This window comes from Heteronotia binoei, chromosome 4 (genome assembly GCF_032191835.1).
Source record: "Heteronotia binoei isolate CCM8104 ecotype False Entrance Well chromosome 4, APGP_CSIRO_Hbin_v1, whole genome shotgun sequence".
Classification (NCBI taxonomy): Eukaryota; Metazoa; Chordata; class Lepidosauria; order Squamata; family Gekkonidae; genus Heteronotia; species Heteronotia binoei.
Genome location: NC_083226.1, coordinates 94,103,645 through 94,392,002, shown reverse-complemented (window position 1 = coordinate 94,392,002; position 288,358 = coordinate 94,103,645). Strand labels below are relative to the sequence as shown.

Below are 288,358 nucleotides of genomic sequence, written 5' to 3'. Positions count from 1 at the left end.
AAAAGAGCTGCACTGGCTGACTATTGTGTTCCGAGTGCGTTTCAAGGTGCTGTTTTTGACCTTTAAAGCCCTTTATATTCAGGGGCCTGCCTATCTACGGGACTGCCTTTCTCCACATGTTCCCCAAAGAGCACTGCGTTCAGAGACACAAAACCTATTATCCATCCCCAGAGCAAATGAAGCCAGGCTGTGTTCTACATGGGCTAGGGCCTTCTCGGTGGCAGCACCAGAAATGTGTAATGCCCTCCCAGAGGCCATAGGTGCCCTGTGGGCTCTTTCTCAATTCCGCAGGGCCTGTAAAACCAAATTGTTCCGACAGGCTTTCAACATCTAACTGGGAGAGAACTGCCACCTAACACTGCTGAGGAGCAACAAACATCATAGGATCACTAAGAGCAAAAAGAAAGAAAGAAAAAAAGATCCCGCCATATCAAAGTTGTACAGCACCACAAATTTTTTTAAATTGTATTTCATTGGTTTTAAATTGTGTTATAGAACTGATTGTTAGCTGCCCTGAGTCTGCTTGTGGAGAGGGCGGGATAGAAATTGAATGTTATAAATAAATATATAATAAATAAAACTGCTAGCAGTATTCAGTTCAGAATAAGGTTTAAAAGTATTGACGCAAAGCAATACATGAAAGCCTGCATTATTTCTAGCTGTTCTACAATGCATCTACAATATGTATATTATTTTTCTGCTACCAGTATTGTCAGCATTCTGCTACCATTTGAATTTTAGCAGCATTTGCCCATCTTTGAAGCATAAAACCAAGCAAAGAAAATCATGAAAAAGTATATAACAGGCATTTCATTCATAGGGAAATTAATTAAACTTACCTAGATAGGGAAGTATGTTTAAAGAGAAAAACATTAAAACATGACACACTTTAAAAGCCCAGTCAGTGAGGCCAAAGTAATACTTAGTACAGAGACACCCCATACCATGTACTATCAGTTTGACATTATATCATTTGCTAAGCTAACTGCATTATAAGAATTTACTTACTACAAAGCAAGTACAGTGATTACCTGGGCTACATTTGATAAATATACAATATATATTTGTGGGATTTGGATGCAGAATAACCAGAATAACTTAAACTATAATATAGAAGAAGAAGAAGAAGAAGAAGAAGAAGAAGAAGCAGAAGAAGAAGAAGAAGAAGAATTGCAGATTTATATCCTGCCCTTCTCCCTGAATCAGAGACTCAGAGCGGCTTACAATCTCCTATGTCTTCTCCCCTCACAACAGACACCCTGTGAGGTGGGTGGGGCTGGAGAGGGCTCTCACAGCAGCTGCCCTTTCAAGGACAACCTCTGCCAGAGCTATGGCTGACCCAAGGCCATTCCAGCAGGTGCAAGTGGAGAAGTGGGGAATCAAACCTGGTTCTCCCAGATAAGAGTCCGCACACTTAACCACTACACCAAACTGGCTCTTTGCTATATATATAGCAAAGAGAGTTAAAATTAGTTTAAAGGAAATGTGCTCTATGCATTATAATGATGCCACCAATTCCATCTGCATCTCCTGGAAGGAAGCAAGAATACACTATCCAAGATTTTAACAATGCCAAAAAACATGGTTTGATCTTAAACAGATGTGTATGGATTCTGCTTAGTATTTTCGGGTATTTTATTCCAGTGATTGCAGCGAAGTAATTAATGTTTTATAAAACAATACATGTGAAAACATAAGAAATACCCTGCTAGACCAAAAATCCATCTCATTAAGTACTTTGTTTCCAAGAGTAGCAAGTCAGATACCAGCTTAGAAACTCACAAACGGAGCACCAAGGAATCCAGTTTGCCCCCTTGTCAAATAAAAACTAGTTTATATTAAACTACAGTTTATGTTTACTTGAATGGTGTGTGTTATCATTATCAACCTTCACATCAATCATGGATGATTAGACATTATTACTGCCATTTTACAGATACTATGAGATACTGACTTGCCCCAATTCACTTAGTGAATTAATGACTTCCAGAGACCTCACAAAACCAGTGATTTTTTTTTTTTTAGAAAAATCCAATTTTACTCTTTAAAAATACAAAAGAGTTTCCAGAGCTGTGAGAGACAAAATATTTCATTATTTAACATTAAATCTCTCTTTGGATTTTGTATGCAATGTCTTGGCAAATAGCTACTAGGAAAAGCAATGAAGCACTGCATTCCACATAAATTTTTATTGTATTATTATGCACAATCTGGAAAGACAAAGGACCACTGGCAGTCTGATTGTTGAGAACATCTTTCAAAAAGCCTTCGACTGATGACCTCTGCAAGTGTTCCATATTTATGAAATTATTCTAGTATATAGCTCTCATTTCATTATAGCTACCTGTGCATATGAATGAGGGTTCTGGAATATTGAGTGGTTTCTGAGAATACAGGAATTGGCCATTCCTGCCCAATACACTAGAGTACCTACATGGTCATAATTGTGAAGACCTTTTTTTCAGCATTATTGTATTGTATAACTGTATACTGTACTACCCATACACAGAGTAGATAATATATACCAAGGTTCACAACTAAAATAGTCACATGGGTCTTAATTACTTAGCTGGAATTAAGTGGGCCATATGGTGAAAGTCAAGGCTTTTTTGGTAGAAAAAGCCCAGCGGGAACTCATTTGCATATTAGACCACAGCCCCTGATGTTACCATTGTTTCACATAGGGCTTTGCTGTAGAAAAAGCCCAGCAGGAATTCATTTGCATATTAGGCCACACCCCCTGACACCAAGCCAGTTGGAACTGCATTTATACTCATTGCAAAATGCAGGCATATGCAGGCTCAGTTTGCCTCAGGGTTATGCAAAGAAGAGATAGACCCATAGCTACAGTGGAGCCCCCAAGGTCCTGATCGCACCACTTACCACCCTGACTTCCAAGTTCCCCAGTGGTCCCAGGAGTAGGTCATTCCTTTACTATTGGGATATAGCTCCTCCTCTCTGTATGCAGGGGCTAGCTGAAAAAACTTGGATCTTAGAGGGGAGAGGCTTGTCCCTCTGGATTCCCAGTCTGTCTGGTGCTGACTCCAAGAAGGACATGTTGGCTGAGCTCTGTTGAGCTTGACGAGCTTGGTAGTGACAGAAGAAGAGGGTGGTAAACATTATGATGGCCTCTGGAAAGACGTCCACTAATAGGGTTTATAACACCACCTGGCATGTCTTTGAGTCTTGGTGCTCCAAGGATGCAGAGCCCTTGTCAACATCAGGGGCTGACATTTTGGCCTTTTTACAAACAGGTTTGGAGAAAGGACTCAGCACTAGTACCTGGAGGAGGCAGGAGGTCTCTTTTGTTACACCCATATATTAAACATTTTTTGGTGTGTGGAGACCTTCTTAATCCCCCTCAAACCCATTGTTTCCCTACATGGAACCTTGATGTAATATTTAATGCTCTCTGCAAGAAGCCTTTTGAACCTATGGTCTCCTGTGGCCTGAAAGAACTAACATTTAAAATTATCTTCCTGGTGGGTATTACCTCAGCCAGAAGGGCACTGGAACTCAGGGCCATATCCACAAATAAGGAATTGTGTGTGTTCCATAATTATAAGGTTTTGCTTAAGGGACTGAGTAAATTACCAGCAGGACAATGAGAGGAGACATTTTAGTCCTTCTAGAAGCATATATAACCTGTCCTTCAGAACTAAGGTTGCCAGTCCCCAGTTGGAAATATAGACCAGCAAACTATGCACAATGTTTCGCAATAACAGATCAAAATAACATACAAAAATTATCTTTAATCCATAACAAGTCACCAAAGGAGGGTAATAAAAACATTCCATCAATCCTTTCTAGTAAAAATAAATATAGGATATTTATTAGTAAAAATAAAAATAGAATAAAGAGTTTAGCTATTTTTTTATCACCATCTGTCTGCATAAAAAGTGCATTTGCTGTACATGTGGAACAATGTTCTGTGAGTTCTGAGATATGGCTGAGATGAACCCACATAAATTAACAGAAATTTTGTGATTAACTGGATGAGGAAATTTCTTTCCATATACTTGTCCTTTATGTGTACACCTTAAATAACCTTATCAAAAGAGCCACTTGCGATGTACTAACCTGTGCTAAATAAACAAAAGTGTCAGTATTTATTTAGAAGTAAACAAAACAGTTTCATCCACATCTATTCATACTACTCCAGCTGGAAATAAACTTCCCCTATATATGATCTGATCTGGCAAAGAAAGCATGTTTTGCTTTGTATGACAATTTTCTTAACCCTATCTGTTTTCAGAGTTTAAAAGGCTCCAGAGTAAGCTGCTTGTCTTCTCTAGATACTATTTCCCAAGCTGAATAGAGAAGCAAATAGCTTTGAAAAGCCTGAGAATCCACTTTTATTAAAACCTTGGGGATGGGGAATGTTGTAATTGATATCAGTGAGTGAGAGTGAGAGTTGCCAGATTATCCAATACCAGTTCCTATATGTGAAGAATATCTTAAGACACCAGTCTATAAAAAACTCATATATTAAAACTTTAAAATGTAATAATCACTTAATACTTCCATCAGGGGAAGGTTGCATGGTATAGCCCAGTCTTGTCAGATCTTGAAAGCAGAACCAGTACTTGTAAGGGAGAGAAGAGCCTCTGCAGAGGAAGACAATGGCAGACCACCTCTGCTTCTCACTTGGCTTGGAATCCCCTTGCTGGGCTTACCATAAGTGGACTGCGACTTGATGGTTCTTTACACACACAATCTCCCCATCTGGTTTGTTGCCAGTTTTAGTATGCTTCTTTGTCTGTAGAAGCAAACTTAAGCATTTATTTACAAAATTTCTATGCCACCTCCCCCAGAAAGCCTGCTTGAGGAGGCTTACAAAGTAAAACACAATAAAACATAAAAACACCACAACACTTTTAAATAATTAATAAACTATTAAAAACTCAGTTTTAAAAACCCTAGAATGCCTATAAAAACAGCACAAAACAATGAACAGCTTAAAATGAGTCTCATAAAAATAGTTCTCAAGCTAAAATACAGACAGTAACTTTGATGTTAAAAGATCAACTCTTTTGTTAAAAGTCTGGGTAAAAATAGTTTTTTTGGCTGGGCACCAAGAAGAAAGTAGCATAGGCACCAGCAAGCCTAAAGAGGAATGACATTCCACAGGCAAAGTGCCACTGCTGAAAAATACCTCACTTCTTTTTGCCAGCCACCTCACCTCTGCAAGTAGAGGCACAGAAAGCAGGACTTATGAAGATCTTAGCTGATGGGAAAAGGCAGTATGGAAGCAGGTGGTCCTTCAAGTACCCCGCCCTTTTGGGCTTTAAAGTTAAAAATCAACTCTCTGAATTGGGCGGAGAAGGTGCTGTTGGCACAAGGTGCCAGGTTCAAGCCCTGGCATCTCTAGTTAAAAGGATCAGATAGCAAGTAATATAAAAAACCTCTTCCTGAGATCTTGGTGAACTGCTGCCCAGTGTTTTTCCCCCACCCTGAAAACAAACAGGTATCTAGTAAGATCTTTTGGCCACAGTGTGTGTGTGTATATATAATTTTTTTTGCCACTGTGTGACACAGAGTGTTGGACTGGATGGGCCGTTGGCCTGATCCAACATGGGCTTCTCTTATGTTCTTATGTTCTTTTTAGCACAGATCTTTTAAGCACATGTTCATGAATTTGTGCTTTGAAACAAACAGGCAGCCAGTAAGATCTGTTAGCAACGGGGTGATACAAACCCTGTATCTCACACCTGATAGTACCCTGGCTGCCACATTTTGGACTAGCTGAAGTTTCCAGACAGCCAAAAATAATAAAAGGTATCAAATGCCACAGAACTGTATTAAGCCTCCATGCTTAGGCCAGGATCCAGCAGCAGCACCAAGTTATCTTCTGGAGGAGTGCAACCCCATCCAGGCAGGTTGACACCTCAATCCTCAAGCACCTTTATCATTGATCAACAGTGCCTCAGTCTAGTATGAATTGCATGGTAGATAAACACTAGGTGCATTCACACTACCCTAAATACTGTGTTTTGCAACTGGATTTTTGCTATTCTTACACATTCTTACACTGTCTTATTGCGGTATGAATTTTCATGGGTAAGAGCCTACAAATCAGACATTTTTGTTCAGTTCTAATCAAATATCCTCTTTGTACTTTGACCACTTGCCCTTGACCACTCTCCTTGATCTGTGGCTTCCCTATCTGCCATCTTCCTTTGTATCAGTACTACTTGATTATTTGCTCTGATGTCATAGTGTAGCCATTGCAGGAGAAGGAGATTCCTCTACTTTCCATTAATTTCATGGTTGGGATGTCACAGAGCATTTAGCCTAGAGCCATAAGTGAGAATCCTATTTTACCTGGGGGTAAAAAACCCTAATTCCTCTGCCACAGGATTGTCTTAAATTCACATACAAGTTACAGGCATGTATGGTAATAAAAAACATTTTTGTGTGTATCATGCAGTGAGGGGAGGTTAATAAGAAACCTGAGTCAGTTTAGTGTCATTATTCTCTAAACATACAGGCTTTCAGATGACACCTCGTTGATGTGGGTCAGTAGAGCTATGTCAGGATCTTTTAATGAAGAGATGCATTTATTTCTATTTTAAGTTATTAGATTTTAAAATTTCAGCTAAAGGTACTCATAAGCAGGGTCACTATTTATGTTATGTGGTATGGTTTTCTACAATATATCATAGGGATTAATACAATGTGTAGGCATTATACAGTGTTGAATCTGAGCCCTTTCAGCCTTACTGCCACAGATGAAATGGAATTGTGGTAGATAACAGAGGAAAGAAGGAAAAGAAGAGCCCCCTCTGTGAATGAAAGAGAGTGGGCACCTATAATGACTGGACTTTAGCTAGGGGAACCTGGGTACAGGCCCCTGCCATGGTCTTGAAGCTCCCTGTCTGATCATAGGCTGGTCATTTACTCCCAGGCTAATCAACATTGCAGGATTGTAAGGAGGGGGGAGCAGATCATCCCATTCAGGTGACCCACCCTGAGCTCCTTGGTGAGGGAAGGGTAGGAAATAAACGTGAAGAATGACTGAAGGACAGACTGAGGATTTACCGTCTTTCAACTGGAGGAAAACTGCTTTCTAGAGGCGTAATGAACATCACAGTGAACATACTGGTTTTGCCAACCATAATCACTTGTGAGCCAAGTGTCTGATCTTCTTGCCTCACTGCCATCCAACTTGAGCAGCTGCTGAACAGCTTTGCCTTTGCACAGTAGCTGTAATGCAGTTTCATTTCCTTCTGCAAGAGCTGCTTTTGAATTTGCACAGCAAGTGAAATCTATCCCACCCCCACCCCAGTCAAGTGATAAAATAATGGGGGAGGGGGAGTTGTAACTCACATAAAGACTGCAAAAATGAGCATGCACAAATAATATTAATATATGGACTTGCATGGTAGACAAGCACTGATTTAGTGCTTTACTCACTGTTTAAAATGATTGGCTTCTGATTGGCTTGCAGGGGAGACCAGAACTGCCATTGGGCTGTGAGAAAGCATATGCATGGAATGCTGCTTTTTACATTGCACTGTACTGTTTGTATATGCAGAAAGTAATCCACCAAATAGGCTTAAGCTGCTCACGAACAGCCAAACTGCTCAATGAAAAACTGACTCCCTGCTCCCTGTTCAAGCATCCTTGTGCCAGAGGAAAATTTCACTGTTAGCAGAATGGAAACTTTGGATCCAGTCCCATATTTCAGCACAAAGAAAAGTATGCTAAAACCCAACAATAATGGAGCTTTTAAGACCTTTCCTCTCCTTGTACAAAGGCAGTGTTATTGCAGCAGGACATAAGTAAAGAGCTGTAATGAACATTGTGTCCCAAAAGGGAAGTATGGCTGCCGCACGGGAGTGAACTGAGTTGAACTGTACTTTGCCACATGTAGACAACCACTGTGTGATTTTATTAATGACTGTCCCAGCCAGGAGAGTGTTTCACTTCTCCAGTGTGGCTGCCTATAGATTCTGTGGAGCCACTATGACGCTGATAAAAAAAAAAAAAATGTGCTCTCTCTCCTACCCCAGTACACTGCATTCAGTTGATATCCAGGGAAAAAGCTGTCTTGGACATTGGCCAGAACGTTCAATTCCTAACAGTTGAGACTGCTCTCAGACACCTCTGTCAAGTCTTGGGAGGGGGACCAAGTCCTTAAGTAGACACAGGCAATTTATCTGGTTAATCAGGGCTGGGTTATGCCTCCTGTGTTATGAAGCTGCCTTGGATTCCACAATGATGGACATAAGAACATAAGAAAAGCCATGTTGGATCAGGCCAATGGCCCATCCAGTCCAACACTCTATGTCACATAGTGGCCAAAAAAAATCACACACACACACAAACATATATATATATACACACACACATATGATGGACCTCTGCTCCATATTTTTATCTAACTCCCTCTTGAAGCTGGCTATGCTTGTAGCCGCCACCACCTCCTGCGGCAGTGAATTCCACATGTTAATCCCCCTTTGGGTGAAGAAATACTTCCTTTTATCCATTTTAACCTGACTGCTCAGCAATTTCATCGAATGCCCACGAGTTCTAGTATTGTGAGAAAGGGAGAAAAGGACTTCTTTCTCTACTTTCTCCATCCCATGCATTACCTTGTAAACCTCTATCATGTTACCCCGCAGTGGTATATATTTATCTGAGCTTCTAGGATTGTAGTTTTAAATAGCCTCCAAGCTTCCCCAAGGGTTTTGACTGTATTTACCTTTTTTTCCAGTTTCCTCTTCACATGCCTTCTCATCTCAGAGAATTTACCCATTTTAAAGTTAAACGTGGTTGTGCCGGTCTTTTGGGGCAACTCTCTATTTATACAAATGGTGAAATCAATAACGTTATGGTCACTGCTCCCAAGCGGTGCGATCACTTTTACATCTCTCACCCGGTCTTGGGTGTTACTTAGGACCAAATCCAGGATCGCCCCACCCCTAGTAGGTTCAGAGATCATCTGCTCCATAGCACAGTCATTGAGAGCATCAAGAAACTCAATCTCTTTCTCTCGACCAGAACACATATTGACCCAATCAATCTGCGGGTAGTTAAAATCACCTATTACGACACAGTTTTTACGTTTAGCTGCTATCTTTAATCTTTCCATCATATTATAGTCGTCCTCTATCTTTTGATTTGGTGGGCGATAACAAACTCCCAAAGTTAAATTTCCTTTTGGGCCCTCTATTTCAACCCAAAGCATTTTTAGAAGGGAATCTAATTCTCTCACCTCAGTCTTACTGGACAGTATACCTTCTCTGACATACAGAGCCACCCCACCTCCAACCATTCCCTCCCTATCCTTCCAATATAACTTATATCCAGGAATCACCGTGTCCCACTGATCCTCCTCATTCCACCAAGTTTCTGAAATTCCCACAATGTCTATGTTTTCTCCCAACACTAAACATTCCAACTCACCAATTTTACTTTGAACACTTCTAGCAATTGCATACAAACATCTATATTTTCCCAGGCAAGCTAGGCCCGCAACCTTCCTCCTGCTGCCTCGAGACTTTGGCAGACAGTCCATACTGTTTGTCACCATCTCAGTGGACAACTCTGGTCCATTACCCGGTAGAAAAGTAGCAGGTAATCCTTCATCTCTTTGAGATGAGTCCTCCCAAACTAGTGACATTTCATCTCCTCTCAGCTTTTTATTTTAAAAACTGCTCTGCCACCTTTTTGATTTTAAGTGCCAGCAGCCTGGTTCCATCTGGGGACAAGTGGAGACCGTCTCTTTTGTACAGCTCCCGCTTGTTCCAGAAAGCATCCCAGTGCCTAACAAACTTAAACCCTTCCTCCTTACACCATCGTCTTATCCACACATTGAGACTTCTAAATTGTGCCTGTCTCTCCAGCCCTGCACGTGGAACAGGTAGCACTTCTGAGAAGGCTACCTTGGAGGTCCTGGCCTTAAGTCTCCCGCCTAGCAGCCTAAATTTTTCCTCCAGGACCTCACGACTGCATTTCCCCACATCGTTGGTGCCAACATGCACCACGACCACTGGCTCCTCCCCAGCACTGTCTATCAGCCTATCTATTACACGTGTAATGTCCGCTACCTTTGCACCAGGCAGGCAAGTCACCATACGGTCAGTACACGGTTTTGCCACCCAGCTGTCTACTTGCCTAAGGGTCGAATCACCAACTACCAAGACCCCCCCCCCCCCTGCCCAGGGATGGTTCCTTGGCGCGAAAGGATTCCCGCTCACCAACTGAAGAAGAGGTCCCTTCTGAGGGTGCATTCCCCTTATCCTCAGCACAGTGCCCTGTTCCCTCTCGACCCTCATGCTCCCTGGCAGCAACAGGGCTGCCACGTTCAGAGCGGGGCTCATGTAATACGCCCCCGAGAGTTCCCCGAGTGCCTAACTGACTGACTGTTTCTGCAGCTCTCACCCTTCGGCTCGCGCCTCTGGCAAGGCACAGCTTAACATTGCAAATCAATCAGCAACAATCACCTTCACATTAAGGCCACTCAACCAAACAAACAGCAGTTTCCCAGCAACCACAACTCAGAATTTTCAGCAGTCACACAAACTCAGAAATTCTCAGCAACTTCCCCAGCTGTCTCAGCTTATCTCAGAGCTTCTCTGCTTTCTCTCAGAACTCTCTGAGCTTCATAGGATGTAATTGATGTTCTATGTTTCAGACCACTACATCCCTCAGAAGAACACAAATAAACCTGACACCTTGCCAGGGACTTTTTCTTCTTAGGTTTTAATCTACTATTTATTAGTAGAGAAAGAAGTACTTTTCTCCCTTTCTCACATTACAAGAACTCGTGGGCATTCGATGAAATTGCTGAGCAGACAGGTTAAAACGGATAAAAGGAAATACTTCTTCACCCAAAGAGTGATTAACATGTGGAATTCACTGCCACAGGAGGTGGTGGCGGCCACAAGCATAACCAGCTTCAAGAGGGGTTTAGATAAAAATATGGAGCAGAGGTCCATCAGTGGCTATTAGCCACAGTGTGTGTGTATATATAATTTTTTTTTGCCACTGTGTGACACAGAGTGTTGGACTGGATGGGCCATTGGCCTGATCGAACATGGCTTCTCTTAAGTTCTTAGTGTCGTCCTGAACACTAAGAGAGGGACTAGAACGGAGACAGGAAAAATGGCTAAATTCGAATCGAAAACAGAAGAAAAATGCTTGAAGAAGAATAAGGAGGGGGTAGTAAGAAAGAAAGGGATAGGAGAAAGATGGAAAGTATGTCAGAGGATAAAACACAGGAAAAGTGCAAAAACAGCAAGCATGAGAAAGGAAAGGGAGAGAACATGAATGCATGTCAAAGAAACCCAGAAGAACCCTGCGAAAGAAAGGGAAAAGTAAGAGAGGAAAGACAAGAGAGGGCAACAACGTGTGTCGGGGAAAGAAGCTGGGGGGGGGGGGGAGTGAGCGCTAGGCGAATGAGCAGGGGAGACAGGGAGCGCGTGGCCGGCGAGGGGCGGCTGGGGGAGGGGGCTTGACGGGGCTATTTGAGCACCAGGAGCTGTCTGGGTGGGGAAGCGTCAGACACGCTCCGTGCGGAGCAGCCCGCGCAGTCCACTTCGCAGCCGCCACCTCTTTGCCCTCCTCTCTCCGGCCTGCCTTTGAAGTCACGTGGCAACCCCCTCCCTTCTCCCAGCCCCCCGAATTCCCAGCGTGGGGAATGGTTTCGGCTTCATTGTGACGCAAGCAGCCTGGAAGCCGGCGCTCGCGTCCCCAAGCCCGCCCGGGCCGCGTTCTGCTGGAGCCAGACAGCAGCAGCAAAAGGAGGCGGGAGCCTGCAGCGCCGCGGCGAGGAGCAGAAACCCTCGGCAGGGTGAGTGCCAAGTTCCACCTGAGGGAAGAGGGACCTCGGCGGCGGGGGGTGGGTGGGGTGGGGGCTGCCACCACAAGTTTGCCTTCTGGGCTCTGTATTTGGGAAGGAGGCAGAAGAGGCGCCGAAACAAGCTGGCTGGTTGGGACTTTCCCCCCCTCACGGTCTGCGGGAGAGACTCGCCCTAATGAGGCAGGGCTGAGAGGCGATGTCTCTATAGTAACGCCGCAGCTGAGGGCTCTTTGAACAAGGGGAGGGCCCCACCAGCAACAGCTCCCAGCCGCCGGTCCCTCTTGTTGCTTGCGTCTCTTTTCGGCTGCGTTTCGCCCTTCTTCCTTTTCACCCTGCCCTTTCCTCTTCATGGTGCCTTCTGTTCGTGGAAGAGTTTCCTGCCAACAAGAAGGCTGTGAATAAAATTGGATACCCAACGTGGGACTGACACCACACGCAGCAGGAAAACCATGTGGAATAAAAGGGGATGGAGGGAGAAAGGCGCCTGAGAGAGAGAGAGAGAGAGAGATCAGCGAAGAATAAACCAGAGGAGGAAGTACTGCTTCCCACCTTACGTTTATAACTAATGACGCTAACATCTCTGAGAGCACCGTTTGTGCCTCTAAGAGCCTCTTGTGGTTCTTGCAGTCCTACGGAAATGTTTTACCTTTAAGTTTCCTCTCCTGGATATTTTTTTTTTGTGTCTCAAAAGTGGTGAGCAGGGAACGCACACAAAATGCCATGTTCTATTTATTTTGTTAAAAGCACAAAAACGGGGGATTTATGTTACTGGCAAAAAACCTAGTTTCCACAGGAAATTCAAACATTCTTTGCAGAACTCTGGTGTGCAGTGAATAAATGGTCTTCAGAAATAACCGCTGTTGACAGTTTTCAATGTTACTTATCAAAACTCTCAAATATAATTGATTTCCCCTGTTGAATGTTTTGCTTGCATGAGACTAACTGGTGAAGGAAATGCTGTATCTTTGCAACTGTTTTCTGCTTCCTAGGTTTTTAAAGTGAGCAACAAGAACCAGCCTGAATTTGACAGGTATCCATCAAAAAATAGGAGTGTGCAGAAGGGTAAAGAGTGAAAGAGTAAAAGGGAACCCTCTTCTTTATGCATATAAAGTGGAGCCAGACCATGCAATTTAGGCTAGATTTGGTTGGTTTTATTAGTCTTTAATCATACATATGATGTCAGATCTCTAAAGTGCCACTGTAAAATTCATTTCAGTTGAGTTTCTGTATGAAATATGAAGCCAGTGCAAACATCTTTCTGTTCTATTCTTAGCTAGACATGTCTTGTGGGAAAATGATGTTAAATGCTGTATATGTTCAGCCTACTTTTATCAGAATTTAAAAGAGAATTGGAGATGGGATTTCTTCTATCATTTCTGAAAAAATGTTAGTAGAAAACCTCCACTTTGGTCTGGTGTCAGTGCAGTGTTAGTGCAATACTACAATTATCTTACTTATTTTTGATCCCTGTTAAATTCAGGACTGCATGTTACTCATTCAGCTATTTCCATTTTGAGTAAAACATCTGAACACAATAAGGAATTAATAGTGAGTGTTCAAAGAAGACAGAATGATACTGTTACGTTACATTTTATATAGAGGAGATATATTGGCTGTGAGATATAAAGGCAGTTAATCAAGTTACCTTTAAAATATTAATTGCCACTTTACACATTTTCACCATCCAGTCAAGACCAAGGTTTTCCTGTGTGTATTTTGGGGAGCAGCAGGATTCTAACCTGTTACTGTCCCTATAGAATAAGAGGAAGATAATTATTCCAGATAATCCAGAATACATATTTTGATGTTAAATATATGCTTTTGTTTCCATAGAGTGGTTCATTCTTTGTTACCATAGAGGGGGCTGTTCCTTATATCTATGGCTGTAGACTCTAAATAACACCATATTTGGAGTTGGGAAAATTTTTCCTTTTCATCAATTTGTCTAGCAATCACTGGACTTTTCTGGCTTTCCTCCAACTGCATGCAGTTTGTCTCACTTATCAGAATAATCTAGATTATTTCACTAATCTTTTTTCTTTTTTAATCGCACAGTATATTCTGGATAATACGTAATATCTGTAAGCCAAAATGCCCTCAAAACGAGGTTGGGGAATTGTCAGGTGGGCACCTGGCTTAATCAGGATCTTTTACCTGTGTATACAGGATTCCACGTCCAGAAATTAATGTTTAAAAATATTAGTGACTCTAGTTAAATAAAACAATTAAAATTTATTCCAGAAAAATATAGGCTTCCATACAAGATAAAATACTCATAAAATCATACATACAGTCCTAAGAAAAATAGAGAGAGATATAGAGAAACACATGGGTAGACGAACAGGGTGATATCTCCAATGGCGACGAGCGAGGAAGTGGGAGAGGGGACCCGAAACTTGGCCTTAGAATCGGGGATGGATCTAGACAGCGGAATTGGGATACTGCTAGAAGCACACGTGGGGAGCTGTGTTACAAGTTATAAAGACTACCTTGAGCCCTTAGGGGATGGGAGGTACAGGGGTGGATGACAGGTCTGCAGTGACCATAAGGGCTGGACTTCTGCAGTAGCCAATAGCAAGTTAATTGGTGGCACCTAATTGGGTGCCTATGACTGACCAATGAACAAGCTTGGTCCAGGGGTACCTGGTTGGACTTTCAGGTTGCAATGGACCAGGGTGAGGCTCCAAAATGGGGAAAAGAATGGGGGAAATTACTGGGTGGAGGTGTGCTTGAGTTTACCAAACTTATCTAAAAAGGTGACAATAGATGGCCAAATTGCTACCTAAGGTAACACCCGGTTTACACAAAGGAACTTGGCTCTGGCTGAAGATGGTCTTCCTCTTGTTCAGTCTTCTTCTTGGCACCAGTCTTTGTCTTGAGTTCCGTTAGACAAAGGCTTAGGCAGTCTGGCAGGATCCACGCCTAAGATAAGCTTGATTGCCTTATGCAGAAGTTGAAGCAGCTGTTGGATATGGAGTCAGGAAAACCAGATGGATTCTGGTGGTGTTAGCCTTTGGTTCATGGAAACAGGCTGGAAACTGTTTGCCTGTACAGTTCATGGTGGCGTGGCTTCTTCCACTGCAGTGGCCAAGACTGGCCACACAAGGAGCAGCTGGAAGCTCATCTGTAGTTCTGGCTAACACCCATCTAGAGATGTAGAATGCTGCTGCAAAGCTGAGGCTTATAGTATCCACATAAGCCTTAGAAACTGTGGGCAAAGTCCACTTCTTAGAGCAGATGTGTGCGAGTGAAAACTCCAGGCACCCTGGCAACCATACTGGTGATCATGTGTATGAAAAGTAGGGGGCTTTTTCTTATAACATTCTTAGTTGTTTTCAGGGATTATGCTCAAATCACATTTTGTATTTTCCATTTGTGGGCTAGGAGGTAGAGAACCATGAGTAGGATATTATCATGCATTGGGATCATTCCACTTTCTCCCTATTGCTTCTTGCATCTCTTGAGGGTTGGAGAACCCTGTAGAATGGTTTGGGTTGTGGCACAGGAAATTACAGTTGAGGAAAGGGAATTGTATCAGAAATTGGAGTCAGCTACTTGGGCAGGTGGAATGCTGTTAAAGTGGAAAAAGCACTTTGAAACTGAAAAAATTTTAACATAAAAAAAATCCTACCTCACAGGGCTGTTACAAAGCTAAGCATTTTCTCTGGATTACTGTGAGAAAGAGCAAACTAAAAATGTAATGAATAAAATCCAAATGCTGCTTACTCTGTAGTTGGGGTGGAGAATCTTGCAGTAGGTGGGACCTATGAGCTATTCATTTCTTCCTATACCATGGCCACATACTTTTGTGTCTTAAAAAGGATTGGATTTGGACAATGGAATTCCTTTTACAGGTCCCTGTTCTGCTTTGTGCCATGTGACTTTGGGTATATCACAGTTGCGTTTTGCACCAGTTTGGCCAAATGGACAAAGCCAGACTTCTGTGGGATAGAGAGGTTGTCCCCTCCCCCCTCAGTCACAGGCTTCAGGTTCTTGATGCCACAGCTACACAGTATTTGTATACAGTAAGTCCCTTGTTGGTTCATTCAGTATACCCAGTCTTTGATTCTGTTTTTGAGGGATATGTATTATCTGAAACACGTGTGTATAGGAATCTATGTATGTGAACTATTTAGATGTAGCTGCAAATGTGTGAAGGCTAAGAGCAGGAGAACCTTATCTTGCTTGCTCCTTGCATTTGACTTTTTTTTTTTTGTTGCTAAACATGAATATAAAGATTATATCTTAGCCATACCTATATCATGGACATGTTTATAAAGATAGAATATTGTTCTTAGTTCCTTGTGGATATGGGGCAAGCCAGAAGATAACTAGTAAAAATAGTACTAATTCTTTAATAAGTATGATATGGACTATTCTGCACAATCCCAGATTATGCCCCACTCATGTTTTAGCCATTATACAACATTTCAGAAACCATGATAAAATTATGGCTCTGTGTGTAAGATGTAAGGGGATTGCATTGCTTTTGTTTTACAAGATTCAGTTAAATGCATTCTCATTCTTTTACACATGAGAGATGACTGTTGCATTTCATACTACGTATAGAAGCTGCTCCAATTACTTTTAAGATTAGAAGCTTCATATGACAGCTGCCGTTTGAGAGAATGAGACATGGAATCCCTCAGTACAGTAGATCCACATGTGCATTCTGCTTGGGTCCAGTGTCACACAAAAGCATTTCAGCAGCTTCCACACAGCCATAATAAAATAATCAACCTTAAGATATATAATTTGGAAGCTCATAATAGCATGGAATAATTTGCAGTTTAAAAATAAAACTAGAGAATAGCTTCTGCTAATGAATTGTGCAAATATACAATTTATTAAAAGGACAAAACCTCTACCCTTTTTCATGATTGAGCAGCTCATTAAATCTTACTGAGGAGGAAGGAGGAACTTTGTTGCAATATGTGTGTTACAAAGTAATTTTGCCTGATACAGCTGTTCTCAAAAGCAAAACAATAAAATAAAATAAAATAATACTATTAGTTTAAAAGTGATTTATAAAATTTGAAGAATAAGATTCTCAACAATAAAAAGAAAAAAATCAGCAGTAAAATGGAGTGGTAAATGTACTAGGTTGGACGAAGGAAGGAGGTTAAAATATCAAAAGTGGTTTAAAATATCTGCAACTCTAGGTGAAAAGAAATATTTTCACCTTGTTCTAACAGCAAATAAGGCAGGCACCAGGTGAGCTTCAGGGAGGAAGGAATTCCACAGTAGAAACCACTATTGAAAAAGCCTTTTCTCTGACCACTTGCCTCACTTCTGTGGGTGCATTGTTAGCCAGGCTTGTGATAGTGACCTTAATTGCCAGACAGGACATAAGAACATAAGAGAAGCCATATTGGATCATGCCACTGGCCCATCCAGTCCAACACTCAGTGGCCAAAAAAAAAAGAGGTTCACAAGTGGGGCTAGAAGCCCTTCCACTTTGTCCTGCCCCCCAAGTACCAAAAATACAGAGTATCACTGCCCCAGACAGTTCCAATAATGTGCTGTGGCTAATAGCCACTGATGGACCTCTGCTCCATATTTTATCCAAACCCCTCTTGAAACTGGCTTTGCTTGTAGCCGCCACCATGTCCTGTGGCAGTGAATTCCACATGTTAATCACCTTTTGGGTGAAGAAGTACTTCCTTTTATCCGTTCTAACCCTACTGCTCAGCAATTTAATTGAATGCCCATGAGTATTGTGAGAAAGGGAGAAAAGTTGAGTCCGACTCTTTGTGAATGAGACCGCACCATCGATTTATACAGGGACATGGACAGCGTTACTGATGTAACAAACATGAATTTGAACAGACTTTGGAGGATGGTGGAAGACAGGAGGGCTTGGCTTGACTTTGTTCATGGGGTGGCAAAGAGTCGGACTCGACTGTGCGATTGAACAACAGCATTATGATACTGGCTGATTTGTTTTCAGTTCCCTTCCTAATAATTCCCAGCATGGCGCTGGCCTTTTTTATTGCAATCGCACACTGTCTTGACATTTTCAGTGAGTTATCTACAACGACCCCAAGATCTCTCTCTTGGTCAGTCTCTGCCAGTTCATACCCCATCTACTTGTATTTGTAGCTGGGATTTTTGGCCCCAATTTGCATTACTTTGTACTTGTCTACATTGAACCTCATCTGCCACGTTGACATCCACTCACCCAGCCTCAACAGATCCCTTTGGAGTTCCTCACAATCCTCTCTGGTTCTCACCACCCTGAACAATTTAGTGTCATCTGCAAACTTAGCCACTTCACTGCTTATTCTCAACTCCAAATCATTAATGAACAAGTTAAAGAGCATGGGGCCCAGTACTGAGCCCAGTGGCACTCTGCTGCTTACCGTCCTCCACTGCGAAGACTGCCCATTTATACTCACTCTCTGCTTCCTATTAATTAGCCAGTTTTTTGATCCACAAGAGGACTTGTCCTTTTACTCCATGACTCTTGAGCTTACTAAGGAGCCTTTGATGAGAAACTTTATCAAAAGCTTTCTGGAAATCAAGGTAAACAACATCTATTGGGTCTGCTTTGTTCACATGTTTGTTTACCCCCTCAAAGAACTGTAAGGGTTAGTGAGGTAAGATCTTCCCTTAAAGAACTCATGCTGAGTCTTTCTCAATAACTTGTGTTCATCAATGTGCCTACTCATTCTGTCCTTGATAATGGTTTCTACCAACTTTCCCAGTATTGAAGTCAGACTGACTGGCCTGTAGTTTCCCGGCTCTCCTCTGGAACCCTTTTTAAAGATGGGGGTGACATTTGCTACCTTCCAGTCCTCAGGAACAGAGGCAGATTTCAAGACAGGATAAAGTAATTTTTCAGGTACCCAATAGTCCATCTTAGACCAAGGTTGCCAGGGCTTGGAAATGAAGCTGGGTCAGCCACAATCAATATCTGAATGGAAGCCTGCCAAGGAAGACTGGAGTTGCTACATAAGGAGGGCAATGACAAACCACCTTTGCTTGTGTCTTGCCTGGAATGCCCTGTGGATGGGTTGAGATTACCATGAGTTGGTGGTAACTCAACAGCCCCTTCTTCCAATCCCAAGCTGTTTAGAGCGTTAAAGGTTAGTGGTAGCACTTTGATTTATGTTATAAAGTATCCCCACATTCCACTAATAAATTCATTGTCTGTAAGAACTATAATATTTTCCAAGGAACAGAACTGATGTTCTGAAAATGCAGTAAACCACAGCACTATCAGCAAAAGCAGTATCAATCTCAAGCAGGGGTTATTTTGTAGAAAAAATAGATGGTGGAGCTCATCTAGGGATTGCTATGCAGCTGCACATACTATTCAATAGACAAGGAGGTGGAACTCTCAGAAGGAGGTGGTGGAATTCTCAGAAAGGTTCAGGAGCTGCACTCCTGTGAACTCCCACTGAATCTGAGACCTGATCTCAATGTGCAGTTGTGTACAGTTGTGTACAAAAATAAAAGGAAATAATGCTTCCCACTTCCCTAGGCTGTGGGAAGTTTAGGGGACTTTTGCAGACACTTTTTGTGCAGGTGCAGTTGGTGGTATATTTGTAATCTATGTATATTTTCAGTTGTACAGTCCCTGGCATGGATAGCCCAGGCCAGCCCAAAATCATCAGATCTTGAAAGCTAAGCAAGGTTGGCCCTGGTTAGTACTTGGATGGGGAACCACCAAGCAGGCCAGGGTTGCTACAGCAAGGCAGGCAATAGCACCCCCCCCCCCGAAAGTCTCTCACTTTGAAAACTCTGTGGGTTTGCTATGTGTAGGCAATGACTTAACACTTTCTATCACCCCTACTAAGTGTACAAGTTGAACAGGTAACAAACAAGTGTGAATTCTTTCTCTGTCGTATTTAGGACTAAGGTAGATAATATGCAAAGGATCCATGTTTAGGATCTTTAATCTGAATGAGACCTGGAAAAGGATTGTTTGGATGGATGGATTTGGATATACTTTTTTCTTTAATGAGCAACTTTACATGGCTACTTTGAATATTGAGAAAAAGGCACTTGGACGGTACTTTTAGGGAATGTATCCCTTTTTATTTTTATTTTAGTATATTTCTATTCTGTCCATTCCTCGTAGGGCTCAGGGTGGAGCACAACATATAACAAAACAATAAAATACAATAAAAACATTTTATGAATGGACAACTCAGCAGCACTCAGAAGCTGCAGTTAGCTCCATGGTAAAAAAAAAATGTATAGATGCTGGACATGAATTTTTCTCCCACAATACTAATTGTATCATATAGAAAGTATTCATATTGGAGAAATGGGAAAAGGGTTAAATTGGTATGTCCACAACATCATTCTCATCGTATTTAACTTAATTTGTTGACCTTCACTTTCCCATACTGACTTGGTGGGTAAAAACCAACATTTACATAAGTGGAAGAAAGAAACGGAAATACATTAGTGGGGGGGAAGCAAAAGACAACAGAAAAATTAAGTTAAATATGATAAGGATGGTATGAACATTTATTGGCTGTACAAATTCAATCCTAGATTGTCAAAAAGGAAGGAAATCTTGAGGATGGATTGTGAAATAGCCAGCTTTTGCTATTGCAGGTGAAATAACTTGTCTAGGAAACAGGTGCATGTGTACATTAGAACAAATTCAATATTTAGTTTTTCAAAAAGAACAAAGAATAAATACTTCAGCAGTAGAAGGAAATGACCAACTTTTTGTAGCCAAGTATGGAAAAGATTTCTGTCCAAACCCATTATATGGAAACTTGCATTTTATTAATGGTGTGTAGTGTTTTGCATAAAACAGGAACTAGACTATAAATGGAAAAACTGGGATATATTGAACATTATACCCAGTCTGTACAAATAACAGTGGCAGATGGCATGATAAATGGCTTGTCTAATACCCCAGGAGATAGAATGTATTGATAGCCTTTTATGAGGTATGGTATTCATTCTCTTTGTTTATAATAGCTCTTCTGCTCTTTCATTGCAAGGGTTAAGGGAGTCAATTATTCATCCATGTCTGTGCTCACAGTTTGTCCCTCATGGCCAGTTATTCCCAGAAGGAAATTAATGCCCATCAAGTGACAAACTATATAGACTAAAAGTTTGGGAAATCCCTGTTTTCTTGCTTTGTTATAGTATTGGTCAGATATTGGTGTGTTGATGTTAGCTTAGATTTAGTATAATTGATTCATCATTTTAATAACATTTCAGAATGAGCCAGCTATACTGGCTGAATCTTAATACAGGTGTTTTTCTCTGAAATACTTGGATTTCAGCCCTCCTGAGGGTAAAAATCCAAGACCACAGTAAAGTTGGTGTTAAGCTCTTTAAAGCAGGGGTGTCAAACATGCAGCCCGGAGACTGAATCAGGCCCCCGAGCAACTGGCTGTCATCTGCTTCCTTCTCCCTATCTCTTGCTTCCTTCTGAGTAACAGCTTGTTTTGCAAGGCTTACTGAATCACATAGGAGCTACAGAGCAAAACCTGTTTTCTCCATTGTCTGAGGCTCCTCCCTTGGGGAGGAAGAGGGGAATGCAGAGCTTGTTTTTCCAGATTCAATCACACAGCAGAGCTACTGAACCAAGCCCCTCTCTGTTCTGTTGACTGAGGCTCCTCCCTCCCCTGCCCCTTGGGGAGGAGAGATACAAAGAAAGCACCTTTAAGATCAATGAGTGCCAACATTTTAAACATGTTTTAAGTTTCCTTTTTTAAAAAAACTTTAATTGTGTTTGTCTGTGTCCTTTATAAAGTTTATCTCTCTGCTACCTAATCTTAAATAGGTACACATATGGCCTGGCCTAATATGGCCCGGCCCAACGAGGTCTCATGTCAGATCTGGCCCTCATAACAAATGAGTTTGACACCCTTGCTTTAAAGTTTTCTGGATTTCAGTTGGGATGCAAAGAATGTGCAGGTTCTCCATTTGAAATCAAGGGAATTTAGACCCAATTCCATTGTTTTAAGTTCTTCTATATAGAACAGCCCCATAGAAGCACCTCTGTAGAGAAAGGTGTATTTAACCCAGCAGTAAAATGAAACCCACCTCTGATTGATAATAAATGCAATCTGTGCTGATGGCTTTAGAATGTACTGCTCTGTTCACCCATATTACTATGAGTGTTTCTCATAATGAACATAAGAGAAGCCATGTTGGATCAGGCCAATGGCCCATCCAGTCCAACACTCTGTGTCACACAGTGGCCAAAAATTATACACACACACACATATATATAAACGCTGTGGCTAATAGCCACTGATGGACCTCTGCTCCATATTTTTATCTAACCCACTCTTGAAGCTGGCTATGCTTGTAGCCGCCACCACCTCCTGTGGCAGTGAATTCCACATGTTAATCACCCTTTGGGTGAAGAAGTACCTCTTTTTATCCATTCTAACCTGACTGCTCAGCAATTTCATCGAATGCCCACGAGTTCTTGTATTGTGAGAAAGGGAGAAAAGTACTTCTTTCTCTACCTTCTCCATCCCATGCATAATCTTGTAAACCTCTATCATGTCACCCCGCAGTCGACACTTCTCCAAGCTAAAGAGCCCCAAGCGTTTTAATCTTTCTTTATAGGGAAAGTGTTCCAAACCTTTAATCATTCTAGTTGCCCTTTTCTGCACTTTTTCCAATGCTATAATATCCTTTTTGAGGTGTGGTGACCAGAATTACACACAGTATTCCAAATGAGACCGCACCATCGATTTATACAGGTGCATTATGATACTGGCTGATTTGTTTTCAATTCCCTTCCTAATAATTCATAGCATGGTGTTAGCCTTATTGCAATCGCACACTGTCTTGACATTTTCTGTGAGTTATCTACCACGACCCCAAGATTTCTCTCTTGGTCAGTCTCTGCCAGTTCACACCACATCAACTTGTATTTGTAGCTGGGATTCTTGGCCCCAATGTGCATTACTTTGCACTTGGCCACATTGAACCTCATCTGCCACGTTGACACCCACTCACCCAGCCTCAACAGATCCCTTTGGAGTTCCTCACAATCCTCTCTGGTTCTCACCACCCAGAACAATTTAGTGTCATCTGCAAACTTTGCCACTTCACTGCTTACTCTCAACTTCAAATCATTTATGAACAAGTTAAGGAGCATGGGACCCAGTACTGAGCCCTGCGGCACTCCACTGCTTACCGTCCTCCACTGTGAAGACTGCCCATTTATACTCACTCTCTGCTTCCTATTAATTAGCCAGTTTTTGATCCACAAGAGGACCTGTCCTTTTACTCCATGACTCTCGAGCTTACTAAGGAGCCTTTGATGAGGAACCTTATCAAAAGCTTTCTGGAAGTCAAGGTAAACAATATTTATCGGGTCGCCTTTGTCCACATGTTTGTTCACCCCCTCAAAGAAATGTAACAGGTTAGTGAGGCAAGATCTTCCCTTACAGAATACATGCTGAGTCTTCCTCAATAACTCGTGTTCATCAGTGTGCCTACTCATTCTGTCCTTGCTAATGGTTTCTACCAACTTTCCCGGTATTGAAGTCAGACTGACTGGCCTGTAGTTTCCCGGATCTCCTCTAGAACCCTTTTAAAGATGGGGTGACATTTGCTACCTTCCAGTCCTCAGGAACGGAGGCAGGTTTCAATGAAAGATTACATATTTTTGTTAGAAGATCCACAAGTTCAGCTTTGAGTTCTTTCAGAACTCTTGGATGTATGCCATCCGGACCTGGTGAGTTATTAGTTTTTAATTCATCTATCAGTTGTAGGACCTCCTCTCTTGTCACCTCAATCTGACTCAGGTCTTTCAACACCCCTTCCAATATAAGTGGTCCTGGAGCAGGCAAACGCTTCTCATTTTTCACAGTGAAGATGGAGGCAAAAAATGCATTCAGCTTTTCAGCCATTTCCCTATCCTCCTCCAGTAATCCTTTTACCCATTGGTCATCCAAGGGCCCCACTGCCTCTCTGGCTGGTTTCCTGCTTCTAATATATTTGAAGAAATTTTTACTGTTGGTCTTTATGTTTTTTGCAATATGCTCCTCATAGTCCCTTTTTGCCTGCCTGATCACAGTCTTGCATTTGATTTGCCACTGCCTGTGTTCCCTTTTATTAATCTGACTTGGACTAGCTTTCCACCGCTTAAAGGAGTCCTTCTTACCTTTTACAGCTTCCATTACTTTGTTTGTTAACCATGCAGGCATTCTCTTCTACCTGTTTCTGCCTTTCCTAACTTGTGGTATATATTTTATCTGAGCTTCTAGGATTGTAGTTTTAAATAGCCTCCATGCTTCCCCAAGGGTTTTGACTGTATTTACCTTTCCTTTCAGTTTCCTCTTCACATGCCTCCTCATCTCAGAGAATTTACCCCTTTTAAAGTTAAACGTGGTTGTGCTGGTCTTTTGGGGCAACTCTCTATTTATACAAATGGTGAAATCAATAACGTTATGGTCACTGCTCCCAAGCAGTGCGATCACTTTTACATCTCTCACCATGTCTTGAGCATTACATAGGACCAAATCCAGGATCGCCCCACCCCTGATAAGTTCAGAGACCATCTGCTCCATAGCACAGTCATTGAGAGCATCAAGAAACTCAATCTCTTTCTCTCGACCATAAAACATATTGACCCACTCAATCTGCGGGAAGTTAAAATCAGCTATTATGACACAGTTTTAACGTCTAGCCACTATCTTTAAGCCTTCCATCATATTATAGTCGTTCTCTATCTTTTGATTTGGTGGGTGATAACAAACTCCTATAGTTAAATTTGCTTTTGGGCCCTCTATTTCAACCCAAAGCATTTTTAGAAGGGAATCTAATTCTCTGACCTCAGTCTGATTCTCCTTGTTCCACCAAGTTTCCACTGATTCTCCTTGTTCCACCAAGTTTCTGAAATTCCCACAATGTCTATGTTTTCTCCCAACACTAAACATTCCAACTCACCAATTTTACTTTGAACGCTTCTAGCATTGGTGAACAAACATCTATAATTTCCCAGGCAAATTCGGCCCGCCACCTTCCTCCTGCTGCCTCGAGACTCTGGCAGGCAGTCCATTCTGTTTGTCACCATCTCAGTGGACAATTCTGATCCATTACCCGGTAGAAAAGTAACAGCTAACCCTTCATCTCTTTGAGATGAGTCCTCTCGAACCAGAGACATTTCATCTCCTGTTGGCTTTCCCCAAGATTTAGTTTAAAAATGATTTGACACAGGTACAAAGGATACTTCATGCAGCTATGTGAACGGGAAGGGCTGTGGCTCAGTGGAAGAGCCTCTGCTTTGCATGCTGAAGGTTCCAGGTTAAGATTCCTGGCATCTCCTGTTAGAAAGACTGGACAGTAGATGATGTGAAAGACCTCTATACAAGATGCTGGAGGGCTGCTGCCACTCTGAGTAGACAATACTGACCTTGGTGGGCTGATTCAGTATAAGGCGGCATCATGTGTGCTAAAACTTCAAACTACAGCTCTAAAATTTAGTATGAAGATCATGTAAAAGAATACCAAATTTTAGAGCTGTCGTTTGAAGTTTTTAATTTGGACTGGAATGTGTTCTAACTGCTTAACTTTTCTTAACTTACAGCTACCTTTATATTAGAATGCACCTGTTCCATTGTAATTTTCCTTCTGATAAAGAACTCACTCATATTTTCCAGGCAAGCGTACACAAGTACACTTTCTCTAAAATATTGCTTACTGACGTGGAATTTGTTTGTTCTTTCCAAGCATGCATGACACATATAGTCATCATACAAAAGACTCTGTTTGTCCAATAATGTTAAGTAACTGGGTTTTTGATACCTGTGTATTATGTTCTATGCAATGGGTACTTTACTAATTCATTATTACAAAAAACCCTTGTTTGATGAAGAAGGAAAAAGTTTGCTAGCAGTTCTGCTGGTTGCTCACATGTCAAATGCTAGACTGTAATTACATCTACATCCCTAAATTAATAGTTTGACATAGAATGAATCCATGATATAGCTGCTCTGCTGTCAGGGGGAAAGGCTGGGTTGTTTGCTATTTGGCAGCTTCACCTGAAGATGAAATAGCAAGGTCTAGGAAAACTTCCATTAAATTAAACCCTTTTAGTATATAAGAAGTTGTTTATATGGACACAGCTACTTCTTATATTAGACTAGCTGGAAACCCAAGCTTTGCTATGGTTTTTAACTACCTTTAATTAAGTTATAATGCTGAATTCTGAGTTGTCTTCAGCCTTCATCTGGAGACTAGGTAACCAAAAAAGAGTCACATAGGATGGACTTTCGGGGCAGAAAAATGCTGAGCTGAGCTGCTTCTCATAAAGGGAGCAGGCTGGAACTTCTTTTCGGGATAGTGGAAGGCAAATTAATGCCTACTGCCTACTTTTCTCAGTCAGAGATTAGTCCAAGATATGCACAGAAAACTTTGAGGAGATTTACCTTGGCTAAAAGGGAGTTCCGGGGGGGAGGGGCTCCTTTGAGGCTTTGAGGGGTCTCCAGAGAAGAGTTGCATTTTCATCATCTGCAGAAGTTTCCAGAGTCATTTATTTGACATAAGCTCGACAGAATCCTAACCTTCTTGGACAATACTTAACATCTAAAGCTACACAAGACTGGTGTGGATCTGGATAACTTGTAGAAAAGGTAGAGATTACTATCTTTCATTCCGGGACTACTTAAAGTTTAACAGAATAAATTCAAAAGGTGGGAAATGGAAATCTAGAAAGCTTGGAAGAAGAAGGGATGAAGAGGTGAAATTTGGACTTTTTAAATTTAAAGGACAGTGCTAAAAAGTGAGAAGGAATTTATTGTTTGGTCTACTTGTGGTTTTGAAAAAAGAGCACCGTCGTCACAGACCTGCAGCATACACAGTCAACACAGGAAGTACGTCAAGTATCGTGAGATCTCTCTACCAGTGAAAACGGGATTTGGTGGCAAGTAAAGCAGGAAGCATTAGATGAAAAGCCTACTCTAGGACTATAATACCATAGAAATACATCGGCGGTCATTGCAGGGGGGTCAAAATTAAAATAATTTTAAGGTGTTCAGGACATTAATAATTGTTGGAAACAATTGAGATGGTGATGAAAAGATAAATACTATCGGACATTATTGTCAAGATTGGACTTTTTAAAGGGAAGCAGAAAGTTGCGACTGCCATTTTGAAAGAAATAAAATTTTTAAAAATTAATATCTCAGCCTAGGAGGCTCTGAGGATGGCGAAATTAGGCTTGTTGGAAAAAGCAAGCTCTAATCTTTTGAATTTGATAGTTGAATTTTAATTTGGTGAGAACAAAATTTTTAGTGTTTTTAAATGTCAGAGCATAAGCAAACCTGTACAAGGGCTACCACTCTGGAGAAAATGCAGGAACAATTAGAGGAAATGGAGGCTAGAATGAAAGACATGATAACTGCCTCTAAGAAAGAAATTATAGAAGAGATTAAAAAAGATATTGAGGATCTCAGAAATGAGACTGAGGAAACATCTAAGAAAGTGCAGGAGGTAGAAGGGAGACATGATTCCACCTTGTTGAAAATACAGGAAAAAGTGGCAATCCATGACTGCAAATTGATGGAAACTCAGATACGTCTGAGAGGAGTACCTGAAAAGGAAGAGAGTGACCTGAAAGAATATATAATAAAAATAATTGCAGAATTTTTGGAGGAAGATCCTGAAGAGTTCAAAAATATGTATGACTATATGTACAGAGTGAACTAATTCTATGCCAAAAAAAATAATTTACCAAGAGATATATGTCATAAGATATATGACAAAAGAAATGGTGGGAAAGATTATGAACAAAATTTTGAAAAGACATTGATTGTGGAAGGTAGCAGAGTAAGAATCATGAAAGAATTACCAAGGCAAGTGATAAATGACAGAAGAACATACAAAAAACTTACAGAGAAATTACGGGACAATGAAATGAGGTATAGATGGATAATACCTGAAGGTTTGAGTTTTGAACTTCAGGGAAAAAGAACCACAATTACAAATGAACAGGAACTGCGTAGATTTTATGAAGAACATGAAGAATTTGCACCATGATTGATTACAAATTATTATCTTGGAATGTAAATGGACTAAATTCACCACAGAAAAGAAGGGCAACATTTTATTGGATTAAAAAGCAAAATTGTAATATAGTTTGTCTCCAAGAAGTACTTATAAAACAAAAGGATTATAAATTTTTATGGAATAAACTATTGGGATTAGAATTTTTTTTCCCTGGCTGAGCGGAAGAAAAGGGGAGTGATTTTTTATGTTAAACAGGAATTGGATCCAAAATTAATATTTAAAGATAAAATGGAAGATTTGTAGCAGTAGAAATAAATTTGAATGGGAAAAAAAAGTTGTTATTGGGAGTGTACGTGCCAAATGGAGCGAAAGATGTGTTTTTTAAGGATATTACACAACAACTTGATGAATTGACGTATGATCAAGTTTTGATAATGGGGGACTTTAATGGAACAATTCAGAATGTATTGGATAGATCTGGACAAAAAATAATAAAGAAGGAAAATTGCCAAAATCTTTTTTTGAACTGGTTAAACAAGAAAATCTGGAAGATATATGGAGGAAATTTAATCCTGATGTACGGGACTATACATTCTTTTCAGCAAGACATAACTCTTTTTCTAGAATTGACATGTTGTGGGGCACTAAGGATTTGGGCCTTATAACAAAGAAAATTGAGATTTTGCCTAAAATAGGAGCTGATCATAACCTAATAATGTGGATTACAAATTCGTTGCAAAAATCAAGAAGATGGAGATTAAATAAAGATTTACTACAGAATAAAGAAATAGTGACATCTCTAGAAAATGAGACCAAAGCTTTCTTCCAAATAAATGATAGAGAAGATATTGAATTCCAGACGGTGTGGGATGCCTATAAGGCAGTAATGAGAGGAATATTGATAACACTGAACAACAAAGATAAGAGGGCAAAAGACAAACAGATGCTGGACATTCAAAATGAAATAAAGAAAAAAGAAGCTGAATTAAGGAAAAGGCCAGGGAAAAAGAAAATTGTGAGGGAGATCACAATATTATAAACACAAATGAGACATTTGTTAAATAAAGAATTGGAATGGAATTTGAAAAAATTACAGCAAAAGTCTTTTGAAGGAGCAGATAAACCTGGAAAGTACCTGGCCTGGCAATTGAAAAAAAAGAGAGAAAGTAAAATTATTAGTAAGATTGTGGTGGAAGGAAGAGAGATGCTGGATCAAGAAGGAATAAAAAGAGAATTTTTAAAATATTATGCTAAACTATTTTAAGGGTGTTAAAATAAAGAAAGAAAAGATGGAACTATATTTACAAAATATTAAAATAGCATCCTTAACAGAAAATATGAAAAAGGTTTTGAATGCGCCAATTGAAAGAATAGAGATTGAAGCAGCGATCAATGCAATGAAAATTGGAAAAGCTCCTGGGCCAGATCGATACACAGCTAAATTTTTAAAAACATTTATAGAGGAATTAATACTGAAGCTCCAAAAATTGATGAACATGATAAGATTAAAAGGTAAAATACCAAATACAGGAAGGAAGCAGTGATTTCATTAATTCCAAAAGAAGATAGAGATGTCACGAATGTAAAAAATTATAGACTGATTTCATTATTGAATAATGACTATAAAATATATACAAGAATACTGGCAGAACGACTTAAGCAATATTTGATAAACTTTATAAAGGAAGATCAAGCAATTCTCCCCAAAAGACAGATAAGAGACAATATTAGGATTGTTGTAAATATTGTAGAATATTACAAAAGACATCCAGAAAAGGAAGTAGCATTATTCTTTGCGGATGCAGAGAAAGCATTTGATAATCTAAACTGGACTTTATGTTTGCAGTAATGGAGAAAATGTAGTTGGGAGAAGAATGTATAAGGATGATAAAAGCAATATATACTGAACAACATGCAAGACTATGTATAAATGCAGACCTTATAGAAGATATGATAATTAGTAAAGGTACAAGACAAGGGTGCCCGCTCTCTCCACTGTTGTTTATAATGACACTTGAAGTTTTGTTGATGCAAAGACAAGGAAATAGAAGGATCAAGAAGACAAGGAAATAGAAGGATTAAAAATAAAAGGATTTACTTATAAATATAGAGCATTTGCAGATGATATAATGTTTATAAATGAAAATCCAACTCAAGTAACACCCTTGCTGTTAGCTAAAATACAAGGATATGGAGAATTGGCGGGATTTTATATAAATAAAGAAAAATAAAAAATTTTATGTAAGAATATGCATGTAAGTAAGCAAAAGGAGTTACAAAAGCTAACGGGTTGTGAAGTTACATCGAAGGTTAAATATTTGGGTGTGGAGATAACAATGAAGAATATTGATTTATTTAAAAATAATTATGAGAAGCTATGGTGTAAAATGGATGATAAACTTAATAAAATGGAATAAACTTAATTTATCATTGCTGGGAAGAATAGCTGCAATTAAAACGAACATTTTACCAAGAATAATATATCTATTTCAAACTATTCCGATTGTGAAGGACAGCAAACAGTTTAACAGATGGCAGAGGAAGATTTCAGAATTTGTGTGGGCAGGGAAGAAACCAAGGATCAAAATTAAAATTTTAACAGATGCAAAAGAGAGGAGGATTCCAATTACCAGATTTAAAACTACATCATGAAGCAGTCTGCTAAGTGTGGATAAAAGAATGGGTGATGCTACTAAACAGAAAACTTTTGGCGTTGGAAGGTCATGGAAATAAATTCGGCTGGCACGCTTATATGTACTATGGAAAAAAGAAGATGGATGGTATTTTCTCTCACCATTATATAAGAAATAATTTGTTGAAAACGTGGATGAAATATAAGAAATATGGTGATGAAAGGAAACCGTTATGGATAGTGCCAGCAGAAGTGATAAAAATAACAGCTGAAGTGGGTGAAGAAAAGTGGCTGTCATATCTCTCTCTCTCGGCTTGACTTCGCGAACGAAGATTTAAGAAGGGTGCAGTAGTCCACGTCTGCTGCAGGCTCGCTGGTGGCTGACAAGACCAATGCGGGACAGGCAGATCCGGCCGCAGTGGCTGCAGGGAAAAGTCTGATTTGGAGTTGGTGCTGTAGCAGTGCGATTCTTCCTCGATCTCCTTTTGTCCTCAAGACTAGCTATGCGTGCGTTCTCAAAGGAAGAGACAGCCTGGTGGATGGTGTGCCTCCATGCTTTGTGATCTAAGGCTAGGTCAGACCACTGGTGATGGTTGATGCGACAGGTGCCAAGGGATTTCTTCAAGGAGTCCTTGTACCTCTTCTTTGGTGCCCCTCTATTTCGATGGCCGGTGGAAAGTTCGCCATACAGAGCAATCTTGGGAAGGCGGTGGTTTTCCATCCTAGAAATATGCCCTGCCCAGCACAGCTGCGTCTTCAACAGCAGTGCCTCGATGCTTGTAATCTCCGCCATCTTGAGGACTTCAGTGTTGGTCACAAAGTCACTCCAGTGGATGTTGAGGATGGTGCAAAGGCAGCGCTGATGAAAGCGCTCAAGGAGTCGCAGGTGATGACGGTATAAAACCCACGTTTCGGAGCCGTAGATGAGGGTTGTCATCACAACCGCTTTGTAAACATTGATCTTTGTGCCTTTTTTCAGATGCTTGTTGCTCCACACTCTTTTGTGCAGTCGGCCAAATGCATGGTTTGCGTTTGCCAGCCTGTTGTCAATCTCCTTGTCGATCTTGGCATCTGAGGAGATGATGCACCCCAGGTAGCTGAACTGCTGGACCGTCTTCAGAACTGATTCACCCACAGTGATGCAGGGAGGGTGATAATCTTCCTGAGCTGCAGGCTGGTGGAGAACTTCTGTCTTCTTCAGACTAACTTCTAGGACGAATAGCTTGGCTGCCTCTGCAAAGCAGGACGTCATATGCTGCAGAGCTGATACCGAGTGGGAGACGAGTGCAGCATCATCAGCAAACAGTAGCTCGCGGATAAGTTTTTCCATTGTCTTGGAGTGAGCCTTTAGTCGCCTCAGGTTGAACAGGCTGCCATCGGTGCGATAGCGGATGTAGACACCATCGTCATCATCTAGATCTACTGCGGCTCTTTGAAGCATCATGCTAAAGAAGATCGTAAAGAGAGTTGGCGCAAGAACACAGCCTTGCTTTACACCTGTGCCTATTGGGAAGGGCTCCGAGAGGTCGTTGCAGTGTCTGACTTGGCCTCGCTGGTCTTCATGTAGCTGGATGATCATGCTGAGGAACCCTGGGGGACATCCTAAACGTTCCAAGATTTGCCACAGGCCTTTCCTGCTTACGGTATTGAAAGCTTTGGTAAGGTCGACAAAGGTCACATATAGACCCTTGTTCTGTTCCCTGCATTTCTCTTGGAGCTGCCTGAGAACAAATACCATGTCTGTGGTGCTCCTGTTAGCTCTGAAGCCGCACTGGCTCTCTGGGAGGAGTTCTTCTGCAATGGTGGGCACCAGTCTGTTCAGGAGTATTCTGGCAAGGATTTTGCCTGCGATGGAGAGCAGGGTTATCCCCCGGTAGTTGGAGCAGTCTGACTTTTCCCCTTTGTTCTTGTGTAGAGCGATGATGATTGCATCGTGAAAGTCCTGTGGTAGTTTGCCTTGTTCCCAGCAGGTGACAAGTACTTTGTGAAGTGTGCTATGTAGTACTGTGCCCCCATGCTTCCAGATCTCTGGTGGGATTCCATCAACTCCCGCTGCCTTGCCACTTTTCAGTTGTTTGATGGCTTTAACAGTCTCTTCTAGGGTGGGGATCTCATCCAACTCTGTTTTCACTGGTTGAAGTGGGGTGAGGTGGATTGCTGAATCTTGAACTACGCGGTTGGCACTGAAGAGAACCTGAAAATACTCCGACCACCGGTTCAGTATGGATGTCTGCGAGGAGCACTTGGCCGTCTGCACTACGCAAGGGACTCTGTGCCTGATATGATGGGCTCTATACTGCCTTCAGGGCTTCGTAGAACCCTCTTAAATCACCAGTGTCTGCACACAGCTGGGTTCTCTCTGCAAGCTTGGTCCACCACTCGTTCTGAATGTCTCGAAGCTTGCGCTGGAGGTTGCTACATGCAGCGCGAAAGATTGCTTTTCTCCGGGTACAGGAGGGCTGAGCAAGATGTGCTTGGTAGGCAGATCTCTTTTTCGCTAGTAATTCTTGGATCTCTTGATTGTTCTCGTCAAACCAGTCCTTGTTCTTCCTTGTGGAGAACCCGAGGACTTCTTCAGAGATCAACAGGATGGTAGTTTTTAGGTGTTCCCAAAGTGCTTCTGGAGAAGAGTCTGTGGGGCAACTGGAGTCCTCAATTCTTGACTGGAGTTTTGCCTGGAAGGCAGCTTTAACTTCAGCTGACTGAAGGCTGCCAACCTGAAGCTTCCTCCGAGGGATACCTCCTCTCCTGGGTGTGGGTTTAAATTGAAGACGGAGATTGCAGCGTACAAGACGATGATCCGTATGACATTACGCACTGGGCATTACTCGGGTGTGTAAGACATCTCGAAGGTCTCTCTGGCGCACCAGAATGTAGTCGATAAGGTGCCAGTGCTTGGACCGTGGGTGCATCCAGGTTGTCTTCAGGCTGCTGTTCTGCTGAAAGATAGTGTTGGTGATGGTGAGCTGATGCTCCGTGCAGAATTCTAGCAGGAGGCGCCCGTTATCATTGCAGTTGCCAATGCCGTGTTTGCCAAGTACTCCTTTCCAGGCTTCCGAGTCTTTACCTACTCTGGCATTGAAGTCACCAAGGATGATCACCTTGTCCTCTGTAGGGGTCTTCCGTACGAGGTTGCGTAGATCAGCATGGAACTTGTTCTTTTCTGCAGGATCTGCTTGAAGGGTTGGGGCATACACACTGAAGAGTGTTGCATGTTGCTTGTTTTGAAGTTGGAGGCGCATGGACATGATGCGATCTGAGTGACCTGTTGGCAGGTTTTCGAGTTTGGAGGCAATGGAGTTCCTGACCATGAAGCCAACGCCAGAAAGGCGGCTCTCAGCCTTTGACTTACCCGACCAGTAGAGGGTATAGCCAGCACCATGTTCTTGAATTCTACCTTCCTCAGGGAAACGGACCTCACTGAGAGCTGCTATGTCAATATTCAACCTGAGAAGTTCGTGGCAACTAGAGCAGAGCGTCATTCAGGGTGACCACTGTCTACTGTGTCAAGCATGGTTCTGATGTTCCACCATGCAAGCTTTAGTCTTTGCACACTTTGTGAGGCAGGTGCATGCCTTTCTTTGTTGTTATTTTTTGACCGCAAGTAAGGATGCCCGTTGACCGCGGCTAGCCAACTGGGGTGGGGGAGACGAGCTTTGTTTAGGCCACCTTTTCTAGGCCCCTCTCCGTGTGGAGCAAGGAGTGCTGTCCCTAGATAAGGCTGCTTGGTCGTTCAGGGTGCTGCCGAAAAATGCTTTCGTCTCCGGGTCAGCATCAGGCCACCAATACCCTGAACCGCCTACATGCAGGATCGGGACTGCGGCTTCCAGTAGCATCTTCCACCTGCCGTTTCGCCCCTTGCCCATCGCTGCAGGACTTGGTGTGTTGTGGGTTGTGGATGTGGATATGCCCTTCAGGCCTGCGCAGAGGAATTTTTAGGTGAAGCACAGTGTGCGCGGTAGTGGCCCCACCCTTTCACCTTGGGGTCATCTGCCATGGCCCAATAAACCGGGATGCTTGCAGCGAGTCTTCCAGGTGGTAGGTGTTACATTAACGATCTCTATCTGCCCGGGTTTGATGTTAGAGTTTTCCTTCTCTTGGCTGGCGAGGTTGGTGAGCCTAGCCTGCCCATCCGGTTATACCGCCGGACATTCGGTCGCACCATGACGTGGCAAACTCTGTGAGAAACGGGGGGGGCGGACCAGCGGGAAGGTGTTGCCACGGATGCAGTAATGCAGGAGAGGCCATTGCAGTGACCATCTGCCAGGCATAGCCGGACAGTGAGCACGCGGCATTCACTACACCGGGAGAGGAGAGGCTATGTATTGCGCATACACTTTCCCTGGGGGGGCAGGATACCCAAGAGGGAGCCCACCCCTCCCCCCCCCGGCTGTCAAATAATCAGCTATTAAAAATACAAGGCGGTAAAATAGAGCTGAAAACTGTGAAAGAATAGAATAATAAATATGATTGGTTTCAAATGCAACAAATAAAGAGTTTGGTGGAAAAAGCCATTAAAACTGAAGGAATAAGAAAAGAAGAAACAGAAATGGAAATAGTTCTGCTTGGAGATAATAAGAAATTAACTTCAAAACTATATAAATTGCTTTTGAAATGGTCTACAGAAGATGAAGTAGTGAAATCTCAAATGATTAAGTGGGCAATTAATGTAAATAAAGAAATACAGATGGAAAATTGGGAATATTTTTCAACATGTCAAAGTATTAAAGAGAGCTGTTTTAAAATGATGTATAGTTGGTATATAATCCTAAAAAGTTGGCAAAGATGAACAATAAGATGCCAGATAGATGTTGGAAGTGTAAAAAACTTGAAGGTTCTTTTTACCATATATGGTGGACTTGTGAAAGAGCAAAAAAGTACTGGCAGATGATTCAGCAAGAAATATCTAGGATCTTGGGATATGAAACCAAGAAAGTTGTAGAGACTTTTTGGGATTATATATGGAATAATTTCCAAAAGAAGATAGAACAATAATTTGGTACTTATTCTCAGCTGCTAGGACATTGTATGTGCAGTTGTGGAAGCAAGAAAGAATACCAGAGAAATGGGATTGGCTTATAAAAGTTACAACATGGAGTGAAATGGACAAATTGAGAAGAATTTTAAGAGACTATGATCTAGAAGCTTTTAAGTTGGAGTGGAAGAAGTTTAGAAGTTATATAGAAAAAGAGTGGAAAATAAAAGGACATTGGACAATTTTTGATAATGATTAAGTCTTAAAAGAAAGAAAAATAGGAATTTTTGTTTTATTAGTTAAGGGTACCCTTAAATATTAGAATTTTTTAAGTATATAACACCGGCGGGGGTCAAGTAACGGGGGGGAGGAGGGGTTAGAAAAGTAATATATGGGATAGTTAAAAAGAAGTAATTAATGATGCAAGAATTGATTGTTACCATATGTTACTGAATAAAATTGTTTTAAACCAAAGAGAATCACATAGGATGACTCATTTTTTTGAGTTTGGATCAATACAGAAGTCTATTACATATGGTGCTCATGCTTATTGGAGAATAAGCGTGTGCACCATATGGAATAGACTTCTGTATTGATCCAAACTCAAAAAAATGATTCAATTCAATAAAGTTTCCCAATATCAAAGTGTCTCAAGTATCTTCATTTATTAGGAAAAGTGTGACTACTGTCACCAAATACATGTGGACATTCAATTCATCATATGCACCATAAATCAATGAAGGATGACTGTAAGTGGATCCTCTTTCAACAGATTACAGCCTCCATCAAAACCAAAAGCTGACAGGCAAAACTAATCTAAGTCCCTGTTTTGCTGCAAGCTTTATCCAAGCCTTAACTTGTTCAATTATAACAATTCCTCTTCCACTCTCATAAACTGTATTTTTCTTGCACTTCCAACAATCATCCTTCATTGATTTATGGTGCATATGATGAATTGAATGTCCACACGTATTTGGTGACAGTAGTCACACTTTTCTAATAAATGAAGATACTTGAGACACTTTGATATTGGGAAACATTATTGAATTGCATCATTTTTTTGAGTTTGGATCAATATAGAAGTTTGTTCCATATGGTGCTCACGCTTGTTCTCCAGCTTCACCTGAAGACTGGCAACAATGGTTTCCGAAGAGGAAGTGGCTGGTTTGGAGGGCGGAATTCATGGCATAGTACCTGTCTGAAGGACCATCGCTTCTCAAACCCCATCCTCTCCAGACTCCACCCCTGAAATCCCCAGGAATTTCCCAACCTGGAGTTAGCAAGCTTATCTCCTTTCTAATAGCAGTAATAGCAATGTTATTACACAGGTCCAGGGGTTTGGGCTGGGCATTGATGAGTCAGTTAGGACACCTGTTCAACTGTCTTTTTGTTGTTCAGTCGCACAGTCGAGTCCAACTCTTTGCGACCCCATGGACAAAGTCAACTGTCTACAATCCTGTTAACTCAGAACACAGAGCTCTGCAGCTGACCAATCAGAGAGAGAAGTGTGGAAGCAGGCAGCAGCACATAGCACAGCTTTACCCCTTAGGGAAAACACATTTTACCCCTTTTCACCAAGTTAGCAGTCAAATTTCTAAAAATCCCTTCAGAGTGTGCACTTACATCATTTTCTACAAAATGACCCCTCCTTACTTTTATATATAGAGGTCACATTATTTTAAGTTAAATTGTAGTTTGTTCTTAGTAGAAATGTTGTAAACATTGTCATAATAAATATATTTTGAATCTGCCACCTTGGCGAAGCCTCATTGAAAAGATGACATAGCTCAGTGGTAGAGTACCTTGCAAGTACTTGGGTTTAGCTTGGGAAACTTCTGTAAAATTAGGGGTGTAACACCTTTTAAAATTTCCAGGCACTAGATGTGGTCTCTGGATGAATCAATATATGGTAGGCCTGGCATCCAGAGTTGGAGATGAGGTTTACTCCCACAGTTTGCAATGAGTGATAGATCTGGCATTCAAACTGGGGGCAGTTCTACCTCCATTATTAACAGTGAAAGTTTAGAGAACCACAACAGCATTGATACTGAGGCCCAGCTAGGGCATGCTCTCCCTTGCAGCTTCTTGTTGACAAATTGGTAAAATGTGGTTTGGATCTTATTACTGTTAAGTGGATCTGTAACTGTTTGACAGATTGCACCCATAGAGTGTTTGTGAATGGTTCCTCTTGAAGTGAAGTGACAAGTAGAGCGCCTCAAGAACCTGTCATAGGACCTGTTTTGTTTCACATCTTTTAAAATGATTTGGATGAAGGGATAGAGGGAATGCATTTTAAGTTTTCAGATGAAACTCAAATGGGAGCGATATTAAATACAGTAGAAGACAGAGTCATGATACAGGATGATCTTGACAGACTGGAAAACTGCGTTAAAACAAATAAAAGGATTTTAACAGGGATAAATGTAAAGTTCTGAATTTAGGTAGGAAAAATCCAATGCATAATTATAGACGGGTAGACTTGTCTTGGCAGCAGTATGTGCACAAAGGATCTAGGGGTCTTAGTAGACCATACACGAGTCAGCAGTGTGATGTGGTAGCTAAAAAGGCAAATGCTATTTTGGGCTGTATCAACTGAAGTATGGTGTCCAGGTCACGCAATGTGATGGTATTACTTTACTGTGCTCTGGTTAGACCTCATCTAGAGCATTGTGTTCAGTTTTGGGCACCACAATTTAAGAAGGATACGGACAGCTGGAACATGTCCAGAGGAGGGCAACAAAGATGGCGAGGGGTCTGGAGACCAAATTCTATGAGGAAAAGTTGAAGGAGCTGGTATGTTTAGCCTGGAGAGGAGATAACTGTGATATGATCACCATCTTCAAGTACTTGAAGGGCTATCATATAGAGGATGGTGCAGACCTGTTTTTTGTTGCCCCAGAAGATTGGATCAGAACCAGCAGGTTGAAATTAAATCCAAAGAGTTTTCCATTAAACATTAGGAAGAACAATTAGAGCAGTTCCTCAGTGGAATAGGCTTGCTTGGGAGGTGGTGGGCTCTCCTTCTTTGGAGGTTTTCATACAGAGACTAGATGGCCATGTGATGGCAATGCTGATTCTGTGAACTTAGGCAGATCATGAGAAGGAGGGCAGGAAGGGTTGTATCAGTACTTAGTTCTTGTGGCCCTTTCTTACATGTCCAGGGAAATGCTGTTCACCACTTTGGGTCAGTCAGCAATTTTTCTCTAGGCCACTTTGGCTGGAGATCCTGGAAGGGTTTTTTAGATCAACTTTTGGATGTGGAACGGGTGTCACTGTGTGTGTTGGGGAGAGGTATTTGTGAATTTCCTGCATTGTTCAGGGGGTTAGACTAGATCAGTGGTTCCCAACCTTTTTGGCACCAGGGATCGGTTTTGCGGAAAACAATTTTTCCATGGGGGGTGGGAGCGATGGTTTCAGGATGATACAACTGTGCACTTTATTTCTAGGAAAACCACAAAACAGACGTCCTTATCATTTAAACCAGCCCCTCTTGCACTGATTGCTTAAAACCGATATAGCTGAGATTTTTGAACATCTAGCTTGGGACAAGTATGCCTAATTGGTTTGTCCACACCATCCATGCTGCCTTAACTAATGTGAGCTGTGGCTTAATTGTCTTAATTTTAAACTGTTTTAATTGTTCTTAAACTGTTTTGATTGTTTATTATGTTGGAAACCACCCTGAGCCCACTATGGAAAAGGGTGGCCTATAAATATATGAAAATAAATAAATAGATAAAGAAATAAATAAATAAATATCCCCCCACACCCTTTTTATATTTTTACTTTAAATATAAACATAAAACATTAACACTCTTGCAATAATTTGTTGTTGATGCCCCAATGCTGCCTGGAGTGGGGGAGTCTACAAAACTAAACTGGAGTTGTTTGTCTACAGAACTATAGTCTTCCCCAGAAAAATAGCTACAACTCCTAAGAGGCAGTACAATAATAGAGAGACAGCCAGGTATAGTGGTCAGTATGAGCCTACTATTTGGGAGGCTTAAATTCAACCCCCCCCCCCCCCCAGTCTATAAAATGAAATGTGCTGGGTGAACTCGCTCTGGAGTCCGGACAAACACTCAGACAAACCGAGATACAGAGAGGGAAGCAAGGCACAACTCATACCTTGAAGAGGACTTCCTGGGTCTTAAGTGCCACTGGGCTGCAACTTTCCCTTGCAAAGTTGGGGTATGTGTGAGAGAGGAAAGGAAACAGATCTTAAGGACCATTGGGCTCCAACTTTCCCTTGCAAACAGAGATGGGGGGGGGGAGAGGAAAGGAAACAGATCTTAAGGGCAACAGGGCTCCAACTTTCCTTTGCAAACAGAGACTGGGGTGGGGAGGAAGGGAAACCCACTGGCTCCTGCCTTGAAAAGGGCGCTTCCGGGTTTTATGGCGGAGCGGAGCGGCAGCGTTTCGGACTGGCTCTGAAGCCTGTCGAATACCAGCCTTCTAGGGGGGCCTGTCTTAGGTCCGTACTCACTCTGTTGAAGAGCGAGAGTACATAGAAGGGGCGAGGGGAGAGGAGGAGCCGGGCTGGCTCTCCGTCAATCCCCCCTACCTTAATTTCCCGAAGGCTGAAAAGCGTCGGAAGACGAATTAGCTCCAGCCACCGGTCCACGGAGGCGGCTTGTGGAGGTCGGGTGACGAGAGGCACGATTTTTCTCATTTTCCCCTTGCTCGGGCACCTGGGTGGTGCCGGCTTAGACGGCTTCAATTGAAGGTGGGGTCCCCGCCGTCTAGCAAGTCCTCCCCGTCCCGTCTGTGAGGTGGAGGAGGAGGTGTTTTGATCTGCACGAAAACATCGGCAGCGGCGGCGGCTGTGACAGCGGGAAGGAAGGCGACCATGCAATGAATAAGTGGATGGCTTCTTCCCTTTCCCTTTTGTGGAGGAGAATTGTAAAGCTGTTGGTTTATTTGCGAAGTTAATTGGCGACCATTTGGTGTGAGACTTTCTGTGAAGTTTGGCTTGCTTTTGGACTTTGGGGCGTTGTCGGAAAGTGGAAGCTGGAGTAGAGACACGACGGTGGCTTAGAAGGGCCAATTTGAAATTGCGAACACGGTTAGGACAGCAATGGTTTGGGCTATATTGGAGCTGTTACTTTAAGGAGCAACGCAAACAGCCTGTGAAGTTGACTTATAGTAGAAAGGGAAAGAGAACTTATAAGCAGATAACGTGAGTTACAGCACTACAGTACTACAAAAGACGACGGACTATTGACTGGGTACTTACTGAAGATCAAAGTTTGTGAAAGTATAAGGAAGGAAGACTTACTATCTTTTCCTAGACTGTGATGTTCTCTGTGTTAGGTTATACTCCCTCTTGCGGTTAATTACATACCGCTCTGACTGTTAGGTGTTATATACGTATACGACCTAAGATAGTGAACGCTAATTAATGTTTGAGAATTGATAGTGTGTATACTGCTGACGATAAGGTAGAGTGAGACAATAAGGTTCAGTGGAACAAACTCTCTTATAAATTAAGGCTAGTGTGTGAATACAGGTCGGCAGGATGTCTCAACAAGGGAAATTTAAAGCTTCTCCAGGGCAGCCTAAAGCAGTTGGTGCTGCAATTGCACAGGAGTCAATTAAAGAAATACAGCAGAATTTTGCTGAGGCACTCAATCAATTGCAGGCTTCATTGTCCAAACAAATAGAAAGACTGGGTGATAAATTTGATGGTTTAGATAATAAATTCAGTGATACTAAAAAAGATGTATTAGAAGTGGTGAAGATAACTAAATCAATAGAATATAAATTGAAACAGACTGAAAGTAAAATGGGAGATCTTGAGCAAAAACAGGTTGAATTAAACAGTAAAATAGCCCAGATGGAAATGGGACAAGCTGAGTATGTGCTCAGATTTCTAAATGTACCAGAGGAAAAAAATGAGTGTGTATTGAAAACAATGGCGGAAGCACTAACGGAGATTATAGGAGCAGAGAACGAAGAAGTAGAGAAGGAGATTGATAGCATCTATAGAGTTAATACATTATACGCGAAAAAGAATGATCTCCCGCGGGAAATACATGTGAGGTTTGCCCGAAAGGTGATTAAAGAAAAGGTCTGGAGGGAAGTTAAAGATCGGCAGTTAATGATAAAAGGAGTTAAAATTAAAATTATGAAAGAAGTGCCCTGGTCAATTCGGAGCAGAAGAAAAGACTATTCAAAGTTAGCGGAGCTATTGCAGGGGAATGGCATAATGTATAGATGGTTAACTCCGGAAGGATTGTTATTTACTTACGCCAATTCCAGATTCAGAATAGATTCTGTTTTTAAGTTAGAGGAATTTATTAGTAAGTACACGAAAGACTGGCAAAGAAAGGTGTGGTCCAAAAACCCTAAAGAACAGGAGGAGAGAACTACACAGAATGAGTCGGTCCTATACTCAAAGGAAAGGGAGGAGGGAGAAGTAGGCCAAGAAGAAGAAAGTTCATATAGAGAAACCAGGTTACAGAAAAAGAAAAAATCTCAGTGGACAGAGTGAATAGAATATCGAAATAAATTATAATAAATAGAATGAAGATTATCTCAGCAAACATAAACGGTCTAAATTCCCCCCAGAAAAGGAAACGTGTTTTTCACCAACTTAAAAAATTTAGGGCAGACATCATCTGTATACAAGAAACCCATATAAAAAAGAAGGACGAATATTTATTAGTTAGTAAAGGTTTGGGGAAAGCTATATGTACCTCTGAGGAGGGGAAAAAAAAAAGAGGATTGGTAACATATATCCAAGGTGATATTCAAGCGGAGTTAATTTTTGAAGGGAAGGATGCACGCTTTCAGGGCATAGAAATTGTTAAACAGCATGAAAAATTTCTTTTAATAAATGTTTATGCACCCAATGATTCACAGGGTACATTTTACAGAGATCTATGTCATAAGGTGAGAAACTGTGAATATGAAAATATATGCATAATAGGGGATTTTAACGCAGTAAATGATCCACATTTGGATAGAAGTCCTGGGAACAGTGGCAGAAAGAAAGTTAAAGTGAAAGGAAGTAGTATTTTTCCTCAAAACTTTGTTAAATTGGTTGAAGATTATGGTTTGGTAGATATCTGGCGTATCTTAAACCCAAATAGACGGGATTATACGTATTTCTCAAACAGGCACAATTCTTGGTCAAGGATTGACATGATGTGGCTTTCAGTTGGTATGGTTAAAACAGTGCAGGAGGCAGAAATTCTCCCCTCAACTATTGCGGACCACTGTCCGGTAATGTGTGAAATGAAAAGTAATGAGAGAAAATCCGGATGGAGAATGTACCATAATTTGACCAAAAATGAGAAGTTTGTTGAATTTATACAGAAAGAAATGACTTTCTTTTTTCAAGTAAATACACAGGATGACCTATCGCACACGATAGTGTGGGAAACAAGTAAGGCGTACTTCAGAGGATTAGTTATAAATTTTTTAGCGAATAAGAGACGGGAAGATGCCAGAGTAAGGACAGAGTTGACCGACTTAATTAAAAACAAGGAATCTCAATTAAAGGCAAATCCCTTAGATAAGGCAATCAAAGAGGAAGTGCGGAATTTAAAACATAAACTCCACTTAGCCATGCTGGAGGAAATGGAAAGGAAAATAGCATACTCCAAGCAACAATATTTTGATAATGCAAATAAGCCAGGAAAGTGGCTAGCTCATAGAATTAGGAAGGAAAGGGAAAAAAAAATAATTAAAGTGTTAAAAGATAAAGAAGGAAGATCCAAATCCCGTTTGGAAGATTTAAAGACAATAATAAAAGATTTCTATTCAGATCTATATAAAAGGGCCGACATACGCAAGGAAGATCAGGAGGCTTATTTGAATAGAAAGTCTTTGAGGAAGATACCGGAAGATAAAATAAAAACCCTAAATGAACCAATTGCTATGTTTGAAATAGAAGAAGCCTGGTCTAAGCTAAAGAAGAACAAAGCGGCAGGCCCTGACGGTATCCCTGCAGAATACTATATTACCTTTAAAGATCTGCTAATTATGCAATTTAAAAATTTAATTCAGGAGGTTTGGTACTCTGCAAAACTACCTGATTCTTGGAGACACAGTAATGTGACGCTCATACCTAAAATGGACGGACAACCGAATGATATCAGATGTTACCGTCCAATATCATTATTGAACGTGGATTATAAAGTTTACTCCTTAATTCTGGCAAATAGGCTGAAAAAGATTTTAAATAGTATAATTCATCCAGATCAAACGGGCTTTCTACCATCTAGATACATACGAACAAACATTCGTATTTTGGCCAACATTATGGAGTATTTGGACTTATGCAGGGATAAGCAGGCTGCCTTTATTTTTATTGACGCAGAAAAAGCGTTTGACAATCTTGATTGGAACTTCCTGTTTGAAATTTTTAAGAAACTGGAGTGTGGAGGAGATTTCGTAAAAAATATTCAAGCGATCTATGATAAACAATCAGCTAGGATAGTGGTTAATGGAGACTTAACGGATGAGATAATTCTTGAGAAAGGCACGAGACAGGGTTGCCCGTTATCCCCTCTTTTATTTATATTATCTTTGGAAGTTCTGAATAATTCGATTAGGACAAATGCCAAAATTAAAGGAGTTAAAGCGAAAGGAGAGGAATATAAAGTTTTGACATATGCAGATGATATGGCTTTAATTCTTCTAGACCCTCTAGAGTCAGCTGAGGAGGCCTTAAAGGAATTAACTGAGTATGGTGAGGTAGCAGGTCTAAAAGTAAATAAACAGAAATCGAAAATTTTAACGAAAAATATGTCGGATTTAGCATCTCTTGAACTGGAGAATAAGATGGGCTGCAAATTAGAACAAAAAATAAAATATTTAGGTGTAATCTTATCAAATAGATGTAGTACCATTTATGAAAATAACTTTACACCACTTTTAAAAGAGACGGAAATACTGTTCAAAAAATGGAACAATTTAGGATTATCTTTTATGGGAAGGGCAGCCTTGATTAAGATGTGTATATTACCTAAGATTTTGTTCTTGCTACAAATGGTATGTTTTGCTGTTAGAAAGCCGTTTTTTGTTAAAATTACTCAGCAGTTCAGATCTTTTATTTGGCAGGGCAGGAAACCCAGAATCAGATGGAAAATTTTATTGGACAAGAAGCATAATGGAGGTTTGGCTCTTCCAGATCTAGAAGTATATCACATAGCTTGTGTGACTCTATGGCTAAAAGAATGGATACTTCTAGAGAATAAGCGTATACTAGCGATAGAAGGTTTTGACCTCCAAGCTGGTTGGCATGCTAACCTCTGGTATCTAAGGAAACCTCAGACGTACTTTAAAAACCATTTGATTCGGAAGTCTCTTTTAGCATGTTGGTTCAAGATCAAAAATAAGATTTATGGGGGAAAGACTCCCAGATGGATTTCACCTGAAGAAGCCTCTGTGCAGCCTCAACTATGGGAGACTACAAAACCAATCAGATATAGTGACCTCCTTGACGACATGGATAAATTAAAAAACAAGGAGGAGCTAGACATTCAGGGAATGAAGATAGATTGGTGGACATTGGTGTTGATTACGGCAAAATATAATAGAGATAAAATTGCAGGATTTACAAGGCAGAATTTTGATTTTGATAAATTGATAATGTCAGGCCCATATAAATTAATCAAGAGGGTATATAATTATGTCCTTCAAATGGAGCTAGAAGACGAAGTGGTCAAGGAGACAATGTTAAGGTTGGCTAAGAACTTGGAGAAAAATATTATGATAGATCAATGGGCCACCTTATGGAAAAACAACTATAAAATAATCAAACCGGTTAGTTTTAGAGAGAATTTCTTCAAAATGTTCCACAGGTGGTACTTCACCCCGTCCCGGTTGAGTAAAATCAAGTCTACGGTCTCGCCGAAGTGTTGGAAATGTGAAGTAAAGATAGGTACGTTCTTTCACTGTTGGTGGACATGTGACTTAACACAAAAATATTGGGTGATGGTTTATAATTTATTAAGGGAGATTCTAAATGTAAATATACAATTGAAAGCAGAGATGATGCTGTTGTCCTTGGTTAGAGATAACATCCCACGAGAAGACGAATATATCACAGTTCATATCCTAACGGCTGCTAGAATTTTATTTGCAAAAATGTGGAGACAGAAAGATATACCTCAAAGGGATGAGCTAATACAAAAAATTCTAAGTGTCGCTGAAATGGATATTCTGTCTAATATGATAAGAGGTTTATCTAGAACTGACGCAATTGAAAAATGGAGAAAATTTTATGATTGGCTTAATGAAGAGAGATAATGGAGGGAAGAGTTGCTAATAAGATAATAAAGCTATAGGAAATAATATTAAGATAATGTAATAAGGAATGCTTACGTTTGTATATTCCACAAGCAACCTCAATTTGTATAATGCACTTATGTTAAATGTTCTTGTGTAGACCTAAATAAAATGGTTAAAAATTAAAAAAGAAAAAAAAAAAAAGAAAAGGGCGCTTCCTGGGTCTTAAGTGCTGCTCGGCTCCAACTTTCCTTTGCAAATGGGGCAGGGAGGAAGGGAAATCCGCTAGCTCCTGGCTTGAAGAAGACTTCCTGGGTCTTAAGTGCCACTCTGTTCCAACTTTCCTTTGCAAACAGAAACACAGAGGGAGGGGAAGGGAAAACTGACCAGCTCTCCTGCGGCCTGGTTGCCAACAATCCGCGGACTGGTACCAATCCGTGGACCGGGAGTTGGGGACCTTTGGACTAGATGACCCTGGAGGTCCCCCAACTCTGATTCTGTTATTCCTGCTTCCTTTGCTGCCCTTTGAGGGCCAGTAAATTCTAAGAGGTTTTGAATTCAGGATAGGCACAGTACTGGCATGTTTGAAACCATACACTTAAATGTTTTGAGCTAAAATTGCTGCAAAAAAAAAAGGGCCTGCTTGACATTAAAATTAATTATAAAGAAAATAAGAGCAAATGGCCATCTAAAGAACAGCTTGCTGAATATATTCATAGAGGGCTATAGGCCAGCAAACTCCAGAAGGCTTGAGTATCTGGTTAAATGAATCGGTTTGAACTGGCTCTAGCTCCTATATGAAAAATGTACGCACTTAAGTGTCTTGGAGTGATTGAGAGAAAAGATGTGGTAAGAAGAATCATGAACATTGGTCAGTAATAGTGGTTGTTACACCTGGAAAAAACATAGAAAGGCATTACTCCTGAGGAAGTCTACTGATGAAATGGACCTATATACAGGTGCTCATAGACTTTTTTTGCAATATGAAAATGTTAATATTGGACCTCTGTTACAACATGAAGTATACAGAATTTACAATATGAAATATATGAATGGATATTTAAATTGGATTTTTATTATAACATTAAGTATGTAAAATTTAAAATGTGGGGCATTAAAATATATGAAGGTTTTTAAATGGTTACTATAAACTTTGTTTATCATCACAGTGGTTGTTTAACTTCCATTGCCTGTCCCATTAACTGTGATTCCTTTTTCTTGTTACATTGTCCTCTGAGGGCCAGCAGAATATTGTATTGTTGTTTGGACTTGAAGGCCAGCAGGACTCCCACGTGTTGATTTCAGTGACTATTCATTTATGTCATCAATTCCAGAGGCCATGTCTACTGCTCAGAAACTTTAAAGGTTAGAATGGCATAGCCGGGGCTCATCCTGTCTTTCTCTTTCTGCATTGCTCCTGCTGCCTTTGGGTGGGGGGTTATCAGTGTGTACAATGGTAAAAACTATGCTTTAATTGGAGGGGATGATTTGGGAGAATGTTTTTTTAAAAAATAATTATTGGGTGCTCATATTCCTGAACCTGAAAAATGTCCCAGAATGGGTATGGGGTTTACATAATGTTGGAGGGGGGGGGCTATTGTTGGGTGCAGAGGGAGGAGTTGGCTGTTGGTGGGAAGGAGGATGATTTGTTATAGCTATAGTTTTTACAGCTATAGGCAGTATCCTGTGCACCACCAGGGCTTTAGAGTGAAACTGCTCCTCTGAAGGGGTGCTTGGCCTGTCCCATTGTAATAGGCTATGCACATTTTTTGGAAGTATAACTTAGGCTGGTGGGGGGCATCTTGAAATGTTTTCAACAATGTTTTCAAGGCATCTCAAAAGGATGCTCACAATGGTGCAGATTGAGAACAAGTCTCTTCATGGTTTATTTGTGCTGGGCTTGTTCATGGGTGATAGTGGTTTCTGGGCCTGCCAGATCCCTAGCTGGATTTATTTATTTATTTACTTCTATTTTTATCCTACTTGCCCCACAAGTGGCTCATGTTCATCTTCAAGTGGGCTTTATATCAAGGTTCCAAGAGTTCTACTTTATAATACATGCTTGGCCATGAAAGATTGCTGTACAATTCTAAAAAGAATTACCGGTACATCCTTCTAAAACTCCAATGCATGGTTATAGGATGGGGGAGACTTGTCTTAGCAGTAGTATGTGCAAAAAGGATCTAGGGGTCTTAGTGGATCATACGCTGAACATGAGTCAATAATGTGATGTGGTTTCTAAAAAGGCAAATGCAATTTTGGGCTGTATCAACAGAAGTATAGTGTCCAGATCACGTGATGCACACTTGGGCCAAGAATCCCAGCTACAAATACAAGTTGATGTGGTGTGAACTGGCAGAGACTGGCAGAGACTGACCAAGAGAGAGATCTTGGGGTCGCTGTAGATAACTCACTGAAAATGTCAAGACAGTGTGCGATTGCAATAAAAAAGGCCAACGCCATGCTGGGAATGATTAGGAAGGGAATTGAAAACAAGTCAGCCAGTATCATAATGCCCCTGTATAAATCAATGGTGCGGTCTCATTTGGAATACTGTGTGCAATTCTGGTCACCGCACCTCTAAAAGGATATTATAGCATTGGAAAAAGTGCAGAAAAGGGCAACTAGAATGATTAAAGGTTTGGAACACTTTCCCTATGAAGAAAGGTTAAAGTGCTTGGGGCTTTTTAGCTTGAAACATCGACTGCGGGGTGACATGATAGATAATAATATAATAATAATAATAAATTTTATTTATATCCCGCCCTCCCCGCCTAGGCAGGCTCAGGGCGGCTAACAACGGTTCAATAAAATTATACAATATACAATATAAGGTGATTTAAAACATTTAAATTATACATTAATTTAAAACAACAATCTAAAACCAGTTCCAAATGTCTAGGTCATTCCATAGTTTAAACGGCGGTGATCTTCCTGATGTTATTCTGAACACTTATATTATGGCAGGAGTCACTAGATAAATCGTTGGTGGATTAAACAGCCATCCTATCAACGTCTACAAAAGCCTGTTTGAAAAGGATGGTCTTACAGGCCCTGCGGAATTGGTCCAAATTCCGCAGGACCCGTACCTCCTCCGGAAGTTGATTCCAAAGGCACGGGGCTATAACAGAGAAGGCCCGTGCCCGTGTACTCTGTAATTTTGCCTCCTTTGGCCCAGGGATAGTCAGTGTGTTCTTCCCTGCTGACCTCAGTGCTCTTTGGGGCTCATATGGGGAGAGACGGTCCCTCAGGTAGGCAGGTCCTCGGCCATATAGGGCTTTAAAGGTGATGACCAGCACTTTGTATCGGACCCGGTATGTAACTGGCAGCCAGTGCAGTTCACGCAGCCCCGGCTGTATATGCTCCCATTTCGGGAGTCCTAATAACAGCCTGGCCGCTGCGTTCTGCACTAGCTGCAGCTTCCGGGTTCAACACAAAGGCAGCCCCATGTAGAGGGCATTGCAGTAATCTAGTCTTGAGGTGACCGTCGCATGGATCACTGTTGCCAGGTCCCGGCGCTCCAGGAAAGGAGCCAGCTGCCTTGCCCGCTTCAGGTGGAAAAATGCCGACTTGGCAGTGGCCGCTACCTGGGCCTCCATTGATAGTGAAGGCTCCAGTAGGACTCCCAGGCTCTTGACCCGGCCTGCCGCTTTCAGCGGCGCACCGTCAAAAACCGGGAGAGGTATTTCCCTTCCCAGAGCGCTGCGCCCTACGCAAAGGACCTCTGTCTTCGTCGGGTTCAGCTTCAACCCACTCAGCCTAAGCCAAGTTGCCACAGCCTGCAGTGCCCGGTCTAAATTCACTGGGACGCAGTCAGGCCGGCCATCCATTAGCAGATAGAGCTGGGTGTCATCCGCATATTGATGACAACCCAGTCCAAAACTCCGGGCAATCTGGGCAAGGGGGCGCATGTAGATGTTAAATAACATCGGGGAGAGAACTGCTCCCTGAGGCACCCCACAATCTAGTGTGCGCCTCTGGGAGAGCTCACCCCCGATTGCCACCCTTTGTCCCCGACCTTTGAGGAAGGAGGAAAGCCATTGTAAGGCCAGCCCCCTGACCCCTACGTCGGCGAGGCGGCGGGTCAGTAGCCGATGGTCGACTGTGTCGAACGCTGCCGACAGGTCTAACAACATCAGCACCGCCACGCCACCTCGATCCAGTTGCCGCTGGAGGTCATCTGCCAAGGCGACCAGCACTGTCTCCGTCCCGTGGCCCGGGCGAAAGCCGGACTGGCAAGGGTCTAGGACGGAAGCGTCATCCAGAAAACCCTGTAGTTGCAGCGCCACTGCCCTCTCAATAATTTTACCTAAAAACAGTAAATTAGAAACCGGTCGGTAATTTGCCAATTCGGCCGGATTTGCTGTACATTTTTTCAGGAGGGGGCGGACCAAAGCCTCTTTTAAAGGTGATGGAAAACGCCCCTCCGAGAGGGATCTATTTATTATGTCCCGTAAAGGACATCTAAGTTCCCTCTGGCAAGCTTTAATCAACCAGGAGGGGCAAGGGTCCAAATCGCAAGTTGTTGGGCGCGCAACAGAGAGAATTCCGTCGACTTCCTCCAGGCTGAGCGGGTCAAACCGACCCAACTCCAAACCCGAAGACAGGCGCGGAGCCTCAAGTTCCCGTACTGCATCCAATGTGATAGGCAGGTCTTGGTGGAGCGACGTGATTTTATCTGCAAAATATTTCGCAAAAGCCTCACAGCCAATCTCTTAATTCCCTAACATTTGGTTTGCCTTGAGGCAATGTAGTAAGGTCTCCAATTATTCTAAATAATTGTGCCGGGCGCGAATTTGCAGATGCAATCTTGGCTGCAAAGTAATCTTTCTTTGCAGCCTTGACTGCCATCTCATAAGACTTCATAAACGTTCTATAAGATGTTCTCGTCGCTTCGTCCTGAGTATGCCGCCACTGCCTCTCTAGTCGTCTGAGCCCCTGTTTCAGCCGGCGTAGCTCCGGGGTATACCATGGAGCCAGCCTCCTGCGAGGGCGCAGAGGACGTCGGGGTTCGATCTCGTCGATGGCCCTGGTTAGCCGGCCTTGCCAGGCCTCCACCAGGTCATCGAGGGAATCGCCAGGGGGCCAGGGATCCCCCAGTGCCATTTGGAACCGTTCCGGGTCCATCAGGCTCCGGGGGCGAGCCAAAATAGGCTCTCCGCCCATACAGGGTTGGGGTGGCATCCCCACATGGGCCTTGAGGGCTAGGTGATCCGACCATGGTACCGCTTCTGCCGCGATATCGTTCACTGAAATCCCGGACGCAAAGATCAGGTCTAACATGTGCCCGGCCTGGTGCGTGGGTGTCGTAACAACTTGAGAGAGTCCCAGTGTCGCCATGGAAGACACTAGGTCCATCGCCTGAATGGAGGCCGAGTCGTCGGCATGGACGTTGAAATCACCCAGGACCATAAGCCCTGGGTACTCCAACGCCCAGCTCGCCACAGCCTCCATCAGGGATGGTAAGGCGCTGGCCGGTGTGTTAGGCGGACGATACACCAGCCAGATCGCCAACCCCTCTCCGACATCCCACACCAGACCGGCACATTCAATGCCCTCAATCTTTGGGCCCGGGAGAGCCCGGAAGGAGTAACCCTCCCGTATGAATAATGCCACCCCTCCCCCCCGCCCGCTATTCCGTGATTGGTGAAAGACCGAGTAACCTGGGGGGGGTCATCTGGGAAAGAGCCACTGTCTCCCCATCTCGCACCCAGGTCTCGGTCACGCAAGCCAGGTCCACGTCCTGCCGGAGTAAGAACTCCCTGAGGGTCATGGTCTTATTATTTACGGACCTGGCGTTGCATAACACCAATGACGGAGACAGGCTATTCCTCTTGGCCCCACTACCTGTCACCGTTGGGATGGGGAGTAGACTGGAAGGGAGCTGAGCACCATATTGTCTCCGTCCCCTTCCCTTACACCTCTGTCTATTCCCACCGTCATACCTTCCCCTCCCCAAGAGCACTGGAATCCCTGGGCCAAGCATCCGTGCCTATGCCCGGGGTGATCTTACTAGTACTGGAGGTTTACAAGATAATGTATGGGATGGAGAAAGTAGAGAAAGAAGTACTTCTCCCTAAGAGGCGGAGGACATCTTGGGTGTTTTCCCACCGTCCAATCAGGGAGGCAGGAATCTAAAAGATCTTCCCCTTCCTGTGGCTGTGGGAACCACCCTTCAGTTCTGTTCCTGCCTCAACAGGGAGAGCAAGTGTTTAGAATAGGCTCCTATTCTTTTTCTTGGAGAGAGACTAATTTCTTAAAAAAAAAAAAAAAAAAAAACTTTCCTCAGATCCTTTTCTTCTCCTTCCTATCCTAATCTAATTATTCTACTTTACCCCTTGTCTAAATACTGCAGCCCTTTGTTCACTCACCAGTTCTTCTTCCTTTCACTACTCCTCCCCCCCCCTTTCCATTTTCCTTCGGAGAGAGGAGCGGCGCCGCGGAAACCGCGAGCGAAACGCAAGCCGCGGCGCGAATAGAGGCCAGATGGCACGTCGGGGGAGAGATCCTTTTTTAGATGACGACTCGGCGCCCGACGCATCGCGCGGGGCCGAAAGGCCGCTTCCCGGAGCCGGCATGACCTTGGGGCTTGCCTCGGCTGCCGGCAACGTGCCCTGTAGGGGCAGAAGAAAAGACGAAAGGAAGCGGCGCTGGTCTTTTTCTGCAGCGGAGGAGGCCTCCTCAGAGCTGCATTCCGGCCGCGACGGCCATTTTGAGCGCCACAAAAAGGCGCGAAAGGAAGCGGGCCTGCAGGCCGACAGCCTCCAGTGGCGGGGGACGATGGATGCCAATCTCCAGGCGGGAGACCCCAGCGCCTTCAGTGACCAGCCAACTCAGGAAGCTCCGCAGACCTACCAGCCCCAGAGGGGCTCTGGTAACGTACCCACCATGGGGCCCTCTTTGTTTGCAGAATTTTTAGACTCCATAAAACAGACCGTGGGTGCGGCAGTTATGGCAGCCACCCACAAGAGACCAAGGTCCCCTAGCCATGCTTCCTCCTCCAGATCCCCATCTCCCAAGAGATCCAGGGGGCATTCTAAGGCTCCAAGGGGTCCCTCAGCCAGTGATTTCCGGGAGGGTGAGAGGCTCCCATATGAAGCTCTATCGGAGGAGTCTTATGGGGAAGAACGGGAGGAGGGTGAATTCCTCTCAGATGAAGAAATAGAGAGCACTACTGTGCCAGAACCCTCCTCACGCCTTTTCAAACCAGAGGAGTTTCAATCTCTTCTTCCCAAAGTGCTAGCTGCACTGGACCTTCAGGGGTCACCTGAGGAACAGGAAACTACAAGTTCCCTGACTAATCCCAAAAATAAGCCCAAGGGAAACGCAGAGTTCTTCCCAAGGCACCGTGCTTCGGACAACGTCTTCCCCTTCCCAGAGTTCTTTGAACGTCATTTAAAAGCTGAATGGGCCAAACCAAGTGTCAGCAAGCAGGTTCCCAATTCTGTCAAAAAATTGTATGAGCTTCCCTCTTTTGCTAACGATATGTTACAGGTTCCCCTGGTCGATGCTCCCGTGGCAGCCCTACAGTCCCAGGGGTTGCTAGCTGAGGACGGCCAGGGTTCAGTCCGCGACAGTTGGGACAGGAAAATCGACCTGGCCTTGCGGAGGAGCCACGAGGCCACAGCCCTGGCCATCAAGGCAACTACTGCTACTTCTATTGTGGCTAGAGCAGCAATAGTGTGGGTCAGACGCTTAGCACAACTCGTACCAGACACGGATAAGAGGATTCTGGAGGGCACCAGCAGACTCATGCGGGCAGCAGAGTTCTCAGCGGACGCCTCACTGGACTCCCTTTCGTTCTCAGCCAGGGCGATGGCAGCTAACACCGTCGCGAGAAGGGGCTTATGGCTGAGAGCGTGGCCAGCCGACAATCACTCAAAATCCATCGTGTCAGGCTATCCCTTTCAAGGAGAGAAGCTATTCGGGGACTCACTGGAGAAGATCCTGGTGGAGACGCGAGACAAGAAGAAAGCAATGCCAAAATTTCTGAGACGCCCCGACAGACGGGGGTTCGGTTCTAGTTCCTTTCGTAACACAGCCAACTTCTCCAAGCCTAAACAAGAATACAGAAGACAATCCTGGAGTCAATCCAAACAAACTTTCCGCAAGAACTTCTCCAACCCCCGATTCCAGAGGAACCAGCCCAACCGATCGGACAAGTTTGAGAAGGGCCCCAAGCCCAGTAAGGCATGACTGGGATCTCATCCCAGTAGGGGGCCGCCTGCTTCACTTCCATCAAGCCTGGAGGGAGTCACGGGCGGACTCATGGACTCTGGACATTGTTACTCGGGGCTACCCGATAGAATTCAAGCGCTCACCCCCAGACCGCTTTATCGTTTCTCCTCTTCGCTCGAACCCGGGTCGGAGGAATGTTACCCTCAGGGCTATAGACCACCTCCTAGAGATCGCAGCTATAGAACAAGTTCCCTTGAACCAGAGATGTCAAGGTGTCTATTCGATCTTCTTTACAGTGCCCAAAAGGAACGGGGACTGGAGGGCGATCCTGGACTTAAAATTCCTGAACAAGAACATCAAACTTCGACACTTCAGAATGGAGTCCATCAGGTCCATTACAGAAGCCCTACATCACCAAGATTACATGGCATCACTGGATCTAACGGAGGCTTATTTGCACATTCCGATCCTACCCGCGCATCGCAGATTCCTTCGTTTTTGCGTGAACAGATCGCACTACCAATTCAGGGCCCTTCCATTCGGCCTGGCGACGGCACCGCGGGTGTTCACCAAGGTCCTGGTGAATCCGATAGCACACCTCAGACAGAGGGGAATCCACGTGCACCCCTATCTCGACGACCTGTTGATAAGATCTTCGTCGAGGAGGGAAGCGGAATTGGACGTCCAGCGCACTGTCAATTGCCTGCAACAGCACGGGTTCTTAATAAACCTATCCAAAAGCCAGTTACATCCGACCCAGAAACTGGAACATCTGGGCATGATAATCGACACCAACTTGAACTCCATATTCCTTCCGGAGGACAAGATCTCAAAGACCAAGACACTGGTACAGCAGGTGATTCAGGGGTCATCATCAACGCTCCTGACACTAGCAAGGCTCATGGGTCTCCTGATCTCGAATCTCGAGGCATTACAGTGGGGTCGCCATCACACCAGACAGTTGCAAATGTTTCTACGACCCTATCAACTCCGCATCATGGATAGATGTGCCATCTCACTGACGGTACCGATGAAGGTCAAGGAGAGTCTTCTGTGGTGGACCAAGACCACCAACCTTCGGCAGGGAAGAGTCTACGCTGCAGAGAGAGAACTACAACTGTTCTCAGACGCCAGCCTCTCAGGTTGGGGGGCTACTCTCAACGAGGTTCCCACACAGGGTCGGTGGTCAGCCAAGGAGTCGACTCTTCCAATCAACCTTCTGGAGCTCCGGGCCATACGATTGGCACTACTCTACTTTCAGGTCCAGGTATCGGGACAGCACGTGCTAGTGCGAACGGACAATATAGCGGCGAAAGCCTACTTAAACAATCAAGGGGGGTCCAGGTCCAGTTCCCTTTACAAGGAGGCTGCGAAGTTATTCGAATGGGCGGAACTCCATTTAAAATCAATAAGAGCGGAGCACATCAAGGGGGCCTGCAATGTCCAAGCAGACTGGCTCAGTCGAGAGAGCATTCAAGCAGGGGAGTGGTCGCTCAACAGGGCCTTGTTTCTGAAGATAGTGAACCATTTCGGCCCACCTTCACTGGATCTCTTTGCGTCTCACCAGAATCACCAGCTCCCTCGGTTCTTCACGAGGTACTACCACAGTCGGGCGGAGGCCACAGACGCCTTAACATCTCCATGGCCGCAGGATCTCCTATACGCCTTTCCCCCGATACCGGTCATTCCCAAGTTGCTCAGGAAGATCAGCCGGCTGGGGGCCGAGGTCATACTAGTTGCACCCTGGTGGCCTCGTCGTCCTTGGTTTTCTTCAATTCAGCAGATGTCGGTAGAAGAACCTCTCCACCTACCAGTTCAACCAGACATGCTATTGCAGGGACCAGTATGGCACCCCCATCCCGAATGGCTGAGTCTGACCGCGTGGAGATTGAGAGGAGATCACTACTAGACCTAGGCTATTCTAGTGATGTGACCAATACAATTCTAGCTTCCAGAAGAGAATCCACTACACGGATCTATAACGCGTCTTGGAAGGCCTTCCACAGGTGGTGTAGGAGAAAACAGGTGGACCCGCTACAGCCTACGATCCCTAGGATCCTACAATTTCTTCAAGACGGCCTCCGATCCGGACTGAAACCTGCTACTCTCAGACGACAGGTCGCGGCCCTGGCATCAGTTCTCCAGCAGGTAGACGGCGTACATCTGTCATCCCATCCACACCTTCGGCGGTTCCTTAGAGGGGCTTCCTTGAGCTCTCCACCACAAACGCATCGCTTTCCAACTTGGCGACTGAACACGGTGCTCTCGGCCCTAACCAATCCACCCTTCGAACCATTAATGTCCGTACCATTAAGGATAATGCGCATGAAGACGATTTTCCTGGTGGCAATAACCTCGGCCAGGAGGATCTCGGAAATCGGTGCGCTGTCGGTCAGGAAGGAGCTTTGCGTATTTCATAAGGACAAGGTCGTTCTGTACCCGGATCCCACTTTCCGCCCGAAGATTTCCTCTAGATTCCACCAGAGCCAGGAGATCAACCTACCATCGTTTTGTCCAGATCCCAAGCACCCGAAGGAGCGCACGTGGCATACCTTGGACGTGCGCAGGGCACTCAAGATCTACTTGATTAGGACTGAGACATTTCGTAAATCTGACGCCATGTTTGTCAATGTGGCAGAACCCAGAATGGGACAGAAGATGTCCAAGTCTGCCATCAGTTATGCAATCAAGCAGTGCATAACGGAGGCATACAAGGCGTTGCACCTCAAAGTTCCACAAGGAATCACGGCACATTCGACCAGGAGTTCAGCGGCCAACGCGGCCTTCAATAAGAACGCCTCTGTCGAGGAGGTGTGCAAGGCAGCTACGTGGTCTTCAATATCCACCTTTATCCGGCACTATAAACTGAATGGCTACGCATCAGCAGACGCCGCCTTCGGCAGGCGAATCCTTCAACACGTCCTGCCCGAGTAGGGCGACCCCACCCTGCTTAACAATACTGCTCTGGGAGCACCCAAGATGTCCTCCGCCTCTTAGGGAGAACGACCCTTGGCACTTACCGTGAGGGGTCCTTCTCCTAAGAGGACAGGAGGACATCTTGCCCTCCCATCTATCGCCCTACCTTGGGCAGCCTGTTCCTACTCCTTTAGTCTACACCTGTTGCTGGTACTTTCTACTAATTATGTCCATTGTCATGGGCCTGTTTTTTCTCTCTTACGTTCCTTTTTTAGGGGTTACCTTGAATTTCAATCTGCCGCGTTTAGGCAGTCGTACCTGACGTACCGTTATCTGTTTGCATGAGAAGTTCCTTTTTTTTACTAGATATAGGTTTTTTGTACTGCTTCTCGGAGTCACCCGAACTGAAGGGTGGTTCCCACAGCCACAGGAAGGGGAAGATCTTTTAGATTCCTGCCTCCCTGATTGGACGGTGGGAAAACACCCAAGATGTCCTCCTGTCCTCTTAGGAGAAGGACCCCTCACGGTAAGTGCCAAGGGTCGTTTTCTCCCTTTCTCACAATACAAGAACTCGTGGGTATTCGATGAAATTGCTGAGCAGTCATGTTAAAAAAGGAAGTACTTCTTCACCCAAAGGATGATTAACATGTGGAATTCACTGCCTAGGAGGTGGTGGCGACTGCAAGCATAGCCAGCTTCAAGAGGGGGTTAGATAAAAATATGGAGCAGAGGTCCATCAGTGGCTATTAGCCACAGTGTGTATATATATATGTGTGTGTGTTTGTGTGTGTGTGTGTGTTTGTGTGTGTATGTGTGTGTATATATATTTTTTTTTGGCCACTGTGTGACACAGAGTGTTGGACTGGATGGGCCATTGGCCTGATCCAACATGGCTTCTCTTATGTTCTTATGTGATGTGATGGTATCACTTTACTCTGCTCCGGTAAGACCTCACCTGGAGTATTGTGTTCAGTTTTGGGCACCACATTTTAAGAAGAATTTAGATGAACTGGAATGGGTCCAGAGGAGGGCGACGAAGATGGTGAGGGGTCTGGAGACCAAGTCCTATGAGGAAAGGTTGAAGGAGCTGGTCCTGTTTGGCCTGGAGAGGAGGTGGCTGAGAGGTGATATATATGATCACCATCTTCAAGTACTTGAAGGGCTGTCATATAGAGAGGATGGTGTGGAATTGTTTTCTGTGGCCCCAGAAGGTAGGATGAGAACCAGTGGGTTGAAATTAAATCAAAAGAGTTTCCGGCTCAACATTAGGAAGAACTTCCTGACCGTTAGAGTGATTCCTCAGTGGAACAGGCTTCCACAGGAGGTAGTGGGCTCTCCTTCCTTGGAGGTTTTTAAACAGAGTCTAGATGGCCATCTGACAGCAATGAATATCTTGTGAATTTACGGGGAGGTGTTGTGAGTTTCCTCATTGTGCTGGGGGTTGAACTAGATGACCCTGGAGTTCCCTTCCAACTCTATGATTCAATTAAATTCATTGAACTCGATGGGCTAAGAAGTGTGCTCCTTTGTTTAGGATTGAACTGTGGTGACCTTGTGCCACTTGCCATGTGGATTATTAGTTTATATTACTGGCCTAATGTGAGTAAAAAAAATGAGATAAACCCTCTGAATGGTGTTCTGGGCTCCTTGGAAAAGCAGGACAGGATACAAATAAGATTACTAAAAACAACAGTAATAATAGCAACTCTGTTCTTAGAAAGCTTGTGTACCCATTGGCCAATAGACTTTGTCTTATATGCTTTGCAGTAATAAATAACAAAAATCATTCCATTATTATTCCTGTGTCCATTTCTTTAATTTAAGGGAGCACAGAAGAAACTAGTACATAGACATCAATATTTTAGCCTGTTCAGCAACTTAGATGATCAGGGTTAACATGTACATGAATTAATATACAGTAATGATCACTGAAATACTCTGGATTAAGGGTCAGTAACGACAAGGCAATTAAGAATAGGTATTTTATTTGTAGCTCAATAATGAAACTAAATGGTAGGTAAGAATTTTAGTTAGTTCCTAAAATTGCAAGGGTCCAGCATACAGTTAGAAGACAGCTAATGCCAGAATTTCCAATTTCCTGTGCACCTTATGAATCCCTTCCCATTTTTTTTGTTTTATTCCTTTAATGTTTTGTGTACATGGAACATGGTTTTTGCTTCCATACTGTTGAAAATGATTTCTGTAACTCACTCCAGGAACTTTTACTTCTCACAGGAGCTCTGATGCACGCACAAAGGCCCTGGCAAGCATAGATTTCTTTGTTCACTGAACAATTCAGTGGCAGTGAGCCTGTATACATCATATCTGTTGTCTATGTGAAGCCACACTTGATATTGCAACAAGTAAGGAAAGTCAGTCTTTGTTGGGAGCTTTGGGTATGCGTTAGCATGGCATTACAGCGTGTAGATCAAGGCCATACTATTTAAGTTGCATAATATAAACCTTTCCTTACACGCCTTTACAAATAATGGTATATTTTTAAAGCTAGAGTCACATTCATAATCCTAGTGAAACATGAAAGTGAGATCCCAGTGAGAATTACTTTTGAAGTGGCTCAAGATCTATCGGATTAATTTGTCAGCATGATGAAAGTGGTAATGGAATTATCAAAAATGTTATTATGTTAATAATGTCTAAACCTTTGGAAACTGGGGGATTAAAGTGACCACACACAAAAAGAATAATGCTAAGGTGATTCTAGCTAAGCTGCATTCCCTTTAGAATAAATTCATAAATTTAGGGCCTGGGCATCCAGGATTTTGCACTAAAGAAACCATTTCAGATCAACAGAAATTGTGCAAGCGTGTAATGAGAACCATAGCATTGCTCTCATTCCAATAGTATTAATATGGATTTAAGTATTCTTAGTAAGACAGAAGGCAGAAGAACTCACTGGTCCTTGAAAAGACAACATCAGATCGAAGGATTAGGCCAAATATCAGCAAATGTGCATTATGGGACTCTCAGATTTCAAGTACAGTATACACTAAGTAAAGTGGAATTGTTTTGGATATCCAGAATGTATACATGAATTAATTAGAGTTGAGTAATCAGAAGTCAGCAATGGATTTATTGTGAATAAGCAGCTTTTCATATGGTTACTATTTCAAGTGAGTGTGTGTGTGCGCCCTCAGGTTGTAACTAACTTTCAAGGGGCTTTCAATGCAAGTGAGAGTGGAGGTGGTTTGATGTCAAGTGATTATTTTTTCTATATTATTATAAAAAATTGTCATTTCTATATGTGAAGCCAGGACAGAGCAGTTGATGGTTCCATGCAGAATGGAGATTGGTGTGCAGTTTCTTTTGACCTGAGTCACTACTCATAATATCTAGGAGAATCAGGCCTATGGTTCAAGGAACACAATTTGACTTAAGAGAGGGTGCATTCACACTTGCCTTTAGCTCCGTCTTACCTACAGTTCCCATTCAGATTTTATTAGCACGTCCAGACAACCACATCTGTCCCTTGAATGCCACTCATCTGCATCCCGACTTGCCCCGGTATGCTGTCGGCATTATTAGACACCAGAGAAAGTCCAGTGCTTTTCCACAGAAGTGGCACACATTCGGGTTTTTCCTGTTTGGACAGCTCATGTGGGATACTGCCCCTTGGGATATTTGGCATCCACCTTCCGCCCCCCCCCTTTTAAAAAAATAAATCCCCAGGAGACATGCACACAGCCAGATCATTGGGAATCTGAAGTGAGGCTTCTCCGATAAACACAGGCCGTTTTCCCACTTACCTTACCCCGGAGCGACGTCCCTCTTCACCGCGCTGCGTCTGCGCGGATTTCGCACAAACTGCTGTGCAGCACCAGGAAGAGCCGCGTAGTCCCGGGGCTTTTGCATCGCAAATGTAAACCGCCAAAAAGCAGTTTACATTTGCGACGCAAAAGCCCCAGGACTACGCGGCTCTTCCTGGTGCTGCGCAGCAGTTTGTGCGAAATCTGCGCAGATGCAGCGCGGTGAAGAGGGACGTCGCTCCGGGGTAAGGTAAGTGGGAAAACGGCCACAGAATCCACGTGAGTGGAAGAACAGGGGAGGGGGGATCTTTTTTCAATGTGGAGGATTTCCAGATATCATTGTCAGTGCCCATTTTCCGAAAAATAGTTCCTGGCAGTCTCCTAGTTTGAATTGGTAGTGTTAATTCCCAGAACTCCCCCTCCCCCTTGAAGCAACATTTGATTCCTCACGTCCCAACGTTTGGGTGCATGTTGATGAAAACACCACGGCAGGAATCACATATGATTGATCAGCAACTGAATGAGAGTGAGACAACTTTGAATCTGCTTGATTGGTTGTGCGCATGCTCCAAGAAAAGTGCGTGATAGCATTCAGTATGCCTGATTGTTCAACAACAGGACGATGTCGGGATGAATTGCATTCTTAGATTCTCGTTTGATCGGCCCTGTGTCAAATCAATATTCAGCTGTTCAAATTGGAGCGCTGCACACCCACTTTTAATGTGATGTGTGACCACGCCCAGGGAGTAGGAGATACAATGCTAAACAACAGGCAAAAGAAGGCAATCTGGAATAATTAAGGAACAGGAATGAGATAATAGAGGAAAGGAATAAGAATTTAGAGAGCAGCTTGGCAACCTGAAGGCAAGTATTCGGAGCATGCTTGTTGTTTATTTATTGTCGTCATCATCATCACATTTTATTTGTATCCCGCCCTCCCCGCCGAAGCGGCTCAGGGTGGCAGAATTGTATGGCAGAATTACACACAGGAAGCATATATAATAATATAAAATACCCAACCAGGTTGATACAATGGGTATACAGAAAGATTGAACAATCCCACTAAATAGTAGTGTCTAAAGTTTCAATCTACTTAATCATAGACTGGGAAAGAGCTCCATCATATCTCCCTGAAAGTGCGATGCTCATATTCCTGTGACAAATTAAAATAGTTTGGTGGACTGCACTGCAGTCACATTCAGGTCTTGGTATTTTGCACTATTTAAACAACAGGTCTGTTCATCTGCCAAAGTCTGTTTGTATTCTATTAGCACACACACACACACACACAGAGAGTATATAATAATATAATATATATAATCAAGTTGATACAATGAATATGCAGGCTGATTGGGCAATCCCCCTGAATAATATCTTAAGTTTTCAGTCTACTCGGTTGCAGCTGGGGAGAGTTTGAAGAGCTCTGAGGACATTGGTACTCCCATTCATGAGACCTGGAGCCTATCTGGTAACCTTGAGAGCACCAACCAAAATAGTTCTTTTAACAAAGCATGGACAAGAAATGGCAGCACCTGTTGTTTATATCTGACTTCTGTCATTCTATTAGTAGTGCCTATTCTCTTTTGATCTAAAGAGGATTTTGAACCCCGGGAACACATAATCCTTTTTATCTCATCGGGATAGGTTCCAAACAGTCCTGAAATCAAGATATGAGCACATGAAACTACTTTATAGACAGAAAATTGACCAGCCTTGCTCAGTACTTTCAACAACTCAGTATTTCTCAGTATTTTCAGCAACTCTCAAGGAACAGGCAGAAGAGCCTTCTAGCTCTACCATCTCAGATCCTTCAGAATCTTCTATCTGAGATAATTTAATTGGAGATGCCAGGGATTGAATTTTTGACCTTCTACATACAAAACATGTGATTTACAACTGCCACAGCCCTTCTCCAATCCTAGTCCAAAACCTCTTTGACTTGAAGGTTCAGGATACCAAGTAAGCTAGGTTCTTTGACATTAAATTACATTAAGTAACTTCATCAAGTATGTGGCTGTCTTATTTGTTTATGTTTACAATGTAAGGACTGGAAGTGGATTAGTAATTAATAGACTTGGTTAATTAAAAATTGATTTGATTAATTGGGCCAATCTGAGGGAGTCTGCAGTAATTAAAAAGTTTGTAGTTTACTCTTTCTCTTTTTTTGTTGGTGTCACCTTGGCTTACCATTAGAAGGAATAAGGCAAAATGGGAACCTATCACCTGTTCAAAGGTACTACACCAGTAGAAGGATTGCTCTACCTGAAGAGTGTAACTCTAATTAAGTAATAACTCTAATTAAGTCATAACAGTACAGTCCTAAGCAATCAGGTAAAATTATTAATCAATTAAAATTTCTTTAATTGCATTTCTTCCCTAGAAAAAACTTTTTTAAAAGTCTTGTTCTTGGAACTATTTATTTGTAACACTTTGAACATTAAAAAGCATTTAAAATTCAAATATCTTTGAAATATTTTAAACAAATAAAACATGTAAACTCATAAAAGCAAACCAGGAGGAGAGCTAATAAGAGTTACTGAGGGAATTCCAAACAAAACAAAACTCATTAAACTGCTGCCAGAAGTCAACAATAGATGGAGACAAAGGCATTTCCTTGAGAAGGGAGTTCCAAAATTTCAGTTCCACAACTGAGAAGGTGCTTTCTGAGGCTGCTACCTATCTACTCTCAGATTACAGGAACACTTGAAGCAAGGCCTCTGGAGATGAAGGATTGGAAAACGTTTTATGGTAGTAGGCAGTCCTTCAGGTATGCTGGCCATAAAGGGTTTTAAAAGTCAATATCAGTACCTTGAATAAGTCCAGGAAACAAACTGGGACCCAGTGTAGATCGAACAAGACTGCAAAGATATGGACCGTACAACCCACTCCACATTAGTCATCCTCGTTTAGTATTATTTTCAAAATGTCAGATTTTGAATGAATGGACTGGAGGTGCATTGTGTCATTAAAAAATAGATTAAAAGGTTAAGTACATTGAGTTGTGAGGTCATGTTTATGTTTTAGCAATTTGTTCTGTTATATAACACAGTTGGGAGGGGTTTTTTGATGTTTTTTTTTAAATCTGCATTGTATGATCCCTGGAGAACTGTGTCTTGAGGAAAAGCACAAGATTTTAATTCTGTCTTATTTGCCGCAATCTTGAAATATTCTGTCATGCTTAAAATCTTTGAGTTGATCTGTTTAATACTTGTGGATTATACCACTGTGCAGTGGGAAAATAAGTCTCAATTCACTCTAGAAAGGAAAAATCTTCATTATAACGTAAACTGTAGTCTTAAAGTCTTGGAATAATTGGAAATAAAATGTTTACATGAAAACTTTTATCATGTAGAAAGCTTTCATAAACTCAAGGCAAAACTAAGTGTTGCACAGCACCCACAAGCAACATTACCCAACTATCGTAATTCATCTTTGCAAGTGCATCCATAGGAGGACAATAGTGGAGATACTGGTTGAAGTGTGGGTAAGCCACTTCACTGAAAAGAACTGAGTAGGATTCTGAGTTGACCTGCAGAGAGTACAATCCTACCCAGCCTTCTGTTTTTCCTTGTGAATGCTGGAACCCCTGCTTCTTCTCCTGCAAGACCTCCAGAATGACACAGTGGGGACAAAGCAGCTGGACACGTGAGTTTTGGAATAAAAATGCTGGATTGGAGAATGTTAAGCATTCTGTCTCCTTCTGCCTCTTCTTTTAATTGCAAGGGAGAAACTGTATCATGGTAATATTACTCATGAAATTGGACATAGTTATTTGAGTAAAATAATTTTCAAATATAAATTTCCCCTTTGGAATTCTGAAACAGGGTGGTGGGTGCAACCACGAAATGGCTATGCAGGAGGCAGAGCCACACTAATATAGGAAGCTAGGCTTACCAGCTCCCAAGCCCAGGCGTAGGATCCACCATTTTAGTAGGCTCCTTCCTGCCACCGGCCAGCTGGCCACCCCAACAGCCATGATGTGCCAGAAGATGAATATGAAATTGAATTTATATCCCACCCTTCACTCTGAATCTCAGAGTCTTAGAGCAGCTCACAATCTAGGCTTCCCAATCCCCAGGTCCCAGCGGGGGATCATCTGGTTTTACAAGTTTCCCCCCGCCCCCCAGCCAGCTAGCCGGTGGGGGAAGCCCCACCCCCCACAGCCCCCACAGCTCTAGATCTCTGGCAGTTTTAGGGAATTGATCCGCGGATATCAGAGGCTCTAGGGGGGCTGTGTTTTGAGGTAGAGGCACCAAATTTTCAGTATAGCATCTAGTGCCTCTTCTCAAAAATACCTCCCAAGTTTCAAAACGATTGGACCAGGGGGTCCAATTCTATGAGTCCCAAAAGAAGGTGCCCCATCCTTCATTATTTCCTATGGAAGGAAGGCATCTAAAAAGGTGTGCTGTCCCTTTAAATGTGATGGCCAGAACTCCCTTGGAGTTCAATTATGCTTGTCACACCCTTGCTCCTGGCTCTGCCCCCAAAGTCTCCTGGTTCCACCCCCAAAGTCTCCTGGCTCCACCCCCAAAGTCTCCTGGCTCCATCCCCAAAGTCCCCAGATATTTCTTGAATTGGACTTGGCAACCCTATCACAATCTCCTTTACACTCCTCCCCCAAAACAAATATCCTGTGAGGTAGGTGGGGCTGAGAGTGCTCTCACAGAAGCTGCCCTTTTAAGGACAGCTCTGCGAGAGCTATGACTTACCCAAGGCCATTCTATCACTTGCAAGTGGAGGAGTGGGGAATCTCTCAGATAAAAGTCCGCACACTTATCTAGCTGTCTTTGATCTTTGGAAGCTTGCAAACTGTCTGTGTTTTAGAATGTGTTTTGGAATCCTTTAAATCTCAGCAAGACTAAAGCTTGGGGCGGGGGGAGCAGACAGAGCCACATGGCTCTTCCAGGTGAGTGTGTGAGAGAGGGAGAAAACACCATCCCTCTGTTTGTTTTGCATTCATTTCAGAAATGGTGTAGTATAATAGATAGCAAAATGGATAGTAAAGAGTTAACTAGAACCTGATTATGGGATGGAGGAAATCTCCACCCCCTAGACTTCTCTCTCCTTACTTATTTTCATTTCCTGTGTTAGTTTGAAGAAGTTGTTTTAAATACAGAAGACTGTTACATTAGCAGCTCCTGTGAGTAAAGCGATCTATACCATTGCCACAGGGAAATCACAAAAGTGTGGGTGTGCAAACTGTTGCTTTTGGCTGCTTTGTGAGTATGTGTATTCCCTTTCATGTAGTGGAAGTACAGCTGCTGGGGGAAAGCAAAAAAGAGGAGGAGGAGGAAATGTCTGTATTCAGGGGAACTGCACTGCTATGTTTTGATTTTTTAATTTATTTATTTTTAGAGAATGGCTGGATGAATATAAGCGACTCATGTCTGTAAGCAGCATCTTCTCAGCCTAGCCATGCTTTGGCTCACACCCGGGGCAGCTCCTGCTTTGATCTTTTTGCTGCTCTTCTCTTGCTATGTCTCACTCCAGGGGGTCAAATAATCCACGACTCCTGTTGTCCAGGCTAGTTGGTGACTTATCCCTTCTAGCACAAATTCCATTTCTTTCCTGCCTGAATCTCTAGGACCTCACTGACCCAATCTTTCTGCCCTCATATTTGGTGATTTGGCTCTCCAGTTTTCCTACTCTCAGCCAGTCAGATGTCTCCTGCCATCTTTCAGAAAAATCAACAGTAACCCCTGTCTTGTAGCTGCTTGTCTTTCCAACTACAAATGGCAACAGCCACAGTGAATGATAAGATGTGGCAAGTTAATTTTTCTGTTTCATGCCTTTTTATCCATTAGTGAGCCCACTGCCACAAGTGGGCAGAGTCAGGCAGCTGTTCCAGTCCTTGTCCTCTGACTGGGCTGCATCACCTAGTTCCAGGGTTGTTGTGTTCCTGGTGCTGTTCCTGTCTCCTTCCACCCCCCCCTCCCCAGATATGAAACTACTCATTTCAGTGGGGCAAAGTAAAGACAGTGGTACAATATGAGTGGGAGATAAACCTGCTCTTGGTTGATGATCTTATAGTCTGATGTGAGGACCATATTTTGTCCCCTGTTACTTGTGCTTAATAGAATTCAGTGCTGACTAGCCTCTCCCTGCATCACTGTACTGTGGGTACCATTTCTCATTCATGCTAGAATGTGACAAAATGTTAGTAAATTGTGAGAGAATGTTTGGACAGTGTGACAAAGAGCTCAAATGCTGAAAGATAATCTTTCTTTTTTATATTCGTAACTAGTTTGATCTGAATTAGAAATGAGGTTGTTTTTCTATTGCAGTAACTGGTCTCTTCTGAATTGTGAAGTGAAGCACGTTATAAATGGCATCTTTTGATATGGTGTATCAAGACATAAATGCTCATAAATAATAGCTCTCATGATACTTCTCATAAATGATTAAAATACTGAGGTTACATTAGGCACAGGCATGTGCACACACAGTTTTGTAAGATTTGTCTTTATAGCCAACGTAATATTGCTTACAAAACACTATGTAGGTATTGAATATTGTAAGCAACATGTTTTCAAATCAACTTAGCATTCAAGACAGTGATTTTGAAATCATTATAAATATCTCCCTGAAAAGAGTAGTTCCATACGCTAGAATACGCTAGAATAATAAAAAGATCAATACATTAAAGACAAGCATTAAAGATCAATACATTAAAGAAAAATAAAAATGAGGCACACATGTTGAATAGTTCTTTGTACTAACTTGTCTTTAATATTAATGCAGCACTCTAATAATGCCAACAACAGTGAAATATCATTTGTACACTGTTCTAATCTACTCTGCTGCTGGTTTCTGCTCTTTCAGCACATCCAACCTCTGTAAGTCACAGTTATTCTTATGTGAGCTTGCAGTGGCCCTCCATAGTCTCAGATCCCATAAGGGTAGCATTGCTAGGCTGTTATATCAAAAACCAAAGTGAAGCTAGAAACTACAGATTTATCTCACTATTCATTTTCATGATCTGGAGCCTATTTTGTCATATATATCTGACTATGTTGACTGTAGTCCATGAAAGCTTGTGCCATTATAAATTGTTGTAGCTGAATGAATCACAGATGTTAGGAGGTGAAAGTAGAAACAAGGAGCTGCAGTTAGATACATGCCACTTGATAATAGATTCATGCTTTCACACATTTCAGGCAAGCAGGTCTTACAAAAAGGCTGTACATATTGGGAGTTTAACTGTTATTGTACTACAGTGACAGCTCTCTCGGGTTATTTTGACAGTTAATTTAAAGGGCTATGCAAGGCCATCGTGTTACTTTGTTTACATTTAAAATTGCTTCAAATTTTAGGGGTATTATAATCTAATATGTCATTTTTCATTATACCTTCTCTAAAGGAGGAGCAAGCAATTGGTTTTTAATCCGGTCCATTTTATATTTTAATTAGCAGCATACTTTGAAATTATAGAGTGAGCTGCAGCTAATTTTTATATGAAATGCAATAGTGTATAACTCTTTCTGAGTTTTTGTTGATTATCATAATATCAATTATGAGTCTTTGATTCAGTCACACATCTGAATTTTATCGACAATTTGCAAAGCTGTTGGACTGTACAGGCTTTTGTGTGCGATACTGTGTTCACCATATATTATAAATTGTTCACTGTATTATGAATTGTTTGGGGTATTTCGCTATTGAAAACAGATGATAGAGCATAGTTCAGGCATTATTATATATATGCACAGGAAAGGAATATAGATTTAGGCTGTCATCCAAAAGGATACACATGCCAGGTCTGTTGCAAGCAGCCATTTCTTCTTCACCATTTTTTCCATTTCATCTCTTCCTGTCTTGGTATTCTTCTCTTGCCCAATTAAAAAAAAACTGTTTTGTAAATAATCATAGGGAGGTACTAAAGAGAAAACAGCTGGAAAAACCTGGATATTATTGATTGCAAGCACGCAGATCACATCATTGGATTGTGGCCATATCGTTTATGTGTGTGTAAATATTAACTCTAACTCTCATCTCTTTTTTTACTTAGAACTGTTCTTCCAAAGCAACTGCAATGAGTTAATGGAAAATAATAGACTTTTGAGGTGTTGGGGGAGAGGGTGGGTGTCCTGCTGGTTCATGCAGTTCACCAGCAGATTCCCTTCTGAGGCTATCAGAGGCATTGGCTGAGTATATGCTGTGTTTCCCTAGACTGTTGGTTTTGGGATGCTTTCTTGCTTGGTGCAGTCTCAGACTTCATGGCTGCTATGACAACATTGGGATTCCCCCAGGTTGTATCAACCCCCACACATGAAGCAGGTCACATGTTAGATTTGATCTTTTGTGCAGGGCTTGATCTGAATGGCATGGTTGTTTGTGAACTGGCACCATGGTTAGACTACTTCTTTGTAAGGGTTGGTTTTGGGGTGGCCATTCCCCCCTGCAGTGGCAGTTCAGTGAGGCTGTGGACTATGCCATGCAGGGCCACCCCAGATGGACAGGCCACAGCAGAGAACCCAGACAAAATGTGATCCATTGGGGAAGGAAATGGCAAACCAAAATGCCAAGAAAACCCCATGGACAGTAACAAAAGGCTAAAAGATATGGTGCTGGAAGATGAGCCCCTCAGGTCAGAAGGTGCCCAATATGCTACTGGGGAAGAGCGGAGGGCAAGTCCAAGTAATCACAGAAAGAGTGAAGTGGCTGGGCCAAAGCTGGAAGGACGCTCAGCTGTGGATGTGTCTGTTGGTGAAAGGAAAGTCCAATGCTTCAAAGAACAATACTGCATTGGAATGTGGAATGTAAGATCTATGAATCAAGGTAAACTGGATGTAGTCAAGTAAGAGATGGCAAGACTGAATATCAGCATATTGAGAATCAGTGGACTAAAATGTACGGGAATGAGTGAATTTAACGCAGAGGATCAGTACATCTATTATTGTGGGCCAGAGTCCCGTAGAAGAAATGGTGTGGCCTTTATAGTTAACTAGAGAGTGAGGAAGACAGTAATGGGATACAATCTCAAAAATGACAGAATGATCTCTGTCTGTATCCAAGGCAAACCATTCAGTATCACAGTAATCCATGCCCCAACCACTGACGCAGAAGAGGCTGAAGTGGACCATTTCTATGAAGATCTACAACACTTTCTAGAATTAACACCAAAAAAAGTTGTCCTCCTCATCATAGGGTACTGGAATGCCAAAGTAGGAAGTCAAAAGGTAACTGGAACAACTGACAGATTTAGCCTTGTAGAACAAAATGAATCTGGGCAAAGGCCAGTTTTGTCAAGAGAACAAACTGGTCATAGCGAACACCCTCTTCCAACAACCTAAAAGATGACTCTACACATCACCTGATGGGCAACTCAGAAATCAGATTGATTATATACTCTGCAGTCAAAGATGGAGAAACAGTCAGCAAAAACAAGACCTGGAGCTGACTGCGGCTCAGATCATGAGGTTGCAAAATTCATTGCAAAATTCAGGCTTAAACTGAAGAAAATTGGGGAAACAATTAGGCCATTAGAGAGCCAGTTTGGTGTAGTGGTTAAGTGTGCGGACTCTTATCTGGGAGAACCGGGTTTGATTCCCCACTCCTCCGCTTGCACCTGCTGGAATGACTTTGGGTCAGCCATAGCTCTGGCAGAGGTTGTCCTTGAAAGGGCAGCTGCTGTGAGAGCCCTCTCAGCCTCACCCACCTCACAGGGTGTCTGTTGTGGGGGAGGAAGGTAAAGGAGATTGTGAGCCGCTCTGAGACTCTTCGGAGTGGAGGGCGGGATATAAATCCAATATCTTCTATCTTCATCTTCTTCATTCAAGTTTGACCTTGATCATATCCCTTATGAATATACAGTGGAGGTGAAGAATAGGTTTAAAGGACTAGAGTTGATAGACAGAGTGCCTGAAGAATTATGGACGGAGGTTTGTGACATTGTACAGAAGGCAGCAATCAGCACCATCCCAAAGAAAAAGAAATGCAAGTACCGTATTTTTCGCTCCATAAGACGCACCTGACCAAAAGACGCACTTAGTTTTTAGAGGAGGAAAACAGGAAAAAAATATTCTGAAACAAATAGTGTAATAAAATGGCCTTGGGTCAGCCATCACTATCATAGGAGTTGTCCTCAAAAGGGTGACTTCTGGGAGAGCTCTCTCAGCCTCGCCTACCTCACAGGGTGTCTGTTGTTGGAGAGGAAGATAAAGGAGACTGTGAGCCCTTCTGAGATTCAGAGTATGGGTTGGGATATAAATCCAATATCACCATTATCTTTTGCTGCTGTTCTTAGGGAAGGGTTCATCCAGTCCATCACTGTGTCACACAGTGGCCAAAACCCAGGTGCTATCAGGATGTCCACCAGCAGGGCCAAAACTCCAGAAGCCCTCCCACTTTTGCTTCCAAAAAAAAAACATCTTGGGCAAATTTAATGTTTATTTACATACTGTAACTGAAAAAGACGCCTCGGGAGCACTGGCCACCATCACCGCGTGAAGACTTCCACCCCTCCTAGGCCACGCCCCTTGAAGCCTTCCTTCCTTCGGCACAAACGGGGCTGGCAAAAAGGCACCAATACTTGTGAATACTACGTGAGGAACACATAGTCTAAGTGCTGCAGACTCAGCGGACCCGGTCGCCAGCCCCAAGCCATGGGGCTCCTCCTCCTCTTCCTCCTGCTGGGGCGGGGGCGCTCCAAGGGCGGTTCAGCTGTTCCCTCCACCTTGATTGGATGGTGAGCTTGGGGTGGCCCAAAGTGAAAATCATGAGGATTCATGAGCATCCGTGGTCCAAAACCAAGTTTTTGTTCCATAGTGCTGACACGAAGCCATGGATCCACAATTTCTGGGGTGCAAACTGCCCATGGATATGATATGTGACTGCATGGTGATCTTGGGGGGATCCAAGGCAAAAATCATGTGAATCCATGAGGATCCGTGGTCCAAAACCAAGTTTTTGGTCTTTGGCGCTGCCACGAAGCCGTGGATCCATGATTTCTGCAGTGCAAACTCTGCCCATGGACATGATATGTGGCTGGATGGAGGACTTGGAGGGATCCAAAGCAAAAATCATCTGGATCCAAGAGGATCCGTGGTCCAAAACCAAGTTTTTGTTCCACGGTGTTGTCACGAAGCCATGGATCCACAATTTCTGGGGTGCAAACTGCCCATGGATATGATATGTGACTGCATGGTGATCTTGGGGGGATCCAAGGCAAAAATCATGTGGATCCATGAGGATCCGTGGTCCAAAAACAAGTTTTTGGTCTTTGGCGCTGCCACGAAGCCGTGGATCCATGATTTCTGTGGTGCAAACTCTGCCCATGGACATGATATGTGACTGGATGGAGAGCTTGGGGGGATCCAAAGCAAAAATCCTGAGGATCCATAAGGATCCGTGGTTCAAAACCAAGTTTTTGGTCCATGGTGCTGTCACGAAGCCGTGGATCCATGATTTCTGTGGTGCAAACTCTGCCCATGGACATGATATGTGACTGGATGGAGGGCTTGGGGGGATCCAAAGCAAAAATCCTGAGGATCCATAAGGATCCGTGGTTCAAAACCAAGTTTTTGGTCCATGGTGCTGCCACGAAGCCTTGGACACACGATTTCTGGGGTGCAAACTCTGCCCATGGACACGATATAAGAATAGATGGTGAGCTTTGGGGGATCCAAAGCAAAAATCATGAGGATCCATAAGGATCCGTGGTTCAAAAACAAGTTTTTGGTCCATGGTGCTGCCACGAAGCCGTGGATCCACGATTTCTGGGGTGCAAACTCTGCCCATGGACACGATATAAGAATAGATGGTGAGCTTTGAGGGATCCAAAGCAAAAATCATGAGGATCCATAAGGATCCGTGGTTCAAAACCAAGTTTTTGGTCCCTGGCACTGCCACGAAGCCGTGGATCCACGATTTCTGGGGTGCAAACTCTGCCCGTGGACACGATATAAGAATAGATGGTGAGCTTTGGGGGATCCAAAGCAAAAATCATGAGGATCTGTGGTTTGGAAACATGTTTTTTCAGTGCTGTGGTGCCACAAATTCGTGGAGGCATGATTTTTGTGGTCTTGCCTATAGTCTAAGAGAGGATCTACAACATGATGTTGGTTTGATTTCATTTCACCATAAAATCATATGAATTCATGAGGATCCCTGCTTTGGAACCCTGTTTTTGCATTGCTGAAGCGCCACAAATCCGTGGAAGCATGATTTTTGTGGTCCTGCCTATAGTCTAAGACAGGATCTATAGAATTACAGTGGTTTTATTTCATTTCAATGTAAAAAATCATATGAGTTCATGAAGATCCAACTTTTCCCCTTTTCCTTCTTGAAGTCCCCCCCCCCCCCCCCGCCGTCTCTCACTTGCCGGCTCTGGCTCTGGCTGAACGTTTGCAACTGCCACTCATTCATCAGTTCCTTGGAGCACAGGAACTTGGAGATGAAGCCCACAGCCGCGGCGATCTCGCGTATCATGCTGGCCCGGGTGTAAAGGGAAGGATGCATGGGGGCAAGGGGCAGCCAGCTCTGGTGGTTGAGTTAGAGGGCAGGGGGCGGAGGGGAGCGCGAGTGCCAGGAGTCAGGGAAAAAGAGAATTAGGGAAAGCACTGAGCGTGTTGAGAGAACTGAATTGAAAAGCTCTGCCCAACTCATCTGCCTCCCGCTGATGCAGGAGGGCAGCAGCGACGTTGACAAACACTTCAACCATCTCCTGTCTACGGCACAAAGGGGAGTGAGGGCGGAGGGAGGGGGCTCGGGCAGGAGTGATGTCATCTGATTGTAAACAAATAGAAAGAGGGAGAAGTTGGAGCTGCGTCGTCTGTCGAGGGTGGGAAACAGCTGCAGCCTCAGTTTGGGAATGGAGTGTTTGGCATTGGTAGAAAGAAGAGGCAGCAGCGCGAACTTCGTCGGAGTCTAGATGTTGTTTAGCTCCATACCAAGCGATGCTGCCTCTGCTCCACCGGCTCGTCTTCCCGCCCCCTCAAAGAGGCGGAGGCTGGGCGAGGACACTGAGGCAGCGCTAGAAGCCACGGAGCTGGGAAGTGTGTGTGTGTGGGGGATTGGAGCTGGGAGAGAAGCACGTCGGAAGTGCAGGGGGTGGGGGGGGCTGTCAGTATTCGCTCCATAAGACGCACACACTTCCCCCCCCACTTTTTGGGGAGGGAAAAGTGCGTCTTTTGGAGCAAAAAATACGGTAAGTGGTGGCTGTCTGAAGAGGCTTTACAAATAGCTGAGGAAAGAAGGAAAGCGAAAGGCAAAGGTGAAAAGAAAAAATGCACCCAACTGAATGCAGATTTCAAGAGAACAGCAAGGAGAGATAAGAAGGCCTTCCTGCAGGAACATTGCAAAGCAATAGAGGAAAATAATAGAATGGGAAGGACAAGATATCTCTTCAAGAAAATTGGAGAAATCAAGGGAACATTTCATGCAAAGATAGCCATTAAAAAGGACAAAAACTGTAGGGATCTAACAGAAACAGAAGAGATCAGGAAGAGGTGGCAAGAATACACAGAAGAATTATATAAGAAGGATCTCAATGTCCTTGAGAAGCATGACGGTGAAATCGCTGACCTTGAGCCAGACATCCTGGAGTGTGAAGTCAAATGGGCCTTAGAAAGCATTACTAACAACAGAGCGAGTGGAGATGACAGTATCCCAGTTGAGCTATTCAAAGTTCTAAAAGATGATGCTGTTAAAGTGATGCACACATTATGTCATCAAATTTGGAAAATGCAACAGTGGCCACAGGATTGGAAAATGTCAGTTTATATTCCAATCCCAAAGAAGGGTAATGCCAGGGAATGTTCAAATTCTTGCACAATTGCACTCATTTCACATGCCAGCAAGGTCATGTTAAAGATCCTACAAGCTAGGCTTCAGCAGTATGTAGATGGGGAACTACCAGAAGTTCATGCTGGGTTTCACAGAGGTAGAGGAACTAGTGATCAAATTGCCAACATTCGCTGGATTATGGAGAAAGCATGGGAGTACCAGAAAAACGTCTATTTCTGTTTCATTAACTACGCTAAGCCTTTGATTGTGTGGATCACAACGAACTGTGGCAAGTCCTTAAAGAGATGGGAGTACCAGACCACTTCACGTGTCTCCTGAGAAACCTGTATAAGGGTCAAGAAGCAACTGTGAGAACAGGATATGGAACAACTGATTGGTTTAGAATAGGAAAAGGAGTTTGACAATGATGTATATTGTCACCCTGCTTATTTAATTTATATGCAGAGTACATCATGCGGAATGCTAACCTGGATGAAGCAGAAGCCGTAATAAAGATTGCTGGGAAAAACATCAACAATCTCAGATATGCGGATGCTTCCTGGAGTCGTATCCTTGCAAATAAAAGGTTAATGCTTTGAGCCAGCTTGCCTCTGCTGAATGGGCCTGACCTAGTGAGTACTCTAAACTGGGAACCCACAGCCAAAGGGGGATATTACACTGGAGAGCCATTACCAATCTGAGTAGACCCCGGGGGTGGGGGGAAAGCTTACAATGCCATTTCATTGTTTTCCCAGGTTCAAAAGCATTTTATATTTTTAGTTTCTGCTGTGATCATTGTGCTTTTTCTTGATTTTTTATTTTTAAAATTGCAGTGCCAAATCCCACTATTCCCCCACCTTTCAATTTTAAACAAAATATTGCAAGTTTTAATCATGTTTATATTTTAAGTTAAAAATAATATCTTTAATTGTGTTTGTCTGCGGCTGTTATAAGTTTATATCTCGACTACCTCACATTACATCTTATGTCACACATGGCCCAGCTCCACAAAGTCTCATTTGTGTCAGATCCGGCTCTCCTAACGAATGAGTCCGACACTCTTGAGAGCCTCATATCTCTGTGGCTCCTTGGTATAATGAGAGCCTAAGAGATTTTAAGAGGTTGTTCAGATGGCTAGGTTAGAATTGGTAACAATCTCAGGTCAAAGCTGTGAGACCATGCTATAGAGTCCAGTTTGAAAGCCTATGAAGTGAAAATGGTGAAAAGAGATTATTTCACTGCTTCCATTGTGTCAGCTAACTCACAACCAGCTCAGTTATTCAGATTGGATCAGCAGTTGACCTCCCTTTTGGTGTGTCCTGAAACTGATACTGATTTGGCTCTCAGCTGTGATTCATCTGTGAACTTTTTTGCAGATAAAGTCTCTAAGCTCTGCCTGGAGTTGGCTGTTGAACTTAGTGGGATGTAGTGGGATGGGCTCCCGCTTGCACCGTTTGATACTGTTTTGGACTCATTTGGCCAGCTAACCCTTGCAAGATGCTGACAGGATCTTGACAGCTGTGAAGCCAACTCTTGCTCCTTGGATAAAATCTTGCCATTAAGCGGTTCTTTGGGAAAGATTATTAATTGATCTTTTTCACAGGGCAGTTTTCCTAGCTTCCTTAAGGAGGCAATTGTGAGACCTTTGCTACAGAAACCCTCCTTAGATAAAAAGGAGCTGGGCAATTACAGCCCAGTGTCTAATCTACTTTTCTTTTCTGGGAAAGTGAGCGAGCATCGGTCAAGCAGCTCCAGGTTTTCCTGGATGAAACACCTGCCCTGTACCAGAGAGAGCCAGTATGGTGTAGTGGTTAAGTGTGCGGACTCATCTGGAGAACCGGGTTTGATTCTCCACTCCTCCACTTGCACCTGCTAGCATGGCCTTGGGTCAGCCATAGCTCTGGCAGAGGTTATCCTTGAAAGGGCAGCTGCTGTGAGAGACCTCTCCAGCCCCACCCACCTCACAGGGTGTCTGTTGTGGGGGAGGAAGGTAAAGGAGATTGTGAGCCGCTCTGAGACTCTTCAGAGTGTAGGGCGGGATATAAATCCAATATCATCATCTTCTTCTTCTACCCTTTTCAGTCAAGCTTCAGGCCTAGCTTTGGGACCAAGACAGCACCAATTGCTTTGGATGATGATCACCATTTACATCTGGGTGAAGACATGCCAGTGCTGCTGATCCTTCTGGATCTATCAGCAGCCTTTAGTACAGTTGGCCATTTGATCATGATCAACTGTCTTATGTCTCTGGGGGTAAGGGGCACTGCCTTTAGTTGGTTCTTCTGATTTCTCCAGGGATACTCTCAGATGGTTGCTATTAGGAAGAAGAGGTCTTGCTGATGGAGCCTGAATTGTGGAATCCCACAGGGTTTGAGATCATCAAGTAGTTTGGAGTTGAGTGCCATCAATACACTGATGACAGTCAGCTCTTCCTCTTGTTGGATAAACAGCAGCAGCAGACCTCTTCCACTGTCCCAGTGCCTGGATGCAGTAGTCCAGTGGTTAAGAGAGAGCTGGCTACAGTTGAATCCATCCAAGATGGAGGTTATGTGGCTGGGAAAGACTGAGATGCTAGCTGGAGAATCACTCGTGAGATTTGATGGTGTCCAGCTGATAGCTGTAGACTGTAAAGAGCCTTTGGGTGTGGTTGGATTCTGTGCTGTCATTGGACAAACAAGTGTCCATAGGAGCATAGTTGGCATTTTTTCACTTTCTCCAGGCCCACCAGTGGGCTCATTTATTTTGGTTAGATGTTGCCACATTTATCCATGCAGTGGTGACCTCCAGACCAGACTACTGCAGTTCATTCTGCATAGGGCTACCCTTGAAAATGCTTCAGAGAGACTGCAGGTGGTCAAGAATGTGGCCACCAGTGGCTGACCAGAACATCATGGTCATCTCATATTACTCCAATTCTGCGGTGGTTGTATTGTCTACTAGTTAGTCTCCAGATCCAATTCAAGTTGTTGATGCTAACCTTTAAACCCTTAATAGTCCGGGACCCTTGTACTGACAGGACCACTTTTCCCATTACGCCTGCCAATGTTCCCTTCAGTAGTCTTCTTGGGGCCTCTTCCGAGTGGCTGGCATCAAGATGGCTCAGTTAACCATCACTAGGGGGAAAGGCCTTCTCAGCTGTGGCCTCTACCCCATGAAATGCACTCTTGGATGACATCCATGCCCTGCCAGACTTGTTTAGTTTCTGCAAGGCTCGCAAAGCCAAATTGTTGGGTAATCCACATGTTTGGGCTGTTTTTATTAATGGTATGGAATGAGCCACATATTTTTATAGTTTAGTATTTTAATGTTAATATTTTTGATTTGTTATTTTTATGTTTTTATCCTATATGGTTTTGATGTAGACATGGGGTGTGTTGTTGGGCAATGGTATAATGTCACAATTGAGGAAAACCTTACATTACGCCTCTAGGAATCTCTAGAAACTGCATTGCTGGAGCCAGATATTCCCCAGAAGTGATGTCACACTGTTGACCAGCAGCAGTTCTTCTTCCCTTCTTGGTGTGGAAACAGGAGCTGGGGCAGGGGACACCCCACTCTCCAGCGGGGTCCTGACAATTCTGGCAACAGGTGCAGTCTGGAAGCTCAGGCCTGATCACCTAAATCTCAGGCAGGGCTAAAGGCCAAAGTGGATTTTTTAGAGGGAATTTTCCAGAGAGGGGAAAGATGATTGGCTCTAGCTTCTCATGAGATGAAGTCCTATCACAAGACAGCAGCAAAAGGACCAGGACTGGTACAGGTATTAGGCTGATGTGAACAGGAGGTTGGAAATCAGCTGATGAGAACATGCTGAGCAGTAGCTTCTGTTATTGGAAGTAGTAAGACCAGAGGGAGAAGATGAGAACATGGGTGACTGCTAACCCCATCTCTCCTACTTCCAGGCCAAAAGGGGGGGGGGGCTTTACCCACTCTCCCATAATGGCTGTATTAAGTGCTAGGCTATTCTCCTCTTGCACACACCAGTGTGCTAGTTGGATGCTGATCAGGTTGGGCAGCCAGGCACTGGCAACCAGCTTTAGAATTGGAGCAGAAACATGTGAAAAGGCACCATGCTAATGCCATGCCATTATTTCTAGCATGAACCCATAGGGTTTCAGGGGGAACCTAGAGTACCATGCTCAGGGCTTTTTTTGAGCCAGAACGCACCAGAACGCCATTCCAGCTGGCCTGGGCAGCATTCCGGCTGGCCCAGGCAGTGTTCCGCCTCGGCCTCATTGACTTCCCCAGCTGCCTGGTGGGGCTCAGGGAGGCCAACCGCGCTTGTGCGGGGGCCTCCTGATGCCCGGGTGTCTGGTGGGGCTTGGCGAGGCCTGCCACGCTTGCACGGGGGCCTCCTGACATTGCACTGTCTGGAATGGCTTGGAGAGGCCTGCTGCACTTGCGTGAGGCCTCCTGATGTTATGCTGTCTAGCGAGGCTCGGGGAGGCCTGCTGCACTTGCACGGGGGCCACCTGATGTCGCGCTGTCCGGCGGGGTTTGGGGAGGCCTGCCACGCTTGTGCTGGGATCTCCCGACGTCGCACTGTCCAGCAGGCCTCAGGGAGGCCTGCCACACTTGGGCGAGGCCTCCTGACATCCAGCTGGCTGGCGGAGCTTGAGGGGCCAAGCTGCAGAGCCGGGGCTTTGTGGGAGTCAGCACTTTTACAGATGAGTTGCTTGCATCCCCTTTCTTTTCTCTTTCTTTCTTGCTTCTCCCCCTCATTTCTTTCACTCCTTCCCTCCCTTTTCCTTTCTTCCTATTTCCTTTTTTTCTCTATTTGTTTCCAACTGTCCCCCCTTTCTCCCTTTCATTCATTCATTATTTCTTTCATTTTGTCAGTCTTTCTTTATTTCTTTCCAACTCTCTTCCCCCTTTCATTCATTCATTTTCCCTCCCTCCCTCCCTCCCTTCCTTCCTTCCTTCCTTTCTTTCTTTCTTTCTTTCTTTCTTTCTTTCTTTCTTTCTTTCTTTCTTTCTTTCTTTCTTTCTTTCTTTCTTTCTTTCTTTCTTTCTTTCTTTCTTTCTTTCTTTCTTTCTTGTCTATTTGTTTTATTTTCCATTCCCTCATTCTTTCTTTCTGTCAATATTTCTTTTTCCCTGTTTGCCTTATTTCCCACTACCCCCTCCCTCTCTCTCTCTCCTCTCTTTCCAACTCTCTCCCCCCTTTCATTCATTCAGTCAGTCTTCTGTCTGTTTGCTTTATTTCTCTTTCTTTCTTTAAGCACTACACCATGCTGGCTCTGTAGTAGTGTGTTGGAATTTGATTTTTTTTCCTGGGATTGCTATATATTTATGGCTTTATATGAGGCTATATATTTCTGGACTTTTTCCAATGCTAGAATATCTTTTTTGAGGTGTGATGACCAGAATTGTTACCACACCCCCCCAAAAAGACATTATACACTTTTGGTGATGTCAGAGGTGTGGCCTAGTGTACAAATGTCAGTGATGTCAGAGGTGTGGCCTCGCATACTAATTAGTTCTTGCTGGGCTTTTTCTACCCCAAAAGCCCTGGCCATGCTGATGTTGCGATGTCATCAAATATGTGTTATGCCTATTTCTCCGCCGCCCCTTTTCCCTGAGCAGCAGCAGGCAACTGGGGTTGCTTTGGAGGAAGACCTGGGTGCCCTAATAGTGATCCTGCTCTTTGTTTTGTTCTCAGCACCTGTTCAGCCTGTTTTATAAGGTGCATCCTGCTCTTTTCCTTCCCTAGCCTTCCTTGGTCTTAAGGCAGTACAATTGCCATGTCAGTAGAGGATATAACGTTATGCTGCCGCCAATAATGTTAATTGATAATGCATTTTCCTAGATTGGATTTTGTATTAATCCTTCTTTGCCTCTGCATCACTAGATGGGAGTGGTCCTCATGCAACTTTGAGTGGATAGCTCACTTTATTGGTTCTGTTTTAAACTGGCCTTTCTTTGTAACATGTTCCTTCCTCCATCCATGTTTTCCTTTTTTAAAATATAAATGCATAGTGCTAATGGATGTACACTTCATGCATCAAATGAAGTAAGTTCTGGCTCACAACAGCTTATGCTGAAATAGATTTTATTAGTCACTAAGGTGCAACTGGATTCCTATTTTATTTTGTCACTCATGTGGTGTACTTGTTTGGACTGGGCTTCTTAGCACTTGTATTAACATTCTGGGACTCATGTTAAAATTGTGGTAAAATGAGAGTGCAACAAGGTGGCTTCCTTGTATTTCTTTTACTCAGGGCTTTTTTTGAGCAGGAATGCAGTTCCGAATGGCTTGGCATCAGGGGTGTGCCCAAATATGCAAATGAGTTCCTGCTGGGCTTTTTCTACACCCCCCCCCTGCTTTTACTGTTGCCACTTCCTTTTCCTTACTCTGCTATATCCTCTTTCCCCTGGTTTTAATTCATGAAGGCCTTTCCTTGTGAAGCTGAACTGTCCTGACTTATCAGGCTGCAGGCTTTAGGGGATTTTACTGCCCTATGTTAGGACAATGGCCTCTGTACTTGACCTCCTCCATTGTGTTCAGCAGGCCATCTAACTAGGTTTTTGGGCTGTAGTCCTGTACACAGTTACTTATGTGCAAGCCCCACAAATTCATAAGAGCTATATATGAGTTTCTGTATACATGATTTCTGCATTAGCATTTGGTTACAGATTAAAATACTTATTTTTAAGACTTTTCTAGCTTGAACTCATTGTCTATACTTCTTTAATATCCTAATTTAACACATGTTTAATGTATAGGTTTTCCAGACTCTGCACATTTCTGGGGGCCTATTTATCATATTCTTTCCCCTCCTGATTTTGATGTGGATTTGTTATTATAACTGTGGTTTAGGGTTATAATTAAATTACCAGTGTTTAAAACAAATGAATTCAGAAATATCTTTGGGGCAAGTTTCTTTAAGAAAAATATTTTCTTAGACTATAAAAAGTATTAGGAACTATTAGTTGTCAAGTTAAACATAAAGCATTGTACACTGATGTCTCAAAAATATATATGTGACATCATTCCATTGCAATATACTATGTACTATGTACTTTGTAAGTGATAGTCCTGGTTTTTTTCCCAATCCAGTCTATTTCCATTTTAATCTTAGTGAATACAATGGTTTTATCATTTATTTAGCATTAGCTTTGCATAAACTGAAGCTTTTCTAGTAGCTTTGATAACCTCCCAACATTCAAAACAGAAAATATAACTGTGTTCTAGTTCTAACACAACACAAAATTGTTATTTAACAGATTAATTGGTCTTATGAATATAGACCATTACACTAACTGTAATTAGAGTACAGACAAGGATCTGAATTCAGGATATGGCATAGTCTTAACTGTAATTTAACATTATATATGGATGTGGTGTGCTGGCTTGGTTTCTGCTGATGCTTGATACTGAGCTACAAAGGTCCCCTGAATGAGTAACTTACAAATTAAACCTTTAGGTCCTCTTGCTAGCTGTTCTTCCAGTTCATGCTTGTTTCCTTCCATTCTTAAAAGTACAGGAATGCTGGAATTCTCTGTCAGTGCATACAGAAATTAAAAATGAATTATGTCTATTAGACTAAAGGTGAATAAGTTAAAAATTGGACAAGGAAAATCTGATAATTAGGTTCCATTACATTTTGAGGATAGCACTGACTTCTTTTGTGCAGCAGCATAAAAGAAAATGACGAGATTAACTACCTTCTTATGATGACATATAGCACTGGTCTTCATCCTTTTGAGATGTGGGATCCACCCCATGACAGTAGGACAAAGAACCAGAATTCACTACTGTCAAGTATTTGGGCAGAAGCCAAGCACCAGAGGCCTGCCATGCTGAAGAAGAATCTGTAGTCATGAAGGAATATTCTCTACCATGGAATATCATCTTGCTGCCCTGCTACTTCTCTTAGCATTTTTAAAAAGAGTGGCAGGAAGCATAGTACACTTTGTCCTTCCAAAAAGTACCAGAAAAAAACACATTGTGGTGGCTTTTTTATATGGCTTTCCACTCAACAGGTGGAACTATGAAACCCATTTGAGGATTCTGACCCATGAGTTGCAGACCCTACATGGTTGTTGGGATGACAGCATAGTGTCACTTCCAGGAAAAACCCAGTAGCAACATCACACTTTTCTAGGAGTTGCCAGAAACGCTAAGGTTCCAGTATGGACATTCCAGCAATTACTAGAGAAGCATGACATCACTTCCAGGTTTTCCCTGGAAGTGACATCACTCCTTTGCCAACAGCCACCCCCTAGTCTCCCATTGGTAACCAGGTTAGGCCTGGCAACCTGACAGACCTCAGTGATTTACAGGAGTGTAGAAATAAAAGTATAATGTCTTTCCTTATATTTGGATATGAGATGAGGATTACTAATCAGGAGTGCCAGAGAATGAGCAGAACAGATTGAATAATTTGCATCTGCAAAAATATGCACCTTCTTGTTCACATGGCATATAAATATGTTTGACTGTGATCTTTTTTTAAAAAAAGGATAACTTCAATCCAGATTTGGGGAATAGCACAGCAACATGGGGCAAAGCACAGAACCAGGATTCCTGGAGTGTTAGACTATCCCTGGGGGTCAGAGCCAAGGGCAGATGTACTCTCCAATGTCCCTTTTTTGTAGCATGGTCCACAGGAGCCTCAGAATTAGGAAGAGGGTGTTTCAGATCACCCTGAACCCTCCTTTTTGTATACCTTCCAGTTTAACTGTCAGATGATGGGAATTCAATGTAAGCAGGCTTCCATTAGTTACAGTGTTAAGTCTTTTTTTGATAAGCCAAAGTTCTGAACAGAGGATCATTGGAACTGATGTCCTTCCTTCAGTGCTTAGACATTTTAACTCGGATTACATCAAAGGCTTTTCTAAACAAGAATACATTCCCACAGTATGGTGATACATTTCACAGGTTAGGTCTTCCTTATCTCAGTGTGGTTCCCGTTCTCACAGGAACAGCTTCTAGCTGCCCCTGAGGCATTTTATCTTCAAAGGGTTGTTGCTAATGTTAGTACCAAGGACAGGAACTCACAGCGGGATTAATAACAACTTCAGTTCTCCTTTGATATGCAAGTTTTCTACATTGAGGCTAGTAACATATGCTAGAAAATGGAGTAGGTTAGGTCAAGCAGCTCAGAGCAGATTAAGCTAAGTATCACATTATAACATTAGTATCATATCATAACAGTAAAGCTTTCCAGAGTCTGACATTAACCTCCAGTTACTTGCTTGTGGTCAATTTGATTTCTCCTCATCTACCTAAAGAGCCATTTAATAAAGAGTTATCTGGGGGTGGGATCCCACTTGGGCTCCTCCATTATTCTTTTCTCTAGGCTGGTAACCCTGCCTTGTCCAGGCCTTTGGGTCCAGTGGCCTTTTCTGGTGCTTCCTGTCTCTTGCTTTTCTGTTTGGGCCAAGGCATTTAAAAGGCCCTTCCCCTGACCCAGGTTGCTCTTTATATGGCCAGGACATCACTCCTGGCTTACCTCTTGGCACATCCCTATATCTCGTCTCCTTGTTCCCAGACTACACTCAGGTGCTTACCACCAGAGGTGTTCCTGCTGTGCCCCCTCGTGTAGTCTGCCACCATTTCTACCCCTCTCCAGCGGCCAGTTCTGAAGATGTCCAAGCTTGGCTTGGCCAATTCACCTTCCTCTGCTGCCTCTTGTTATGCTAGTTGCCACTAGCTCTCCTCTCTGTAGTCATATGTGGCTTCTCTCAGCTTCCCCCCTTGTTCCTATGGCTGCTGGTCCTCCACCTCTCAGGAATCATGGGAGAGCCACCAAGAGCCTTCTTGACCTCATTGCCACTGTTTCAGAGCTTCACAGTGTCAGGTGGTGGCAGAGAGACTACCATCTGCTGGCCTGCCATGAACAAACTTTTGCCTGGCACCAGACCTATCAGAAGGGTTACATTAGCTCCTTCATGGTCCTGGCCTTCATGGTTTGGCCCCACCATTGGAGGTGATTGCAGGGTGGCATGACTGACCCTTGATAAAGAGGATGATATCCCTTAAACAGCACTGCACTACAGAAAACAGCACTGCAGTGAGGAAGTCAGATATCTGTGTAGAAACAGCCAGGATCTAATGCAGTGACATGTTTATAGTGTTAAAATCACTAAGGGATTTACAGTGCAAACCTATGCAGAATTACTCTAGCTCATTAAAATTGCTGGGCTTAAACTAAAGTAACTCCGCATGGAATGGCACAGCAGTTAACCTTTGAAAGTTTTATCTAGGAGAACAAAGGGGTGACTCTTTAACATGAACAAACCTGGAGAAAAATCCTATATGATTCCACATGTGGAAATTCACCCAATCCAGATGACAGTTTTAACAACAACAACTGATTAGATTGTGTTTGGTAGGCAGTGCAATCAAAGCACACAGCATGATAGACCACGAAATCAATCCAGTTACTCCTACAATTAGAAAATCTTTTTAATGGTCTTTTACCTTTCAAGATAAAGAGAACAGAGCAGCTCATTTGTTCTTTACCACTGCAATGTGAATAATAGTTGGTATCTTTTGACTACATTATCCATGCATATGTTCTGTGGGCTATGCATGAGTGTTCAGCTTTGGCTGAGAGGGAAAGTAATTTGAAGCCAGTGCAGTAAATGCCAGAACTCCTAGTTCATTCTTTGGCTAAAGTGCAGAGACACTCAGCACCTTGTCTGTTTTAAAGTCAGGGCTAGCTTTGAACTGTGATGCACACAGATCTCGTGACTTGTACTGTCTGGTTCTTTGGCTTTTGAACCTTACTATTTGAATTGACAGAAAAGCACCAAAAAGGTCTGTTAAGTAAATCTCAATTGTATTCGCAGTCAGTCTTTTGTAACTGCAGTTTAGTGTGAATCTGATGTTCAGACTCTTAAGGATATAAACTTATTAACACACCAAGATTTCATTTACAAATGTGAATAATCCATTTGCCAGGCAACTGGGTCTATCATCTGTTATTTATAGAACAAAAGGATATTGTGTGTGTACACAATATATTCCAATTCATCCTGATGGAAACAACCATGTATGACTAGGGATGTGAGGGGGGGGGGGGGAAATTGGGCTTTTTCTTGGATTTTGGTCTATTGAACCTCAAAACCCACCAGTATTTCCCAACGTTCCCAAACCTCAATATCAGTATGATGTTGGGATGTGGATAAAAATATTTGGGAAACCCATATTTATTTGGTTCCATTATATCCTATAGGGACTATCCCAATTGGGTATAATAGAGAATTGATCTAAAAATATTTGGGGCTCTGGGAGGCTGTTTTTGAGGTAGAGGCACTGAATTTGCAGCATAGCTGCTGGTGCCTCTCCTCAAAAAACCTCCCAAGTTTTAAAAATATTAGACTAGGGAGTCCAATTCTTTGGTCCCCAAAGAAAGTGCCCTCACCCTCAGTGAAGTGGGGGGGTGGAAGGCATTTAAAGAGGCCAGTTTCTTTAAATGCCTTCTTGTCAAGCGGTGGTGGCATGGGCCAGCTTAAAGAAGGCATTTAAAGAGGTCTCTTTAACCTCCAAGCTGGCCTGCACAACAGTGGCAGTGGTGTGACTTGATGAGTGAACTCAGATATTTAAAGAGACCCTTTGAAGAGACAGTTGTGAAAAATGGTTAAGTTTATGGGTGGTTAGTGGTAGAAGTGATTGCATGAATTGAGGCTCATGAACTACAAACTAGGCCTGGATCTTCTTTGTGGTCTCTGTGCTTCACACTCATGGGACAGAGTGCCTGCGCCGATCCCCAAATCGGTACCTAAAAAGCCTGGGATTTTTTCGCGTTCGGCACCAACCGGCATGAGCAGGCGCCCCAGCACGCATGCTCGCCAGCGCCAGCGCGAGGATTCCGCCAGTTCCTTTCTGACTGCTGTGCTGAGAGGATCTCCTTTAGTGTCCCCGGTCGGTAAAGTAATCTTACGATTGCTCTTTCTTGTTGTATATAGCCCGTTTGTTATTTTCTTAGTGTAGTTAGTTAGTTAGTTGTTAGGTAGTTAGTGTTGTTTAAAAAAAAATTGTTGGACTTGCCCTTTGGGGCCCAGTTTCCCCCCGTTTTTCCCCTCAGAGACTTTCCTGGGTGGGTTTTTTCTTTGGCGTCTATGGAAAGACGTTGGGTTTTTTTTAAGAGGTGCTGCTCCTATGGGAAGAAGATTGCTCCCCCCCCCCTGACGGCCATTCCCTCTGTCTTCTTTGTTTGGGTGAGGGACATCATGTGGATTCTTGCTCGCACTGCCTGAGTTTTTCCAAGCAAACTCGCAAGAATCAAGTGGCGAGGCTTTCGGCTGTGTTGGTAGAGTCGGCACTTTGTCCTCAAAAGATGGCATCAGGCCCATCGGTACCATGGGAGAGGCTGCGGCCCCGACGGTCTCATCGGCTGATGCATCGCCAATCAGGACCGAGATGCCAGTCGAGTGCGGGCGTTCCACAAAGCAACCTTCTGAAGGGTCAGTGGACACCCCAGCTAAGAAGCGTCAGGATGACTCGGGGACCCAATCATCCGCACCGAAGAAGGTGAAATCTTAAGGAGAAGTGGAAGAAGAGATTGTCCTGCACTCCTTCCCCTTCTCATGACGCTTCGACATCGATGATGACCGCTCCACCGAGGAAGATCTTGGCATCCATCCCCACATCGTAGCCCTTCGGTGTCGAGAGGCAGTGCTTCATAGCAGTTGCGTCTATCGGCATTGGAGCAAGAGATTGACCTCACTCAACGCTCCCATTCTTCGGGTTCGAGGCGTCGCAGTGAGAGCGACTCTGTCTCGGAGGTGGAGGCGTCAGCACCGATGGAGCTGTTGGCACCGCTGGATCAGGCAAGAGGTCAGAGAGAGCTGGAACCAACCACCGTAGCTCGCCGCTTCCCACCGCTTCCAGTGGCTTCCCTACGCCTATCCATAGCCGCCGTACCAGTGGTACCCCCCTCAGAACTTTGCAGACTGGGACCAGCAATCCGAGGCATCCCATATGTCGAGGCTTTCCCAGCATTCTAGGCGGTGCCCCTCAGCATCGATGTCCGTCCCGCTCAAAAGACGCGGTGTGGTGGTGGAGGAAGTCCAGCATAGGTCATCGGTGTCAATCCGGTCACCCATCAAAGAGTCAATGCTGGTGCTCTCAGAACATTCTTTGAGGAGAGAGTCTTCATCGTCGGACTCCGAGGTCGGTACCCACAATCCGGACAGGGCTTTGGAACCTTCGCCAGTGGCTCATACCGCTGAGGATCTTCCCATTTCACCATCGGAGGATCTAAAGTCGTATGGGAACCTGGTGAAGAGGATGGCACTCTCCCTCTCTCTCCCGGTGACACAACTGCAACCCGTCATAGACAACACCGTATTTGACATCATGCAGCGGGATATGTCTACAGCAGTTGCCCTGCCTGTTACGAAGGTCATCTTACAGGCGGTGAAGGAGCCCTGGGCGAAGCCTGCTTCTACACCTGTGTCATCAAGAAGGTTGGACCATATGTACCGCATCCAAGAAGCTGGTGCGGAATTTCTCTTCACGCATCCAAAGCCCAATTCGGTGGTCGTATCTTCCTCGTCAAAGGCCCGCAAGACACACTCCTCTCCACCAGACAAGGAGGGAAAGAAGCTGGACAACATCGGGAGGAAGTTTTACTCTGCTGGGGCGCTGGGAGTAAAGGTATCTAACTATGCTGCATGCATGGCTAGATACCAATACTCAGTGTGGGAGCAACTTACCTCCCTTTTGTCTTCCCTGAGTGAGGGGAAGAGGCCTGCTGCAAAGAAGTTGCAGAAGGAAGGCTTTGCTGTAGCCAAACAACAACTGGCTGCAGCAAAGCATATGGTGGACGTCTCAGCAAGAACCATCACTTCTGCTGTCTGCCTCCGCCGCCACTCCTGGCTCAGGTCAGCGGCCCTTCAGCCAAGACACCAGGGCCTTCGTTGAAGATCTGCCCTTCGAGAGCGAAGGCCTCTACAGCTCGACCACTGACAATGCTCTTCAGGAAATGGATAAGAGCATAAAGACCTCCAGGAACCTGGGTGTCCCAGTGTCTTCCAGAGCTGCTAAACCAAAACAGTGGCACAAACCCTGGGCCAAGAAACAATATCAAAAGTTTTCCCCGGAACAGCGATGGAGACCTTGCTCTGCCCAACCTGAGAGTAGGTCCCTATACAGGGGGAACAATCGAAACCGCTACACTTCTGCACAGACCACCGGCAAGTCCAAGGGCGCTCTCCCTCAAAAGCAGGGCCTTTGACTTTCTGGTAGCACGCGTCACCGTCCCCACTTCTTCGTCTATCCGCCTCCGCCCATTCCTGTCGACCTGGGAGTCCATCTCTACGGACAGGTGGGCGCTTTCCATTGTCGCGGAAGGCTACAAAATAGATTTTGCTCAGATTCCAAACCAATCTGTGGTAATCATCACACCCCCTTCCCCACCTCTGCTGGTGGAGGTGAGCAACCTCCTACAGAAACACGCCATAGAATGGGTCCCGGTGGAGGCCAGGACGGGAGGCTTCTACTCTTGTTACTTCCTGGTTCCCAAGCGGGACGGGGGTCTGAGATCAATCATGGACCTTCGGAAACTGAACAAGTTTATTCTGTACCAGAAGTTCAGAATGTCCACTTTGCAAACAATTCTGCCCCTCATCTACCAAGGGGACTGGATGGCAACGCTGGACCTCAAGGATGCCTACTTCCACATCAGCATCCATCCTGCGTTCAGATGTTTCCTTCGGTTTTCAGTAGGTTCTCAAGACTTCCCGTTCAAGGCCCTTCCATTCGGCCTGTCCACTGCACCTCGGGTGTTCATGAAGATGATGAGCATTGTGGCTGCCCACCTCCGGCTTCAAGGGATAGTTGTCTTTCCATACATTGACGATTGGCTACTTGTGGCGGAGTCGAAGGAAAGTTTGTCAAACCATATTGCCACCACTCTTCGTCTTCTTCACACCTTGGGTCTGCAGGTCAATTTGGAGAAATCACACCTTACTCCATCATGGACAGTTCAGTTCATAGGGGCTTTGCTGGATTCGAACCTTCATCGCACTTTCCTGCCTCAGCAGAGAGCGATGGACATTATCAACCTTGTTGAACTTCTGCAGAATCAAAAGTGGGGCATGGCGCAGCAGCTGTAGCGGATGCTGGGGCTGATGGCGGCGACTACAAGCATGCTGATCTTTGCGAAGCTGAGGATGAGAGGCCTACAACTTTGGTTTCTTCATCAGTTTTGACCGTTAAGGGACTCACCTCGAAAGAGGTTTGTAATTCCACCTGTGACACTTCAAACACTGCAGTGAAGGAAATCAAAGGACAACATTTGTCAGGGAGCTCCCTTCCACCTGCCTGTACCAACAGTGACGATCACAACAGATGCGTCTTTATGGGGTTGGGGGCCCCACATGGACGCTCTGTGTGGGAGGCCCTTGGCCTTTGAAATTTACTCATTGCCATATAAATTACCTGGAACTGCTGGCAGTTCATTTTGCTCTTCGATCCTTCTGCCCTATGGTGGCGGGGAAGGTTGTTGCTCTGCTTATGGACAATACCATTGCCCTGTGTTACATCAACAGACAGGGAGGGACAGTTTCTTGATGGCTCTGTGCGCTGGCACTGGAACTGTGGTCGGAGTGCCTGGACCACGACATCTTTGTGAAGGCTGTGCATCTCCCAGGGGTGCTCAGTCTGCAAGCAGACTCCCTCAGCAGGGGTGCGGCTTCCCCGCGTGAGTGGGAGATACAGTGGTGCTTCCTTCAACCCGTGTTTCAGCTCTGGGGGTATCCTCAGGTGGACGTCTTTGCCACATCCGAGAACCGGAAGTGTCCTCTGTTTTGCTCCAGAGGGGGCTCGGATCCAGAGTCGTTGGGAGACGGTCTGCTGTTCCCATGGGAAGGTCAGTTCCTATATCTGTTCCCACCTCTGCCACTATTGACAAGCGTGGTCAACAAGATCCCAAGAGAGAGACCATGCTGCATCCTGGTGACTCTGTGGTGGCCTCGGCAGAACTGGTTCCCGATCTTGCTCCAACTGGCGAGGGGGGTCTTCTACCAGTTTCCCGCGGAACCGGATCCTCTATCAGCTCAGGACGGTCATGTATTCCATCACAACGTGCCCCACCTGAAGCTGACAGAGTGGTTCATCGACCCTGTGAGTTTTCCAGCAGAGTCCAACACGTTTTCCTGAATAGCAGGAAGCTGTCTACCCGCGCTTCTTATGATAGGAAGTGGTGGAAGTTTCTTCAGTTTTTCGTTGATCCTACAGTTTCGCCCCAGAGGGTGGGGCTGCCGGTTATTTTTGACGTTTTGTTGTCTCTGGTAGATGCTGGCCTTGTTTTTTCCTCCATTAAAGTTTATCTGACAGCAATATCTGCATTCCATGAACCAGTGGAGGGGCATTCAGTTTTTGCACACCCTCATTCTAAGAGATTTTTGAAGGGTTTGCTTAGGCTTCATCCTCCTTCGAGATCACCCCCACAGTTGTGGGATTTGACTCTAGTGTTGGACAGGCTGACTTGGCATCCTTTTGAGCCGATGGCCACATGCTCGTTACAGCTCCTATCTTGGAAGACTGCCTTTTTGGTAGCCACCACATCAGCACGCCGTGCAGGGGAGCTCACAGCTATGCGTTGTGACTACCCAAATTTAGCTTTTCAGGAGTCTGGAGTGTCCTTAGCTCCTGATATTTCTTTTCTCCCCAAGGTGGTTTCTCAGTTCTACCTTAACTTAGAAGTTTGGTTGCCCATGTTTTATCCTACAACTTCCTCAAATGAGGAACGTAGGTTGCATGCTTTAGATGTTAAGCGTGCCTTATTGTTTTATTTGAGTTGCTTCAAGAGTTTTCGTAAGGACCAGCATCTTTTTGTTTCTTATGCTGCTCCTAAGTTAGGTTCCAGAATCTCATCTCAGTGGCTTTCAAAATGGCTCACTGAGACTATTAAGCTATTTGTTGGCTAAGAAGCTGTTACCTGGGCCTATTCGCGGATACTCTACAAGAGCGATGGCGACGTCGGTGGCATTACTGAAAGGTGTTTCCCTGACAGACGTTTGCAAGGCTGCCACCTGGTTCTCTCTGCATGCTTTTATGAAGCACTACGCGCTGGATGTGCATGCTCAACAGAGGATTCATCTGGGAGCTGCGGTGCTGCAAGCTGTTTCTTCTGATTGACCATCTTCCCGCCTCCAGGTATGTCTTGCTTGCTAATCTCCCATGAGTGTGAAGCACAGAGACCACGAAGAAGATAGACAGGTTGCTTACCTGTAACTGTAGATCTTCGAGTGGTCATCTGTGCATTCGCACTACCCGCCCTCCTTCCCCACTGCTGACGGTCTCCCTCCAGTAGGGGCTTCCAGCAGTCAGGAAGGAACTGGCGGGATCCTCGCACTGGCCCGGCGAGCATGTGCACTGGGACGCCTGCGCATGCCCATTGGTGCCGAGTGCGAAAAAATCCCGGGCTTTTTAGGTACCGATTCAGAGTTCGGCACAGGCGCTCTATCCCATGAGTGTGAATGCACAGATGACCAGTCGAAGATCTACAGTTACAGGTAAGCAACCTGTCTTTCATGTTGAACTTCTGTTCATGAATTAGTTTGTGCTGATCTCTAGTCTAAACCATAATAAGCTCTTGGTCTTGTTTTAGCAGAGAGGATAGAATTTTCTCCATCTTCTGCTTTTGATTATGTAATCTATTTGATTTGTATATGGGCCACATGTAAACAATAATCTATTCAGTTGCCTGAAACATGTTTGCAGTGAACAGTTTGATTGATTGATTAAATTGATAGATTACCCAATCCCTCCCATAGCAGGGCTCTGGGCAATGTACAACATATTCTAAACAGTTACAATAGAACAATTACAGTAAAAACATAATTTAAAACATATGAGAGATTAGAACATTATAAAAACAGATGGTGAGTGTTGTCTTCACAGAATTCTAAGAGTTGCTTTCCTGCTTTATTCCATGCTTGTAGCTCAAATCTTCCAACAATGTTTGATTCTGCTTTGTTTCATACTTCTGTGTTCCAGTTACCTGTGATAATCAACACATCTTGTTTAGATGTGTGATCAATTTCTTCCTGGACAGTTGCAAAGAAGCTTTCAATTGCTTCCTCATCTGCATCTGTAGTTGGGGTGTAAACTTGAATGATGAATATATTGATAGCTTTTTTATGATGTCTGATTTATGTTATTCAGTCAGACTGCATTATAGCTCATGACATCTCGCCTCACTATTCAAACAACTCAGTCTCTTCTGTGTTCATCATTTCCAAAATAAAACACTTCGTAATTTTGTGACCAAAAATGTCCTAATCCAGTTCACTTTAGTTTGGTTGCTCTCAGGATTGCAGTGTTCAAACATTCAATTTCTCATTTTATTATTTCAGGCTTACCTTGATTCTTACTTTTCACATTCCAGGTACCTATTATATGAGTCAAACAGCCTTTGCTGCTTATGCGGAAAGATCTCTTTAAGCCTTCATGGAAAGAAAGACCAATCAGCACAATTCTATTTTGCTGAAAGATCTGTTTGACCTTTATGATTGGAAAGCTTCGTTGGATGACAAACTTGTATTCAGTTTGTTTACAGTTAAACAGGCATGACATGATTGGGGCAAGCTGACTCTCTTACATGAGGCAGCAGATTGCTGAATCCTGTATCATATCCCAGAAAAAGATTTGTGCATTCCCTCAAGGCTACAACCCAGTTTCTATCTATTGTCAACTAGACCATCTCAGAGTATCTGTCTCTTTCTATTCAAAACTGCAATGTTCTTCACACTCTTATCTAGAAAGCACTATTCTCTGATCTTTACCTATTCGGGAAACTTCTGTAGTCCAGTAAAGGAACATTAACACTAACTCAAATCCATGAGTCCCATCAGATGACACTTGAACCATTATCTGATGGCCAAACTCCCAGTATCCATTGCCTTGTACTCAATGTCTATGGAGCTTCTAGTTTAAGTTTTACACCTTGAAAAGAAATTGGTTCCCTACATTTCTTGTTCTGATTCAGAGTTTGGTTCAGGCTTGAGTGTGGCTTGCTTTTGGATTAAAAGAGTTCAGAAAGCATCCCTGAAACAGAGCAAGCTGACCTTGTGGTTCTTAGATAACACCAGCTGCAGTGAGTTGAGAGTCTAGCACTGACTCCACATTACATCCAGTTAAGGTTCATGATTTGCACCTGAGGGAAAGGGCTGAACAGGGCCAGTGCCAGATTTCCTGGTGCTCTAGGTTGGGAGGGGTGCTGCCCCCTCCCTCCCAGGTGATTTAAATTGCCTGGGAGGACCCCAGGAGCAACTCCTGCCCTCCTGAACTAGTGAAAGGTCCCTGCTGATCAGCTGATTGGTGAGACCTTGTACTGGCGTGGGGAGCGCTAGCAGAAGCAGCTGGTCAGCCTTCCCCTCCATTTAAAGAGCCCACTCCCCCTCCATTTAAAGAGCCTACTGACCAGCTGGTTGGCAGAGTCTTTAAATCGCTCTGGGAGGCATGTGGCTGCTTCTGCTGCCTCTCAGAAGCAATTTGGATCTCCAGTGGGGGCAGGGGCTTGAGAGCTGCCCCTACCAACAATTCAAATCATGTGGGAGGGCTGGCAGAAGCATCAACAACCTCCCCCACATGACTGAAAGAGCCCGCTGACCAGCTGGTTGGTGGGGTTTTTAAATTGTGTGGGGAGGCATACTCCTGCTCTTGCTGCACTTCCCGAACAATTTGAATCACTGGCAGGGGCTGCCTTCAAACTGCTCCTTGGCAATTTAATCACCCAGGAGGGAGGGGGCAGACTTCATCCTCCCAGGGGAAGCCCAATCCAAGCCCCCTCTGGGCTGCTACATTATGTGACCGCCTAAGGTCGCCTAATGGGTACACTGGCCTTGGGGCTGAAACCAGCTACTGATGGGTTTTGTTTCATCCTCGTCAGACCACCTCTTAGGTAATTTGCCCAGCAACTAGCATTGCATTGCCACCAAGGAATCTTTCAGGCCGTATTGAACCCTTTGCCATAAGGAAGTCGTTGGTCTATTGGTCTGAGACCTTATTGAACCCTTTGCCATAATGAGGTTAGTTTCTAGCATATTGCCAGCCTGATCCCTAGTGACTGCCTGAGACATTACCATGCATTCACTGTCTTTCTCAATGCAGCTGTCTTGAAAGCTTGCTCATGTAGGCCAAACAACTTGTTGACCTACACAGATTCTGGAAAAAGACACTTTGAATTACTGAGAACCTCTAACTGAGAATGGGTAACATCTGGTAATTTGGAAACCAATGTCTAACTGCTTAGCAGTTAGATATTAGACTTAGCTTTCTTGTTTTATGCCTCACATTTTTCATGTTTTATGCTTTCCTAGTCCTTTTGAAATATTCTTGCATCCCATTAAATAATTTTACTTATTAAATCAATGGTTATTTGTCTTCAGCTGGCTTCATCCTAAATGCAGTCTTACACTGGGTGACCTTCTACCAGGTTAATTGTTTTTGTGAGAAACTCATTCTGCAAGCCTACCTTGTACATCATGGTGGGGTTTCCCCCCATCAGCCAGTTGGCTGGTAGTGGGGAGGAGCCTAAAAAATGGAGAGATCCCCGACCAGGACCTAGGGACTGGCATACCTATTTGAATACAGATACTACAGATGGTTTCTTTGTCTGGGGGCCCATGGTGGCATTTGGCTGCCTTGGCAGCAAACATTCTGAACAGGTGAAAAAGCAGGGCCTTGTCGCAGTATAGGTCTAACAGAAAATGGGAAGGAGCATGTTCAGCAAAGGTTTCAATTGATCATTCATTTTCTACCAATTCAAACTGCTGGACAAATAGTCCAAGGTGAGAAATGGACTGGAGGCTTATCCAAATAATGTTATGGATGTGTGTTTGTTTTCATTCTGTTATTTAGGTTATTTTTGTTAATTTTTACAGATGCACTTCAGTTTACTTAGAATATGTCCACTTGGCACCAGTGTCATTTATAGAAAGCTAATATTTTAAGTCACATGACATACCTTGCATACAATGAGATACTTTGTTTTCATGTGTAGGGGTAATTTACTTGAATAATTCTTTCCTCTGCTATCATCTGCAATATTGCCTGTTTTCTGGTTGTCCTGGATTGCATTGATGGGCTTCTAGAGAAGATGATGATATTGGATTTATATCCCGCCCTCTACTCCAAAGAGTCTCAGAGCGGCTCACAATCTCCTTTACCTTCCACCCTGACAACAAACACCCTGTGAGGTGGGTGGGGCTGGAGAGGGCTCTCACAGCAGCTGCCAATTCAAGGACAACTTCTGCCAGAGCAATGGCTGACCCAAGGCCATGCTAGCAGGTGCAAGTGGAGGAATGGGGAATCAAGCCCGGTTCTCCCAGATAAGAGTCCACACACTTCACCACTACACCAAACTGGCTCTCTAGAGGGCTAATGCACTGGAGCTTGATGGGGTTGGCCTTTTGGGCTCTTCCAGGTCTGTGATTCTATGTTTTTAACATTATTTTCAATGCAGTAAACTAATAATAGCTTCTTCTTTTTAAGTGAACACTCCTTTTTTAAAAAAGAAAATCCATGGGTTTATGGGAAACATGAAGTATGAAAATTGTTCGGTTAACTTTAAAATTTATCTTCCTCTAAAACTGAAATATTCTTGAACCAATGTATGCTAAGAGCCAAGAGTGGCTTGGCTGTACATTGGCTAGAATAACTTTCATCCTTGTAATATATCCTATCTGAATAATACTTTTCTTTACTTAAAGGTAAAGGTAGTCCCCTGTACAAGCACCAGTCGTTTTCGACTCTGGGGTGACGTTGCTTTCACAGTGTTTTCACAGCAGACTTTTTATGGGGTGGTTTGCCATTGCCTTCCCCAGTCATCTACACTTTCCCCCCAGCAAGCTGGGTACTCATTTTACCGACCTTGGAAGGATGGAAGGCTGAGTCAACTCGAGCCGGCTACCTGAACTAGCTTCGCTGGGATCAAACTCAAGCTGTGAGCAGAGGGTTCCGACTGCAGTACTGCAGCTTTACCACTCTGCGCCATGGGGCCCTTTGCTTAAATCCCTATATATAGTAATGTTGCCAATTCTCACAATTTTATGTGGAGTCTCACGCTATTTCATATGCAAACCTTGATTCCATATTGTATGCCTGTTTGTTATCTGTTCTTTTCCAAGAAGATTGACAATTTTAAAAGCAATGGGACCCATTCCACTTAAAGGAACTCTGTAGAACTTGCCATAATGCAGAAAAGTGTTATAAAAATGTGAGTTTTTGCGAGTGTAGTTACAGTTCTCCAAAGCAAGATGTTTCTGTGGATGTGAAGCCAAAGATAAAGCCTGCCTTCTACAAGGTGCTGCAGGGTACATACAGCTTTGTTTTATTTGTATGCAGCTACTGGCATAAGAGGCTGAAAATGACTGGAACAAAGCTGAGTGCGTCAGGAAATCTGAATAACGTCTGATTCTATTAGCAACCAAACGTCTGCAGTTCTTTCCAGTGGAGTTGCAATTACACTTGCTTTTGGTGATTGGCCAGGTCTGATGCTGGGTTTCATATATGCAGAAAATTGTGTTCAGAAAGTTCAAATTATAGAGCTACTTATATACAAAAAGAAAAATTTCCTAAGATGTTCTTGTTTATTTGGAAGCTAAACATTATTATGATTAAACAAAGCAATGTGCTCAGCCTTTAATATTGGCCTAACCAATCATTGTCTTTGCTTACTTGCACAATGAAGATACCTAAATATTTGCCTTTGGAGCAAGACTTCTGTCTGCCAAACACATTCAGTAAATGGGATTAAAACTCTTACTTTCCTTTTCCAGTTAGCCACTGTAGTTTAAAATAATATGCAAAAAATCTCCATTTGTGACATATTGGATTCTCCACACACAGGTCTGTGGAAGATATTGTTACTTAGTGCTTCTATAACCTCTGCACATGTGAGTTCTATGAGGGTAAATTTAGAACAGAATGTTCAAGACAATGTAAATTAATAAATTTCTTTAAGTCAAAACCCTCCAATATATAAAACAATGCAACAATATTTGTGTAAATATGCGGGTGTAGTAGAGAACAGAAATTTGCAGAGAATAATGTCTTGGTATTCAGTTACGCAACTGGTCATTGCTTGATACAACTTTGTAGTGAGCAAAACCAGCTGTTTTGGTCCAAGTGTAGGGTTGCCACCTCTGAGATAGGAAATATCAGATTTGGGGGGTGGCGCCTAGGGAGGATGGGGTTTGGGGAGGGGATGGACTATAATGTCATAGAGTCCATTCTTCAAAGCAGGTATTTTCTCCATGAGAACTGATTTGTTTCTAGAGGTCAGTTGTAATATAAGAAGATCTGCAGGCCCCATCTTGAGGTTAGTAACCTTATTCAAGTGCCAAAGTCTTTCAGTGTAGTACTCTTGAAACAAGGAGCAAGCTGAGCATCAGAGAAACCAGTCTTCAGACTTCAGCTTAGAAAATGATAACAATATAATTTCAATAACAATACCAGTCAGAATAAATTTACCTCCCCTCTTTCCAGTTATAAACACACACACACAGGGTTTTTTTTTTGTAGCAGGAACTCCTTTTCATATTAGGCCACACACGCCTGATGTAGCCAATCCTCCAAGAGCTTTCAGGGCTTTTAGTGTATATATATAGTTACCTTATATAAGGTGATAAGAGCCTAGAAATGTATACATCTCCTCAGCAAACAGACTTGCCATGTGCTGTATGTCTCCAGTCAGGACTCCACCTCTACTGGGCTAAACCAGTTAGTCTGTGGGGGTTAAAACTTCCATGGTTCCTTTCTTCCTTTCTTGCTTCCTCACGCTCCATCTAAACATTGTGAAGTCCTCATGGTTGTTGAGGAACAACACGAGGACTGTGTAGCACTTGTGCAATACGACTTTTGTGCATCCCACAGTGACTCTTTTCTGTTTATAACCACAGCATACAGGGGTGAGTCACTATACCTTCCCCTCCTACTTTCATGTCCTCAAATCATCCCAAGGAGATGTTATGGGCTCCGTTATGAAAACAATGTTATTTATGTGGCTACTTCTAAGTTTTACAATGGAGCCAATAGTGGCTCCATAGGCAGTTTCAAATGTGAAAACAGTGGAGGTGGGGGATTAAAGCTGCTTCTCCTTGTATACTGTATTCACAGACAAGAGCTGGTATGCATCTGAGAGTAACAAAATGTGATGCAAAGTCCTCATGCTGTTCCTCAACAAATAAAAGGACTTTATAATTTGTAAAATGAGCCTTAATTAGGCGCTTGCACTTTCCCAAGGAGTTTCTACACCTCTGAATAGCAGAGGGTTTTTGTTTTAAAGTTAAAGCTGATAGTCTCCAGTATGAATTGAGACTTGGTTAGAATACTGCACCTTGAGGTCCAGTCTGCTCTAATTTTACTCAAAAGTGTGCCCAATGCAGCAAAATGTTTTGTAGGAATGTTGAATTAATTTGTTACGAGAGCTGGATCTGACATAAATGAGACCTTGTTGGGCTGGACCGTGTGTGTCATAAAATGTAATGCCAGGTAGCGGAGACATAAACTCTATAAAGGACACAGACAAAAACAATTAAAGATTTTTTTAAAAAAACCTTAAAATAAAATATGCTTAAAAGGTTAGCACTCTTGCAATATTTTGTTTATTTAACGGTTTCTGATAACTGACACTCTTGCTCTGAATTATTGCATCAAAATCTGGAGATAATGTCTGTAGTGTAGCAGTCTTGAGTATGCTGTTCAGGTGTTATTCAGGTGTGTATCTGTAAGTTGCAAACCTACTTTTGATTTCATGACATTCATACAGAAATCTCATGGTCAATGCTTTGAGCCTAAGACCCAGAGGAAAAAAATGAAATGGCTGGGCATTGTGAGCTTTTGTACATAAGTTGCTTCATGTACTGGTCAGCCAATGGAGAAAATTGCTCTGTAGCTTAACTGAGCAAGCCTGGCAAAGCAAGCTGTGATGCAGAAAGAAGCAAGAGAGAGAGAAAGAAGCAGATGACAGTGTTGCTTGCAGGCCTCATGGGAACCCTCTGGGGGCTTCTCTGGTCTTCGGGCCCCATGTTTGACACCCCTGGTTTAGGGCATAGGACTATATCAGGAAATGGGATGGGCACAAAGTGGCTTATGAACTAAACTTCATAATGAATTTTGGCTGGTTTGTGTCTTATGAAGCCATATTCATGAACTGAAGAACCACAGTGAACTTCCACAAATTTGATACAGTTTGAGGTGATTTATGAATAACAGAAAGGAGTGGTTTAAATGGCTCTGAGTCCCTGAGTTTGATCCCAGTGGAAGCTGGGTTCAGGTAGCCGGCTCAGGGTTGACTTAGCCTTCCATCCTAACGAGGTCGGTAAAATGAGTACCCAGCTTGCTGGGGGGGGGGGGAGTGTAGATGACTGGGGAAGGCAAGGGCAAACCACCTCATAAAAAGTCTGTTGCAAAAATGTCGTGATGCGAAGTCACTCCAGAGTTAGAAACAACTGGTGCTTACACAGGGGACTACCTTGTTCTGTTATTCACAAAAAAAGCTGAGCAGCAACAGGAGCTCCTGCCATTCAGCTGTTTGGTTTATATGGCTTGGAGCTATCTAATCCACTGCTTTCTGCTCCCCATGAAAAGCCACAGGAGCAGAAAGTAGGGGCTCTGAGCCCCCAGCTTTCAGTTTGCTGCAGCATCTGGTAGTTAGCAAAAAGGGTGTGAAAGGGCTTGGAAGCATTTCAGCCCTTGCTTTCTTCTCCCTGCTTTTTCCACTGGGAGCAGAAAATAGGTTTAAACTTTAATTGGCTCACTAATCCATAAGAACCAATTCTGTTTGTGAACCAACCTGCTAGTTTGTATTGATCCATGACTTGGTTAATGTTTTGGCAATGAACTGTGAACCGAACTGCAAAACTGCAGTTCATGCCCATCCCTAGTGTAGAAGAGAAAATGGTTCTATTTATATCAAGGGTACCAAACATATGGCCCATTGGCCAGAATCAGCCTGCGAGCTGAGAGGGAAGCAGGCGAGGAGCCAGTTCATGCATGTGTAGCAGCAGGCAAGAGAGAGAGAAGTCTCCCACCCAGTGTGTGCCTTGTAATCTCAGCACTGCTGCCTTCCTCCTGTGTTTTATTGTTAACAAGTTTTGTTATCAGCCGTAGGCTGCCTGACTGGCTGCCTAGCTGTCCCTTTTCCTTCGTGCTCTCAGAAGTTCTTCTTTATGCCCCTTGCTGCTGGCTGGAGATGCTGAGCAGGCTGGTGCCTGTGCTTCCCAGCTGATTCTAAACACCATACCACCCTCTTCTTCAGAGCTTCATCAGTGCACCAGGCTGCCAGAGCACTGTCTGGAAGGGAAGGCAGGTATTTGTTTCAGAGAGGTCATTTGGGCTTGCAAAACTGTTTGTATTTGGGATTGTTTTATTCAAGCTGCAGTGTGTGTGTGTGTCTGTCCTGTAAAGCCATGCTTGGAAATGCTACCAAGCCTGAAGCATCAACCCAATATTTTAGAAAAATAATATTTATTCTCTGTGGCATATTAGTATCTTGGCTTTAAAATATGTGTGCCTCCTCCTGTAACTCAGTTCTTATAGCCAGTGGGGAGGGACGATGGCTCAGTGGTAGAGCATCTGCTTGGGAAGCAGAAGGTCCCAGGTTCAATCCCCGGCATCTCCAAAAAAGGGTCCAGGCAAACAGGTGTGAAAAACCTCAGCTTGAGACCCTGGAGAGCCGCTGCCAGTCTGAGAAGACAATACTGACTTTGATGGACCAAGTGTCTGATTTAGTATAAGGCAGCTTCATATGTTCATATGTTAAGAACATAAGAACATAAGAGAAGCCATGTTGGATCAGGCCAACGGCCCATCAAGTCCAACACTCTGTGTCACACAGTGGCAAAAAATGTTATATACACACATACACTGTGGCTAATAGCCACTGATGGACCTCTGCTCCATATTTTTATCTAAACCCCTCTTGAAGGTGGCTATACTTGTGGCCGCCACCACCTCCTGTGGCAGTGAATTCCACATGTTAATCACCCTTTGGGTGAAGAAGTACTTCCTTTTATCCGTTTTAACCTGTCTGCTCAGCAATTTCATCGAATGCCCACGAGTTCTTGTATTGTGAGAAAGGGAGAAAAGTACTTCTTTCTCTACTTTCTCCATTCCATGCATTATCTTGTAAACCTCTATCATGTCACCCCGCAGTCGACGTTTCTCCAAGCTAAAGAGTCCCAAGCGTTTCAACCTTTCTTCATAGGGAAAGTGCTCCAGCCCTTTAATCATTCTAGTTGCCCTTCTCTGCACCTTCTCTAAAGCTATAATATCCTTTTTGAGGTACGGCGACCAGAACTGCACACAGTACTCCAAATGAGACCGCACCATCGATTTATACAGGGGCATTATGATACTGGCTGATTTGTTTTCAATTCCCTTCCTAATAATTCCCAGCATGGCATTGGCCTTTTTTATTGCAAATGCACACTGTCTTGACACTTTCAGTGAGTTATCTATCATGACCCCAAGATCTCTCTCTTGATCAGTCTCTGCCAGTTCACACCCCATCAACTTGTATTTGTAGCTGGGATTCTTAGCCCCAATGTGCATTACTTTGCACTTGGCCACATTGAACCGCATCTGCCACGTTGACGCCCACTCACCCAGCCTCAACAGATCCCTTTGGAGTTCCTCACAATCCTCTCTGGTTCTCACCACCCTGAACAATTTAGTGTCATCCGCAAACTTGGCCACTTCACTGCTCACTCCCAACTCTAAATCATTTATGAACAAGTTAAAGAGCATGGGACCCAGTACCGAGCCCTGCGGCACCCCACTGCTTACCGTCCTCCACTGCGAAGACTGCCCATTTATACTCACTCTCTGCTTCCTATTACTCAGCCAGTTTTTGATCCACAAGAGGACCTGTCCTTTTACTCCATGATTCTCAAGCTTTCTAAGGAGCCTTTGATGAGGAACTTTATCAAAAGCTTTCTGGAAGTCAAGGTAAACAACATCTATCGGGTCTCCTTTGTCCACATGTTTGTTCACCCCCTCAAAGAAATGCAACAGGTTAGTGAGGCAAGATCTTCCCTTGCAGAACCCATGCTGAGTCTTCCTCAATAACCCGTGTTCATCAATGTGCCTACTCATTCTGTCCTTGATAATGGTTTCTACCAACTTTCCCGGTATTGAAGTCAGACTGACTGGCCTGTAATTTCCCGGATCTCCTCTGGAACCTTTTTTAAAGATGGGGGTGACATTTGCTACCTTCCAGTCCTCAGGAATGGAGGCAGATTTCAATGAAAGATTACAGATTTTTGTTAGAAGATCCACAAGTTCAACTTTGAGTTCCTTCAGAACTCTCGGATGTATGCCATCCGGACCCGGTGACTTATTAGTTTTTAATTCATCTATCAGTTGTAGGACCTCCTCTCTTGTCACCTCAATCTGACTCAGCACCCCTGCCAAAATTAGTGGTTCTGGGGCGGGCAAAAAGTTCTCGTCTTCTACAGTGAAGACGGAGGCAAAAAATTCATTTAGCTTCTCAGCCATTTCCCTATCCTCCTTCAGTAATCCTTTTACCCCATGGTCATCCAAGGGCCCCACTGCCTCCCTGGCTGGTTTCCTACTTCTAATATATTTGAAGAAAGTTTTATTGTTGGTCTTTATGTTTTTTGCAATATGCTCCTCATAGTCCCTTTTTGCCTGCCTGATCACAGTCTTGCATTTGATTTGCCACAGCCTGTGTTCCCTTTTACTAATCTCACTTGGACTGGTTTTCCACAGCTTAAAGGAGTCCTTCTTACCTTTTACAGCTTCCATTACTTTGTTTGTTAATGTACTGGAATCCTAAAGACACTTCCCTGGGAATAATCCCCATTGAATAACATGGTATTTACTTATGAATAGATAGTTAGGATTGCTCCCTGAATCTCCTATTGAAGTGTTGATGCAAGCAATACAAAAGAAACACTTTACTTTTTGATAGTTTTCTCCTTTTTATTTCATTTGTAGTTTAACTTAGATCGGCTCATGCAGTAACTTAAACTTTAACACAGTAAATAAATCAAACACAGCCTCATTGTTTAGAACAAACAGACAATATAAAAATCAGCTACTCCAGTCAGTGCAAGGCCACTAAAGTTGCTTGGCATGGGGGAGTGGGAAGCGAGTCGCCACAGAGACACAGGGCTCTTCCCAGTGGATGGGTGAGTGAAGCTGTGAGCAAGAGGGGACGGAAGTCTCTCTCCTGACCAGTCAAATGTTTGTTAGCTGGCTTCTTCGGAGCATTTTTTTTGAGGGAGACGCAGGCATGTGCCTCTCCCTCTTTCTTTTGGCATCAGCCACAGGCTGCCTGCCTGCCCTGCTGCCCCTCTTCCATGTGCTCTCTTTTTTACCCTTGCTGCTGGCTATGTGTGGCTGGAAGCATTGAGCATGCTGGTACCTGTGCTTTCCAGCCAATTTGAAACATCCCCCACCTCTTTGGACCTTCTTTAGGTTTTTGCAAATTTGTATTTTTGCACATTTGTTGCCCGAAGTTTGTGTCTAGTGGGGCTGCCAGTTGCAAGGGAAGGAAGGTGTTTGTTTCAAATTGGTTGGTTGCAAACTGTATTTGGGAGTCATTGTTTCTTTTTGGCTGCATTGTGTGTTTGTGTGTCTGTCTGTCCCATAAAGCCCTGCTCAGGGACTGGAATGAGAGGTTGCAGAGTGGAGTGAAAGCTCCTGGGAATAGACTCAGTGCTCTGGGGCTGGGATAAGAGATCACGGAGTAGGATGACAGCTCCTGAGAGTAGCAGAAGCATTCTCGGATTGGAATGACTTTAGCATTCCAGTCCCTAGCAATACAATCTGTGCTCTGGATAGGGTTGCCAAGTCCAATTAAAGAAAAATCTGGGGACTTTGGGGGTGGAGCCAGGAGACTTTGGGGGTGGAGCCAGGAACAAGGGTGTGACAAGCATAATTGAACTCCAAGGGAGTTCTGGCCATCACATTTAAAGGGACAGCACACCTTTTTAAATGCCTTTCTTCCATAGGAAATAATTAAGGATAGGGGCACCAGCTTTTGGGGCTCATAGAATTGGACCCTCTGGTCCAATCATTTTGAAACTTGGGGGGTATTTTGGGGAGAGGCACTAGATGCTATATTGAAAATTTGGTGCCTCTACCTCAAAAAATAGCTCCCCCCCCAGAACTCCCAATACCCACCGATCAATTCCCTATTATTCCCTATTATGGGGAATCATTCTCCATAGGGAATAATAGAGTGCCCAGTAGACATTTCCCTCCCTCCCATGCTTTCTAAAGGGGGGGGGGAGAGCCTCCAAACCAGGGAATCCCCTGCCCCCTCCCTCTCTCTCACACACAAATACTTACTAGATCTTCTTCCTGCAGAACTCTACTTGCTGTGAAAACAAAAGCAAAAGAAAGGGAGGGGCTGTTCTCCATGGAAACTATTACTGACCCTTTCCAATGAAGCCCTTCCTGTTTCCAGTTTCCTGCGCAGCCTTAAAGGCACACATTTTACAAACGGATCAGGAGCTCTACAACTACATGATGCCTATATGCATATTCTCCTCCCCCCCGCTTCCGGATTTTTGGAGAGCGGGAGAGGAGGCTGCAGATTCGGGGGTCCGGATTTGCAGGTTGGGAAGTCTAGCTCTGGAACTGGAATGACAGGGTGTAGAGTGGAATGACAGCCCTTGGAAATAGGCTCAGTGCTCTCGGACTGGAATGACAGGGTGCAAAATAGAATGACAGCCCCTGAGAGTAGCAAAAGCATTCTGGGAATGGAATGACAGAGTGGAATGACATCTCCTAGGAACATAATCTGTGCTCTGTGATAGGAATGGTGCCTGTGCTTTCCAGCTGATTCCAAGACACCTCACCTCTTGTCAGTGCACTAGCTGCCAGAACCCTGGTTGGAAGGGAAGGCCGATTTTGTTTCAGAGAGATTGTGCAGGCTTGCAAAGCTTAATGCCCAGCCATTTTATGTTTTTCCCTGGTGGTCCAGACCAACAAAGCCACATTTATGTCAGATTTGGCCCTCCTAATAAATGAGTTCGACACTCCTGATCTATATTATTTGAGAATTTATAGCATTCTTTTAAGATATTTTTATAAAGCATAGTAATAGAACAATTGTTTCACAAATCAATGAACTCTCAAAATAATACCAAACCAAGCATAGTAGTTTTTATCATGAAGTTTTCATATTGCATGATGAATTCAGCAGCTGGACTTCTGAAATCTGTTCTTTAACTGCAGTACGAAAACAAGGTGCCTGGCAAACACTCAAAAGTCCAATGTAATGTGACAACCTTTACTCAGTATGTGATGGGAGGGATAGGAAATGAAATACAATCTACATGAGCCTATCTCTTGTATCTTGGAACAGAAGGCAAACGTCTGACTTGACTGCTCTTGCACACTGAAACTAGTTTACTACTGTTCTACACCTGGAATAGTCATTCACACTTGAGCAAACAGGATATACATAATAATCATAAAGGGAGTATTTAACTACTCAGCAGCAATGAAGCAGAGAATCTAGTATTGTCCAGATCCACTGAAATAAAAGAATGTTAAATAATTGAAACTGGTAATATTGAATCATTTTGCTGATATAAATGCTATATGATGGGTCGTTATCCAATACTAATTTCAGAAAAGTAACTAAAATTGGAAGATAAGTTTGCTTTAAACAGCATATATAAGAAAGAGACAGACTCCCAGAATCTGGTATGGGTCTAGTTTTAGCAGTGAATCTACCTTGAGAAAGTCTCAGTGAGAAAGGCAGATTTTAAATAATATAAATGGATAAATTGGGGGGAAGAAAATGCAGAAGATGATAAATGTACAGCTAGACTCATACTTCAAGGGCCTTTAATTTAAAATATAATAGTTGCTGGGCATATGAAATGTAATATCTGCACCAAAACCTGCACATTCTGTAAAATCTGAATACTGTAGACAATATGCAACATACAGCAATTTCTCTGATTTTAGACCTTGGGTGTTTGAAAGAAATGATTTGGCACAGAATGGTGTGGCAGAAGGAGAAGGGCAGATAGAGAGATTATGAAAGTGTAGTTTGTGAAGAAAAGAATTTTGGACCTTAGAAAGTGCAAAGAAAGTGTAGAATGCAGCTGTCTACTCTATCTGCAATCACTGCGGGAGGGGGGGGCTCACTCAAATTCTATCTGGTTTCTTCTGGGTTCTTTAGCAGACGTTGCTGACATGCCACTCAAATCCTATTTGGTTTCTTCTGGGCTCCCTAGCAGACTTTGCGGACAAATTTCGAAGGATTTCAGTCCTGAAGAGTCAAAACTTTGATGTAGGGGTGGGCATGAGCTGGGAAAATGAAGGTTTGTAGAGGTTTTTGGTTCAGGGTTTTCATGAACTCCCAAACCATGAATTTTCATGAACTTCTTCATCGCATGACTTGGTTCATGCTTTGGGAAGTTCGTGGAGCTGCAGCCCCACCTGGAGGTGAACTCCAAAGGCATTTCAGTGCTTACAGAGCCCGCCTCTGAGTCTTGCTGCCTGACTAGAAGTGAGCCCTGAAGGCATTTCAGTCCCATTGAAGCCCACCAGTGGCACATGGCCCAACATGAGTGAGCTCTGAAGGCATTTAAATGCCTTCAGAGCTCACTTGGGTTGGGCCACACTCTGGTGGTGAATTCCAGTGATATTTAAATGCCTTTCAGAATTCACTTTTAATTGGGCTGCTGGACCTGGAAGTAAACTTTGAAGGCAGGGGTCATTTTGTAGAAAAATAGGTGGTGGAGCTCATCCAGGGACTGTTATGCAGCTGCACCTACTATTCAATGGACAAGGAGGTGGAACTCTCAGAAAGAGGTGGAACCAGGGTGAAAAAAAATCAGTGATTTAAAAAAAAATCTGATTTTTTATTTAAATTATATTTTTAAAATTTAAATTGCATTTTTAAAATTTAAATCGGATTTTTTAAATAAAATGCTTTTTGAGGAAAATATTATCATCCAAAGGTTATTCCATCATGAAATAAGGATTAGTTTTTAATTCTGAAGCATAAGGCTGTGTATTCATGCAATGTTTACATTTTTTGGTAATAAATTCTATTACTCCATTCACAATGTCATGCTCTTCCAGAGGTTTCTGTAAGATTACTAGGCAGTTTCTCTGTCTACAAGATATTATCACAGAACACAGATGCTTGGTTTTGCAGTTCTCAAAACTGTAATTTGTGTCTGCAGAGATCACATGCTTCTTCTACACAGCAAAAATGTCATAAAATTAAGAGAGTTGAGAAAAAGACCATAATCTCATTGTTCTACAAACCTATGTACACAGGATCAACCCCTTAAGTGCTAAATTTTTTAAAAAATTCAATGAATATAAAAAGATTGCTTGGAGTGGAATAGATTTGCACAAGAAGAAACTTAAGTGTGAGGAGGGAGGGGCAAGCAATAAAAATGAAACTTTTTGAGCAGAATACTCCACAAGACTTTGGATCTTTTGTGTGTATAATCCAAGGTTTATCACATTATTCTTTCCCTGGAGGAGAAAACCTATAATGGCAGCAGGCCGTAAAAGAGACCCAGTTTGGGAATATTTTAATGAAGTTTCTCTACCTATTGGTAAGGCAGGCATATGTGCAAAATGCAAACACTACAACAAAGAAATGCAAAGCCTGGTGGCCCGAATGAGGCAACATCATGAGAAGTGCTATGATGAAGATGACAACAGAAACATGTTTGAACAGGCGGGATCTTCAGGTTGGTAAACATTTTTATTTAATCATATTTCTTAAAGAGTGCCTTGAATTGTCATGTTTGAGCAAAATTATATTTCTTATTATTACTGCATGTTACTGTCATTTTGATACAGTTGTGAAGAAAAGCAAATATTCCTTTTTGGGCAGTGCTGCATAGCAATGAATACAATAAGCAGAAATTGTATTAATAATAAAATAACAGCATTGATTGTTTTTGTTTGTTTAGGGGAATTCATCATCAACACTAAGGATTCCGGAAACTATCCACCTTCAAGATCACCATCCTTCTGTTCTACAGTTTCAGAGTTATCTATCCAGGATAGTGTTTCAGTTGCACCATATACATCAGGGATAGCCAACGGTAGCTCTCCAGATGTTTTTTGCCTACAACTCCCATCATCCCCAGCCATGGCCACCCCTGATATACATCATCATCAGACACCCGCAGTATATCACCTAAAAGAAAGAAAAAACCCTTCCCTCCTGGAACCACCATGTATAAGTTTTTGATAAAAACCAGCAGATTAGAAAAAGAGTTAATTGATGAAAAAATTCCCCAGTTTGTTTATGCAACAAACTCTTCTTTCCGTCTTACTGAGAACCCACACTTCATTAATATGGTTCAGTCACTGAGACCAGGATACATTCCACCCAGCAGAACAGATGTTGCAGGGAAACTGCTGCATAAAGGGTAGGATAGAGAAATGGAGCAATGTGCAACAGCTCTGGAGGGTAAAATTGTTAACCTATATCTTGATAGGTGGAGTAATGTCCACAATGATCCAGCTGCATGTGCTTGTATAACAACAGAAGAAGGGAAAGTTTTCCTTGCACAAACAATTGATATGTCAGGAAATGCACACACAGCAGAATATTTACAAGAAGAGCAGCAAAAGCTATAATAACATGTGAACAAAAATTCAAATGTCTAGTACGCAGTTTGGTCACAGACAATGCTGTAAATGTATCCAAGATGTGAAGAAATTTAGAAAAGCGGGAAGGGAATACAAAGCTAATAACATATGGTTGCAGTGCTCATTTGCTGCACCTCCTAAGCCAAAGATTTCAGTGTTCCAGAAATAAAGTGTTCCATCAATATGCAGATGACACCCAGCTCTATCTACTAATGGACGGCCGGCCTGGCTCCGCCCCAGGGAACCTGGATCGGGCCTTGCAGGCTGTAGCGGCGTGGCTTAGATTGAGTGGGTTGAAGTTGAACCCAGCGAAGACAGAGGTCCTTTGCGTGGGTCGCGGCGCCCAGGGAGGGGAAATAGCTCTCCCAACCTTCGACGGCGCACCATTGGAACCAGTGCGCCAGGTAAAGAGTTTGGGTGTTTTACTGGAGCCTTCATTATCAATGGAGGCCCAGATAGCAGCCACTGCCAAGTCAGCATTCTTTCATCTGAAGCGGGCAAGGCAGTTGGCCCCCTTCCTGGAACGCCGCGACCTCGCAACAGTGATCCATGCAACGGTCACCTCAAGATTGGACTACTGTAATGCCCTCTACTTGGGGCTACCTCTGTGCCGGACTCGGAAGCTGCAGCTAGTGCAGAATGCGGCGGCCAGGCTGTTACTGGGGCTCCCGAAATGGGAGCACATACAGCCGGGGCTGCGCGGACTGCACTGGCTGCCAGTTATCTACCGAGTCCAGTACAAAGTGTTGGTTATTACCTTTAAAGCCCTATATGGCCGAGGACCTGCCTACCTAAGGGACCGTCTCTCCCCGTATGAACCCCAGAGGGCACTGAGGTCAGCAAGTAAAAACAAAATGACCATCCCTGGGCCGAGAGAGGCCAGGCTCCAAAGCACCAGGGTGCGAGCCTTTTCAGTTGCGGCACCTGCACTGTGGAACCAGCTCCCGGAGGAGGTGCGGGCCCTGCGGAACCTCGACCAGTTCCGCAGGGCCTGCAAGACTGCCCTTTTTAGACGCGCCTATAATGATACGGACTGCTGAGTTGCAATGAACGAAGAACCGCCATCTTTAACACCATTTAAATTGGCAGAATCAGCGCCAGAACAGCTATTACTGCCAGATATATATATAATGTAATGTAAATTAAGTATTTTAATTGAATTAACGGGTTTTTATGTGTAATTTTAATTGTTAATCTAATGTTTTACTATTTATGTTAATATATTATTTACTGTTAGCCGCCCTGAGCCGCTTTGCGGGGAGGGCGGGGTAGAAATAAAATTTATTATTATTATTATATTAGTATTATTAAAGACTAATGTTGTTGATATTGCTAAATATCAATCATAGCAATCATTTTGCTGCAGCAGCTCTAAAAAGAATGGGTGGAATGAAGCTAACGCTCCCACAAGATGTTAGATGGAACTCTGTGGTGGACTGTTTTGAGCAGTATATCAAGAACTGGCCTATTCTGATGACAATTTGTGAACAGAATCAAGATAAGAACATAAGAGCATAAGAGAAACCATGTTGGATCAGACCAATGCCCATCCATTCCAACATTCTTTGTCACACAGTGGCCAACCCCCCCCCCCCCACCAAGTGCCATCAGGAGAATCACAAGTGGGTCTAGAAGCCCTTCCACTTTGCCCCCCCCCCCAAGCACCAAGTATACAGAGCATCACTGCCCCAGACAGTTTCAATAATAGCCACTGATGGACCTCTTCTCCGTATTTTTATCCAATCCCCTCTTTAAGCTGTCTATGCTTGTGGCTGCCGCTGCCACCTCCTGTGGCAGTGAATTCCACATGTTAATCACCCTTTGGGTGAAGAAGTACTTCCTTTAATCTGTTTTAACCCAACTGCTTAACAATTCCATTGAATGCCCATGAGTTGTTGTATTGTGAGAAAGGGAGAAAAGTACCTCTTTCTCTACTTTCTCCATCCCATGCATAATGTTGTAAATGTCCATCATGTCACCCCGCCATCGACATTGTGCTGGTCTTTTGGGGCAACTCCCTATTTATACAAATGGTGAAATCAATAATGTTATGGTTACTGCTCCCAAGCGGTGCAATCACTTTTACATTTCTCACCAGGTCTTCGGCATGACTTAGGACCAAATCCAGGATCACCCCAAATTTTTCCTCCAGGACCTCTTGACTGCATTTCCCCACATCGTTGGTGCCAACATGCACCATGACCACTGGCTCCTCCCCAGCATTGTCTATAAGCCTATCTACAACACGCGTAATGTTTGCTACCTTCACATCAGGCAGGCAAGTCACCATAAGGTCAGTACGCAGTTTTGCCATCCAGCTGTCTACTTGCCTAAGGATCGAATCACTAACTACCAAGACCACTCCCCTCCCTCCCTGCCCAGGGATGTTCCTTGGCACGAAAGGATACCCTTTCACCAACTGAAGAAGAGGTCCCTTCTGAGGGCACATTCTCCTTATCCTCAGCACGGTACCCTGTTCCCTCTCAACCCTCATGCTCCTTGGCAGCAATGGGGCTGCCAGGTTCAGAGCAGGGCTCATCTAACACGTCCCCGAGAGTCTTCTCTGAATGCCTAACTGATTGTCTCTGCTTCTCCAGGGCAGTCACCTCGTCCTCAAGGGTACGAACTCATTCCCTGAGGACCAGGAGCTCCTTGCATCGAGCACACACCCAAGACTTCTGTCCTGTGGGCAGATAGTCATACATGTGACACTCAGTGCAAAACTCCGGAAAGCCCCCATCCCTCTGCTGGCATTCTACCTTCATGATAGCTTTTAAAAAAATATACAGTCCCCTTTTAAACCCTGTTTGTTTATGTGGCTCCCCGTCTGGAGAGTCTACTTAGCTTATTGGGAACACAAGGAATCTGGGTTCCTGGTCCTTACGCAGCCCCCAGGCCAAGAGCCCTTTAGCTCTCGCCCTTCGGCTCGTGCCAAAGGCTTGCGCCTCTGGCCAGGCTCAGCTTAATAATGCAAAGAGGGTGGGAAACACAGCCACTCCTAATCCATCAGCAACAATCACCTTCAATCACCTTCAGCCCTTCACACAAACTCAGACGTTTTCAGCAACTTCCCTAGCTGCTGAGCCACAAACCTCACCCTTGTAGCACTTCTCTGCTTTATCCCAGAGCTCTCTGAAATGTGCTCAGTCTCTGGCAAGGCGCAGCTTAATAATGCAAAGAGGGTGGGGAACACAGCCACTCCTAATCAATCAGCAACAATCATCTTCACCCCTTCACACAAACTCAGAAGTTTTCAGCAACTTCCCCAGCTGCTGAGCCACAAACCTCACCCTTGTAGCACTTCTCTGCTCTATCCCAGAGCTCTCTGAAATGTGAATTGGCTTCCTCTTGAAAGATTTATAATCACTGATTTAAAGAATTGCTTTGCTGGAGGAATGAGAAATGAGGGCCAGATCAAAAGGGCATTCATAATATTCAAGGCATATTAAAATGATAAACCTGCCCTAATTATGACATATTTAAACAGCAATTTATGCAAAGATGGTCTCTTTAGTGTGTATTCAGTAAAAAGAAGGAGGTGATCTTGATCCAGAAATAATATGCGCAGGCTTTTCTGTATTTTTAAACTATGTACTGATAATGCAGATCAGTGAATTAGTCTAACAAAGAGTGCTGAATGCATCTGATTTGAAAAGCTGTGGTTACTTTCAGCCTAAGCAATGTTTCATATGTTCATCATTCACAGCTGGTTCACACAATATTGTTTTATACACATGAGTTGTCCCAGTTGCCCTCTGGCATGCATTTACAAGATCTTAGAATTTTTCTTAGCTGTTGTTTCATGCACCAAAGAATTTATATGCTCTGTCAGGCAATGCTGTGTGTGTTGGCAGTCACCTTTTATTGATTTATCCTGATCTTGGTTTTGCACCAAAGTGCTGATTCCTTCTTGGGGGTAATCCTGTTTCTCATCAGAGGGAAGGGAGGAAGCAGTCAGGTACTCCATTGTGCCTGCACACAGGAAGAACATCCAAAATGCTGGGCTTTTATGTGTTTTTGACAATTGTTAGATTTCTTTGGTAAGCTATCTTGAGTGCCACAAGGAAGAAAGGTGGCTAGTAAATGTTTTAAATAAATAAGCTCATGCTCATGTGATAGTATTTGGCTGCTGAGGTGAGTTTGGGAACAGATTTTCAAAGGGAGAGATTTTCACTCCTATTTTGCAGGAAGAGCAAATGTTAGAAGAGGAGTTTCCAAGGGTAGCGGTGTTGAGTTGCGATTAGATTCAAGTCCAGTAGCACTTTAGAGACCAGATTTTTGGAGCATGAGCTTTTGAGAGTCAAAGCTCCCTTCATCAGATACAACAAGAATCTCGGTCTCTAAGATACTACTGAGCTTGAATCAAGCAGTTAGAAAAGCAGTTAGAAAACCTTGAACTGGTAAGAGGACAGCAAAATATCTGTCTACCAGTTTTTTGTGTGGGTGACTAACTTGTATTTTGATGATTTTGTGAACTGCCTTCAGGACCACTTGTGTGGAGGAAGCCTTCCACCAAATAATTAAATTACAGATGAGCCATCAGTTAGCTACTTCATATCAACCTAGGGGTGTCTGGAGATTCCTGGCACAGTGCCTTTTTTTCTGTGCTGTCTCTTTTCCTTACCGATTAATAGATAATTCAGGTGGATAAAATAATTATTCCTTATTTACCTTGCCTATGAGGTAATGCAGTTTTTTCCCCTTTCATGGATATGTGAGGTCAGGGAAGCTAATAAAAAAGTTTCTGGCTTGCAGCCCAATTCTTAGTATGTTTACTTGGAAGTAAATCCTATCAAGTTCCAGGGAAGGGTTGGGATTAGGATTGCAGTGTCAGCAATAGTGTGGATTAATTTACAAGAATGAGTTTGAGCAGAAGCATTTTCATTGCTTGATATCACCAAGAGGCTTGTAACAGGAAATTAACAGGACAGATCAGTGGTAGAACCATAATTAAATTTCAGTCGCTTGGAGTTCCCAGGCTGAGGTTCACCACAGACAACGGACTCTGATCATTCATGTTCCAAAGGTATACCTTGTCTTGATTCATATATTTATAATTAGGAATTAAGTTCCACAAAGTACTATTGCACTATAGCAAGGGTGGCCAAACTTACTTATCGTAAGAGCCACATAGAATAAATGACAGATGTTTGAGAGCTGCAAGATATGAACATATGAAGCTGCCTTCTACTGAATCAGACCCTTGGTCCATCTAAGTCAGTATTGTCTACTCAGACTGGCAGCGGCTCTCCAGGGTCTCAAGCTGAGATTTTTCACACCAATTTGCCTGGACCCTTTTTGGAGATGCCAGGGATTGAACCTGGGACCTACTGCTTACCAAGCAGGTGCTCTACCACTGAGCCACCGTCCCTCCCCAAATATTACATAAATGTCTTTCTTAAAACTCTTAATACTTGCTTTGCACAACAAAGATAAAATACATATGTATGCATTTGACAATATGAGCACACATTTATTTTTAAAAACAAATGCTGGAAATAACAGTCCCCACAAGATCAGCATAGGGAAAAGTTAGGAATTGCTTTTTGGCACCAGTAGGTCTCTCCTTTCAGTGGTTCCCCTGGCTCTTGCACTCTCTTTCCCCACTCTAGGTCTCTGGGTGACCTTTGCAGTAGAGAAGAGCTTGCAAGCCTGCTATTTACCCCTCGTTCCCCACTTCACACTTAGCAGAAATATTTGGCTACATATAGGTCGGACCTAGGAGGCTGACTGAGGTCCCAATGCTAAGCACACTTACTTGAGAGTAATCCTGTATTAAGTTCCTCCTTGACCAATAGATGTCACAAAATATGTGTGAAAGAGCCACATATGGCTCCTGAACCACAGTTTGACCAGCCCTACAACGGGTGATATAATCATGTCCATTGTTTGCATCACTGACATGTGGCTATATCATGCTGGCTTGTAGCATAGTGAGGGCTGCTCAGCTTGATATCCAGTTTGCTGGAAGATGCAATGGGTAATCTAATAATGCCGCCCCTTTTTTTGCATCACTGAACTGTGTAGCCCTAGCATGCTGGATTATAACACAGTGAGGGCTGCTTGGATTGACATCGAGTTTCCTGGATGATGCAGTGGGTGATCTAATAATGTCCCCCCCCCCCTTTTTTTTTTGCATCACTGAACTGTGTGGACCTGTCATACTGGCTTTTCACAGAGCAAGGAATCTTCAGTTTGACATCCAGTTTGCTGGATTATGCAGTTGGTGATCTAATAATGCCCAATGTTATAATCCCATTGTTATAACTATAATAATGCCCATTGTTAAAATCATGGTTCTATCATGCTGGTTTCTAGCACAGTGAGGGATTTCGCTATGACATCCAGTTTGCTGGATTATGGAATGTGTGATCTAATAACACCCATTATTTGCATCACTGAAATGTGTGGCACTATCATTCTGGCTTGTGGTACAGTGAGGGCTGCTCAGCTTGACATCCAGTCAGTGGGTGATCTCATAATGCCCCCCCCTTTTTTTTTGCATCACTGAACTGTGTGGCTCTATCATGCTGGCGTGTAGCACAGAAAGGGTTGCTCAGCTTGACATCCAGTTTACTGCATGATGCAGTGGAACTAGTCCAACCTAGTGTTGCCAGGTTTGTGTTGGAAAATACCTTAAGACTTTGGGGTTGTGAGCAAAAGAGGGTGGGGTTTGGGGAGGGCAGGGGCCTCAGCATAGTACAATGGCATGGAGTCCACCCTTCAAAGCAGCCATTTTTTCCAGGGGAACTGATCTCTGCCAGCTGGAGATAAATTGTAAAAGTGTGAGATCTCCAGGCTCTATATGGAGGTTGGCAACCCTAGATTTCAACCCCCTGCTAAATGTAGGATCAGTCTACAGAAGGGGTGGCCTGTTTCCCTCTCTTTCCCCAATTCACACGTGGTGGAAATATTTGCCTATGTATGGGTCAGTGTTCAGAGGCTGACTGAGGTCCTGATGCTAAGCAAGTTTATTTGAGAGAAAGCCTACATTAAGTTCCTCCTTGACCTGTGGGAGCTACACAGTATGTGTGAAAGAACTGCATGTGTCTCCCAAGCCACAGTTTGGCCACCCCTGCACTATAGCCATCACCCATCAGCTGCCTTTATAACAGCATGGCTAAGAAAAATTGATTAGCTTGATCAGCAACTCCTAGCATGTATATTCTAGAAAATAGTAATAGTTCTGCAGAGTCCAGGTTTCCTTTGTAGAGGCAGGCAATGGTAAACCACCTCTGAATATCTCTTGCCTTGAAAATCCTACAGGGTCTCCATAAGTCAGCTGTGATTTAACAGCACTTTATACACATGCACACACAATGATAAAAAACCATGCTAATATTACATGACTATAAGTGGGATACTTTATATTAGTGAATAGCATTTTAGTGATTCTGCATGAATTCAAACATATACTAATCAAACAAAGTAAATCATATACCATTGTTCAAACAAATAAACTGACCTCTCATTTATTTCCCTCTTTTCAGAAAGACTGAGATTATAGTACTCTCTTTTGCATAGAGCAGGCATGTCCAACTTCGAACAGGTCGTGATCTATTTTTTCCAGACAAAAGTGCTGGTGATCTACCACCATGAAAATTAAGTTTCAAATTAGTTTCGAAATAGATTTTAACCCACCAAAGTTGGATTCCACTGCCCCCCCATTTACAATGCACCTTCTGTTATTTACTGGTAAGCAAAATAAGCAAAAACAAAACAAAAAGACAAAGATCCAGAAAGAATTGCGAACAGTTTTTCTTAAATTTTTATTGTTATAACTTTCTTTAACTGTTTTGATAACTTTCTTTAACTTTTATTGAGTAATTTATGTTAAATGTAGGTCAGGTATTGATCCAGGCTGATCTTGCGCAATCTTTAAAATTTCGCTCTTGCTAATTAGTGAGATGTCTGAGCCTGCATTTCATCCACCAGCTTTTTGAAGTTGGGTGAATATTGCATGAGGGCCAGTCTCAGGGAATCCTGGAGATGTTCATCTGTCATGTTGGAATGCTATGTACTCTTTGTAATTTTCAGATGGGAAAATGCAGATTCACACAAATAAGTTGAACCGAAACAGGAGTGTACAGCTTCACTGCATCTTCTCAAGTTGGGAAATTTGTCTCTAGGCACTAGCTTCCAAAACGATTCTTGCTCAGCATGGGTCTTGAGAAAAATGTCATTTTTAAGGGTTACTTTTTAGTTTTCAAGAGATGCCTTGTTCAATGAGTAATTTTTACTGATAGCAGCTGCAGTTTCCTTAATGTCCATATCTGCTTTGAATGGGTATGACAAGTATTCCACAACTTTTTCAATTCTTTGGAAGTCACAGAATCTTTTTTCGAATTCCTGGATAACAGAGCAGTTTTCTGTCACATACTTCTCGTTCTGAAAAACAAAATTTGGATATTGTCCCAGATGGTCCTGCATATTAGAAAAATGATCAAAAGTGTTGTTTGCAAGGTCAGTCATCATTAGCTCAAATTTGCTCTTGTAGGATGAAACTACTCATCATCTCACCAATGCATTTGTTTTTACCTTGTAGTTCAATGTTCATATCACTTAGTTCGCCTGTAAAGTCAGCATGAAATGAGAGATCACATAACCACTCCTCATCTTCCAATTCTGCTTTGTCATCTCCTCTCTCCTTCAAAAACTTTTTTATTTCATTCAGCAAAAACCTTCTTATTTCATTCAGCAAATCACAAAATCTTTGCAGAAATTTGTCCTACTCAGCCCCCTTACATCTGTGTGCAAAATGATTTCCGCTGCCCCTTCATCAAGAGTAAGATTCAAAAGCCATCTTTGAAGTGATCTTCCATGAACTGAATTTACAATTTTGAAAGTGATGTCCATGACAGTCTTTGTATTGAGTCTCTTGCTTGCCAAAACTTGCTGGTGAATGATGCAGTGGTAAGAAAGGAAATCTGGAAAGTTGTCATGCTGTCTACAGAGGCCAATGAAAGTGTTAACCTCACCTGTCATTGCTCTTGCTCCATTAGTAGTGATGGAAACAAGTTTATGCAATGGAAGATTACACTTTGTCACAAAAGAATGGAAAGAGCTGAATATTTCCTGACCGGTAGCTCTCCCTTTTAAAGAAATGATTCCAAGTAGTTCTTCTTTAACACTGAAGTCTTCAAAAACCATCCGGATAAAGACTAGTAACTGGGCTATGTCTCTAATGTCTGTAGATTCATCCAGTTGGAATGAGAAAGCAACACAAACTGAAACATCCTCCAACAATTGCTCAGTTGTGTCTCCACACATCTTTTCTATTTGCCACACGATGGTGTTTTTTGACAATTGTACATCTTGAACAGCAGCTATGATCTCTTTCTTATTCTTAAATCCTTCAAAAAGATTGTTTGCTGCTTCAAGAAAGCAATCTTTTACAAATTCTCCTTCATTGAAAGTTTTGCATTTCTTTGCGATCAAGTTGCTGACCTTGAAGGATGCCATGCATGCATTGACCCATTCATCATGAAAGTGGTAGGCTTTGCTCTTCTTTGGAACACTCATCTTCATTATACTGGGGTGGCTGGGGTGTTAAGTTAACACTGGCTGAATCTGGTCCAAAACTGTCACTGACCCAAAGTATTAAAGATCAACAGGAACTGAAGACCTCTGGATGATGCCAAAACCACACATGTAGTTCTAAAAGTAAAAATAATAATTCATCATACTGGTACCAATAATCAAATACCACTACACCAAGCAATCATCAAAAACCCCCAAACACCTGTCCAGCAAACCATGAGACCAAGTGGGACTGGCGATCTACCTCTGACCCCTCCGCGATCTACCTGTTGGACATACCTGTAATAGAGCATGAACTATATGTACTGTTTAAATTATAAAAAATCAAATATTAATGTCTAGATCCATGATAACCCCATCAAATGAAATTAAAAGGAAACAAGGTGATTTCTTTCGGCAGTCTTTCAAGTGCAAGCAAGTGCAAGTGCAAGCAAAACATTTAAGTGTTCTGAATAATAATTAAGGACATTGTGTTTTAGTAAAAGGAATTTATTTTTTATTAGCAAATGGAAATAAGTGTTTCCTTGAATGGGTGAAAGAACAGTTGCTTATTAGAATATAGATTCTAAGAAGCTAGACTCCCAATATACTATTTTGGATAACATATTATATTACATGACACCAACTTCAAACATTCCCATAGGACACAAATTATCTGGATCATTATTAGTTGGGTTTTTGCTTGGTTTTGTGACTTAAGTGGCCTGGTCATCCTGTTTAATGCCTTGCACTGAGAAATGGCAATTGGAGTACCATCAACTATGGCATACTTCTGGATTGCATGGCTGAGGTGTTGGTTGTATCTGGCACTGCACACACTGGTCCACTGAATGACCTCCTCTTTTGCATCATCATCATTGGTGCAGAAGGTTCAGTTAAAACTTCTGGCTAGCTGGCATACCAACAGAAAGGCTCCCAAAGTGCCTCTCATCAGCTGTAGATGGGTGAAGCCCTTAAATACTGCAACTTGGCTAGAAACAGCCTACAACATGACTCCCAGATGTAGAAGGGGGAAGGATTGAACTAAAGGGCCAGAAGATGGACCTAATAGCTGTGGCCTTACCTGGCCTTGCAGGAGGCCTTGTTTGCCTTTCATGTGGTTGCAGACCACTCATGGGGCAGGCAAGGACCAACCGGGCACTTTAAAAGGCAGATGGAAATACAGACTTGGGAGGAAATGGCAGGACACCAGAGGAGATGCCTGCATGGGGGAGAAGGAACAAAATTTCAGCAAACCCCTTTTCCAGTTCTAAGGCCTTGTGAGGTTCCCTAGGGAGAAACAGAGCTAAAATTTGTGGTATGAAAGTGGGAGACTCCCCTTTCATGCCCCTAAGATTGGAATAGGAATAGGGCTGCCAGGACTTTACCTTGTGCCAGCGAGAGGTGGGAGGGAACTTTCTGGGAGTGGAGGGTTGGAGTGACATAACTGCTTGCAGTGTCAATGACATGATGATGTCAAGTGGAAGTGACGTCATCACACCATGGACATCACACAGTGACACTGTTTTGGGGCAAACTCTTTGGTAAAATTGGGCTTCAACCACAGAATTGTGCCCAAAAACCAGAGCATCACCATGCAATGTCATGTTCACATGACATCACTTCCACATAATGCCATCACTTTGGGGATGTCACACGGGTTTGTACAGGGCTGGCTCACCCACTAGGCATACTAGGTGGTTGCCTAGGGTGCTGGGAGGGAGGGGCGCTGAATTGGGCTTCCCACTCCCAGTGCCTAAGACAACCACCTAATTTGCCTCCCCCCACCGCCACTGCAGCCAGCGCCCGCCCGCCCAAGCTCATCCTGCTGCAGCCATCAGCTCCCGCCTACTCGCCCTGCCGCCGTTCGCCCTGCCACTGCCAGATCCCGCTCGCCCTTCTCCCCCCTGCTACCAGCTCCCTCCTACTGCTCGCCTCCCCCTCCACTTGCCCTGCCGCCGCCAGATTCTGCTTGCCCTTCTACCTCTGCTCACCCTGCCGCCACCAGATCCCGCTCACCCTTCTCCCCCCACTTGCCCTGCCACCGCTGCCAGATCCCGTTTGCCCTTCTCCCCCCCGGTCGCCCTGCTGCCGCCAGATCCTGCTTGCCCTTCTCCCCCTCCCCTTGCCCTGCCACCACCACCAGCTCCTGCTCGGCCTCCCTTTGGGCCGGCAGACATGGGGCTACTCCTGAGTAGCCCTGTGCCTGCTGCCTACACATGAGTAGCCCCGTGCCTGCGGCTTACTCTTAAGTAGCCCCTCACCTGCCACCTACTCATGAGTAGGCAGCATGCACAGGGCTACTTGTGAGTATGTGGCAGGCATGGGGGGTGGAGCTGTGCTGCCCTGCCTAGGGCTCCAGAAAGACTCGGGCTGGTCCTGGGTTTGTGGCTGTTGGGGCAAGCCAGCTAGCCAGTGGTAGACATCAGCCTGTGAAATTGGGGGATCTCCCACTCCCATCTGGGGACTGGCAATCCTAAATAGGAGGCATTCTGTGATGGTTTCACCCATTCCCACGAGGTATATTTCAGAAGGTGATGGTGGGAGACTTCTACAGCACCCATAGCCTATGCCAGTGATGGTGAACTTTTTAGAGACTGAGTGCCCAAACTGCAACCCAAAACTCACTTATTTATTGCAAAGTGCACACACGGCAATTTAACCTGAATACTGAGGTTTTAGTTTAGAAAAAACAACTCATAATAAAATTAACAAACTGAAAGAACATTTGGTTTGGATAGCATTTGCTTAGGAAACCAATAAACTAGTAACATGTCAGAATGGGAGAGTGATGGTGAGAGTGTCAAGGCACTAAATGGAGGCTGTTCATTGCTCTGTTGCTTGCAGGTCTGGGTGAAACTGAGAACATGCCTTTTCCAGAGGTGTTCCTGTCCTCCTGATTTACTTTTGAACATGTAACATACATTTTAAACATCATTCTAGTTTGCCATTAGGAAAAAAGAATACATTAAAACACAGTGTGTTTAGTAGGAGCTGGTGGTTAGGGTGTCCAAATCAAATCTGGGAGGTTCTGATTCATATGCCCACTCTGCCCTGGCAGCTTGCTGGGAAACCTTGAACCAGTAGTATACTCTGAGTTAACCCACCTCGTAGGTTCGTTGTGAGGATAAAAGAGAAGGGGAGAGTGTGTCAAACCACTTCAGTGTCCTTTTTAGGAAGGCAGGGGATACATGATGTTAGTTCATAAATTAAGTTGATGAAAGGAGTAAACTGATTTATATGGCTGAATCTAAGTCCAGCAATACCTTAAAGAAAAAGATTTTTGAGAGTCAAAGCTCCTTTTATCTAATTGAGGGAGCTCTAATGCTGGAAAGCTTGTGCCCTTCCCCCCAAATCTTGTTGGTCTCTAATGTGTTCCTGCGCTTGAATCTAGTTTTTCTACTATGGACCAGCACGGCTACCCTTGGAAACTTCAGGGATAGTCTGAATTAATTATTTGAATTGTATTAATGATTATCAATGATTTGGATGAAGGAATAGAGGAATCAGCTTATTAAATTTGCTGATGATACTAAATTGGAAGGGGTTGCAAACACAGAAGAAGACAGAAACAGGATACAGGATGACCTTGACCGGCTGGAAAACTGGGCTAAAATCAATAAAATGAATTTTAACAGGGATAAATGTGAAGTTCTGCATTCAGGAAGGAAAAATCCAATGCATGGTTAAAGGATGGGGGAGACTTCTTAGCAGTAGTATGTGCAAAAAGGATCTTGGGGTCTTAGTGGACCATACACTGAACATGAGTCAACAGTGTGATATGATGGCTAAAAAGGCAAATGCAATTTTGGACTGTATCAATAGAAGTATAGTGTCCAGATCACGTGATGTGATGGTATCGCTTTACTCTGCTCTGGTAAGACCTCACCTGGAGTACTGTGTTCAGTTTTGGGCACCACATTTTAAAAAGGATATAGACAAGGCGGCTGAGAGGTCATATGATCACCATCTTCAAGTACTTGAAGGGCTTTCATATAGAAGATGGTGTAGAATTGTTTTCTGTGGTCCCAGAAGGTAGAACCAGAACCAATGGGTTGAAATTAAATCAAAAGAGTTTCCGGCTCAACATTAGGAAGAACTTCCTGACCGTTAGAGCAATTCCTCAGTGGAACTGGCTTCCTCGGGAGGTGGTGGGCTCTCCTTCCTTGGAGATTTTAAACAGAGTCTAGATGGCCATCTGACAGCAATGAAGATCCTGTGATTTTAGGGGGAGGTGTTTGTGAGTTTCCTGCATTGTGCAGGGGGTTGGACTAGATGACTCTAGAGGTCCCTTCCAACTCTATGATTCTATGATTAACTAGAAAGTTTGATGTGAGAAAGGAGGGCAAGTTTGATGTAGAGGTTAAGTGCGTGGACTGTTATCTGGGATTACCGGGTTTGATTCCCCACTCCTCTTTCAACTGCTGGAATGGCCTTCGGTCAGCCATAGCTATCACAGAGCTGTCCTTGAAAGGGCAGCTTCTGGGAAAGCTTCTCTCAGCCCCACCTACATCACAGGGTGTCTGTTGTGGGGGAGGAAGTTAAAGGAGATTGTGAGACCCTGAGATTCAGAGTGAAAGGTGGGATATAAATCCAATATCATCTTCTTTCTTTAAACTAAAATGGCAATCCTGTGCATGTGTAGAGATTAGGTGCCACAGTGCTCACTGTAGATTACTTCTGAGAAATGGAGAGCAAGCCCAATGAAGAAAGGCTAAGGGACCTGGAGATATTCAGTCTGGAGAAGAGGAGGCTGAGGGGGGAGACATGATTGCTCTTTTGAAATGTTAGAAGGGCTGCCACTTAAAGGAGGGCAGGGAGCTGTTCCTGCTGGCAGCAGAGGAAAGGACTGGTATAGGAAAAACTTTTTAACAGTAAGAATTGTTCAACAGTGCAATTGACCCCCTCACTGGCAGTCGTTAAGCAGTGGCTTGTCAGGGGTGCTATGGAAAACCAGAACAGCAGTGCAACAGTTCAAAAACAGCTTGTCAGCAATTTGCTTTATGGTAGCTTGAAAGAGCTCTGCTCAGATACTGCTATCAGAAGCATCGTATTTGAAAGCAAGGAAGCCTGCAGTTCCTCCCTTTCCACTCCTAAATGAGTGGCGATCCAGGCCGCTGTTTCTGCCAGATTAATGGGATCCAACATTTCCTGTAATAAATCCACATCCCTTCAAAATAACATGCTTGATTCAAGGTCCTGATCTCTCACCCTGATCTCCTGATCTCTTGATTCAAGGTCCTGATCTCCTCTCACCCCCCCCCCCCCCAATCTCCACACACCCATGCTCTCCTCTTCCCTTCGACTTGGACCATGCCACAACAGTTTTGGAATATGAAACGCAACTAGGTCTTGGCCACATGAAAACGTGAAGCTGTCTTATATCCATCTCTCTAGTGCAGGGGTGGCCAAACTGTGGCTCTTTCACACACATCGTGTGGCTCTTGAAGCCCCCACCAGAGAAGGCAATTGTTTCTTTAAATCACTTCTTCAAGTCAAGCCAGCCAGTGGCTTGGATAATGCATTTAAAGTTAAAGTTGCTTTCTTTCCACCTCTCTCCCTCTCCACCTATTTTCCTTCCTTCCTTCCTTCCTTCCTTCCTTCCTTCCTTCCTTCCTTCCTTCCTTCCTTCCTTCCTTCCTTCCTTCCTTCCTTCCTTCCTTCCTTCCTTCCTTCCTTCCTTCCTTCCTTCCTTCCTTCCTTCCTTCCTTCTCTCAGACATCTGATGTTCATGTCTGGTGGTTCTCACACATCTGACATTTATTCAGTGTGGCTCTTATGTTAAGCAAGTTTGGCCACCCCTGCCCTAGTGGGTCCCATCTAACTCCTTAAAACTGTAGGAACACCTGCAAGGAATTTTCCTCTGTGTGTTGTGCGTGGGGGCTGCATTGTGGTTGCACCCACCCATGTCAGAATTCCAAAGGTGCCCACAAGCTCAAAAAGTTTGGAGTGCCCTGTTGTCTCTCTAAAGAAGGCCCTGTTAGGGTTGCCAGGTTTGGATTGGGGAATACCTGGAGATTTGAGGGAAGGAGCCTTAGTTTGGGGAGAGAAGGAGCTTCAATGAGATATGACTTCAGAACCTCATGCTTGGGTGAGGGGAACAAGGGAGCACGGGTGCCCACAGAGAGCTCTCTGAGTGCCGCCTCTGGCACCCATGCCATAGGTTCATCAACACTGGCCTATGCCTTATGGTATGCTGTATAGTTCTTTGCATTTCCTATGATACTTAAAACCTGCCTAGTGCTACTTAAGGAAGGCAGTATTAATATGTGAATAACACATCTTTATGTGATTCTTATATCTGATTTAGAGGTGGTTATGGATGTCAATAATTGACTGACTGTGACCTGATAAACTGAAGCAATATAGACAAGATGAAGGTTATGATAGTCCTGATTTAGATGTAGGGTTACCCACTTCAAAACTGGAAATTCCTGGAGATTTGGAGATGGATCCTGGTAGGACAAGATTTGTGGAGGGGAGAGACCTCAGTGAGCTGTAATGCCATAAAGGCCACCCTCCAAAGCAGTCATTTCTCAAGAGAAATAGATCTCTGTAATCTGGAGATCAGTTATAGTTCTGAAAGATCTTCAGGGCCTAGCTGATGGTCAACAGTCCTATTTAGAGGATATTGATAAATGTATAGTTTGTTTTTCCCTTTAAAGACAATATGAGATTTGGCCCCATGCCTTCAAGTGATTGACTAGAAGTCTCTTTTATAGATCTGGGAGGAATGATGACTGTTCCTTTTCCCCTGGGAAATAAGGACCTAGTAGCCATCATTCACTGATTGATAACTACTTCTCTACTGGATTACTGTAATGTAGTTTGCATGGGGCTGCTTTCTTTCAAAGTGTTGAGAAATTTCAGTTGGTCTAGAAAGCAGCAGCATGAGTGCTAAAAGGTACTTATCCTGAGGATCTAATTATCCTTATTGTAATCTTCCCTTCTTTCTTTCAAAATTAAGACTTCCCTTTTTAGTAAGTACTCAAGAAGAAGAATAGATTTTGTCTGCCTATGTGTGTTTACTTGGTTGCTGTTTGATGGTTCGACTAGGTTTGGTAATCATATGATTAATATTTTTACTACTCTGGTTAGTTTCTTTTATGTCTTTCTATTTTTTTAATTAAATTGTACTAGTTATATTATTTGTTAGCGGATGGTGTGGAATTATTTTCTGTGGCCCCGGAAGGTAGGACCAGAACCAATGGATTGAAATTAAATCAAAAGAGTTTCCGGCTCAACATTAGGAAGAACTTCCTGACTGTAAGAGCGATTCCTTGGTGGAACAGGTTTCCTTGGGAGGTGGTGGGCTCTCCTTCCTTGGAGGTTTTTAAACAGAGGCTAGATGGCCATCTGACAGCAATGAAGATCCTGTGATTTTAGGGGGAGGTGTTTGTGAGTTTCCTGCATTGTGCAGGGGCTTGGACTAGATGACCCTAGAGGTCCCTTCCAACCCTATGATTTTATGAATCCCAGTTTCAGAAATCACTCCTCCACTCAAATCAATAACATTATTTTAGTGGCCTGACTGCTAAACTTATTGTTTTTCTTAGACAGAAGTGTTGTTTCAGATTCATGTATGGACTCTGAAAATATATCTAACCCTTCCCTTTAAATATTATATAAGTTGACTGAGAAGATACTTCATCGTGCACCATATGTTTTTCTTGGCATACATTGTTAACAAGAAGGGGCAAAATGAATAAAATAAGCTGGTGCTACAGAGATGCTCAGTCAGTGAGAAGAAAGCCAGACAATGTAGATGACATCTAATAGAAACAATGTTATTTTACATCATTCAGAGAAATAAATGCATGAAGGGAGCTTCAGAAGATGGAACAATCAATGCTTCAGAGACTGCATTACAAACTCTTATCTGCCTTATTACTGTCAAAACAGTGTCACAATATGTCAAGCAGTCATTTTGTTAGAATATGTGAAGCTGTAATAAAATTCTCTTAATAGCAAATTGTCCCTGTAAGTGGAAGTGCTGATTCTCAGTTTACTTCTCAGGTTTGGTCATTGAAACGCTAAGCCATGAATATGAAGAATAAAATGACACATATCTTTATGCATTGTTTACAAGAGCAATTCACAGACACCACTCAGCCTATTCTGAGATTTTTTCTGCTGTTCAAGTGTAAGCTTTGGATGTGGCCAAGGCAGGAAATTGGCAGATACCAGTCTACAAGGTGAAGCAAGAAACTATCTTAGAATCACAGAGCTGGAAGGGACCTCCAGGGTAATTTAGATTCCAACCCTCCGCATTCACCAATACCTCCCCCATACCCCCCGTTACCCCTGCTCCATGCCCAGAAGATGACAAAAAAAACCTTAGCATTGGTACAATCCTTTCTATCCTCCTCCTCATGATCTACCTAAGATCACAGAATCAGCATTACTGTCAGATGGCCGTCTAGCCTCTGTTTAAAAACCTCCAAAGAAGGTGAACTCACCACCTCCTGAGGAAGCCTGTTCCACTGAGGAACTGCTCTAGTTGTCAGGAAATTCTTCCTACTGTTTAGCTGAAAACTCTTTTGATTTAATTTCAACCTGTTGGTTCTAGTCCATCCTTCTAGGGCAATAGAAGACAATCCTCTATATGACACCCCTTCAAATTCATGAAGATGATCATATCACTTCTCAGTCATCTCCTCTCCAGGCTAAACATACCCAGCTCCTTCAACCATTCCTCATCATGGTCTCCAGAATGCTCACAATCTTTGTTGCACTCCTCTGGACATGTTTCAGCTTGTCTATATACTTCTTAAATTGTGGTGCCCAGAACCGAACACAGTACTCTAGATGAGGACTAACCAGAACAGAGTAAAGCAATGCCATCCCTTGTTGAGTAAATCAATGCCATCCCTTCTTAAGCTGCCACACCAGACTGCTGTCCCAAGTTCAGTGTATGGTCTATTAAGACCCTCTCATTAGGAGGGCCAGATCTGACACAAATGGGACTTTGTGGGGCCGGGCCATATGTGTCATAAAATGTAATGTGAAATAGCAGAGATATAAACTTTATAAAGGATACAGCCAAACATAATTAAATATATTATTTTTTATCTTAAAATACAAGCATGCTTAAAACTCTTGCAGTATTTTGTTTAAAATGGAAAGGTGGGAGAATAGTGGGATTTGGCAATGCAGTTTTTAAAATAAAACATCAAGGAAAAGCACAAGGATCACAGCAGAAACTAAAAATATAAAATGTTCTGAGCCTGGGAAAACAATGAAATGACATTGCAAGCTTCCACCTCCCCCTGTTGAGGTCTACTCAGATTGGCAATGGCTCTCCAGTGTAATATCCCCCTTTGACTGTGGGTTCCCAGGTTAGAGTACTCATTAGATCAGGTCCATTCAGCAGAGGCAAGCTGCCTCAAAGCATCAACCCTTTATTTGCAAGGACACAACTCCAGAAAGCATGAGCTTCAGCTGTCTATATAGGAACCCTGAAAAGTGAAACTCATCTCTACTTGTTACCGGTAATGCTTTTAAGTCTCATTTTATCAGGCAGTGCCTCTCAGTAACAATTCCCCCCTTTGCGGTCGTGCTTATCCATGGATATGATAACTGCACATTCGTGGTGCCAGGTGACGCTGCTGTTGGGGAACTGCACATCCAGAAATGAAGTGTAAGAATAGAGTGCAAATGGCGAGGAGAAGTGAATAGACACATTGTAAAGTTCAGGGGTATCATTGTATAAAAAAATTAAGACCATGAGAGCTTTTCTGTAAACACAAGCCAAATTAAAAAATAAGCCAATTAAAGAGGAGGCTATACATACTGCGCATACACACACACACACACACACAGAGTATGAGTGTGGGTGTCTCTGCACATCTGGATAGGCAGAATTTTGCAATACACATATTTAGTTTAAAATTGTAAACATAAATGTTTAGTTAAAAGTGTAGTTATACTAGATGTCTGCTGTCCCTAATGTTTTAAATGGTGTAAATGTCTTAAAATTTTAAATGTATTAATGATTTTAACTGTTTTTATGCTTAAATTCTATTTATGTGAAATTTTGTGTTGTGAGCCGCCCTGAGCCACTTGTTGGGAAGGGCGGGATATAAATCATAAAATAAATAATTAAATCTTGAAATGATTTGATGAAACATATTGATCTATCACTAAGACAATACTTCCTAAAATGCAATAAAACAAAACTTATCAGGATTCCTAAGACATACAATGCTAAGGGAAATATTCAGTGACAATTACAGGCAATAATACAGACAATAATAGAGAGCATGTACAGTTATACAGGCAATAATACAGATCGTGTGAAATTATACTTGTGCACTCGTGAGACATATGTAAGCAAGTTAGACTATGAAATGAATTAACTCGTGTGCCTTCATAGCAAGCAGCTATCTTCTTCGTGGTCTCTGTGCATCACACTGATGGGAGAAGGCACCGGCGCCGATCACGATCGGTAACTTCAAAGCCGCGGATTTCCGCGCCCCCGTCTCGGTGCGCATGCGCAGGCCCCCCTCCTCTGCGCATGCCCACCGGGACAGGAGCGGACATCCCGCCAGTTCTCTTCTGACCGCCGTTGAGATCAGTCGATCTTCGCTACGGTCGGTGGATTTCTCAGCCTTTGCTGGATTTCCAGAGAGGATACTCTTGAGACTTGAACTGTCTTACGTCATCTGTGAGTGGGGTGGAAAGACGATATTTGTTATTTTTCCTAAGCTTCTAGTTACCCTTTCCCTTTCCCCTCCCTCTCCTCTCCCCCCCTCACCCCACGCCTTTCACGTATGGAAAAGCGTTGGGGCTTTTTCAAAAGGCGCAGACGGTGTGGCAGCAAAATCGCCCCTCCGGACGGCCACACCCTTTGCTTGCTGTGTCTGGGAGGAACACACAAGCCAGATTCCTGCACCCACTGTGCAAAATTTTCCAGACAAACACGGAAAAATCGCGCAGCTCGCCTCGCTGCAGCCCTAGTGGAACAGGTGCTGTCTCCGCGGAAAATGGCGTAATCAGAAAGTGCGCCAAAGTCCTCGGCATCGGTGGTCGATACCGACAAGACTTACTCCGATGCCGATTGCCCCCAGAAAAGAGCGGGCTCGGCGTCGATGTCGGAGACCTCTACACCAGCAAAGAGGTCCAAGGAGGATAAAGGAGCTTCTACGGGATCGAAGAAGAAGTCGGACAAACAGAAACATAAGAAGACCACCGCAAGCTCCTCCCCGGTATCGCCGCTTGATCCGGCAGCACCAATTCTTCCACCTTTAAAATTGCTGGCTTCCCCCCACCATCGGTCCAACCCCCCGGTGCTCGAATCAATGTCGACGCAGATAGCAATCTCGTCGGACTCCGACCGCGATCTAGAATCGGCACAGCGCTCGGTGAGAGACGATAGTCCTTCAGACCTCACTCAGGAGGAGAAGGACAGCTCCCGGGATCGACGGGAACGGTCACGGAGTCTTCAGAGAGTCTCCCCCCTTACCCTGAGACGTGTACCAGCACAAGGGGACCGCCTAAGAATCTTGCAGAGAGAACGATCCTGGAGCCCTCGGCATCGACGGGATCATCGGTCATCGAGAGAGAGATCCCTGGAAGACTGCTCCCCCAGGAGACACCGAGATGGCTCCCCAAGGCAAAGGACACCGCCTCCACTGTCATGGGACCAAAGACAATGGCAATATCTGTATGGGTCTCGCCCGATGCCTTCAATGTTCCCGTGGTTCCCCCCACGCCAGACTGAGTGAGACCAGCGTTCGGAAGCATCTTACCGTTTTAGGATGTCTTATCGCCCCCCAAAACGTAAACCATCGGTGTCGAAACCTCCGGTAGAGGAACCAGTCAAGAAAAAGAAGTCGCCTCCCCCTACCGAGGAGATTGTGACCCCTGAGCTGGATCTGGGTCGAACAGCTCAGTCGGAGCAATCGGAGTCCCCAGAACGATCACCGAGATCGTCGGAAGGGTCGATGCAGGAGGAGCAGTTATCCTCGGAGGAACAGTCACCACCAACCAAGGTGGGGGAAGATCAGCCCATTTCCCCCTCGGAGGACTTGAAATCCTATGGGGAACTGATAAAAAGGATGGCGCAATCCCTATCCCTCTCGACAATACAACCAGTGCCTGTCGTTACCGATAGCGTGTTCGACATCGTCCAGTTGGATACGGCGACGGCTGTCGCCCTCCCCTTGACAACAGTAATGCTGCACACAGCTAAAGCATCATGGGACAAGCCTGCGTCTACACCCATAACGTCATGCAGGCTTGATCACATGTATCGGATACAAGAATCCACAGCGGACTTCCTGTTCAACCACCCCAGGCCAAACTCAGTGGTGGTGGCGTCATCCTCGAAAGCTAGAAAGACCCACACCACCCCCCCAGACAAGGAAGGCAAGAAGCTGGACGGTCTGGGTCGGAGAATTTATACGGCGGGGTCACTGGGCCTGAAGGTAGCGAATTACGCCGCGTGTATGGGGCGCTATCAATATGCCTTATGGGACCGAATTTCCACGCTACTACCAGGGCTTCCGGAACAGTCCAAGAATGCCATACGGAAGATCCAGAGTGAGGGCATGGCATTGGCCAAGCAACGATTAAACTCTGCGAAGCATGCAGGAGATATTGGAGCTGAAACCCTCACGGCAGCTGTGACACTCCGGAGACACTCGTGGCTTAGATCCACTGCATTGCAGACGGATACTCAAGCTTACGTCGAGGACCCTACCGTTCGACGGGAAAGGGCTGTTTAGTGCCAACACCGATTCGGTGCTACAAGACATGGATAAGAGCATCCGTACCTCCAGGAACTTGGGGGTTCCAGCCTCGTCCAGACAGCAGAACAAACGTCCATGGTCAAGAACTTGGAGCAAGAAGCCCTTCCCAAAGCAGTCGGGGGATCAACAATGGAGGCCCAAGACCACAGCCCCCTTTACCAAGACTCAGTACAACACTAAGTCAAAATATTCCCCGACTTCCTCTCAGTCTTCTAGGCAGAAGGGGAATCGACAGCCCAAGCAGGGCCTTTGACTGTCCTCCCCCTGGCTACACACACCCCACCTCTTCTTTGGACCGCACCCGGCTGTGGCCCTTTTTCCGAGCATGGTCCTCTATAACAACGGACCAATGGGTGTTGTCGATAGTCCGGCTGGGCTATCTAATAGAATTCCAACAGGAACCAAAGGTTCCAACATTCGTCTACACCACCCCATCGCCAACGCTCCAAGAGGAGGTGAGAGCTTTGCTCGGGAAGAAGGCCATAGAACCGTTCCCACCGGACCAAATGCGGCTGGGTTTTTACTTCCGCTATTTTACTGTTCCAAAGCGGGATGGGGGCCTACGACCCATCATGGACCTTCGGGGCCTCAACGACTTCATACCACACCAAAAGTCCCGTATGATGTCACTACCCAACATACTTCCGTTGTTGAATCCCAGAGATTGGATGGCCACCTTAGACCTGCAGGATGCGTATTTCCATATAAGCATAAATCAGGCCCACAGAAAATTTCTTCGATTCGCCATCGGGACTATGCACTATCAATACCGGGCCCTCCCTTTTGGCCTGTCAACAGCCCCAAGGGTATTTACAAAGACAATGATAGTGGTAGCGGCCCATCTCAGATTACAGGGCATAGCGATATACCCGTATATCGACGATTGGCTGCTGGTGGCAGAGTCCGAAACCAGGCTTCTGCAGCACATCTCCACCACCCTGAACCTTCTGCAACAGCTGGGGTTACAGGTGAATGCAAAGAAGTCTTGTCTCCAACCGTCTCAAAGGATCCAATTAATCAAAGTGGTCTTGGACACACGACAGTGCAAAGCGTTCCTGCCAGAAAGGAGAGCGAGGGACATTATGGACTTAGCACAGACGTTCCAATACAGTCAAACCGTAACCACTCTTCAGATACAGCGTCTGCTAGGGTTGATGGCAGCCACTACCGCGGTGCTGGTGTTCGCCAGATTCCACATGAGAAGCCTTCAGTTGTGGTTCCTGAAACGTTGTCGATGCGGGGTAGATTCCCCTCTACGCAGATTCTCCATTCCAAAAGAAGTTCTGGTGACGCTGACATGGTGGCGACAAAAACACAATCTACTAGAGGGAGCACTGTTCCACAGGGCATGGGCAACAATAACTCTAACTTCAGACGCATCCCTGTGGGGATGGGGCGCTCACGTGAACGGTCTTTGCGTGGGCAACAGATGGCCCAAGGACCACCTACAGTATCATATCAACTTCCTAGAGCTCCTAGCGATTCATCACGCCATCCTTTCCTTCAGGCCACTGCTGGCGAATCGGACAGTAGCAATACTGACTGACAACACGACAGCGTTGGCCTACATAAACAGGCAAGGGGGCACGGTGTCGCAGAAGCTCTGTTTCCTGGCACTACGTGTTTGGGAGATCTGCAAGTAGATGAACACGTATCTAATAGCAGTGCATCTCCCGGGCGAGCAAAACGTATGTGCAGACTTTCTCAGCCGGGGAGGAGCGTCCCTGCACGAGTGGGAGCTCAACTGGAGCTTCCTCCAACCGGTCTTTCAGGAGTGGGGGACACTGGAGATAGATGTCTTCGCTACCTGCGACAACAGAAAGTGCGAGAGATTCTGTTGCCGGGGGGGGGGGAGAGACCCCCTGTCGCTGGGGGACGGCCTCCTGCTCCAGTGGGACCAGCTTCATGTCTACCTGTTTCCCCCAATCCCACTAATTACGCGGGTGGTGCAGAAACTGTACAGAGAACGCCCGACGGGGATCCTGGTCACCCCGTGGTGGCCCAGGCAACACTGGTTTGCCCCTGTGCTGCAGCTGTCCAAGGGCACGTTTCACCACTTCCCCATGGTGCCGGACCTGCTTTTCTCCCAACAGGGAATGATAGTCCACCACGATGTTCCGCACCTAAAACTGACGGCGTGGAAGCTCGGGTGAACGAATTGTCGGAGAGGGTGCAGCATGTCATCCTTAACTGTAGAAGGGAGTCGATGAGAAAATCCTATGCCTATAAGTGGACTCAGTTAGTGAAGTTCGCCTCTAGGGTGGGCGGGGACCCCAAGAAGGCAGGTCTTCCCAGCATTCTCGACTTCCTTCTCACATTGCTGGATAAGGGGCTGGCAGTATCCTCTATCAAGGTATACTTGGCGGCCATCTCAGCCAATCATGAACGCGTGGAGGGTTGGTCAGTGTTCGCACACCCTACCACTAAGAGCTTTCTGAAAGGGTTGACGCGGTTGTACCCCTCCGTCCGGACCCCAACTCCGTCTTGGGATTTGCCGGGAGTTCTGGAGGCCCTCATGGGGAAACCCTTTGAACCCATGGCCACATGTTCACTGCAGTTATTGTCGTGGAAGACAGCATTCCTGGTGGCCATCACCTCAGCACCAAGGGTGGGAGAACTGGCAGCTCTAAGGTGTGACCACCCTTACCTTCAGTTTAGACCAGAGGGGGTGCGGTTAAGGCCAGATGTAACTTTTCTACCCAAGGTGGTGTCTTCCTTCCATTTGAATAAGGAAATTTACCTGCCAGTCTACTTCCCGAACCCGTCTCCGGATTCGGAAAGACGTCTTCATGCCCTCGACATGAAGCGTGCGCTCTCCTTCTACTTGCACAGAGTAAAACCCATGCGCAAGGACTCTAGGCTCTTCGTCTCGTATGCCACGGCCTCTGTGGGACAGAGGATCTCCTCACAGAGACTCTCCAAATGGTAACAGAGACAATTAAGCTGTGCTACCTACTGCGGAAGCGGCCCTTACCGGGGCCAATTAGAGCACACTCCACTAGGGCAATGGTGACTTCAGCTGCGTTTATGAAGGGGGTGCCATTGCGAGACATTTGCAAAGCAGTTACCTGGTCCTCCCCGCATACGTTCGTCAAACATTATGCGTTAGACCTTCAGTGGAGGCAGAGTTCGTCTGTGGGCAGTGCAGTTCTGCAGTCGCTCGCCTGTTGACGGACCATGCAACCCTCCTCCAGGTACGTGGTGAGCTTGCTATTCTCCCATCAGTGTGATGCACAGAGACCACGAAGAAGATGAACAGGTTTCCTACCTGTAACTGATGATTTTCGAGTGGTCATCTGTGCAGTCACACTACCCGCCCACCTTCCCCACAGCTGCGGGTCCGTCTCCAGGGCTCCTGCAGCGGTCAGAAGGAACTGGCAGGATGTCCACTCCTGTCCCGGTGGGCATGCGCAGGGGAGGGGGGCCTGCGCATGCGCACCGAGACGGGGGTACGGAAATCCACGGCTTTGAAGTTACCGATCGTGATCGGCGCCGGCGCCTTCTCCCATCAGTGTGACTGCACAGATGACCACTCGAAGATCATCAGTTACAGGTAGGAAACCTGTTCTATTGTAGCATGGATGATTTAGACAACACATTCAAACGTACTTGAGCATTGCCAGAGATGGCAGTCCATACTGGCTACAAACATTACATAACAGATTTCTTTATTTGTCTCCCCCCCTTTGCTACCCATAAAATTTTCTCTCTCTTCAGGGCTAATCCCAAGCAAAAGTCCATGGTGGTGTATGTGACAGCCTTTATTTTGCAGGGAAACCTGGTTTTAATGCAGTCAACAGGAATTCTTCTTGTAAACCCAACTTGGAATTGGCAACGGTGCCTTCCAGCCTGTCCACCTATGAGCATTGAGCAACTGTGAAATTGAGGAAAGAACCAAAAGGAGCAAAACATTCACATATGACCATGTAAAGGGTGATTGTTTATTACTCTAAGGGGCAGTAAAAGCAGAACAAAATGCATACATTCAACCATACATTCAACCAAGAAAAAGGAGCCTTAAAAGCTATTAGCAAAGTGTTCTCCTGTCCAGGAGATGGCACTCAGTGAGCTTTTACGTCACTAGCTTGCACATGTCATGATAGGGGCCTGCATCGGGTAGGTTTACTTATTACATTAAGTGTTCAGGACTTTAGGAGGCTTTTTCCTTTTCAAGGAAGGAAAAGAACACACACAATTCAGAAAACAGAAACCCACAATACTCTGTTGCAACAGAAATGAATTAAAGAAACATGAAATTATACTTGTGCACATGGTTGGAGCTCCAGGAGAATGGCCAAAATTGGGGGTGCCATTACAGTAAGACTAGTCACAAAGAGGAAAAAATAACTCTTGCTATAGCTCTGGAATAATATCAGAAATTGTCAAAACGAGTAGAAAAGGTTTCAAAACATTGAGATCTCAAGGAAAACAAGCAAACAAAACCAAAGCCGGCAGTTTTTCTCTGTGGCAGCTCCTGGTATAAAACCTCCTGGTATAAATTTCAACAAAACTCCTCCTGGTATAAATTTCAACAAAACTTAACAAAACAGGAATTCTGAAAAGCAGCATATTGGTTACACATACATTAAACAATTCTTAACAGACCTATCAACAACACTTAAAACAACTAAGTATGCCATAAACTTGACTTGCAGGTCCAGATTTCCTATATACATTAAAAAAAATGACAAAATCCTAGAAAACAAATTCTGGTTAATGCAGAAACAATAAATTACACACAAAACAATTCTTAAACCTACATAATAAGCATGCAATATATGAACGTAAAAGAGAGAAGATGTGGCAGGGCAGGGAAGTCTTGATAGGCTCAGACAACCGGCTATAGATGCAAATATAACCCAAAAGGACATTTAGCAGCACAGAAAGAAATGATTAGAATTGAGAACTTGAAAACACAGGCTAAGAATAATTGAAAATTCCAGTATGAAATGTTTGCACTTTCCAGGTGACATTGATAGAGCAGGTAAAGGTAACTGCTGAACATGAGCATATTAAAGTCCAAGTTCCTAATGAAAACCAAGAAAGAATACTTAACAGTTTACCAAAAGACCTAGAAACAGTATTGGAAAACACAAGAACACTGGTCAGAAGAGCCTAGCTGTTGATGTGTTTTAAGAAAGGAGAAGGAGAAACATGATGTAAGATACTTGCAAGATTACTCAGTAGGAACACATCAAATTGGAAATAAAGGGACCCAAGCTTCAGTAACAACAACAGAAAGGAATTTTCAGCTTGGTTTAAAGAGAAACTTTAAGGAAAGACAAAAACCCTTTATTTCCCTAAAGCAGTTCCTTTTACTGGATAGGCCTGAGGGCAGTTGCTTAACAAAAGACACATTAGGATTTTCCTATTAACAAGGAAGGATTGGAGACAGCAAGATGCTACCTCCAAACTGGAAGTTCCAGGAGTCTTGAACATGAGACTTGGAAAGACTGTGCACTGTTAGCAGAAACACAGAGTGGGAATCCCTTCCAGAATATTGCAAACTATAAAATACCATCCTCAGCAATCTGGGATTCCCGATAACATGGGAGATTGCAAGGGAAAATATTCTCTATTAGATGTTCCAATTCTTAGAAAGATCTCTGCTAAAATAAAAATACTCTGAAGGCTGGCAACCTTTACAAAATAAAAGTAGTGTCTTAGCAAGCTAAGGAGCAAACTGGCTGGCTTCTTTCAACATATGCACGTCTTGCCTCCAGGCTTCTTCCTGGGTGGGAGTAGCTGTCTCTGTGGGAGACTGCAGCATTAAAAAAAATTGGTGATCAAAAAGGTTTTGAATCTATATCGTTTAGACCCCAAAATCAGGAGATGAGAATTCAAAATAGCACAAAATATCTCAATTGTATCTCCCCCCCCCCCCAGATATGGAAAATGGGGGAGGTTTTAAACAAAAAACAAAATTCCTTCCCTCTTGGGTAAAGGCTTAGCTTAAACAACAGATTTGACCGGGAGTGGCCTTATGTAGTTGGAGTTGACCAGATTAGGCAAATTTTCTTGCCTATTGGAGCCAGAATTTCAACTTCTCTCAATTTCTTTAACTCAAGCTGAATTTGGCTGAGTTTCTTTCCTCTTTTCCCATCAATACATATAGATAGCTAGAGAGAGCCTGCTTGAGATTTGCCAATCAGAACTATATTGATTGTTGCTGCTCCTGCAGCTGTAGGTTCTACCTTTTGCACTTTAAGATTTAAATTACAGACTTGCTCATTTATGGTTAGCTGACTTATCACAATTACCTTTTGGGAAAGGGAGGACAAAACCTCTTTATTATTACTACACTGAATTTGATCGCTTCTGAAGCTCTGCAGAAAGTTTTCCTAGCCAGAAATCCAGTGGACAATATTAAGACAAAAGTTCTTTGCAAAGATGTTGGCAAACAAAAATTATTATTACTTAAGGCAGTTGAATTAATTTTATATCAGAGACAATCTTATGCTTGCAGACTGCAGTGTAGCTGCTAGGCTGCATGAGCAGAGTTTGCTTCCCTGGATGGGAAGAGTCAGGGGGCACCTGTTTTGGCATGCAGAGTAAAAGGCGGGATCTGACAGTCTAACTGTCAGATCTGTGCTCCTCATCGGCTCTTTCATCTTGGCAGACGACTGGCTGAGGCTGAGGCTTTTCTTTTGGTTTTGGTTGGACGTTGGGGTTTGTTGGGGCATTTGACTGGGCAGTGGCGGGTGAAGCGTTGGCTGGAGTGTCGACTGCAGTGCTGCAGGCTGGCGGCGTCATCGGAGGTGGTGGAGGACATGGCATTGTCCTTCTTGTTGGCTGAGTCTGCCTAGGGTTTGGGGTCTGCTGCAGCAGGGGTTGTGGAGCTCAGGGGTTGGTCTTTCCCCTTTTAATTTTTGAAGGTGTGGGCCTGTGGGGCAACCTGGATTTTTTATTATTGCCCTTGAGGTTGGCAGGTGACCATTTTGGAGAGCCTCCCCCTCCCCCGCATTTTTCTCCTACTGGAGACATTGGTGTGCAGCAGAGGCTTTTGTGGCCATTTTGAGTCCCCTTTCTTCTTCTAGGGGGAAGCCATTTTAGAGTGGAGCTGCAGGAGGCCATTTTATGGTCTTGTGCTTGCTATTTATATGGCTGGTGGAAAAGGGTCGGGCAAGCCCAAAGGAAAAAAGCCAGCGCCTAAGGCGCCCACGGCTCCTGCGAAAAGGCCACCACCGCCGTTATCCTCTTCTGATGAGGAGGGTGATATGGTGGTTGATTCCAATATTGCTTGTAGATTGAGAGCATTGGAACAGGCAGCGGGCATCCTTTCTCCAGGTGGGGAGGATGGTGTGAGGCAATCCAAGAAGGGTAAGCAGGTGAGTATTCTCACCAGGCTGTCTATTCTTGAGGGCAGGTCTGGTGGAGTCGTGCCTGGCAGGGACACTGGCCTTTGCGGTCCGGAGGTGGGTTTGATGGCGGTGGGTGGAGCATCGGGTCGGTTTGCCATTGGTTCCTGCTGGATTTGGAGGTAGGTCGGGTGATAATTTACAGGCTGGGCCTGGGCAGGTTTGGCCATGGGGAGCATGGGGGCCTGCTTCGGCGACCGGGCAGGGCACTTCCATGTCAAGCGGGGACGCCTGCCTCCTCTGCGTTGGGCGCGTTTCAGAATTGGGCTTGGCCATGTGGGCAAGGCGTTCCTAGTGTGTACCCGGGCACAGGGCAACCTGGCATGGCTGGTTCCTTTATGGGGGCACCCTCAACATATGGGATGGTGCCTTTTGCTGCTTTGCCATTTGGGGAGATTGCCTTGCCGCTGGGGGATCACTTGCTTCCTGCTACTAGGGAAAAATATTAAAAAGGGGAGTACGTGGATATTTTTTCTCTTCTCTTTCGGGAGGTTGAGAAAAAAGACAAGGAAGAATTGGATGAGAAAGAGAAGGAAAAATTGAAAAAACGGAAGGTGGACAGGACCTGGGCTAATTGGCTTCCTGGGTTCTGTATTTATGCCGGAGTGATTGCGAGGGCGCAGCCATGGCGGGCAGCATCCCTCTTCCAGTATTTGGACATAATTTATAAAGGCTCTACAGCCTTTAGTGGACCAGCCTGGTTACAATATGACCAGGAATTTAGGATGAGGGCTGCCCTTCAGTGGGATAGGATCCATCAGCAGCTTTGGCTGCAGGTTATGTCCCCGGCTAGGCCTAATCTGGGTGATCACTCTGATAGTAGTCACTTGGTGAGTACGTCATCCACATTCGCCGCTGGTTCATCAGGCTCTCCCCGCGGTGCAGCGGGGCAGGCGGTTCAACCCCGCATGCTCTGCTGGGAATTTGGATCCCTTGGAGTATGTAATAGGAAGGCGTGCCAGTTCAAGCACGAGTGCCCCATGTGTGCTGGTTCCCACTCATTTGACAACTGCCCTAGTGCCCGTGGGCGTAAAAATATGAAGAAGCCTGGCGGGAGCGGAGGTGCCTTTCCAGCTAAGAAAGGGGCCCAGCCCAATAAGGGTGGGACCTCTTGAGCAGTGGCTGTCGAGGTACCCTCGAAGGGTTGATAGTTTGTATTTGTTAGAAGGTTTTAAAGTTGGGTTTAGGATCCCTTTTCAGGGTCCTCAAGTTCCGTTTATGTCAGGAAACCTTAAGTCAGTTCAGGGCTTGGAGCAGGTTGTTAGGGACAAGATTGCAAAAGAGCTGGCTGAGGGAAGGATACTGGGTCCTTTTTCACATCCTCCCGTGAGTACTCTTAGACTCTCACCTTTGGGTGTGGTGCCTAAAAAGGCGCCTGGTGAATTTTGTTCAATTCACCATTTGTTTTTTCCTAAGGGGAAGTCTGTGAATGATGGGATCCCGGAGCACTTATGCTCTGTTAGGTACACCAGCTTTGACCAGGCTATTGCCGTGGTGAGACGTTGCAGGGTGGGGGCAGAATTGGCAAAATGCGACATTAAGTCTGCGTTTTGCCTTTTACCTGTCCATCCCGATGATTTTTAACTTCTAGGGTTTTCTTTTGAGGGTCAATTTTACATGGATAGAGCATTGCCAATGGACTGCTCTGTGTCATGTTTGGCTTTTGAGCGTTTCAGCACATTTTTGGAATGGGCTGTTAGGTACACCAGCTTTGACCAGGCTATTGCCGTGGTGAGACGTTGCGGGGTGGGGGCAGAATTGGCAAAATGCGACATTAAGTCTGCATTTTGCCTTTTACCTGTCCATCCCGATGATTTTTAACTTCTAGGGTTTTCTTTTGAGGGGCAATTTTACATGGATAGAGCATTGCTAATGGACTGCTCTGTGTCATGTGTGGCTTTCGAGCATTTCAGTACATTTTTGGAATGGGCTGTGCTGGAGAAAGTGGGTTTGCAGGATGTCGTTCATTATTTGGATGACTACCTTTTTGTGGATCCCGAGGGGACTGGGTGTTGTGGGCAGTTGCTGTCTGGCTTTGTTGAGCTGGCGGCGGAGTTTGGGATTCCTTTAGCTCCTGAGAAAACTGAAGGTCTGACCCAGAGATTGACCTTTTTGGGGATTGAGATTGACACTATTGGGCAGTTGTCTAAGGTGCCTCTTCAGAAAATAGTGGAGCTGAGGGCTAGGATTTCTACCTTTCTTCTTAAAAGGAAGGTTACTTTGTTGGAGTTGCAGCAGCTAGTTGGGCACCTCAACTTTGCTTGCAAAGTGGTTGCTCCTGGGAGCGCTTTTCTTAGAAGGCTGGGCGATGCTATGGCAGGGTTACGCTTGCCTCAACATAGAACTAGGGTCACCTGCAGCATGAGGAATGATTTGAGGGTTTGGCAGGAATTTTTGGAGTCCTTTAATGGAGTATCTTTTTAGAGGGACGACATGAGGCTCGAAGCTGAGCTTCAGGTCATGTCTGATGCTGCTGGTTCCTTGGGTTTTGGAGTCTATTTCCGTGGACATTGGTGCGCAGATAGTTGGCCTGACTCCTGGGTAAAGGTTGGTGTGAACCGGGATCTTATGTTTCTCGAGTTCTTTCCTATTTTAGTCGCGGTTTGGCTGTGGGGGAAGGATATGGCCAATCACACTGTCCATTTTTGGTGTGATAATATGGCGGTGGTCCACATCATTAATTCCCTTTCATCCAAATCTGGCTGGGTTATGAGATTGGTGAGGGCCTTCACTCTGTGGTGTTTGAGGTTTAACATTTTGTTTTTAGCCAAGCATGTTCCTGGGGTGAGTAACGGGGTGGCTGACGCCCTATCTCGTAAACAGATGGAGAGGTTTTGTCAGCTGGCCCCAGATGCCGACAGAGACCCAGTGCCAATGCCCCAGGAGCTATGGCTGATTGGAGAGCCGAGGCCTGCAGAGCGATAGGTCTAGCCATTGCGCCCAGCACCAGGAAGTCTTACGAACGGGCTGTGCGGCATTTGAAGACTTTAGGGCTGAGGTAGGGTATTGCAGGGTTTGGCCCCTCCCGGTGGAGCATTTGCTCCATTACTGTGTTTCGCTGCGAGGCAAGGGGTTGGCTGTGCGATCCATTAGGGGGCGCCTGTCTGCATTGGCGTTTGTCAGTAAGGCGATGGGTTATAGGGAAGAAACAGCTGACTTTCGTATTCGAAATTTGCTGGAGGGGTGGGCCAGAGAGGCCGGTCTCATGGTTGATACGTGGAATCCTGTGTCTCCTTTGATTCTGCGGGGTTTGAAGAGGGTTTTGGACATGGTGTGTGCTTCGTCATTTGAAGCATGTTTGTTTCACGGTGCATCTTTGTTAGCTTTTTATGGGGCTCTTGGAGTATGTGAGCTGGTGGCACAGTCTAGAAACGATGTTTCTGGTAAGGCTCTGTTGTTAAGGGATCTGCAGCTATTTGCGGGTAAGGCAGTCATCACTGTCCATCGCTCTAAGACGGATCAGTTGCAGAAGGGTACAGTGCTCGAATTGGGTAGTTGTTCAGAGCTTGAGCTGTGTCCAGTTACTGCGTTGGCTGCTTATTTGGCAGTTAGGGGGCCCATGGAGGGGTTTTTGTTTATACATTCGAACGGTAGCATCAGTTTTGGGCAGTAATGTCACGGGCTTTGGGTGAGTTGGGGTTGCGGTTTGGGACCCACTCCTTTAGAATTGGGGCAGCCTCAACAGCGGCTGTCATGGGGTATCCTTCCACTTCCATTCAGAGATTGGGCAGGTGGCGTTCCTCAGCCTATAAGGCTTACGTGCAACCTTTTATTAGGCCATTAGTGACTTGGTGTCTGTTTATTGTTGGTTCTGTTCTTGTTTAACTTTTTTCTCTTTAGATGCTGTGTTCCTGGCCAGAGGAGCCAAGTTCTCATATGCGGCCATGGCCACGTGTTTTGGTCCGCTCATCAGGCTTGGAGAACTGCAGTTGGCTCTCAGCTGGGACTCAGCCAGCATGTGTATATTGAATGGTGGGGGCGCCGGGGTCTTCAGTGGCCGGGCCTGCTGCCTTTGTTGCTTAAAGATTGTGTGGGTCCTCCTCCTCAGGTTTTATTTGTTCACCTGGGAGGTAATGATATGGGACTCTTAAAGGGCAAGGTCTTAGTTTGGCAGGCCCGAGATGATTTCCAGCACATTCGGGAGCGATGGCCTGGGACCACCATAATTTGGTCAGCCATGCTGCCCCACCTGGTGTGGCGTTGTGCTTGGGACCCTGCAGCTATAGAAAGGGCCCGGTATAAGGCTAATAAGGAGATCAGGAAGGTGCTGGAAAAGGGGTTGGGCCACTATTTGTCCCATCCAGACATTTTGTTGAAATTTCCTGACCTGATGGGGTCCATCTCTCGGAAAAGGGTAATATGCTTTTTCTGAGAGATTTGCAGCAAGGGTTGCGGGTGGCTTTGGGTCTCCCGGTGGGCGCTAAGCCCTAAGTAGAGACTTGGCCTTAGTAGTGGCAGGTTTTTGGGATTTAGGGCACTATGCGGCTAGGGGAGGACTGTGAAGCATCCCCCTTTTGGGGAATTTGGGGTCTGGCATGACCAACCTTCGGTATGAAGACTCGGGTTTGGAGAATGCAGACTGTCCGGGAAGCTCGGCTAGAAGTTGCCTTTCTGGCGAGACGTGCGTCTGGGTTTGGGCCCTCTAGTGCGTGCCTCCCTGCTGGGCCTGCCTGGAGGGAGCTGAGTAACACTCAGCTGTGGCGGGGGGGCTGGGTCTCTTGCCCATTAATGGCAGGGGAGTGGTCGCGGTTACCCCTAGCCCTGGCCAGGCCGCTGGTGGGGTATCCTTGCTGTTTATTAGAATATTGAATAGTGGACCAATTTTATACCAATACTCTGTGTCTGACTCTTTATTCCATCCTTGGGGAGCAAATCTCCATCTCCTGGTCACCTGGTTAAGATTTTTGAAAAGGCCAAAATCTCTCTTCTCATAAGAAAATGGGTTTTTTTTCTCAAAGACATTGAATTGCATTGTGCTGTGTATTTGGTCATGGACCGTAATAAAGCAAACTGAAACTGAAACATTGAATTGCTTGTATTTTAAGGGGAGACCTGAGGTAAAACAGAATTTAATTTCTCAGGGCAATGCATTTCTAAGACTATATTCTCTTGCCTTTGTTACTTATCAAACCTTTCTCTGTCTCTTCTGGTGCTGCTAGAGATTTCAGTTGAGCAAGAGGGAGGACAATTAGCATTTCTTCCTGATGGGGGAGAACATGAGGGCTTGATCATTTGCAATACTTTAGCCAGCTCTGTTTTGACTAGTCTTCAGGCACTCTGCACAAGCTCAGAGGCTATACCATTTAAAATTCATAGAACTGAGGCAATAAATATTTTCTGACTAAATAAGTGAGAGAGGAAGATGGAATTGGGAGTTTCACAGATTTTCATTCAGCCAATTTGAAAGTTAAAATGGTCAGTTTCTTACATTTTGCTCTGAATGCTTTGAATTAACAAAACTAGGTTAACCTTTCTTCAGAGGTTCTTGATTTTGGCATTTTAAAGGGTTAAAGTAAAGATATCACACCAAATTTCCATTACTCTGCAGAGAAAACTGAACCTGCAGCCTGGAACTTTGTGCTCTGGTTCCAGGAGAACTCTAGCTCTCAGCTGGAGAACTGGCCTGGTCTAATTTTTAGTCCAAATTGTGGCTTTTCTTTTTCCTTATTTACTAAAAGGGAAAGAGGTCTTTTTGGTTACCTTTATACCTTACAAAGCTAGGTTTCTCTATTCTAAGAGACAATCAAATTTAAAATGTTAGATTGGGCAACTATTATCATTAGCTGTTTACATCTGTCCATACTGAATTTCCACTTCCTTGAAGTTTAACAGACTTCTGGCTTTTAAGTTCCCCAAATGGGATGAGCTAAGGACAGAAAATTTCTGGCAAAAAGGACTGAGGCTTGCTCATGTAGGAGTGTCTGGAGCAAGTCCTTGCTAAAAGGAATACCTTGTGCCATGAGTGTCGAACTCTGTATAGGCTCAGAGACCACATTTCCTTCATGATTCTGGGGTAAGAGAACTGAAACAGGGACTGTTTTCTCATTTTCATGGGGAAAAGAAGTCTGGGGCTGCACAGCTGGGTTTGCCCCGTTATATCTCCTCTTATCCAGTACCTTTTGCAGGAGACTGGCAGTTTCCTTTTCTTTAATACTAGCTTCTAACTTTTGCTGAAGTTCCTGATTTTTCTTAGCAAGCTGTTGGATTTCTGAATCCTTTTCATGAGTAGGATTTGTAAGTTTCCCTACCTTTTCCTTATTGGGGAAATCTTCCAAAGCAGTAGCTTTGGGGAAGCTACGTCCATTTTCTGCAAACCCTGTGGCTTTGGGAGCTGTGTGCGGTCTCATGATATCTGAAAGGGCAGCTAATAGCACATGTGTGGGCTGCTTATCAAATTGCTTCATGTTTGCTCCAGTGGCTTTGAGCTGTGACCAGACTGCCATTGTAATCTTGTCTCTATTGCGCCACTGTGCATAGCGAGGATGGGGTTGTTCTAAGGCTGGTTGTGTCTCTCTAGGATCACAGGTCTGCCTGCATTGGGGAGTCCCTGTATGGTGCTTTAGGGCAAGATGGGGATGACAAGAGGAGCTGGAGCCAAAGCCATTGTTCTGGTCCTTCCAGTTCCAGCTGCTTCTCCCATGCCCATTATGTGCTTGATTCCAGTGAGCTGAGTGGCTTCCCCTATTATTCCCGTGTTGTGCATGGTGCCTGCTGTGAGTGTATGTCACTGCCTGGATGGACTCTGGGTATCTCAAGTCTGGCTCCCTGCAGGACTTCTTGGGAGGTGCCTTAAGGATTCCAGCCTCCCGGAATAAATCAGTCACCCAGATAATTCTTTCAGTCAGATTGAGCCATGATTCCTTTGCAGGGACCAGATGACCTAAAGCCTCTCTGGTCTGCAAATTAAGGCCTGAGTAAAGAGACTTCTTAAAGTCTGCATCATCAAAGTTCTAAATCCCTTGAACCTTTGGGACTTTCTGTGCAAGGATGGCCAGGCACCTTTTCCTGGCTACATAGGCTTCAGGGCTCTGTCTTGGGGCTTGCCTTTCTGTGTAATACAAGCGGTCTGCAGTATTTCCTGGCCATAGGAGTGGGACAATCTCTCTCATCCAACCCACTTGGTCTAGTGCGGTCAGGTTTCTGATACTTGCTCTATATTCTATGGCAGCCAAATCAGTTTCAATGGCACTCAGCCATACTACCTGAGTTAAATCTGCTCCATTGGCAGTGGGATATAATATGACTACTCTATTCATCCAATTGATCCCTGTTTCTCTATTTAAGGGCCCAAGGGAGTCTGCAATGTTTTTTAGCTCTTTAAGCTTCCATGGAACATATTCAGTTATTTCCTGGGTTGTTACTCTGTCCTGTGCTGTCTGGTTATTCACCACCTTTGTGAAAGGAACTCCTTCCTCCTCACTCTCTACGGGGGTGGTTGGAGGAAGATGGTAGGTTCTTGGCTTCCCATCTGGATTAGAAGGAGATGTGACCTGGGCATCTTGGGGCACTGTGTCATCAGAGATTGAATCCATTATGCCCTCGTTCTCGATCCCCATCAGTCCGGCTTTCGCCCGGGTCACAGGACGGAGACAGTGCTGGTTGCTCTGGTGGATGACCTTCAGCAGCATCTGGACCGAGGCAGCTCGGCAGTAATGATGTTGTTAGACCTATTGGCAGCGTTCGATATGGTTGACCATCGGTTGCTGACTTGCCGTCTCGCCGACGCGGGGATTCAGGGACTGGCCTTACAATGGCTTTCCTCTTTCCTCGATGGTCGGGGACAAAGGGTGGCGATTGGGGTGAACTGTCCCAGAGGCACACGCTTGATTGTGGGGTGCTTCAGGGGGCAGTGCTTTTCCCGATGTTGTTCAACATCTACATGCGCCCCCTTGCCCAGATTGCCCGGAGGTATGGGTTGGGTTGTCACCAATATGTTGATGACACCCAGTTCTATCTACTCATGGCCGGCCGGACTGTGTCCCAGAAAATTTGGACCTGGCGTTACAAGCTGTGGCTAGATGGCTCAGGCTGAGTAGATGGAAACTAAACCCAGCGAAGACAGAGGTCCTTTGCTTGGGTCGACGTGGTCCAGGAAGGGAAATTCCCCTACCAGCCTTTGACAGTGTGCCACTGACAATGGCACACAGGGTCAAGAGCTCGGGGTACTATTGGAGCCTGCCCTGACAATAGAGGCCCAAATAGCAGCCACTGCTAAGTCCACATTCTTTCATCTTAGGCGGGCAAGGCAGCTGGCCCCTTTCCTGGAACACGACTATCTGGCAACAGTGATCCTTGCAATGGTCACCTCAAGGTTGGACTACTGTAATGCCCTCTACATGGGGCTGCCCCGTGCCGAACCTGGAAGTTGCAGCTAGTGCAGAATGCTGCCGCCCGGCTGTTATTAGGGCTCCCCAGGTGGGAGCACATTCAGTCGGGGCTCCAGGGACTGCACTGGCTGTCAATAATATACCAGGTTCAGTACAAGGTGCTGGTTATTACCTTTAAAGCCCTATATGGCCTAGGACCTGTCTACCTTAGGGACCGTCTCTCCCCACATGTTCCCCAGAGAGTGCTTAGATCTCAAAATCTACTAACAATCCCCAGGCCAAAGGAGGCCTGTCTGAAGTCAACCAGGGACAGGGCCTTTTTGATTACAGCCCCTTGCTGGTGGAACCAGCTACCAGAAGAGGTGAGGGCCCTGCGGGACCTTGGGCAGTTCCGCAGGGCCTGTAAGACAGTCCTCTTCCGCTTGGCATATAACTGACCGGTACCTGAAAAACCCCAAAGGGAGGTTGTAGGATAGCACATTGATAGATTGTTTTCTTGTTTTAACTGCTGTAAACTATTTAATGTATTTTAATATTAATCTTATTATTAGAATTTTATGTTGTGAGCCGCCCTGAGCCGCCTCGATGGGGAGGGTGAGATATAAATCGAATAAAATAAAATAAAATGAAATTAAAATGCTTTGGCTTTATGACTGCAATAAGAGCAGTCTGTCTCTCTAATTTAGTTTTAAGTCCCTCTATTTCTGCTTTACATGTGTAATAGTTAGCCTCATCGTAAGCGCTAACATTCTTGTCAACTAGAAAACTTGCTAGCCTTTCCATGCTTTCCAACTCCTTTTGCAACTCTTCTATATGCTTCTTGCTATGCTGCATAAACAACTCTTCATAATTCTGTTGGTGAGCCAGGAGGGTCGAGTTAAGCACTCTCCACTCCATTTGGTTATTAATTTCAGCACCTCTGAGTTGCTCCAGCTCCTGTATTAGGACTGCCCTTTGATAATCAAAATCTGCTTCCAGATCCCTCTGGGTAGTGTCTAGCCGTGCTCCTAGCTACACATTCAGATCCTGTATCTGGCGTTGCGTGGCCTCAAGTTGAGCGTTACAGCTGGATCTGAGCAACTCCATTTCTAAATTCCTTATAGTTAATTCCTTATCTCTCCTTTCTGTTTCGGCCATGTGTTTCTCCTCCCTTATGGTCATCTCTCTATCCTTTTCCTCCCTTAGCACAGTCATCTCCTTCTCTATCTTGGGAAGTCTGGAACTTAATTCCTCATTTCATGCAAGCATGCCTGCGATAAAGGAGGTGGCATCCTGGAGTACAATAAACATTCCCCAGGCGGCCAACTCCTGTCTCTTTGACTGTCCAATTTTTCCTTTCTTACAAGACTTCTGGAAAGCTTCTCTAAAATTCTGGAGGGGGTCAGGACTCTCGACCCGGCCTCCCAAGTGTTCTTTCCTTGCTTTGCCATCCATTTTCCAAATTTATCTAGCTGTGGTTTCTGACTCATTTTTCCACACTTCAGTCATGATCACTAAGTTCCAATCTACTCTACCCAATTTACTTTCAAAACCCAAGGCCTACAGCTCTATCCTTATACTTTAGTTCAAACGTAATCCAGTAAATTACTCTGTAAAATCACACTGTTCCAACTTACGTGCCAGCTCAGGTGTGTGCTATGCGATTTCTAAACTACTCAGAGAGCTTGGAAGGTTTTTTGGCTGGGAGGGGTACCAGTCTCCACAGTCCATGGAAAAATATCTAACCCTAACAACACCAAAGGAGGGTGAGCTGCTCACTCTGGCCTCTTGCCTCTGTGGGAACGACCCTAGGAGGACTTAATGCTATACTTCTTGCAAGATTTTCCTTTTCTTTTGCCTTATAAAACCGTGGGCAGGGGAAGGGGGTTATAGTACTTCTTTTACAGTCTTTTATATATGCCTACGTGTGTTGGTGCAGGTTTTCCTAACCAGAGGTCCTAGCCTGTTTCTACCCACAAAATAGTCCCATTTAGAAGGCTTCGGGAATGGCCAGGGACTTGGGGATCTTTAGCCATTTGTGTTCGAACTATACTCACGGATTGGGGCAGACCACAATCCTTGTGGAATAGTCGGGGCATCCTACTAAAGATCCTTGCAAGAGGTCAAAGGGGGGAGCCAGCCCACAAGACAGATTTGCTCGACTAGAGTCACTCACTCACACGCATTCACACTGTTTTAATATCAGTCTTTACAGCCAAATTCTGGAGCTATTCCGCTGAAAACCTTTCCTTTGCATTCTGAGCGCTGAAAGACACATGTGCACTTGTGTAATCCAGACGTTCAGGAAATACCCGCGTTTGAACAACAGTTTTTTACCAGCAGTCCTTTTAAGTCTCTTATTTTTAATGGGGAAATTAGCTAAGAGACTTTGTAGAGCAAATTTAGGAGCGAGGATCTTTGCTTTCAATAATACGGAGTTCGGGTTTTCAGCCAAAAATAGTCCAAGCGATTGTATTTTATAATGTTTTACTCAAATAACCCTTTACACATAAATAATATAAGCATACACACAAGCACTAAGAAATAAAGAGTTGAGATATAGCAGAATCAAAGGGAAGACACACAGGGCATACTACCTTTCCAGGTGTGCAGAGGTCCATTTGGGACCTTGAAGATGAAGGCATGCACGGCCATGTCCCATGACTGAGAGACCCCCCTTTACTTAGGGTAATGGAGGGAGAACAATCTGGTTACATGGTGTCCAGGCAGGAAGAGAGAGAGCAAGCATGGCTTGCAGTTCTGTATATAATCTTTGGAGGGGGTGAGACCAACCCAGAAAAGGGGCTGGTTTGTGTGGTGGGCAGTGGTTAGTCTATTCTGGGAATCTGATTGGATGCCCTCCTTAAGCCAATGAGTAGAGCAGACTCTGGTCACCTGGATGGATCTTCAGGTAACAATAGTGGGGATTTATTTTATTTATTTATTCTATAACTTATACCCCGCCCTTCCCATAAAATGGCTCAGGGCGGCTCACAGCAAACAATAAAACAATAAAACAAAGTACAGAGTTATTACATTAAAAAAGTCGAAGCATTTAAAAACCTAAAAACCTTAAATTCTTAGCATTAAAACTATACAATATAATTCACAGAAGTCTAATAAGCTACATTTATCCAGTCAGGCGTAGGCTAACCGGAAGAGGGTTGTCTTACAGGCCCTGCGGAACTGAGTAAGATCCCGCAGGGCCCTCACCTCTTCCGGTAGCTGGTTCCACCATGTAGGGGCCATTGTAGAAAAGGCCCTGTCTCTGGTTGACTTGAGACGGACTTCCTTAGGCCCCGGGATGGTGAGAAGGTTTTGAGTCCCAGACCTCAGTACTCTCTGGGGAACATGTGGGGAGAGACGGTCCCTCAGGTAGGCAGGTCCCAGGCCATATAGGGCTTTAAAGGTAATGACCAGCACCTTGTACCGGACTCGGTATGTTATTGGGAGCCAGTGCAAAGCCCAAAGACCCGGCCGAATGTGCCCCCACCTTGGGAGGCCCAATAACAGCCGGGCCGCGGCATTCTGCACCAGCTGCAATTTCCGGGTCCAGCACAGGGGCAGCCCCATGTAGAGGGCATTACAGTAATCCAACCTCGAGGTGACCGTAGCGTGGATCACTGTTGCTAGGTCGTCGCGGTCCAGGAAGGGGGCCAACTGCCTTGCCCGTCTAAGATGAAAAAACGCGGACTGGGCAGTGGTCGCTATCTGAGCCTCCATCTTTAGGGATGGCTCTAGTAGCACCCCCCAGGCTCTTGACCCTGTCCGCCGCCATTAGCGGCGCGCCGTCAAAAGCTGGCAGGGGGATTTCCCTTCCTGGTCCTCGACGGCCCAAACAAAGGACCTCTGTCTTCGCAGGATTCAGTCTCAGTCCACTCAGTCTGAGCCACTCAGCCACGGCCTGTAGTGCCCGGTCTAGATTTTCTGGGGCGCAGACCGGTCGGCCGTCCATAAGTAGATAGAGCTGGGTGTCATCAGCATACTGGTGACACCCCAGCCCATACCTTCGGGCAATCTGGGCAAGAGGTCGCATATAGATGTTAAATAACATCAGGGAGAGAACCGCTCCCTGGGGCACTCCACAATTAAGTGTGTGCCTCCGGGATAGTTCCCCCCCAATCGCGACCCTTTGTCCCCGACCTTCAAGGAAGGAGGAAAGCCACTGCAAGGCCAGCCCCTGAATCCCCGCGTCGGCGAGGCGGCAAGTCAGTAACCGATGGTCGACCGTATCGAACGCCGCTGATAGGTCCAACAACATCAGCACTGCCGAGCCACCCCGATCCAGATGCCGTTGGTCATCTACCAGGGCAACCAACACCGTCTCCGTCCCGTGACCTGGGCGAAAGCCGGACTGAAGTGGGTCAAGGATGGAAGCGTCCTCCAGGAAAGTCTGTAGCTGCCTTGCCACTGCCCTCTCAATAAGTTTGCCCACGAAGGGCAAATTTGAGACCGGCCTATAGTGTGCCAATTGGGCCGGGTCTAAAGATGGTTTTTTTAGGAGGGGACGGACCACAGCCTCTTTAAGCGGCGCTGGAAAAAGCCCTTCCGTCAGGGATCTGTTTATGATATCCCATATAGGATATCTGAGATCCCCCTGGCAGGATTTAATAAGCCAGGAAGGGCATGGGTCCAATTTACAAGTTGTTGGGCGGGCAGATAAGAGGATCCTGTCAACTTCCTCCAGGCTGAGGGGGCTGAAACCGTCCAGAATATGATCCGAAGACATGCTCGGGGTGATTTAGTAATGCCCTCCCAATAGGTTACAAAAGGTCAGGATATGTTAATGGTTTGGGTGGTTCAGCAGAGACACCCCTGGGAAGAGGGAAGCATAGAAAACAAAGAATTTGCCCAGATGTCAAACATTACCATAGCAGTAGACAAAGAGAAACAGAATCTCAGGAAGAGCCAAGGACTCGGAGATGGCTAATTGATCATTAACTGAGGATTAGGGTGTTAACAATACTTTCCAGCAGTTCCCATGTTATTATGCATCCTGTTTGGGCGGAGGTGTTGGGGGGGGGGATAGGTGAAACTACACCAGAACAACCAGAACAAGCTCTCTGTGGGGTCCACTCCACCTTTTTAGATGGAGTGTTTTCTTGGCCTGTTTTTGGTTGGAGTCCATTTTGTTTAACAGAAATAGGAGACCCACTCTCTCTCTAGGCACTGGGGTACTCCATTTTATCAGGCAGTGCCTCTCAGTAACACACTCTAGTATTGAAACACATCGAAGCACAGATGAAGCGAAAAAAGCATGGAATGAACCTTCCTTCAAGGTCCCTGGGCTCCAATCTATCTGGCCACAGAGACCTTAATGGAAAATCCACTCATGTTCTACCTGCAGCTTTGATGGAGTCTGTTCCACATTTTCCTTGCAGCTTTGTCTGTGCTGCAGCCTGCAAAGAAAAGGTAGAAAAGTCAGGAAACTGAAAGAGCAGGAATCTTAGCCTTCGAGCTTCAAAGGGTGAAGACAGGAGGGGGTTGGGGGAGAAAAGAGCCCCAGGGGCCTGATTAAAGCTGGTTCTGGGTAAGCTGGTTCTGGCCCATGGGACAGACATTTGACACCCCTGCCCTCGATCCTTTTTGCACATACTACTGCTGAGACAAGTCTACCCATCCTATAATTATTACATTGATTTTTCCGACCTAAATGCAGAACTTTAGATTTATCTGTGTTAAAATTCATTTTATTTGTTCAAGCACATTTCCAGCCTGTCAACATCATCCTGAATCCTGACTCTATCTTCTACCATATTTGCTACCCCTCCCAAATTATTATCATCTCCCAGTTTAGTATCATCTTGAAAAGTAACAAGCTAGGATAGATCCAAACATGGCAGAAGAACAAGACCTGAGGAAGAACAATGGAAAAATGGAAAGTCTAGAACAGGGGTGTCAAACTCATTTGTTATGAGGGCCAGATTTGACATAAATGAGACCTTGTTGGGCCAGGCCATGTGTATCATAAAATGTAATGCAAGGTAGAGGACATATAAACTTTATAAAGGGCAAAGACACACAAAGATTGTTTTTACTTAAAATAAAACATGCTTAAAATATTAGCACGCTTGCAATATTTTGTGTTACAGTCTCTGATAAATGTCTCCTCTTGCTATGAATTATTGCATCAAAAACTGCAGACGATGTCTGTGCTATACCATCTTGAATATGTGCTGTTCAGGTGTGCACATCTGTAAGTTGCAAACCTACTTTTGATTCATTGACATTCATTACAGACATCTCATGGTCAATGCTTTGAGCCTAAGACCCAGAGGAATGTGAAGCAGCTGGGCATTGTGAGCTTTTGTACAGAAGTTGCTTCATGTACTAGTCAAGAACATGTGAAGGCACCATGGCACAGACTGAGGGCTATGTGCTTGCCTACAAAACTATCATTTTCCCCAGAAAAATGACTACAACTAAAAAAAAATATATAATTTCCTCCCAAAAACCAACTACAAGAACAGAGAGACAGCCTTGTACAGTGGTCAGTGTCAGGCTACTGTCTGGGAAGTCTAAATTCAAGACCCCGAATCAAAGGAAAATGTGAAGGAAAAATTAAGGAAAAATTGCTGGGTAAACATGGGGTGCAACACACTCTCAGCCTAATGCTGATATTTCTCTTCTAAATAGTTTACATGCTTTCCTATTGAGAAAGACTGGAGGGCATGAGTGAAAAAGAGGAGGGGAACCCAGTTACAACCATAACAAGCCCAGCAAAACTCTCTTTCTCTCTCTCTCTGTAGCAAGGCAAAATGTTCATACCTTAACTAAAACGTTGCTAGTCTTAAAAACACTCTTTGTAGCTCTCCCGATGGTGGGGACTGATGAAGGAAGCTCTGGCTCTTTCTTTCCTTCCCTGGGGCATGAGGAGGGGAGGAGCCTCAGCCATTCATTAGAAGGAAGAGAGGCTTGTCTCAGTAGCTCTGCAGAGTGATTAATTGAGCCTGGCAAACTTAATCACCCAGCAGAGCTATAGAGCCAAGTCCCCTCATTGACTGAGGCTGCTCCTCCCTCCTCCTCCCTTTGGGAAAAGGGAGGGGGGAGAGGGAAAGGCTACTTTGCTGCTCTGGCTTATCTGGGAAGAAACACAAAATGGCGACCGAAAAAAGCAGGCAAGGGAAAATGAAGCAGATGACAGCCAGTTGCTGGAGGGCCTGACTGGAGCCCTCTGCGGGCCTCATCCAGCCGTGGGCTGTATGTTTGACACCCCTGGTCTGGAAATTAGAACAGAACAGAACTGAACAGATAAATGAGAAAATATTCCAAACATGTTAACACCAGGATTTAAGCTCAGAAATAATGTCAGATTGTTGCAACAATGGCTTTTACTAAATTCAGTGTAAGGTTTTACTAAAAACCAGGGGTTGCTTTGTAGAAAAATAGATGGTGGAGCTCATCCAGGGATTGTTATGCAGCTGCACCTACTATTCAATGGACAAGGTGGGGAGGAGGAGGGGGAACCCTCAGAAAGGTTCAGGAGCTGCGCTCCTGTGAGCTCCTGCTGAATCCAAGACCTGCTAAAAACCTGTTGAAGTTCACAAATGCTTGAAGAATTTATCTCCCAAGCATCAAAAGATCTAACATTTAATTTGTACTCTCTAAAACATACTGAGTACCCTTCTGAGCTTTTATATGCTGAACAATGCAAGCTGCACTATGGTTCTGCCCATCAGGAGACAAAATTGTAATCCCCTGTTTTTGGCAGATGTGTGAGATGACAGAGTATTTGGCAACAAAAGGAGTTCAGGTTCTAATTTATTTGCAGGATATATTTTACCTGGGCTGGCCAAGATAGGCGAATTGGGCACCCCCTCCTACATGACTACTGATGTCACTGCGCAGATCACAAGTGGCATGTGTGGGACTGCGAGGTTTGCGGCTACTGCTGGCCATCCGCTTCATGCTCAGTCAGGCTTCCCCCCAGCCCTAAGCTGCGCCTTCACTGTTGTGCCCTTGTACCAACAGTGGCAGAGACAGGGCTGGCAACCGGGCAGCACCTGTGTCAACAGTGGCCAATAGAGCTGGCAGCACGCTGTGCATGTGGTTGGTCCACCAAGGAGTAGCTGGAGAAGAGCCTTGGTCGTAAGTTTGGAAGGGCTTTAATGGTCCGGTATGGCAGCAGCTGCAAATTTGCAAGTGCTCTCAAGGTCCTGCATGGCAGCAGCCACAAGTTTAGAAGGGCTCTTGGGGTCTGGTGCAGCAGTCAGATGCCAGCAGATCTCCACAGAAACCATGGTCTTGATGCCACTGTGCCGCAAACACCCCTGGGAAGCCTCAGGGTGTTGCAGCCACACAAGTGAGGAGAGCTGTGGCCACAACTTGGCCGGTGCAGACTCATACACACCACTGCACAGCTCTGCAGACACCATTGGGAAGCCGTGGACAAGAAGGTACAGGCAAGAAAGTGAGAGAATAAAGGAATAGCATTGCCTAAAACTCTGAAAATAAGGGTTTATTGTCATTTCTCTTTATTATAAAGCTGTTTTTACACAGAACAAATCTTTACAGACAGTCACATAAGAAAAAATAGTTACCAACAAGGGCTTTAGACAAGATGTCCCTTGTTATAAATTAGCGGAGGGGGGGGGGTTATACAAAGAAGTCAAGAGCCACCTGAAAAAGGTTATACAGCTTGTGAGCTCCCTCCCCAAGTTCTCTTAAAGCCCCCCACATAATTTGCCTGCCCCAGGCTTACAAGTGCTAAAACTGTTTGAGAAAGAAAATGAAGGATTGTTTTCTTACTTGTTTTCTCAGTTTTTTTAAAGTAACAATTTCAAGTTGGTTTCTTTGGTGTGTGTGTGTGGGGGGGGGTTGTGTGTGCATGTGTTATGTACATGGAAACCATGTCAACCTCTGGTGACTGACCTCTGCTGGGGGCCTGTAGTATATTCAGAGATAGGGCTGAATACAGCCTGCCCTCCTAAGTGCTGGTATTCCCAGGAGGTCTCCCATCCACCAGGGAGCAATTTCAAGTTTTGTGCTTTTCATTTTGCCCGCAATTAATCTGTTTTTGAAAATTGATTATCATTGGGGAGGGGGAGGGGCGGCACCAGAAGTTAGCCTTGCCTAGAGTGTCAGACAGTCTAGGGCTGGCCCTGATTTTACCCTAACATGTCATTTCCCTGTCTTTGAAGCTTGTTTGTCTTAGAGCAATTGTTCTTTTCAAATGCTCAGGAGAGGGAATCTTTTATCTTTGACCTATAATTGTGTGAAGTAACAGTCTCTAATTAAAAAGCAAGTGTCATAGTGCTAGTGGATGTAGTGAGGCTGCAGTCCCCAAGCTCATTAGTAAATCCCATTGTTTAGCAACCTTTTTAGAAATCCATTTATTTCAGTAAGAGGACTGCACAGGGTACCCACACATGCCACTGACAAGCACTGGAATCACAGGGGATTGAAAAGCAGTGGAGTGTGATGGTTTAGGGCCAGGTTTTTAGGGACCACATTTAAAAAAAACCTTTATTGTAATTGCAATAAAACAATTTTATGAATGACTGAACATTCTGCTGGTGTTCAGCACTTACACTTTCTAAAGAAAATCAAAGTAATATTATTATAAGCTGCTTGTATTGTACTCATCTCAATTTAGACATCACATGACACCAAGATTTAACACTAGGTAGGGTATGTCAAATCAGAAACTGATTATTAACCATTAAACTGAACTATGGTTGGTCAGATGCTGAAGCTGAAGAGCTGAAGCTGAAGCTCAAATACTTTGGCCACCAAATGAGAAGAGAGCACTCCCTGGAGAAGATCCTGATGCTGGGAAAGACAGAAGGCAAAAGAAGAAGGGGACGGCAAAAGATGAGATGGCTGGACAGCATTACTGATGTAACAAACACAAATTTGAGCAGACTTTGGAGGATAGTGGAAGACAGGAGGGTCTGGTGTGACTTTGTCCATGGGGTCGCAAAGAGTTGGGCTCAACTGTGTGACTGAACAACAACAACAACAAATGGTTTCCATGATGCATGAACATGGACATCTTGACTTAATACTGGATTGTTCCCTGGTTCCACTTATGTTATAATGCAGGATAGAATATGTTAAGAAGGAAGGTGGGGAAACAGCAAAGACAATGAAATCAATATTTGTTGAAGGAAACAATTTGGGGGAAAAACACATTTTCCATTATGTCTTAATCACGCCTTTAGATATGACAGATACAGTGTGTGTGTATATACATAATATATAAATACATACATTTGTCTAAATAGTGTCAGTTGGCTTGCACTGTGTCCTGAATGAACCATTTAAGTCAGGGGTGTCAAACTCATTTATTATGAGGGCCAGATTTGACATAAATGAGACCTTGTAGGGCCGGACCAAGTGTGTCATAAAATGTATTGCCAGGTAGCACACATATAAACTTTATAAAGGGCACAAACACAAAGATTTTTTTACTTAAGACATGCTTAAAACATTAGCATGCTTGCAATATTTTGTTTAACTGTCTCTGATAACTGACACATCTTGCTCTGAATTATTGCATCAAAAACTGGATAAGATGTCTGTAGCAATCTTGAGTATGCTGTTCAGATGTGCATCTGTAAGTTGCAAACCTACTTTTGATTTATTGACATTCATTACAGAAATCTCATGGTCTATGCTTTGAGCTTAAGACCCAGAGGAAACATGAAATGGCTTAGCATTTTGAGTGTTTGTACATAAGCTGCTTCATAGAATCATAGAGTTGGAAAGGATATCCAGGGTCATCTAGTCCAACCCCCTGCACAATGCAGGAAACTTACAAATACCTCCCCCTAAATTCACAGGACCTTCTTTGCTGTCAGATGGCCATCTTTAGTCTCTGTTTAAAAACTTCAGAGGAAGGAAAACCAACCACCTCCCAAGGAAGCCTGTTCCACTGAGGAACCACTCTAACAGTCAGGAAGCTCTTCCCAATGTTGAGCCGGAAACTCTTTTGATTTAATTTCAACCCATTGGTTCTGGTCCTACCTTCTGGTCCTAAACAATTTCACACCATCCTCTATGTGACAGCCCTTCAAATACTTGAAGATGGCGATATCACCTCAGCCACCTCCTCGCCAGGCTAAACTTACCCAGCTCCTTCAACCTTTCTTCATAGGACTTGGTCTCCAGACCCCTCACCATCTTCATCGCTCTCCTCTGGACCCATTCCTGCTTGTCTATATCCTTCTTAAAATGTGGTGCCCAAAGCTGAATACAATACTCCAGTTGAGGTCTTACTAGAGCAGAGTAAAGTGATACCATCACTTCATGTGATCTGGACACTATACTTCTGTTGATACAGCCCAAAATTGCATTTGCATTTTTAGCCACCACATCACACTGTTGACATATGTTCAGCATATGGTTCACTCCCGAGATCCTTTTGGCACATACTATTGCTAAGACAAGTCTTCCCCCATCCTATAACCATGCATTGGATTTTTCCTACCTAAATACAGAACTTTACATTTATCCCTGTTAAAATTCATTTTATTGGTTTTAGACCAGTTTTCCAGCCTGTCAAGGTCATCCTCTATCCTGTTTCTGTCTTCTGCTGTATTTGTGACCCCTCCCAATTTAATATAATCGGCAAATTTAATAAGCATTCCCTCTATTCCTTCATCCAAATCATTTATAAAGATGTTGAACAAAACAGGTCCCAGGACAGATCCTTGAGGCACTCCATTTGTCACTCCTCTCCAAGAGGATGAGGAACCATTCACAAGCACTCTTTGGGTGCGGTCTGTCAGCCAGTTACAGATCCACCTAACGGTAACAGGATCCAAACCACATTTTACCAACTTGTCAACAAGGATAGTATGTGGAACCTTATCAAAAGCCTTACTGAAATCAAGATAAACGATGTCTACAGCATTCCTCTGATCCAGCAAGGTAGTCACTTTCTCAAAAAAAGAGATCAGGTTAGTCTGACATGACTTGTTCTTGAGAAACCCATGCTGGCTCTTAGTAATCACAGCCATCCTTCCTAAATGTTCCAGGACTGACTGTTTGGTGATTTGTTCTAAAACATTTCCAGGTATGGATGTCAAGCTAATGGGTCGGTAGTTACCCGGATCCTCCTTTTTCCCCTTCTTGAAGATGGGGATGAATGAAGAACATTCGCCCACCTCCAGTCTTCCAGTATTTCTCTTGTTCTCCAAGAATTCTCAAAAATAATAGCCAGAGGCTCAAAATTACATCCACAAGTTATTTTAGAATCTTTGGATGCAGTTCATCTGGCCCAGAGGGCTTAGTTTCATTTAAAGAAACTGTTTATGTACTATTCCTATGCTGAACCTAGGTTGGAACTTCACAACCTCATTATATGTTCTGTTTTTGCCATGTGTTGAGCACTGTTTCCCTCAGAAGAGAAGACTGATGAAAAGTAGGAATTGTGCTGTTCAAGTATATGTGAAGGCATTATGGCACAGACTGAGGGCTATGTGTTTGTCTACAAAAATGTAGTCTTAGAAAAATAACTGCAGCTTTTATGAGGCAGTGCAGGATCAGAGAGACAGCCATGTATAGTCGCCAGTGCCAGCCTACTATCTGGGAAGTCTGAAGTTCAAAATCCCCCATCTATGAAAGGAAATCAAAGGAAAACACGAAAGGAAAATGAAAGGAAATGTGCTGGGTAAATTTGGTCTGGATACACACTTTCAGTCAAATCCTGGCTTCTTGTTGTTCCTCTTCTAAACAGTTTGCATGTTTTCCTATTAAAAAAGACTGGATCAAGAGAGCATGAATAAAGATGGAGGCAAACAGTTGAACCCATAACAAGCCCAACAAAATACATACACACTCTCTCTGTCTCTCTTGTAGCAAGGCAAAAACTCATACCGTTGCTGGTCTTACAGATGCTTTCTTTGTATCTCTCCAGGGGGAACAAGGGAACTGGTCAGAAGAAGCTCTCTTTCCCTCCTTCCCCAGGAAATGAGGAGAGGGAGGAGCCTCAGCCACTAGAAGGAAGAGAGGCTTGGCTCAGTAGCTCTGCAGTGTGATCGATTGAGCCTGGCAAACTTAATCACACAGCAGAGCTACAGAGCCAAGCTCCTCCAATGACTGAGACTCCTCCTCCTGCCTTTGGGAAGAGGGAGGGGGAGGAAGGAATGAGCGAAGAGAAGCTGCTTTGCTCAGCTGATTTCTCAAAGGAGAGAAGGAAAAATGGCGGCTGAAAGAAACAAGCGAGGGAGAAGGAAGTAGATGATGGCTCCATGCTGGCAGGCCAGATTGCAGCACTTTGGGCCCAAATCAGGCCCATGAGCTGCACGTTTGTCATCCCTGAATTTAAATCTTTATGATGTTGCTGCTATGCTTTTATGCTGCACTCATAGCTCTTGAGCCTGGCATAGGCTATTAAGCTCTATCAGTGGCAATATACAAACACCATGACTGATTCCTAAAGATCCCAGAGGCTCCTGTTGTGGTGCAGATCATCCAGTGATTCAAGTTTTGAAACAGATATTGAAAAGATTATGTGGGGAAAAACTGTGTGTGTCATTCCTGACCACACAAAAGCATTGCATTTACATATATGGTACCAGGGCCCAATGAATTCATATAGGAGGAAACTGTAGTAATTTTTTCTTTCTTTTTTTTAATTAGCCTGAACTGTTTTGTATGGTATGAAGTTTGTGTAACACTTTTTCTTCTTGCTTGTTTTCTTTTTATGCAACATGACTGACATACCTTTTCATTCCATTCATAGTATCATATAGAGTTATTATATACTGAAGTTCGATCTCTTGCATATGATAATAGCTTATTGTTAGAGTCAAATGTTATGTATACGTAACTTCAGTATATTATTTTCATATTCAGATCTTCTGTTTTCTTAGTTTTAGAAGTGGCATTTTAATTATGAACAAAATTTGACAATGTTCTTGAAGCTGAAATTGATCAATTGTGCCAGAAAATATGATAATTGCAGTGCATTTTAAAAAACAAACAGAAAATAATTACAGAACCTACACTGAAATGAAAAGTGGATGCAGAGCAGTAGCAGTTGTTGGCTTGATACCATTTTTCCTCTTTTGTTAAGGGACACATACCTCCAAGGTATAAAATGCCTTCACTGTTCAAGGTGGGAGCTGAAAAATCTTTGTAGGAGATCCCCGACAAAGTTCATAGGGAAATGTATAGGGACCCATAAGAGTTAAATAAACTGTCTACTGTGCTCCTTGTTTTTTCCATCTTTCCTGTGCACTGGTGCACCATTATTTTTCCTGTTTATTTACATAGGAGATATTTTATAGTCTTTCTTTAGCAAAACTCACAGAGGTGGGGAAGGTATTTCCTCAGTTCTGTAGTTCAGCATATTTTAGTATTGTATGCTACTAGGTTGCTGCCATATTTCTGAACTCTTTAATTAAAGGATAACCTTGTGATTGTTCATAATGATAGCACCCCATGAGACGATGAAAGAGCCACTTGAGAACATTAGCTTACACAACTGTGGCTAGCTTTTGTTTTTCAGTTTTGCATTTTGAGAAAAGACTGATTATTGTACTTGCCTTTCTTTGAGGGAAAATGTCTTTGCTTCCAGTGAATTTTTTTACCAGGGTTCATGAACTCCAAAACTCCAGAATAGATCTGAAGAAACTGAAAGGCTAAAAACCATGGAGCTCAGTGCTGGTACTGTGGAAATAGTTGTGTGTGTTGTTTTGATCTTCCTCAGCGTGTTTGGTAATCTGTTGTTGATTTATTGCACAAGGAGATGCATTGGTGAGCATTTGCGAATCTCATTCATACTGATTTTCAACCTTGCATTTGACCATATTGTAAACAACTTGGTAGTGAATGTCTTGAAGATTGTTTATGCCTCTGGTGTTGGGTTGGATTCAGCCAGCTGCAAAGTTCTCATGTTCACAACAGTTTTTACTACCTCTCTTGCCATATGGTTCACATTATACATTGCTTTGCTGTACTGCTTTAAAGTGTGTCAAGTTGTGCACCCTCCAGTTGAAGTTGCAAGCACGAACCATCGGAAGTGTCACCTGGTCCTAGTTTTTGCTCTTTGGGTTGTTTGTTTTGCATTTTGCTCTCCAGTTGTACCATATACAGGAAAGAATGAAAATCTAACTGGAGGTAATGAGACTTATCAGCAACATGGCATATTGAACTATTCTGAATGCAAGACTGAATATAGAAATGAACAACTAGAGTTTTTATATGGAAAAATATTTCTAGTGGCTATTGATCTTCTCCCATTGATAATTTTACTCCTTGTGGGCTTCCGAATAGCACATCTCCTTTGGGAACATAAGAAGGCAACTTATGGTGGCATATGGATTGGGGATAACACTACTGAAGCCGAAGTCCTCAGAGCATGTAAACTTGTCCTGGCATTAATATTTCTTATTACTTCATTCTGGATTTCTCACTTTGTCCTAATGCATTGCTTGAAACATTTTAAAAACTATTACTTTGCACCTCCAATCATGACAGGTCTTATTTCAGGATATTCAGCTGTCAGCCCTTATCTTCTTACATTGATTAACTACAAAATAAAAGTGAAGGCGGAATCTTTCTGTTGTAAAGGAGAAAAGAAACCAGTATCCCCAACAGCTGTATCTCCATCTGTAGAAGTGTCTCCGTATGCTTAGTGATTAGAATTCTGTTGCAAAAACTCTGTGGATTTACTAAAAAGGGAGTATCTGTATGGGAAATTTGTATGTGCGTGTGTACACGTGCATGGTGTATGTGTTAGAGAGACAGATGTACATAATTGCCAGACTATATATATATATAGAGAGAGAGAGAGAGAGAGAGAGAGTCTGGCAATTATGTACATATGGTTATATATATATATGTGTGTGTGTGTGTGTGTGTGTGTATTAAAGTGTAACTTCATCCCCTCCAGGATGGTGTGCAGAGGTTTTCCATATGTATGTGCAAACCAGGGGTTTATGAGCTTATGCAGGCATTTTGTTGCAATAGTTATTCATATGCAAAGACTTCAATGCACTGCAACTAAGCAACACCAGTGTAGGAAGCCATAGCATGTAATCCTGGATCCCCATCTCCCTCACAGGCTACTCAGATTGGCAGCAGGAAGAAGCAGCAGCCACTTGAGTCCATTTTGGAGGAGGGGTTTACTGTATTATCAGGCTGTTGACATGGAAGTGTCAAGTGAGAGGGGACAGAAATTGGTGACTGGTGGGTAGGTTAGAAATTGCAACGTGGATACTGTGACCAATTCCGCACTAGTCTTTTAATCCTGGTTTAGCCCTGTCCCCAAACTGACATTCTATAGTAAAATCATAGAGTCATAGAGTTGTTTTTTCTGATTCTGTTATTCTAGTGTAGAATGTCAGTTTGGGGACAGAGTTAAACCATGATTAAGGGTCTTGTGTGAAATTGGTCTGCATTTGCACTGGCTGCTATTGACCTACATAACTAATTGAGCAATCTTGGGCAGAATTACTGCAGTTTTAGCTCATGGAAATCACACTGGAGTATCTCTGCATAGGATTGTGCTGTAAACGTATTGTCAATTCCTGTGTATAGGTGGAGACTGCTACAAATATACAGTTGTGCACCCATTCAGTCTGATTAATTTCTTGACCCCTCTTCTTGCTGCTGTGCGACATCAGATTTATGTTGTACTCTCCTGTCCCAAATGATAAACAAGTGGCATACAGCTGAAGTTTGAACTCTGTCTTTCTGTGGGTAAGCAGAATTATGGCTATGAATTTTAAAAAGAAATCATAATATATTTTGTTATATACAAGGCACCAATTTGTACATAAATATCGTAGGGATACTTGATAGTCATGCCTGTTCCATTCTTTTTGCACTGAACAGATTATTTTCCTTTTCTGAAATCTTAAATGAATGCATACATAATTTATGCTGTAGTATTTTGCACAAGTATAACAAATTTTTAAAATATTGTGTGTTGTTTCGTTTTAAACTAATATTATGGTTTTATCATAAATGCGGATAATTTGATAAAATAATATGGGTATATAAATAACTAATAAATGCTGTTTCTTTCTTTGATACAAACTGTCCTGTGTGCTGTCATTTATAGTGATGTGTTTATAATTCTAGCAGTATCATGTCACACACATAGTTGTGCTCTTTCTGATAATTAGTACAGTTTTTCCTGTTTGGAGATAATTGTTCACAATTTGGGTGTTCACAGAGAAATGAAGTTTCCATTGAAGATTTCAATTTTGAGACATAATTCAGGAAAGGACTTTGGAAAAAAATTAGACCACATTTGATTACTGTTCCAGAGTACCTATATCTGTATTTATGGCTAAGTATAAATAAATATCCATAATAAATATACTTAAAATACATGAGTTTTTTATTTTTTGCAATTGAATATTGAATATACCATCAGAAGCAGGTATTTGAGCCTCTTTGAATTTTGCCTCATGATCAAAATCTCTTTAACTTTTGGGGTACAAGGTGATTCTCTAGGTGAAAATCTTATGAGTTTCATTCTTTTAACATTCCATGTCAACAATGCTCCTTTCTTTTTTGGCTGTGGCCCAAACCAAGGAAATACCCCTTCTTCATTACAAGATCAAATTAGTTATTTGCCAGGATAGAAAGGGTCTGCTGCCATGGTGGAACAGGAATAAATAAACCCTTGCTCAGAGAGGCAAGGCAGAACTTTTTCTTCTCCCAAAACACGCGTGTCAGTGATCATTCCTACAAGTGGCACCCTGAAGCAGGAACCATTCAGCTCCCGCAGCAGGGACTACTCAGCTCCCGGGACAAGGGACAGCTCCTGCTTTCAGATATCGCCTGGCGTAGCCCAGCAGCTCAGCTTCTACTTATCAAACACCTGGCATAGGCCCCGAAGTGCGCACTCCATCATTCTCAAACGACCCCTTTCATTTGGTAAGTATGGGTGGAAAGGTCTTTCAGGCTGAGCAGAAACATTTGGATGAGTTAAAGTTTTTGATCCAAAAGTCCGGCAGGTCTGTGACTTCTGGCCAACTTAAGACTCTGTTACAAGAGATCAGTAAGCAATGCCCCTGGTATCTGGAGGGAGGTTCTCTTAAACTTTGAGACTGGGAGAAGATAGGGAAGACCTTTCACACAGAGCCCAGAGCTTCTATTGAACTTCTGCAAGTCTGGCATCAATGCAGGTATGCAGTAGAGAAAATTATGCACATTTCTAACCCAAGCCAGCTCTCCAAAGATTGTCCCCTAAAAGGCACTGGTGTCTAACTTGTGCCCCCTGCCCCTCCTCTTCTTCCTCCTCCTTCTCCCCCTCCTCCACCAACAGATTCACCCGTGGGCCCAAATCTGATTCGCAATTTCAATCTCAGCCTCAAACGCTGTAAGAGGCTGGGCAAGAGCCTACTCCAGAGAATTTGGTGGCTGCTGTTTTTGCAGCTCACAGTGATTTTTTGGTTGTTTGTATTTATATATTTTGTCTCCTGTCAAGGCTATTAGTTTTACATTTAACAGTTTTCTATCTTCCCAATTTTTCATTCATTTAAATCTGAAAATTCTTTTTGTTGTTGGTACTGAATTTTTATTTTTCTGAAAAGAACAGTGTTTTAAAATTCTACCTCACAAATTTTGGTTCCTACAAGACCTTTTTTCATTTGAAGTTATAGCATGTGTTATAGAAGAACATCTGTACCCTTCCTTGGATAAAACTACCCTCTCACTGTGCATCTTCTCTCTTAAGTCTTGAAAAACTAATACTTTGTTTTATAAGTGACCCAATTATTCTCCGTGTCGTGTTTCTCATAGAAATATCTTTTCTAGATTTGTTGGTAGGCAGAATTCCTGAAAACTCTTGGTCTTTATTAGAAATCTGGACTTTAATAATGTTCTGCATTCCTCAAATGTATATCTTCATTTGCTCTGTTAATGTCATTTATAGTTACGTTCCATCTATGAACTGTACATATCAATCTTCCTATTTAGGTATTTGGTGAACCTCTTACCCATGGAAAGAGACATCTACATGCTTATCTATTTTATTTTATGAAGTTTCAGCCTCTCCATTATTTCAGCCTTCTTCATCAAGGTGCATGTTTTAGCACCCTGCTTTATACATCAGTTTTGAATTATATCTTTGCACTGCCCCACACATCTCCTTGTCTGTGCAAGCTCCTTACTAGGTTTTCTCCTAAGTTTATATATGTATTGCATGCTTATTATAAATAGATTTAAGAATTGTTTTGTGTGTTTGTCAAGGTGTATTAACCAGAATTTGCTTTTAGGATTTTGTTGTTAAAGTTTGTTGAAACCCACTCTCACACCTATGTGAGACCCACCGAACAAATTTTGGATGAGTTGGCACAGAGAAAAATGGGGTTCAGTGGGACTTGATCACCCCACTGTTTTCCAATGGTTTAAATTCTCTGATCCATTTCTCTAATCATTTTGGGTCTGATCCCTCATATGCATGTATGTTAAAGCTGGCATTGTTCTCTTGACGCCTCAGTTTTGTTTTGTTTGTTTTTGAAGTTTTTCTTATTTTTGTCAATTTCATATATTCCAAAGCTATAGCAAAAGTTTTCTTCCTTTTTTGTGACTATTTTCATAATCCAGGGGTAATTTCAACTCTTGTAATCTCTTTTTGGAGCTCCAATCTTGTGCACAATTTCATGTTTTCTTTTTTAAAATTCATATCTTTTGCAACAAAGTAAAAAGCCTGTCATGAATCTCTAGGTGCATGCTTTCTATATGGATGTACACTAGCCTGAATCATGAGAAGTGATGCATAGGTTTATATTGTGCATTTGTATTCTGCATAATGTATGGTGTATAAAATTTGCCCTTTAACATTGGAAGGATAGAGACCTTGTCAAACTAAGACTCCATATGAGGAGGAGGAAGTCTCCAGTCCAAAATAAGTGTGGTAAGTTAGCTCATATGTGCAACCCTATCTCAACAAGGTTGAGCTCAAGTTATGGCAATTTGTGGGCAGCCAAGAAAAGCTTTAAAGGGAAAAAAGCATCTATTATTGTTGTTTTGTTTGTTTCTCCAAGTGTTTTCCAGGCTCCTCCATATCTACCCAGAGGCCTTGAAATTTGCCTGGTCATGCCTCATTGATGTTGGAAGGAAGGCCTCCCCCAAAACCCCATCCAAACTGAGTTATGGAGAAAACTTATTTCCAGGGAAATTCCTCTGCCTAGCAAAAGGCTGGTTGCCCCAGCTGATCATAACAGCAGCCCCACTGCCACTTCCAAGTTGTGCTTCGAAATAAAAATAATTCCTTTTGATTGCAATAGAAACAGATTTCCCTTTGAAAAGATTGTCATGCATAGAGCACGCAAACTCTCCATGAACTCAAGAAAGAAAACCTTTTGTTAGACTAAGGGAGGAGGGGAACAAGGAATTAGTCAGAAAATGGGTTTTGTATTGTAATAATGTAGCCAGTATGGACTGCCCATCTCTGGCCATGCTCTCACCTATGTTTGAATGTGTCACCCTGATCACACCTACCACAATAAGTTGCTTGCCATAAAGGCACATGAATTGATTCAGTTCTGCCTTGCCTCTCTGAGCAAGGGTTTATTTATTCCTGTTCTACTCACACCAAAAATAATTCAGCTTACTGCATCGCAACAGACAAAGCACTAACAGGAAGATATCTGCCCAGTTACCATGAGGTCGTGTCTGCATAGTCTACAGAAACTAATACCAGCTCAGCAGTTGTCAGGAATAGATTTATCTGAGGAAGCAGAAATGAGGTTTGAACACGGGTGTAAGGATCTTTTGCTCTTGTGTCATCAGAATTATAGGGAAGCAGGTTGGTGTGCTGATTGCATGATCCTCCCACATCTCACTCTTTTTTATTTATTTATTGTAAGCTTATTTTATTAAGGCAATTTTGTGTGATCATAATTCTGTGTGACCACTCAAGAAGGGCAGTTAAGTGACATTTTGGTTTTTGACATTCCCAGAAAAAGGGGGTGAAATGACACTACAATAGGGTAAGGACAAAGAGGGTAAAGATGAACCACAGGAGGAAAACAGACAGTGATGGGATTATTCACTTACACTGGCACAGTTCAGGATCGTTTCATTTAGAGAAGATGTGTGTGTTCCATCTAGAAAAGGTATGTTGATGTGTGGAGGGGAAAAAGTCATGCAGAGGCATGCCTTGGCTGTGCAGCCCAGCCTTTCAGTGTGGTTTCATGAGGCTTTACTGGGCACACAGGTTAGCTTAAGAGGGCCCCCCCCCATATAAGGTTACCCTCTTTATTTAGCAGTACCTCGGTATCAATTCCCCTCCTTTTTGCTGCCTAATCCTTGGAAGATGTGTGCCATATTTTATAATGTGCTGCCATTCAGACTTCAAACAACCAGGGTTGAGTCACAGTTGGGACCAGGGGAAAGAACTTAGGAATATCAGCCACCAAAAAGTAAGCTCTACATGCATGAGGGAAAGCTATGTGTCCTGGTATTTGACAATTCTTTATCAATAAACATTACTAGTTATGATGCAAGAATACAAGAACTCATCTCAATTTCTAAAACACGTAAGGGACATATGCAAGTGACATGCTGTAAACTTTTTCTTCTCCCAAAACACTCATGTCAGTGATCATTCCTACAATTTGGTGCCTGTCCCTCCTCCCCAGTGTAAATTTTCCCACCATGGGGAAATTGAAACTTTTCCCCATTGCCATAGGAAAGCATGGGGAATGGGGGCAACATCTTTGGGTGCCCCTAGAATTGGACCCCAGGTCCAATTTTTTTGAAACTTGAGGGCTCTCTGAGGGAGAGACTCCTGCAGTTACACAGCAAATTTGGCTCCTTTCCCTCAAACCCCTTCCCCTCAGCCCCCAGATTATACCCTATTGGATTTTGCCTTTGACTTCAATGGCCCATAGGGTATAATGGAGGTAAATAGCTGTCAAATAGATTCGGTAGTATTCAGGACTTCTATATTTGACAGCCAAATCAGATCAGAGAATCTGATTTGGCTGTCTACTGTGCCAAACACAGCCAAATTGGATGTTATTTGGGGTTGTATTCAGTTCATCGGAACCAAATGCATACCCCTAATACTTACTATCTGGCCTGGGGGATGTATATTCATTCAATTTAGCCAGGTGCCTTTCAATGACCTCTCTATCCATGTCAACCAGCACCTTGGATGCTGTGCTTTCCCTACTACCATCTCCAGATGAGCCTGTTCTGTTGTTATTTTGTGTGTGTGTGTGTGTGGGGGGGGGGGATATGAGGCAAAATAGGCATTAAATCTTTCTGCTTTCTTTCTGTCCTCTGTCAGAGTTTCTCCATTTTCACACAATAGTGGACCCAGTGCCTCTTTTATCTTGTGTTTGCTCCTCACATATCTTTAGAAGATATTCACATAGCACACCTCCCTGGTCAGCTTTAGCTCACTGTAAGCTTTGGCCTCTCTGATGGCTGACCTACTCGCAGATACTCTTCTTCAGAGGTATCTCATTGCCTCTGTTTTTTGAACATTTCTTTTTTCTCCCTTAGCACAGCATGGAGTTCTCTGTTCATCCACATTAGCTTCCTGGATCCCCTACTAAGTTTCCTGCTTGTTGGAATAGCGATGTTTTGAGCTTGAAGAGCAGTTTTTTTAGGAGAGCTCACCCCTCACTTGCTCCTTTCCCTTCCAGTAGTCTTGCCTATGCAATGATTCTTATCATGCCTCTGAGTTTATTAAATTCTGACTTAGTGAAATCTAACATACATGTGTGGCTATGAACTGTTTTGGTTACCAACAGCAAAAGGAATTCTAGCAGGACTTAGAATCATAGAGTTGGAAGGGACCTCCAGGGTCATCTAGTCCAACCCCCTGCACAATGAGGAAACTCACAAACACCTCCCCCTAAATTCACAGGATCTTCATTGCTGTCAGATAGCCATCTAGCTAGATAGCCATCTGACAGCAATGAAGATCCTGTGAATTTAGGGGGAGGTGTTGGTGAGTTTCCTGCATTGTGCAGGGGGTTGGACTAAATGACCCTGGAGGTCCCTTCCAACTCTATGATTCTATGAGGAATCGCGCTAACGGTCAGGAAGTTCTTCCTAATGTTGAGCCGGAAACTCTTTTGATTTAATTTGAACCCATTGGCTCTGATCCTACCTTCTGGGGCAACAGAAAACAATTCCACATCATCCTCTATATGACAGCCCTTCAAGCATTTGAAGATGTTGATCATATCACCTCTCGGCCGCTTCCTCTCCAGGCTAAACATCCCCTATAGTCATACGACTTGGTCTCCAGACCCCTCACCATCTTCATCGCCTTCCTCAAGACCCATTCCAGCTTGTCTATATCCTTCATAAAATGTGGTGCCCAAAACTGAATACAATACTCCAGGTGAGATCTTGTCAGAGCAGAGTAAGCAATACCATCACGTCACGTGATCTGGACACTATACTTCTGTTGATACAGCCCAAAATTGCATTTGCCTTTTTTAGCTACCACATCACACTGTTGATTCATGTTCAATGTATGATCCACTAAGACCCCTAGATCCTTTTCGCACAAACTACTGCTAAGACAAGTCTCCCCCATCCTTTAACCATGCATTGGATTTTTCCTACCTAAATGCAGAACTTTACATTTATCCCTGCTAAAATTCATTTTATTGGTCTTAGACCAGTTTTCCAGCCTGTCAAGGTCATCCTGTATCCTGTTTCTTTCTTCTGCTGTATTTGCGATCCTTCCCAATTTAGTATCATCGGCAAATTTAATAAGCATTCCCTCTATTCCTTCATCCAAATCATTTATAAGGCTGTATCTGTGTCATTTCCTTTTTCTTTTTGTTTGTAATGGCCTATGGCTTAACACAAATAAATTACTATTATAAGGATGTTGAACAAAACAGGTCCCAGGACAGATCCTTGAGGCACTCCACTTGTCACTCCTCTCCAAGAGGATGAGGAACCATTCACAAGCACTCTTTGGGTGCGATCTATCAACCAGTTACAGATCCACTTAATGGTAACAGGATCCAAACCACATTTTACCAACTTGTCAACAAGGATAGTATGTGGAACCTTATCAAAAGCCTTACTGAAATCAAGATAAACGATGTCTACAGCATTCCTCTGATCCAGCAAGGTAGTCACTTTCTCAAAAAAAGTGATATGACTTGTTCTTGAGAAACCCATGCTGGCTCTTAGTAATCACATCAATTCTTTCTAAATGTTCCAGGACTGACTGTTTGATGATTTGTTCTAAAACTTTTCCAGTTAAGCTGATGGGTCGGTAGTTACCTGGATCCTCTTTTTTCTTCTTCTTCCTCCTAAGGTCCCTACCACCTTAACTCCATCTACCATCTCTTGCCCATTGGTCAATCTTAAGTCAAATATGACTGAGTCCCTTGTAGCTTCCTCCACCATTTGACGAAGGAAGTTGTCAGACAGGCAGGTCAGGTACATGTGTGACTGTGTATGCTTCGCAGAGTTTGCCTCCCAGCACACATCAGGGAAGTTGAAGTCACACATAACTACAAGGTAGTGCTGTATCGATACCCTGTCAGGTTGTTCAAGGAGGGCATAATCTACCTTCTCTTCTTGGTCAGGAGGTCTGTAGCAGACTCCAACCACAATACTATTTATCCTTCCTTCCCTTATCCTCACCTGAATACTTGTATGTATTTATGTATGCACTGTATACAGCTGAGTAGCAGTGCACTATTCACCGTTTTAGTTGTAGACAACTTCCTTGTCTGTCACCTTTCCTGGCTCCTGCCAATTGATTTTAGAAAGTGGATCACGTGGGGCTTTTGCTTAGTTAGGGTTACCAGTCCCCAGATGGGAGTGGGGGGTCTCCCAATTTCATACTTTCCTTCCTGCTTCTGGCCTGCCAGCTGGTGAGGGAAACCCCACTCCCAAATAGCCACATTGCTGTGCAACATTGCTGATGTGATGGCATCATGTGGATGTCACATGGCAACACAGCTGTTCGGGGCAGAGCCCCTCCCCTCTCTCTGAAGGCTCCATGCTTCTGTTGGCAGAACATAAGTACCTAGCAACCCTATGGGATCAGTAAGGTTTTCTGATTGGCTATGCAGATTTTGTTGAAGTTGTTTCTGTAGCAGCTGCCACCACAGCTCAAAGATCCACACTGTGTACCTGAAACCTGTGTATATTCCCGGAATTTTTTTTTAAATTTAAAAGGTTTCTGGTTAAAAAAAGAGCTTTTACCTGAAATGTTATATGGTTCCAACTGGCATTATGCATAACCTCACTCCATGACATTTTATGGTTGGCTCTTTCACCTTGGCAGCCATCTTGTGGATGGCTCAGCATCCTGCAGCAGCCATTTTGAGGTTGTGCCCACTATCCTGAGTCAGACTTCTAAAGGAGTGTGCAGGCTTGAAAGGGTTGGGGACTCCTGTTCTATCATATACAATAGAGGCTAGAAGAAATGGAAATGCTCCCCAAGTACTACCCCTATATTCTAGGAATTTCCCAAGTATGGGTTTGTATACCTTGCAGAACCATATGCGACAAACCATATGAAGAGACATGCTTCTGCCGCTGAGCAAAAGATCAAAAGGGATACTATCACTGGAGATCAGAAAGGAGCCGTTGTTTAACACTCTTTGTGTTAAAGATTCTGGCCTGATTCTCATTCACATGGCATTGATTCTGTAGCTGCTTCCACACACTACCTCCCTAATAAGCATTTAGAAGTCATGGGAAACAAGCCTAAGTAGGTTTTCTCAGAAATAATTCCATTTATTCACTAGGGTTTACTCCCAGGAGAATGTTCTTAGAATTGCAGCCACAAATGCCTTAGCACTCAACATTTCAGAATGTGCAATGACAGGGACTCAAGACTCAATATTGTGCAATGACAAGAGACACAAATCCATTGTTGAGGCTTCCATCCATTATGGATACATAGGGCTACATGAATGAGAGCAATAGGTGTGATCTAGCCAGAGTTAAACACACTTCGGTTTTGTTGATTTCAGTAGGAAAGAGTAAAGTATGAACTTAACTCTCATATTGAAGTCAATATGAAGATTAATAATGAATAGTTACTATTAAGCACTTAAGTTTGTTGCGGGCATACTTTTTGATTTTGTTGATTATCTGTAGGGACAGAAAGATTCTATTGAACAGCAACCTGAACTTCTTTTAGGTATTAGGAAGTCAGAAATAAGATTAAAGTTGGACTTCAGAATCAACCATTTCAATTACTGCCCAAGATGAACATTGTATATAACATTTGTTCACATCTGTCTCGGTTTATATATTTATTGAACAATGCTATCTTTCTGTTTTTTCTGTCTTTTAAATAGAATTGTATTATCCAATTGAGTCAATGAAGATGTGCATTGTAGAATAATGGAAGTCCCAGAATACCTTGATTTGGATGAAATAGACTTTAGTGATGACATATCTGTAAGTATGAGTCTCTTATTCTTCTCTCTTGGGTTAGTGAAAGAAATTATTGTGGTGGTGGTTGTTTTGCTTTTAGGTCTACATGCTGCAGCTGTTCCATCAAATGGGTGAAAAAGATTTGCATTTACATCCTACTATTTCAGCTACAGGAATCCTGAAAGGTTTGTGCATCTTTGAGACTATAAGGGGCATTCAGGATGGATTTAAGCCAGCATTAGGCCTAGAGGATATAAATACAATCGTCTATGATATAATTATGAAAATGCTATCATTCTATGATTCACATGCTATAGTTCTTACAGAAACTAATGATGCAGCTTATTTCAGCGTCCCTAATGAGACCGCAACTATAGTTTATTTCAGGGGTGGAATTCTAGCAGGAGCTCCTTTGCATATTAGGCCACACACCCCTGATGTAACCAGTCCTGCAAGAGCTTACAAAAAAGAGCATAAGCTCTTGGAGGATTAGCTACATCAGGGATGTGTGGCCTAATATGCAAACGAGCTCCTGCTAGAATTCCACCCCTGGTTTATGTTATTAATACTAGTAAATGCTATAATCCAAATATGTGCTAAATGCCCTGTTAGTGAGTAAATTAGACATATGATTTCTGAATGTATGCTTTTACCCTTGCTTTCAGAGAGTTATTTTTAAAATTTTCGAATGCTTTGTTTAGAGGTTTTTCCCCCTCTCTTAAAATGGATTTTAATCTGTTATTTTTAAGGTAGATTTTTAATGAAAGGAGACAAAGGCAAGCATTGCAAGTCATGAGCCAATCCCAGAAGAACAATTTATTCAGTGTAACCATGCTTTTCTCACTGTGGGGTATTAGGATTTGTTTCAGAACCTATTTCAAGACCCAGTTTTATAGCAACATAAAACAAAGAATATGTAACCTCTCTTTGCCTTTCCCTTTGTGTCTCAGTGATGACCTTAACTGTCAGTTCCAAAAATGAATAACACAAATTCTTCATGTTAATAATGAATGCTGTAAAATGCTGCTGTCCATTTTGAATTAAAGAATTAACTCAACTTGTAGAAAAAACATTATCCTTAATTTTCCACTGTTGATTGTGAAAGGCAAGATTTATCTCTGAGTAATTCATTCATATATGTTGCCTTTCATAGGAACAAATCTTGGATCTTTGAATAAAGACTTCATTAATAAACTCCAGACAGGTTTCAATGTCAGTTTAATATGGCTTTTGCATTGTTCTTTTTTCTAAAATGATATAATCCTTGTAAATGAACTTTATGGGTTTTGTCAGATTGGTCCAGTTAAGTATTAAGATACTTAAGCAATATCTTTTGTCATATTGATTAATGTCTTCTTTGAAACTTGACATGCACAGATTATCAGAGATACAATTTACAACAGAGCCCAAACTGGCACCCACATTCAGTAGCTCTGCAAAAACTTTTCACTTCTTCCATGAAATGTTGGATACTGTTAGGTTCTCCTCTGCCAGCACACGGTTGCTATCCTTTTGCCAAGATTTCTCCCTTAACTGGTGTTGTAACATCCAAGCTCTTTGTTGACAAATGCACGAGTCAACTAAAACAGGAATGAATGAGAGAGGGCCAAGCCTGCATACAGCCCTTCTGTTGAAAACAATGGATTTAAATGTGGTTATCTGTAATTGGGCTGCCCCCCAGTGTATCCCCACTCAGCTACATTTGGTTCAGCATTTAGTATATGTCAGCACTAAATAAATATTAAATAAACAGAAAGAGAAAAACAACAATCCAGTATTTCTATATCTCCTGTTTGTGTGATCTTGTCTATGCTAGGCCTGCTCTTTGTTTCTTCTTCCAAACTCCACCAAAATGTCCAGTTAAGTGAGGGCATGATGTTCCAATTTTAAAGAAAATGAAAAAAATATAACAGACATTTCAAACTGAACTGCAAGACTTCTTAGAAGCCTCGCTGCTTGTACCAGGATAGGAGCCAGAGAATGAAAGCAAGACACTGCAAAGTGTAGAGTTAGTAACCTGGGAAAAAAGTGAATAATGTTTTTTCTTGGCAGCTTAGTAGTTTTTCAGCTGAAATCCTGTTCATTGTATTGACAGAAATGGCAGAAATTTTAAGTGTTCATATTTTGTTTGGGGACAAGAGTTGAGCAGGAGGAAATCTGTTAATGCAATCAAACACAAACCATTAAAAGTGCAGTGAAATTTATGGCATGCTTAATAGATTTTTTTTTGTAGAGAACTGAATTTATATTAATGCTGTATATAACTAGTGGAATAGTTTGCCATTCCAAAAGAAGGAAATAATATATGAGGAGAAATTTTGGCCTAACAGACACATTGCAGTTTTAACAAGGGTATTCTTAATTGAACTGCCAATTATATTTCAACCTGTATTACCTAACTTCCTTTGTGTATTCCTTGGAGACCTGATGCTGCTGTTTCTATTGCAGCTGATATTTATGTTTATACAAGAAGTTATATCACCACATGATAGTGAGTGTGGTGTAGTGGTTAGATTGGGGTTACCTGATTTCCGATCTTTATTGTGCCATTAAAGTCACTGGGTGACCTTGGGCCAGTCACTGTCAGGCTAACATATCTCACATTGGTGCTATGAGAACATGGTCTCATATGCCTAAATTTCAATGCAAGCATTTTAAGTCCCTCTTAATGGAGAAGAGATGGCAAATATATTAAAAAAACAGATTCTTCATATATCCCCTGCTTTGTCAGTCTGCAAGTAACAGCAACAGTCTTGTAAATTTCCAGAAATACCAGTTGGTATTGGGGGGGGGGGGGGGGTTATTCTGATATTTTTGGCTCTGTTATTCCCTATGGGGAATCTTTCCAGAGGGCTGGTAATTTTTATTTATTTATTTATTTTATTCGATTTATATCCCGCCCTACCCCACCGAGGTGGGCTCAGGGCGGCTTACAACAGTAAAAGCTAACAGAAATCAGTTTAAATATGATTAAAATTATACAATAAAAACATAAAAACCTAAAAATACATAAAACTCACATCGGTATACACTATGCTACATTTTCCTTAAATCAGTCCTTCAATTTCCAATATTCAGTAATCTGATGTTTGAGATTTAGTATTCGGCATTCTGATCACAATTAATTATATGCCAACCAGAAGAGGGTTGTTTTACAGGCCCTGCGGAACTGCTCCAGGTTCCGCAGGGCCCTCACCTCCTCCGGGAGCTGATTCCACCAACAGGGAGCTGCAATCGAGAAGGCCCTGTCCCTGGTCGCTTTCAGACGGGCCTCCTTTGGCCCAGGGATTACAAGGAGGTTCTGAGACCCCGACCTCAGCACTCTCTGGGGAACATGTGGGGAGAGACGGTCCCTAAGGTAGGCAGGTCCCAGACCATAAAGGGCTTTAAAGGTCATAACCAGCACCTTGTACCGAACTCGGTATGTTATCGGCAGCCAGTGCAGTTCCCGAAGCCCCGGCTGAATGTGCTCCCGTCTAGGGAGCCCTAACAACAGCCGGGCAGCGGCATTCTGCACTAGCTGCAACTTCCGGGTTCGACACAGGGGCAGCCCCATGTAGAGGGCATTGCAGTAGTCAGCCTCGAGGTGACCGTTGCATGGATCACTGTTGCCAGGTCGCCGTCCTCCAGGAAAGGGGCCAGCTGCCTTGCCCGCCTAAGATGAAAGAATGCGGACTTGGCAGTGGCTGCTATCTGGGCCTCCATAGTTAGGGTAGGCTCCAGTAGCACCCCCAGGCTCCTAACCCTGTGCGCCGCTGACAGAGGCACACCGTCGAGGGCTGGTAAGGGAATCTCCCTCCCCGGACCATGGCGACCCAGGCAAAGGACCTCTGTCTTCGTCGGATTTAGCTTCAGCCCACTCAGCCTGAGCCATCTAGACACGGCCTGCAATGCCAGGTCCAGGTTTTCTGGGACACAGGCAGGCCGGCCGTCCATAAGTAGATAGAGCTGGGTGTCATCAGCGTACTGGTGGCAGCCCAGCCGATATCTCCGGGCAATCTGGGTAAGAGGGCGCATATAGATGTTAAACAACATCGGGGATAGAACTGCTCCCTGAGGAACCCCGCAATCCAACGGGTACCTCTGGGACAATTCACCCCCAATCGCCACTCTTTGTCCCCGACCTTTGAGGAAAGAGGTAAGCCATTGTAAAGCCAACCCCTGAATCCCCACGTCGGCGAGACGGCAAGTCAGCAACCGATGGTCGACCGTATCGAACGCTGCTGACAGGTCTAACAACATCAGTACCGCCGAGCCGCCTCGATCCAGATGCCGCTGGAGATCATCCACCAGGGCGACTAGCACTGTCTCCGTCCCATGACCCGGGCGGAAGCCCGACTGATGGGAGTCAAGGACGGAAGCATCCTCCAGGAAACTCTGTAATTGCAGTGCCACTGCCCTCTCAATGAGTTTACCCAAAAAGGGTAAATTCGAGACCGGCCGATAGTGTGCCAATTCGGCCGGATCCAGTGTTGGTTTTTTTAAGAGGGGGCGGACCACTGCCTCCTTAAGAGGTGTTGGAAATTGCCCTTCCATCAGGGATCTATTTATGATATCCCGTATAGGATACCTATACGTAAGGTTGTTTTTAAAGCTAATGACACCAAAATAGCAGTGGAGTTTAAATAACCCCCAAATTTCAAGGGGATTGGACAAAGAGGTCCAGTTTGTGGGCTCCTAAACAAGGTGCCCCAGCCACCCTCCATTGATTCCTAAAGGGAGAATGTTTTTAAGAAATATTTTTAAACTAAAACCTGGGAATCCACACCAGTGTACAGAGCCTTTTTTTGAGCAGGAACGCAGTTCCGGCTGGCTTGGTGTCAGGGTGTGTGACCTAATATGCAAATGAATTCCTGCTGGGCTTTTTAGTTCCTGCTGGGCTTTTTCTACAAAAAAAGCCCTGCTAGTGTACAACTCCAGAGTCATCCAAGCCAAACTGAATAAGCTGGAATGGGTCCAGAGGAGAGCCACGAAGATGGTGAGGGGTCTGGAGACCAAGTCCTATGAAGAAAGGTTGAAGGAGCTGGGGAAGTTTAGCCTGGAGAGGAGATGGCCGAGAGGTGATATGATCACCATCTTCAAGTACTTGAAGGGCTGTCATATAGAGGATGGTGTAGAATTGTTTTCTGTCACCCTGGAAGGCAGGATAGGAACCAATGGGTTGAAATTAAATCAAAAGAGTTTCCGGCTCAACATTAGGAAGAACTTCCTGACCATTAGGGCGATTCCTCAGTGGAACAGGCTTCCTCAGGAGGTGGTAGGCTCTCCTTCCTTGGAGATTTTTAAACAGAGGCTAGATGGTCATCTGACAGCGATGAAGATCCTGTGAATTTGGGATAGGTATTTGTGGGTTTCCTTCATTGTGCAGGGGGTTGGTCTAGATGACCCTGGAGGTACCTTCCAACTCTGTGATTCTATGACTTCTGTTGCAAGCCTAGCAAATGTAAAATCAAATAATCAAACCAATGTACAGAGATTTGAACCTGAGAACCTACTGCCATGTCAAACTCAGGAATCCATGCAAAATGCAAACCTGATGTGAAGCAACTCAAGCAAAAACATACTCCAAGAGAAATCTACCTGGCTAGTTGATACCAAGCCCAGGAAGACACATTCAGAAAAAGAAATTTGGGGAAAGAGGGGAACACTCCTGGGTGCCTTGAAACATTGACTCCTGATACTCCAAGGTAATCCTGAATAGTTCCAGGATTGTGTCCAATTTACTGGTATCCCAGAAAATCCTAGATACCATCCAGAGACCTAAGTATATCCAAAAAATAAGGCATTTCTCATATATATATTCACAGCTATATCCCAGTTAACATTCCTATTTGACAGTGGTCTATCTCATGTTGTGATGACATCCAGACTAGACTGCTATAATGCACTGTTCTTTGGTCTCCCCTCAAAGTCATTTCAGAAACTCCAGTTGGTGCAGAGCACCATGACTCAGCTATTATCAGAAGCTAGATGGAGCACATATATTACTCCCATTTTATAGTCACTCCACTGGCTGTCCATCAGCTACCAGACTCAATTTAAAGTATTAGCCAGTTTGGTGTAGTGGTTAAGTGTGTGGACTCTTATCTGGGAGAACCAGGTTTGATTCCCCACTCCTCCACTTGCAGCTGCTGGAATGGCCTTGGGTCACCCATAGCTTTTGCCGAAGTTGTCCTTGAAAGTGCAGCCTCTGGGAGCGCTCTCTCAACCCCACCCTCATAACTGGGTGTCTGTTGCGGGGGAGGAAGGTAAAGGAGATTGTTAGCTGCTCTGAGACTCAGATTCAGAGTGGAATATAAATCCAATATCATCATCTTCACAGAGGAGTCAAACTCATGATCCGTGGACCAGAACTAGCCCACCAAGAGCTTTAAACAGACCCATGACTCTCTTCCCCGCCCCCCACACACTACCTCCCCTGCCTGTCCTTACCCTTACAAGATCAAGCTTCAGGAAGTAATGGACGGGGCTGCCTTCATCATTGCTGGCTTCTCTGTGTTCCTTTGAAACACAGAAAAAAATTGCAAAGAAAATGTGGAGTGGATTTTCCATTCCAAGAGTAGTCTTGACTGTGCCCAGAGACCTTAATGGAAAATCCATTCTGCATTTTCCTTGCAACATTTTATAAGTAATGGAACAATCTGCCCCCCCTCCCCCAATATCTGTATGATTTAGTTTGGTCCTATTGTGTGGAGCGGTTCTTTTTCCAGTTTCCAGTTTTGTATGTTAACTCCAAAAACCAACAGCTTCAGCTGTCTCCCTGCAAATGGCTGATGTTTTGAGCCAGCTTGTCTGCTGAACGGACCTGAGAATGGATGCCTGAGTGTACTCTGACCTGGAAACCCACAGCCAAAGTCAAAGGGAAACATTATGCCTGGAGAACCACAGATACACTGAGTAGATAGGGGAGGGAGAAGAGAAACTTGCAGTGCCCAGCCATTCCATGTCTTCCTAGGCTCAGAGCATTTCATGTTTTTAGTTTATATATTTTTTTGTTTTCTGTGATCTTTGAATTTTTTTGTTGATGGTTTTTTTAAATTGCATTGCCGAATCCCACTATTCCCCCCACCTCTTCATTTAGGCAGGCAGCTTTTAAGAGGGGACAGAGGTTTGGAACCAACCACAATTAAAGAATTCTACAAATTCAAGGAGCTCCAGTTTTGCAAAGAAATATTAGTTTTAACACACACACCCTCTTAATATGGGGGTCCAATGCAGAAAAAGTGCTGAAGAGGACAACCAAAATTATTATCTCAAACCAACCTGCGGGGAGGAACGGTGGCTCAGTGGTAGAGCATCTGCTTGGTAAGCAGAAGGTCCCAGGTTCAATCCCTGGCATCTCCAAAAAAAGAGTCCAGGCAAAGAGGTGTGAAAAAACTCAGCTTGAGACCCTGGAGAGCCGCTGCCAGTCTGAGAAGACAATACTGACTTTGATGGACCAGGGGTCTGATTCAGTATAAAGCAGCTTCATATGTTCATATGTTCAAACCCCTGAAACCCTGGAGAGCTACCGCCACTCTTAGACCTGGGGGATGGGGGTTGCAATGCCCAGCCATTTCATATTTTCCTAGACTCAGAGCATTTTATATTTTTAGTTTATATTTTTAGTTTCTGTGGTGGTGCTTGTGGTTTTTTTTTTGATGTTTTGTTCTTAAAATTGCATTGCATTACCAAATCCTGCTATTCTCTACCTTTCTATTTTAAACTGGTATCTTTTCTTTTTGGGGGGGGGAGGTTTAGGAGGTGTCAGTTATCAAAGGGTATTAAATAAATAAAATATAGCAAGAATGTTATTGTTTTAAGTATGTTTGTATTTTAAGTTAACAAAATATTTTTAATTGTGTTTGTCTATGTCGTTTATAAAGTATATGTTTATGCTACCTGGCATTACATTTTATGAAACTCACGGCCCAACCTGACAAAGTCCCATTTATGTCAGATCCGGCCCTTATAACAAATAAGTTCGACACCCCTGAGCTATCACATACAAAGGCCTTTATGGCCTTGGACTGTTGTATCTGCAAGACTGCATCTCACCCATGACAGCTTCACTCGTCTGAACAAGGCCTTCTGTAGGTGCCAGCCTGAAAATGAACAAAATCTACAAATGTGTCCATACGTCCCTTCTCTGTTGCAGCCTCCACTTTATGGAATGGCCTTCCTTAAGGAGGTCAGGAAGGTTCCTACTTATCTGGCTTTCTGCAACCTGTGCAATACTGAATTATTCAAGTGAGCTCATAGGCAATAGAGTTGCACTGTATTAAATTATTCACAAAGTTAGTTAGATAAATTATTACAGAGTGTGGCCTATACTACTGTATTTAGCTTACTGAAATGAGAAACCTGCTGTGTAATTTTTTATTATTTAATGTGTCATGGTAAAATTTATGCTTTGCTTCAGTTCTATTTGTAGATTTCTGATTGGTTCTACAACCCTAATCATATTGTACTGTTTACTGAATGTCCCGCTTGTCTCTAAATGACATAATTAAAATAAACCTTTGGCCCATCATACACTACTCTACCCTAAACACCAGAGGTTGGCTCATAGCAATACTGCCATAGTGCCAGCATGACTAGTCAGTATTCTGCTCTCAACAGATGATAGGTTTTGATTTTTTTAAAAAAAAATAAGTTATTCATTTAAAATATTTATATCCTGCTTTTCTCCTGGTCAGTGGAACTCAGTGAGATTTTTAGGAAGAGCTAGTTATCAGACTATCCTGGGTGGAATCTCATGCAGAGCTGAGATTTAGAACTATCAGACCTAATTATTGGGATAGGCTGTTCATGCTTAATATGTAAGATTCATTACCACCATCCACTTCTGTTCATCCCAGGAAATGCTCTTTTCTACGTGGTTCCAATCATGTAGACTGCATAGCTTATAAGTCACCAGGTTTGAGCACATATGCCCTGACACTACAGACCAGTCCCCTAACCTTAGGACAGGAGGGAAGGTTCAAAAGAAGCATGTCAGCAGACATTAGTCACCCTGCTGCAGCCCTACTATCACCACTAACCATGTGAGGTCACATGGGGAATATCCCGCAGCCAGGCGTGGCTCAGTTGAAAGGCATTTGAATAATATGGCTGGGGTTCCTGGGAAGAAGGAAGGGATGGGGGGAAAGTCCTTGGGGTGACATTTCACCTGCACAAATGGTGAAAGGGGGAACAAGATGGCCAGCAGGTGGGCTGCCCCAGATATCTATTAGTTTGCTTGGGACACCCCCGCTTCTGCTGCACCCATGGCAATAGAGCCTGTGTATTCCCCATAGCCAGTAGTGTTGTGGGAGAGCATTAGCCACAGAGACAATCCCCCTTTCAACAGCCAGACACAGCCTTTGAGCACCTACCAGTTCATTCCCCATGCATGATACACACAGCAGCCTGCAGGGCGGGGGGGGGAAGCAGGTGAATCATCCTCCAAGGTATTGTTGAACCCTAGCTATCATTTGCTGCTGAACATAATGTCGATCTAGTAGTGCCTGAAAAACCAACCACAGCCACCACCACTACCCTAGCATGGGCATCCGTGAATCAGAACCTACCTTCTTGGATGTGTGAAGGGGAAGTCCTGAGGGGAAGACAGAGATGAAGGTGGAGAAGCAGGGCAAGGAGGGTCATGGAGCTGCTGTTATCCAGTGAAAACCAAACAGACACATTTGTGGATCAACCCAGACATTTCTGAACTGCACATCGTGAAGAGACCTGTTGAATCAGGTTGCCAACTCTCTGGACCCATGGGGAGATAGGCTGACTTGTCTCTGGTATAGCACGTTTCTGAGTGAGGCACATGCCCAGTTCTGAAAGCTACCCAAGGCAAGATGCTCCAGGAAACAGGCTGGAAGTTGAAACTGAGTAGAGTGGGGGCAGGGAAACAGTCATGGTCATGTGCCACCATCTCCCTGTTGAATCACTACCAAAATTAAAAAAGAGACACCTGCAGTGATTGAAAACAGCAAAAGCACTGTGCTGGGCACAATCCTATCTGTGGCACCATGGCAGGCTCCACAGGCCCAGCCACATGGGTGAGAAATTCTTCTGGAACCCTCCTTGAGGCAGATGATGCCATCTACACTACATCCACTTATCCTGTGTCAAAGTGCTCAGTGGCTGAAGATGATTGATTCAACACAACAGCTACAATCTGATCTGCAAGGGAACAAATCTGAGGGTTGCCCAGCATGCAGTGTGGTGCAGCTGGTAGTCTCCCGCCCCACCCCCACTGCCCCAGCATTGAGCCCTGTCCTCTGCTGGGGAGGGATTCCTAGCAAAAGAAAGAGCTAACAGCCCAGTGCAGGGCTGCAGAGATCCCCCTTTGGCAATTCTTCCAGAAAACATTCATAGGATATTTTAACTTTGCTTGATGGGGCCATGGGGCCATTTTGTTTATTTTCCTTTCTTCCCCCCTTTCTTTATTTCCCTTTCTTCCCCTGTCTTTATTTTCCTTTATTACCCAGCTACCACCAGTTCAATTTGCACTTGATTATCCCAGATGGTGTGGCCTAATATGCTAATGCGTGTGTGACCTAATGTGCTAATATTAGGGAATGTGGTCTCATATGCTAATGAGTTCCTGCTGGGCTTTTTCTACCAAAAAAAGCCCTGGACCTAGGCATTTGTCTAGGGCAGTGGGTCCGGGGGGTGGGAGGTGTGCCACATTAGGCTCTCTCCACATGACTTCAAATAGAAAAACAATTATTTGCATTAATTTTGCTGGCCTGAATTGTTCTCACTTGACGGAGCTCTGTTTGTTAAGCTGATAATTTTGTATGGCCCACGAATGATGTTATAAATATTCAAATGGCCATTGGCAGAGAAAAGGTTCCCCACTCCTGTTCTACATTAATATTAGATGGTTTGTAATATGCATGTTTTGCAAGTCCTCAGAGATAATAGTATTATTAAATTAATAATACTAAATCCCCTCCCATCAAACAATATTGAGATGGAAGTGGTAAATCAGGTCCATTGTTAACAAATTCTGTTTATGCACAGGTCACCAACTTTGTTGGGGGATTTCTTTTGTACCCCCCAAACCCAAAACCAAAACCTGCAGTTACCAAAGCAACCTGTAGGCTAATACCTACTCACTAATAAGTTTTAAGACCTTGTAGATAAACTTTATTAGACTCCAAGTTTCTCAAAGCAAAACAGTTTATTAGGCTTCAAGTTTCTCTTTTAGACAGAAGGCTGAAAATGTAGTTATAAAGGCAAAACAAGAGATTGCATTAGTACAGTTGCTCATACAGTTCCTTTAGACAGAAGGCTTCAAATGGATAGAAACCAAAGCAGTTAGATAAACTTAGTACATTTCAGTTTCTACATTAGATAGAAGGCTTAAAATATATGGATAGAAAACAAAACAGAAAACAGCTACACAGTTAGAATTCAATCAAGCATAAAACATAACTTACAATAATGAAAAATGTGAGTCCCAACAGGGGACTTCCCCTATTAGTTACATTTTCCCATTTAAGCTCTAAGTCCCAAATCTCATTCTATATTAGAGTTCTCTAATAAGAGTTGTTAAACTCATGGCTTGACCATGAACTCATGGCTTGACCATGAAGTCAGCTCAGAGGCTAAGTCTATTAGCTTGGCATGATTGACACAGAGGGAGCCTCTTGTGCAGATCAGCCACTTGGGCCCAAAAATTCACAGTTTATAAAGGCTCCATTGGATCTCATATCAGATCTACTGGGTCACACTGCACCCCATCTGTAAACAATTTCACAGCCATCTATAAACAGTCAGAGCTCAAGTTAGTTCACGTTTACTTTTCACCTACTTTCTGGGTCTTACTGGGGCTTGCTTCCTGCCATTCCAAATATGGACTTTCTGCCTGAAGAGGCAGCTTCAATCTTGACCCAGATTTTCAGTTTATGGTTGAGAGTGATTACATTGCTGTTGAGAGTAATATGAATGTTTAAGGTGCTTAAGAGTGTAGAACTCTGGTGGCCAAGTTCATAACTGCAACCAAAAATCATAGAGAAATATAGAGGCTGTAACGGCCCACTCCACGTCTGTGACCGAGGTTGGACAGACAGTTAAAATGGTGGCCCAAACAATTACAAAGGCCAGGCCCTAAACAAGAGCCTGGAGTAGTACTGCCACCAGACTGAGTACTCCCAAGTCCTGAGGCCCCCAGTCAAGCCTCAGACTCACTGGGGCTATACTAGGGAAGTCCAAGGCACTTTGAAGTAGCAAGTAGCAAGGAGCTCCCTAGACAAAACAATATCTTTTTGGTAGTCAGGCAATTTCCAAGGCCAATGGGTAAGATTTTGGCAAAAAGTGTTGCAACCCTCCAAACAAAAGACAAAAGTCTCCTTTTTATTTTAAAACAGAAAAAAAAGTTTCTTTAAAGAATAAGCAAAATAATTAACATTAGGAGCTGTGAGCCAGAAAATAAAAACGTTTTGAAATATACTTATCTATAACAATTCATCACACAGTCAAAGGAACAAAAGTCCAATAGAGATCCAAAAGTAAAGCCCTCAGCAGGATACGAGTCCCAAAAATAGTTAATTGGTCCAAATGGCAAAAGGAGAGTGGTTCCACACCAACACACCAGGCATGGTTCCCAACTTCCAGCAGCAAAACAAAGAAAGTTGAGTTTTTTTATTCCTATAGGACCCTCGTGGGGTAATTCTAACAATCCAATGAAAAATCAATTAGGTCTTCTCTTTCCCTCTTGGCCGGCCAATTAAAAGTCAAATATAATACGTCAAATAGACTAATCATGGCCAGCCTGCAATAATGGTCCCGCTGTATCTCAAGGCAAAAGAACTCTAATTGGAAGCTAATCAGGGAGACAGCAACAAGGTGACTCCCTTCTATTCCCAAGCAAAAAATTTCACAGGTGCGGGTAATCTCAAAGCCCACACTAAATCAACATGACCTTTTCCGTTCCAATTTCCTGGGCCTTGCAAGGAAAAATTTCTCCCTAGTAAAAGTGGCTCCAGGCTTACTCAAATCAAAAGCCAAGAGGAACCATTGTTGTTGTTGTTTTTATTTGGCTTACAGCATTACAGAGGCTTTTAAGGTGTTTGCAGAGCATAGTGCTCATTTCATAAGAGCATGGCTGCTTTCAGAAAGAGTTCTTGTAATCAATTTCATAAAGAGTATGTTTAAGATCATAAAGAGGGCCAACCCAAAATATATTCCGCCACATCCATGGATTGGCAGGTTAATACAGCTTCATTTGCATCAGCCCGGTTATTTCTGTAACTGATTACCAGAGTGATTTTGAACCATTCAGAGGCATATTGTCTCGTGAACTGTAATTTGATTTTGACTTGTATTTGGCTAATTATCAGTAAACTAGGAAAAAGGGCCATTGTGGAGAAAAAAAAACACAGGCTCTAGAAAGAGGCTCTGGGTGAGTGTCCCCCCTTGCTGTCTTCCCACCCACCCTGCAGCTGAAACAGAGACCAGCTTTTCATCCCCCCCTCTTGCATGTGTGGGTGTGTCCCCATGTCTGTGGTGGCTCAAAGCCCTGAAAGGTGCAAAATGGAGAGAAGGAAGAATAATTATGCAGGATGTGGAGGAAGCATGATGATGGTCACACAGTGAAGTGCAGCATTCCTTGCATTTGCAGTGCATTTTGCTGCCTTTCCCTGTCATATTCAGCCTTCATATTCAGGGTTGATCTCTGCCATGTGGAGAGCAGTTGTAATTCTGAGTGATCTCCAGCCCTCACCTGGAGATTGGCAACAATGGTTCTCCTGGCAGAAATGGCTGGTTTGGAGGGTGGCATCTATATCATGGTACCCACACCCCCATAAACCCACCATCTCCAGGCCGCACCCCTCAAATATCCAAGAATTTCCCAACCTGGAATTAGCAACTGCTAAATCACACTGGCTGTCATAGGGGGGGCTGTTGCTGAATAGGAGCAAGCAGCCTGGCCTAGTTTAAGTGATGCCAGCCAGATGGCATTAAGTCACCCAGAGGGTGCTGCAGTGCCTAGGGATTTATTATTTTATTTATTTATTTATTACTTTTCATTTATATCCCGCCCTCTCCGCAAGCGGACTCAGGGCAGCTTACAACATTATAAAACAATCCAATAAAACATATAAAACCATAATTTACATATCAACTTTAAAACCATTCTATAGCGCTATTTCAATCCAGTATAGGTGGTATTGACTTCTTAACTATGATCTGACCCACCGGTGTCCGGTGGCAGCCCTTTTTCAGTTAGACCACAAAAGCCTGTTTAAACAGTTCGGTCTTACAGGCCCTGCAGAACGCAGATAAATCCTGCAGCGCCCTTATAGCTTCTGGGAGGGTGTTCCAAAGTTCTGGCGCTGCCACTGAAAAAGCCCTGGATCTCGTTACACATAGCCTGCCTTCTCTTGGGCCAGGGGCGGACAACAGATTTTTTGTCCCTGATCGCAGTGCTCTCTGGGGGATATGTGGGGAAAGGTGGTCCCGTAGATAGGCAGGTCCCTGACCATAGAGGGCTTTAAAGGTTAATGCCAACACCTTGAAGCGAACTTGGAATACAACAGGCAACCAGTGCAGCTCTCTCAGCATTGGCTGAATGTGCTCCCGTCGCGGCAGCCCCATTAGCAGCCGTGCCGTAGCGTTCTGCACTAGCTGTAGTCTCCAGGTTAGCGTCAAGGGTAGCCCCATGTAGAGAGCATTACAGTGATCTATTCTTGAGGTGACCGTAGCATGGATTACCGTCGCTAAGTCGTTGCGCTCCAGGTAAGGGGCCAGCTGCCGCGCTTGCCAAAGATGAAAAAAGGCAGATCTAACAGTGGCTGCCACCTGAGCCTCCATTGTAAGGGAGGACTCAAGGAGCACGCCTAAGCTCTTGACCTTAGGGACTGGTATCAATGGTACCCCGTCAAGGGCCGGCAGCTGGATCTCTCTCCCCGGACCGCCCGGACCCAGGTAGAGAACCTCTGTCTTCATCGGATTCAATTTCAGCCGACTCAGTCTGAGCCAAGAGGCCATGGCTTGTAACGCCAGGTCTAGATTTTCCAGGGTACAGTCAGACTGGCCACCCATCAATAGATAGAGCTGGGTGTCATCCGCATATTGATGGCAACCCAGTCCATACCTCCTGACAATCTGGGCAAGGGGGCGCATATAGATATTAAATAGCATCGGGGATAGGACCGCTCCCTGCGGCACCCCACAACTAAGAGAGTGCCTTTGGGATGCTTCCTCCCCTATCACCACCCTTTGTCCCCGATCTTGGAGAAAGGAGGTCAGCCACCGTAAGGCCAATCCCTGAATCCCCACATCGGCAAGGCGGGTAGTCAGTAGCTGATGGTCAACCGTGTCAAAAGCGGCTGACAGATCTAATAACAGCAGCACTGCGGAACCGCCATGGTCCAGATGTCGCATAAGGTCATCTATGAGGGCGACCAGAACTGTCCGTCCCGTGACCTGGCCGAAAGCCGGACTGGAATGGAACCAGTGCGGAAGTGTCCTCCAGGAATCCTTGCAGCTGAATCGCTACCACCCGCTCTATGACCTTGCCCAGAAAGGGAAGGTTTGACACCGGCCAATAGTTCGCCAATATGGCCGGGTCTGCTGATGGTTTTTTAAAGAGGGGATGGACCACTGCCTCTTTAAGAGGTGTGGGAAAGATCCCTTCGATCAGGGACCTGTTGATAATGTCCTGTAGTGGTTCACGCAGCCACGTTTGGCTAGCCTTTATAAGCCAAGACGGGCACGGATCTAACCTACAGGTCGTAGGGCGCACAGCTGCAAGGATCCTGTCGACTTCCTCCAGACTGAGTGGGCCGAAGGAGTCCAGAATTGAACCAGAAGACGTGCTCGGTGCCCCAAGTTCATCTACTGTATTAATTATAGCGGGTAGGTCGTGTTGGAGCGACGAGACCTTATCTGCGAAAAAGCTCGCAAAAGCCTCACAGCCTATTTCCAATTCTCTATTATTTTGTTTGCCCTGCGGCAATTCTGTTAATGACCGAATTATACTAAACAATTGTGCTGGGAGCCTCCTGGGATCACAACTGAACTCCAGTCAACAAATCTCTTTCCCTGTCATGGAGAAAATAACTACTTTGGAGGGTGGACTCTATGTCATTTTATTCACCTGAGACATCTCCCTTTACTGACAAAAGCAGCCTTGGTTGCCTAGCAACAGCCTCTGGCTAACACTTCTCAGGCAGCAGCTGTGGCCTCTGAGGAAACACTCCTGGTGGGGCCAGGCCTTGCTGCCTAGTCACATTATGGTGGTGGCGGCTCCCTTGCTATTTTGGTGAACTTTGGAGACTGTGTATGCTGGGCGGCCATCTGTATGGGCCATTGATGGGGCAGCAGAGGACTGTTGCTTGTGGCAACTGTGATACCTTTTGTGAGGCCGCAGCAGAACAGCAGCCCTTTCTGAGGCCAGTTAACAGAGAGACCACAGAGGAGAGTTGAAGATGTGTCTGTGTCTGAGTTAAGATTGCTTTGTGCAATTTGTTCAACATTCCTGGGTCTGAAGTAAGTGAGGAAAAGGAAGTAAGCCAATGGAAGACCAGAGACTCTGGGTGAGCTCTGATGGGCCAATTATTTGTTGAATCACATATCACCCAATGGCAGCACTCCATTTGTCCACCACCACAAGAGAATTATGATCTATGATATAGTATAATGATATAATATAATGAAATTTTGTATCCCAGGTTTCATATAATGTGAGAAGTTGCTGTAGTTTTGTATGTATGTAAGTTTTCAATTTACCAAAGTCTGCTATGGCTGAAAAATACACCAATTTCAAACATGTTGCATTCATGTAATATTTAGATATTACATTAAGTCATTATCTTTAATATTTTTGTCTTTATGATACTAAATGTGCAAAAAATTCTTTAGCACCAAAGATATAATGTGTATCTGTGAAACTTAGGTAAGTGTTGGCATGAATGAAATGCTTTGTGCTGTATAGCATTCAGTTATGAGAGAGGTCAGTAGTAAATAACCTACAGATTTTTATTTGTGGGAAAATTCTCTTTACAATATTGGATCGCATGGATGAATGAAGGCATTCCACAAGTTTATGATGGTAGCTGCTAATATATGACATTGCTTTTAAAAGTGAATCCAAGAAATGGCTCACAGATTAACATCAGGTGTGCCCCTTGTAGCAAAATAGTAAGACATATTTGTTTGAATAACACTTGCTCCTTGGGAAGTTGGCTTATTTTCTTGAGTCTGTTTATATGAAATAATTTCTATTAGATCCTAGCATTCCAGAGAATGTTTTTACATATAGATAGAAAGCTGATTCTTGCCATCTGTAAACCTAGCCATATTTTACAGAAACAGGCATCAAAATATATAACACACTGAACAGGTGAGCAATATTTCTGTAACGCATTTCAATATTTTAAATGTGACTCATTTAAAGTAATGCTGCAGATTCTGGAAGTAGAGAATTCTATAGTGCTTTGCAGAATGGTTGCACCCATGACTCAGATTTGTTCTGCTATAAACTCTGAATACTGATGCTCATTTTATAATCATTAGATTGGTGCACCATTTAATTCTTATGATGCATATACTTGAAACAGTGCTTTACCTTAAGCAAATACGTGTACTATCTTAAGCAAATTTTGCCTTGTTCACAGTGGATTAGACAATTAAAGAGAGCCATTGATTACCTTTTGCTCTTTGTTCCTGAAACCCGCTATAGATATTTGTTCAGTTGTCCTTGTGTAGTTGTGTTTCAGTAGCAGAGCTGTTTCTAATAGATGAAGCCACAGGTGTTTAAAAAAAGGTGGACAAGTTGGGATGTGATAAAGTGCCTAGCACAGAAGCTGCTACAGGATATCTTCAGCAAGCTTTGCCTCCCAACAAGAGAAACTTGTATTCTGAACTGTCACCAGTGCAAAGTTCTTCCGGTCTCAGTTTATGATGTGGGCTTGAAGCAGGAATAGGATGCTTTGTTCACTGCATCCCATCAAAGTAGAATTCAAATGACCTTACATGACACTGTTGTATAACACCGGGGTTGAGGACTAGTAACTAGCACAATAAATCTATTCTAAGCCTTTAGCAAAGAGCTGGAAAATATAGTGGCTTATTAAAACAATCATATTTTTTACTGGTCATATGGTCAAATTTTATGCCATTTAGGCTGTTGAACAAATTCAGTTTCTTTATTGTTTTACAGTATTCTGTAACTTCTCTCAAGACTATCCCAGAATTGCGTAGGAAGTGTGATTCACAAAATGAAGACAGAACAGGTATGCTGCTTATTTCTGCTCTGTAATCCCTAAAGGACCTTTTGATTAAAGATGCTGCCATGACAGATTTTCTTCTTTTAACAGTTCTCTTGGTTTTTAAATTTGAGTAATATCTTCCTGATAATAATGAATCTCTTTTTAAAAATGTCTCTGTATTTTTTCTTCTTCAGATGTTAGGTCATTAACATGAACAATAACCCAAAAAAGGATTTGGTGAAATACAGCTATATATATTTATACAGCTCCATAAAAGGATTTGGTGAAATACAGCTATATGCAGGATTTAATCTCAGCAGTTACAGTATACGCTAAGAGTTTACTGAAAAACCCGAGAAACCATTAGTGACAACACATAATGATGTAGGCGCCAATGAAAAAATGTTGAATACATTTACTACCCATATGGTCATGACCGGTTTGAGGCATTGTGTTTTGCCAAATTCTGTAACTCTATCAAGGATGCTACAAGATAGAATCTACTCTCTGGCATACTGTAACAGTTAAGATGAAAGCAACGTTTTTGAGTTTAATAATGTAAACTAAATGAAGAGTCATGGCACATAGATGAGAACCAGCTGGAGACCTCCCCCCCCCCCTGACAAAAAGTGCATCCAGTGTTGTTTTTCACTTTGTAAATTGGATTAAGTCTTTTTTGTTTCTGCCTTCAGCAAGGAGCAAACTGTACTGGTAAGAGTAATGCATCTGCACTGCACTTTGAAAACTTCATTATGCATTGTCAAACGTTGGTTTCATTAATGCTTTCAAGTCTGAAATGTGTATAGTAAAAATCTGAAGTTACAATTTTTTAAGAACATATTACAAACCACATAAATCTTTCACAATTCTTTTTACTTCTATATCCTGTTTCACATATCAGAAAATTAACATGACTTGTACATGAGTTGTGCATTCTCCTGCCACAATCATTCATAACTAAATTCCATGTCCCTTTATTCAATCACGGGAATACAAGGAAAACAATCACCATCACTTATTTTTATGTTGTTTTTGTAGTGATTAAAAATAGGATCATGTTTATATTTTGATGCACAGAAATAGTCAGGAAGATGCTGGGAACTGAAGCAGCCCTGTTTCATTCTGTACTTAAAATGTAGGAGTGAATGGATGAGTTAAATTGTTTCAGGAGAGATTCTTGTCAAGCTTCTCATCTAGTAAATAGCTAGTGGTGATTTCCAATTTAGCTATACAACCAAACAGGAAAAAAAGTAGACACTAGGCCCGGCCCCTTCCCTGCCAAGCCGGCATCGCCGGCGTTCAGGCTGGGGGCCGTCTTTGCCCCCTCGGAAGGAGGGAGTGGCAGAACGTCAGCCCGGCACATCCGGGACTGTTCTCTGGGCGCGGCGTCGGGGCTATATAAGCCCCAGCCCCGCCCAGAGCTTCGCACTTCGTTTGTCTCTTCTTTTTTTTTATATAAATATTTTTATGTTTTATTGGCTCTTGTAAAATTGACCATTACAATGCATGAATGTTGGAATTACAAATAACCCTTCACCCCCCCCCCCCAACCCTCCCCATCTTCTCTTAGTCTTTCCCCCTCAGCCAAGGGCACAAAGTCTTGATCTTCCACTGAATGTCCTTCCTTGTTTCTCCTGAGATCCATTCTAAATAAGGGTTCCATCTGGTCTCGATTTCCTTGGCTTTATCTTCCCACGTGGAATCCTTGTTTATTGTTGCCACGATGTCAGACTGTATGTAATCAAACAAATAGTTGTGCCAGATTTCTATTGACCATTTACTTTTATCTTTCCACCCCAAAGTGATGACCGCCTTCCCCGCTAGTATCATTGCCTTGACAAGGTTTTGAGTGGGTCTACTTAGTGCCGGACTTCCTGTTGTGCCTAACAACATCATATTAAAGCCAATGGTTAATGGTACATTGGAGACTTTTCTAATAAATTCAATAATTTCCCCCCAGAAGGGTTTAACCTCTTCACACTCCCACCACATATGTGCAAACCAACCCTTAAATTGTTTGCAATGCCAGCACTTGGAACTCATTCCTAGGAATATATTGGCTATTTGTGCGGGTGTTTTGTACCATTTTGTGAAAAATTTATATTCCAGTTCTTTAAATTTGATTACTTTAATCCCTTCTAGTCCTTCCAAGATTTTCCCAGCCAACCTCTCTGTTAACTGACCTTCATGACTCCAAATCTTTTGTAAATGTAGTATTATTTTATCTTTATTTGAAATCATTTTTCTGTATAGTAACCCTACTAGACACTTCCTTTGTTTGGCCATTACTTTATATATCTCTTCCATTGGAGCGTCTAACCAAAGCTCTCCCTTTTCACTGATCTTCTTAACTATCTTATGTAAGCCTGCTATGTTTAACCAGTATTGATTATCTAAATCTTCTGTAATTTCCTGTAAAGGTTTTAGTTTACCACCCCTAAACATATCGCCCATTCTATAATAGCCTTTGTTTTTAAGCCTTTCCCACCATTTTATAGCATGCACCTCCTTAACAATAGCTTCTAGGGGGGTCCATCTTAAAACCTTTCCTAGCCACTGTGGGTACCATTTCATCCAGGTTTCTAATGATGCTCTTCTGGGCCCTATGGCTAATTTTAGATCTTTTGTCGACACTGTGGAGAAAATACCAAATCTTCCAATACCACTGTTAACTGCATTCTCGAAATTAATCCACTTCTGTACCTTATCCTCACTCAGTTCTAGTAACGCTCTTAGTTGGAAGGCCTCATAATATTTACTTAAAACTGGGATTCCCCAACCTAATTCTGATTTATGGTTGTATAGAATTCTCTTATGAAACCTACAGTTTTTATTATTAAAAATCCACACTTTAATTGCTTTATTCCATTGTTCAATTTGATTTTTCCTCAAACCTAAGGGCAACGTTTGGAATAAATACATTAACTTTGGTATCAAGAACATTTTAAGGGATCTTATTCTAGTTGATATCCCTAGTATTTTATGATTCCATTTATTCATATCTCTCTCTATTTTCTTCCATATTTTACCATAGTTCTCATTTGTCATTTTGTCCATATTTTTTTGCAGGACTATCCCTAGGTATTTAAGTCTCTTGGCCCCCATTCCTATATTCGTAATCCTATTTATTTCCTGTTTTTCCTCTCTATTAACATTAAGGTATAAAATTTCTGATTTTGCCATATTCACTCCTAGCCCTTTTCAAAATCATCTAAAATTATCTTAATCTCTTTAACTCCGTCTTTGGGGTTAGACATAATTACTATGATATCATCCGCAAATAAATTAATTTTCATTTCTTCATTACCTGATTTATACCCCTCTATTCTCCCCGCATTCCTAATTCACTCTGCTAATTGTTCTATAGTTATTATAAATATGAGCGGGGATAGTGGACAGCCTTGTCTTACCCCCCCTTGAATTGGAAACGCTTCTGAGTGGTCAGTGTTGACTCTAACTTTTGCCTTACCACCGTTGTATATTTCCTGTATGGCGTGTAAGCACCGTTCCTCTAAACCTATCTTCTTTAATATTTGCCACAAGAATTCATGTGAGAGAGTATCAAAGGCTTTGTAAACATCCAACTTTAACAGAGCTATTTTTTTCTTTTGGCCATGGTGCAGTACATTTAAGATATTTCTAATGGGATTAGCAATAGATCTACCATCAATGAAACCGTATTGATCCCCTTTTATAATTGACGGGATAACTCTCTTAAGTCTATTTGCTAAAACCTTAGCAAAGATCTTATAATCTTGATTTAGTAAACTAATGGGCCTATACGAACCTACTTCTTCCGGGTCTTTCTGGGGCTTTAATATCAAAATTATTTCTGTTTCCTTCCATGAGTCCGGGGCTTTCTTTCCTTCCAAGACTTCGTTAAAAACTACCTGCAATTCGGGTGCTATAATTTCTACCATTTCTTTATAAAAGTCAGAAGTAAAGCCATCCAGCCCTGGTGATTTACCTTTTTTGAGCGCTTTTATTACTTCCTTTATCTCTTGGAGTGTAATCTCAGCTCCCAGTGAGGCTTTCTGTGTGGATTAATGTGTGGATGAGACGATGGTGTAAGGGGGAAGGGTTTAAGTTTGTTAGGCACTGGGATGCTTTCTGGAACAAGCGGGAGCTGTACAAAAGAGACGGTCTCCACTTGTCCCCGGATGGAACCAGGCTGCTGGCGCTTAAAATCAAAAAGGTGGCAGAGCAGTTTTTAAACTAAATCTTGGGGGAAAGCCGACAGGAGATGAAATGTCTCTGGTTCGGGAGGACTCGTCTCAAAGAGATGAAGGGTTAGCTGCTATTTTTCTACCGGGTAACGGACCAGAGTTGTCCACTGTGAAGGTGACAAACAATATGGACTGTCTGCCAGAGTCTCGAGGTGGCAGGAGGAAGGTGGCGGGCCTAGCTCGCCTGGGAAATTATAGATGTTTGTATGCAAATGCTAGAAGTGTTTGAAGTAAAATTGGTGAATTGGAATGTTTAGTGTTGGGAGAAAACATAGACATTGTGGGAATTTCAGAAACTTGGTGGAATGAGGAGAATCAATGGGACACGGTGATTCCTGGATATAAGCTGTATTGGAAGGATAGGGAGGGAAGGGTTATAGGTGGGGTGGCTCTATGTCAGAGAGGATATACGGTCCAGTAAGACTGATGTCAGAGAATTAGATTCACTTTTAGAAATGCTTTGGGTTGAAATAGAGGGCCCAAAAGGAAATTTAACTATGGGAGTTTATCGCCCTCCAAATCAAAAGAGAGAGGACGATTATAATATGATGGAAGGCTTAAAGATAGCAGCTAAATGTAAAAACTATGTCGTAATAGGTGATTTTAACTACCCGCAGATTGATTGGGTCAATATGTGTTCTGGTCGAGAGAAAGAGATTGAGTTTCTTGATGCTCTCAATGACTGTGCTATGGAGCAGATGGTCTCAGAACCTACCAGGGGTGGGGCGATCCTGGATTTGGTCCTAAGTAATGCCCAAGACTTGGTGAGAGATGTAAAAGTGATTGCGCCGCTTGGGAGCAGTGACCATAATCTTATTGATCTCACCGTTTGTATAAATAGGGAGTTGTCCAAAAAGACCGCCACAACCACGTTTAACTTTAAAAGGGGTAAATACACTGAGATGAGGAGGCATGTGAGGAGGAAACTGAAAGGAAAGGTACGTACGGTCAAAACCCTTGGGGAAGCTTGGATGCTATTTAAAACTATAATCCTAGAAGCTCAGATAAAATACATACCACAAGTTAGGAAAGGCACAAACAGGCATAAGAAAAGGCCTGCGTGGTTAACAAACAAAGTAATGGAAGCTGTAAAAGGTAAGAAGGACTCCTTTAAGCGGTGGAAAACCAGTCCAAGTGAGATTAGTAAAAGGGAACACAGGCTGTGGCAAATCAAATGCAAGACTGTGATCAGGCAGGCAAAAAGGGACTATGAGGAGCATATTGCAAAAAACATAAAGACCAACAATAAAACTTTCTTCAAATATATTAGAAGTAGGAAACCAGCCAGGGAGGCAGTGGGGCCCTTGGATGACCATGGGGTAAAAGGATTACTGAAGGAGGATAGGGAAATGGCTGAGAAGCTAAATGAATTTTTTGCCTCCATCTTCACTGTGGAAGATGAGAACTTTTTGCCCACCCCAGAACCACTAATTTTGGAAGGGGTATTGAAAGACCTGAGTCAGATTGAGGTGACAAAAGAGGAGGTCCTACAACTGATAGACAAATTAAAAACTAATAAGTCACTGGGTCCGGATGGCATACATCCGAGAGTTCTGAAAGAACTCAAAGTTGAACTTGTGGGTCTTCTAACAAAAATCTGTAATCTTTCATTGAAATCTGCCTCCATTCCTGAGGACTGGAAGGTAGCAAATGTCACCCCCATCTTTAAAAAAGGTTCCAGAGGAGACCCAGGAAATTACAGGCCAGTCAGTCTGACTTCAATACCGGGGAAGTTGGTAGAAACCATTATCAAGGACAGAATGAGTAGGCACATTGATGAACACGGGTTATTGAGGAAGACTCAGCATGGGTTCTGCGAGGGAAGATCTTGCCTCACTAACCTGTTACATTTCTTTGAGGGGGTGAACAAACATGTGGACAAAGGAGACCCAATAGATGTTGTTTACCTTGACTTCCAGAAAGCTTTTGATAAAGTTCCTCATCAAAGGCTCCTTAGAAAGCTTGAGAGTCATGGAGTAAAAGGACAGGTCCTCTTGTGGATCAAAAACTGGCTGAGTAATAGGAAGCAGAGAGTGAGTATAAATGGGCAGACTTCGCAGTGGAGGACGGTAAGCAGTGGGGTGCCGCAGGGCTCGGTACTGGGTCCCATGCTCTTTAACTTGTTCATAAATGATTTAGAGTTGGGAGTGAGCAGTGAAGTGGCCAAGTTTGCGGATGACACTAAATTGTTCAGGGTGGTGAGAACCAGAGAGGATTGTGAGGAACTCCAAAGGGATCTGTTGAGGCTGGGTGAGTGGGCGTCAACGTGCGGTTCAATGTGGCCAAGTGCAAAGTAATGCACATTGGGGCCAAGAATCCCAGCTACAAATACAAGTTGATGGGGTGTGAACTGGCAGAGACTGACCAAGAGAGAGATCTTGGGGTCGTGGTAGATAACTCACTGAAAATGTCAAGACAGTGTGCGTTTGCAATAAAAAAGGCCAACGCCATGCTGGGAATTATTAGGAAGGGAATTGAAAACAAATCAGCCAGTATCATAATGCCCCTGTATAAATCGATGGTGCGGTCTCATTTGGAGTACTGTGTGCAGTTCTGGTTGCCGCACCTCAAAAAGGATATTATAGCATTGGAGAAAGTCCAGAGAAGGGCAACTAGAATGATTAAAGGGCTGGAGTACTTTCCCTATGAAGAAAGGTTGAAACGCTTGGGACTCTTTAGTTTGGAGAAACGTCGACTGTGGGGTGACATGATAGAGGTTTACAAGATAATGCATGGGATGGAGAAAGTAGAGAAAGAAGTACTTTTCTCCCTTTCTCACAATACAAGAACTCGTGGGCATTCGATGAAATTCCTGAGCAGACAGGTTAAAATGGAGAAAAGGAATTAATACTATTCCTCTGGAAATCGTTCCTAACCATTATTTCCTTTTTCCACATTGTTGCCATATCTAGGGCTTCCAACGGTTTTTGAATCTCTTTAATTCTAATCTGTAAACTAGGATTACACTTTCCCATTATTTCTTTTTGTAACTCCTCCAATTCATTAAGTTTTGTTTGCCTTTTTTTATACCATTCCCTTTTTATGTCTTTTCCTTTCCTAACCAAATGGCCCCTTATTACCGCTTTAGCAGCGTCCCATAATATATTAGTTGACACAGTGCCTCTATTTTCCTTAAAATATAATTTTAACTGTGTCATTAAGTATTCCCTATCCTCTTCTTTTGCCATTACCAGGTTGTTATACCTCCAAGGTCTGTTTGTCGAGGGAAGATTTAGTTCTAATTCTATACTTAAAGGGGCATGGTCAGAAATCAAAATTGGATGGGTCTTGATCTCTTTAACCGCCATATTATTATTTTTTTCCAAAATTATATAATCTAAGTGGGATACTGTTTTATGTCTACTAGAAATGTGTGTCGGGCTGGGTCTCGTGTCGGTAAACGCATGAGCGTCCTTCAAGCCCCAATCTCTTAGCTTAATACTATTGTTCTTGGTTATGTCCGTATTTAAATCACCCACTACAATTAGTTCGCCCTCTGAAAACTGTTGTATCTTCTTAAAAACCAAGAATTTCCTTTGTCTTTTATTTGGTGCATAAACATTTACTATAGTGATTTTTATGGCTTCCAGCTTAAACTTAACTAACAGGTATCTACCTTCCTTATCTACTAATTTTTCAATGTCCTCCACCTTAGTATCCTTACGAATCAATGTAGCTACCCCTCTGGCTTTGGAAGACCCCCTTGCTTCTGCTAAAACCTGCCACCTCAAATCTTTTATCAATGGTTTTCTATCATTTATTTTTTTGTGAGTTTCCTGTAGGCACAACAGATCAATTCTTTGTTCTTTAGCCATTTTAATTACTCTGAATCTCTTAAGATTTGATGTTAGGCCATTCACATTCAGTGAAAGCACTCTTAAAGATCTATCCATTCTCTTTATTTGTAACAAACTTGGGCCCTACTGGCTGAGGGTATTTTACTTTAATTCTTACTAAAAACCCACCCCCCATTCCCTTCCCCTGTGGCACAGACAACTTTCTGGATGAGGCAATCATCCTGTCTTCCACCTTCCAGGGAGTACGCACCCCGACCCTCCCCTTCTAGCTTCTACCTAAAGTTAGCTCAAATTGTTTTATACTTCCCTTTAGTAGTCCATTCTTGGCCTTTTCTCTTGTCTACTTGAGCTTCCTTCTCGCGGGTCCACTTCGAGATCCACTGTTTCTTCTTCTTCTTCCTCTCTCGGGTCTCTCAGGTCGTCTGTGGCGATGCCCAGGTGAGTAAGGAGATCTCTTGCTTCCTTAGGGTTGCGGGCAACCAACCTTTTTTTGTCTTTAAAAATAATTATTGAGGAAGGGTATCCCCAAGAGAATTTAATCTTATTGTCATATAATTTTTGCCCAAAGGGTCTCATTAGCCTTCTCTTTCTGATGGTTTCCTGGCAGAAGTCTTCCCTCACCCAAACTTTCCTTCCTCTAAAAGAAAGGTCTTTCTTTTTTTTCAAAGTCTTGAAAACTGTCTGCTGAGTCTTTTCCCTTGAAAATTTAATTATGACTTCCCTTGGGGCACCACCATCTTGTCTCCTTTGCGGTCTATGAGCCCTCTCAATGTCCTGAGATTGCAGAGTAACTCCTTGCTCACCCATCCAGTCTATAAGAGTTCCTTCCAGCAGTTTATTATTTATTTACTCTGAAATTCCACCCAGAATCAAATTCGCTCTTCTATTACGGTCAGAGAGTTCAGTAAGCTGCGTATTCAGCTGGACTATTTTCTGTTTGTTAGATAAGGCAAGCTTGTTAGCCGAAACAGCAATGCTCCGGGTGTCTTTGAGTTCAGCTGCCAATTCTGAAACTGCCTCTCTCACTGACTTAATTTCAGATCTTATCTGGTCCTGGGATGACATTATTAAAGCCTGGAAAGCAGACATTTGTTCTGATAACTCTTTAATTGATTTAGCCATAATTACTTATTAATTCTTCTGGAGCTACACGCAACACGCTGAGTAATTAGCCTGGGCGTTGCCTCCTTAATTTGATAGTAAGAGTTGTTATCTTACCCTCTGGGACCCCAGAAAGGAATTCTTACGTTCTTCAGACCTTCGTAAGTAAGCTCCTTCTTCAAATAGTCTTGCCAAAAGGCTATTTACATTCTTTTGAGCTATTTAAAATTCCAATCCGAAGGGAAGGACGAGCAAACAGCCAGCTTCCTCAGCGCATGTTTACCATCCGCACTTCATTTGTCTCTTCATTCCGACTGGGGGGGCAAGGGTTGTCAACTTTTTTCTTCTGGAAGGCTCTTTATTCCTTCAATGGTACGTGACAAACATACATTCAGAAGATGAAGGTTTGACTACGTGGATATACAAGTTTCACCAGCTGAATTTTTCTTTCCTATTGGGCTTCTGTAGGCACCGGGACCCTGTTAGAGAAAAAAATAACATAGTTTTCAAATAAGGCAAGACTGGGGCAGGAGATTGCCAGTCAGGTTCTGGAAGCAAATCAATAATAGACAGGGCTTTTTTAAAAAGCAGGAATGCACAGGAGCACAATTCCAGCTGGCTTGGTGTCAGGGGGTGTGGCCTAATATGCAGAGTTCCTGATGGGCTTTTTTTGTAGAAATAATTTAACATAATATGCATATTATGTTAAATTATGTTTGTAGAAAAAGCCCAAAAATAGATATGAGTGAAGGGGGGGGAAGCAATTGTGGTCTCAGAGCTGGGAATGTGCATTTGGTTATATCCAGTCCAAATATATATCCGAAAAATACACTTTCAGTATTTTCCAGATATCTTCTGAACACTAGATTATATCTGGGATTTTCCAGGAAAATGGGAAATGGGTCTTGAAAAATTCCAGAAACATCTGGGAGTATTGAGAACCAGCTCTCAATGCTGTTTTTCCCCATGAATTTTGCTGTTTGTCAGTGTCTTCTTTCCAGGGCTTGGTTTCAGTTTGCCAGTTTGATTTGGTTTAGATTCTGTGCTTTGAAATTAGTTCTTTGGATCTTTCACTAGTTGGTTTTATGTTGAATTTATAGTTTGCAGTGGATTCACTGTTTCAACATTGCCTTGCATTCTTGGTTTGCATATTATGTTAAATTATCTGATTTTACATTTGTTCGGATTACAAGAGTGGTCCTATTTAGCTCAGCCTAGAGAATTCTCTGGCTTGAGATTCTCAGGTTGTACATTTGTTGTGTTGAACTTGTTACATCATCATGAAAGCCAATTTGGTATAATGGTTAAGTGTGTGAACTCTTATCTGGGAGAACTGGGTTTGATTCCTCACTCCTCTACGTGCAACTGCTGGAGTGACCTTGGGTCAGTCATAACTCTCTCAGAGCTGTTCTGCTCAAGAGCAGTACTTGAAAGACCGCCCCACCTACCTTGCAGATTGTCTGATGTAGGGAGGGGAAGGGAAGGGAAAGAAGATTGTAACCACTCTGAGACTTCAAGTGAAGGGCTGGGTATAAATCCAATCTCTTCTTCTTCTCATGCTTCTGTTGGGATTCCCTGGTTTTGCATTGGTTCTTTGAGCTTGCTGGTTCTGTCTGCTCTGAGAGGCTTTTGGCTGAAGTAGCTTTGATTGCTCTTGTGTCTTTGGCTATTCTTTGCCCTGAAGAAAACTTGGAATTCCACCCCAGCCCCGCATTGGAAGCATTCTTCATAGGGAATAATGAATTGGAATCCCGCCCCCCCCCCCCCCAACCACTCAGATCTCAATACCAAAGCAATATTTGAAATTTGGATAACAATGAATACCAATATTTTTCAGCTCCCTGATATCCAGATTTTTTAAAAATACCATTTTTGAGGTATACAGCCCTACTAGGAGTACATGGTGTGTTTTTCAGGTAAGCAGGAAGAAGACATATAGGGAATGAGGTAAGGAGTGATGATGCTACAGGGAAGTGAGGTAAGGCAAAGGCTAATGGGGCTGTTTGGTCAGAGAGTTAGTGCTTATTTTAGTTCTTTTGCAAATAAATACTTTTTCTTCAGGAAAACAGCAAGGGGATATTCTGGAAACTCTATATTGTGAGCTAAGGTCGCAGCCATTGGCATGCTGAGTGTTTAACAAGCTGTGCCATCCAAAAAGCATTTGTGAAGAATTGGCATTTATACTAGAAAATGAAAAATTCATTCAACCTGAAAAAGTAAATAACTGTCTAGATACAAGGGAGGTGATGACAAACTAACTATTGAGACTATGTCAAAGTCTTGACCCTTCTGTGAATATAAGTGTTTTCATAAGACTCTGACAGAATTCATTTCCATGCAAAGTCTTTACAAGTTTTTGTCAGAATAAAGCAGCTGGGAAACATGTGGTATCCATTTTCTTGTGTCACTTGAAAAAAATTTCCACATGTAAATAAAACCAGCATAAAAGTATCACCCTTTGAACCCAGGATTATATACAATGCGTAAATACATTTATGCAATGAGGGTTTTTAAAACTGAACTTTTTAGTTGCATGTTGTTGTTGGAATAATACATAATTATCTGAGCAGTGTCATTCTGAAAGCTTCTGAAAACATCCAGGTAGTTAGTCAAACTCAGTTCTATCCTTTTCATAATGTACATTTTTTACTTTAATGTTAACAATATTAGCATAATTGCTGCTTTCAACATGGTGTGTTAGAAACTCTGAACATGAGTGCTGGTTTGGTGCAAATGAAGCATTGCACAGCATATGCACGACATTTAGAATGAAGCAGAGTGTTACCAGTTTCTCCCAACTGAATATAATGAAATTTTTAAGGGCAACTTTTATTTAGGGTAGCAAGAATATAGCTGTATTCTACAGACCATGTAACACTCAGAAAAGATATATATTATGATGGGTTCAAAAATATTTAAATGTAGCCACAAGGGGAATTTGCTAGTTAGTGGTGAGAAAGAAGATGTTTCATTATCCCTCATTCTGCAGAACCAATCAAAATAACTACATTAGGTTGATGTTTGGTCTATAAGGGAAACAAAAAACAGGTACCATTTTTAAACTCATGAGATAACTCCTCCCACTAAAACTGCTTTTTATTTGGATCAGAAAAGTGGCACTGAAGAAATAATGTACAGTTTCCCCTCAGACAGTAGTTTAGACAAGGGATAGGCAACCATTTTATTGAAGAGAAGGACTTCCCAAGCAGAATGTGAGCCCTGAGCCACTCCCCAGGGGAGGCAGCAGCAGTGGTGGTGAGATCCTCTTGTTCCATGTGCTCCCTTTCCCCTTCCTCTACATGCTTTCCCCTCATTGCTAAGGCACCACTAGACTGATTCAGGTGTAACTCAGTAGAAGGTAACTTTATGTGTTTGTGACCAAATTACATGCTTCTCCTCCTCCTCATTTGGCTTCTCCTTTTCTTTGGACACTTGCATATTTCAGCATGTACAATAAGCAAGTCACATATGCTGTCTTAAGACACCAGGAAGCAGTGGTAGAAACTGGAGATGGGAAATGGGTTCTAGCCCTATCAGCTGTGTAATGTTGATGGGCAGCTGAACCTCCAATCAGATCTGAATGGTTGATAGGGAGGGGGTGTATAGGGCATTGCAAGCTCCTTTGGGGGAGCCAAAAAGTTACGGTTGACTGGTTGGTGCCGCCCCGCCCCTATCTAGTGGCAATTGTCAGGAACACATACAACCTTGTTCCCTAGGTTAAACCACACTGTAAATGTTTCTGATTTGTCTCACCAAGCTCAAGGTTAAATGTGGTTTCTAAAGATTTCCCCCCTTCTATTATATTACTATGAATATAGATTCAGGTGGTTAGCCATGTTGGTCTGAAGCAGAACAACAAAGCTTGAGTCCAGTGGCACCTTTAAAACCAACAAAGTTTAATTCTGGATATAAACTTTTGTCTGCATGCACACTTCTGTGCACATTAAAACAGACTGTGCCAATCGTTACAGAAAGGTAGAGGGGAGTAGTTGCCAGGAAGGGTTAATTAGGTTCAAGATACATAGGTAACTGATTTATAAATATAACTAAGAAACTGTGCGGGGAAACTGTGCAAACCACAGCAGCTGCAGCCAATGGCCGCTGAAAAAGCCACGCTGCTCTTGCTTCCTTCCCACTTCCTTCCCCCACCCAGGAAAGAAGTGGGATGGAAGCAAGGGCAGTGCAGCTTTTTCAGTGGCCACTGGCCTTTATAGAGCCCGAAAGGCGCTTCACGGCCGCTTCCTTGATATTGTAAAAAAGCCTTAATATTGTAAAAATGGAGGGAGGAGGAAGTGCCTTGGGGGGGAGGCACCACGGACGGGGGCAGTGAGGCTGCGCTGGGCTGTGGGGTGACCACCTGCCCCTAACTCTATCCCTAAGATTGGATCTGGAGGTTAATATGGTATCACCTTCCCAATCCGTGAAGGCCCCTGAGAATGTTCTAAAAAAAATCAAGTGGTCCCCGGCCCTAGAAAGGGAGTTTTCTTCCCTCTTTGGCTCTGAAGCGCTACGCAGATTAAGGGATTCAATCATAAATTCTAATTCAGACGATTCAATTCTTCCTGGATTCTCATTATTAATTGATTATTGTAGTGCCAAAGCTAAACCTGTGATCTTGTCTAGGTCTAGTTTCTCCAGCTGGTTTGATACAGATTGTTTAGCTTGGAAACAAGACCTGAGAGCTCATTTTAAAGAGGCTTGTCACTCCAAAGACCAATCAAAAATTAAGGCCTACATTGCTTACAAGACAGCCTACCTGGAGCTTACTACATCCAAAAAGAAAGTTTTCTTTCAGAATAAATGGGACCAACTTTACCACTCGATAAAATCTAACAATAATAAGGCTTTCTGGAGAATCATTTCAGGTAATCTAAAAAACAATTCTGTTACTGACCCAAATATCTCTGAGCAAACATGGGTTGATTACTTCTCTAACATTTTTGCTGCTCCATGTGTATCCCCTCCTATCTTAGTAAACCTCTCAGTTGCTGATATGCCAGTCTGGCCTCCAGTAACTCTAGAGGAAATCAGTGAGTTATTGAAGGATTTAAAAGCGGGTAAAGCACCTGGCCCTGATGGCCTTCCCGCTGAGGTATTCACAAAGTTTGCCGATTGGTGGCTCTTGCCCCTTGCAAAATTGTTCTCTTTTATCGATCTGCATGGCTCCATCCCTGACCCTTGGCTTGACTCTATAATTATTCCAATATACAAAAAGGGGGGGTTGGAGTTACCAGAAAATTTCCGCCCCATTAGTTTATTATCTATAGTGGGCAAACTGTATGCAAAACATTTAGAACTCCGATTAACTGACTGGATGCGCCTAGGCAACATCATAGGTCCTGAACAGATTGGTTTCTCCAAAGGCAAATCTGCTATGGATCACTGCTGCACTCTGGCCTTCCTTGCTGAAAAATATATGCATACCGGGTCAAAAAAATTATACGCTGCCTTCATCGATTTGAAGGGTGCTTTTGATTCAATAGATAGAGCCCAACTATGGATCAAGCTAGGTCACCTGGGAATGGACCCTCGTCTGCTGTTTCTCTTGAGGAAACTTCATTCTAATACCTTTTGCCAAGTGAAATTTTCTTCTAGCGGTGACTTGACTAGTAAAATCCCAGTGTTAAAGGGGGTTAAACAAGGTTGCGTGCTGGCCCCGCATCTTTTTAATCTATTTTTAACTGACCTGGCACAATTTTTGAACCCTGTCAACGGTCATCCGCCTAAACTTGCAGGCCGAGCGGTCCCCTTATTACTTTATGCCGATGACACTACCATCCTCTCTTGTACAAGAGTGGGCCTGCAAAGGTATTTGAATGCCTTTTATGACTACTGTAATTGTAATTCACTTACTATCAATTACACCAAAGCTAAAGTAGTTGTCTTTTCAAACTGCTGGCGCCCACAGAGATGGTTTATTGGCAATTCAACAATCGAGCAAACAAAATTTTTTAAATACTTGGGGATCACTTTTAACCACAAGTTAAGCTGGGTTTCACATCGTAACAACACCGTCAACTTGGCTAAATGTTCAGCTGCTCAAATTAAACAGTTTTTCTTTGCAAGGGGCAACCAATTAGTTCCAGCAGCTATTAAAGTGTTCAAAGCCAAAACGCTTGCCCAAATCCTCTATGGTATCCCTATTTGGATCTCAGCTTTTACCAGGAAAGTGGAGGGCATTCAAGCCTCATTCTTTAGACAAATTCTTGGTTTGCCAAAATATGTGTCCTACTTTGCTCTCTGCTCTGAAGTGGGTCAGTCTTTGGTGGAGACAAAAGCCTGGATTGCAGTGTTTAAATTCTGGCTCAAAATTCATTTTAGAACAGATCCCAACAGCCTTCTTGATTGTATGAAAAGAGACCCATATATTTCATCCTGGACAGCAGTGCTTCTGTCTAAACTCAATCAATTGGGGTTAGAGGTAGATGATTTTTCTACCGCTGATGAGTCATATATCTTCAGATGTATTAAACTGAGACTATGGGAATCGGAGGAAACGAAATTACGGCCAACTGACCCTTATATTTGCTCTCCAGCTTCCTTAGGTCTTTATGCTTTCTGTGGCAAAATGCCCAATTATCTATCAGACCTAACCACTCCAAGTCATCGCAGGGCATTTATGTTGGCTAGACTAAACGCGTTTCCCTCCAAAGTTTTACAAGGGAGATATCAGCGAGTCCCTTTAGTCGACAGACTTTGCTCCTGTGGAGCAAATACTCCTGACTCAATCCAGCATATATTGCTTGATTGTTCTTTATACCATAACCTCCGTAAAGATTTATTTGGCAAGCTTTCTTTTTCTCCAGATTTGTCTATTCTGCTACCCTGTTATTATTTATTGAGTGATACTGAGGGGGTGGTTAGTGAGGCTGTGGCAAAATTTCTGGCTGACATCCTTAAATTTAATTCTGACCATGTTTGAATGCATCTGTAAGCTCGGTTTTATTTTGATTTTATCTCCAATGTTTAAATTTTTATATTCTGTGTATTTTTATCTGAATCTATTATGCCATTAAAGGTTTGGTATGGTATGGTAAAAAAGCCTTAATATTGTAAAAATGGAGGGAGGAGGAGGTGCCTTGGGGGGGAGGCACCACAGACGGGGGCAGTGAGGCTGCACTGGGCTGTGGGGTGGCCACCAAGGCTGGGCAGCCTGGTTAAGGACAGGCCACGGCCCGGTACTGGTCCGCAGCACGAGGGTTGAGGACCCCTGATCTATAGCACATGTAGGAACCAAATAATCTCTGTTAAAACCTGGGGATTCCATTGTCCTGCATTTTGTAATTCAGCAACCTCCTGTCTAGTCTGTCTATTTCTGAAATTCCTTTGTAATAAAACAACTACTTTGAGGTCACCCACTGAATATCCTGGGAGATTGAAATGCTCTCCTACAGGTTTCTCAGTTTTGTGATTCTTGATGTCGGATTTGTGTCCATTAATTCTTTAGCATAAGGTTTGACCTATTTACCCTATGTAGCTAATTGAAAGGCATTGTTGGCATTTAATGGCATATACAATGTTAGAAGATGACCAAGTGAATGAGCCTGAAATGCTATAGTTGATGTGGTTAGGTCCAATGATAGTGTTGTCTGGGTGTATGTGTCAGCAAAGCTGGCATCTGGGTTTATTGCAAGCTCTGGTCCCAGTGTCCATGTTCAAATTAGATGTAGTACTGTTGTGGATGAGGAGTTGTTTAAGATTGGGGGTCTGTCTGTGGGCCATAAATGATCGCCCCCGTATCTGTAAAAGAGAACATGGCTTCCCACCAAGGCATTATTCAATAGAGGTTGTAAGTCTTGGACTGTTTTGAGTTGAGAGCAGTATGTGACCACTAGTGGTGTTCTATTATCATCTTTTTTGGGCAACAGGTTTCTCTGGATACCATTCTGGCTTTGTTGATCTGTTTATTGACTTCATTAAGTGGATATTTTAGTTCCAAAAAGGTTTGTTGTAGATCCCTCAGATGAGTATCTCTGTTTGTAGGGCTGGAACAGATGTGGCTGTAGTGTAGAGTCTGACTGGATACAGTGGATTGTTTAGGATGGTAGCTGGAGGCATGTAGATACGTTTGTTGGTAAGTAGGTTTCTGGTATAAGGTTGTGTCTATGCATCCATTGCGTATTTTTATGGTAGTGTCCAGAAAACAGACTTGTTATATAGATTTATTCATTGTCAAGTTGAAGGTAGGGTGAAAGGTGTTGAATGCCTGGTAGAATTTATTCAGGGCTTCTTTACCATGTGTCTAGACAATAAAGATATCATAAATGTATTGCAGGTATAAGAGAAATGTGAGTGGGTAGGAGTTTAGGAAATGTTGCTCCAAGTCAGCCATAAATATGTTATTGTACTGTGGGGCCATGTGGGTGACCATGGGCGTACCATTGATCTGAAGGGAAAAGTCACCAAATTTGAAGTTGTCATGGGTGAGAACAAATTGGCAGAGTCAGTGGCAAAGTCAGCTGTGGTGTTGTCAGAAATCATGTTCTTTATGGCTTATAATCCATCTTTGTGTGGGATGTTGGTATATAGAGATGCCACATCCATAGTGGCTAAAATAGTGTTCTCAGGAAGGCTGTTCAAAGATTGTATTTTCCTCAGAAAGTCTGTGGTGTCACACACATAACTAGGAGCATTGATAGCATAGGCCAGGTCTTAGAGCAGAGTCATGTATCCATATAACCCCACAGTGAAAGTGCCTGAGACAATGGAGTATCCTGCACTGCCAGGTTTGTGTATTTTGGGTAGAAGATAAAAGGTACCTGGTCAATGTTTCTGTGGTGTGTCTGAAAGATTTTGTTTATGAATATGCAGAGGTAATTCCTTTATAATCTTGTTAAATTCTTTTTTGTATTCCTGTGTGGGATCTGCTTCCAGTTGTTTGTAAAAGGCAGTATTTGAGAGTTGTCTTTGAGCTTCCTGGATGTTCTTTCTGATCTGTTCATAATGACAATGGCTCCACCTTTGTCTGCCTGTTTAATTATAATATCTGGATAGTTCCTGAGACTGTCTATGGCCTTCCTTTCAGCATGATTGAGATTCTATTGTATGCCATGGTATATGTGAATCACATCAGTTTGGACTCTATGGCGAAGGCATTAAATGTAGAGATCTAGTGTAGCATTGCAACTATTAGGAGGGGTCCATGTGGAGTCTATTTTTTATAGCCTTGTTTTGATGGCAGTTGGTGTTCAGGATCTTATTCATTGGTCACAATGCTAGCTGTTCTCCAGTAGATTGTGTGATGGTATGTTGTGAAGATACTGCCTGTTCTTTCTTGTTCTGTTCTTGCATATGTTGAACATACTCCTTCAGGTGTAGAGAGCGGGAAAAGGCTTCTAGGTCCCCACAGTAGTGAATCACCTGGTTGGTGAAATATGTTTTAACATATATGAAGAAGTGTGTATGCACACAAAAACTTATACCCAGAATAACTTTATTGGTCATAAAGGTGCCACTGAATTAAAACTTATTTATTTATTCAATTTATATCCCGCCCTCCCTGCCGAAGGCTAAGGGCAGCTTGCATTGAAAGGTTATAAAAAACCAGTATTCATAAGCCGTAACATAAAAAAAATAAAATGCATCATCAGTAAAAACATATAAGTATCATACAACAATAGTAGGTGCTATTTGATCTTTCAGTAGATTGCATTAATAATGATGGGTAACTGCCAATTCAGTCGATGTAATTTAGCGTATTAAGCTAAAAATCCTAGTCACAATGGAGTATTTGTTGTTCTATTACAATGGATAGTTCTTTCCTGATATCACTAAAACTTTAAAATTGTTGCTTAATATTTCAGTGTCTCTTAGCTAACTCTTTTGAGCTTCAGTTGTGTGTGTGTGTGTGCATGCACATAAAATGCATGTAGTAGACAGTAAAATGTGATGTAATGTTGTACTATTATTCCAGAAAATTCTTTCCCCCTCAAAGTATAAAACCCAGCAACAATATATTGTATAGTTAGTTAAAGAGGGGAATTCAGTGTAAGTTATATTTCTTGTATCCTTCTAGTTCCCAATACTAACTGGAGTTCAGGAGTTTCAACACTCCTTGGAAATGCACAAAAACCAACAGGCATTGCAGATATGTACAGTAAATTCAGACCAGTGAAGAGGGTTTCCCCACTTAAGCATCAACCAGAAAACTCTGAAAATAATGAAAGCGATGACCAAAAGAACCAAAAGATGGAGTACCAGAAGGGCAGTGACTGTCAGCCCGTTGCTCAGATTGGTGACCACAATCCAGGCAGTGGAGAGACCCTTAAAACAAAATGTGTTGAACCTGGAGTTTTGCTTGGTGAGCTGGAACACTATGATTTGGACATGGATGAAATTTTGGATGTGCCTTATATTAAATCAAGCCAGCAGCTTGCTGCTTTTAGTAAGGCATTTCCAGAGAAAAGGGTTTTGAGTGTATATTCAACACTGAATGGTCTTAGTGGCAAGTCATGCCATGCAGGAAGCGCTGAGAAGTCACCAGCGGGAATGACACAGTTGTGCGTTCTGTCTCCAGTGAAAAGCTCCCAGCTGAGAAAAGCGCAGCCCATCCTTCCTGATCAGCAGAAACATTTGACAGACGATGTAGAGTTCACCCAGCCACCAGTTAAATGCAGTTCAGTTCATGAATCTGAAACCCAGACCAACGGCTTCCTCTACAGGACGTTTCCTGATAAAATTGAGAAGACTATTCCTAACTGTCAGTTAAGAGCTTTCCACCTACAGGCAACAGTGGCAGAAAACAAACATGATGAACTAAACAGCAATACAAACTGGAGCAACTCGGGAAGTTCAGAAGAAAGGGCTGAGGATATGAAAAAAATCAAGAGCATCTTGAATATTGTGAAAGAAGGGCAGATATCACTATTGGTAAGTTTTATTTTTATCTGTAAGGTATGTAGAAGTCTAGAGTAGGAAATCTTACAACACAGTTTCTTTGGGGGTTAGTTTAAATCTAATCCTTTTTATTTTCAGTGTAATAATTCATTGCAGATAAATTGCAGAGTGTGAGGGGTTGTTGAAAATATGAAACCTGAAGTTTGTAAAGTAGAAGATGGTTGATTTTAATGTAGCAGACTCAGTTTACAAGGCAGTTAATGTACTCTTTATATATTCTCCTAGGAGTCCTATTTAATAAAATGGGAGTGACTTCCAAACATACCTGCTTAGTATTTCTCCTAATGTTCTGCACTTTGCACTGTTGCCATTAAGTTTTAATTATCTTTTGAGAATGATGGGAATTTGCTCATTTCTTTTTGAGCAGATTAATTTAGTTCCTACTTAGAGACTGGTGATGGTAAAACAGAGTCCTCTGTTTTGCTCTGATTATTATTCAAGAGTGTTTACTCCAGTTTATTGCTACAGCTTTAATGAAAAGGAGTTCACACAGAAGCCACACTTGGCCTCTGATTCACATGATGATTTTAGTTAGTTCCAGCTTTGTGATCAGACACCATGACAAGGCGTTCCCAAAGCAACTAGAGGTAGGCTAACAAGGTGTGGGAGGTGCAGCATATCTGCATTCTCTGTTTTGTGCCTGCTTTTTGCTTATACTTTACCTGGAGTATTTACCTGGAGTACAATGTCAGATTTTTATAAGCAACAAGGAAAAAGCAGTTACTTTAAAAATAGAAATATGTTATACCACATAATAGGGCAATAATGATAAATACAGCAAATTCTAACCCTCCCAGAATCCCACCTCTGGGGATATTCTATGTGAGCCAACACAAATAGAAAAACAATCTTTGTTTTTCTCTGCAAGAAAAAAAAGCTAACCAAAAGTAATTAAGACTATTAATCATTCAAACAATGTCATCAGAGTTAACCTTTCTGTTTGTTCTTTTAGCAATTTATTATTTGATGCTGCATTTCTTGTACTAGTGTGAGATGTTATATCCTGAATGAAATGGAACTCCACTATAGAACTAGTGGAACGCCACTATAGAAAGCTAAAATTTCACTACATTTCTTACTCCCTGCAACCAACTGATGTTTTCATAATTAACAGGATATTTATGAAAAACTTTTAAAATGTATTTCCATGCTAGAACTAGTAGAAAAGACTAACACAGGCATAGTACAAAAAAACTCTTTATGGCTGAGTGACTATTCGGAGGTACAATTGTGCAAGTTTGGTTCAGCCATAACATAAAACCATGGTTTATTTTTAACTGTGGTTAGTTTGAGAACCCAAGATTGGGTTCACAGGCAGTCGTTCAAATCCTGGTTTGCCTGAACAAATTTTGGCTTCACCGTTGCGCTGTCCCTTAGTCTCCCACAAAGATCAACTAGTATCGTAGCCTGCATGGTGGCAGCTTCAGTGAACAAGCCAGGATTAAGACAGCATGTCTCCATTCATCTGTCAAATGCAACCAAATTTATGTTGACAGTGGTTAATAAATCATTTTCAAAGCCTAGTTTCAGATCCTGGTTTGAGGATAGGAACTAACCATACTTAGTAGAGTGGGTCAACAATTAGTTTAATTAACCTATTATTTTGCAGGATGCCTAAATGGAGTTACTGTGTTACATGTTAGAGCTAGCTTCCATGTTTTTCTCCCCCTTTATATGATAGATTAATAAACACAGGACGATGCCACATAATGTAACCTTAAATTGTTCTACAGAGATTCCCTTAGGATCATAGGAAATGTCATACTGCAGCAGATCAATATCAAGTCATGCTTATAGTAGAACTGCCTTCATAAAAATGAGTGACATTTATATGATTAATTTTCGATCTGATGCTTCACCAGTCTGGAAGGAAACTCCATTTTTTAATTCTCCAGTGCATTCCAATTATTTCCTTTCCCTTTTTTTTGCAATATTATAGCTGGTTTTATGTGGACATGGGATGCTGGATAAGGTGTCTCAGAGTCTAAATTATTTTTTCTTTTTAAAATTAGGTTTATATGCTCTTGGTTACATTATAATTCTTATCTTTTTGGTTGTACAGTATAATGTATGATTTTATGGCAGGAGGAGAGGATTGTTTTGGATAGTTAAATTTTGAGCCTTATATGCATATAGTAAGCTAGGATTAGATAATTTGAGATTTTGTAGATTCAACCTTTACTGATGAGGTTCATTATAACACATTTGGCATATAGCACGAGAGGTGTTGATCACAAATGACCAAGTATTTATTTGCAGCAGCTAATTACTACGATTTATGAGGAGACAATTTTATCATAGTTTGCAGCAGAACAGCAAGTACCTCGATTTTACCTTCTGCAAAAGAGAGTATCAATAAATAAACAGAAGCTCAACTAAGCAGAAAGTCATTCATATTATAAATATTTATTTTGTTTACTTGTTTAATAACTGCTAAAGGTGTATATTGAAATAAATAACCAACTCTCTCAAAATTTCTTTTGCATAGCCCCACCTTGCAGCAGACAACCTGGACAAAATTCATGATGAAAATGGCAACAATCTTTTGCATGTTGCAGCATCACAAGGACATGCAGAATGTTTACAACATCTCACATCTTTGATGGGCGAAGACTGCTTGAATGAGCGAAACTGTGAACAGCTAACTCCAGCTGGGCTAGCAATAAAGGTGAGAAAGTTATGGTGTTTAAGGTTCTATGGTGTTTGCCAGATCTGGGACTTGAAACTTGGATCTCTGCTTATGAAAAGGGGCATCATTTGCTTAACTCTGGCCTCAGTTGCTGTGTCTCTTAGATGCTCCCCTCAGCTATATTTCCCAGGTACATATCTGCTGCAGCTAAAAGGGAAAAAATAGTACTTAAGGGAAAGCTGTTCAAAGGGAAAATAGTGGACATGGGGGCCTGGGGTTTACTTCCCACTGATTTCCACTTCCAAAGTGCACCCCCTGGACTGCATTTCAGATACCATGGCAATCTAGTTCCAGACCCCCTTCCTTTATCACTGTCTCTCCATAAAGCAGGTCCTTTATAGTTACATCACTGAAAAATAAAAACAAAATTATTTTATTGATTATTATAAAAGTAAGAATCTTTGAAGTACACTGTCTTTGCATGATACTCACCTAAATGCATCTCAGCTAAGTACATGGCTTTTCTATGCCAGGTTTGTTCCATCGAGTTCAGTACCATTCTTTTTTAAAAGTTAGCTTTAGTAGTTTGTAGATAGGCTGGATTTGATGTCTTTAGTTAGATAATGCCATTTATGTCAAAGAATTAAAAAGTTAGCTAGGACCAAAAGGACATCAAGTCCAGCCTTCTGCTTCAAAGAAACACCACCCAGCCACCATCCCTATTACACTTAACCCTCATAATATAGACCAAAATAAAATCTTAGTTATATGCTTCAGCACTGTTTTTATCCTATGGCTTTATGTACACATTACATAAAGAAACAAGTCATATTTAGTCAATGTATAAACTGTTAAGAGTGCAAAGTTACCATTCCTAAAGCTTGGTTATTCAAAGAATACATGCAGTTCTCACCATGCGGACTCATAGCTGTTGACTGTGTAGGAGCACTGTGCTTGGACACAGGCTGATCATGCCTGCACAACACTGACCTCACCCCACATTCCTCCGGTACTGGTAAGGATGGAGGTGTACCCTTCCCTTTGTTCGCTCTTTATTACCCCTGTGTTCTTCCCTAATATATTTTTATGGCTCTGAGTTCTTTTAAAAAACGAACTCTATATGGAAAGATCAAGATGAGCACACACAAAATTGTTCTTAAATGTTACATTCTGGCAACTCAAAAGGGTGCGATCACAGACAAAGTGAGTCAACCTCAACACATAGCAACACAACACATAATTTGACACTGATCTTTAACAATAGGTCACTCATAAAGGGCTTCCACAAAGGTTGTAAGAGATAAGAATGTCCTTGGGCACTCAGATTTTTAAAAATGATTTTAAAATAACTAAGTTTCATTACTGTAGTAATGAGGAAGACAAATGAGATGAAACTTGTATTTTATTGATATTTCAGGGGGTTATTTCTTATGTCATCTCTATTTATGTGTGTCACATTCAAGCCAATCTTAGATATCTTGGTTCTTACACCAAGCAACTCAGCAGTCAGTGTCATTATAGGCTTGCCTAAAAAGGGCGGTCTTGCAGGCCCTGCGGAACTGGCCGAGGTCCCGCAGGGCCCGCACCTCCTCCGGAAGCTGGTTCCACAATGCCAAAGTAAAGCCATGTCCAAAAGGAAGAACCTGAAGATCATTTCTGTGGTTTAGACTATCATCTGAACTGAGCCATACCTTTTATTTTTAAACCATGTGAGCATTTTTGAAAAAGAAGTTAATAACCTATTATAAATCAGTATCTTTGTAGTATACTAAGTTACAAAAGAATCCACTTGAAATTTATACACATTTAACAAATCACATCCTATCCTCCAAGCACTATTGCTACACTCCAGACTCCCCACCAGGTGAATAGTGGTTTGTGTAGAAGCTGTAAATAGGCATGCTGTCCCTGCTTTCAGGAAGATCTGTAACTAGCCTAGCATACCAACTTTGATGATTTAACAAGAAATTAAAATGGTCTCAACAGGGCTTTTTTGTAGAAAAAGCTCAGCAGGAACCTATTTGTGTATTAGGCCACACCTCCTGATGTCACCATTATTTCACACAGGGCTGTTTTGTAGAAAAAGCCTAGCAAGAACTCATCTGCATATTAGGCCACACACTCCAATGCCAAACCAGCCGGAACTGTGTCCCTATGTGTTCCTGTTCAGAAAAAGCCCTGAGTCTGGAAAAGATTTGAGTGATGTTTATTTAATGTTAAATATAAATCTACAAACATTTTAAGTTGCTCACAGCTTGTTTTTCTTCTCATTAGAATGGTCAGCTGGAGTGTGTGCGGTGGATGGTGAGTGAAACAGAAGCCATTGCAGAACTTAGTTGTTCAAAAGATCACCCAAGCCTTATTCACTATGCAGGATGCTATGGGCAGGTACAGTTTCATTTTAAATTATTGTATAATGCTGTATAAGGGGGGTTATTTTAATATGTCCAAACTAGAAGCCATTTTTGTTCATAGCCATCAAAACAGAAGTTTTTAGAATGAACGTGTTGTGTTCATTGTTAGAAGCTTTCTTAATTCTCCTAGACAAGTTACTTTTCATCCAACATGCTTTTAACTCTTGGGAGCTAGAAAAACAAACACTGAGCAATTTTACACACAAATATTTCTAAGACTCTTTAAAATGTATTTAAAAGTTACTCATGCAAAAGATAGCTCATATAAACACTAGATTTGGCTGCAATACAAAGGAAATATTTTTATAAGGAAGAAGTGTTTCTGAATGGATTCAGCACACAATTATTTCCTACAGGACTTGGCACACATGGTATCTATTTTTTCAGTAAATACTTCCTACGATGGAGAAGGCAAAAAACAGCCAAAGAATAGGTCCATTGATGTCAGCTTTGCACAGGATGCTTTATTCTTGAGAAAATCTTTCCCTGCTCAGTTCCAAGCCTGTCTTCAGAATACCCTTGAACTGAAAACAGAAAAATTAGCCAAATGTGTTATTACCAAGTGTGAGACCAGGAAGATATGTAGAACAAGCCAGAATGTGTGGTTTGCTAGGCAGTAAATCCTGTTTGTAGTGAAAAGTGACTCCTATTCATTGGTCAAACAATCAGAATCCAAAACAGATCTCTAGCCTAATAGGTCAGAGAAAAAACTTGTGATATTTAGAATTTGGATATTTTATTAGCAATTCATTCAAAAATCACAGATTATAGATATATAAAACATTTGTGCATAATTTTTCCTATAACAATTGCTACTTCTAATTTTACTATTATAGTAATGTCAGTCTTAACTATGTTTCTTACACACAACGTAAGGCAAAGTAACTAAAGTAGTTTTTCTTTTGACACAAATGAATAACTGAGGGTGGGAGAAAACATAAAAACAGGCCTCAGACTTCCAGGCATTAGTGCTGGTTTGCTGAGTGGTCAAAAGCAGAAAATGCTGAGGCAGCCACCATGTTGCCAGAGCCATAAAGGTCCTCTCCCACAAATGTATTCATTCATTTACTTCCTTGCTTCATTGATAGGTTCGTTGCATTTCTTGCTTATGTCAAGAAGACTCTTGCCATTATTATCTTGAACTACTTTCACTTTCCAGTGTCTCTGCTTCGCTTACTACTATCTCTTTGTAACAGTTACAACATTCCTTTCTGCTTAATCTCAAGAGTTACCAAGGTCGCTCTTGCCTGATTATGTGCAAGGGGCCTGGGAAAATATTGGGGTGAGGGGCTGCTTGCTTTCCACTTTTCTTTGAATGTGTAACGGTTTGGCCTAGGGCTATAAGAGAAGGATGAAAGCCTGCCAAAGCCAATTTTTGCGAGGACTGTCTTGCTCTGACCTGCCATGTATCAATAAATAGCTATTCTTGGAATGGACAGTCGCTGATCATTGAACTGCCAGGGTCTTGAGAGTCAAGGTGGATTACCATTAAAAATAATGGAGTTAGAACAGTATAATGGGCTGGATCCAGGCACAAGGATCATAGATCTTGCCCAGTTTTTCCTCCTCCCTGGAGCTCTTTCTGACTCTGGAAAAGTTTATTACCAGCACTGAGTGATGTGCTTACTTTAATCTGGAGGAATACAAAATGTTTCCTTTCTTTCTCTTCCTTGCATGGAATTGAACTCATGAAAGGGGCAGAAAAGATGAGCTTGTTCTCTTTCCCATTGCCAATACAGCCATCCAGCTGCATGCAGCTCTTAGTATATGTGAATGGCACAATTTGGGCAATAATTTTTTCCCGGATTTGAAAGGGCTCCAGATAGAAGGGAAAGGTGTCAAGCAAGCAGATCTCAAAGTAACCAGCCCTTGAGTTGAAACAAAGTATGGTTTTATTGAGCCAAATATTGGAACTGATACAGAGTAGCAATAGAATGCATACTTAAAGGTGGCACATCAAAGGTTCTATCAACAAAGCTACAATTACTAAACAGTCCTGTATTCACGTGTGAAAAGTCACACAGTACTTTCTTTATCTCCCTGCGGTTATTCTTCCTGAGCCCAGGCCTGGCCTGGGAACATGTTCCTGGAGGCTTTATCTTCAAAGAACAAATTCCTGCATTTGTTAGTAAAAGCGAAAGAGGCGCCAGCTAGTGCCTTAGCTTGGTTCAGGGTTAGTAACATTTTAAAGCATGGCAGTTATATTCAGATAAACATAGACAGTCATAGAAGAATAAAACATTGCTTGACATACTGCCCCCCCCCCCCAAGCTCTTGCCCAGGGTTTGTCTGGGTGCAGTAGGTAAAATCTTTTGAGAAGGAGGGGGGCCCTAAGGTCAGAGGATTTTACCCATTCATCACAGCTAGGGGGAAAGTATTTCCAACGGACTAAGTAGTATAGTACCCCCCTCTTCTCTTTGGCATCCAACACCTCCTGGACCTCATGGTGACTCTGACCCTTCACTTGAATAGGGTTGGGCTCCAGAGGGTGGGGGTGCCAGCTCGTAGCCCCCAGATCTTTCCGAAGAAGGCTGCAATGGAAAGCAGGGTGGATTTTACTAAACAGTTTAGGCAACTCCAGCTCCACTGTTACTTTATTAATGGGTAGATCTCAGACCATCATTTCTCTTTGCTGATGGAAAGGAAAAGTAGGAAAGATCCAAGCCTATAAGTTCTTTCTGCTGGCAGGAGGGGAAGCTGGGATAGATCCATCCAAGACCAATAGCTCATTCCCCTGGTGGTTTGTGGGATCCAAGCCACTATATAAAACCAACAAAATTACATAACATAGTATAATATAGACAATAAAAAAGATTACAAGATTGGATAGAAATGCATTGAAAACACAGACAGTAAGCACTAATAAAATTACAAAATTAGAGAACAATTTTTCATTTATTTACTTCATCTAAACCCCACCTTTCTCCACAATGGGGACCCACAGCAGCTGACATGGTTCTCCATTTTTTTTTCTGCTTGCAACAGTCCTGTAAAGTAAAGTTAGGCTGAGAGTATGTGACCGGTCCAAAGTCACTTAGCAGGTTTTCATGGTAGAGGTGGGATTTGAACTGCCAGATTCTAGTCTAACACTCTAACCACTACAGTACTCTGGCTCTCCAATGCAATAACAACAGTCAAATGTGCACAGTGAAAGCTACATAAAATTCCACAGACATCAATTACAACTTTATTAACTTTATAAATGCCCTGCTAAACAATTCTGTTTGTCACATTTTGCAAAATGATAGGAGCATGGGAACCTTCCTGACTGGGGTTTGGACATCTGTTAGGGCATTTGTAGGGCAGCATATTAGTGTAAGCACTACAGTAGAGCATATTAGGAGAGGTGATTCTTCAGAAATGCAAGTTCTATTAATGAAGGAGTTTTCTCAGGTCATCCGCCACTAACCTTGGATGGTGGGAACAACTGAAGCAGAGCCTCTAAAGATGACCAGAGTAAATAGGTAGGTTCCTATGGGAGAAGGTGTTATATGTCACGGCTGGGGCCGGGTCAGGCAAAGTCCAGAGGCAGTCCGAGGTCTGTAGCCAGTAAGCAGGAGGGTCCGAGGCGCCAAATCCGAATCACTGTAGAAGTATCGCAGGTCTGAGGTCCAGAAGCCGAGGTCAGGGAGTCCAGAAGTCCAAAGCCAAAGTCAGGGAGTCAGGAACCAAAGTCAAGCCGGAGTGGATGCTAGAATGTCAGGGAGATGACTAGTTGCTTCCACAAAGCTTCCTCCCAAAGCCCACAGCTATATAGCCCTCTGCTGGCTGTTGCCCGTTTGGGCTAATTGCTGGCTCAGGGAGGCAGCCAGGATCCTGTTACCACTCAAGCATCCTTGCTCTTAGAAGGGCCAGAATCCTCTCAGAACTCAGGGCTCAGGGAGCGTCTTGCTTGTGAGCGTGCCGCCCTCCTCCGATCCCTGAGGTCCTGCCGGAGGCGGTCACGCACACGAGCCACCCGAGAGGGCGAGGCAGGGGGGCTGGGATCTTCTCCAGCAGGAGGCAGGGGCACTGGTGCAGGTGGCAGGGGCACAGTTTCCTCATCAGACTCAACTTCCTCTGAAGGGTCCCCAGCACCCATGACACTATCCCCCCCCCATGGCCCCCCTCCGTCGAGGGACCTGGAAGGTCGGGGTGGTCGTTGTGGAACTGGTGCACCAAGTCCAGGGCATGAAGATTGTCCTCGGGCTCCCAAGACCGGTCTTCTGGGCCGTATCCCTCCCAGTCCACCAGGTACTGGAGGCCTCCACGATGGTACCGGGAGTCCAGGATCTGGCGCACCTCATATTCTTCCTCGTCATCCACCAACACTGGTGGTGGCGGTGGTGGGGAAGGAGTCCGAGCTGGGTCAGGGGGTGCAGCCGGAACAAGGAGGGAGCGATGAAACACGGGGTGAATGCGGAGGTGGGGTGGCAACTGGAGCCTGAAGGCGACGGGGTTTATTTGTTCAACGACGGGGTAGGGTCCAATGAACCGTGCATCCAGCTTGTGAGACCGACCAGGCCGGCGCAGGTAGCGAGTTGAGAGCCACACCTGATCCCCCGGCTGCACTGGAGGGCCTTCTTGCCTCTTTCGGTCCGCAGCCCGTTTATATGCCTCCTTGGCTTGCTGTAGCTGCTCTCGGAGCAAGTCTTGGCTGGCACGGAGTTCTTGCAGGTAGGCATCGACGGCGGGGACATTCGTGGGTGGTAGGATCGCTGGGAAGAACCGAGGGTGGTACCCGTAGGTTGCAGCAAACGGGGTCATTTGGGTGGATGAATGGACCGCGTTGTTGTATGCAAACTCCGCTAGGGGCAATAGAGTGGTCCAGTCATCCTGCTGGTAACAGGTGTAACAGCGGAGATATTGCTCTAGCGTGGCATTGGTGCGCTCTGTCTGGCCATCTGTCTGTGGGTGGTAGGCCGAGGACAGGTGCACTCGAGTACCCAGGCTGGAATGGAGGGCTTGCCAGAACCGAGAGGAGAACTGAGGGCCCCGATCGGAGATCAGATGGGCTGGGAGTCCATGCAGACGAAAGATGTGTTGCAGGTAAAGCTGGGCCGTCTCCTGAGCTGTGGGGAGTTTCGGGCACGGAACAAAGTGGGCCATCTTGGTAAATAGGTCGACGACCACCCAGATACAAGTCTGACCCTTGGAGCGTGGAAGTTCCGTGATGAAGTCCATCGAGATGGTATCCCAGGGTCCTGAAGATGTGGGCAAGGGCTGCAGCAACCCTGAGGGTTTGGCTGGGATGTCTTTGGCCCGTCGGCAGACGTCACAGGAGCTGACATAGCGGGCAACATCAGCGCGAACTCGTGGCCACCAGAATTCCCTTGTCAGCAAGTGGGTGGTCTTATGCTGTCCAAAGTGCCCGGCGGGTAACGAGTCGTGGGTCAGGCGTAGCACTTCTGCCCGCAAGGGCCCAGGCGGCACATAGAGGCGTTCGCGGTGTAGCAAGAGGCCGCCTCGAGTCGTGAACTCCCCTGTTGGGTCATCTTGGAGAGCCTGGAGGTGTTGCTGGACCCAGGGATCATTGGCCTGGCTAGCCCGAATGTCCTCCACGAGTGCTGGTGAAGTGGAGGTGGCTGCAAATACTGAGGGCGGCAGGATTGGAGCAGCGGGCGCGGTCTCAGTTGAGGCAGGGGCGTATTCCGGTTTCCGGGAGAGCGCGTCTGCTTTCCGGTTCTGGGTATGGGGGATGTAGGAGATCCGGAAGTCGAAGCGAGAGAAGAATAGGGACCACCGGATCTGGCGCTGGTTGAGACGGCGGGTGGTCTGGAGGTGTTCCAAGTTCCGGTGATCGGTGAGCACTTGAACAGGGTGGCGAGCCCCTTCGAGGTAATGTCGCCAAACCTCAAACGCCGCCTTGATCGCGAGCAACTCCCTCTCCCAGATGGTATAGTTCCTCTCTGCAGCAGTGAGCTGCCGCGAGTAATAGGCGCAGGGCTGTAGTGGCTGGGACGGCTCCTCGCGCTGGGACAGCACTGCTCCCAGGGCCACGTTGGAGGCATCAGCTTCCACCGTAAAGGGAAGCTGGGGGTCGGGGTATCTCAGGAGTGGCCCAGTGGCAAAGCGAGTCTTCAGGGTGGAGAAGGCGTTATCGGCCTCTGGGGACCAGTGGAAGGGTTCTTTGGGGCGGAGTAGTTGAGTCAGGGGTGTGGTCAGGGATGCGTAGGCTGGGATGAATTGCCGATAGTAGTTGGCAAAACCGAGGAACCGCTGCAGGTCTTTGCGATTCTGAGGAGCCTGCCAGGTCAGGACCGCTTCTACTTTTTTCGGGTCCATGAGGATCCCCTGCGGTGACACGATGTGCCCAAGGAACTCGACGGAGCGCAGGTCGAAGTCGCACTTCTCCAGCTTGGCGTAGAGACCATGGGCTCGTAGGCGTTGCAGGACCTGGCGGACATGCTCGGCGTGCTGGGCAGGATTGCGGGAGTAAATTAGGATGTCATCCAGGTATATGATCGCGAAGCGGTCGAGCAGGTCCCGGAATATGTCATTCATGAACCTCTGGAAGACAGCGGGGGCATTGGTCAGTCCGAAGGGCATTACCAGGTGCTCGTACTGCCCGTATCGGGTCCCAAACGCGGTCTTCCATTCGTCTCCGGGCCGTATGCGCACCAAATTGTACGCTCCACGGAGGTCCAGCTTGGTGTAGATTTGGGCCCCCTTTAGGCGATCCAAGAGTTCAGGGATCAGTGGTAGAGGGTACCGGTCGCGGATGGTGATCTTGTTCAGGGCCCGGTAGTCATTGCACAGCCGGAGCTCCCCACTTTTCTTCTTCACGAAGAGCACTGGAGCAGATAGGGGAGAGGTTGAGGGTCGGATGAATCCGCGTTTCAGGTTCTTGTCCAGGAAGTCTCGCAGAGCTGCCAACTCCGGCTCCGACATTGGGTACAGACGCCCCACCGGGAGTGGTGCCCCAGGTACCAAATCAATGGCACAGTCGTAGGGCCGGTGAGGGGGAAGCTGATCAGCTCCTGTCTCTTCGAAGACATCAGCAAAGTCCACATACTTCTGAGGGAGCTGAGGACCACCACTCGGGATGCCAGCTGCTAGAGTGGTGGGAGGAGTCAGATGGGGGCATGGGTCTCGGAAGCGTAGTTCCTGCTGGGCCCAGTCCACGATGGGGTTGTGCAGCTTCAGCCAGGAAAGGCCTAGAATCAGCGGGAAGCGAGGCATGCGGGCGACATCAAACCGCAGCTGTTCTTGGTGCTGCTGGACGTGGAAGGTGATGGGACAGGTCTCCTGGGTGACGGGGCCAGAACGGAGGAGGCGCCCGTCAATAGCCTCCACCAGCGACGGAATCCCTTTTGGCTGCACAGGGATCTGGTGCTGCTTCACAAAGGCGGCATCTATAAAACAGTGGGCCGCTCCCGAGTCCAGCATGGCATACACGAACAGCCAGCGTTCGTCAGGCAGACGGAGTTTGACTGGTAGCAGGAATGGCCCTGGGGTATCAGCCCGCTGTTCGGAGGACCCAGCTAGTCGCCCCAGGCTGGGGGGTCCACTTACGCCTGGGGCTGCCCTTTTGGCGGCGGTGGCAGCGAAGGTCCAGGTATCCGATGCTTAGCAGGGCAGCCAGAGGCATAGTGGCCTGCCGTGCCGCAGTAGAGGCACAGATTCTGCGTGCGGCGTCTGGTCTTTTCCTCTGGGGTCAGGCGGGGTCGAGCAGCTCCAAGCTGCATAGGCTCATCCTTGGTGCTGGTACTAGCTGGGGACGGGCGAGGAGCCAGGTAGCACGGCGCAGGGAGCTGGCGCCCTCTGGTCTTGGCTTGGCGGCGACTTTCCAGGCGGCCATCGATGCGGAGGCAGAGGGTGATAAGTTCTTGGAGCGTGGGTGGCTGCTCCACCCTGGCCAGTTCATCCAGGACCTCCTCTGCCAACCCCTCAGTAAACTGGTCCATCTGGGCAGCCTCATTCCACGCCAAGTCCTGGGTCAGGAGCTTGAATTCAGTGGCATATTGAGCCACCGAGGAGTTGCCTTGTTTCAGTGCCCTGATCTTCCGGTTGGCTGTGGCTGCTTGGACTGGGTTTGAGAAAGCAGCAGACAGGTGGGCCTCAAACCCCTGGTAATCAGTCAGTAGGGGAGAGGACGCGACCAGTAAGGGTGTGGCCCATTTGGCCGCCTGCCCCTTTAACAGACTGATGACGAAACACACCTTGGTTTTGTCATTGAGGAAGTCCCGTGCTCTCAGTTCAAAGTACAGCCGACACTGTGCTAGGAAGGCAGGAAATTCTTCCACGGCACCCCCAAATCTGTCAGGTGGGGGAACTGGGCACTTGGCTGGAGCACTGGCCGCAGGTTGTTGCTGCAAGTGCACTACTGCCTGTGTTAGCTGCTGTACCTGGGCTTGGAGCGCAGCCAGTAGTTCTGTGGTTTCACTTGCTTCAGCATCCATCCTGTGGAGTGGGTGTTTGTCGGTGGAAGCAATCTGTCACGGCTGGGGCCGGGTCAGGCAAAGTCCAGAGGCAGTCCGAGGTCTGTAGCCAGTAAGCAGGAGGGTCCGAGGCGCCAAATCCGAATCACTGTAGAAGTATCGCAGGTCTGAGGTCCAGAAGCCGAGGTCAGGGAGTCCAGAAGTCCAAAGCCAAAGTCAGGGAGTCAGGAACCAAAGTCAAGCCGGAGTGGATGCTAGAATGTCAGGGAGATGACTAGTTGCTTCCACAAAGCTTCCTCCCAAAGCCCACAGCTATATAGCCCTCTGCTGGCTGTTGCCCGTTTGGGCTAATTGCTGGCTCAGGGAGGCAGCCAGGATCCTGTTACCACTCAAGCATCCTTGCTCTTAGAAGGGCCAGAATCCTCTCAGAACTCAGGGCTCAGGGAGCGTCTTGCTTGTGAGCGTGCCGCCCTCCTCCGATCCCTGAGGTCCTGCCGGAGGCGGTCACGCACACGAGCCACCCGAGAGGGCGAGGCAGGGGGGCTGGGATCTTCTCCAGCAGGAGGCAGGGGCACTGGTGCAGGTGGCAGGGGCACAGTTTCCTCATCAGACTCAACTTCCTCTGAAGGGTCCCCAGCACCCATGACATTATATGCATATTCCAATAATCAAACTGAAGTGTTGTATACCAGACAGAATTTCCAAGTTGTCTTCAAGGGTGGCACCTCATAGAGTGTATTACATAGAGTTCCCATGAAGTTACTTGTTGCATAGGTCAAAGTTGCTAGACTGGGTCAGTCAAATTAGGAGTTGTCCTCTGGCTGAATGAAGATGCAAGAAAGCTGATAAGAAGCTCAGTTCTTGCATGACTACTTGCAGTGAACTTAAGCATCCACCTTTTGCTGCTCACCAAGAAAAAATAGGAAATATTTATTGTCATCAGTGGTACTCTATTAGCAATAGCATTTGAAGGCTGCCTTTAGTGCTTTATGTGCCTACTAGGAATAAGACCTATTGTGAGGAAACATGTAACAGGCTCTAGAAAGAGGATCTGAGTGAGTGCCCCCACCCACCCAAGTGAAGGTATTCACTCCCCCTCACCCTTGGTATATGCACAACATCCCTGTGAGGCAGGTTAGGCTGAAATTCTGTGACTGGTGTGAAATCACCCAGTCAGTGTCCACAGCAAGAACCTGGGTCTGGCAGACCCTGCTCTGAAGTGCTAATGCTACAATGGCTATCATAAGGGGGCTTCTGGTGAACAGTAGCAAGAGCCAGACCTAGGTTAGCCAGCCTCCAGGTGGAACTTGAAGATCTCCTGGTATCACAACTGAACTCCAGACAATATCTCTCTCTTCTCCTGGGGAAAATAACTGCTTTTGAGGTTGGGCTCTATGGCATTATATTCAGCTGAGGCCTCTCCCTTTACTGACAGAACCAAGCTTGATTGCCCAGCAGCAGCCACTGCCTAGCAGCTTCCCCAGTGGCCAAATCCTTATGTGTCCTGGACCAAGGCTGAGGGGAGGAGTGAAGGGAAGGAGTGATAGGAAAGAGGCAGCCACTATGGTCTCTGAAGAAATACCCTGGTGGAGCCAGGCCTAGTTGCATCACCATCTTCATTCCCTGTCTCTTCACTGTCTCTCCGCCATCTGCTTTCTCTTTGAAATTTTTCAGAGAGTTGGTAGGTAACAACAGGCAGGAGAGGGGTATGGCCAGAAGCATTGCCTATCCCCAGAGGGTACCCCACTTGAGCACAGGTGACCACAAAGCCAGAGGAACAAAATGGAGAATGATCAGAAAACAGGCCAACTGGAACACCCTCTGTGACACAACAGAGAACATGCTGAGACTTGGCTCTGATTGCAATATAGGCATGTTTCCTGTGTTGGCTGCTCTCTCCCTCCCAACTGAGTGATAACACTATGAGTTCAACCGGATAAGACAATTGTTTCTGTCTTTAACCTCTGGCTTTCTGATTGAGCCACCACCTTCCTGACTCATCAGCCTAATTCAACTATCCTCATTCTCTACTGCTGTGGCAATGTCTGGCACTATATAAATCCTTTATCTTCTAAGTTTACTCTTCCTCAGGGTGTCATCCAAAATTAATTAAAATATTAAAACTCACTCTGACCTATTGTTAACCCACCTGGACTGCTGTGCTGACACACTCTATTGTATCCACTTGGAAATCCATTCAGGTGACTGGTATAAGCCCATGACTGGTATAAGCCCATCACTGGGCCATCAAGCCCCTTAGTTGCAGGAGGGGCTCCACTCCACCAAACCCTATAAAAACTGGGTCCAAATCCCAGCACATTGTCCATTTTGTAAGGTGCCATATACAGTCTGTACCCCCGGTTACTCTTCGTAATTTGGTCTCCAGAGCATGTCATGCTGGTCAGGCACGTTCTCTCCTCCACTTCTCTTCAGTGCACGGACATCTGCACTCCAGGACAGATAGTATCACCCATTTCAACCAAACCCTCTAATTCCCTATTGATAGTCCCTTCTTAGTCCTTGATTGTGTGTTTTACTCGTGATGAAGCAACGAGAACATCCTATAGAACGTTTATGAAGTCTTATGAGATGGCAGTCAAGGCCGCAAAGAAGGAATACTTTGTGACCAGGATTGCGTCTGCAAATTCGCGCCCGGCACAATTATTTAAGATAATTGAAAATCTGACTACTCTGCCTCAGGGCAGACCAAATGTAAAAGAATTGGAAATAGGCTGTGAGGCTTTTGCAAAATTTTTTGCAGACAAAATCTTGTTGCTCCGCCAAGACTTTCCCGTCACGTTGGATACAGTATTGGAACCCAAGGCTCCGTGCCTGTCTTCTGATTTTAGTTTGGATCACTTCGACGCACTTAGCTTAGGGGAAGTCGACGGAATTCTCTCTACTGTGTGCCCTACAACTTGTGACCTTGACCCATGCCCCTCCTGGCTGATTAAATCTTGTCAGAGGGAGCTAAGATATCCTATACGGGATATCATAAATAGATCCCTCTTGGAAGGGCAATTTCCAACATCTTTGAAAGAGGCCATGGTCCGCCCTCTCTTGAAAAAAAGTACAGCAGACCCGGCCGAATTGGCAAATTACCGACCGGTCTTAAATCTACCATTTTTAGGTAAAGTTATTGAGAGGGCAGTGGCGGCACAGTTACAGAGATTTCTGGATGACACTTCTGCCTTAGACTCCCATCAGTCCGGCTTCCGTCCAGGCCATGGGACGGAGACAGTGCTGGTCGCCTTGGTGGATGACCTCCAGTGGCATCTGGATCGAGGCGGCGTGGCGGTGCTGATGTTGTTAGATCTGTCGGCCACGTTCGACACGGTCGACCATCAGCTACTGGCCTGCCGGCTTGCCGACACAGGGATTAGGGGGTCGGCCTTACAGTGGCTTTCCTCCTTCCTTGATGGGCGGGGACAAAGGGTGGCAATTGGGGGAGAGCTGTCCCAGAGGCACCCACTAGTGTGTGGGGTGCCACAGGGTGCAGTTCTCTCCCCAATGTTATTTAACATCTACATGCGCCCCCTTGCCCAGATAGCCCGGAGGTTTGGGCTCGGGTGTCACCAATATGCAGACGACACCCAGCTCTATTTGCTAATGGATGGCCGGCCTGGCTGCGTCCCAGAGAACCTGGTCTTAGCATTGCAGGCCATGGCAGGTTGGCTCAGGCTGAGTGGGTTGAAGTTGAATCCAACGAAGACAGAGGTCCTTTGCTTGGGCCGTGGTGCCCTGGGGGGGGGGAAATCCCCCTTCCGGCTTTTGACGGTGTACCGCTGAAAGCGGCCCATAGAGTCAGGAGCTTGGGAGTTCTTCTGGAGCCTTCATTATCAATGGAGGCACAGATAGCGGCCACTGCCAAGTCCGCGTTTTTTCATCTTCGACGGGCGAAGCAGTTGGCCCCCTTCCTTGGGCGCCAGGACCTAGCAACGGTGATCCATGCTACGGTCACCTCGAGACTGGACTACTGTAACGCCCTCTACATGGGGCTGCCCCTGTGCCGAACTCGGCGGCTGCAGCTGGTGCAGAACGCAGCGGCTAGGCTGCTGTTGGGGCTCCCAAGATGGGAGCACATACAGCCGGGGCTACGCGGACTGCACTGGCTGCCGGTGGCATACCGAGTTCGTTACAAGGTGCTGGTTATTACCTTTAAAGCCCTATATGGCCGAGGACCTGTCTACTTGAGGGACCGTCTCTCCTCGCATGAACCCCAGAGAGCGCTGAGGTCAGCTGGAAAAAACCAGCTGAATATCCCTGGGCCAAAGGAGGCCAGATTGAAGTCCACCCGGGATCGGACCTTCTCTGTAGCGGCCCCCCTACTGTGGAACCAACTCCCGGAGGAGGTATGGGCCCTGCGATGCTTAGATCAATTCCGCAGGGCCTGTAAGACCCACCTCTTTAAAATAGCCTTCACATAAACCGAGCCAAGAAAGCCCTGTTGGATATGTTCTATGTTTTATGTTTTAATCACTGGATTTTATGAAAGATCTTAATTATAGCACCATAATCTTAAGTTTAATGTAATTTTAATTATTTTAAGGATGATTTTATATTGAAATTGTATATGAATTTATAATTGATTGCACATGGTTTTATTGTATACTGTATTCACATGTTGTGAGCCGCCCTGAGCCTGCTTGTGGGGAGGGCGGGATACAAATAAAAAGTTGTTGTTGTTGTTGTTGTTGCTGTTATTATTATTATTATTATTATTATTATTATTATTATTATTATTTATCACTTGTGTTTGTACTTTGTATACATACTTTCTAGTAAACATTGTAAAATATATTTGATCTGGAGTGTTTTCTTCTCTAAGAATCAGACCTTTGTATAATTGGTGAAGATCCTAGCTCCTAATTCGCCCTATCTAAGTCTCCTTACTGCTAATTTCACAATCTAAAGAGGAGACATCAAGCATTTCCAGTAGCAGAGGAGTGGGCTCAACCAATTGCATACAACGAAACTTGAGTAGCAGTTCACAGGCCAATCACTGATGCAGTACACACCACAGCCAATGAGAGAGCTGGATTGGGCCAATTCCACAGGGCTTTTATATACATACTATAAGATGCATCCAAATGTCTGAATGAATTCAGACTACTAGCAAACAGCCAGCTAATTCTAAGGAAGAAAGTTTTCTTTTTCCTGAGAAGTTCCCTGATCAATGCAAATGCTACAGCAGACTTAAGAGAACTGTGTTTGGTTTGTGAAATCAGTATCTGCCTTATAAACAAATCTAGGTAGGTAGCTGTATTGGTCTGAAGCAGTAAAACAAAATTTGAGTTCATTGGCATCTTTAAGACCAACTAAGTTTTATTCAAGGTACTAGGAATAAGGCCTATTGTGAAGAAAAATACAATGGGCTCGAGAAAGAGGCTCTAAGCAAGTCCCCCCTTCCTTTCTCCCTTTGAGCTGCACAACAATCCTGTGAGGTAGCTTAGGCTGAAAGTCTGTGACTAGTCCAAAGTCACCCAGTCAGCTTCCACAGCAAGAACCTGGCTCTGGCAAACCCCACTCTGAAGTCCTAACTCAAACTCCACCACAGAAACTCCAGAAATTTCCTAAGCCTGGAACTTGCAGCCATAGTCAAGACTGGCACCAGTGAGTTCTGCCTCAGAGGCCTATAGTGATATCTTTCAGACCAACAGTCTCTCTCTGACAATGTTGCTGGTCTTAAGCACAGGACTTCAATCTGTCTGTCTCTCGCTTTCGCTCCCTCTCTCTCTCTGTATCTGGTCTGTTTGCCCAGGTCATCATTTTTTCCCTTCCTGAGGAGGATAGGGAGGAGTCCTCAGCCAATCAAGGGAAGCCTTTCTCTAACTGTTTCCCTTCTCCTCTATTTTTCAGCCAATCGAAGGAAGGTTTTCTCTCTCTCCTCTATGAATCAATGCAACAGGTTGCTCAGCCAATGGGAGAGTCGGGAGAGCCAGTAATTGCAGCAACTAAGGTTGTTTGCCTTTCACTGACAGAACCAGCTTTGCTGGGTAGCAACAGCCACTTGGGTGGGAGAGAGGACCGGATGCCATCAATGGCATGCAAGTACTCTTGATTGATAGTTTGCATTGTAAAATTTTTTTTATTAAATTTCAGTTACGGGTCGGGGAAAGGGGAACATAAGGGGAAGGACGAAAACAGGATTGGAGGGGGAGAACACATATCTTTTCCATTTCCATTTTCCTTTCATTTTATCAAATAACATTTACTATTATTTCATAATCTTTATAACATTAATATTTATATTTACTCTTTCAATTAATCTCTTATATCATCCAAACATTTTATTAATACTCCTTTATAGTTCACATTTTTATATGTCTTAAAATTACATTTTACAAGTTGCCACTATCACAGTACATCCTGTTAACCTCTTATCTAGGATACATATGTCCGATCATATTGCATCTTATATACATTAACATTATTATCTCCATGATTATAAAGATTGTGGGAAATTTGTTTCACACCTTATTTTTCATGTAATACTTAACCAATCATAAAATGGTTGTCAGGTCTTTTTATTTTCTTGTATATTACCATCTTTTAATTTGATAGAAAGTATGCCCATTTCTGCTGTTTCTAGGAGCTTTTGAATATATTCTTCTTGCTTAGGCTCTTATAATTTCCATCTTGCATACACTATCCTTGCTGCTGTTACTGCTTAAACCAAAAACTTAATTGTTGGTTTGGGTAACGAGTTCTGACAAATATTCAAAAGATACATTTCTGGTTTGTGCTGTAAATTGACCTTTAAGATCTTTTGAAGACAGTTGTGTATCTGTTTCCAGTAAACTTTTGCTAAGTCACAATACCACCACATATGATAAAATGATCCTTTCATTTTCTGACATTTCCAATATTTATTAGAAACATTTGAATAGATCTTCGCAAGTCTGTCCGGTGTAATGTACCATCTGTAAAACATCATATATAATTTTTTTAAGTGACTGATCTCTTAATCTTGATATTATTTTTCCATAATTTCCCCAAGAATCTAGATCAATACTGTATCCAATATCTTGTGACCATTTGATCATATTATTTTTAACTACTTCATCTTACATCTTCACTGTCAACAGAAAATTATATATTTTAATAAGTTTTTCATCTGTTCCTGTTATAATTTAGTCAAACTCATTATCTTGTTTTGCAAAGCCAATCCCTTTGTCCTTCATATATTTAGATTTTATTTGTAGTTTCATCCAGCAATCTAATTTTGTTTCTTCCTCTCTTTTTAAATTATCTGCAGCATTCAGTAGGTTTTCATACGTGAGAATTTCTTCAAAATTTAACAGCTTCTGTTGTATTATTGCTTTTAATGGTGATAACCATTTTGGGATCTTTCTGTATATTTGAGGCTTTATCCAATTCTATGTTGAGTAAATAGATTTTCTGATTTCATGTATATTAAATACATTCTTCATGGATGAGTTTTGATACCACAAATACGAATGCCACCCACTTGGTAAATCCAAACCTTCTAAAATTAATAGTCTCTTATTCTTCAGAATAATACATTCTTTTGCCCAGAACAGTGAGCATGATTTATAATGCTGGTTATCACCTTTAAAGCCCTATATGGCTTGGGACCTGTCTACCTGAAGGATCGTCTTTCCCCTCATGTTCCCCAGAGAGTACTGAGGTCGGGAACACAAAATCTCCTTACTGTCCCTGGGCCGAAAGAAGCCCGCTTGAAATCCACCAGAGAAAGGGCTTTCTCTGTTATGGCCCCTACATGGTGGAATCAGCTGCCGGAAGAGGTGAGGGCCCCGCAGGACCTTGTCCAGTTCCGCAGGGCCTGTAAGACGACCCTCTTCCAGCTAGCCTATACCTAGCTTGAAATTTAATGCACTTGCCAGATCTCTTTTTATATATATTTGGAATATTTATTAATTTTAAGGTTTTATCTGTTTTACCTGTTTTAAATGTTTGATCCTTTACATGTTTAAATATTGTTTAATTTTATGTCGGATCTATTATTGGAAGCCGCCCTGAGCCACTCGTGGGAAGGGCGGGATATAAATTCTAAATAAATAAATAATAAATAAATAAATGTCTGCCAATCTGGCAACACAAGTCCTCCCTTTTGTTTAAAATCTTATAGTGCTTTTAATTTGATTCTGTTTCTTATTCTGCCATATAAATACTGAGTTCAATTTATTTAGCTGTTGAAAGAAAAATTTTGGTAATACCACTGGAATCATTTGAAATAAAAACAATATTCTCGATAAAATATTCATTTTGACTCTTGACTGATACTTTGACGGGCCAAAGGTTGATGCAGTGCAGTCCCATTCAGTCCCAACTAATCAGGTTGCTCAGATTTGCCAAGATAAAAGGTTTTTTATTATAAAAGATAAGCTTTCATGTACACACACAGTTCCTCAGATATATTGAAATGGAAGTTATCAGTTCATATATAGAGAGAGAGACAGATGCCTCTACATAGATGAATAGCAAAATTAGCATACAGTTTAATGAAGATGTTTTAACATATTAAAAGGCTAACCAGCAATAATAAGTTGTTCATATGGTCACCAAGTCACCGTTAAGAATGGATATTTCAGCCATTTTTTTCTGTTGCAATTTCTTTCTAATTATATCACACATGTATTTTTATGGAAATCATGATAAGAGAAATATTGGAGCTCTTCCTATACCTCAAGATGATTTTAGTATATGTAAGTTAGTAGACCTATAAATATTCAAAAGGATACTATGGTAAGTTCCATGATGTAGCTTCCATGTGATCTTTTATTTTCACACATGTGTATATATTTATCAATGTATTTAACAAACATCTCTAGTTCATTTCTCAACAAAATTATCTCTTCTGTGTAGGAGAAAATCCTTCTGTGGCTTCTTCAATTTATGCAAGAACAAGGGATTTCTTTGGATGAAGTTGATCAGGAGGGTAACAGTGCAGTACATGTAGCTGCCCACCAGGGATATCTGGGATGCATACAGGTAAAGAAATAAAACTATATTTCAAAGTGACATTAAAGAACCTCTTCAATGTAATGTGTTGTAACATAGAACTATATAAGAATAATAACAACAAAAATTAATTTACAGTTAAAAAGCAGAAGTATGAAGGCTTGTATTCAAAGTACATGAAGCAGCCACTATGCCAACTGTGAGGAACTGGTCAGGGTCATCTTGGGAGGGTGGCCACTCTAAATTTTTCCCCAGTCACCTTCCCTCAGTCCCTCAGGCACACATACAGAAATCCTGACAGCACTCTAAAAATAGGCACCAGACAGTTTTAAAATTCAAAAACCAAAGAAATATTTATTGGATAACAAAAGGCAAGGAAGGGGGATAAAAATAATATTGATTAGATCTGATTAAAAGGCAAATCAGTTGGCAGCAGATGGTTGGCAAAATAATCAATTACTGATGCTGAGGTAGAATTAAATATATAACCCTGGCAGAATATTTGTAAACTACCAAACTGGGAGACTTTAGAATTCTACAGAACTCTGTGACAGGCAAGCAGTGCCTACTGGGCAGTAGGATGCTTTGCAGTTCAGATGATATAGCCCTAGGCTGTGGCTACTCAAATCATAAAAATAACAAACTGACAATCACTCTTTTCCACACAGAGAGAGAACTCCTGACTAGTGCCAGATTAATTCTCCCTCACAGACATTCCACACTAACATCCAAGACTCACACCACTGAGAGCTAATACCAGCCCCTCCCTTCTGGTGTGTCTCAGACCCAGCTAGTTTTCTGATCTGAATCTTGGGAAACCCTGCTGACCACCAGAATCCAGTTCTCTCTTCTGAGTGTTTGTGTGATCTCAGTATGTACAAGGGGTCTGCCTAGAGAGTTTCTTCTCACAGAAGGTGCCTTTTTCCCCCTTCTGAATTCAAACGCTCTCTCAGACAGAAGCTCAGCCATGCTCTGTCTCCACGAGGAACTCAGCCCCACTGGCTGTTCTCAGCTCCTTGTCCAGATGTTTCACACCACAATTGACCAGCCTAAGCCCCAATTTTCACACTCCAGACTCTCACTGAAGACTCCCAAAACACAAATTGCAAACCCTGAGGTGTTCCTTGCTAGCCTCTTCATTTCGCTACATTTCAATTACCATTTCAGTTACTCAGCCAATTGCCACAAGGCTGCTCCCAGTTTCCCAGGCTAAGTTCCTGAGTCCATCACACTGACATATGTTGATATAGGGGTTGGAAAGTGTTTTGAGTTATGCAGCAGACTAGATAAGTTCCAACTGAATATAACTCTTATGGCTTGCTTACATGGTCTTCTAACAATTGACATTCAATGGACTTGATTGTCAATTATGTGAATTTTGACGTTGAACTGGGTTAAAATATATGTATTTTTAATAAACAATGTACTAAGGTATTCAAAGAATATTTTGAACATTACCGAATGTGTGTCAGGGAAGGCTGAAAGAATCCCAGAATATGTCATAACATTAATCTCTGTAGTAGTGATATGTGAAAACTCTAGAAAAACTTTTGAAAAGCAAACCACCACACACACACACACACACACAAATGATGAACTAGCTTCTTATGAATGTCTACGAATAACTGCATAGTGATTTGTGGTCTTCTAAAGCCATTTTAAGGCCAATCTCGTGTAACTGGTTAGGGTTAGGGTTTTATAATTATATCTATTAATTTTATAACTGTTTTTCTCCCAAATGGGGACCTAAAGCAGCTTATATCACATATTTCCTGCCTGCATTATATCCTCACCACAACAACCCTCTGAAGTAGGCAAGGCTGATAGACTGTGACTGGCCTAAGGTCACCTAGTGAGCTTCCATGGCAGAAGGGGGGGGGGGGAGGTTAAACCTGAGTCTCTCAGATCCCATTCCATCACTCTTAACTACTACACTGCAGTGCTCTCCATGCTTACCATGGAAATGAGAATTACCCCTCCCCCACCAGTGCAGCCTTCTTAGCACAGAGGCTCCTGCAGCATCTCTAAATATTAGCAAGTTTATTAAATACTGTGATAGAAAACATGATCATTATTTTAACTAACTGAAATTAGGACTTACTTGTTAATTAAACTGATATAATAGGGTGGAATATACATATTGGGTTGAATGGAAAGCTATGATGATGAAGAGAGAATGATGGTAGGCAAACAAAATAATTCATTTGAAGATTCCATTAATATACTGATAAATAATTGGTTTGGGCCAAAGATTTATCCAGTTCAATACTGAGTCCAGCAGTTTTCAGCCTGAAGATTCTAGGAAACAGGACATGATCCCAGGCATCTGATACCCACAAGGATATTCCCCCTGAACACGGAAGTACCATTTTGCCATCATGCCTAACAACAATACAGTGTTACTGTTACAGTACAGTTTAATACAGTGTCCACTGAAATCAGTAAGCTTGGACTAGTCTAACTTTGCACTGGATTGCACAGTCCTTTGACTTATACTTTTGATTTTTATAATCCGTTTTAAAAGTCTCCTTTTCTAGAAGCTGCCATTATATCCTTCAGCAGTGAATTCATTACTTAATTGTATTCTACAAAGAAGTGCTTTATTTTGTATTTAATTAATCTAATACCCATCCATGTAACAATTAATTCTAAAACATGTATGTATGTGTATATATGTATATTTAGACTCTGGTTGAATATGGAGCAAATGTCACTATGCAAAACAATGCCGGAGAGAAACCATCCCAAAGTGCTGAGCGGCACGGACACACCATGTGTTCACGTTACTTGGTGGTAGTGGAGACATGCATGTCGTTGGCATCCCAGGTTGTGAAGTTAACAAAGCAACTGAAAGAGTAAGTCTTCATATTCTGTTGGTTTATCTTTCTTTCCTCTGTGTTATCAGCAAGTACTATCAGGACCATCCCATGCTTCATGCAACAAATGTGTTTTTAGTGTGTCTACATTCCAAACAAGGTAACGGTTGCTTGGTGGAAGTATCCAGGAAGCAAGAAATGGACAAACACTTGGGAACTGTGGCCAATTCCATGTCTAATGTATGTTCACTGTTGCATATCTCTCATTCAAGCATTACCTTATGTTCATCTTCTGACACCTGGTGGACATGCTGAAAATGCATTTGCTTCATAAAGTTAATATTTAATCCTGTTGGAAAAGGAGGAAGCCCTCCAGAATTATATCATATTTAGGAACTTTTAAAGTTCATAGGAATTGCACAAGGATACACCCATTTGTAAGTAAACAGCAGAGCTTTTGTAACATTTACTTCCATTATACCAATGTAGCTTATACCTTTTACATTCTATACCTTTTCTCCAAGCCTACTCATTAGTACATCAAATATTTGTCTACCTGTGCCATTCTTAGTGTTCCAGTACGTTACAATTTCTTCCATGTTTATTTAACAACTTGTTTTTCTTTTTGGTTCCTGGAGTGTTTTATCCATGATAAAAGGACTGTCTCTCCCCATATGTGCCCCAGAGAGCCTCGCAATTGGTGGACCATCATTTTCTGATTGTCTCCGGCTCAAAGGACATCTGCTTAGCCTTGGCCAGGACCAGGGCCTTCTCTGCCCTGGCCTGGTGGAATATGCTCTCTCAGTTCCTCAGAGGCTTATAAAATGGAGCTGTCCCCAACCATGGAGTAAGGAGTAACACCACTGTATGAGTCATAAGGTCATAATCAACCACATAACTCAGCCATTATGTCAAAAAGCAATAGCAGTGCCAGCCAGCCCTGATGCAGGTGTCTCCAGAGGTCATCTGTGAAGATGACCAATGCTGTTTCCTCCCCAAGGCCAGAGCAGAAACCAGACTGGAGTGAGTCAAGGATGGATGCATTGTCCAAGAAAGCCTGAAAATACTCGGGCACCACCCTCTCAAATAAATTTAAGACTAGGCTGTAGTTGACTAGGACTGCAGGATCCAATTTCGATTTTTTAAAGAGCAGACGAACTACCACCTCCTTCAATCCCACTGGGAATGTTCCAAAAGAAAGGGGCAAATTGATTATTTCTTCCAGAGGGACCTGAATACAATTCCTGCATACTTCAGCTGGCCAGGATAGGCATGGGTCAAGGAGGTAGGCCACAGAAGCTACAATCTTTTTGGCCTTTCCTGGGAGAGTCAGTTGAAGTGGTGCAGGACTGGACCTAAAGGCAGACAAGGGGCTTCCAGTTCCTCCACTGTATCAACTGTGGTTGGGAGATCAATCAGTACACATTCACAACAACATCTCTTGGAGAAAAATCTCAAGAAATGTGTTTCTGAATGTGTCCTGGTTGATCTTGTTGGATTGGAAGGAATGAACATACAGGAGTACGTTTAAACTCCTCTTTGAGTAAGTATAGAGAAACAGACTTTTCAAAGCCAGCAGGCTGTGTTAGAGGTGATGCGAAGGCATTCAATCAATGATCCATAATTGAGGAATTTTGACTATGCATCGAAGCTGGAGTTCATTAGCACCTTAAATTTTTGGAATTGTATGAATGGACATGAGATTTTGGAGTGTAGTATAGACACTGGGAAATGAATTATGCAGACCATTTATGCTTTATAGAATGAATTAAGATACAATGAGATGGTTATAAATATTTATTGAATTTGCATAGTTTTGTAGTTGTAGTTATTCATTCATGATATATTTTCTGCATTATTCTTCTGCATTAATCTCTTGTTAGTTGTAAAATATAGCCTGTGATCAGATGACAGGCTTTGTGCATTTTGACTACACCTCTAATTTGATCCTTATTTCTTTGTGCTGGAGAATTCTGTCTAAACATCCACCTTTAACTCCATGCACTCATCCCATGGCTGACCATTCAGATTGTTGCTGCTCAGTAACCACAGAGTGGGCAGTTGAGCGGCATTCTTGAGCCCCATGGCGCAGAGTGTTAAAGCTGTAGTTCTGCAGTCCTAAGGTCTGCTCACAACCTGAGTTCGATCCCTGGCGGAAGCTGGGTTTTCAGGTAGCTGGCTCGAGGTTGACTCAACCTTCCATCCTTTCGAGGTTGGTAAAATGAGTACCCAGCTTGCTGGGGGGAAAGTGTAGATGACCGGGGAAGGCAATGGCAAACCACCCTGTAAAAAAGTCTGCCGTGAAAACATTGTGAAAGCAACGTCACCCCAGAGTCAGAAATGACTGGTGCTTGCACAGGGGACCTTTCCCTTTCCATAAACACATAGCCAAAACATTGCTTTCCTTTTGACAGCTCCGCAATCCTTCTGCCAAGTACTATGGTCATTGGTTCCTACACAACTGTATTTCTCCACCAGAAATTACTCCCTTTCCTGCCTGCTCTTACTCCTTTTCCCACTTTTCATAGGAAAGTTTTCACTTTTTCTCTCCTCATAGACCTTTCCCACCAGAGCAATATTATAAAGTGGCTTGGAGTAAAGTTCTGGGAGTGGAATCCTGGCCACCAATATGGGAGCTTAAATAGGGGCTATTTCCAATGCCATCCCACTCCAAGAAACAGCAGAAAGGGTTGTTTTGTCACTCTAAAACAACACACACACCCCTGGGCCCCAATCATGACATAATACTTGGGCACTGAAATATGCAAGTGGTGATTCACAACCTTGCTGCAAAGATCCAATGATGTGCAGATTGCTAAGCAATTTTTTAAAGAGGGGGTGGAGTGCAAAAAGAAGGGAATGTTCAGACTTCCCAAACGACTTAAGATTGCAACAGAGAGTTCAGACATCAAGAAATGTGGGGTGAAACCAGCTACATCCATAAAGACCAGACTTTCCCCCATGTTGAAAAACTCATGGTCAGAGTGGGGTGAGGAAGTGGGGTGACAACTGGGGAACACCGGGATACTGACAATGCTGTTTGAACGTGCAGTTTAAATATGAGGGCTAACAGCAGCAACATCAGATCAAACAGCTCATCTGATTGCAGCCATAATGATATATTAGTTTATTGATTTAATGATATTCATTTGCTGATGTTTGTAAAAGTCTGAAAAAATAAAAGTGACCTGGGGGAGAAGATGGTCAATGCCAGGGGGCTGAGGCAGGAAAATTGAGGGGAATCCTACCACATAGAAACCCTGTTGTCACAGTACTGTACTAGCAGCTGCACCAGCACTGAGGAAACCACACAAGCCTGTCCTTATGTGGAAACCACACTTCTCCGGTGGTCCCTGGTAGTGGGATGGTCCAAAACTGTTGGGAGTAGGTTCCTCCTCTGGAAACCGGGTTCTTGACGTTTGATCCGGCCTGGGGGAGGGGCCACTCCGTTGGAAACTCTCCAGTCCAAACAGCCCTGTTACAAGACAGGATGTGTTCGTCGTGCATCGGAGCACAGTGATCCGCAGAATGAGGTCTCCTTGTGAGAAAGTCTCTGCCACCTGGTTCTTCAGCCGCAACGGTGGCAGGCAGAGCATTTTACCGCCAGCGTTGGGTTGTACCCAGCAAAGGTGGAACAACTGGGGACTGCCACGGAGAGCAAGGTCGCCCCTCCTAAGCCTTTTGAGGTGGGGGTAGGGAGAGCGGCAAGTCTAACTTTGTGGTCCCACGCAGCGCCGGCGGGCATAGTGCAGATGACCGAGGTCCAGTGCGGCCAAGAGCAGAAAACTCTTGGTAGTTCACTCAGACAGCGTGTCTACTTGAGAGGAGGTGGTAAGCTGCCTGAGGGAGAGCGGAAAAGCTCTTTGTGATGCGCGGACTGTTTTTACTTGGGACGGGCTTCGCTGGGATGAGGGAAGCCCACCCGGTAGCTTACAGCAGTTTCCCAGGACCCCTCCTGTACAGGGTGGGGTAGCGTTATGCCGTAGCAGGCCTCTCCAACTCAGGCGCGGTTAGCGTGGCCTGGGGGGGGGGCGGTTCTTTACTACGCAGAAGGGGTCGCCATTTCAGGCAGTTAGCCTGGTAACAGAGGCTTCTCCCTCTCCCCTTTCACTTTCATTTCAGCCTTCTGCTGTAGCTGAGATGGCTGACGGACGGGGACAGACTAGTGAGACAGGTTCAACCAGTGATTTCTCCATCCCAAAGTACTCAGGATCCGCTTCCGAAAAAGATTCTGAACCGGATTTAACTGGAGAGCATGCCAAGCTTAACTTACTCACTTGGTTAAAAAGAGAATTAAGAAGGAGTTTGCCCCTGCCCAAGGCTCTACTGTGCCTTCTCACACCCAGAAAAGGAAGATACAAGCAGTTGTAGATATTGCCACAGCTCCTACAGACCCAAAGAAAGCAAAATTGGGTATGAGCTTGGACTCTCCCTGTGATAGTTCTCAGGAGGAAGAGGAGGCTGACTCTTCAGTGCAATCTATGGTTTTTCCAGTGGAATATTATTCTAAACTCCTACCTAAGGTCCTCAGGGAACTGGACTTTACTGCCACACCCAGAGAGAAGGCAGAATTGGACCCTGACCTGCCTGCAGGCTCAGGGAAGATGATGCCCAAAGTGGGGGTTTCTCAGACCGGAGTGCCCTTGCCTGCCCCCTTTTTAGTCTTATTATGGCGGAGTGAGAACACCTGGCTAAGCCAAAATCTAACCCACATCTTTTTCCAAACTGTATGGGTTGAGTCCAGAGGCTACTAAATGGCTGAAATTGCCCGTAGTGGACGATCCGGTAAATTGTTTATTATCCACATCTGTGCTTCCCATAGATGCGGATTGGCTACCCAAGGATGCCTGTGATAGACAGATGGAACAGGCATTATGAAAGGACTTTGAAGCCTCGGCTTGGTCCATCCGGGCATCTTCAGGGGGGTCGCTGTTTGCATGCGCAGTATATACCTGGGCATCCAATTTGGCCTCAGCAGATAGTGATGCGCCAAAGGAATTCAAGGATGAGCTTAAGAAAATAGCCTTGGGCACAGCATTTATTGCAGATGTGACCCTAGACGCAACGCAGTTGTCCGCAAGGGCAGTGGCTTGCAGTGTGGCAGCACACAGGAACGTTTGGCTCAGGACTTGGGATGCGGATGCATCTGCACAGGCTAGACTGGCAGCTGTACCATTCAAAGGTGTTAGTCTCTTTGGAGACAAACTGGAATGCTTCCTGATTGAAGGGAAGGACAAGAAGAAAGTCTTGCCTTCTAAGAGGAAGGATTTTAAGTCTAAAAAATTCTTCCAGCCCTTTCAGGACTTCAAAAAATTCTCCCAGCCTTCGGGTTTTAAGCCTTTCCGAGGGAAGTGGCAGTCTCGCAGTCGGGATGTTAAATCCTTTTCTAGCCGAAGTGACAAGGGAAGCAAAAGTGACTCCACGAGGCGTATTTGCATGTTCCCATTCAACCAAGGCACAGACGGTTCCTCAGGTTTGCGTACGACAGGAAGCACTTCCAGTACCAGGCTTTGCCATTTGGGCTCAAGTCTTCCCCGCGAGTGTTTACAAAGATCCTGGTGGCTTTGGTTGCTCATTTACAGATGGGGGTGTGTGGCTCTTCATCTGTATCTGGACGATCGCTTGGTCAGGGCCCCTTCCTTCCAGCAGAGCCTGGAGGACACCAATCGGACTATTCAAATACTGCAGGACCATGGTTTCGTGGTCAACAGGACAAAGAGCAACCTTACTCCAACGCAAGAGATAGTGCATCTGGGTGTCCTGATCAATATTCAGAGGCACAAAGTGTTTTCGTCGAAAGTACGACAGGTGAACCTCAGATCCTTGTTGGAGGAGGTATTGTCCCTGAATTGGGTGCCTGTGATGAATCGGGTGCCTCTAGCAAAGCTTTTAGGGGTTCTGGTGTCGTGCCAGGGTGTACTGTTTTGGGCGCGTTTCCACCTACGCGCGTTTCCACCTACGGCCCTTACAATGCTTCCTGATCCCTTATCAGCATGTGATAGCTCGCAAGCTGCACAAGCTAGTGTCAACCGGCAAGGAGGGACCAGAATCAGGAAACTGTGCAGCGAGGCCAACAGCTTACTGGATTGGGCAGAGAAGTATCTGTTATCCATAAAGGCGATTCATGTAGCTGGGAAGGACAACGGGCTGGTAGACAGGCTCAGCAGACAGAGGCTGAATCAGACGGAATGGTCGCTGGACAAGGCGGTGTTCCAGTCTCTTCAGCACAGATATGGCAGAGTGACAGTGGATTTGTTTGCAATCACGGACAATCGTCAGTGTGATGGTTTTTTGCCAAACAGAAGGACGATCAGCCGGAGGGCATAGACGCTCTCAACTGCGACTGGCCGGACGGTCTTCTGTACGCCTTCCCACCACTGTAGCTGATTCCCCGGCTGGTTCACAAGATTCTTCAGCAAACAGCAGAGCTGGTCCTGGTTGCTCCCTTCTGGCCAAGACAGGGGTGGTTTCAAGACCTCAAGTGGCTGTCGACGGAGAAGCCTTGGCGTCTCCCAGCATCCAAGACATTGCTGAGACAATGGACAGTTTGCCATCCTCAGCCGGACATGTTACAGTTAACTGCGTGGAGGTTGAGCGGTCGCAGTTAGTTAAGTTGGGGTTTGACATATCTGTGATTGACACTATGTTGGCATCCAGAAAATGTTCTACCACTCGGGTGTATAATAACACTTGGTGTGTCTTTTCCAGCTGGTGCGTGGAAAGGGGTTGGGATCCCTTAAAGTTACCAGTTCGGAAGCTGCTGCTGTTCTTGCAAGAGGGACTGGATAAGGGGTTGGCTACTAATATCCTTCGTAGGCAGGTGGCAGCTATTTCTGCTGTTTGTGGAGCTAAAAAAGGGGGTTCCTTGACATTGCATCCTCATGTTAAGCGTTTTTTGAGGGGAATGTTACTGTTGAATCCCCCTACTACACATAGGTTTCCTACATGGAAGTTAAATGTGGTGCTGAAGGCGTTGTGTCATGTACCTTTTGAGCCCATGGCTACTTGTAACCTGAAGGATCTTACCCTTAAAACGCTGGTTTTAGTTGGGATTACCTCTGCCCACAGGGTATCTGAGTTGCAGGCTCTGTCTGTGGATAAAGATCTTTGTACCTTTCATGAGGACAGGGTAGTATTGAGACCTGATCCAACATTTATCCCTAAAGTGAATTCAGTTTTTCACCCGTCTCAGGACGTGGTATTACCCTCATTCTGTCCCAATCCCAAACATGAGAAGGAAAAGGAGTGGCATCGGTTAGATGTTAAGCGTGCCTTGAATTTTTATATAGACAGAACCAAGGACTTTAGGAGGTCAGAGTCCTTGTTTGTTTCCTTTAATTCACCCTCTTTGGGAAAACCAGTTACTTCTTCAACCCTGAGCAGGTGGTTGGGGCAATGTATTTCTGCAGCATACATGGCGTCAGGGTTGGAGCCTCCAGGAGGAATTACGGCTCATTCCTTATGAGGAGCGGCCACATCTGCAGTGTACAAGTCCTTCTCGTCCCTGGAAGGCATTTGTAGGGCAGCCACCTGGAGTTCTGCTCATTCCTTCACCAGGCATTATAAGGTGGATAGGTGGGCATCTGCTGAAGCGGCTTTTGGCCGCAGGGTGCTACAGCAGGTTATACATTGAATGTAGTGGTTCCCGCCCGGGGTACATATTGCTTTTGTATGTCCCAACAGTTTTGGACCGTCCCACTACCAGGGACCACCGGAGAACGGAAGATTGGAAGCTCTTACCGTGAAGCTTCCTTCTCGGTGGTCCTGGAGTGGGACGGTCCATCCCACCCGGAGTTGTACCTTTCTCCAGGCTGGTAGCTATGGGAGCTTGGTTGTGGGAGGTACTGGGGCACTGGTAGCGGACGTTTCTTATTGGTTACAGTTACTTCTGCTGTTGCAGTTATTAAAATGGCGTTGCATCATTATGGTCTCTGAGTGGTTTGTTCCCATGATGCAGAGTTTGTTTTATAGATTTCTACTGATGGGGGAGCATGGCTTTTCTATGGACTGGAGAGTTTCCAACGGAGTGGCCCCTCCCCCAGGCCAGATCAAACGATCAACGACCCTGTTTCCGGAGGAGGAGCCTACTCCCAACAGTTTCGGACCACTGAGAAGGAAGCTTCACGGTAAGAGCTTCCAATCTTCTGTTCCCTCTCCCTCCCTCTCCCTCCCTCTTCCCCCCTCTTTCCATGTTTTCATTGTAAGAGAAAAAAGATAATCTCTAATAAACATGGGACAGGATTGCATGTTGATCCCTTAGATGCTTCATTCACCATCTTTTTGCTTGTGACACTGCACTGCAATAATATGTGTACAACATTCACATGTTCCCAAACAATTGCTTGACTTTTATTATCTCAAAAAAAATTGTTCTCAGTTTCCTTTAAGATGCCTACAATTATACTAAAAACTAGCTTCCACACTAGCAAAACCTAGGGATCAGAGAGCTCCCGGTCACTTTCTGTCCCCTCAAAGTATGATATCCTTCCTTACCTTTTCATGAGCACCATCAGAAATGCATAAGAGTCGTGATTTCTGCTTGCTAAAGAAGCTACTGTAGCCAGACAGTGAAGAGGCATGGGCTTGATAAGAAGGAAAGGACACTGTGTTGGTTTTGAAGAAAGAGCCCATTGTTTAATTTGTCCCTTAGTTTATTCCATGAACATCCATGTTTATGTTCTGTGCTTGGCAAACTCTAAAAAGACATGACTATAAAAACAAATTAAAGTGCAGTTGTGTATCTGCACTGTTATTGGCTGTTAGGGTGACATTTTCCATTCACTGTTTTATACAGTGAATCATTCATGTCATAATAGCATTTCACATAAGCAAAAGCAATAAGTTGCATCCCTAATAGTCTTAAAATACGGACTGAGTGTTTGCAGGGTCATTTCTGTTTCACTTGCTGTCAAGTTGCATGCAGCTGTCTCATTCAAATGGGTACCTAATGCAATTCACATTTGCATTAGAAGCTGCTTTGGTTCCTGGCCAGGTATATTAACATGTGAAAGAAAATGTCAAAGGGAGGGCAAAACAGGTAGACCAACAATTGCAAGGAATAACAAAGAGAAATAATTTATCCAAACATGCAAAAGAGCCTTGTCTTGAGACTTGGCACTACAGCCAATGCTGACAGGTGCCATCAGAAGGACCAGAACACTGGAAGCCCTCCCACTGTTGCTCCCCCCAAAGCACCAGGAATACAGAGCATCACTGCCCCAGGCAGAGAGTTCCATCTATACCCTATGGTTAATAGCCACTGATGGACCTCTGCTCCATATGTTTATCCAATACCCTCTTGAAGCCATCTATGCTTGTAGCTGCCACCACCTCCTGTGGCAGTAAATTCCATATTAATCACCCTTTGGGTGAAGAAGTGCTTCCTTTTATCCATTCTAACCCAGCTGCTCAGCAGTTTCATTGATTGCCCATGAGTTCTTGTATTGTGAGAAAGGGAGAAAAGTACTTCTTTCTCTACCTTCTCTATCCCATGTATAATCTTGTAAACCTCTATCATGTTACCCCTCAGTCGATGTTTCTCCAAGCTAAAGAGCCCCAAGAGCTTTAACCTTTCTTCATAGGGAAAGTGTTTCAACCCTTCAATCATTCTACTTGTCCTTTTCTGCACTTTTTCCAATGCTATATATTTTTGGAGATGTGGTGACCAGAATTGTACACAGTATTCCTAATAAGATTGCACCATCGATTTATACAGGAACATTATGATACTGGCTGATTTGTTTTCAGTTCCCTTCCTAATAATTCCCAGCATAACATCGGGCAATTGCAGTCGCACACTGTCTCGACATTTTCAGTGAGGTATTTACTACGACTCCCAAGATCTTTCTCTTGGTCTGTCTCTGCCAGTGCCAGTTCAATATCCCATCAATGTGTATTTATAGTTAGGAATTTTTTTTGCCCCAATGTGTATTACTTTGCACTTGGCCACATTGAACTTTATTTGCCACATTGATGCCCACTCACCGAGCCTTGACAGATCCCTTTGGATTGCCTTGCAGTCCTCCCTGGTTCTCACCACTCTGAACAATTTAGTGTCATCCACAAACTTAGACACTTCGCTGCTTACTCCCAACTATAAATCATTAATGAACAAGTTAAAAAGCATCAGATCCAGTACTGAGCCCTGCGATACCCCACTGTGAAAATTGCCCATTTATACTCACTCTCTGTTTCCTATTAATTAGCCAGTTTTTGATCCGCAAGAGGATGTGTCCTTTTAACCCATGACTCTTGAGCTTACTTAGGAGCCTTTGATGAGGAACTTTATCAAAAGCTTTCTGGTAGTCAAGGTAAACAACATCTATTGGATTCCCTTTGTTCACGTATTTTTCACCCCCTCAAAGAACTCTAACAGGTTAGTGATACAAGATCTTCTCTTACAGAACCCATGCTGAGTCTTCCTTAATAATTTTTGTTCATCAGTGTGCCTACTTATTTTCTCTTTAATAACGATTTCTACCCAACTTTCCCAGTATTGACATCAGACTGACTGGCCTGCAATTTCCTGTATCTCCTCTAGAACCCTTTTTAAAGATGGGGGTGACATTAGCAGCTTTCCAGTCCTCAGGAATGGAGGTAGATTTTAATGAAATATTACATATTTTTGTCAGATCTACAAGTTCACATTTGAGTTGCTTCAGAACTCTTGGATGTATGCCGTCCGGGCCTGGTGATTTAACAGTTTTTAATTGTCTATCAGTCGTAGGACCTCTCTCATCACCTCAATATGACTCAGGTCTTTCAATTTCCCTCCCGAAATCAGTGGTTCTGAAGTAGGCAGGCGCTTCTCATCTTCCACAGTGAAGAGGGAGGCAAAAAAAATGCATTTCCCTATCGTCCTTCAGTAATCCTTTTACCACTTGGTCATCCAAGGGCCCTACTGCCTCCCTGGCTGGTTTCCTACTTCTAATGTATTTGAAGAAATTTTTATTGTTGGTCTTTATGTTTTTTGCAATATGCTCCTCATAGTCCCTTTTTATCTGCCTGATTACAGACTAGCATTTTATTTGCCACAGCCTGTGTTCCCTTTTGTTAACCTCAGTTGGATTAGCTTTCCATCACTTAAAGGAATCCTTCTTACATTTTACAGCTTCCATTACTTTGTTTGTTAACCATGCAGGCCTTTTTCTATACCTATTTGTGCTTTTGCTAACCTGTGGAATATATTTTATCTGAAAACTGAATTGTCTTATGTTCTGTTAGTCTGGAAATTATGCAGTTAAATATCCCACCACTGGGCTTATACTGTAAATTTTGTTCTGCTTTTTAAAGGGATCTAGTTGAAAGTGAAACACTTATGAGGAGGTGGCTGCATTTTTGCATGAATGCTGGTATCACCACATGCCCTTAATTGGGGGTGGGAAGGGAGGAATCGCTGCTGGGGAAATCTGCTCTTACAAAAGTAAACAGAAATTGCAATTTAATAGGAAAGAGGGAAAAGATTTTGCTATAGGCAGAGTTTCCATTGGAAAAGAGTTGCTCCTGTGTCAGGCAGAAGGTTGCGAATCAAGGACTGTTCCTTGTGAATATTGCTAATACAAGACACTAAGTAGAAAAGACACATTTTGAAAGTAAATATACATTTTTGTCAGTGAAGGTTTATCATTAAAATTATAAATGTGGGGAACTTAAAATTTGTTCGTGGAGATGGCTGTAGCCTATGTATAGAGAACAGTGGGCATCATTGACACTCCTACAATGCTTTGGGTAACAATGACAGGGATCATACCTTATGTTTTTTGTTGCAAAGTATGGTACTGTGAACACAAGTACTGGTTCTAGTTCATCCTTACCTCCTTTTGAAGGATTAGCTTTCCTGGTGATCACAACTTGTGCTGTTCTAAGCAACAGCATATGCCATTTTCAGTGGAGGAATCTCAAAGCTCCTTCCCAAGTCATAGACAAGAGAGAGTTGCAGGGACCTAGTTCTAAATTTTCCATGTGTTAAATTTTAATTGGGCACAGGTAAGCTAATTGCCTTATATCCCATGACTCCAGCAGACTGCTTCTTGGGAGTCTAATCTTGCAATGTACACCAGTCACTACCAGTAATAAATAATGTATACAGAGCAGGCAGCTTTCTGAAGGTACAATAGAGTGATCGGAATGTTCCCACTGGAATTAGAAGCAATTTGCAATACATAGCCCCTCTTTGTGTGCTTTAGTATTTGTATGCAATCTATGTGTGCGACTCTTAAATTATAAATGAGCTTGAGGCTTTCTTCTCTAAGTGATGCTGAATGAATGCTATAATTTTTCCCTTAGCACATCCACTAACAGCTTTTATTTTAGAAAAAAAGTAGTTTTAACAATTTAATATTTCCTTTCAGGCAGACAGTAGAGCGTGTGACATTACAGAGCCAACTCCAACAGCTTCTGGAAACTCAGAGATCAGAGGGCAAGTCACTGCCAGCATCCCCAAGGTAACAAGTTTATGGGAGTGGAATTCCAATGTAGTTTGAACTGGAGTCTTTTCATGGTTGTTGCATCAGGAGGTCATGTTCAAGCTTTTAAAAAAAATCACACTGTAAAAAGAATAAAAAGTGGATTGTCTTAAAATGGAAATAGATATTTTTTAAAAATTTGGTGGGTGTAAATATTGGATTCTGTGAGTTTAAAAAAAATAATCCTACAGTATTTTTTGTTTAATTTAGATCCTGCTTTTCTCCCTAATGGGAACCCATAGGGGTTAACAACACCCAGCTTCTCTATTTTATCCTCACAACAATCTTGTGAGTTAAGTTAGGCTGAGACTATGTAACTGGTCCAAGGTCACCCAGGAAACCTGAGCCTCCCAGCTGCTAGTCCAACATTCTAGCCAGTACACAACACTGATAGTTTACCTGTCAGATTTACTGTGGAAGCTTTAGATGATTCATAGCAATCATGGAAAATATCTTGTGAACTTCTGAAGCCTAACATTAGTTGAGTAGCGACTAAGTAGGCTACTGATCTTGTCCTTTAAAGGTTATTCCAACCTAATACAATAGCACCAAAATCAAAGTTACAGCTGCATAATTTGGTGATCTAACCAGAGAAGAGGCTACTTGACTTCATCTAAAAAGGTACTGTACAAGAGAAAATTTATCTCTGTCCTTTCTACAGACTTAAGAATGCAAGATGTGGCATTTACTCCACTGATAGAAGGATTTCCATCAGGGAATGCAACTTCGTTACCTTCTCCTTCTTCCCAAAATGTTCCCCAAAATGCTTCTTGGGGGGGGGGGGGGCGGGCATGGGACCTCCAGGGGCAGCATGTGGGGAAGTCAGAGATCTGCAGCTAGAGTGGGGAATCGGCATAAAATCACTGGTAGCAAAATTTGCTGATAGCAAAAAACCTCTGCAGCATCCAACACATTATGACACAGCATCATGGTAAATGATCCAGACATTTTAGTTGGCAAAACCTGCACTAATCATAATCATCATCCTTTGTATTTATACTGCATTTTTCTTAAAGCAATCAAAGTGTTGTATATATGTTATATCAGTCATCCTTAAAACAGCTCTATATGGAATGCCATTATTATACTTGCATTATAATGCAGAGTTATTCTAGTACTTTCAGTGGTGCCCATGTTTGAAAAAGAACCACCATTTTGGGTTAGTGAACCTGTTTATTATCAGTGCTAGGCAACCTTGTGAAATTAAGTTCCATGCAGCACATAAACACATGCATTCTACAGTAGAAACTGCAATCGTGCTCCTCTGTAGTAATCCTGTTACCTTTTTCCTCTCTTTCATCCCTCTCCCTATGTCTGGACAGCAATCTCTTATTAGAAATAATAACCATAACAACAACAATAATTATATGTTTTTGTTCTAGTACTGCAGTTTTCTTTAAGCTGTTCTCAGAAATCTATCTAGCAATATCTATTGTATGTCTTTGAAAGGAAATACTTTCTTAGCAAAGAAAGACAACAACTCAACCTTAGCATGGAAACAGATTCATGTTCTTAACTATAGAATCTATAGAATGTCTCCATAATCTGTTCTCCAGAGGTAATAGTGAAGAATAGAGATGGGCACAAAATGAACTATAAACCATGATTTATGCACGAATTGAGCTGATTCATGGTTTGTTCTGAACCAATTCAGTGATTGCTCCAGGCTCAAACTGAAAAATGAACTGTTTTTTTTCCTTGGTGGTTTATTTGGTTCGCTTTTGCGGTTTTTTTTCCCAGACAGCTTGGTGCTGATTCAATCAATTCCTAGGCAACACTTGGAGTGGACTTCTGGGAGTCCTAGAAACACCCATATGAGTTGCCCATAGCTTGATAGGCAGGTCTAGGAGCCAACTGCTGAGCTCCCATTTTGCTCAATGAGAGCAGACACCCTGACTCTGCTGCTTCCACTTTGCAGCACAAAGAGAGAAGAGTTCGCTGAACAGTTTTGGAGGCACCTGCTTTGGGAGGGCTATATCTTGGAGATTCCAAATCCAGCCTTTGCCAAACTTGGAAGGGCAGGTGGAGGAGAGGCTGCTGAAGACTCCTGCTGAGTTTTACTCCACCCAAACCAATGAATTATGATCCAGTTTAGGCAACCATATGAATCACAAAACGAATCTCTGGTTCAGGCAATCAAGCAAACCATGAACCAACATGAACGATCATTTTCGTGTTCCGTGCCCATCCCTAGTCAAGAATGAAAAAAGCAACAGGGTTGCCAGATAAACATGTAAAATGGAAAAGTCAGTGTTACAATTTATATCTGTATAATTTGGGTTGTGGTCTTCTTTACTGAAAATCTTTTTTTTTTCCTTTGAAGTTCACCATCCTCACCCAGTTCTGTCAAACCTCAGTGGAAACCATCTGATACAGATAACTTGCCTCTACTGAAAAATAAATTAAATACCCATGATGGGATTCAAATTCTTGGCAGTGGGGGAACTTCCCACCATAATCGGCCCAAGATGAAAGATGAGGATTCAGATAAAATCCTACGCCAGCTGCTGGGGAAAGAAATATCTGAGAATGTCTGCATGCAAGAAAAGCTGTCACTAGAATTTCAGGATGTGCATGCTTCTAGAAATACAAAGAAGATTCCTTTGGAGAAAAAGGAGATGAAACTAGCAAGATTGAAGCATCTAATCCAACGATCGCTTAGTGAGTCTGATACAGATTCAAATAATTCTGAAGATCAGAAGAACACACCTGTGAAAAGAACTGATAAACCCAGGCCACAGCCCATTGTGGAAAACATTGAAAGCACTGAGAACTTGCACCTAATGATTAAAAAACACACTTTGGCAGCAGGGCGCCGATTTCCTTTTGGGATTAGGGCCTCAAAATCTGTGGATGGTCACAGCCCTTCTCCCACTTCAGAAAGTAGTGATCCTGATAATGAAGCCCAGTACCAGACTGGAACTATATATCAGAGTCAGATCTTGGGAGATGCCTGTCAGTCTAGCCCTGATGCCACCTCTGCTCACAAAGTGGCCACAAGTCCTAAAAGTGCTCTCAAGTCTCCATCATCAAAGCGCAGAACTGCCCCAAATTTAAAACTCAGAGTGACTTTTGAGGAACCTGTGGTTCAGGTGGAACAAACAGAAGCTGCTTTACATGGCGACAAAGAGCAATGTAAGGTTGGTCAACGGCCTCCACTCGGCTGTGAAACTGGGGACCCACAGAAACGGCCCTTTGGAACATTCCGATCCATAATGGAGACACTGAGTGGCAATCAAAACAATAATAATAACTATCAGACTTCAAGCCTAATCAAGACCTCATCACCGTTTACCTCATTAGGAAGGAAAGCCACAGATAGCAAGGGAAATTCAGCAACATCTGCAAAAGGAAAAAATAAGCCAGTGAGTGATCGTAGGGGGCGGAAGGAATCTTTCTGGGTTTTAATTAAATATTAATTATGCTTTACCTGATGTCAGTTTAAGCAAACTTGCACACAACCGTTAAACAAATCATAACTGAAATCGCTGATGGTATGAAAAAGGTAATGTGGGAAATCTGGAAGGAAATAATAAAATTACTGAAAGAATACAACATAAAGACATCTGGTGGAACTTTTTCAAGAACCAGATATATATAATTCTATATGCCCTGCAAACAGCTTGAACTTTGAGGTGAAACTTTCCCTGCATAAAAGATGGGAATCACAATGAGTACGTTTTGTGCTCTGCTAACTGCATAGGTCATGTCAGCCGCATTGTACTTAAAGCCTCTCATAGTTCTGATTCCATACTGAATTTGAAGGAGGAACTACTCCTATTCAGTTACTTTCTAAAATGGAAAAATTGTGTTCTATAAAAATAGATATGAAAAGATATTGGGTTGGATTCACATAAAATTTCTTGCTGTACTAAAGCTTGTATGCAAGAAAAATGAAAGAAAAAGACTAGATGTGTTCTTTTGTTTATTATAATAATTACAAAAATGGGTGGTTTTATAATTATCATAATTAATATTGAAACCAAGGAGATTCCCTATCTGAACAACCTATAACAACAACAAAACAAAAACATTTATTTTGTTCAGGTTTCTTTTGTTATTGCAGCCCTTTCCATTGTTGGTGTCATTTTTACAAGTCAGATAACATTTTCCTAATATAGATGTAGAGAGAGCACAGTATTACTTAATGGGAGAGGGAAGACAGGCTCTGGGCTGCACTAAAGTTGCCAATCCCCAGTTGGGGACAGGGGAATCCCATGGTTTGGAGGCCCTCCCCGACTTCAGGGTTATCCAAAAGCTGGGGGGTGGGAAATGTCCACCTGCTGGACACACCATTACATCCTATGGACACCCAATTCCCATAGGGTATAATGGAGAATCAATCCATGGATATCAGGGGCTCTGGTGGGCTGTTTTTTGATGTAGAGGTACTAAATTTTCAGCATAACATCTGGTGCCTCTCCTCAAAACACCCTCCAAGTTTCAAAAAGATTGGACCAGGGAGTCCAATTCTAATGAGCTCCAAAAGAAGGTGCCCCTTTCCTTCATGATCTCCAAATGGAAAGCATTTTAAAGGAGTGTGAACATAAGAGAAGCCATGTTGGATCTGGCTAATGGCCCATCCAGTCCAAAACTCTGTGTCACACAGTGGCCAAATATACTGTGGCTAATAGCCACTGATGGACCTCTGCTCCATATTTTTATCCAATCGCCTCTTGAAGCTGGCTATGCTTGTAGCCTCCACCACTTCCTGTGGCAGTGAATTCCACATGTTAATCACCCTTTGGGTGAAGAAGTACTTCCTTTTATCCATTTTAACCTGACTGCTCAGCTGACTGCTCAGCAATTTCATTGAATGCCCACGAGTTCTTGTATTGTGAGAAAGGGAGAAAAGTACTTTTCTCTACTTTCTCCATCCCATGCATAATTTTGTAAACCTCTATCATGTCAACCCGCAGTCAACGTTTCTCTAAGCTAAAGAGCCCCAAGCGTTTTAACCTTTCTTCATAGGGAAAGTGCTCCAAACCTTTAATCATTCTAGTTGCCTTTTTCTGGACTTTTTCCAATGCTATAATATCCTTTTTGAGGTGCGGTGACCAGAATTGTACACAGAATTGTACACAGAAAGCGCACCATCAATTTATACAGGGGCATTATGATACTGGCTGATTTGTTTTCAATTCCCTTCCTAATAATTCCCAGCATGGCATTGGCCTTTTTTATTGCAATTGTTCACTGTCTTGACATTTTCAGTGAGTTATCTACCACAACTCTTGGTCAGTTTCTGCCAGTTCACAACCCATCAACTTGTATTTGTAGCTAGGATTCTTGGCCCCAATGTGCATTACTTTGCACTTGGCCACATTGAACCTCATCTGCCACGTTGACGCCCACTCACCCAGCCTCAACAGATCCCTTTGGAGTGCCTCACAATCCTCTCTGGTTCTTACCACCCTGAACAATTTAGTGTCATGTGCAAACTTGGCCACTTCACTGCTTACTCCCAACACCAAATCATTAATGAACAAGTTAAAGAGCATGGGACCCAGTACTGAGCCCTGCAGCACCCCACTGCTTACCATCCTCCACTGCGAAGACTGCCCATTTATACTCACTCTCTGCTTCCTATTAATTAGTCAGTTTTTTATCCACAAGAGGACCTGTCCTTTTACTCCATGACTCTCAAGCTTTCTAAGGAGCCTTTGATGAGGAACTTTATCAAAAGCTTTCTGGAAGTCAAGGTAAACAACATCTATTAGGTCCCCTTTGTCCACATCTTTGTTCACACCCTCAAATAACTATAACAGGTTAGTGAGGCAGGATCTTCTCTTACAGAACCCATGCTGAGTCTTCCTCAATAACTTGTGTTCATCAATGTGCCTACTCATTCTGTCCTTGTGGTCCCCTTAAATGTCATGACCAGAATGCCTTTCAGTATTCAATTGAGCTTATCACAACCTTACTCCTTTCTCCATCCCCAAAGTCTCCTGGCTCCATCCCCAAAGTCCTCAGATATTTCTTGAATCGGACCTGGCAACCCTAATCTGCACTCCCCTGCTTGCCTGCTGCTGTTCAAACATTATTCACAATCTGAGCAAATCTACAAAGTTCCTCTGGCTACCTGCCTGCCCAGAACTTTCATCCTTCTTGGAAGGGGGAAAGGAGAGATGGAAGCAGAGAAAGGTGAGGATATGGGGAGCGAAAGAAGAATGCAGGGGGAAACGTGATGCCTCCTGCGAGTTTTAACAGGTTCTCTACCATACAACTGGGTCTGGCCAACCTGACTGATACCCCATAACTGGGCCTTCTCTAGTGATTGGCACCACACAACTCAGCCAGAGTTTTCCGAGGTAAAAGCTGCCAGAGGCAGGGAATGCTGAACACAGTGGGGTAGTTGACTGGTAGGAGAGGAAAGACAGAGATGCTATGAGGCTTTCAGAAAAAGAAAAGAGGGAATAGTAGGGGAAGGGAAAATGAGATGTGCCTCTCTAGTCCTTGTGCCACCCCATTTGTAAAATAATATCTTGTGCATTACACTTTAAGAATGCAATTAGGGTGGCAGACCTATGAGATACTGTTTACAAAAGAAGGGCTGAATCAGCAACTTAAGGGAGGAATTCAAAACAGCATCTATACAGTTGCCAATACTTTTTCCAAAATCATTCAGGAATCTGAATTACACTCTAATCTCTTCTGCTAAATGTGGCATTGTTGTTATGTGATAAGCTTTTCCTATGGAGTAGATTGCCGTTCTCTTCTCTTTCTTTCTGAACATTTGTGCTAGCAAAGAGAAAGTTGGTTCAAGCATAAAGTTTCCAGTTCCCAGATGGGAGCAGGGGATCTCCTGATTTCACAAGCTTCTGAACATATAAAGTTGCCTTATACTGAATCAGACCCTTGGTCCATCAAAGTCAGTATTGTCTGCTCAGACTGGCAGCGGCTCTCCAAGGTCTCAAGCTGCGGTTTTTCATGCCTATTTGCCTGGACCCTTTTTAGTTGGAGATGCCGGGGATTGAACCTGGGACCTTCCGCTTACCAAGCAGATGCTCTACCACTGAGCCACCATCCCTCCTTCTGCCTGCCATTGGCCAGCTGGCTGGTGAGGGGAAGCCCTGCCCCAACAGCAATGACCCCACGCAATATCCTTGATGTGATAACATCATGTGAAAGTGACATCATCAGTTTGGTGTAGTGGTTAAGCCAGTTTGGTGTAGTGGTTAAATGTGTGGACTCTTATCTGGGAGAACCGGGTTTGATTCCCCACTCCTCCACTTGCACCTGCTGGAATGGCCTTGGGTCAGCCATATCTCTAGCAGAGGTTGTCCTTGAAAGGGCAGCTGCTGTGAGAGCCCTCTCCAGCCCCACCCACCTCACAGGGTGTCTGTTGTGGGGGAGGAAGGTAAAGGAGATTGTGAGCTGCTCTGAGACTCCTTGGAGTGGAGGGCGGGATATAAATCCAATATCTTCTTCACTCCAGGGACATCATGTGGCAACCCTCTGTTTTTTGGGGCAAAACTCTTATGATTTGAACTTAGTTTTACCATAAAGTTTGCTCAAAAACCAGAGTGTTGCTGTGAAATGTCCCCAGCATGATGATGTCACTTCCATGTGACATCACATCAGGGACATCGCACGTGGTCCTGTTGCCCTGCCGCCCTGCCCTCCTGTTCCTGGAAACTTCCCTCTCACCCCACCTCCACCAGTGCAAAATAAGGACCTGGCAATGCTATCCAAGCATGCAGTGATCTAATCCGCATGAGAAGCTGCCAAATGGAGTGATTTACATCAGCCTACCCAAAATGGCTTTAAAGTATATACTGCTGTCAGTCCAGAATGTACACTGTAGGGGCAAGTTTCACAAAAGCTGATATAATGGGAAAGAGACAGGTGCAGAACTTGGAGAACATATTGAAAGGCAGGGCTTTTTTTTTTAGCAGGAACACACAGGAACTCAGTTCGGGCTAGCTTGGTGTCAGGGTGTGTGGCCTAATATGCAAATGAGTTCCTGCTGGGCTTTTTTTAAAACAAAAAAGCCCTGTTGAAAGGTATGAAGAATGAGAGATACTGAAGCAAGAATAATAAAGAATGAACCCTCTTTCCCATGATGAAGATGTTGGCTGCCAGTGAAAACAGAAAGCATGGACATGGTTAGTTGGATGTTGCTCATGTTTTCTGTTTGATCTGTTCAAATTCCCCTCTTCACACTAGCTAGTGTCCCATGTGGCTTTTGTCCATCTAGATCTCATTATCCCTGGTATAGCTTCAGATCCCCTCCTCCCTCTTTCATCAATGGCTAAAACAAGTGCAGGAAAAGACTGGGGACAGATTAAATAAGGATAGACTGGCAAACATTTGTGCAACAGGTCCATAAGGTGAAAGGGGAGAAATAAGAATGGAGCAAGTTGTGTCTGAGACCCAGGGATCAAATTTGATACTTATAAGTGAATGATACATGTTAATTCCATGATTCAATGAGAATTTAAGATGCTGTGATTCAAATAAATGGAAATTTAAACTAAGACATAGCAGAATAACAGAGTACAGTTCACTTTGTTTTTTTAGCAGTTAAACACTGAATATTTGTCCCTAAAACTGATATGTCCTATTGTTACCCTAAGTGGTTGTGAGGGTCTCCTGAGTTTGTTGGGGGAATTAGCTAGGAGACCCAAAAAAGCAAGAGGGGGCAACAAGCAGGATGCAAACCTATGTTTACAAGGATTTTTCCCTCAGTAAAACTCTCAAATCAATCAGGCCTTAATTAATAAAATTGTTTTTATTAATGAAAATTAAAAAAATAAAATCAAACTTATTAATTGAAAAAGCACTCTATAAACTCTCATACAAGTTCAGAAAATAAAGCTGGTAGCTGTATAGAGACAAGAAGGGAACTTATTTTACACAGGGCTGTATTTACCTATTCCAGAACAGAGATTCGAGGAGAAAGGTGAGCAGAACAAACCAGCATTCCACTCAAAGAAGATGTTGTACTCAATTTTGTGCTGGGCGTATAATTTAGTGAATGTCCGGGTAATACACAGTCACTCACAACAAGAGAGCCCAAGAACCAGAGTGCATATGGATATAGCTTTGAGCTGTGATGTGATTGTTCCCAGTGGCTGCAGATACAATGTAACATTCATGTGAAAATGTCTATTGTGGCCTCTAATAGACATAGCAAGAGAACTGTTACAAAGGGGTGTTATGGGATTAAAATGGTTCTGACTGTAGGCTCATGTAATGAACCCAGGTAAGGGAAAGTCAGGCAAGGCAGGAAAAATGGGTTAGTTGTACTGCCTTATCTAGAAATTAATCTTTGGCACTGATAGATTTAAAAAAGGGAAGAGATCTGCCAAAAGTCAGGCCTTTGCACCTTTAGGATCACTTTTCCCAGACAAGCCTCTGGCCGGTGTTTGATGACACAAATTCTATGTGATTGTAGGACCTATCTTGATTCTATTTGCAGACCAAGTAAAAGTCTAGAGGAGTGACCCCATGAGATGCTGAGAAAGAAGGCTTCCTGCCGTCACATTTTCCAAGGTACCAGACTAGTCTTTCGAGGGAGGAGGGGTCCAGGCATAACACTATAGTATTCTTATAGTGTTTAGCTGAACTACTTTTTAAATATGGGCACCCACCTGTTGAAGGTTTTCTGCTGAGTCAAATCACTTCGAACATTTGCATTGCACAGAAATCTAAATCCATAACCAATTGGCTATAACAAGGTATACCAAAGAGAATAGAAATATTGTATTACCATTTTGCATACCTCATGTGGGACAGCTGAACAGTTGGACTAAATTCAAAGAGCATCCCTTATTGCTGTGATGAAAATGGAACATTAAGGGGGGGGAGTTAATTTTTTTTGCGTGAGTACTACAATCAATGATGAATTTGAGTTACTTCATTTTTCCATTTCCATTTCCAGAATGTTTTGCAGGCATTCATTAATTATCAGTTTCTGCCCATTTTCACCATTGCATGGAACAACTGCTTAGTCTTATAAACTGTTTGCCATTTTGCCTGCTTTGTTTGTCAAATGTTAAATTCACTCCAAAAATGTGTGCCATAACATTTCACAATTGTGAATGAGAGCCAGGCACTCATTTTTTGTTTCTGTCACCTGTCCAGCATGTAGATATAATTCAGGAGGTTTCCAACATTTTTTTTTTGGTAGGAGAAGAATGCCTGTTGTGTATGCAGAACATTCCCTAGTGCATACCTGTAATTCCAAATGCCTATTAAAGGTTCTAAATTGTGGCATATGGGTTTTTCAGGGCTTTTGCTGTTAAGCCATAACTTCTTAATTTTAATAGCTTTGTGTAATACACTATGCATGTGAGAAGCTTGTTGCATGGCTTTTCAACTGATTAATAAATTGCGCTTCCCAGGGGCCATACTCCAGCTTCATCACTTTTTCCACTAGCATGCTGATTGAAGACTGTCTTGCATAACTATGCATGGTATGTGCTGATGTAGGGTGAAAATGTTGGCTTTCCTTTTACTTTTTTTATTAACCCCCTTTGTGTGTATTTCTTATAATTGTTCACAGCTCAAACTTATGAAATGATTGATGACAACTGTAGAAGAAAATGAATTTTAATGTCTTTTTTTTTAAAAAGGATACATAGTCCCCTGTTACAGGTTTTTTCTAATATCCATAACTGTGCTAGTTTAATGCCTCCAGCACAAACTGCATAAAAATCACTAGTGCTCATAAATCCAAAAATGCATTTGAGTTCAGTTTGGCAACACACAGTCTCTTGAATAAGAGTCAAACACCAGATGAGAATGGAAATTAAATTTCCTCTCATGAGCAGGCCAAGTCAAACTCCATTTACAGTCAGAAGGTACAGTGTACCCTATGCCTGCCTCACTCTGGTTTTTAGCTTTGGTTCCATTTCCTAATTTAATGTCAGACCCTTTTTTAAAAAAATTACATGAACATTATTTTCCAAAGTAGGAAATTAGGGCTTTTTACTGGATACTTGGAGAAAAGTAAAATGTTGCTGATTTTAATGCCATAAATCAGGGGTGTCAAACTCAGTTGTTATAAAGGCCAGATCTGACATAAATGAGACCTTGTTGGGTCAAGCTAGGCCTTCATGGGCCAGGCCATATGTGTATCTATTAGTGGTAAAGCTGCACTACTGCAGTCATACTCTCTGTTCACAACCTGAGTTTGATCCTGGCAGAAGCTGGGTTCAGGTAGCTGGCTTGAGGTTGACTCAGCCTTCCATCCTTCTGAGGTCGGTAAAATGAGTACTCAGCTTCCTGGGAGGGAAAGTGTAGATGACTGGGGAAGGCAATGGCAAACCACCCCATAAAAAAGTCTGCCGTAAAAATGTTGTGAAAGCAACGTCACTCCAGAGTCGGAAACGACTGGTGCTTGCACAGGGGACAACCTTTACCTTTTTAGCAGAGATATAAACTTTTTAAAGGACACAGGCAAACATGGCTAAAGATTTTTTAAAAAAAAAACATTAAACAAAACATGCTTAAAACGTTAGCACTTGTTGGTCTTAAAGGTGCTTTCTTTGTATTTCTCCCATGAGATCCAGGGAACTGGGCAAAGGAAGCTCTGGCTCTTTCCCTCCCCCGCCAGGGGACCTGGAGGGAGCCTCAACCAATGGAAAAAATTGAGGTTTTACTCTGTAGCTTCTGTGCGATTGAGCAAGCCTCGCAAAGCAAGTTGAGATGCCGAAGGACACAAGAGAGAGGGAGAAAGAAGCAGACAAGAGCCAGTTGCTTGGGGGCCTAATAGGAGCCCTTTGGGGGCCTGATTTGGCCCCGGGCCGCATGTTTGACACCCCTGCTATAAATTCTCATATTTATTTTTTTACAATTATTATTATTTTTTAGTCTTCAGTTAGAAACTTGATAATTAAGGCCATATCTAAATTACCCTCTTGATGGGATTTATCTTGCATGAGATGCAAAAAGAAAATATTGATTGCAACTGAAATTTTGTAATTCAGCTGCACAGTAATGGCTTCATATAAGTTAACTATCTTCCCATTTTTAGGATGCTTTTGTTGTATATTTCTTTAGCTTTATCTTTGTAACTGTAGGTCTGCAATCCATTTAGAACCTATACATGGAAGTAATTTTTAAATTATTCAATAGAATTACTCCTGTCAACCAGCCAGAGACTAGAAGGATATGTGCTAGGAGATGGCTAGTGTCAATTGCATGATGTCACTTTGAGAAAACCCGGAAGTGATGTCATGCCTCCCTAGGAATTGCTGGAAACTTTGTGGTAAAGCCACTTCCTTGGAAGTTAGCTCATATTTTCAAGGGATAACCACTAGGGTCTGGCAGCCCTGTTAATCTATAGCACTTACTTGCAAGTACTTACGCTCAAGTCAGGATGTAATTCCTCTGCTGGAACTGTAGTTCATCCTGAATACATTGACACAGATGAAAGCAGACCGTTTAAAGTTGATTTAGAAAGAGGAATTTGTAGAGAAAGATTTGGCATGTGTTATAAAGTCTGTAGGTACTACTGCCAAAATATTGTAAACATTTCTATGCCTGTTACTTTTATCATTTGATAGAATGATAAGGACTTAGAAAGCATGTTTTCTTCATTGGAGCAGGACTTCTGCCACTGGAGCAGGACTCTTCATTTAGCAGAAGGAGTTGTAGAATTGAGCTCAAAATCTTTAAAAATAAGTTGAAAGAGAATCTGTAACATTGTGTTGAATGCACCTTATGTTATATTTTGGTCTTTAGGTTGTAAATATATTTGTGGACAATGTATTGAACATTTTGGCACTAATTGTCTGGCAAGGCATCAGTCAGTGACAGGACTAGAAAACAATACAGCTAAAATTATATTCAGATTTTTACAATGATGAGACTGTGTTGGAATGACAGTTCTGAGACATTCTAATCATAATCTTCTGTTACTTGAGGCTACTGCACACATCATGGTTTGCTGCATTTGTCCTAGGGCAAATCAGTTTGTCCTGATAGTTGCCATATGTTCCCTCTCTTGTATCTCTAGTGAATCACATTCAGCCACAGAAAAGAAGTTGGCTTGCCTAAACCTTGTAATGAATGTGTAGCTTAGATCTCATTTCAGTATTCAGGGAACAAAATGTAACATGTATAAAAAGCATACAGAAGTTTTAATCAGCCAGAGCTCATTTTCACCATAACTGTTTTTTAAAAGAAGAATTAATATTTTGGCATTGATGTCAAGAGTGTGGCTGCAGTCCAAAAGTCCTGCTCATTATTTGTTTTCTAATTGGCTACAGCTTGATAGCAGCAAAACAATTAACATTCTTAGTGCCCAGTTAAAATTTGCGAGTTTTCTTTGAGCAGCCTACAGTATGCTTTGATTGCCAAGTACTTTTTTCTTTTCATTTTAGGAGGACAGGTTCATTTTTATGAATTTCAATGCCAAGCAAATGTTTGCAATTATGTTATCCATCCATTGCCAGTGAAATATTTGCTTCACGTGGATTAGCTTATTACATAGCATGTAGTGCATTAAAGTGAGAACATATTTGTCTTATCTGTAAAAAGCACTGTGCTTTTTGTCCTAACCAGGGGTATTGTTACTCTGGGTGTATTCAGATGAGCACAGAAACTTTAATAGTTACTATACAATGGGAATGGGAAACAAATGGATCTTCTTCGTGGTCTCTGTGCAGTCCCACATATGGGTTTATCCGCCAGGATCGGGCCCACCTCGGAGAATTCAAAGCAATCCTTAAGTGTTAATTTTGGCGCGCCTTTCCCCTCGTCCCGGGGAGGAGGCATCGTCTGCGCATGCCCAGACGAGGGGGAGGCACCCAACCCACTCAGTTTCTTCTTTACCGCCGTCCGGAAAACACCTACCTCGCTGATCTCCCCGCTTTCATTTCAATCCCTCAGATTTCTCACCTCCTTCCTCGTCTCTTCACGTCCTTCGCTCCTCTTCATTCTCCAACTGGTATCGTTATATATATATTTGTGCATTCGTGCATTCGCTGTGCACCTTCGTGCATTCGCTGTGCCGCGAAAATCCCGTCCACTGACGGACATTCACTCTGCCTTTTTCGCCTTGGCGAGGCTCACCGCACAGACTCCTGCGTGCATTGCAGCCAGTTCAGCAAACAGGCAAAGAAAAACCGCGCGGCAAGACTCAAAAGCCATTTGCTAGAGTCATCCCTGCGCCCAGTAATGTCGCACGCATCGGGTTCACAGACCTCTCCGTCCTCCCTAACTCAAAAGGGAGCGTCTCAACCGGCGGCTTCCGTGGCTCAGGTTCCCAGTAAGCCGAAGTCCGGGAAACACCTAAAGAAGTCTGACGAATCTAAGAAGCGGCACCGTACCGAGTCGACCTCGAGAGACCCCTCGGATCGGAAGTCTCCTAAAAAGTCCAAGACTAGCCACAAACTTCCGGAACCGAACTCGGCGACTCGACCTCCGACATCTCACCCGACTACGGCTGTTACGACCTTGATTCAAACTACTCCGGCTTCGAAATCGACCTCGACTCCTGCCATTACGCCTCTTGAAATCGTCCGCATCAGTTCTAGATTGCCTTCAGTGCACAAGTCCCTTCCCAATCAGATCCTAAGTACTGAGTCCCCGGGTTCGACGAAGAACCAGCGCCTCAATATCTTAGACGCACACTCCTTTCGGGAAGTCTCCACCCTTCAGCAGACAATAACGGCTCCTTCACTGACCAGAGCATCATTGACTCTGAGAGAGCCTCCTCTGCGCCTTCGAGAGAAAAGATCCAGAAGCGGTCACAGAGACCGCTACTACTACTACTACACTCCATCGAGGTCGAGGTCACCGTCTCCTCGTAGGTACCAAAGATACCGCTGATCACCCTCTCCCGGCTTCTACAGACGTCGTGCCCGTGAGCACTCTCGGTCCTGTGAAGACTCTCAACACCGAGAAATGGCCTACTACCGAGATCGTTCTCATGAAGACACTCGTTCACGCTATAGAGACGCCTCTCCACGTCGAGAGCATTCTTACCACGATGACCGTCCTTGGTACCGTGAACATGCTAATCTTTATGACACAGAACCGAAACCACTGTCACCAGTTGCTTCTACTGCCGTCGAACCCGCTGCACCGCGCATACAACACCCGCGGCCAGAACAAACTATCAAGACTCCAGACGTTGATACCCTTGAGGACTTGGAGGCAGAACAATCTATATCGTCCCACTCCTTAGCATCAGGGCTTCACTCTCCAGCATCAGACATTGCTAAACCGTCTGACCTCTCTCCATCTGAGCGACCTAAGTCTTACCTAGACTTACTATCTAATATGGCGAACTCCCTCAACGTGAAGCTTACAACCTATGTGCCTAGAGTCTCAGACGTGGTCTACGACCTGGTGCATGCAGATCTCCCTGTTGGCTCATCCTTTCCTATGCTTCCAGTCCACCTGGAAACACTAAAAGAAGCCTGGGACAAACCAGCCTCCGTACCAGCAACATCTAAGAGGGTCGAATCACTCTACAAAGTCCATGCCCCTGAATCGAAGTTCCTCTTCAATCATCCTGCGCCCAAATCGATGATAGTTCATTCTTCGTCCAAATCAAAACAAACCAGACATCCTGTTCCTCCTGAAAGAGAGGGCAAGAAGCTTGACACCATCGGGAGAAAAATCTATTCTCTCACCACTGCCACCACTAAAATTCATAACTACATGGCATACTTCTCGGCATATGCATATAATCTGACTACCCAACTAAATTCCTTAGTTACGGCTCTACCCGAGACTGCACAAAAGCAAGCTTCTCATGCTCTACAAGAACTTGCAAGAGTCAGCAAGCAACAAATAAACACGGCGCATCATGCAGCTCAGTGCTCCTCTAGAACCCTAGCATCTGCAATTGCCCTACACAGGCACGCGTGGCTCAGGTCCTCATCTTTACAGCCGGACATTAAGTTTAAAATTGAGGACTTGCCCTTTGATGGGCAGGGCCTTTTCAATGCCACAACGGATGATATCCTGACTAACGTAGATGACAGCAGAAAAAGGGCTAAGAAGCTGGGAGTCACCCAACCACAGTCACTAGCCATGCCACAAAAAACCTGAAAGCCAAACTACTATAAGCGCTCCAGATCAAACCGAACCTTGGAGGCGTAAGCCTCCCCAGACAAAACAACCTTTTCAACAGAGGGCACGCCCTCAAGCCGCAAAGAAGGCAACACCGACCAATAAACAGTCTCTTTGACTCCCTTACTCCTCTCCAACAGCCCCAACATCGCCCAAACATCAGACTGCAGCTGTTCTACCACAACAGGGAGTCCATAACTTCAGACTCTTGGGTTCTGACAATCATACAAAACGGATACACCATAGAGTTCAGTTCGACTCCAAGACACCACAGGTTCATAGCTACCCCTCCTTCCCCTCCTCTGCTTCTAGAAGTGGCAACCTTGCTGGACAAGGGAGCTATAGAACCAGTTCTACCTCAATATCATCACACAGGATTTTACTCCCGCTACTTCCTGGTGCCGAAGAGAGACGGTGGGCTACGCCCTATACTGGATCTCAGGAAACTCAGTCTCCATATTCGTCACAAAAAGTTCCGTATGGTCACTCTTCAGTCCATCTTACCACTGATTCCAGAGCAAGCCTGGATGGCATCAATAGATCTACAGGATGCCTACTTTCACCTCACCATCAACCACCATCACAGAAGGTTCCTCAGATTCGCCATAGGAAATCAGCACTAACAATTCCACACTCTTCCCTTTGGCCTCTCAACTGCACCAAGAGTATTCACAAAGTGCATGGCGGTGGTAGTAGCAATTCTGAGACAACAACAAATTTCAATCTACCCGTACATAGACGACTGGCTAGTCGTCGCCCAATCCAAAGAACAGCTCCAGATCGATGTCTCGGCTACCCTCTCCCTCTTGACTACCCTAGGCCTTCAGGTCAACACTACAAAATCCAATCTGACCCCTACTCAGTCCATACAATTCATAGAAGCATACCTATCGACAGTCGCATGCAAAGCCTATCTGCCAGCAGACAGAGTACAACATATCAAATCTCTGGCCAAAGAGAAAATTATGCACCACTCTCAAACAGCTCTTACCTTTCAGAGGATGCTAGGACTCATGGCGGCCACCACCTCCGTCCTTCTGTTTGCCAAACTCCACATGCGCCCTCTACAGCTGTGGTTTGTGCGGACATTTTGTCCTCAACACCAACTGACTGTACTGACCGTCCCAGCTCATATCATCCCTTCGTTGAAATGGTGGACGGTAGACCATCACCTCCTGAAGGGAATGTTATTTACTCAGACTCCTCCCTCTGTGATGGTCACCACCGATGCTTCCAAGTGGGGATGGGGAGCCCACTTGGGAAAACTCACAGTACAAGGCCAGTGGACAGATTATGAAAGGTCTCTCCACATCAATTGCCTCGAATTACTAGCAGTTCACAGGGCGTTGAGATCTTTCCTTCCGTCTCTTCACAACAGGCATGTCCAGGTCACCTCAGACAATATAGCCACTGTCTTCTACATAAATCGACAGGGAGGCACGGCCTCCACCAGATTGTGCAAACGAGCCCTAGCCCTCTGGCACTGGAACATTGCCCATGGCATCTTCCTATCTGCAGTGCATCTACCCAGAGTCCAGAACATTCAGACGGACGCTCTGAGTCGACGCTCTATCAACGACCACAAGTGGACCATCAACAGTCGTTCTCTTCAGCCTCTGTTCCAGAGGTTTGGTACCCCGGAGATAGATGCATTTGCATCCCCAGACAATGCACAATGCCCCCGCTTCTACGTGCGCGGCCCTTCGTCTCCACTGTCGGCAGGGGATGCCTTCCTACAAACATGGAACAGACCACTGCACTACCTATTCCCGCCAATACCACTCATCACGAGAGTACTGCAGAAAATTATGACAGACAACACCAACTGCATCCTAGTGGCCCCCTGGTGGCCCCGCCAACCCTGGTTCACCACTCTCCTTCTGCTATCGAACGGCACATTTCTCCGTCTCCCTCAAGCCCAGGACCTACTCTCCCAGCAGGAAGGCAAAGTCCTACACCACAACCCTACCCTCCTTCGCCTTACAGCATGGAGAATCAGTTCATGACCTTCCCACCGGAGGTCCGACATATCCTGCTTAATTCCAAGAAACCTGCCACTAGAAAATCATATTCCTTCAAATGGAAACGTTTACGCAAGTCAACATAGATTCAAACCTGATTCAGCCACAATCAACCAAATTCTGACTTACACTTTAACCCTCTCCAATGCTGGACTCTCCTACTCCTCTCTGAAGGTCCATCTAGCGGCCATCTCCGCGTTCCACCCACGTATCGAAGGCTCCACTGTATTCTCTCACTATGCCACCAAGGCCTTCTTGAAGGGGATCCTTCACCTCCACCCTCCAATCCGCAACATTCAGCCTGCTTGGAGCTTATCACTAGTGCTGAGTCAGTTAATGAAGCCACCCTTCGAACCCATGGCTTCCATCCCTCTGCACCTTCTGACCTGGAAAACAGCCCTACTAGTAGCTCTTACTACGGGCAGAAGGGCCAGTGACATCTGCACCTTCAGAGCAGATCCTCCATACACAATTTTCCACCACAATAAGGTAGTACTACGCCCTGACCCTGCGTTCCTACCTAAGGTGGTCTCACCTTTTCACCTGGGAAAGCCCTCCATCTTACCGGCTTTCTTCCAACACCCCACAGATGCGGGACAACAAACCCTGCATAACTTAGATGTACGCAGAGCTCTGGCTTTCTACATAGAAAGGACTCGGCAATTCCGAAAGGACACTAGACTCTTTGTAACTTATGCAACCCACAATCAGGGTGCAAAAATCTCAACGCAGAGATTCTGAAAGTGGATTGTAGCCACTATTGTGCTATGCTATGAACTAGCAAAACAGCCCATACCTGAACACTTGCGAGCTCACTCCACCAGAGCCGTCGCAACGTCAACAGCCTTCTGCAAGGGCATTCCAATGGAGGACATCTGCACTGCTGCGGTTTGGTCGTCCCCATCCACATTCGTCTCGCACTACGCTCTAGACGTTCGTGCCCGGCGTGACACGTCCTTCGGACAGGCTGTGCTGCAATCAATCTTCGACTGACGCCTTCCGCCGTCTACATTGTGAGTACAAAATTTATTCTCTTGAATAACTAACAGTGCTTCTCACTTACAGATCCAGCACCCGCCTCCTGACAAATAGCTTGCCAGTCACCCATATGTGGGACTGCACAGAGACCACGAAGAAGATGGACAGGTTTCTTACCTGTAACTGATGATCTTCGAGTGGTCATCTGTGCAGTCACACATACCCACCCATCCTTCCCCGCTGCTGGATGTTCATAGCAAGTCACTTACTACACCTCTACGGCGGCAGGAAGAAACTGAGTGGGTTGGGCGCCTCCCCCTCGTCTGGGCATGAGCAGACGATGCCTCCTCCCCGGGACGAGGGGAAAGACGCACCAAAATTAACGCTTAAGGATTGCTTTGAATTCTCCGAGGTGGGCCCGATCCTGGCGGATAAACCCATATGTGTGACTGCACAGATGACCACTCGAAGATCATCAGTTACAGGTAAGAAACCTGTCCATCTCAGATGTCTGTAGGAGCCAATATATGATGTTTTTTGTAACAACTGCACTTGAGACAACTGCAAAAGTCTGGCCTTTTAGAAATGAATGGGCAGGAGAATCCTATTTGTATTAGCTGTCCGATTACAGCTTAGTTCCATGGGAATCATCTCTATCATTTACAAGTAAAACTATCATGACAGGGAGGACAGAGAAAGCCCTGCATATTGCTAGGATCCTAGAGGTTGCTGAAAATGGCAGCCTTTGACTTGCATGGAAAAATGAAGCAGTAATTTGAGGATGTCATTGGAATGGAGATTATGCCTATCCCTGGTAGAGTGGAGTAGAGTAGAGTTAGAGTATATAGTCTGGAAGTGTTGAAAATATTTGGTTCTCAGTTGTTCCTCGTGAGTTTTGTGGACAAAGTTCACTCCTATCTGTAGAGTCTGGCATGCTTATCTGTCTGGGTTATATTACTTGACTGTATAATTCTAGTCATTTATTTATATAAAAAAGTGCATCTCACCTTTCTGCTTTGAGAAGGTTTCCCAGATTTCTTGCAAGAGATAAAACAAACATAAAAAGGCAATGTAACAAAAGCTTATAAAACCTCTGTTACAGTAATGTTAAATACATGCTAACGAAGAAAACAATGAGCACTAGAATGTGATGGAACTCAGGAGGCCTCTGTAGATATCTGGCAAAAAGTACTAAGCCTGCAGTGTCCCAACTGGGCAGCTCATTGGCTTTGGCCTTGATCATCATAATAATCATTCACAACCAAGCCAACCACAAAAAGTTATCTAAAAGCGGTTTTTTTCCCCCAAAAGGAAAAAAGATATTTCATGGAAGCATTGTGCACATTCAATCTTTTATATGCATCTCATCTAAATTCTCTTTTACAAGATGAGGAAAAATCTTGTCTGGGAGGGGAACCCCTCTCCCTGGGAAGATTTTATTTTCATCAGAATTCTATTCACTTGAATTGCAGAAAGTTTCAACATAGTTATTATGATTGTAAATGTGCTTACAAATTTTATTCCAGAACTGTGGTTTGTGAGTTCATTGAAATAATTTGTAATTTATAGCGAGCAAAAGCTTTCTCAAACATCTAAGTAATTATACTTTTTTATTATACAGGCTTAGGTCACCATGAAGAGTCAGCAACCAAAATACCACAGTTTTCCTTAAATTGTGGATGTGCAGTAACTGTGGTAACAGTGTAGAATTATGTTGGGAAAGGTCATCTGTCAATGGTTACTTTAAATACAGCAGATTACCAGTAAGAGGTTCCCAGTGACTCCAGCCCATGAGCTTTTAGTGTACAATTGGGTGAATATTTATGTTAATGTGTAAGTTGTTGTTAGCCGCCCTGAGCCGCCTAGGCGGGGAGGGCGGGATAGAAATAAAAGTTATTATTATTATTATTATTATTATTATTATACTATATTTTGCATTGCCAACCTCACCTTAGTTCAGAAACAGAAAGTAAAATGATATTCTGAAGTTACCTTCATCTTCTGTTAGCTTTAACCTTTTTTATTTCTGACTGAGCTTGTTCAGTCTGAGCCTTCTGGATCACTCAATAGATTTCTCGGATACTCTGCTGATCTGGTAAGCATATACATGCTGAGTAAAGGTGCAGCTGTTTTCCTATGATACCATAAGAACTGCTGCTCAATGCAGGAGCTCAATTTTATTTATTAAACTATTTGTGTCCAGCCTTTCTCAGTGACCATAGCAGCTCAAGGCAGAATACAAAGACCCAGAGTTGGTATGTTTAGTATCAGTTTTAAAGGATATATGAGTTTTTTAAAGTGTTATGACCCTCACAACCAGTTAAGGTAACATACAGGAGTTCACTTGAGCTTAAATCTCAGAAACTTGTCAGTCTATTATAGTGGAAACACTGAGGAGCAATAATAGTTTTATCTTTGCACTCAAAGACCACTTCAGTCCTGGCAAAACAGCCAACTAAACGTCAGGTCAGGAACAGACTGACCATTTAGCTTACAGGGACATTTTGTGGTGGGCTTCAGGCCTGGTCCATTTGCAATCAGAAGTATGCAGACCCAAGCTCCAATAGCTCTGCCAGTTCCATAGGTACCACTAGACTTGGACTCTTCAGGGGCAGCAATGAGCAGTGGAAGTTCAACAGTTGCTTCCCCCTGCAATGTCAGTGGTTGATGGCAGTGCAGGAGAAGGCAGTGGATGAGCCAATCACAGGCATTGATAGCTGGGACTGAATGGAGTGGCTCATGCAGTGTTATATAGAGCTGCAGGGGTGCTTGGCTTGGTGTGGCTTGCTCCTAGGCCATTTTAACTTCCTGCTTTTGGTAACTGGCATGCTGATGAAGTGGTCTGTTCTGTGCATGCCCATCCACCCACTTGTTCGGTAGAGTAGACTAGGAAATCTTAGGACCACTTCACCAACTTTTTATTTTAATGTGGAAATTAATTATCTTGGAAAATCCAGTGTATTAAAACCATGGCAGGAAAACTGTCAGTCTAAGAAGGAATGCAATGCACAGCAATTTAAACCTGTTTCCATACATATGGGAGAGAAAAGGAAGGGGGGGGGGGTAATACTGACCTATTACATATGCTTTATTACATATATCCATAACTATTTATACTGCGTCCCGTCTTCTTGATGCTGACATTCACTATATCTTGGTGATGTGGTGACAGAGTGCAAGTCTGCTTTAAAAGTATTGGTCTATTATAATAGCACAAAGAAGTTACTAATGAAGCAGAGAAATAACGAGGTCGGCACATTGCTGTGTTGAAAACGAGTTTACTTTGGCAACAAAGCAGAACTTAGCCGGCCATAAGCCTCCAAACTGACTAAGTTAAAATTATTTTCATTCAGACCTTTTTTTTTTGCTATAAAATATGCTTTTATTGTATAACACATACATACAAAAAATACTATCAACAATCATTACAGTCAAAATCTTTCACCCATCCCCCTGAGCTGGAGGGGTAAATGTATAACACCATTTCAGATTTCTCGTTTCGATTCCCATGCTATTAATCCATGAATACAGTGGATCCCAGATCTTTTTACAATCCTGAAGGTTACCCCCCCCCCCTTAATCTCATGGTTAACATGTCTCGTTCAGCGGCTTCCAAAACCTTAACTAAAAATTCATTCTTGTCGGGTATTTTAGGGGCCTTCCAATATTGTGCATATAGTAATCTAGCTGCTGTGATTATATGCAACAACCATTTCTTAGATAACAATGCTCAATAGCTATAATTCGGGGGTATGAGGGAGGATTAATTTAAGAATTTTTTGACACCAATCATGTATTTGGGCCCAGAATTTTTTTGCATAGCTACACTGCCACCATATATGATAGAGGGTTCCCTTTATTCTGCCACATTTCCAGCATTTGTTGGAATATTTCGTATAAATCTTAGCCAAACGTGCTGGGGTTAGATACCATCAGTATGCCACCTTGTAAAGATTTTCTTTATATATTGCTGATTTAGTTAATCGTATATTCTGACGCCAAATTTCATCCCATTCCTTCAGTTCAATATTATAGCCAAAATATTTAAGCCATTTTATCCAACTCATTCAGACCATTTTTATTCACACCCAAAACAAGCAGGCAGGCCCCCAAGCTTATCTAACTCAACATGCCCCACCTTCCTGTAACTCCTAGTATTTTTCCATACGTCCGGTCTCCATGCGTTATCAGCTCTTGCAAGAAGCTTCTCAAAGAGGCGGAGGCCCTTTTGTTATCTACTTTACAACCTTGAATCCACACCCACTGAAGGCTGTCTGCTTCTAGCAACGTTGCATCAGGCACCCTCTTTTGAAGGCGAAAACATATTTTCATTTATTATTATAGGGGTATTTATTAATTATTCAGGGGTCCCCCTTCATTACCCCCTTTCAGTCTTCTGAAAGCTTATTTACATAAGTCTGAAGCAGACTGACCATCATCATCATTAAACAGATTAATTCTGTATGCCCATTCAGGAAGGGCAGCTAGGTGACAATTTGGTTTTGACATTCCCTGGAAAGACTGATATGACACTACAGTGGGGTAATGAAATAGTATATTGACAGAGATGGGGTATAGATGGGTCACGGGAGGAAGAGAGACAGGGATGGGATTATCCATTCATACTGGCACATCCCAGTATTTTCCATCTAGAGAAGATGTGTGTGGGGGGAATAAGGTCACTCAGAGGCATGCCTTGGCTATGCAGCCCAGCCTTCCAGTATGGAGTTTTCCTGGTCTATATCATGAGGCCTTTCTGGGCACACAGACTAGCTTGAGAGGGCCCCCCCCATGTCTTTTAAGACTACCCTCTTTATTTGGCAGCACTCTGGTATCAATTTTTCCCCTTTGGCACTGCCCAATCCTTGGAGGGTGTGTGCCACATTTCATGGTGCACTGCCAATCAGACTTCAAGCAACCAGAGTTGAAACACAGTTGGGACAAAGGGAAAGGGTTTAAGAATGTCAACTACCAAAAATAGGCTATACATGAGTTAAAAATATAAAATAATCCATTCATGGTATATGCATTGAATAATTACATATGTCCAGTCTAAATTTGTGAACATAGATCTTGGAAGGATCCTAGAGAACTTATTTCTTTATCAATAAAACATTACTAGCTATGATGCAAGAATACAAGTACTCATCTCAATTTCTAAAACACATAAGGGGCATATGCAAGTGACATGCTATAAACTGAATCAACTCATGTGCCTTTATGGCAAACACCTTGTTGTAGCCTAGGTGATTAAGATACACACATTCAGACATACTTGGAAACGTTGCCAATTGTGGGCAGTCCACACTTGGCCACATTATTACAATACAAAAAAAAAATTCCTGACTAATTCCTTGTTCCCCTTCTCTCTTAGTCTAACAAAAGGTCTTCTTTCTTGAGTTCACGGAGAGTTTGCATGCTCTATGCATGACAACCTTTTCACAGGGAAATCTGTTTCTATTGCAGCCAAAAGGAATTCCTTTTCCTGGAAGCACAACTTGGAAGTGGCAGTGGGGCGGCTGTTGTGATTAGCTGGGGCAACCAGCATTTTGCTAGGCAGAGGAATTTCCCTGGAAATGAGTTTTCTCCACAACTCAGTTTGGATGGGGTTCTCGGGGAGGCCTTCTTTCCAACATCAATGAGGCATGACCAGGCAAATTTCAGGACCTCTGGGTAGATATGGAAGAGCCTGGAAAACATACTTGGAGAAACAAACAAAACAACAATAATAGGTGCTTTTTCCCTTTAAAGCTTTCCTTGGCTATCCACCAATTGTCATAACTTCAGTCCAACCCTGTTGAGATAGGGTTGCACATAATAGTTAAATTACCACACTTGCTTTGGACTGGATACTTCCTCCTCCTCACATGGAGTTTCAGTTTGACAAGGTCTCTACCCTTCCAATGTTAAAGAGCAGATTTCATACACCATACATTATGCAGAACACCAATCCACAATATAAACCTATGCATCACTTCTCATGATTCAGACTAGTGCACATCCATATAGAAAGCGAGCACCTAGAGGTTCATGAGAGGCTTTTTATTTTGTTGCAACAAATATGAATTTTTAAAAAGAAAACATGAAATCGTGCACAAAATTTGGAGCTCCAAAGAGAGATTACCGGAGTTGGAGTTACCCCTTTATTATGAAAATGGTCACAAAAAGGGAAGAAAAACTTCAAAAACAAACACAAAACAAAACTGAGGCCTCAATAGAACAATGCCAGCTTTAACATACATGTATGCAAGGGATCAGACCCAAAATGATTAGAGAACTGGATTAGAGAATTTAAACCATTGGACATCAGTGGGCTGTTCAAGTCCCACTGAACCCCATTTTCCTCCGTGTCAGCTCATCCAAAATTTGTTCTGTGGGTCTCACATAGATGTGAGAGTGGGTTTCAACTAACTTCTAACAACAAAAACCCTAAAAGCAAATAATAGTTAATCCTTAAACAAACAATTCTTAGCAGACATACCAGCAATTCTTAAAACTACTATATAATAATGAGCATGCACTAAACTTAAATTACAGATCCGGATTCCCTTTATATATAACAAAACAATCCTGGAAAGCAAATTCTGGTAATACACCTTAACAAAGAAGTTTGAAATAACAGTGGCAGAAACTTAAAACAAGCAAATGGAAATGTGTTATCCAGTAGCAAGCCTGGATTGAAACACAAAATCAAGCAGAATTGGAGTCCTACCATGGTAAGAACATGAAACATAGAAAGGATTTTCTGAACAAAACACTCAGAAAAAGTAATGCTCTAACAAGATACTATAGATGGAGGAAATATGATAGATAAGCATATAGATGCCCCTTTCCACAGGTAAGGGGTTCACTATATAGCTGAATAGGAAGATTGATATGCACAGTTCATAGATGGAACATAACTATAAATGACATTAAGAGAGCAAATGAAGATATACATTTTGAGGAATGCAGAACATTATTAAAGTCCAGATTTCCAATGAAAACCAAGAGTTTTCAGGAATCCTGCCTACTAAATTACCAACAAATCTAGAAAAGGTATTTCCATGGGAAACACGACACTGAGAATAACTGGATCACTGGTAAAACAAAGTATAAGTTTCTCAAGACTTAAGAGAGAAGCTGCACAGTGAGAGGGCAGTTCCACCGAAGGAAGGGAACAGATGTTCCTCTATAACACGTTATAACTTCAAATGAAAAGAGGTCTTGTAGAAACCAAAATTTGTGAGGCAGAATAATAATAATAATAATAGATTTTATTTGTATCCCGCCCTCCCCGCCTAGGCGGCTCAGGGCGGCTAACAACATTTCATACATTTACATAGATAGGTAAAACTTTAAATTTAACAATTAAAAAATTAAATATAAAAACCCGTTAATAGAATTAAAATACATAATTTAAGTTAAGTTAAATGTGTCTGGCAGCAATAAAAATATTCTGGTGCTGGTTCTGCCAGTTTAAATAGTTTCATAATAGTATTATAGATGGTGGTCCTTTATCCCTAGCAACTCAGCAGTCGATATCAATGTAAGCTTGTCTGAAAAGGACGGTCTTGCAGGCCCTGCGGAACTTCAAAACACTGCTCTTTTCAGAAAACAAAAACTCAGTATCAACAACAAAAGAAACCCCCAGATCCAAATGAATGAAAAATTGGGAAGCAGCCCAAAGTAAGACAGAAAAACTGCCAGATGCAACACCTGAAGACCACATGCTTCTGGTACGAGATGTACTTAACAAAAATCACAAGAGAAATAAAATTTCCAAAAGGTTTGATACAGTATTGCTTTAGCAGAATAGATGTTCCATATAAACCCAAAATTGCAAATATAAACTTTTAACCCATTGTCTCAGATTAAAAAAATTAACAAAAGATCTGTTAGGTGCACCATTTTTAAAAAACAAAGGAGATCACAAGCTAAATATCTTAAAAATATTCCCCTTAAAATTAAAGCTACAAAATCTAAGTACAAGGGAAACTGATAACAGCCACTAGAAAGATATTATCAGACTCAAAAGGTAAAGCAAAAAAGAAATAAATTATCAGAGGAAGAGCTTCTAATCTAGAGGAATTCTTAGGCTCAGGACAGTTTACAGGCAGGGTCTTTTCTCTAGCAGAGAAAGATTAGCTGCAAGGCTGGAGATTTCTGAATATCTGAATTAAATTTGAAGATTACAAGGCATGCAATCCATTTTCTTGAACACTTGCTCTCCCAGAGGCACTAGCCTTAATGTTCTGGGCATTACATTGTATTTTTGGGAGTGATCTCCAGGTTCCACCTGGAGACTGGCACCCTTGCAAAACAGTAGTGTTTTGAGCAAGCCAAGGAGCTTTCAAACTGGCTTGCTCATTTTAACATATAGACATCTTCTTTCCAGTCATCTAGAACTACTCATTTTGTTTGTGGAGACATTCTTGCAGAATTTCAGAAGTTTGAATTTGTATCTTTAGACCCAAAATCAGATGAGAATTCAGAAAAATATCTCAATTGTGCCTCCCCCCTTAGATACCATGGGGCATATATATAAACACAAGATGGGGAAGGTGATGAGATATCTGCCTGGGGGGGGGGGTCAGATTTTACACTTTTTATTTCTACAATTAAGACTAAATTTGGCTATGTGCCTTTTCTTTCCTTAAACAGCTAAAGAGGGTCTGCAAAAGTTTTCCTAGCCAAAATCCAGTGAAAGTTGCTAGGACATAAGTTCCTTGCAAAAGAGAAAACTTTGACTCTTTGCAAAGATGCTGGCAATTTACTTCTCTTAAGGAGACAGGATTAACTTTGTATCAGAGACAATATTTTCTTTCTGATTATGAGAGGAAAAAATGCAAGCTCTGGGTGTTTCCTTATTTGCATGTGAAAAAGATGACACCTGGAATTTTTCATCTACTTAGTCACATAGTTAAGATTTTCAAATGACCAATTTTTTTCTTTTTTCTGGTTATGGATCTGATTTATAATAGAAAACAGGTCTCTTTCTCTAAAGATACCTGGTTGCTTGTGCCTTAAGAGGAGAGACTTGAGGTGAAAATTTTCTTTTCTTCTTAATGTCTCAGGGCACTGCATTCTAAAAATTATTATTCCTTTTGCCCTTTTCTGGTTCTGTTAAAGATTTCAGATTGAGTAAAGAGAAGAGAATTAGCATTCCTTCCCCAGTGGGGGAAGGGCAGGAAGGGAAGAGTCCCCTGTGCAAGCACCAGTCATTTCCGACTCTGGTGTTCCATTGCTTTCACAACTTCACAACATTTTCACGGCAGACTTTTTTTTTACAGAGTGGGTTGCCATTGCCTTCCTCAGTCATCTACACTTTCCCCCAGTAAAGCTGGGTACTCATTTTACCGACCTCGGAAGGATGGAAGGCTGAGTCAACCTGGAGCCGACCACCTGAAAACCCTGCTTCCACTGGGGATCAAACTCAGGTCATGAGCAGAGCTTAGGACTGCATTACTGCAGCTCTAACACTCTGTGCCACGGTGTTCTTGTGGGGGGAAGGGCAGGAGGACTGCAAATTTGCAATCTTTAACTTTCCTAGGCCAGGCTCCAATTTGGGGCTGATCTTAGGCACTCTCTATACATGCTCAGAGGCCTTTCCTTGAGCCTGAAATTTATAGAACTGAAGCAGTTATTTAACAAAACTAGTTTAATCTCTCTTTCTCAGAGGTATTTGGTTCTGGCATTTTAAAAGTGAAAATAAAGGTACAACTCTGAATCTCTCTCTCACTCATGGCAATAAATTGTATTTATTTAATTTGTATCCTGGCTACATTTTAAAAGAGCTGAACCTAAGTTCTTTTCGGCTAACTGTAATGCAGTAGCCATGCACCAACTGAATTTTAGTGCTGAGATAGCTGAATAGCCTTAACTGGCTACACCATGAGGGTCTGGGAGGCATAAAAATAACATAATGAGTACATTTCTTTGCCTAGCCTAACCTAGACTAGAGCTTATTATGCTGAACAGCCTCCTGACATAATTCCATTTGGGGAAACCCTTGGATTCCATCTGGACATTTGAACTCTGTATGATAATATGTAGCTCTCTGAATTTATACCCAGTTAGCTAGTTATATTAAACAACTTACTAAAACCAATGCTTTCATGCCTATTTTGCAAAATAAACTTTCTTTAAGTTTGTGTGGTTATTTGCTTTAAGGGCCACCACAATCTGAGCCAAACTTACCCACTAGCCTTTGGAAGTATCTACTATTAATTTGTGAAAACTGACTTGTAGAACCCCTTGTTGCAGTGGTGTGACTTGGTTTTCTCTAGAGTTTTCCTACTAGGCAGAAGCTTGACTAGGGCCTCTGTGCTAAAGAATTTATCCAGTCTGGTGGCAGCCTACCTTCCTGGTGTTTCTGGGGGAAATACCAGACTTTGGACCTGTGTTGGACTATCAGTTGACAAGTTGCTAACCCACCTCGGCCAGACAGGTGGCAGACTTCGTCACACTAACAGAGACCTGATCTTTTGGGCAAGGCCACATTCTCTGCAGTTAGTTTTATTTCCTGAATGGGGTTGCCATATCCAGACAGGACAGATTGCTAGAGATCTGAAATGGAAGTCTAAAGAAAGATGAGATCCCAAGGGAACCAGGCTCTGAGCTCTCACTCACACCAAACTTTAATTACCCTGCAGAGAAAACTGAGTCTGCAGCTAGGAACCTTGTGCTGTGATTCCAGGAGATCTCCAGGCCTCCCCCTGAGAACTGGCCTCATCTAATTTTAGTCCAAATCATTGCTCTTCTGTTTCTTTATTTTATTAAGGGGAGAGAAGTCTTTGTTACGTTACAAAGCCAAGTTTCTCTATTCTAAGAGACATTCGAATCTAAAAGTTAGATTTTTCTTGAATGGGAGGTTTAGGGACAAAGGAGCCTTGCCTGCCCATGTGGAACTACCATTCTCTGACATTTCCCAGAATTCTGGCTTTTAAGTTCCCCCTGGCAGCAAACATTTAGACAAGACACTTCTAGGGAAAACAGAAGAAGAAGAAGACATTGAATTTATATTCCACCCTTCACTCAAGAGTCTCAGAGCGGCTCACAATCTCTATCTCCCTCCCCCACAATAAACACCCTGTGAGATGGGTGGGGCTGAGAGGTCTCTCCCAGATGCTGCCCTTTCAAGGACAAGCTCTGTGATGACTATGACTGACCCATAGCCATTCCAGCAGGTGCAAGTGGAGAAGCGGGGAATGAAACCCGGCTCTCCCGGATAAGAGTCTGCACACTTAACCACTACACCAAACTGGCTCTCAAACAGAAAACAGGAGCTGCCAGTAAGGGGTCTGGTAGCCAGGGAGCCCTGAGGGTTTACACTGCCTTTCTCTCGTGACCCAGTGAGATTGCCCTACTGGGAACTACGCAAGAGAAAATCACTCTCACTTAGAGGCTTCATCTCTCATTCACACCACAGAAATCCTCCCAGATCCTTGCTTCTGTGCTTCAGCTCCAAAGCAGAGCCTAATAGACAGAGCTTAAGGGGTGATCAGACCCTTCTTCTCTCCCAAGGAGAGGCAATCAGAATTCCCAGACAGTTCATACTCACAATCCTGAAGATCTTTCAATTCCCTGCACACGTTGGTTCAATCAGGCGTGGGATCTTGGTTGTCTGGCCGGGCACCTTCCCCCACCGGGGCGGAGAGAGCTGGACTCGATCAAAAATATTACTGTGGCACCTAGTCCATTCTTCCCGCCAAGAGGGTGGAAGGCAGATGGTTATGCAGCCATCCCAAGGGGAAGAAAAAATCCTTACCCCATTATTTCCAGGCCAATCGCACCAAAATGAAGCAGAGAAATAATGAGGTCGGCACATAGCTGTGTTGAAAATGAGTTTACTTTGGCACCAAAGCAGAACTTAGCCGGCAATAAGCCTCCAAACTGACTAAGTTAAAATTATTTTCAATCAGACCATTTTTATTCACACCCAAAACAAACAGGCAGGCCCCCAAGCTTATCTAACTCAACATGCCCTATCTTCCTGTAACTCCTAGTATTTTTCCATACGTCCTGTCTCCATGCGTTCTCAGCTCTTGCAAGAAGCTTCTCAAAGAGGCAGGGGCCCTTTTGTTATCTACTTTACAACCTTGAATCCGCAGCCGCTGAAGGCTGTCTGCTTCTAGCAACATTGCATCAGACACCCTCTTTTGAAGGCAAAAACATATTTTCATTTATTATTATAGGGGTATTCATTAATTATTCAGGGGTCCCCCTTCACTAACATTTAAACTTTTACTTAAGCTGACAGAGTATGAGAAATTATTTTCTGTTTATGCTGACTTTGTAGAACAAAATAGCTGCCATATGCAAGCACACAGTGCTGTAACTCAGCCATGCTTTTTATTTAATACTCAAAGTAGTTAGCATAAGTAGTATGAAAAAGGAAATGCACAAACAGCATCTGGCAGTCTTTCATACAAATGTATTTACATTTAATAGGAGAACATGGGCAGTTTCATGGAGTGGGTGGAAGCTGTATGATGGTGCTGTATTTTTAATATATCAATATGTTTCTGTTTTCTAAAATAATATGTGAATATGTGCATGTTTAAAGTTGTGCCACAGAATTCATCTTGCAGGTTTCCAACCAAATTTTACAGTTTTGCTACAGTTTTAATATGCAAAATATATATCAAATGTGTGCCTAATGTTGTTACCAGTTTTGACAAAGATGCTCATATAAACTTAGACACTTCATTTTCTTCATTTTTTCAAAAAGGAAAAAACAGCACTTTATTTTAAAGCCTTTTTCTAATAATTACTCTTTATTGGAGATATAAGAACCAAAGTTATAGTTATACAATTGGCATTTGCTCAAGCAGGGAAAAACCCTATAATAATTAATAAGAACAAATTCTGATAATATGTTGACATTTATGTTTGGGTAAGACTTGATAGTTAATCGTATATTTTCTGATCACAGAACAGGAGATAGGTGTGGTTTCCAGGTTCATTTTAATCTTCCTCAATTTGAGACTGGTTTTGGTAGAAGTAAATTCTACATAGTAATGTTTTTTTTTCATGTTGAGCTAATGGGATCTGCCTCTTGCTGTAATATTCCAAGCATTTTGCAAGGGTAAGCACTATTTCCTTATGTGGAAATTGAAGAAGCCCTGCATTTTGAAGATGGAGCCCTTTGAGTTGTGAAACAAATCAAAGCCCCACATCTTCCATATAATTATGGATGTTTTTTGTTTCATCTTTTTTTACCAGGCATAACAACGTCAACGGGAAACTCCAGCAAGTTTACATGAAAAAGCTCATTGAAAAATCAGAGCAGCAAGAATTCTTCCTTTGACACATCTTGTGGGGTAGAGTCTTCTAAACATGCCCTGTTATCTTTCCACTTTTTAAAAAGGAACCCACTGACAGTATGACATAACTTTCACCAGCAGAATAACAGACTCTTACAATGCCTTAAATTTGTTGCTGTGAGACCATATCAAAACAATACATGTCTTACATTTTTGTAAGTATACTGTTTTAAGGCATAGTTGTTCATAAAAATAATGATTCAAAGAGCTTCCAGAAAGTTCATCTGATCACTAAACCCATTTTGTGCATCACCTGTTGCATGGGAATAATATAATACAACTATCTTGCCCTTTCTTAGAAATCTTATGTGTAAAAATTCAGTAAGGATTCTGTGGGTACCCAGTTTGTCACTGAACCCAAGGCAAGTTTAGCCCCCCAGTTAACTGTTTTCTTGTTATTTCTAAGTTTTTTGTATGAAAAAAAATAAACCACTGTTAACCAAAATACAGTGTGAACATAGCCAGAATGTCATTGTTACTTCATTTTTCCTCTCTGTTGTCTCACTGTGACCTACATCATTTGTTAGCAAATCTAGCTAACAGTTTTTTGTATCAAAATGTTAGTAACAAAACATCTTCAAGCAAACTTTTCAACAAAACATCTTCGTAGTTCAAGGAGATAATACTTAAATAATGTTCTTCTATCCAATACAAAGCATTCTTCAGTTATCGTGGGACTTTATATCCTAATCACTTTATATATAATAATTAAGTGTTTGTTCCTATGATCACAAAATCATCAAAATGAGTCTACAAGGTAAGAGTTTTTATGCATTTGGGATCCCAGAACAATCCAAAAGGGAGGGTAAAAGGGACTGAGAGATAGTGCAAATGCACACTGATGGAGGTACAAACAATTTCCAAACTACATTCGAATGCATTCCTAACTATACTTTTCCTAGCTTTTCCTTTCATTAGTCCAGCTGATCAGAGCTATTGTCACCATTCTCCATGGGAAATATATCAGGGGTTTCCAGTTTGATGGGGTTTGAAATGAGTTGGCTAAGATACCACTTCTTTGGGGGATATTGGACTGTTCCTTTGACGGGTAGTTTCTGATTCCCATTTCTAGGGAGAATGGCCAATGGCAAGGGATTAGGTTTGGAAAAGAATCTGGATGCGGGGGGTTTTGAATTTCTGGCAGAACAAAGAAATTCAGGTGTCATTAGCTAAATGAGCGATTCAGAGAGAAAGGATGCAAAAAAAATTGCAGAAGGTTATCTGTATTAGTCTATTGTAGAAAAATAAAATAGAAGTGTGGTGACCCCTTAAAGACTAGCAGTATTTATTCCAGCCTGAGATTTTATGAGTCAGAGCTTACTTCTTCAGATGTTATAGAAAGGATATAATTTTTGAGATTTTTTTAAGAACACTGTCATTGCAAGAGATGTATCTAACATTCGTCACAAGGGGTTTATCAGAAGTTAGGGATGCCTGGCCAGATATGGTGTACAAGCTAAAAAGCAGAACAAATGCTGGGAAGCAGCTGCAACTGTGTAAACCAGAATATGTATTCCTGAATACATATGGCATCCTGTGGGCATTTCAGTTTTACTCCAGATTCCCTTTAGAGAGTTCAAAGCAAAGGTAGACTCCTAGAGCAGCCCCAGCTCTAATGTGATTATATCTCAGGGGAAGTCATTTTTTTCCGGATAGGAAGACAGTGGGTTGGGCCCAAAAACTTCTGCCTTCAGAGCATGACTTTCTCGGCTTCCCCTTCCTATGGCAACCCCAAATAACCCAAATTCCAGTTCCTGGGTGTCCCTCAAAATTAAATAAAATGAAGCTGATTATTCAATATGACTTTAAAATAATTTTTAAAATACAGTTATGTTTTGAATTAAAAATATGTTAAAAAATAAAGTATTAAGGAATAATGGCATGTTAGCTATTCCAAAACATAATGTTTCATCTTTCATTTTGAAATATTTGGCATTTAATGAAGACATAATAAATTTAGTAGTCTAGCTGATCTGTGCTACATCCAAAAAAGTAGTACTAATTTTTTATTATTATTATTTTGAAAGCCAAAGCTAAACACATCAAATCCCATACTGGGCCTCCCATCTGCGGTATGTGCTTAAGAAATAAAAACAAAACAAACTCATGTTTTTGTTTTTAACGTTTTATTGAGTTTCCATAAAAAGAATAACAATAATAATAATAATACTTTTTATTTATATCCCGCCCTCTCCACCGGGGCAGGCTCAGGGCAGCTTACAACATAAAAATACAATATACGTACATCAACAGTTATACTTATAAAATCATTAAAACAGTTTACAAATTATATTAAAATTAACATTATGGTGCTATAAACATTAAATCTTCAGTAGAATTCAGTAGCTAAAAGCATTTCCAGCGGCACTTTCTTAGCTTGTCATTAGTTGAAGGCTATTTTGAAGAGGTAGGTCTTACAGGCCCTGCGGAATTGATCTAAACATCGTAGGGCCCGTACTCCTCCGGAGGAGAAGGGGAGATGGGAATAGGAATAGGAATGTGACAAAGGTAGACAATACATAGATAAAAAGAAAAGTAGTACATTCTGCATGTCAATATATCATTAAAAATAAAAAGGCCATAGAGTATTTAAATAAATTCAGAATAGAGTCAAAATAACCAATATTATATTCATATTGTAAGTTTTATGCTTATACTTATCAAGATTGGATCATATTCTCAATATATATATACAATAGTAAACAGAAAAAATTCATATCAGCTAGTATCAACCAAACATATAATGGCTCCCAGTGTTTTCTTGCTTCTTCCTTAGATTTGCCACCAAGAAGTGAAGATAGATAGTTCATCTCAGCCTAGTCTTCAATATTTTCTCAATCACTTTTTGCCTAGTATGCAATCCCTGGAATTTCCATTTCTGCGCAAACAATATTATCGCTGCTGTATTAATGTGTGCCATTAAATGTCTTGATAAACCCATGCTTTCTAGTAATCAGTATGGCAAAGTACCAGCAGAATAGCAAAGCAGGTATCTCCAAAGCCTAGGACAGACAAATTGAGGGCTTGTGCTTTACAAAGTGTGATATCAGCCATCAGTATTTGAATGAATGTGACCATAACATGGTTTACAAAAGATCTCGGGTTTTTTTGGTTGTGTTATGATATACCATAGACTATGTACCGCAAGACAGCCATTTTCTGTAGGGGAAGTGATCTGATTTCAGCTTTCCATCTCCACCCCCTCCCTCCACTCACCCCCCACAGCCACTAGGAAAAGAACTACCTAGGAAAAGAACAGACTTTCTCCACAGTGTGGACCAAAGCAGGCAGTAAGCATCCTCAGCAGGGTATAATGACACAGAGTACACCCTGCAAAACAGCCATTTCCTCCAGGGGAAGTGATCTCTGCCATCTGGAGAGCAGTTGAAATTCTTGAGTGATCTCCAGGCCTCACCTGGAAATCGGCAACAATGGTTCTCCAGGAGGGTATGGCTAGTTTGGAGGGTGGAGTCTATAGCATTGTACACGTCTGAGGTCCCACCCCTCCTCAAAACCCTTCAGGCTCCACCCCTCAAATCTCCAGGAATTTCCCAACCTGGAGTTCGCAACCCTTTCTCCTTCCCAGCCAACCATCAGCCTACCAGTATCTGCTCTTCTGACTTCAGCTTTCCATCTACTCCCTGCAGCCTCTAATTAGAATAAGTACAGTCTTTAGTGGAGACTAAAACAGCTTACATCATGCTCCTCTCCCCTTTTTGATCTATACAACATCTCTGTGAGGTAGGTTAAGCTGGAAGTATGTGACTAGTTCGAAATCACCCAGTAAACTTCTACAGCAAGAACCTGGGCCTGGCAGACCCTACTCTGAAGTGCTAACCGCTATGCCACAGTGGCTGTCATAGGAGGGTGGCTGCTGAGCAGGAGCAAGCAGCCAGACCTACTTAAGTCATGCCAGTCTGGTGGCATCAAGTCCCCCAGAGGATGCTGCCAGGCCTAGGGTAGCCAACCTCCAAGTGGAGCATGGAGATCTCCTGATATCACAACTGAACTCCAGACAGTAGATCTCTCTCCCTCTTATCTCTCCTTCCAGGAAATGGCTACAGTAATCCATGCACTTGTGACTTCCAGACTGGTCTGTGACATCCATGCGGACACACATTCAGCCAGAACTATGCTAATTGCACTGAATCCCTGTTGAGTACTAGATCTGGTTCAAGGTGATGGTATTGACCTTCAAAGCCCTATGCAGCCTAGGACCAACATATCAGTGGGATTGCCTTTTCCCCTATGTGCCCTGAAGAGCTCTGCACTCTGCTGAACAATATCTGCTGGTAATTCCTGGCCCCAAAGATCTGCTTAGCTTCAACCAGGGTGGAAAACACCCTGGTGGAACCTGCTCCCACTTGAGATCCCTGTAGTATATAGTGCAATTCTGCAGGGCCTGCAAGACAGAGCTGTTCCACCAGGCTTTTAGTGAGACTGTGGACATCTGAAAACCTTGGCATTCCCTGCCTACACTGCCTGGATGAATGGTCCCCTAGAACTATCTTAGCATCTGTTGAACTGGGCAGTGCTACTTGTTTGTTATGCCTTCCCAGTAGGAGACATTGGTGGGTACCAGAGATGGTTAAGTGCTGGTTGTTTTAAATTTTAGTCTGCTATTAATTGTATTTATTGTTGTTGCTTTTTTTTTTTTTTTGCCGTGACCTGCCTTCTGCCTGCTTGCGGGAAGAGCAATATATAAATCCAAGAATGGATGGATGGATAGGTTTTCTTCTTAAAACAGCCTTCTAACAAAACAGGAAATGGGTATACTTGCAAACATCTTGAAATTAGTTCGTTCTCTCTCTCTCTCTCTCTCTCATTGACCAAAGTATCTATGTGAGACCATCTCATCACTTCAAATAAATATCTAATTTCCACAAGCCACCACAGAAAAGATAACACATATGTACCATATGTCACTACTAAGGCTCATCATTTTTTTCTAATTCCACTTTTTTCCTTTCAATAATAGGAGGTTTGGAAAAACCTTCACTTTGGCACAATATTTATAGGCTTGAAACTGGATCTGCTTAACATATGTGGTATCTATTTTGAACAGCTTTTCCAGGCTATAAGCCATTTTTGATATGCAGAAAGGGCTAAGATGAGCTAAAGACCCAGCCCTGAGGAAAGGCTGAGACACTTGGGAATGTTCAGTTTGTAGAAGAGGAGGGGGGGGGGGGGACATGATTGCTCTCTTTTAAGTATTTGAAAGGTTGTCACTTGGAGTAGGGCAGAAAGCTGTTCCTGTTGGCATCAGAGGATAGGATTCACAATAATGGGTTTAAATTAAGAGTGGGAAGGTATCAACTGGATATTAGGGAATTTCTTTTTTACAATAAGTTGTTTGACAGTGGAATCAGCTACCAAGGGATGTGGTTAGCTCTCCTTCATTGGCAGTCTTTAAGCAATGGCTGGACAAACACTTCTCAGCAGCAGTGTTCCCTCTGAACTTCAGAGCCTTGTGAGCAAAAATTCTACTTTGTAAGCTACTGGTATTAAAGTTGTGAGCTACTGACATGAAAGTTGTGAGCTACTGTATAAATTATTGTGCTCTGGGGTCATCTTTCCTGAGCTAAGACAAAAATGTGTGAGCTGGAGACTAAAAAACTGAGCTAGCTCACACTAACTCAGCTTAGAGGGAACACTGGTCAGCAGAGGTCAATTTGTAGAAAAATAGGTGGTGGAGCTCATCCAGGGATTGTTATGCAGCTGCACCTACTGTTCAATTGTCAAGGTGGGAAGGAGGAGGTGGAACCCTCATAAAGTTTCAGGAGCTGTGCTCCTGTGAGCTCCTGCTGAATCCGAGGCCTGCTTGTCAGTGATGCTCTAGGCCAGGGGTGTCAAACTCATTTGTTATGAGGGCCGAATTTGACATAGAGACTTTGTCGGGCCGGGCCATGAGTATCATAAAATGTAATACCAGGTAGCGGACATATAAACTTTATAAAGGGCACAGACACACAATTAAAGATTTTTTTTACTTAAAATAAAACATGCTTAAAATATTAGCACGCTTATAATATTTTGTTTTACATTCTCTGATAAATGTCACCTCTTGCTATGAATTATTGCATCAAAAACTGCAGACAATGTCTGTGCTGTACCAGTCTTGAATATGTGCTGTTCAGATGTGCACGTCTATAAGTTGCAAACTTACTTTTGATTCATTGACATTCATTACAGAACATCTCATGGTCAATGCTTTGAGTCTAGGACCCAGAGGAACATGAAGCCACTGGGCCTTGCGAGCTTTTGTACAGAAGTTGCTTCACGTACTAGTCAAGAGCATGTGAAGGCACTATGGCACAGACTGAGGGCTATGTGCTTGTCCCCAGGAAAATGACTACAACTAAAAAAAAAATACAACTCCCCCCCCCCAAAAAAAAATAACTACAAGAACAGACAGACAGCCATGTACAGTGGTCAGTGTCAGCCTATTATCTGGGAAGTCTAAATTCAAGACCCCCAATCAAAGGAAAATGTGAAAGGAAAATTAAGGAAAAGTTGTTGGGTAAACCTGGGGTGGAACACACTCTCAGCCTACTGTTGCTATTTCTCTTCTAAATAGTTCACATGCTTTCCTATTAGGGTTGCCAATCCCCAGGTGGGGGCAGGGGATACCCCGGTTTGGAGGCCCTCCCCCTCGCTTCAGGGTCATCAGAAAGCAGGGGGAGGGTAGGGAAATGTCTTCTGGGAACTCTATTATTCCCTATGGAGATTTATTCCCATAGAAAATCATGGAGAATTGATCCGTGGGTATCTGGGGCTCTGAGGGGGCTGCTTTTTTGAGTAGAGGCACCAAATTTTCAGTATAGCATCTAGTGCCTCTCCCCAAAATATCCCCCAAGTTTCAAAAAGATTGGACCAGGGGGTCCAATTCTATGAGCCCCAAAAGAAGGTGCCCCTATCCATTATTTCCTATGGAAGGAAGGAATTGAAAAGGTGTGCCGTCCCTTTAAATGTGATGGCCAGAACTCCCTTTGGAGTTCAATTATGCTTGTCACAGCCTTGATCTTGGCTCCACCCCTAATGTCTCCTGGCTCCACCCCCAAAGTCCCCAGATATTTCTTGAATTGGACTTGGCAACCCTATTTCCTATTGAGAAAAACTGGAGGGCATGAGTACAGTGAAAAAGAGGAGGGAAACCCAGTTATACCCATAACA

The 288,358-nt window shown here is 43.3% G+C and overlaps 2 protein-coding genes across 3 annotated transcripts; both read left to right on the top strand.

Annotated features, from left to right (window-relative positions):
- The first annotated feature begins 161,264 nt into the window (after positions 1–161,264).
- LOC132569978 (uncharacterized) lies at positions 161,265–162,290 on the top strand. Its single transcript, XM_060236419.1, has one exon. It carries the CDS (start codon positions 161,304–161,306, stop codon positions 162,288–162,290), a length of 987 nt encoding a protein of 328 aa, XP_060092402.1. The 5' UTR covers positions 161,265–161,303.
- Positions 162,291–172,916: 10,626 nt separating this feature from the next.
- Positions 172,917–281,630, top strand: SNCAIP (synuclein alpha interacting protein). Of its 2 annotated transcripts, none has more exons than XM_060235546.1 (10): positions 172,917–173,022; positions 191,147–191,219; positions 210,335–211,188; positions 213,704–213,883; positions 216,119–216,232; positions 233,469–233,594; positions 236,250–236,419; positions 248,731–248,823; positions 251,168–252,209; positions 259,194–259,271. In XM_060235546.1, exons 1-10 carry the CDS (start codon positions 172,966–172,968, stop codon positions 259,254–259,256), a joined length of 2,772 nt encoding a protein of 923 aa, XP_060091529.1. In that variant the 5' UTR covers positions 172,917–172,965; the 3' UTR covers positions 259,257–259,271. The 2 variants fall into 2 exon arrangements, with proteins under 2 accessions (XP_060091529.1, XP_060091530.1); XM_060235547.1 differs by lacking the exon at positions 259,194–259,271 and adding an exon at positions 281,085–281,630 and having other exon boundaries at positions 172,924–173,022.
- The last annotated feature ends 6,728 nt before the right edge of the window (positions 281,631–288,358 follow it).

Excerpts from the sequence above, each read along its gene's own strand:
- LOC132569978 (XM_060236419.1), top strand. The coding sequence starts at position 161,304 with ATGGAGCTCAGTGCTGGTACTGTGGAAATAGTTGTGTGTGTTGTTTTG.
- SNCAIP (XM_060235546.1), top strand. The coding sequence starts at position 172,966 with ATGGAAGTCCCAGAATACCTTGATTTGGATGAAATAGACTTTAGTGAT. Across the intron at positions 216,233-233,468 it reads ATGCAGGATGCTATGGGCAG|GAGAAAATCCTTCTGTGGCT; the intron begins GTACAGTTTCAT and ends TCTTCTGTGTAG. Across the intron at positions 248,824-251,167 it reads TCACTGCCAGCATCCCCAAG|TTCACCATCCTCACCCAGTT; the intron begins GTAACAAGTTTA and ends TTTCCTTTGAAG.